This window comes from Amphiprion ocellaris, chromosome 1, assembly GCF_022539595.1.
Source record: "Amphiprion ocellaris isolate individual 3 ecotype Okinawa chromosome 1, ASM2253959v1, whole genome shotgun sequence".
NCBI classification, from domain to species: Eukaryota; Metazoa; Chordata; class Actinopteri; family Pomacentridae; genus Amphiprion; species Amphiprion ocellaris.
Window position 1 is genome coordinate 36,793,721 of NC_072766.1, and position 238,436 is coordinate 37,032,156.

Below are 238,436 nucleotides of genomic sequence, written 5' to 3' on the forward strand. Positions count from 1 at the left end.
TAATTACAGCTTCAAATAGCTGCCACATAACTTTAAAAGAACAAGCTTGATATTACTCCAAGAAACCTGCAAACGAGTTAAAAAAGAAACTGTATCGGGCTGTGAAATAATGAAACTTGACTGCCCCCTTTTGGTGGAAATGTGGAATTTTATTGAGAAAATGTGTCACATAATTGCAGAAATGAAACAAATTCATTGCATATAAATCAGAAACAGCTAAACATCTTGTATTTTTAAAAAAAATCACTAGAAAAAAACAATGCACTTTGCAGAAACAGATGTTGTACCTTCAAGTGTGACTGCAGTTTTATGAACTAAACAAAGTTCTGCCCCTTCATCGAGGTAGCTCCTGATAAAAGTAGTTTTTTTTTTTTTTTTTTTGGGGGGGGGGGGGTTGCAGATTGTGAAGAATTGAAGAATATTCTAAGTCAGAAAAAGCTAGGTTCCACCAAGGAGACATTCACCAACAAAAAGAGGCCCAAAGATTGGTGAAAAAGGAAATAAAGCTGACCAAAATGTAATTCAAAGGGAAAGTAGAGGATGAACTCAGGAGTGGCAACTCCCACAATGCCTGGAGAAGAATTAAATCTATGGTGGGAATGCTGGATAAAAAACAGGAACTTTTCAATCCTGATAAACCTGACCCTATAAGTAAGAAAAAGCTGTTTTGATGAGCTCTGTGCGGACTGAGGCGACGGTGAAAGTAATGAAGTCCTGGGAACGTGGACTATGGCTGAACTGTTTATGTGACATGAAGGAGGAAAAGCATGTGGGCAGCAGACGAAGGATGGATTTGTAAATGAAACGATACCAGTGGAGAGAAGTCTGTTCACGTGAACGGTGACGACCAGTTAACCAGGGAGTACAAAGTGCAGTGGTGTGTGAGAGGTTTACAGCCCGTTATAAATCTAAGCACTTCATGAAAAACAGCAGGTTGAGACATTCCTGTAAACAACATCTCCGTAATCAAGTACAGGCACAAAGGTGGCAGCAACAAGCCGTTTCCTGGCATTAAAAGAAAAACAGGATTTGTTCCTGAAAACGAAACCCAATTTTAATTTCTTTGAAAGATTTTGGGCGTGGGTTTTAATCAGAGGCTTTCATACTTCCTGACTATATGTAATTAAAGTCATTTAATTAGAATTGTCTATAAATCAACTCCTACAGTCCAAACAGGAGCCACTAACAGTTAATTCCGCTCAGCTTTTAAGAGCTAACTTGCTAAAGCAATATATATATATACACACACACACACACACACACACACACACACACACACACACATATATGTATATATAATATTTGATGTATTATTGGTTAATAATTCATGGTTTCACATTTAGTTTTAGAATAACAAAACTGTAGTCTGGTATGATTTAACTAACCTCGAAGTTTGTTCACTTAAGAATTCTTGTGTAAATATTACATTAATATTCAAAAATATATACATTTTAGAAAAGAATAGACATTGTTCTTAAGGAGGACATCTTTTAGTGGATTAGTCAAATGTCTTTATACCGCATACACCAGTACACCGTCTTTGGATCTAGATGTTGTTCTCATTTCTAGGATGGCAAATTAAAAAGTAAAAGATGCACATGATGTAGTTGAAGTATTTAAATCATTTCAGCCATTGTTTTAATTCACTTTATTCAGGTTTTAAACTCAGACCAAGCTGGCTGCTTCTCTCCTTAGAAACTAGAAAAGAAAAGACCACATCAATCCAGTTTTAGCCTCACATCAATAGTTACCAGTGAGTTTCAGAATTAATTTTAGGATTTTAGGGACCATCTTTAACTTTATTTCTCCAACTTACATTTATCAACGGCAAAATCATCTGCCTAATATCACTTAATTCATTTATTCTGATATCATAGTTTGCTTTACATTAGTCTCTAATATGTTTTATGTCTTCCTGTTTATCTGTGCTGTATTATCTATTGTGGGGTTTTAATTTAATTTGGATTTTATTTAATTGTTTCATCTGTATGTTCCTACATTAAAATCACTTTTAAATTAGCACAGAATAATAACATTTGTTCTTTCAAGTGAATTAAGTCATGATCTTACTGTGAAACCCAACAAGGAAGCATTTTTTACAACTGAGGTGAGAACAAAACTCTTTTAATTAAACAGGAAGAAATCTTCTACAGAACCAGGTGCAGATATGGCAGCCATCTGCCCCGACGGGTCGGGATGAGGGAAGAAACAATGGATGGTTTGATCATTGTTCTTCAAGGGGGAATAAAATATTGTTACTTCCAGGTTGGTGAAGCCTGTAACTGCTGATCAGATATGTGCGGCCAGAAATAAAACAACACACACTAAATTTACAAAATGTTTCTATTTTTCCTATAAGTAACAGCAAGTAACTTTAGAATAATGTGTCTTTTTCTGATTTAAAAACAGTAAACATTGTCCAGTTTTAAGGTCAAATGTTATTAAAGGATAAATTATCATTTGATGTGGACCTTTTGTCAAGTTTTGGCCAGCATGTTTACAGTCACCATGTAAATTAATACATTATCTTTCAGTGATTTGTGTAGGTATCTGTAATTCAACAAAACAGGGAAACTTAATTTTATATAAATAATTGTTTAAAAATTATACATTTTTCATTCCATAATTTATATAATTTCTAATTCAAATAATGGCAATTTGTTGGTAAAAAGCAGATTTTCATTTTCTTTTTTTTAAAAAAAACTTTTTCTGTTTAAAAAAAAAAAAAAAAAAAAAAAAAAAACATTTTATGACCTAAACTAAATGATCAACCGCCTGTCTCCTATTTGATTTTAGGGTTAAATCAAAAAATTTGATGCTTTTCCAACAAAAACGCCATGTTTCCCGCCAGCTGCAGACCTGGACCCGGTTCAGCAGGTAAAACCACCGTCACCGTGGAAACATGAATGCTTGAGTGACATTATGATTAAGTGGGACTTTACTGTAAGTTTGGGTTTGTGACTGTGGTTGGTTATTTATGGCAGTGGAGATGTGTGGCACCAATCTATGACCTCAATCTGCTTCACAGGCAGCACGTGTTGGTATATATGAATACATTTTGAGACATGAATTTAAGTTAATTATACCAAAAATATTCAGGATTTCTCTTAGAAGTTTGAGCTTATGGGGAACAACATTGTAAAAGATTATAGTTTCCATGCAAGTGCTGCAACAACAACAGTGTGATCATTAAAAAACTGATATTTGCATGTTTTTCTTAATATAAAGGGCTTAACAATATACTTAATAAAATTAGATTTTTATATTAGAATTGCTCCTCCTCCACACTAAAGTCATTTAATGTTGTTCAGATTTAATAATTTGACATGCAAGCTGATAAAATACACATTGCTGAAGATTAAATCAGTGTTTTCTGAACATTTAGTCTCCAGTTAACAGCTGCAGTACATATAAGTCTAATATCTAATTGTTATGATCCTGCTCCAGCCCCTGCCCTTTTTTCCCCTTCTTCCTTTTTCCTCCTTTCTCCCTTGAGTCCTGAGTTGTTTCTGTTTTTTACCTGTCTTTTTGGCTCCCTCTGTCTGTCACCTCTTCCTCATGTCTCTCTCCCTCCTGCCCTCCCTGTTTCACCTGCCTGCATTCTGCTACCTGTTGATTACTATGAGTTTCAGCTGCAGTAATCAGTTCACTCCATTCACCTGTTCTCCACCTCACCTCCACCTATTTAAGCTCTGTCCTGTCATTCACTCCCCGCTGGATCATTTACCCACATGCCTTCATGGACTCTGCTTTTGGACTCTGTTTCCCTTCCACTGGATTTCCCTCACTTGGACTCATCAGTTCTTCTTTTGGCTTCTCGCTAGCCCTGCTCTTGTCTCCAGCCAGTAGCTCCAGTCTCGTCTCTGTTTGCCCCAGATTTCCTGAGCCTGCTTCCCTGCCCCTTCTGTTGTCAGTTCCCCCATCTTGTAAGTACCCCTCCTCCGTGTAGTTCTAGTTTAGTGATCTTCCGTTTTTTGAATTCATAGTGTTTGTTAGTAGTGGTTTGATTTAGTTTTGTTTCCTCCCAGTTCAGTTCTCCATTTATGTATTGCTTTAGTTCTCTGGTGTAATAAAAGCCTTTCCTTAATTCACATTTCTGCCAGTCTCTCTGTGTCTGCACCTGGGTTCCCAAGCTCCCCCTGTAACACTAATATTGTCTACATATAGACTGTGGATAAAACTAAAGACAACAAAGTCCTGTTGGTGTTCCACATTAAACTTCAGAACAGTACAAAAAAAAAAACTGTACCCAAATAAATGCTATATACAGATGAGAGAAAAAAATATTACCAAAGGAAAACAGGCTAAAACCATGCTGGGAAAACGTGACTTTAACAGTTCTTTATGACAATAATAATTTAAGTTCAGCCACCAAGTATCTGAGGTCATGTTATTCCAATTATTACACATAAACGATCATTTCTAAGTAAAACGGAACAAAACAGAAATGAAACAGAGACACTGGCAGTCAGTCTGCTTTCTGTAATTTTGTCACGGTGAAATGATAAAGGTTCACGGCAAGACAGACAATTTCAAATTACACAATTACATTTATTGAACCCAGGTAATACAGCAGTGTAACATGTTTACATGACATATGGACACTATTGTACAGTATAAATAGGATGAGATATAAGTGTGGTATAGTACAAGATGAGCTGTGGTGGTATTTAAACAGTTTCCAGTAGAGTACAGCAGCTGAAAAGGTAAATAAATACTTAGACAGGCAAGAGCCTATCCCAGACGATATCGGGTGGAAGGCAGTGGACACCCAGGATGGATCACCGGTTCATCACAGAACAACCCTGAGACAGATCGATACCTCAACCTTCAGAAAGGACTACAACAATATTATTAGAAAAATGTGACGTTGACTTGTATTAAACCCTTGTAAACCGAGGACGCAGAGACTTTTTGGAGATGGTTTGTAGGCACGTGAAATCCTCAATTATGGGTAATTTAATTTATATGATTAGAAAAGTCTGAGCTTTCATTACTAGCTAGCATTGTCGCTAGTTATTTATTGTCAGACTGTGGTACCCAGTTATTAAGTACTCAACACAATGTTTTAATATGACAATACAACCAAAGACAACTGTTCAGTAATGAGTACCATGTCTCTTTCCAGCATAATAAGCCATGTTATCTTTTTTTTTTTTTTAAAAACTGCCAGATTTTATAATGTAAAAATGCAACCTAAAGCAACTGTTCAGTAACTAGTACCGTATCTATTTCCAAAAAAATGAGCCAACATGTTATCGTTTTAAAAATCTCTCAGATTACGCCATTTATCTGAAACTGTAAAAACAGAAAGAATCAGCAGATTTTCAGCATATCATGGGTTCCACAACTAGTCAGCTGACATATGATTCGTGGAAATACCTCTATTCTACACGTGTCATTCAAAAATTCACCAAAAATACATTGTTTGCAGCAGATCTATAATAAAACCCCGATTCAGCGCTCCTAAGTGCAACAGACAGACTGACTTAGCTCAGACCAACAGTCAAATGACAACAATTCCTCCAAAAAGTTTTCAGGTGACATGCAGACTGTGTTTACACAGAGAAGACAGGAGATGACAAAAGAGAGTGACAGCAAACTGAAACACATCAGGTCAATAACATCAGTGCAGCATGGCTCACAAACAGTATGAAGCGGAGCAATTTTAATTGTAATTTATGTCAAAACTGTGCCATACTGCACAGGAGACATTTGTGAGTTCTCTTTGCTTGTAGTCATTGTGTTGTTTCTATAGATGTGCAGGATTTTATGTTGTACTGAAAAATAAGCCCACAGTGAGGAAAAATGTGACAGGAGCAAAAATTGTCCAGACAGTGCTTGGGCTTCAGAGGGTTAACCATATTTGCTCGGATGTGCGTCACCTATCATCACCTTTAGCAACCTTTTTCTTTTGTCATTTTGCCTTGCAGACGTTCTACAGCAACCTGTCCAGGAGGAGAATGTTCTTGCTGAGCAGAATCTCTGCAACCAGGAGAGGAACTCCAGTCTGGACCAGGAGGACCCAGAGCCTCCACAGATGAAAGAGGAGCAGGAGAAACTCTGCATCAGACAGGAGGGAATGCAGATTGTGTGCAAACCCAATTGTGAAGAAATAGCCAGAAAAATATCTGGAGTTCCATCTGGAAACCACGAGTAGTGTTACACAGAATTGGTATGTAAAACTATGATTGCCTTAATGAACTAACAAAGAAATGTGACTAATGTGAGATCTGAATTAGGGCTTTAAGTTACATTTATTTTCAGACAGAAATTCCGCTGTTGCATCTTAACTGATTTACATTTACTGGAAATGTGTATTTTCCGCCTCGCCGTTGCTTGGATACATCAGTGCGTCCGCCGTTGTTACATTTTTGTTAGTTTTTTAAATTTATACCAGAACTGCGCTATTCTGCACAGATGTAATTTCGGAAGTCTCTCTATTTTTAGACATGGTTGTGCTGTTTTCACAGAGTTGCAAGACTTTATATTGCTGTTCAGGATGATCCCACTGTGAGGAAAAATGTGACTTCCCAGGCAGGGCTTGGGGGTCAGAGGATTAAATGTCTTTTCTTAGATGTATGTTTCCTTTTCATCATGTTAGTAACTTTTTTCATGTGCTACATTGTGCCTCCAGACCTCCCACAGCAACATGTCTGTAAAGAGGGGAAGGGTCTCAATAATGGACAGCTCTGTAACCAAGAAAAGAACTTTAGGGTGCTTTCACACCTGTTAGTCCGCTAGAGTGGTTCGTTTGGACCCAAAAATTGTTACAATGTTGCTATTTTCAACTGGTTCGGTTCGCATTCACACCAGTGTTTTCGCAATTGAACCTACTCCAATTAATGTTATATCTCCCCCCAGTCGTTTGGGGCGCTGTTTACAAAACAAGGCGTTTAAGTTTGTCCCCTGTTCATCGTAAACGCAGGCTCTCGATCAAACTCGTGTGGAGAATGTGGTTTAGCTAGCGCGAGTTTTTTTGCGCCTCCCAAAAATCCCTGTGCAGGTTGCTACGGAAGCTCCCGTAGACCAAAAAGTCTGCTGCGCCATCAAGCCGGTCCGAATGGAGACAGGTTTGTGTTCTCACCAGGAGCAAACCGAACTGGAGTTCACATAGAAGCGGTGCGGTTCGTTAGTCCGAACCAAAAAAATCTGGTATGCTTTCACATCAGCCCAAACGAACCGTACTTGCAGGTGTTGCGGACTCCAGTCCGCTTTAAGCGGACTAAAAGACGTAGGTGTGAAAGCACCCTTAGTCTGGATCATGAGGACCCAGAGCCTCCACAGATTAATGAGGGACAGGAGGAACTCTGCACCAGTCAGCAGGGAAAGCAGATTGCATTGAAGCAAGAGACTGATACCTTTCTATTGGACAGTGATCACAGTGAAGTAGAACCAAACAGCGACCAGCTCATCTCTGACAGTTTGGCAGTAGGTGAGAGCCAACATCAGGACGGAAGTCAGCATGTAGACCCAGAGTCAACTAGAAATGCTGCGCTGGTTTTTCAGATGGCGGCTGACTGAAAGGAGCGCATGTGGACTGCTCTGCCACGGACAACTAACAATCCTGATCTAAAACCATCTTTCTGAGAACAACATTTTATTTTCTACATCTATACTACCAAAGGAGATACTCATGTCGACAAAGAAGACTTCCCGCACCCGAACGCAGTCAGACTTGACGAATTTTGCAACCGTAACCAGCAAGCCCAAGCTAATGGCTAACACGAATGCTAAGACAATGGAGGGTAATACTGAGCATGCTAGCGAAGCTAACGGCGGAACAACCACGAACGGCGCAGAAATACAACAAAACCTATCAAAAGAACCCGAAGTTACTTTAGGGGGTATTATGACCGCCATAAATGATATTAAAACAGATTTGTCTTTTATAAAAACGGACGTTTCAACCAAACTTGAAGGAATACGTGCAGCAATGGAAAGTGTTAAAGAGGACATCGAAGAGTGCGCAAGCAGAGACCAGAATCTCCGCCACCGAAGATGAGGTAACTGTGCCTGTTAGCAAGGTTAAAAGTCTGGAAAAGAAGAATCGGACCTTGGAAGAGAAAGTCCTGGATATGGAGACCCGATCCCGGGGTTTGAACGTGAGGCTGGTAAACTTACCCGAAGGGGCGGAAGCCAACGACGCGTGCGGTTTCCTGGAGGAGTGGATACCGGAGGCGCTGGAGCTCGGGCCGCAGCGGAGAGGATTTACGGTGGAGAAGGCACACAGGCTCGGCCCAAGGAGCGGGCATGTAGCTGAGTCTAGACCAAGAACGCTTATAATGAAGTTTTTGAGCCACAAAGACAAGGAAACAGTAATGAGAGCTGCAAGAGCCAAACAAGCGGCCAAACAAAACATCCTCTACAAAAACCAGCCGGTACAATTCTATCAAGACGTGCCTTCGGAGATAGACAGGAAAAAGAAGGAGTTTGATGGCGCAAGGCAACAACTGCGTCTATTGGGACTCCGACATGGCATCATCGCCCCCGCCCGACTCATCGTGACCTACCAGGACCGTTCGCATATCTTCACCAGCGCGGAGGAAGCCGAGAACTTCATCCGGAGAATCCAATCGGACACACAAAAGGACTGATGTTCGTGAGTAAGACATAAAAATAAGTGCAAGGACTGATCTTGGTTGTACATGATGTAGGGATGTTATTGAGATAAGCACAGTTCTATTAAGTTGTTGAATGACAGTTGTGGCAGAGCAGCTACGGTTTTTTTGTTCTTATTTTGTCAAGTGGTAGTCAGCAGACTGATCCCCACTGCGTGTGGAACAGTTGTTTGCTCTCTGGAAACCCAGTACCAAAGGGGAGGGATGTCCATGTTTATATGGATAAGGGGTTAATGTTCACTCTGTTTTGTGTTCACTTTGTTCTGTGTGATGATGACAAAACTATCTATGTTGGGGATCATTTTAAAATTGAATTAGTAAAATTGTGAATTTAAAAATTAAAATTACATCTTGGAACTGCAGAGGGCTACAAAAATTAAAGAAGGTAAAACAGGTCATGAATAGAATCAAAACACTGCAATCAAACAGTATTTCTTCAAGAAACGCATATGAAGTGTGAAGATGAGCTAAAAGTGAGGAGGAGGTGGAAAGGAATAGTAACTTCAGCTCCTTTTACATCCCAAGCAAGAGGTGTCATGATCTTGATTCATGACTCTATTCCATTTCAAATTGACAAAATTATTAAAGATAAAGGAGGGCGTTATATAATTATGCAAGTGTAGCCCTCCTACTGATATATACTTTGGTTCTATAAAGAAAACCTTGGCATAGGAGATCAACCAGCGTGAGCTACTGAATTACCTTCGGATTCTCAAATACACACTGTGAGTGTAGGCATAGCTCTCATGCATAACTTTCATGTCATTTAAACAGTTAAACTTACCTCTAGCACCAAACACATTACCAACACATGATAACATCAGTGACTAGTCTGTTAGCATAAAACATAGCAACATTTATTCACCTCAAAAGGATGATAAACAGTTCAATGTGAAATTACAAACCCAAAATCACCCGGGATTTAGTCTGTCCTCTGGTACCAGACCTGGTGCACAGTTGGAGCTCATGAGGAAACACAAAAATAGAAAGTCTGGCTTCAGCTTCCAAAAAATAGAAAGTCTGGCTTCAGCTTCCAAAAAATAGAAAGTCCGGATTCAGCTTCCAAAATCCACAAAGTTCAACTTCAGTGTCCAAAAAACAAAGGCTGTCCAACAGTCTTCACCGCCTTGGTACCTCACCACGATCCTTAACTCTGTCCCTCTTCACTCAGCGAGCGGCAGCTGTAGGTTGCTTGGTCGCTAGCTCGTTCGTTTTCCACCGGTAACTTCTCCTCCATTCTCCTTCTGCATCGCCGTCCGCTGCGCGCGCTTCGCTCTTCATCCCGCCCCTGCAGCGATTCAATTGGCCCCCATGTCCATCACAACATAACAATCATTGGCCAACTATATCAGATTGACACCTGTCTAACCCAATCATGACGGAAAAAACTTGTGACGTTCAGGGTCAATACAGAACATTGGAATTTCAGAGATTATGCGAAAACAGTAAATAAACAGCATTGAATACACATGTCAACAAATAAATGACAATAACAGAATACCAGGGCACTACACTCTCCCCCCACTAAAACTGTCATGTCCTCATGACATGAGTAACATAAATCATCTTAACTCCATTTCCATTAACAGGTTACAACATTCCTTTCAACCTATCCATTTGAAACACATACTTGTATATCTTTTGATAGGAAATAACACAGTATCAGTGTGACCTTTGACCTCTACAGGAATAACCCCATGTGTACTAACTGCAACTGAAGTTGGGTTTCCCAGTAAGTCATAAGTCAGTCGATGTGGGACCCTTGTCTGTCTCTGAGGTCTTATGTTCTCTACCAAACCTGAGTCACTGTCTTGACTATTAGTAGTCTCAGATAACATGGGAGTCTCAACATCAGCCTGAACTGTAGTGTCTCTTTCAGTTTCAACAGTCTCTGAGTCTCTCTCATGCTCACTTGTCTCTGGCAAGATGATAGTATCCACTGTCTGTGGCGGTTCAGTCTCATCATTCCACAGAATATCCAGGTCAAGACTGAAAGGTTCAGATGTCTCATTCTCCACTTTGTTCTCTAGACTTCCAACATCGTCAAACCATACACCATGTTCCTCATCCTCTGAGTCAGAACTCTCCATGTCCTGTACAGTAGATCTTAAGGGTGTCTGTTCATCGTCTGATGGTCTAATATTCTTGCAATGTCTCTTTCTCCTCCTACGCTTGGCTCTGATAGGAGGTGCAGTTTCAGGGTCTGAGACTGGTTGTAGCGTCACGGTTTGTCCCAGAGGCAGAAGGTGATTTCGATGGAGAATTTTGGTGGGTCCATCTCCATCTGCTGGTCTTAACCGAAACACTGGCAAGTTTGACATTTGACTCTCAACAATGTATGGATTTGAAGCCCAACGATCAGCTAACTTGTGCTTCCCTGGCAACCCCAAATTCCGTATCAGAACCCTGTCCCCAGGCAGCAATTGTGTGAAACGGATCTTTTGGTCATACCTCTGCTTGTTGTTTTTGTTTTGCTTGGCAGCGGCTGCTTCAGCAAGGTTATATGCTGCTTGCAACTCCTTCTTCATATCAGCAACATACTTAAGGTAGTTTTCCCGTTTTGTCCCATCACTCGACGTTCCGAAACAAAGATCCACAGGCATCCGGGCCTCACGCCCGAACATCAGATAATAGGGTGAGAACCCAGTGGCCTCGTTTGGAGTACAGTTATAAGCGTGGACTAGGTGCGCAATGTGTCGACTCCACCCTTTCTTCTGACTTGGCTCCAGAGTCCCAAGCATGTCCAATAATGTCCTATTGAATCTCTCAGGCTGAGGATCTCCTTCAGGATGATAAGGAGTAGTTCTGGATTTATCAATGCCAAGAATACTTAACATCTCATGAATAAGACGACTCTCAAAGTCACGTCCCTGATCACTGTGCATCCTCTTCGGCAACCCATAATGAACAAAGTACTTCTCCACCAAAACTTTTGCCACGGTGATCGCTTTCTGGTCTTTTGTTGGGAAAGCTTGGGCGTACCGTGTATAGTGATCAGTGACAACCAGGACGTTTTCGGTGTTGTTTGAGTCTGGTTCGATGGATAAAAAATCCATGCATACTAGATCTAGCGGACCATCACTGTGCATATGAGACAATGGAGCAACTCTTCGGGGTAGAGTTTTCCTCTTGATGCAGCGTGCACAGGTCTTGCAATAGCTTTCTACTGCAGTTTTCATCCTAGGCCAGTAGAAACGGTCTTTAATCAGGCTGTAGGTTTTGTCAAAACCTAAATGACCAGAGTCATCGTGTAGCGACTTCATCACCACTTTCCTGTACTTCTCAGGCAAGACTAACTGAGATCTATGAGATTTGCCAGGAGGACTTGTAACTCGGTACAGGACACCTTGTTGTAACTTGAAATGACCCCATTCTCTCAGTAGCAAAGGGCAGGTTCTATGTTTGGTCCGGTCAACTTGTGACATATCCCCATGTTGAAAAGCTGACCATATCTCTCCAATGGCAGAGTCTTCTTGTTGAGCAACCGACAGCTCTTTCTGACTTAAAACAGTCATTCCATTAGTGCTCAGTGTAGACAGATTACAGAAAGCCTGTGGAAGGGCATGCGCAGAAAGCACTAAGTGATCAATTGCTCTTGTAGGACAAGGATTTCTTTGCTTAGATACTGCACAACTCTGACACATGGCTCTCACGCCTGCGGCTGAGATGTCGTCCCATCTCAGTTCTGAAGTCTGTGTGGGGTGCGGGCGACGAGACAGCGCGTCTGCATCAATGTTCTGGACCCCAGATCTGTACTTTAGACTGAAGTCATATGTTGATAATGCTGCTAGCCAGCGGTGACCTGTGGCATCTAATTTAGCAGAGGTCAACACATAAGTCATCGGGTTATTGTCTGTTCGGACCTCAAACCTAACCCCATACAGGTAGTCATGCAGCTTGTCTACCACTGCCCACTTTAACGCCAAAAACTCAAGTTTATGAGCAGGGTAATGTCGTTCGGGGGGAGTTAAGCTACGGCTTACAAAAGCAACTGGTCTTAACCCTTGACCTTGGTCTTGGTACAACACACCACCTAAACCTTCTCGGCTGGCATCTACGTGCAGAACATAGGGCAACGCTGGGTCTGCAAAAGCCAGTACAGGAGCTTGAGTGAGTCTTTGCTTCAGCATTTCAAAAGCTGCCTCACACTTGTCGTCCCACCTACACCCAAAAGGCTCAGCTGGGTTAAGATAGTCACTGTTCCTGTCCAACTTTGACTTTTTGGCAGCGGGTGGATATCCAGACAGCAGCTGGTTCAAAGGATAAACGACTTTGGAATAATCCTTCACGAACCGTCTGTAGTATCCACAGAACCCGAGAAACGACCGCAAAGCAGTCACTGTGGTTGGTCTGGGCCATGTGGTTACCGCTTCAGTCTTTTGGGGATCTGTAGACACACCATTTTGGGAAATAACATGTCCAACATATGTCACTGAAGGTTGACAAAACTGGCATTTGTCCAGCGACAACTTAAGACCCTCATCTTTGAGTCGGTCAAGCACCTTTAACAGCCTCTCCTCGTGCTCTTCGAGTGTGGCACCGAATACAATAAGGTCATCGAGGTAGACCAAAACTTCCAGCAAGTTCATGTCTCCAACAGTTTTCTCCATTATGCGCTGAAAAGTTGCAGGAGCTCCTGACACTCCTTGTGGCATCCTTTCAAATTGGTAGAAGCCAACTGGGCAAATGAAAGCAGTTTTTTCCTTGTCAGTTTCACTCATTGGAACTTGGTAGTAACCGCTTCGTAGGTCGAGCACACTAAACCACTTGCTGCCATTCAGACAGGCCAATGCATCTTCAACCCTTGGCACGGTGTACTGGTCCGGGACAGTACGCCTGTTTAAGGTCCTGAAGTCCACACACATCCTTATTTTACCATTCTTTTTTCTCACCACCACTATAGGTGAAGCGTAGGGGCTTCGAGACTCAGTAATGATTCCAGCATTCTTGAGTTGCGCCAAATGCTCTCTCAATGCCTCAACATCAGCAGGTGGCAGTCGTCGGGACCTCTCCCTGAATGGTTTGTCATCTGTGGTTTTAATGGTGTGGTGTGTGCTTTTACAGCATCCTACATCAAACTCGTGAGTGGAGAAAACTTCACTGCGTTCCATCATTTTCTTTGCCAGTCTCTCTTTCCATTCCTTAGAGACAGGAGAATCTCCAAAATTGAAAGAAGATGGAGTCACTTTATCCTTGGACTCATTTCTAGTCTCCTTGCTCGCCGCATGTGAAGGCATCACCTCCACAGGGAAAAGATGAGCAATTGGCGTCCCTCTGGTCAGTGTGACTTCTTTGGCTGACACGTTCCTGACTAGCACAGTGATTCTCTTGGACATCACTACAGAAGATGTTTGCAGCTCTGGCCTCACCAGGATCTGTTCTGGGAACCTTGAGTCTTCCAAAGGTTCATCAGGTGAATCCACAAGGATCTCTTGTGTACTGGGAATTCCCTGAAACTTCGGAACACCTGTCACTCTAGCTACCCCTCCAGGGCGCAAGGTAATAGGTTTTGCTTGAGAGAACCACACAGTCCCTCTCTTGTGGTCATCATCACTGGAGGGTGGCAGGTCAGCTAACCTTTCAAACACATTCTTGAAAACAGGGTGAATATGCATTGTGCTCAAAAAGTTCTCCCCTCCCCTTTCTTTACAGCTCTTGAGTAGCCGTCGCACAGTAGGTGTGTTTGTGCCAACAAGGATGGAAGCTTCACCTTTAACAATGGGGTCAGGACAGACCAACACAAGGGCATCAATGGTCTCAGTCACTCCTACATCAGCCTCCATGAACTCCAGCCTGAGTGACAAATAGCCATCATAAGGGTAATCAGCAGGGCTAAGACCCCATATTTGCAAAGCACTGATGGGTGTCAACGGCAAATGAGCCAGGTATCTGTCATAGAAAGATCTGTACAACAAAGTAACTTGAGAACCAGTGTCAAGGATGGCTTTAGCATAAATGCCTTCAATCTGTACTGGTACAGCTGAGCTAGGGCCCACTAAGCCTTCGGGTATAGTGTCTACCACTTTTTTGTCAGTATTGATGCACTTGGTGGAACGTGTCTTTACCACCGGGACACCAGGCCGTTCCTTTACTGGGTCCCGCGGTAGTTTCCCGCTTTCTTGGTTAGTTTGATCAGGCGATTATTGACTCTTTTGAGGTTTTCCTCACCATCACAGTCCCGTTTGAAATGTCCATCCTCTCCGCACTTATAACAGAAAATCACTGGTTTGTCCTCGTCAAGGCGAGACCTTTGTGACTGATCACTTCTCCTGAATTTCTCCTTAGCAGGGATTTCAGCCTGTGGTCTGTGGGTGTCTAGTTGAGTTCTGACTGTTGCAGCTTTAAGGTTCACCATCTCAGCTTTCATAACACTGATGTCTTTCCTTAACTGTTCCACCTCAGAGTTTCCTTTAGCATCAAGGTTTGGTCTGGGAACTGAAACAGTGTTAGACACAACTGTGCTTTTGACATCATTTCTGCTCTGAAGCACATCTTCCTCCTCCCTCACTTCTTTTAACAATTCACTGAAAGTAGGAGGTGCTCGCAGCTTATGGGTCATGCGGATGCGTAGAGCAATCATGTCACTAGGCAACGCACCCTTCACAATCTGGTCGATGCGAAGCTGGTCCATTTCAGAAATCTTGACCCCACCTTTTCTAAACACACAGTGCAGTAATTTATCCAGTCTGAGCAGATAACTGGAAAGTTTTTCACCATCATTCTGGAAGGTGTGTCGGAATCTCACAAGAAGGTCAGAAGCACTTTCAGTGGTTCCAAAAGCGACCTCCAAAGCTTGCATATAGTCATATGAAGTAGCTGTAGGGTTCTGCGTTCTTAAGAATCTCACAATGTCTGCAGCAGGCCCTTTTAAGCTTTCCACTATTCTCTGTTTCTTCACAGTGTCACCACACTGCCACTCTTCCAGCAAATGCATTGTCTGCTCTGCCCAAGCATCATACTCCTCCTCTCCACTAGGGGTAGGCTTGGCTCCAGAAAACATACGAAGCTTGCGGTAGCCATGGGTATCAACAGGGGCAATGTTACACTTGTCCACTAGGGAGCTAAGAGCGTTGATCAGCGCTGTGTTGACATCTAATGCGGAAGGTTCAAGAAACCCCCGCACATCAGCGACAGTCTTACCTTCCTGCTTTAAGAAGGATAGTAGTTTATCTTTAAACTCTTCCTCCCGTCGGGAAACAGGAAGTACATGCACAGGCCAAGGGCCAGTTTCTCCAGGAAGTCCAACACAGTCAGGCAGGTTTTGCTTTGTCAAGTCAGTGGAAGTCCAAATTAACACAAACTGTGTCTTAGAAGCAGTGTCTAAACAGCGGTCAATAATTTTAGATTTTCCAAAAGTTTTGACCTGACTTAAAGCTCTGAGCAGTATATCATCCGTAACATCAGAAGTAATGTTGCTCAACACTAGTGCATTTTCAAAGGCTAACTGTTTTCTTTTACACCATGCTTCAATCTCAACAGCATCCATTTTGAAAGTTACGAGAGCTGCCCAAAATGTTGACTTTGTTTATCATAAACACATTGACATATCAACAGAAAGAACAAAGATCCCGGACGAGCCCCCAGAAATGTAGCCCTCCTACTGATATATACTTTGGTTCTATAAAGAAAACCTTGGCATAGGAGATCAACCAGCGTGAGCTACTGAATTACCTTCGGATTCTCAAATACACACTGTGAGTGTAGGCATAGCTCTCATGCATAACTTTCATGTCATTTAAACAGTTAAACTTACCTCTAGCACCAAACACATTACCAACACATGATAACATCAGTGACTAGTCTGTTAGCATAAAACATAGCAACATTTATTCACCTCAAAAGGATGATAAACAGTTCAATGTGAAATTACAAACCCAAAATCACCCGGGATTTAGTCTGTCCTCTGGTACCAGACCTGGTGCACAGTTGGAGCTCATGAGGAAACACAAAAATAGAAAGTCTGGCTTCAGCTTCCAAAAAATAGAAAGTCTGGCTTCAGCTTCCAAAAAATAGAAAGTCCGGATTCAGCTTCCAAAATCCACAAAGTTCAACTTCAGTGTCCAAAAAACAAAGGCTGTCCAACAGTCTTCACCGCCTTGGTACCTCACCACGATCCTTAACTCTGTCCCTCTTCACTCAGCGAGCGGCAGCTGTAGGTTGCTTGGTCGCTAGCTCGTTCGTTTTCCACCGGTAACTTCTCCTCCATTCTCCTTCTGCATCGCCGTCCGCTGCGCGCGCTTCGCTCTTCATCCCGCCCCTGCAGCGATTCAATTGGCCCCCATGTCCATCACAACATAACAATCATTGGCCAACTATATCAGATTGACACCTGTCTAACCCAATCATGACGGAAAAAACTTGTGACGTTCAGGGTCAATACAGAACATTGGAATTTCAGAGATTATGCGAAAACAGTAAATAAACAGCATTGAATACACATGTCAACAAATAAATGACAATAACAGAATACCAGGGCACTACACAAGGAACAATTCTTAATGGAAAATTTATTTTAATCAATGTGTACGCTCCCAACAAAGATGAGCCTGAATTTTTTCAAAATTTTTCTCTGTTGCTTCTTTATCAGGGTTATGTATAATAGCTGGGGATTTCAACTGCACCCTAAATCCAACTTTAGATAAGAGTTCTGGAATTGATCAATCACACTCCCAAAGCAGGGAAGTGATTAAACAATTTATGAAAGAGATGAATCTAATAGACATATGGAGAGAAGAAAATCCAAATGATAAAATATTTTCGTGCTATTCTAGCACATACCAGTCTTATTCGCGCATAGATTATTTTTTAATCTCGTCATTACTCAAATGCAAAGTGGAAGATGTCTCCTATGGTTCTATTCTGTTATCAGACCATACTCCGGTCTCGCTTATTTATCAAGATTCAAAGTTAATTAGCGACTTTCCCAAATGGAAATTCAAAACAAAATGGCTAAATGATACAGGCTTTGTAATTTTCTTAAAGGAACAAATGAATTACTATTTTGAAACCAACACAAATGAAACTTCTAAAAGCACTAGATGGGAGGCATTTAGGGCTTTTATCAGGGGACAAATAATATAACAAGCTCTAAAGCCAAGGAAACATATAATAAAATTAAAACATTAGAAACAAAAATAAGACATTTAGAGGAACAATATTATCAGCTAGGTTGCCAAAAAATTCATCAAGAAATTATTCTACTTAGATCACAATATAATGAGTTATCGGCTACAAAGGCAATGTCAAGTTTATTACGACTTAAACAGACCTTCTATGATCAAGGTGAAAAACCAGGAAAGGTGTTGGCATGGCGAATTTAAAAATTGCAGAACGAGAAACAAATTACTACACTCCTTAATGGTAAGAATGAAAACATTGTAGATCCACTGGAAATAAACAAAACTTTTAAAATATTTTATAAAAATCTCTACAGTACTGAAATACCTCCAAACTCATTAGAACTCAACAACTTTTTGAATAGTGTTCAAATCCCCAAAATAACAGAAGAGCTAAAGAGCGAATTAGAAAAAGATATAACTTTGACAGAAATATCCAAGGCCATTGATAATATTAAAAGTGGCAAAACTCCTGGTCCCGATGGGATCCCTGTAGAAATATATGAATTGTACAAGCAGGAACTAATTTTACCCCTTTTGGAGATGTGTCAAGAGTCGTTTAATAATGGAATAATGCCTACAACTTTGAGAAGGGCACTAATCACACTACTGCCAAAACCGGGCAAACAAAATAATAAATGTGAAAATCTTAGGCCAATCAGTCTTTTAAATGTAGATTTGAAAATTCTAAGTAAGATACTCGCAATGGGACTCGAGAAAATAATCCCAAACATTGTTCATAGTGATCAAAATGGTTTTGTACAAGGTAGGCAAGGATTTCATAATGTTAGACGTCTTTTAAATATTCTATATTTTGAAAAAGGATCTCGAGACACAGCAATATTGTCGTTAGACGCTGAAAAAGCTTTCGACAGAGTCGAATGGCTCTATTTATTTGAAGTTCTTGCAAGTTTCAGTTTTGGGGACAATTTTAAAAGATGGGTTAAATTACTTTACACAAAACCATTTGCGGAAATAATGACTAACCGTAACATTTCTGGAGCAATTGATATAGAAAGAGGATGTAGACAGGGAGACCCACTGTCACCATTATTGTTCCTTTTAGCTATTGAACCGCTGGCAATAGCTATAAAAGCAAGCCAAAGTATCACAGGAATCTGTATAGGAGAACAAGAACACCGTCTGGCTCTTTTTGCTGATGATGTGATTATGTTTCTTAAAAATGTTAATACATCTGTCCCAGAATTACTACATATCATTAATGTGTTTGGGAAAAGCTCAGGCTATAAATTGAATAACTCAAAATCATCTTTAATGTTTTTAAATAAATGCGATTATATGAGTCCTCCACTTATAGCTACTGTCGTCTGATCTGCCTTCTTTAACCTGCTAAGGATAAATCAGGACCAGCTCTCCGTTTCTTAGGGTTCGATTCCATCTGCCTATTAGGGGTTTGTCTAACAGGATTCAGCAGAATGATTAAGCTGGTGTCGAGGAATACTCGCCTAGGTTCTTACTGTCTACTTCCAAACGCTTTACCTTCTTACTCTGATATGCAGCCCAGCTAAGTAGCCTAAGTAACCAAGCAACCTATCAATCACGTCTGTTAACGACAGCTTTCCTCTTATTTCTGTTTGCACTTGGTGATATTCCTAGGTTAGTTTTAGAGGTTAAGAACAGAAAACCTCAAGGGTAAGATTTTTAAAATTACTATTAGGACTAAAGCAACCTTTAGGTACCTCCTAGTTCTAATGCACACAATTGACATAACTTTTTACTGGCATGCAAAGCATATGGGTTATAAAAAATACATTAATCTTCTCTTTAAATGCAATATTGCGTTTTATTGAATAAATTCAGCAAGGGCATAGCATCAGTTCTTGATTAGGCAATAACAAATATAATCAAAACATATCAATTACACTAAAAATTATTAAAACTGAGCTTTTCTAAGAATCTTCTCTAATCAGTATAATTTGGGAGACAGAGAGAACGGGCATCTTGGCCTTAGCTGCCACGCCCGATATCTAACCTGCGTCTGGACGAACTCAGTCGTGGATCTGGAAACCCCATACAAAGTCTCTCTTCAGTCCATGGGTTGTTCTTCCTTAGCAGGGGGAGCAGAAAAAGTCCCAAAAAGCCAATCTTGGTCTTGTAGATGTCTTTAGAAGCAGAAGCTGGAACAGTGGTGAGGAAGCCCCGATGACCTGGGCAGATGAGCTGTGGTGGGAAGTCCCCAACTCTCCCGTCTCTCTGGGTGAGGGCAGCCTCCAGCTGTCGTCTCCACTACCGTCTTCCTCTTCTTGGCTCAGCAGCTGTTCTTCTTACTTCTCTTCTTAGTGACTCTGCAGCAGACTCTCAACATTGGGTAACACTCTAGTTCCTCTTTTCTGTATGTGCGCAGTTTAAAATTAACTTCCTCTTTTCAGACACAGTACTTGTCACATATAATCATTCCTTTAAATCACTGCATTTGCCTGATCACACAACATGCTTCACATTTAACATTTCAATCATGAACAAATCATTTCACTGTTAAACATTTCATCAAAGATTACCTGTTTAAATCATTCACAGTCATCTTATTCAAACACTTCAGTATTTCAAAAATATGCATCAGGTTACAAAAATCACTGCTTTGCTTAAGCATAACCACTTGGTTACATTATGTGGTTTCTTCAGATAGATCTTTATTGGTCTGCTGTTTTGATGAACGTGCTTAGGACTTTTGTTACCTCTTAACCGTGGTTGTTTCTGGGATCTCAAAATTAGGCCCCATTCGACACTACCCAATTCAAAATTGTAGATTGTTTTACATATCTTGGTATTGAAATTGTACCTCAAGTGAAATGTATTATACCAAGAAATTATGAACCAATGTTACAAGAAATTATGCAATTATTAGATAGATGGAAACCTATGTCTCTCATAGGAAAAATCAATGTACTTAAAATGAATATTATGCCTAAACTCTTATACTTATTCCAATACCTTCCACTTCCTCCTCCAAATAATTTATTTACAAGGCTTAAATCATTGTTTATACGTTTTTTATGGAATAACAGACCTCCGAGGACAAGGTTGTCTTTGCTTTATTTGCCTTTTGATAGAGGGGGGCTTAAATGCCCAAATCCACTTTTTTACTATTAGGCTGCACAATTGAAAACATTGCTATTTTACTTTAAAAGAAAAGATCCACCAGTTTGGAAAATGATGGAGGAATCACAACTCAATCTTCAATTTCCTATGTATATCTACTCTGCAAAAAAGTCAATCCTGAAACAACAAACAAAAAACCCAATAGTAAAAAATATGATTGCAGTGTGGTATAAGGTTGAAAACTATTTTGCTGAAACTACCCCTCTCTCTGTCTTTAGCCCGATATGGGGAAATGAATATTTCACTCCAGGAAAAGCAGATGGTGGATTTAAAGCTTGGGCCAAAAATGGTTTACAAAAAATTGGCGATGTTTATAAACAAAATGTACTGATGTCATTTGAAGAATTGGTCGGTAAGTTTGACATTCCTCGCAACCATTTTTTCAAGTACTTACAATTACGCAATTTTATTAAAAAAGAACAAAATCAGTCGCTATCAATCCCTGCACTATCTACTTTCGAAAAGTTAATAGATGACATAAAGTGCCAAGAACGTGGACAAATATCAAAAATATACATTATCCTTGTAGATAAGTGTAGTGAAACATCTGCATTACGGATGGAAGCATGGAGAGAGGACCTGGGTGAGGATATTTCATGGGAAGAGTGGCAAGAAGCATGTACTACAGCACAATCAAAAACTACTAATACATGTCTGAAATTACTACAATATAACTGGCTGATGCGAACTTATGTTACGCCAGAAAAACTTAACAAGTATAATAACGCCATACCAGATACATGCACGAAATGTAACAAGGAAAAAGGTACTCTTTATCATTGTATATGGCAGTGTACAGAAATCCAATTATTCTGGCAAGAAGTGAAACATCACCTTCAAAATATTTTACATATTCACATACCATTAGTTCCACAACTGTTTATTTTAGGCCTATATCCAAGCACATTAAAAATTAGAAAAAGCCAAAAGATATTATTAGATTTAGGTATTTTACTGGCAAAGAGATTAGTGGCAATTAACTGGAAGGATATTAATAGACCAAGTATAGGAAGATGGCTATCAGAGCTTTCTACAACATTGCCTTTAGAGAAAATTACCTATACAATTAAACATAAAATGCATTTATTTCATCAAATTTGGGATCCATTTATTGAATACATTGCAAAAACAGATCTTACAGATGTAATTGAGAATATTGAGTAATTTTAAAAGTAACCCTCTGCAGTGACATTGTATGATTATTGGGGTAATGCACAAACTTAACGTCCCATGAGAAAACTGCTTATTTGTAAATCTACTCAGTTCATAGGCCCTATAATGGCATATTTTTCAGCTTTATGCAGTTCAAATTTCGTCAAAATGCCATATTTGCACACCTTTCGCAGTCTCGTGATTACTCGGTTAGTCAAGGGATGTTTAACAGATAAATCGATTATCAAGATAATCGTTTGCTGCAGCCCTAATGGTTATATAAAAAAAATGTTAATTTTCAATTAACATTTTATTTAAAATTGTAAATGTATAAGGTGTAAATTCCCCAAGTGAAACTTTCATCATGTAAGTTCATTGTTCGGTTGTTTGTTTGTGTGTAACTGGAAAACAAACTAAAATCAATAAAAAAGAATGTTGGCAAAAAAGAAATGCTGCGCTGAAGCCAAAGAAGAGTCATAACAAAAAGAGCAGCCACAGTAACAATGTAGACAAGTCTTCATTGTCACGAATTCACCATGATACTGATGCAGGTAGAAAGTCTGTAAAATGTGATGTTTGTGGAAACACCTTTGAGAATAAGTTCCAGCTCAAGAAACATCACCAAATCCACAAACGTGTAAAGCCATATGCTTGCAACGCATGCGGAAAAAGTTTTAGTTTACTGTCTAAGCTGAAAGTCCACCTGAGAACCCACACAGGTGAGAAGCCTTATTCTTGTGAAACATGTGGGAAAAGTTTCAGTCAAAGTAGTACTTTGATTAACCACCTGAGAACCCACACAGGTGAGAGGCCATATCTTTGTGAAACATGTGGGAAAAGTTTCAGTCAAAGTAGTACTTTGATTAACCACCTGAGAACCCACACAGGTGAGAGGCCTTATTCTTGTGAAACCTGCGGAAAATGTTTCAGTGAACGTCGTGATCTGACTGCCCACATGAGAACTCACACAGGTGAGAGGAGATATCTTTGTGAAACGTGGGAAAAGTTTCAGTCAAAGTAATAATCTGACTGCCCACATGAGAACTCACACAGGTGAGAGGCCTTATTCTTGTGAAACATGTGGAAAATGTTTCAGTAAACATAGTATTCTGACTGCCCACATGAGAACTCACACAGGTGAGAAGCCTTGTCTTGTGAAACCTGCAGAAAATGTTTCAGTGAACATAGTCATCTGACTGCCCACATGAGAACTCACACAGGTGAGAGGCCATATCCGTGTGAAACATGTGGGAAAAGTTTCAGTCAAAGTAGTACTTTGACTGCCCACATGAGAACTCACACGGGTGAGAAGCTGTAGTCCTGGAACTTCAGTGAGAACAAACCTTGAGAATTATTCAGTTCCTTTCGTTGATTTTTGTTGGTAACTTCAGTCTGGTTGGCTGATAAAATGTTGACGATGCAGAGTTTTGGTGTCACTGTTTGAATTGCCGAATTTTATTTCTAAAGTGAAAGTGCTTCCTTCATTCATTTCTTTCTATTCTGAAATGCAATATACAAATAAAAATGACTTGTCTTGCCTTTAATGTTTTCTGTGTGACTAATTGATTGAACTTGATATCTTGCATTCACTGGACTTATTTTCTCAGGTCGATTTTATTTAACTCAGCTAGTTTTAGGCTTTCACAAGTCAAGACTTACAGTCGGCATGTTTCATCCTGCAGAAGGTTGCAACAAGCTGGAGCCTAACTGCAATCAACCGAGAGACTGATCACCAGTCCATCACAGGGCCCAAAGGTCCGAGCAGACCAGCAGGTTTCAACCCAGAAGAAACCGTGTTAACTGCTGCACCACAGCAACACCTGCTCATCCATATCATGGTTTTTATAATAATGTTAAGTGATATTTCTGTAAAAAGTTATCCCTCAGACAAAATCAAATTTTATGGATTATGAACTGCTTTTCTTCAGACTTTATCTACGTCTGACAATCTTAAGAATCAGCTAAAGTTGTGAAAAGAGTCTTTTTTTTTTTCTGTCAGAGTGATGTTTCCAAGCTCAACAACTAACATCATTGCTAAAATAAAACACAAGAATATTCCTTCTTCATGTCAAAAGCTTCCGCATGTGGTATTTATCCTCTTTGGATAACTTTGACTTTTCCAGTTCAAATAATATATATATATATATATATATATATATATATATATATATATATATATATATATATATATATATATATATATATATATATATATATATATATATAGATGGATGGATGGATGGATGGATGGATGAGGTGTCCCCTAAATAACCCTAATCCCAAGTTTTCCAGCTGACTGTGAGCAGTAATTAGTAAAATGTAAAACTAAAATGTCATAAAAAATCCAAATGTATTTCAAAACACTCGAAGCCCAAAAAAATAATTAAGTATCTGCTTCCTCTGAGCCATAATCACATATATCATCATGAATAGCCTCAGGAGTCAGCATGTGAATCTTATCTGACATAATGGTAGTATTTGTGTGTATTTGTGCCCATATCACAGCGAGGCACTCCTTTTCTGAAGTGCAGTAGGGGAGTTCAGCTTTGTGAAGGGAGCGACTAGCAAAAGCCACAACATACTCACGACCCATGTCATCCTTTTGCATTAAAGCTGCTCCAAGACCAACGTCACATGCGTCAGTGTGAATGAAAAAGGGGCGCTTGAAGTCGGGGAATGGCAGGACGGGCCGACGTGACACGGTTTTTTAAAATGTCCATGGCTCTCTGGCAGTTGTCGTCCCAGCAGAAGGATGCGTCCTTCCTCGTGAGAGCGTGAAGAGGTTCAGCATGACGGGCATAATCCTGAATGAAGCGGCGATAATAACTAGTCAGGCCGAGGAATTGTTGGACGTTTTTCACTGAGGTGGGGACATTAAACTCCTTCACCGCCTTAACTTTGTCTGGATCCGGCGAAATGCCTGATGATGTGATGCGGTAGCCGAGGAAGGTGAAGTCCTTGAGGCAAAACTGGCACTTTTTGAGTTTTAGTGACAGGCCAGCAGTTTGGAGTCTTTCCAGCACTTCCTCAAGATCCACTAGGTGCTGTTCAAAGGTAGGTGAGGCGACAACGATGTCATCAAGGTATACTGCACAAGTTTTGTAAATGAGACCAGAAAGTACAGAGTTCATGAGTCTTTGAAAAGTTGCGGGTGCGTTGCAGAGCCCAAAGGGTAGCAGCCGAAACTGGAAGAGACCGCAGTGTGAAATGAAGGCAGTTTTTGGTCTCGAGTTCTCTGCTACTGCAACTTGCCAATAGCCTCGTGCTAAGTCCAGTGTAGAGACAAACTTACCCCTTGCCAAAAAGTCTAAAGACTCGTTTACTCGTGGTAAGGGATAGGAGTCTTTTTGAGTTACTTGGTTGAGGCCCCGAAAGTCCACACAGAACCTTGGGTCACTGGCTGCTCTGTTGACGATGACTACAGGAGCAGCCCAAGGGCTTGCAGAAGGTTCAATGATATTGTCCTTCAACATTTGCTGCACTTGCTCTTCAATCACACGCTTTTTAGCAGGAGACGTGCGATAGGGTGGGAGATTCACAGGTTTTGCATCACCAGTCTCTATGACATGTTCAGTGAGAGCTGTTCGACCGAGATGACCGTCAAACATGGGACCAAACTTGGTGAGCAGATCGAGCAAAGCGTCTTTATTGTTCTCTGAAAGACTTGCCTCTGACACTTTTGCTGCAAGGTCCGAGTTGAGTGAATCCATTGACATAATTGTCTCAGTTGCATGTAATGAGTAGTCGTTTTGAAAATTTTCTTCCTCATCTGCGAGGGGACAGGGAATGTCATCCATGTAGACTGTCCTTGTGGGAACATGAATAGACACAGAAGCTCTTGTCATAAAATCCATCCCCAGGATGAAAGGAGAAGACAACCTTGGTATCACCGCGAAGCTCTGATAAAAGTTCTTGTTCATGAATCCTATATTGAGCCAAGCGACACCTTCAGGGATGCAAGGAGCGTTGTTGGCAAGATTAACTGCTGGGCCGATCCACTCACTTGTTTTGTTTGGGTAGGTGCCATTAACTTGAATGAGATCTGCTCGCACAGCCGAGAGGGAAGCACCCGTGTCAAGAGTAACATCCACAGACATAGAATTGAAGTTTATTTTGGTTCTCAGAGGAGTATTCCAGTGGACTTGGGAAAAATTGTCCTCTAAGTGTCCAAGAATTTGTCCATCTTGTAGTGGAGGTGAGTGAGGCTCAGTGAGCGACTGGGGGGAGGGTGGCCTCTGTGAAATGTCCTTCCCCCTCTGTAGTTTACCGACTGCTTGTTCTGCAGTGGGGCTTCAGTCCTGCTATTATCAGTCTTTTGTTGGCCTGAGTCGCGGGGAGCCGGCACTGCAGTTGGTTGTGTCGAAGCAGGTGTGCCGTTACAGTTTGGGCAGGAGCGTGAGGTGAACCCTGGTAGGGAGCATTTGAAGCAGTAAGGTTCAGGCCTACGCTGCTCTTTGTGACGCGAAGAAGTCTGTGGTCCGCTTGGTCCAAGCACTGAGTGAATCTCATGAGCGCGAAGTAAAAGTCCCGTTACAGAAGTGAGGTTGGCGCCATACAGTGCAACTCCGTATTTTTCAAGAGAGTGCTTACTGATGAGTTCAATTTGCTCTTTCTCAGGTGGTGGACTCTTTAATTTGTTAAACTCACTCAGCATGTGAGCTACAAAGGTTGGAAGTGGTTCATCCTGAGCTTGAACACGATCCAAAAGTCCTCTCAGAATGTGTTCTTGATTGTCAGAAGGCAGAAAAACTGTTTTGAATAGCTGCCAGAACTGACTCCATGAGGTGATGTGAGAACTCAGGGCTCTGAACCATTTACTGGGCTCTTTTGCGAGAAAGTGTGGAAGTTCGTTTAATAATTGTCCATCAGTCAGAAGCACTTAGGATTTGTATGAGCTAACAGCTTGCAACCAGTCCTCAGGCTGTACCTTATTGTCACCAGCAAACACAGGAGGCTCCAGTTTGGCATGATGCAAAGCTGCTGCGATTACTCTGGAAGCGTTGCTGAGCTCCAGCGACTGTGAAGAAACAAATGGATTTGTTGGAAGGAACGGATTTGCAAGCAGAAATGGATTGGTAATGTTGGTATTGACTGCAGGTTCAACTCCGTTCATTGCAGGAACGTGAGGCGTGGACGTAGCGACAGGAAGAACAGGAGACTGTAGGACAGCGGGAGGAATAGGGTTTTCCTTCTTGAGACGGTTCCACTGGTTGAACAAACTCTGCTGCATGTTCAGAGAGTCACGTAAACAGTCACTAAGTCTTTCTACATCTGCTCTCAAGTCCACTACTTGTTGGCTAAGGTCAGGATTGTTCTTTTCAGCAATATTGTACATTGGTATTGAGGTAAGCTCCATGTCCGAGTTAAAGTCAAAGTCGCCCGGGTAACGTGCCATTGTGCTTTCCAAAAATAAATCACACTTTAACACAGCACAGGCCTTTACAGTAAAAGGATGAGTCAGTCAGTCCAAGCTATGCCGACAAAAAATGTAATCAGCGCTTAAAAATGCTGGTTAAGGCTAAACACTGGAAAAGCTAGCAAGAAAAACATCACCCAAAGCTACAATAAGAATAGCACATTAATAATCACGTTAATTCAAACATGCATGACAGCTTAAACTATCGCTGAATGTACGCATATACTGCCGTTGACGTTTAATAACCGTAGAAAATGGCTAGCGCTAATATTTGCAGTCATCTTAGTCATGACTCACAGTCAAGGGTCCGTCTATTTTCAGTATAGGGGAAAATGTCATTGCATTTTAATGAGGGCGAACAGATCCCCGCGCAGCTCCAAATCGACATGAAAAGTTTCGCTTTAAGCTTTATGTGGCAGAAGACATTTGTAGAAAGTAAATTCAGTTTTGTTCTGGTTCATAGAAGGTCCGTGCTTTACTTTTGCGTGGCGGAGTTAGCTAGTTCATCCAAGGAAAGCGCACTGCACTCACAGTTGTTTCCAGGAAGTAGACGGTTCCCACTCGATCCGACGCTGCTGCGATGACCGGGGAAAGTTGTCCGGGTGTCCGCAGAGGCACGTTTAATTGAGGCAGAAAAATCGTTGGAGGGATCCAAAAACTTGACCGAGGTCCAGAGAAAAAGTTCGGGCGCCAGTTGTAACGTGTGGTAGTATGAGCTGAGGAGTAGTCAGCCATGGACTTGTGTTTAGTGAGCACAGAGGTCCGCGTACACACGGCCGAGTCCATGACACACGCAACAGGAAAACTAGGAACCATGAAAAAAGGGAAGAAGAGTGACCTATTAACCATACCAAATTAGCAAGGCGCCACCGTGTGGTGAGATAGCGGAATACCATAGTAATGACAATAGTAATGACTGTTACAAGGTGACTGAAATCAGATTTAACATCTACTCATTAAGTTGATCAGTGCAATTTGAATTGACAAATTTGATTAATATTCAGTCTGAACTATTAATATAGTTAATTATATTTACACTACCGTTCAAAAGTTTGGGGTCTCCCAGGCAATTTCATGTTTTACATGGAAACTCACTTTTATTTTTTCTTGTGCTAACCCAGTGGTTCTCAAATTTTTTCTGTCGGGCCCCCCTTCGGAGGACAAAAAACTTTCGTGCCCCCCCCCATAACTTTGTGCGTATATATATATATATATATATATATATATATATATATATATATATATATATATATATATATATATATATACATATATGAATATGACGGGTGTCAAACCCATTTTAGTCCAGGGACCACATAAATCCAATCTGATCTCCAGTGGGCCCCACCAGTAAAATCACAGCATAATAACCTATAAATAACCACAATTCCAACTTTTCCCCTTTGTTTTAATTCAAAAAAAGTACATTCTGAAAATGTTCACATTTAATGAACTATCTTTTTACAAAATATTATGAATCTGAAATTTCTTAAGGAAAACAAGTTCAGTTTCAACAGTAGCCTATTATGCCTCAGTTCATCATTCACACATGCATTGTAACTGCCAGATAACAGTTTATCTACAAAAACACAAAACATTCAGTCACAGGTTTCTGGAACTGAACAATCTAGTATTTTACTTCATGATCAGAACAACTTGTCAAGTTCTAGAAATTATTTTAAATTTACAATTTTACAAATTTACAGTTAATGTTGTAATTTTTTTATCATTTGTAAAGTCGTCCCGCGGGCCGAAATGGACCGTCTGGTGGGCCGGTTTTGGCCTGCAGGCCGTATGTTTGACATTGCTGGTAAAAATAATCGGAAATGAGCCGAGTGTGACGTGATCGAGTACGCTGGTGTTCCGACTGCACATTAACGATGCGTTCTCCTGTTCTCAGGAGTCTGTACTTCAGAGTCTGAACGGCCAGTGCATATACCATAGATATATACAGAAGATCATTATTATTATTATTATTTATATCTATGGCATATACAGTCTATGGGGTCAGCACAATTTCAGTATTGTTGTACGCCGCGAAAAACAGGCCGACGTTAAAACAATAGTTCAGCTAATTAGTTCCGTGTTGAAGGACCTAAAGGTCACAAAATCAGCATTTTAAGGAATTTTCATTATTTTATTAGTAATAAAATTCAATAACTTCACTCTTATGTACTGTAGTGTCACCAAATTCACTGGAGCCATCAATTGTCTCCTGCTGGTCATACTACAACTCTTGGTTTGATACAAAATTTAAAATCTAAATTTTAAGGAATTTTTGTAGTAAATAAAATTCAATCACTTTACTCTTAAACACTGCAGAGAAAATAAACTCCATCCAACCATCAAAAGGTCCTACTGATCATACCTTCAGGTTTTTTCTTCCAAGTATTGTCCGTACAGTCCTTAACTTGGAAAATATTATTAGCGGTTTAACATTATGGTTTAAATGAATCAGTTAACGCTGCAGCCTTGTAAGAAGGCATCTTACTGTCTTTCTTCCCAATCGTCAGTACTTGAGGAGACAGGCTGAACAGTTTAGTTTGGTATATTGGTGTTATCTGATCCTCTCTTTGGTGAGGATTCCAGGTTCCATTACTATTCAGTATCATGTATTTGGACAAACAGGTGCACTGTGGATCTAAAAATATAGCACCACATACATCAAGAGAAGAGCCATCAAAGCTAATTTACTCATAATCCTTAAACTTCACACACAAGCATGCACACTAAATAGTGTGCACAACTTCACATGGCAATAAACAACCCAAATAAAATAAAATTCAGTTACTTTTGGTTATTAATGTTCCACAATCTACCAAAAAAATGGATGAGCACTTTTATCTGTTACAACAAAAAATATTTGAGATATATAACAACAGTTTCAATACTAATAAAAAAATCCTAAAAATCATGAAAAATAGTTAATTATCAAACCAAGAGTTGTAGTATGATCAACAGGAGCCAACTGATAGTTAGACAGAGTGAAATCTTTCTGCAGTACATAAGAGGGAAGTTATTGAATTTTATTATTAATAAAATAATAAGAAAAACAATAATCAAAAATCCTTTAAATTATGAAAAACATTTTCAATGTCAAACCAAGAGTTTTAGCTTTACACAAATCTCTTCCTCTCACAGTTGCTAGTCCAAACTGTTTCTCATCTGAGTAACTCATACATATGCATATAAAAAAACTGGTTTTAAAGCAGCAATTTTGATACTTTGATGTGTTGAAACGTGCTGCATAGTGTCTCAGTGGTTAGAACTGTCGCCTCACAGCTAGATGATCCCCGGTTCGTGTCCTGGTCCAAGATATTTCTGTGTGGAGTTTATATGTTCTCCTTGCATGGGTTCTCACCAGATTCTCCAAAAACATGCTGAGGCTAACTGGTGTTTCTAAATTGTCCGTAGGTGTGAATGTGAGTGTGCTTCTTTGTCTCTATTTTGTTAAAACTTGGCTCCAAAAGCTGCAACAAAACCAGGAGACAACAATGGTGTGGTGACTAAAAACTTTATTGCCATGCAAAAACAACCAAATGGGCATTAAAAACCAAAACCCAGAATCATTGCTGCTGGAGCTCCACCAGCAGCAGCTCCTGTCAGAGAGCCAGCTTGAATGGAATAGGAGAGATTAAGTGCAGCTGAGCCACTAGATCGCAGGTGTGGCTCAATCAGGTGACGACTGGAACAGGCACACCTGTTGTCCAGGTGCAGGGTCATCACAATATGTAGTCCTGTGATAGACTGGTGACCTGTCCAGGGTGCCTCCTGCCTTCACCCTAAGTCAGCTGGGATAGATTCCAGTCCCCCACGACCCTAATGAGGATTAAGCGGTGTATAGATAATGGATGGATGGGTGGATGTGGTGAAACATACTTCAATATGTACAGCAGAATAAAATGGAATTGAAACTTGCAGGAACCTTGTGCCCACTGCAGGAACCACATTTCTACACAAGAGGCAACATTCACTCATCAACCTGAGACAGAGCCACTGAGGATGGTAACAACATGGAGTCGCTTCCAAACTCCAGAACTCGTCCAAACCCGAAGGCAGCGTAGAGCGGCTCGGTGAAGGTGCAGTGGAAGGTGTGGAGGTGGATCCGTCTGATGGAGGAGACTATGGAGGGCAGACAGTAGAAGGACACAGTACCAGCAGCCCAGTCCACATACACCGCTACTCTGTTAGAGCCCGAGGGTGGAGATGTTGCAATGTCTGTCGGTGTGTTATTGTGCCAGGCGGTGAAACCCTGAGCTGAGCAGTACAGACTCCAGGACTGATGGTTCCATCCGATGCAGCATTCATCGCTGCCTCCCTTCCTCCTGATTCCTCGGTAGCTCACTCCGATTCTAACCCGTCCTCTCCACTGGACCTCCCAGTAGCAGCGTCCAGGCAGACCATCACTGCACAGCAGCTGCTTCCAGATGTCGAACCTCTCTGGATGATCAGGATACGGCTGCTTCTCCTGCACCACTACAACCTCTTTGTTGTCTTTGGATAGTTGGAGGTTTCTGTCTGCTGTGTTTGGGTCCAGTGTGAGCTCGCAGAAATCTGATGGCAGAAGAAAACACCGGTAGAAAACCTGTTCTGGAGGATGTTGACTTACGACCGGTGTTGTTGGTTGATTATCTAAGATACCTCAATTTTTTTGCTTTGATGTCGCCTTCAGGTTCAAAGTCAAGAATACATTATAATTAGGCAAATCTGTAAAGTTTTAAGTCAATAATCAGAGGATTTTGTTCCATGGTGACAACATTCGAATGATGTTCTCCAGATGTTATTGGTTATGATTTTTTTGAACACTCCTGTAAAGAGTCTGGAACATTCTGTCTGCAATATTCTGAGGATGTTTTTAGGATGTTGTTGAGGGAACACATCATAGAACATTTTTTCTATAAAACAAACATTGGAAAAAGTTTTCCAGATGTTATTGAAGCCTCGGATGACGGAACGATTTATAACGTTCCTCTAAGGGAGGGAACACCTCATAGAACGTTCAATCCAATGTTCCCCCAGTGATAACAAAGGAAGGATGTTCTCAATGCAACACAAAAAAGATGTTTTCAAGATGTTGTTGAGGCCTCAGATGAAGAACATTCTTTATAAGATGTTCCTGTATTGTGATATATTAAGAAAGGTGGATCATTCTGCTGGCAATGTTCTGAGGATGTTTTGGTGAAGTTGTTGAAGGAACATATAGAATCTATAAAATGTTCCCCAGTATCATAATAATAAGAATAGTAATTTCATAATAAAGAAGGAACGTTCTGAACAGTCTATCAGTGTTATCACCAAGCATTTTGAGAACATGTTTGTTATCCTACCTTGAAGAAGAACATTTAAAGAAGAATATATCTTTAAAAAAAACAATTACAAACAACAAAGTTTTCTTCTTAAGTGTACACAAGATTGGCATCGATAATCTGATCTAAGTCTTGGCAACAAACTGCTTAAGAAGAAGAAAGTTTTAACTTACACCTGAGGGGAGCTTGATTCAGTCTGATCTTTCCACAATGATCAGTCCTGTGGAAGCAGTAGAAAGAGACAAATGAGCAAATAAACTAAACCCTGCATTGGCATCCACCTGGTATGATGTATCTCTACACTGATATAATGAATTGTACTTGAGAGTTTTCAGTTTCCAGTTGAGGTCCCGCAGATCACCAGACAGCAGCTTCAGTCCTAAGTCTCCTGGATGGTTGAAGCTCAGGTCCAGCTCTCTCAAGTGTGAAGGGTTGTTGCTCAAAGCTGAAGCCAGGAAAGCAAAGCCCTCCTCTTTGATCAGACATCCTGACAACCTGCACACAAAGCTTCTGGTTAGATTCACGCCATCATTAGTAACAGATGCCGAAACTACAAGCTAATATCGACTGCACAATTAAGATATTCACCTTCAGGCTCTGCTCAGTATTTACCACAAAAAGCAGGGGAGTGCTGGAACTAATGTTGAGTAATCAGTCAACCATTTTCTTCATTTATTAATTGTCTGGTGTATGAAATGGTTAAAAATGTATTTCCAAAAACCCAATACGATGTTCTCAAATGTGTGGTTTTGTCCATAATCCGAAAATATTCAGTTCACTGTCATAGTTGAATAAAGAAACCAGAAAATATTCAAATTTAAGAACCACAAATACGAAAATTTAGACTTCTTTAAAAATGACTTAAATCGATAAGCAAAATTCAATACTGACAACTAATTAATTGTTGCACCTTTACAGTAGACCTATCTCAGCCTTATTGCTGGAAAAACTTTTATCTACTGCCTGTGATACAAAATTTAGGGATCCAGTGATTCGGATGAATCCTCCATTGTTTTTGGTGTATTTTTTGGTTTGCCTTATTGTGGACAGCTTTATTCAGACAAATCCACCACAGTGACAGAAAAAGCCATGATGCTGCAGGTGTTAAATTCAATTCAAGTCAATTTTATTTATATAGCGCCAATTACAGGTCAAATTGTCTCAAGACACTTTACAGAATCCACATGCCAGAGTTTAATAAACTCAGAGGAAAGACTCCTACAAACAGCTGGAAGCAACATACTAAACTTCGGCTCGAGTTTGTTAGAGTTGTGAAATTGGACAGCAAAGTAACTGAGAGTCATGTTTTATGATTTTGGCAGCAAATTTGTTAAGAATTTGGACCAGAATTGGTGCTAAAATGCAGAAGAACCCTTACTCAGCTGGCACTTGTGGATACATGTAATTCAGACTTGTGCAGCGTTGGAAGTGATATGAAAACATATAAGTTCCAATCTAGTAAGACTGCCTTTGCAACTTTCATGGAAAATAATCAGGGAATAAGATAGGCTTTAGCTTGTTTAAATTTCTTTAAACCACTCACAGCCGCCTTGGATGGTGCTAAGTTAGGATGTAGCAATGGGATCCCTTCAAAATGGAGACTGGGAAATTGTTTTCATTCAACATTTGCATGCAAGGAGGTCAATGCTGTTATTTATTATCAGTAGAAACAAACAGGTCTGCCTTATATTGCAAGATGTAAATCTTTGTCAGGCCTTTCACCTTGTAGGTTACTGCTTTGAGGTTGTTGTTTCCTGCCACGAAAGAGATTTTGAAAATGATCATTTATTCACCAAATACTGACCCAAGAGTCTCCAGCCGACACTGTGGACTCTTGAGTCCCTCTGAGAGCAGCTTTACTCCTTCATTGTGCAGGTCATTGTTGCTCAGGTCCAGCTCTCTCAGACAACAGGCACTGGAGGTTAAAACTGATGCCAGAACTTCACAGCTTCTCCTTGAGAGGTTACAGCTGCTCAGCCTGAAGAAGAAGAAGGTTTAATACAAAGGGTAAAGTGATCTTAACATAATTAAAGCCTCTATTTGTGCACCTACAGAGACGTTTTGGATGCTTTGATCACTGGCAGCATCCACTGAAGTCCCTCCTTTGAAGCAGAGAACTTCTTCAGGTCAAACACATCCAGGTCTTTCTGCGATGACAGTAAGATGAAGACGAGTGCTGACCACTGAGAAGGAGTGAGTTTGTTTTCACTGAAGCTTCCTGATGTCAGATACTGTTGGATCTCCTCCACTAGAGAATGGTCATTTAGTTCATTCAGACAGTGAAACAGATTGATGCTTCTCTCTGGAGAGGGATTGTCCCTGATCTTCCTCTTGATGTTCTGCACCAGCACGTCTTTGATCTGTGGTATGCTTCTTGTCTTCATCAGAAGGCCTCGTAGGAGAGTCTGATTGGTTTCCAGTGACAGACCCAGGAGGAATCGAACAAACAAGTCCAGGTGTCCATTTAGACTCTGTAAAGCCTTGTCCACTGCCCTTTGGTACAGGTGTTTTAATCTAGTTGCATGTGACAACCTTCTTTTCGTCAGCAGGTCGACACCACTGTTGATGAACATCAGGAAGACATAAAGTGCAGCCAGAAACTCCTGAATACTCAGATGGACAAAACAAAACACCCTCTCCTGGTTCAACCCTTGCTCCTCGCTGAAGATCTCTGTGAATAGTCCTGAGTAGACTGATGCAGCTTTTATGTCAAGGCCACACTCTTTCAGATCTGCTTCATAGAAGATCAGGTGTCCTTTCTCTAGCTGCTCAAAAGCCAGTTTTCCCATGGCAAGAATGATCTTCTTGGTTTCTGTGTTCCACACTGAATCCGTCTCAGCTTTTCCAAGGTACTTGACATTACCCTGTTTGGTCTGAACCAGCAGAAAGTGGATGTACATCTCAGTCAGGTTGTGGGGCAGCTCTGCTTTCTCTTTGATCCTCAACATGTGGTCTAGAACTGTAGCAGTGATCCAGCAGAACACTGGAATGTGGCACATGATGTGGAGGCTTCGGGATGTCTTGATGTGGGAGATGATCCTGCTGGTCTGCTCCTCATCTCTGGATCTCTTCCTGAAGTACTCCTCCTTCTGTGGGTCGGTGAACCCTCTGACCTCCGTCACCATGTCCACACACTCAGGAGGGATCTGATTGGCTGCTGCAGGGCGTGTGGTTATCCAGAGGCGAGCAGAGGGAAGCAGCTTCCCCCTGATCAGGTTTGTCAGCAGCACATCCACTGAGGTGGACTCTGTGACATCATACAGGATCTCATTGTTGTGGAAGTCCAGAGGAAGACGACACTCATCCAGACCGTCAAAGATGAACACAACCTGGAAGTCCTTGAAGCTGCAGATTCCTGCTTCTTTGATGTCAGTAAACATGTGATGTAGAAGCTCCACCAAACTGTAGTTCTTAGCGTTCAGCAGATTGAGCTCGCGGAAGGTGAATGGGAAGATAAACTGTATGTTGTGGTTGGCTTTTTCCTCAGCCCAGTCCAAAGTGAACTTCCGTGTTAAGACTGTTTTCCCGATGCCAGCCACTCCCTTTGTCACCAATGTTCTGACTGGTTCATCTCTTCCAGGTAAAGGTTTAAAAATATCCTCGCATCTGATGGTGGTTTCTGGACTTTGTGGTTTCCAGGATGCTGCTTCGATCTGTCGGACCTCGTGTTGATCGTTGACTTCTCTACTGTCCCCCTTGGTGACGTGCAGCTCGGTATAGATCTGGTTCAGAAGAGTTGGGTTCCCTGCTTGGGCAAGACCCTCAAACAAACACTGGAACTTTTTCCTTATAGTAGATTTTAATTTATGTTGGCAAATTGCAGCAAAAGATTCTGAAAAAACAACAGACATTAAGTCAGTGGATTTGAGGTAAATACGTGAACTGACTGCAAACATTCCGAGTTCTGGTTCGTCAGATGGATTATTAATGAAAACTACTCAGATACTCTATACCCACATTAATAATTTGAATTTTGATAATTTATTCGGGTCTTTGCTTGATGCACGAGGTCATCAAAAAGTTCTTGGACTGTTGGTGGAGCGTGTCACGATCATACATGGGCAAAATGTGCAAGAATCAGCTGTCATGAGTCAGGAGATCACATGTACTAGCAACATCAAAACCTGTGCTACAGATGTTTTGGTAGCCTCTGACTAACAGTAGGTGCACATTTTTGATTTTTCTGTTGACTTAAAACGTTCACAGAGAGCTAACATCACATTCTGTGAGATCCAACCTTCATGTGGAGGATTATCTCTGGTGATAAGAGGAGGGTCTGTGGCTACCACTAAGGGAAGAAACAGCAGTTTTCACAGCAAAAGAGTTGCAGTTTAAAAACTGGCCAAGCTGTATCGGGTCAGCAGTACCAGGATCACGCTCACTGTTCTCTTTAGTTGTGCCTTGTGAATTTGTTTTCATTATTGGATTTCCAACCACAGTCATTTTACAGAAATGAGTGAGCTGCGATGACGTGAGTCTGATTATGCACAGGTTTTCACCTCACCCTATCTCCTAGATTTGGTCCCTTGCAACTTCCCCCTCTTGCCCAAAATTAATTTAAAGTTGACACAGTTTAGGAGGATTCAGTGGATTTAGAGGATTTTTAGGGCTCATCACAGATGGTGCGTCATGTGTTTTGTGCCATAAACATCAGATTTCATTCCATGGTTATCGTATTAAGCAAATATAGAGCTGTAGTGGCTGTAGATGGCTTGGTGACTGTTGTTGTCTGCAGGTCTAATTTTAACGAACAGCACTTGCAGATTACTGGGAGTGATGTAACCCTGCACAGGGAGAATGCATGTGGCCAAATTTAAATCAAGTACAGTTTCAGATTTTTAATGTCACAGTCTCAGCACTTTTTGATCATCCCTTGTAATATGTTTTGGGATGAGTGAGGTCAAGCTTTTGGTCATTTGAAGGAGAAATAATGTTAGACAGAACCATCCACTTCATGAGGTGTGGTATACTGAGATTTCATATTATTGTTTTAAATGTTATACCAAGGCTTATTCCAAGTTAAATGTACATGTATACCGTGGACAGTAATTATTACAATGTTATATTGTTGTTATACGGTTTCTCCAGTAGAGGGCGCACGATCGTAATGTTACCTACTGAATGTTACTGTTGTGAGAGAACCACAGAAAAGCGGTACCAAGAGGGAAGAATGTGCTTATTGGTTGTGCACGTGCTTCAGTAAAACAACTGAACTAAACTTTGAGATGTGCAAAGTTATTTTGGCCAAGATGCAACATGAGGAGTTTAAGATAATGTCCACAAGCTGCTGTTTTAAGGCAGCTAAAAGACTGCATATGCCTTTTATTACTTGTACTGTTGATATGCTTCTTGGAAATTAGCACCTCTGCTGTGTTTTTACTCTATCTTGACATATTAGCACATCTACATTTGGTATGGTTTTGTGTTCGCTGCATTAGTTTGTTATTTTTTGTTGCTGTTGTAACTTTTTATTCTGTCAGTACGTGAACTCTTGCTGCGGAACCAATTTCCCCTAATAGGACAATAAAATAACCTTGAACACTGAATATAGGTGACTCTAGAGCACTAAGGTGAGATAGATTAATTCTACATTTGAGAAACGAGTTAAATTTATCTTACTGCTCTGCAGAGACTCAGCCAGCTGCTCATGCTTCTGTTTCCTCAGGAAGTTCAGTGTGATTTTCAGAAGTGCATCTCTGCTGCTGCTTGTCCGCTCTTCTTCGCCATCATCGTCCTCTCTCAGCGTCTCTGAACCTCCGCAAGATTCTGGACTCAGGATTTTCTTGAATTTCTTCAGTTCACTCTTCATGAAAGTAATAATTGCCTCCTCAAGCACCTAAAAGTATACAGAGCATCACTTAAACTTTTCTCACAGTGATGGAAGCAAAGACTCCCATCTGCCTGTCCTGAAGACTGACTCATCTAACAGCTGAAATATGAAAACTGTTTTAAAGTAAATCTGTAGCCAAACCAGAGCAGGCTTTCTGCTCCTCGTAGATTCAGGAGATGTGTGAAAATACCACATTATGGCGCCAGACTGGAGATGAACACAGAGATGTTGTATCTGATCTAATGTTATATGGTGCTACTTTGGATTTATTGATGTTGCATTTAATAATTGACCTCTTTATGAATAAGATCAGTAGTCAAAGAGAGAAATTAATTGACCCTCAAAAAACTTTTTACAAAATTAACTGCTGGTCTTTACTGAAGCTGAAGGCATTAACCAGACATGCTTTTTTCAAACTAACCAGGTAAATCTCAATCTTTAAGGTGCTCTCAGACAATAAACAGTGAGCCTGCAATGAATAATCGATTAGTTTTCAACCATTAAATTAATCCTTCAACTATTTTGAAAATCCATTAATTGACTTGAAGAATTTGTTGAGGACAAAAATGTTGACAATTATGATTCTCAGCTCTTAAATCTTAATATTTTCTGGTTTTGTTGCTCCTCTATGGCAGAAAACTGAATATCTTTGGATTATGGACAAAACAAGACTCTTGAGGACGTCATGTTGGGCACTGATCAACATTTTTTACCAATTTCTCCCACTTTATAGACCAAACAACTTATCGAAATAATTGACAATGACACTGAGCCAAGTGAGCATCTGTCTAATTAGAGGAACTAGTTTAAAATGGAGTACAATTAATATGGACAGTATTGCTGATTGGCATCATGAGTAGTTAGAACCAAGACCTGATTTGTTGTCGTATGAAAGCTGCTGATCAGTTTTTCACTGCTGGTTGTTGGTGTTGATGTGCTCTGGCTGTAGTTTTGGGCATTTTGGTGGTGAAGTTTGTGCAAGAACGAGGATGCCTTACAGTTAGTTTGGCTCAGAGCAGCTTTTCTGACTGTTCATTTGGACTGTTTTTGGGAGAACTTTCTGTAGAAGGCAGGGTTTTTTTGGCCTTTCGTTTGCTTTATTAGACGGGAGAGGCAGACAGGAAAGTGGGGAGAAGAATGGGGGGAAGACCAGCAGCAAAGGGCAATCAAACCCAGGCCACTGCATCAGGGACGATAGCCCCTGTTTATGGGTCGCCTGCTTAAAGACTTGAGCTATCTGGGCGCCCCCAGAAGGTAGGTTTTGACAGATTGTGTTTCGTAACATTCTCTTTTGCTGTGTAAAAGTGGACTATTCATGCTTGCTTAAGTAGCTTAAACCTAAATAAGTAACCTGGTGCCTCAAACTTGTGATAAAATCACCACTATGGTTTGCATGTTGTTAAATAGTGTTATTTCACATTAAACTTTGCAGTTGAGGAACTCTTTTCATTGTAAAGCCAAAAGATACGGAAGCATTTTCTGATCAAGTATGAATCCCACTTTAATACAGTTTATCTTCATATTCCTTTGGCCAAATGGGGAAAACTCACACAGTAAACCCACTTCTGCTTGGCATACCATGAGAAGTGTTTTGCTTTTGTAAGAGAAAAGCCTTAAAGAATGAAGTCTATCTGGTTTTTCAAGGAAATGCGTTTCTGATTAACTTTACAATCTTCAAAAAAGATAAGCACATCTTTCTTTGTTGTCTCTAGCAGAGATTACTGGTGATAAAAGAGAGATAATTATAGAAAATGACAATTAAACAAAGTAGTCAAAGACGTGACAGCTGTCTTTTAAGGACGTAATTCAAATATCTAATCATTATGAAGCACATAAAAAGCTGCGATGTATTTACCTGCAGCTAGTCTTTTATTAGTGCTAACAATAGATTTTATGACAACTTTAATGTAAAAATGCTTCTTTATGCTCCTTTTTGCTTATTTATTAAGATTCTGGGATGATCATAGGTATAAATACTTTAAAATGAAAAATCATCTGGCAAGCAGACAAGTGTTAGATAAAAATAAACCTAACATGTTTTGTACAGAAGTAGTTTTCTTATTCTGTATTTTATATCTGCACCTGCCATTGGACTATCATGATTAGAGTGTGTTCAATAATATGTCAATTTTACAACATGAGAGACCTGATAACCCTACAAAATGATGTTCATCAGTCAGAAAAAGAGTTGGAAAGTCACATGTGCAACTCTGTTTTAATCTCTGAGCTGCGTCCTTAAAAAAAAAATTGAATTTAAATGTAGGAACAAGCTGCATTATTACCATGAAAACGGAGTCCAGATGTGCCTGATGTCGATCACTGAAAACCTCTGAGCTCTTCTGGTCAGTGTGGGGAGGACTGTGAGCAAAACTGAACAGAAAACAAAGAGATGTAGGAAAGTCAAAGGAGAGCATTAAACTAAATTTATACTTTATATGAACCACTGTAGTCGAATGTTTGGACTAGCATTGGCACAGACTTCATGACTTTTCTCTCTAGCTCTCTTTATATTCACACAACTGTTTTCTTATTCAACACTTTGAATATCAGCCTGTCTGAAAACACACAACATTCATCACGTCTCATCTACTTATATAAAAGTCAGTTTTTGTCTCAGAAGTGATACAAATTAATGTTGTTTTTGAAGTGTTTTAAAACTGTCTCTCTTTTTAAAGAGAAAAGACTTGAAACGGGTTTGGTTTACTAAATTTATGTCTGATTAATTCTGATCTTTTCTACAACAGCTTCTAAGCTCAGATTAGAATGTGAGAAAACAACAGCTAAGGGTAAACATGTCTAACTGTGTTTTTTATTTTTTAATTCCAAAGAAATCCAAAACTTGCCAGTATATTCAAACTCAGCTTTTGCCTGTAACACAAATTCCTTAACTGTGTCCATTCACAGAGAGAAAGAATGCTATTATAACACCAAGTTCGAGAATTCATCATATTACTTCACAGGCCAAACTTCTACCTAAACTGTTTTTCTACTAAAATAAAGTGTTAAACTGTCACTCAGAAGTCCTCTCACTGATTTACTTCTTGTTGCACTGAGCCTGTAATCTGCTCTGTAATGATGCGTTTAAAGATTAGCAGATTCATTTCCTTAAATAGCACCTTCTAAGAATAAACTAGCTACCGTAAAAGCTCATCCAACTGGTTTCAGTGCTATTTGTTTCCTTACTGCTACAGACGTTAAACGCACTTCCTGGAATGGATGATTCAGCTAAACTCAACATCAACTGTCTGGTATGTTTTTAGAAGTTGTACCTTTCATTAACACTGCGGTGTCCGTAAGTGAACTTTGGATTCTCTTGTTTAACTTGGCTTCAACACATTCAACATTCAAATTCCAGGTTTTGAATTTAACTTAATGTCAGAACTTTAAAAGCTCAAATCTGCTGATCAGAGTCGCCTCCATCCTTGAATTCAATCGGTCGACGTTTAGATGCATCACTTTTCATGGACAAACAGCTGGATGCAGGAGAGTCTGGTCTCTTCTGGTTCTTTTGGCTTCAACACAACATAAATATTCAATGCCCAAACTCCAGGTTAAGAACTGAACTGGATTTCACAGTTCAGCAAAGTTCCATTAACAAAAAAACAAACTTTAAAAGCTCACATCTGCTGATCAGAGTCGCCTCCAGCCTTGAATTCAATCGGTCGACGTTTGGATGCGTCGCTTTTCATGGAGACGCCGCTGGGTGCAGGAGAATCTAGTCTCTCCTGGTTCTCCTGACTTCAACACAACATAGACACTTTTACTTCAAACTTCAGGTTATGTAACGAAATAGGTGAAGAAGTACTCAGATCTTGTGCTTGTACAGCACAGAAATACTCCTACAATCTTTCAGTTATCAAGGACATGCAATGGATTAAAGATTAAAAAGTACAGCATTTCCAGAAACGTCACAATAACAAACATTAAACGCTCACATCTGCTGATCAGAGTCGCCTCCACCCTTGAATTCAATCGGTTGACGTTTAGATGCATCACTTTTCATGGACAAACAGCTGGGTGCAGGGGAATCTGGTCTCTCCTGGTTCTTTTGGCTTCAATACAACATAAACATTCAATGCTCAAACTCCAGGTTAAGAACTGAACTAGATTTCACAACTCAGCAGAGTTCTATTAACAAAAACAGACTTTAAACACTCACATCTGCTGATCAGAGTTGCGTCCATCCTTAAATTCATTCGAAAGACGTTTAGATGCATCGCTTTTCATGGACAAACAGCTGGGTGCAGGAGAATCTGGTCTCTCCTGGTTCTCTTGGCTTTAACACAAGACGTGAAGCAAATTTTAGAGATTTTAAATTTTGGAAAAACAACAATTACCAGTTAAAGATCTCCTTCTCTCACCTGTTGGCTCTGGTCTGGGTGTCATTTTGCCCAAACAGAGCTGCTTTGGAGGTAAAAACTCCATCCTCCATCTCGTCACTCATTGTCGAGGCTTTACAGAGAGAAACTGGGTTGATTTACTGCAGCAAAACTCCATTAAAAGACCAGACAGCTCAATAAATGTGAATAAAATCAGCAGTGTGGGAGTCAAGAGTTCACCAAACAGTTAATATGTAGTTTGAGAATCTTACCTGCCAAACTCATAACCAGGTAAGATCTTTAAAACACTGTAGAGACTTCATCTTCCGTCTGTTCCTCACAATTTGTGTGTGATTGATAAATTTTTAAAAGTATTTCCTCCTCTGCTGTCTTTATTGAACCAGTCCAACCTGTCTGAGGAGGCAGCAGAAACTACAAAGCACGTGAATGTAGATCCACTGAGTCGCCACTAGATGAAGCTACAGCTGCCGAGACTCATTTATATCCTGCTTGAAGCGTTCTAGTAGTTTTTTTAAACAGGATTATACATGTGAAAGAATTAAACATATGTAAAAATCTTTAAGCAACGTCTTACTAAAGAAGAGAAACTACACAGAAGAAATCAAACCAAATCAAATGTGTCCTTAATACAGATGTCTCATTTTGTTGGTCTTGATTGTGCATTAAAAAAATTCTTAATAACATGTCAGATATGACAAATCTTCATTTCACTCTTTGGACAGTAAAAATATTTTATAGAAACAACACATTTGTGCTGCTTTGTCTATAAAACATGTTTACAGAGAAGGCTGTGATATCTTATGGTGTGATATTTATACATACATGTTACATGTAATTTACAAATATTCTACTCATGATAAATAAAATAGAGGAAAAGGTGATGCACAATTGAGACACAACTCTGTTTACACGTTTTATGGCTGAAAAGCAGCAAAGAGAAGATAAACATTATTTTACACCTATTAAAATATAAATATATAATAGAAAAATGATGGTCTGTCACTTACAGTAACTTAACAACCAATAAAAACAAGAGCCATATGAAGTAATTCATCCTTAATGAAACTAACAACATAGAGTCTAAATATCCTTTATTTATACATTTTCTTCAACTGAAACATATTTGTACAACCTTTCACATGATTTTGTTAAGAATTCCACAGTTTGATGCCAAACACTGAAACACATATTTGCATTAAAATGAACTAAAGACAAACACCTGTTGGAAATGTTCTCTTAGAACTCAATTTTTTGTCTCGTACGTAATGAATAGCGTCGGCAGCTCAACTATATCTTTAAACTGAATGAACAGTGTGTTGGTTTGTGCTCTTAAATGTACTTTTATTTAACTGATAGAACCATTTATCCAGTTTCCCACCATTGTTTATCTGTTATTAATCACTGATACATTATTTTTGGCTGCTTAGTTCGGCTGATGATTCATTGCTTTTACTTATTTGTTGACTTTTCTGCTCAAACCTGATCAGTCCACTCTAGTCTTTATTTAAAATGTGATTCCTGTTTGTTTCCATGATAGATAGATAGATAGATAGATAGATAGATAGATAGATAGATAGATAGATAGATGCTTTCATTGCATAGAAGAACGAACAGTTTTTTCAAAATACCGAAAATTGGTCTAACACTAGCAACGGCATCCAAAATAGTTTTTGTATTAGATGACATTGAGTTGATCTTTCTGCATGGAGTTTGCATGTTCTCCCTGTGCATGTGTGGGTTTTCTGCAGGTTCTCCAGCTTCCTCCTACAGTCCAAAAACATGCTCAGGTTAATTGGTGACTCTAACTTGTCCATAGGTGTTAATGTGAGTTGTTTGTCACTATGTGCAGCCCTGTGATAGGCTGGCGACCTGGCGATGATTTGATTGACACTGATTTAATTGGTGAAACTAATTAGTGCTGTTGCCTCGTGCTAGTTTTAGTCAACATCATCTTTTCTGGAGCCAAACATTTCGAGTTTCTCCTGTTCCTTGCTCATTTTGCTGTGCACATGTGCAGCCTGAATGTCAACAAAGTCCTAGCCTTGTCAGTAAAGTTGAAAATAAAAACTCAGTTTATCTAAGAAGCCTTAAATCAGACTAAATTATGTCAGTTCAAGTGAAAATTAATGAAAGTTCAAACCCTCCCTTTATCCTGTTGGGTTTTTTTTAAACTTGTTGCATGTCTGCTCTGGTTCTGTTTCTTGTTTTCAGGCTGCTTTTATGCAGCACTTTGTATATATAGTTCTGAAAGATGCTTCATTAAATCCACCTTTATTTAGAAAGTTTTTTCTCTTGAGAAAATATTGTTTTCAGCTAAAACTACTCCTGTCTCTGCTTGAAAATAACAAATAAATACAAAGGTGAGTGACATTTTACTTGAATTAAGTCAAGGGATCTCTGTTGGAACGCACAAGATAAACCATTTAGACCAACTGAATTTATGACATTAATTCTAAATATTTGGGACATCATTTCATGAAAACTTTGTAAAATGTCTTGTTTGACGCCTTCAACACAACAAAGTACATTTCATTTATCTCCAGTATATTAAACTTTGGAACTGATTTTTATCTTTCCTTTACTGAGCCCAACTTTCTCTTACTTTTGAAGCTGTATTTGTGTGTTGTAATGGTTGATTTCCACTTTTAGACTTCCACAGAGAGCAGAAAGGATCTTTGAGAAAAAAGAGACACTGTGAGGAAAACATCAGCAGGTTCTGAATCTGAAGATACAACAGAGAAAAGAAATGCAAAACAACTTTAAGTTCACCCAGCATCCATCGATGGAGTCAGATGATCCTACTCCTTCTTCACGACCAGATGAGGTTGGCTTTGAGCTCTGTTAGCTCAATAGATCCTCACAGTGAATATGAGATGCAGCTATGATGAAGAGAGACATCACAGTAGCAGCGTCACCAGCAGAGACTAATTTTAAAGATTTCCTGTTTCCTATAGTTTTCCAAGCACTGAAAGAACATCACATTTAGGGGAGAGGATTTTATTCTCCATGTTATATGTGCTGCAATTTGAATGTTATATATAACTGTAGTATTAATCATTACTTAGGTCATACTCTGGGTGTTTATTCTTTCAATCTACTCTGCAGTAAGAAGTACTACAGCATGTGAATCAGTCAGTAAACACACAGCTGATATTCAGGACAACTGACAGAGCCATAACATTAGTGTTTTAATCTCATTTATGTCTTCTAAACATTACGTTAATGTCTCCACAGACAGTATTAACTTTATTAACCACATTACACTAACACAACACACTTCAGGTGGTTTCATGAAACACAACACTAACATCGTTAGCTTAATGCTGCTACATTTAGCTTTAATCAGGCTACAACTGAGCAGCTAGCTCGGTTAGCATCGCTAATTCACATTAAAGGTAATATTTACTGAATGCTAACACACACAGAGAAATAGACTGCACACATTATATCTAACACTAAAGCCGCATATGAAGTTCGTTAAAACCGGCACCGATAAGAAAATAAACATTTACTTGGAACATCTGAGTCCTTTCAGTATCTGCTGGTAAAATCAGCCAAAGGTAGAAAACTGGTTAAAACAAGCCAATGGGCAGCAAAACTGCCTGTGAAAAATGTTCTGCTGCTGCACAGAGAAATGCTGACAAATTGACAGTTACTATATAAGAATTAAATCCAAAGGAGGATGAAACTCGAGTTTTAAGGTGAAAGAAGCACTTGTCAATCATTCCAGACCAGACTGTCAATCAAACAGCCCCGCCCCCCACGTCACTAAAACTTTGACGCTTTGCATAAAAGTCAATACTGATTTATTTTCGGATTTAACATCTGATATATGGGGTTGACCATGAAAACTAACGAGCAAAAATTTCTGAGCTGTAGAAAAGCAGTCTTTCATTATTTGGTTTTTGCTGTGAAGAGTTGATCTCCATGGAGACACTTCCGGGTTGGCTTCGGTTTTTCAGGTCCGGTTGTTTCGTCCATTTTTTTTATGCAGTGTGTGTTCGCCGCGCGGTTGTTAATCACCGATACATTATTTTTGGCCGTTTAATTCTGCTGATGAGTCATTTATTTGTTGACTTTTCTGTTCAAGTCTGTTCAGTCCACTCAGTTCTGTATTTAAACTGTGATTTCTGTTTGTTTCCATGAACTGGTCCGTCTACGTTCCCTTGGCTGCTGCAGAAGTTCTCTGAGCTACTTGGAATCACTGGAGCAGACAGTAAGTTGATGGACAGTTACACATATTCTGATCTGCCAGCTGTGGTCAACAGCACGTTCAGTTTGAAATAAAATAACAAATACTAAATGAAAGTGACAAGTCTCAGCTTTAATTAGACTTTAGTCCTCATATTGACAGACAGCTTTATTGAAAATGAAGCATTTTACCGTGTGGTATTGGTATTTTCACTTAACTAAGATATACAAGTTCTTCTTTTCTACTTTATTGTTTCCTTTTAAAACTTCTTACATAGAGCATATTCAATTTGAATTTTAAAATTATTTCAAGAAATTAATTATTTAATATTTTAGGTTATTTCAGACACCTAAATATGAAATATCGCAGTTCACATTTTCTCTGATTTTAAATACAGTCACACTTGTAGGTAGAAACCAACAACCCAGCTGCAGGACTATAAATAGTTAATGCAACGTGTTCTAACAAAAATCCTTTGACTAAATTATCTTTATTTTTTTTCAGAGACATGAGAAGCTTTAGATGAAAACAATGTTCTCAAGTTTAAAAAAGTAGGTAAACTTGTATTTATGAAGCTTGTTTCAGAACTAAATATACAAAGTGCTGCACATAAACAGCATTTTAAAAAAAGAGAATTAGAGCAGACAGGATTTACTCCTCATTTTGACAGTAACTTTATTGGAAATAAAGTATTTGACAGTGTGATATGGGTATTATCACCTAACTAAGACATGAATACAAATTATTTATATTTTAGGTTTTTTTTAGACACCTTGATATGAAATATCACTGTTCAGGTTTTCTCTGACTTTAAATACCGTCAAACACAACAACACTAAACCTCTGGCTGGAGCTCCTGACTTGCAGCTTTAAACAAAAGACCAAATGATGCACAGCAGAACACCTGTAGAAATAGCAGCACCCCGCAGCACTTCTTTCCAGACAGGACGGGTGAAGGTCTCCTCTGAGAGCTCTGGGATGTGAGCTCTCACATGTTCCACGATGGCTTCATCCACAGCTGGGTCCTGCTGCTGTATCAGTGATTCCAGCTTCTTCCTGCTGCAGAACATCTCCTGCAGCTCTCTCACCACCTTCTTGCTGACCTTTTTCACCTTGTTTACGTCCGGGCTGTCGTTTTGTGGAGTGATGAGTCCCTCCATCACCCATCACCTGGTTGACCAGGCATTTAACGTAGGCGTCCTGCTCCTGCTGGTTCCGGTTCTTTAGAGCGTGGCACTTGTTCAACACTGTTACAGTGACCATAGTGACGACCAGGAGGAGCTGATCTCCACTTTCTGCTCCGATTGTAGCCTCTGAAAAAGCAGAAAGATCGGCTGCCTCCATCGCTGGATGTTGGGTGAAGTTGAACCTGGTTTTCATTTCTTTTCTCTGTTGTATCTTCAGATTCAGAACCTGCTGATGTTTTCCTCACAGTGTCTCTTTTTTCTCAAAGATCCTTTCTGCTCTCTGTGGAAGTCTAAAAGTGGAAATCAACCATTACAACACACAAATACAGCTTCAAAAGTAAGAGAAAGTTGGGCTCAGTAAAGGAAAGATAAAAATCTGTACTAAAGTTTAATATACTGGAGATAAATGAAATTTACTTTGTTGTGTTGAAGGTGTCAAACAAGACATTTTACAAAGTTTTCATGAAATGATGTCCCAAATAATTAGAATTAATGTTATATATTCAGTTGGTCTAAATGGTTTATCTTGTGCGTTCCAACAGAGATCCCTTGACTTAATTCAAGTAAAATGTCACTTACCTTTGTATTTATTTGTTATTTTCAAGCAGAGACAGTAGTTTCAGCTGAAAGCGATACTTTCTCAAGTGAAAAAACTTTCTAAATAAAGTTGGATTTCTGAAGCATCTTTCAGAACTAAATTCAAAAAGTGCTGCACATTAACAGCCTGAAAACAAGAAACAGAACCAGAGCAGACACACGTCAAGTTAAAAAAGAAACAGCAACAGGAAACAGGGAGGGTTTGAGGTTTTCAGTTGAACTTTATACTGTAAATATGCAGTCATGTCCTCTGGCTGCTACTTAGTTCATTTCAAATTGAAAATGGTTAATTTCAAAGAAGGATGAGTTCAGAGACAACAACAGCAACTGTGCACCCAGCGGCTTGGAGCTCCCAGCTTTTTTTCTATTTTTCTTATTTATGTGCCTTTATTTTGTTTGTACAGTTACATATTTATATCTTTTCAGTATTTTTTTAAATTTTATTTGTATATTGTGTGCCCTTTTCTATTTTGTATCTATGGCTGGGAGTCACCAATCGTAATTTCGCTGTGTGGAAACACAATGACAGTAAAGATTCTTGATTCTTGATTGATCTTAAGTCATAAGTTCAACAACACGTCCAGTTTGAAATAAAGCAATAAATACTAAATTAAAGTGACAAATCTCCGCTTTAATTAGAATTCACTCCTCGACTCCACTTCAGCCGCTATATGTTCAAATGTGTTCATCTTCAACACAGTTCAATGTGAACATAAACTTTAATGCTCAAGGGGATTTATCTGTATAGTGAGTACTTTTATTTATGTTATTTTAAGTATTATTGCACTTTATTTACTAATTATTATTGTTTCACTTTTATTAGTAGTTTAGTTTCTTTCAGTATTAGTTTTTCTGAATTATGAATACTTTTATATTTGATATTTCTTTAAGTATTACTACTCTCATAAGTATTTTATGCTGTGGTCTTGGTCTCCCTGCATTATCAGTACTTCTGTTTTTTATATTTTAAACATATTACACTTAAATTACATCTAAATCATATTTTAGGTTTATTTTCGATATCTAAAATAAACCTAAAATATGAAATACCGCAGTTTACATGTTCTATGATGTTAAAGGTGCTATAACACAACACCGCATCATTCTGGCCTTACAGTCCCATATTCATTGTATATATTCAATTATATTACTACAACCCTCAAAGTATTTATATTTTATCAAATTGCCTGACTTGAAAACAGTGTTTTTGTGGTTTCATGTTGAAATTATGTTGAATTTGTGGTTATATCAACACTGCATGACTCCTTTCATCTGTCAAAGAACATTTTCTCCGACTCTTCAAGCCCTGAATATACATTTACATTAAACGGTCTAAAGTTACAGAATTCTTTTCACAGTGGAAATAATAATCAGTGGTGCACAGGTCTGTGGTTTGTGAAATAGAGCACCAGACCAAAGCAGTGATGCAAAGTTCAGCTGACACCTGTAGCATTGAAAACATACTGACAGCTTTCAAAAAAACAAACACGAAAACAAAATCTGAGTACTTTCATTAAAGCACATCAAAATTTTAAAAAGGAGATCAAAAATAAATGCACTTTCATATTCAAGCACAGACTCACAGAAACTGGCAGACAAATGAATAACTGAAAGAGATTTATTTAACCATATAACTAAACCAATACATAAATACAGAACTGAACTGGGGGGAAAGAACCAAACCAAAAGTACTAAACTCTACAAGCAAACTCTATGAATACAAAAATGGAAGTCTACAACACTGAACTGAATTAACAAAACTAAGCTAAAGAGGGCTACTCACAATATGGGGAAACTGACAACCGAGGGGAAAACAGGCTGGGGAAAATCCATGAACAGACAAACAGGAACACAACAGAGTCCAAGAGGGGGGAAATCCAGGAGGGGGAAAGCAGCAGAGTCCATGGAGCTGAAGCAGTCCAGAAGTTGTAGGCTTGGTGGGGACAGTATCTATGATCCAACAGGAACTGAGAGAATGAGCAGGGTTTAAATAGTGAACAGGTGATATTGTGGGCAGGTGAGCTGATTACTGCAATGTGAGCAGAATCATAATGGGACAAATCAACACCTATTTTTATTTTTTAATGCCATTGTGTGCACTTTTTGTTAGTTTCCCCATGTAGATATCCTGTGTTCTGGGGGATGAAACGTAAGAACAACTTAAATACAACCTAAATTAGGTGTTGTGTTTTCATTAAGGAATAACTTCATGTGTCCTCTGCGATAGAAACCGAGACCAAAACCTCTCTTGGTAATTACTGGCACAATTCAAAAGAAGTAGTGTTTTACTTTTTGTCTGACTCTTCAAGTGTTGGAAATCGATCATTGAAGCTCCAGTGGGTCAGTTTAATATTGATCGGATAAATCTGGTGGCAGCAGAGACCTAAAACTAGATGCTTCAAGAGGAAACATCATGTGTCTGCATTTTTTCTCTTCCCTCCCACGAAGGTTGAGCAGCTGAACATGATGGGAACTAGAAGGAGAAAATAAATCCTCCCAGTTTAGAGCCAACAGCTGCTGGGAGGCTTTTAATGGTTCTGCACTGACCGGACACTCGACTTGTCCTCAGTGTCGGTCACAGCTTTGATTTTAAAGTTGGTATTTTTCTACTTTAAGCTACATTTTTATTTGTTTTTAATCATCTTTTCACACTAGATTGGCTGCTACTAGGATCAAGACTGTACAGTGAAGCTCCTGAGAATATTTCTAATTTATTGTGTTCATATAATAATCTATAATATTTCAGATTGGCTAACAAGCATCTAATAAATGTGCAGAAATGTTGACTTAAAAGGAACGTTTTGCTCTTGTTACTCCTGAACGTTCTTTCTTTGAAATTATTTATTTTCAATTTGAAATTTACTGAGTAACCGCCAAATGACATTACTGCATATTTACTGTATAAAAATAAGAATATTAGTGTCAGTCAAGTTATCTAATTAGTAAAATGGTTGACAGACCAGCTGGTACACTATCACTGGTCTAAAACTTCCCCTTGTTAGTCCACCAAGGAACGAGGCGGAGTTATGTGACGATCGATTGGTTTGTTACTCTGTTTGTCTGTCTGTTACCAACATTGCTCAAAAACAGACTAACGGATTTGGATAAAATTTTCAGGAAATGTCAGAAATGATACAAGGACCAAGTGATTAGATTTTGGCAGTGATGCAGCTTATAGTCTGGATACACTGATTTGTTAAAGGCTGCGGCGTCACTGTAACTATGACAACAAGTGAACACTATGTCAGCTGCCTGCTGACGATTACATGATTGTGATCCTACTACAAATCGACCGCTGAGAACTTATCGGGACTTATTCGTTGGGAATTATACAAGGAACAATTGATTAAATTGTGGGGGTGTTTCTGAGTCCCATCAATTCCCGCCACCCGCTACATAAATAGGTCACACGATTCGATATCCATACATAATGTACACATGTATAACACACATCTGTGTTCAGCGCAAGGTGATTTTATTTGTGGGTACATCTATATTAAATGGCCACATTCTATGATGTTGTGATTTCTGATCATCAATAACTAATAAACAAATACTGCATTTCTGACAATGCCGTATGGGGGAATGAACAGCCTTGGTGGAGTACTGCACTCTCTGAGAAAATAGTGTTTTTAGCTAAAACTATTCATGTCTCTGCATGAAAATAGCACAAATAAATGCAAAGCTAAGTGATATTTGACTTGAATTAAGTCAAAGGATCTCTGTTAGAACACGCTACATGAACCATTTATACTAAAAACAAGATCAGTTAGATTTATGAAACTAAATCTAAATACCTAGGATATTATCTCATGAAAACTTTATAAAATGGCTTGTTTGATGCCTTGAACACGACAAACTAAATTCAATTTAGCCCCAGTATAATGATTAATCGTGAGGATTTTATGTTCTATTTCTATTTCATCTGTTGTCTCTCTACTGTTGTTTAGTCTGTCTTTGTAGCTGCATGTTATAATAATACAAAACTAAACAGACTGAATACTCATTAATCACAAAAATGAAAATAAAGTGAATGTTGTTGAACTTTCATCCCTGACTGAGCAGGTTTGACAAGAGTACCAGAAAAACTCAAGTACTGGTAAATGGTCTGATCCAATTAGAACAGAGTCAGGGAGGTTAAAAATAGTTTTTGAAATATAAATTTAGAAAAATATAAATAAATCAACGGCATAAGGAAAAACAATGGGGAAAATTTCAGGCTTTTATCTTTAAAAGTTCCTGAGATATTTTTGTTCAAACATAGCTTCATATTTTTATGTACAAACATCCTGAAAGTGGGTTGATGAGCAATTAAAAATTCAATATCTCAAAATATTTGTTAAATCACTCTAGTATTTCAAATATAGAATTTTAAATGATCATAGTTTATGATTAAAAAAAGTTTTAAGAAAAGTATAGACGATTGATCAGAAAGCCGCTGATGATTTGAAATGAAATAACTCCATGAAAGGTATTTCTGCTAAAGTAATGTGACTTTGGTTGGTGATTTTAAACCAGTTCCTAACACGGTGCGTGGAATGTGGCTGGGAATGAGCTGGGGACTATTTTCAGTGGCGGATTAATACACATTTGTTGCCCTACTGACTGTTTGCAGCAGCAGGTCGCTGCGTGACGGAAGAGTAAAAATAAACTGCAGTGGTTTGTTCACTAATGAGGGAATGAGTCAGTCAGTGTAATTCACTGCCTTGTTTTTAATAGACTTCAGGCTGTAAATACAAACTAAACCTGCTAGAAGGATTCAGCCGTTTTTGGCAGAAATAAAGAATATTAAACTTAACCGATGGACATAAAAATTTACCTTTACCTAAAATGTGGAAATATTAATGCATTTAAACTGTTTTTATCTGTTTTTTTTTTTTAATTCACTGTCATTTTACAGATGTTTTGTGTTTCATTTAATGATAGGTAGGTACTTTATTGAAACTTCAAGAAACCAGCAGTATATTAAACATACAGAAAATACAGAAATAAAGGATAAGAGCATAGGGGAGGGGATATAAAACATATAAAAGCATAATTATGTACAGAATGTTTATACTAAAACTAAAAACTGTGTAGATGGTGTGCAAATAGGCAGAAAAATCTAAATCAAACAAGACCTGTGCGAATAACCAGAGATGTCCATTTATATACACTGCAGTTCAAAAGTTTGGGGTCACTTAGAAATGTCCTCATTTTTGAAAGAAAGCACTTTTTTTCTCAATGAAGATAACATTAAATGAATCAAAAATCCAGTCTAGACATTGTGAATGTGGTAAATGACTATTGTAGCTGGAAACAGCTGATTTTTAATGGAATATCTCCATAGAGGTACAGAGGAACATTTCCAGCAACCATCACTCCTGTGTTCTAATGCTACATTGTGTTAGCTAATGGTGTTGAAAGGCTAATTTATATACAATTATTTTAGCACATGAATAAAGTGAGTGAGTTTTCATGGAAAACATGAGATTGTCTGGGTGACCCCAAACTTTTGAACAGTAGTGTATATAGATGTGTCTGGTTAACCAACATTGTCAAATAAAGTGCAGATGAAATTGTAAAAGTTTATCTCTGTGAGGAGGAATTGAAGAGCCGTATGGCCTTTACAGATAATAATAATCATAACAATAATACAGACAGTGACAAGAAAATCACTCACAGAGCGCAGTACTCCACCAAGGCTGCTCAGTCCCTGCATCATTTCCAACGCATAGGTCCCAGTAAGTAGCAGCAGTGGATTTGTTGTAGGATCACAGTCATGTGATCATCAGCAGGCAGCTGATGTACTGCTCACTTGTTGTCATAGTTACAGTGCTGCTATCTCACAATGATACAGAAATCTTTAACAAATCCGTGGATCCAGACTATAAGCCGCATCACTGCCAAATTCTTATCAGTTGGTCCTTGTGTCATTTCTGACCTTCCCAGAAAATTTCATCAAAATCCGTTTTTGAGTAATGTTGCTAATAGTTAACTTACATGTAGATATTGTCCATATTAAAAATGTTTGCTATGAATTGTTTTAAAGAACCCAAAAATTTCTAAAAAGGTCAACATTCTAACCTAAAACTTATTTTAAATATTGTTTAACAAGTGTTTTTTTTCCTGATGTTTAATGTTGAACAGTTTGAAAAGTAAATCAAACTGTACAACAAATAGTAATTAGTTTTTTACAACACTTGACTGTAAAATTTTCAATGTTGTAGTGTATTCAAGCATCATTATTTTACTTTGATTTGTCATTATTTTGAAGAAAATTTTTGCATTCTACCAGTCAAAAATTTGGACACACATTCTCATTCAATGCTTTTTATTTATTTGTATCATTTTCTACATTGTAGATTAATACTGAAGATTAACACTTTTTTGTTTACAACATAATTCCACATGTATTCTTTTATAACTTTGATGTTTTCAGTATTAATCTACAATGTACAAAATAAAGCAAAACTATTGAATCTATCTATCATCTATCTGATATTTGTCATTACTCTTCACTTTTTTTTTTAACAATTTTTGAACATTCAAGCATTCCACAGTGTGTGGGTTTTTTTAATAGATTTTTTTCCAGTATAATAGAAAGCTGTGTGGATCCTCTTCATGTTACCAAAATGTCCAAAGATGCTTCCAGAAAAAAAATTCCTGAAGCGTTTGTTCCAGGTTCAGCTGCTGCTGTCGACCCCTCGGCCTGGAGACAACTGGCGGTTAACAGACACACACATGCACACGCACACACACACACACACACACACACACACACACACACACACACACACACACACACACACACCTATAAAGGGACCAGAAAGTGTTGGTATTTCCATTCATCTCTTTTCTTGTCCACCGGCAGCAGGCAGGATGGCAGAGTAAGTCCTGATGGACTCATTTAATTATTCATCCACTAAGAAATTGACTTATCTACATTTACTAAACTCACAGAAATACCCGAAACACATTTCCCCTCCTCTTTTGTTCTTCTGTACAGGAAAAAGATGTCGCAGAGTCGGAGGAATCATCTCAAGGTAGAGTCAGAGGACGTTAACTCTTTACTGAAATATCCCCATCATTTATTGACTTCTGTAGGTCTGTTAAAGGAAAAGATGAAAACAAAACAGTGTAACAGCAACGGGCTTCATGTGGTTTGATGTGAATCAGAAGTTTATACATTTGGTTTGTGCACACAAGTTAGATTTTTAGTTCATTAGGAGGTTTTTAGGTTTAAATTAGACCTTAGTGTGCAGCTCTGAGGCCACTTTATAAACATCATGAAACAGCTGGAATGAGACAAAGAATGTGATATTTTGAAAATAAATTAATTTTATTCCAGTCACAAAGCTCATTGTAACATGTGTCCTCTGTAGTGCAGATTTTAATCTGCTCTGTCAGTCCCTGTTTTCTAAAGAGGACATCTGCAGCTTTAACAGCAAGACGAATACAAAGTGCTTCTCATAAAATATGAAAACCTCTAAGAAAAGAAACACAAGACGTCATGAAAGGACACGTTTAAATGTTTTTTTAAAAAAATAGAATAAGATACGCTGTCAAAAAAATTGTGAAAATATGGCAGAAAAAATATGTTAAAACAGTGGAATAATGTAATGTTCAAGAACTGTACAAACTATGAATAGCAAATATTTGTAAATTTTTTTTTACTGATTTAAATACTGTAAAACTCATTTTACTCTCATGTTTTAAAGAAATTAATGACTAATTTGAGCTTTTTTTACAGTCAGCATATAAATAAATATTTCTTTTCTGTAAATATTAACATTTAACAAAACAGAGAAAAACTGTGAAATTACTTTTCAAACGTTATATACCATTTATTAATCTTTAATATGTTTTTTTTTTCAAATAATGGCTAATGTTTGTAAAATAAAGTTTTATTTTTACTTTTTAAAAACAGCAAAAATTGTGTAATTTTATGGTCAAACATTGTAGAAAAACCACTTAAAATCTGTTTAAAAAATTATTTACAGTTTTGGCCTGTTTGCTTTGTTTTTATTTATAAACATGTAAATTAATACTTTTTTCTTTAGTTTTGCTAGATATTATCGGAAATTTATCAAATCAGGGAAAATCTGTAAAATAATTGTTAAAAAATTATTTCTTAAATTCTTAAATGCATATTTTTTTCTGTCACTTAGCAGTAAATATATGTAAAATAATTATTTTTTAATGGTTTAACTGCAGTCAAAAATACCATTTGTAAAGATACAGATATTTAATGAGGACAATATTTACAATTTTGAGCAGTTTTCATGATTAGTTTGTAATTCAGTACTTCTCTTATTTTATGAATTAATATCTGTAATTTAACAAAACAGGAAAAATCTGTAAAATAACTGTTAAATATATTGTTTCTCATCCTTAAATGCATATTTTTTCTGTCACATAACAGTAAATATATGTAAAATAATTTTTCCCCTGTTTTTTTCCACTGTAAATATGCCATTTGTAAAAATACAGATATTTAATGTGGATAATATTTAGAGATTTGACCTGTTTTTTGAAAGTTAGTTTGTAATTCTGTACTTCTCTAATTTTCCTAAGTAGGTACTTTATTGATCTCGAGGGAAATTCAAGAAACCAACGGCATATTAAACATGCAGAATAAACAGAATTAAGAGATAAGAGCGGAGCACACAGGGGATGTAGAGATATAAAAATATAAAAGGCATAATTATGTACAGAATGTATATTAAACTAAAGCTACAAACTGTGTAGATGGTGTGCAAGTAGCTAGAAAAATATAAATTAAAAAATGTGCAATTAGTTAATATCTATAATTTAACAAAATGGAAAATCTGTAAAATAAAAGTAAATTGTTAAATTAATTTAAAGCTGTTTAAAAAATATTATTTTTTACAGTGCAGTTTAAGTACAATGAAACAGACAAAACTGTAGAACAGAAATTCCAGTTGGTCACATGTTTAACTTAATAAATTCAATCTTGACTCGTGATTTAAAAGAACTGAGAAGTGAACTCAGAGATTTACTGTCCTGATCAGACGTCACCTGGTCGTCACCTGTGACTCGAGCAACGAAGGTCTGACCCTCCTCTTCCTCTCAGAGTTTGCTGCTGCACATCGGCCAGGCGATGCTGGAGGAGGAGGCTCAGGAGGCCGAGAGGGAGAAGATGAAGTACATGGAGGAGAACTGCCCCTGTCTGTCCATCCCAGGCAGCATGCAGGACCTCCAGGTAAACCTCCAACACCTGGACACACCTCAGACACAGCTGATCCTCATCTCAGCGGCTTTTTCAGCTGTAGCTCATACTTTACACCAGCTGCTTTGGCTTCAAACAAAAAACCTAGTCGTTTTTTTAAAAAATTAATGTTACCTATTGTGCCTTTCTGTATTTTTGTGTTCTTGCATTGTGCATAATAAGTTCATCCACAGGCTTTAATCACTGTAGGTTTAGAACAAAGGTTAAGTGCTGTATTTGGTGCAGATCTGGAATGAAGATGGGGCTGTAAATGCTCACAGGGTTTAAGAATCAGACTAATTCCTGGGTAGGCTTTCTGTGGGTCAGATGAGGAAGAGTCTGGATTGCCAATGAAATCACAGTGTGAGGGATAACCTCCTTAACCCTCGTGTCGTCCTGTGGGTCAAATTGACCCGTTTTATAGTTTGAAAATGTGGGGGGAAAAAAATTTTTCACAGTGAAACTTCTGATGTCCACATTTTCAATGTTAAAAATGTTAAAGAGCATTCCCCCCCAAAAAATCAATCAAAATCCAGCGAATTTTGCTGGATTTTGGTTGATTTTTTATGAATGTTCTTAAAGAAAATGTTACAGGTTTTACTGATATATATGTAATCACTTAAGATATTTTTAGGATTTTTTTGGAAGATTTTTACTCATTTTTTGAAAATATGTACAAGAATTTTCTTGGCAAATTTGAGGAATTTTTTTTTAAATGAAACTTTTAAGGGACACTTTTAAGGAATTATTGGAATTTACTTCTTGAAGATTTTGCAAATCTTCAGAAATTTGGGGAATTTTTTGCTGATTTTTTTTGGATTTTTTTCAGACAAGGAAACAATATTTTTTGGTGCCCATAAATGAAGACAGCAAGAGGGTTAAATAGGAAATGCTCTTTTAAGATACATTTTCACATTGAATCTTTTGCACAAAATTACTTTTGTAATGTTGAATACGATCTTTTCAAACTTATTCCCCTGTGGTTACTGTGACTCATCTGCTCATTACTGTAGTTTAATACAAACATATTTTCATTACAAACATCCAATTGTATCTTCTACTGTTGAATGCTAACATCCAGACTGACTAAAAACAGGAAAAATTATGAGCTTTGTTTGTTTGTTTATTTGTTTTTCTTAATTGATTTTTATTACCAATGATGTGGTGCTTTAACTGGGAACCACAGACCAGTAAAACACACTGGAGACTCTTTTCACTGATTCCCTCGCTTCTAAATTTAGTTTGGCTGATTTTGCTTCTTCTCTGCTGTCCAGCTGTCAGTGTCAAGAAAGAAAGAAAAATCCAAAAACAGCAGGGAAGTCATTTATTTGTCCTCATTGGCATATTTATTTTTCTTTCATTTTTAATATGCCTTTACAAAAAGTCAGCAAATCAGCTTTAAAAACCTATAAATGTGAGTTTAAAGCTAAAATAAATCCATGAAAAAATAACCGAAACCAGCCCTGAAATGATTTTAATTTGCACTGTAAAAATATTAATTAAATTTTTTTAATTAACAACAGACAGTAAATCAAATGTTAAACCCAGAGAACCCAATGTATCTTCAACTGTATTTTTATTTTAGCCTCTTTCAGTTTACTAACTTGATTTTAAGAGCTTTAATTTGAATCTTTTGATTTGGTTTCACCATTGTCATTACTATTATTTTCATGCAGCAGCACAAAAGCACTAAAAGTCCAATGTGTCCTAAATACCCAGAATCAAAAGACAAACAACGTTAGTTACTAGCTGATGCACAGAGTATTTAGCTTCAGATCATTTCAAATTCAAATCAGAAAATTTCCACAAAATTTGGTAGAGACAAAACACAAAAAAGAGAAAAAAAATGAATGAATGTAGCTTTATTTTGAAAGTCCAGAGAATACCTACACTCTATGTCTATATTTATATAATATAATATAATATAATATAATATAATATAATATAATATAAACCTACACTCCATATAGTATCTGCGGCCTTTCTGCAAGAAATAGTTTAGATAATAAATATATCAAATAATGTATTATTTATTATATAGATTGATATTATATTGTATTATATTATACATAAACTATATAATAAATAGTTTGTCAAATTTGTGTTACATGCTACATTCACAAAATAATAATATATTAAGACAAAAATAATTGAGCATTGTCTTTGTAATATGAATAAAATGTTTAGAATTAACAGTTTTAAAAAGTTCTATTCCTAAGTCTAATTTTTACCGTGTTTCTACAACACCAGGATCTCTGCAGGAAACTTCACAAGCAGATTGATTTGGTGGACGAGGAGCGATACGACATGGAGATCAAAGTGACCAAATCCAACAAGGAGGTACGTCTTGTAAAATTCTGTCTTCCATATGATTTAAAGCAGGTTTGAGCCCAAACAGCTTGAAGACAGAAAGTTTCGTACTTAAAAGCCAGATCCTTTTACTCTACATCCTAAATGGAAACTACAAAGATTTAAAAGAACACACACAGAATTTCTAAAATGTGGCTGCATCTTGAAAACTATCAGTGCCGTTTAAAAACACAGATACTCACTTTAGAAAGTGACGTGTCTGAGTGTTTTTTCTGTCAGATCGATGACCTGAAGATAAAGGTTCAGGATCTGAAGGGGAAGTTCAAGAAGCCGGCTCTGAGGAGGGTACGGATGTCGGCCGACGCCATGCTGGCCGCCCTGCTGGGCTCCAAGCATAAAGTGTCTTTGGACCTGAGAGCAAACCTGAAACAGGTCAAGAAGGAGGTGAAGGAGGAGGTGGGTGCTGCAGATAATATATATTTATAATATTCACCTGTAGGCTTCTGAAAGTAAATCTGAGTGTCTCAAAGAGTGAACAACCAGCAATTATAGAAGTAAAAATAGTGTAATTTTACAATCACACATCGTAAAAGAACTAATTATTTGTAAAAAAAAAATACAGATTGTTAATGTGCATATAGCCTTTTTTTTATCATCAGCACGTAAGTAAATACCTTTTCAGTGATTTTTGTAGGTATTATCTGTAATTTAACAAAACCTATAAAATATGGAAAAGAACAGTTACAATTATTTACCATTTCCTTACTTAATGTACATTTTTTTCTCTCAGTTAATGCCATACATACACTACTGTTCAAAAGTTTGGGGTCAGTTAGAAATGTCCTCATTTTTTAAAGAAAATCTTTTTTTTAATGAAGATAGCATTAAATGAATTAGAAATCCAGTCTAGACATTGTGAATGTGGTAAATGACTATTCTAGCTGGAAACAGCTGATTTTTAATGGAATATCTCCATAGAGGTACAGAGGAACATTTCCAGCAACCATCACTCCTGTGTTCTAATGCTACATTGTGTTAGCTAATGGTGTTGAAAGGCTAATTGATGATTAGAAAACCCTTGTGCAGTTATGTTAGTGCATGGATAAAAGTGTGAGTTTTCATGGAAAGTATGAAATTGTCTGGGTGACCCCAGACTTTTAAACAGTAGTGTATGTCAAATAAAGATATTTTTAGCTTTTTTAAGTGCATTAAAAGTAGTGTAATTTTACAGTCATACATTGCATTAAAACAAATCACCATTTGTAACAATGCATATTTTCTAATGTGGAAATTACTGACAGTCAACATGTAAATTAATACTTTTTCTCTGTGCTTTGACAAGATTTTATCCTTAATAAAGCAAAAATAATTTATGAATTAGTCATTACAAAATATAGTACAATTTTTCAGTTCTTAATGTGCATAATATTTCTGTCAAATAATGGTAAATATATGTAAGAAAATAATTTTTTGCTCATTTAAATACAGTAAAAATAGTGTCATTTTGTGGACAGTATTTACAGTTTGACCAGTTTTTTAATGGTTAATGTGTAAATTAAGACCCTTTCATGTAATTCTATTAGTAACTAAATGGGATTTAATATATATATATATATATATATATATATATATTTTATATTTTTTTATATATATATATATATATATATATATATATATATATATATATATATATATATATATATATATATATATATATATATATATATATATATATATATAAAAGACAAAACACATTAAAATAAAATTAAGCTGATAAAATAAACAATTATAGTTACATAGTCATTAAATTTCTCAAACACTTTTGTTTCTGTCAGGAGAAGCAGACGGGTGACTGGAGGAAGAATGTGGAAGACAAGGCTGGGATGGACGGCAGGAAGAAGATGTTCGAGACAGAGGCTTAGATGTCACTGTGTCTGTCTGCATCATTTATTACTGTCTATTATGTGAGTCCACACTGTCGTCAGTCCGTAGAGATGATAAAAAGGAATGAGTCATGCTGCATTTTTTGTGTTTAATGTCAGTAACTGGATGAATAAACAAACAGAATCAGAATGGAATGGAATCAGTCCACACAGATAAATCAACAATAACTTATTATCTGACTGCACGTGGTAACAATAAGACATAAGTACAAGAATAGAGTAAAATAACACTTCAATGTAGGAATCACCATTTAATATTCAGTATCTGCTTAGGATGGAGGACATGCATGTCAGGAAATGTACTGTCTGTTAATTGTAATTATTTTATGTTGCAATAAAGTTTTTTGGGAGGAGGTTGGTCACATGACACAGGACGTCACGCAAACCCTGTGATTCAGTGGTGTTGAAGCAGAGATTCACCTGCGAAAACAGGAGGCTGATAGTAGCCACAAAACCACCGTCAGACATTATTTAATTAGCCTTTTACGGAGCAAGACGAGGCGCTTTAGGCCGCTGATTTACCCTGAAGAGCCAAAATGACGGCGGCTGTGTTTTTCGGCTGCACTTTCATCGCCTTCGGCCCGGCCATCGCGCTGTTCCTGTTTACTATCGCCCGGGAGCCGCTGAGGGTCATTTTCCTGATAGCAGGGTGAGAAATACACCTTTTAATCATCACAGCAGGTTGCATGATAATTATATTTATCATAGCAGGACGGTGTCGACGCTACTGTCGTGTTTAAGTACATAAAGCTCAGTATTTACCAGAGCTAGCTCGCTTGGCAGCTAGCTAGCTAACCGCCACTTCGTTAGCTAGCTGAGCTGTTGTCGTTTACTTCCATTTTCTGACATCCTGCTTTTAAACTGTCTTTTTACACGCAACAACACAACACGAGATGTCCTCACTCGCACGTATACACAAATCCAACACATACAGACCACATTATCGAGCTTTTGAGTCCAAATAATCATAGGTATCAGCCTTTTTCACATTCGATGCTAACTTGCTGTTGGGCGACTGACTTGGTTTTCTTGCTCATTTCTGCGTTGGTTTTGCGTGTTTTTGTTGTCAAACCGACGATTAGACAAGAAAAGACTATGTAGAGAAAATGAGCAAATATGGGAAACAGCAATACACGTCTTATTGTGTTCAATAATGTAACATAGCAGGTCTTTATTAAACCTTAATAGCACATTTTCCCTAGAAGTTGGTAGAGACTAAAGTAGAAAAAAACAGTGAGTGCAACTTTATCTTAACAGTGTAGATATTTGGAGAGTTCTGCCTGGGATTACGGTGGCTTAATGCAAGAATTAGGGTTCAAATTTGTCTCACATGATGTATTTTAAGAAAAAATAGTAAAACACAGGGAATTGAAGGTGACAGAAAACTGTATTTAAGATAAAATGTTCCCTGTTTAAAAGGTTTCTCTTCACTATATAAAATCTCATCTGTCCTGTGTATCTACAACACCAGGAGCTGTGCTGAATACCTTTAGAGATGCTTCGTTATTTTAAATTAAAACCAAATTCACATCTTTTTAGGTGTTGGTGAACTTTACTGAGTCAATACAACAGATAAAAACTCAAGCTGCACATGTCCAACTTGAGGTTATCGTAACTGGCCTGGCCTTTATTAAATGTATTATGCGGTGGCAATTTGATTAATGGTGTCATTTTAGTATAGTCTAATTTAGAGAGTTGTGGTTTAAAGAAGGGAGACGTTAGATACATGAGCTTGTGACCTGGTTTGTTGAGCCAGGTGGCGCATTTAATTAATGTATGAACATGATGTATCTAAATTATGTAATTAAAATGCCTGAAACTTGAATGTTCCAGCTTAGTAAATAGGAATTTATTATATATAGTGATGCAGATTGACATTGGCATCATCGTAAGTGTCAATTGATAAACATTTTAAAATGAAATGTTCAAATCTGATAACAACATTGACAGGAAGATAATGTCTGACAGGCTAAAATTTTACTGTTTTGCTTGAAAATGTGAAATAGAAATAAGTATGGCTTGTTTTATATGAAAGTGGAAGTAGTTTTCTTATTTTGCCTAGTAAATGTGAACTTTTGAAAGCACTGTATTATATGTATGCACATCCCGAGGGGCCACTACAGTAAGAGAAGGCATACTAATGTTAATGTAATATATGTAAATTCACCACAGGAAAGAACTGATGTTCTCTGCAGTTAGGAGAAGAAAAAAGTGTGCATATGTTGATATCAGCAATGGACCAAAGTGAGTTGGATAGTGTAGGTATGTTGGAAAAAGGAAAAATTGCGAAAGTCCAGGACTGTTTGTCCCTTAAAGGTTGAATACCTTTGGTTTTCAGACTTTTCTGTTGTGGCAAAACAATCTAAGGAGCCACACTGGCTTCTTTTCAGATTCAGAAAACTTTATTTGTCCCCAGGGGACAATTAAAAAAGGCACGTAGAGCAGGCAGTGCAACAATGATGTCGAAAAGTGAGTCGAAAACAAGAAATTAGAGATAAGTAACATAAATAAACAAACAGGGCTAAATATATATACAAATGTAGAACAAGTAATATAATAAGAATAAAAAATAGAATGAAAAGAAGGGGAAAAAAACACGATTTAATAACATACTAGTGTTACTACTTCTTGCAAGTTTTCAGTCTGTACTGACATTTTATATATGCAGTTATTGGATTGATCAAGCAAGTAATCTGCAGATTAAGTAAAAACATCAATTATCATTAGTTGCAGCCTACACAAGAGTGTCTGCAGAAATAAATGTTTTGCAGGTTTGATGTTTGGTTATCTCAGAACTAAATGCAGTAACCTGCCATTTATTAATATCATTTATTAATGTTTATTAAGACCATAAAATTCTCATTTATGTCCTGGCTTCTGCTTAGTCATAAAGGGTCAGTGTTTTCAAAACATAAACAGCCTTTTGAAAATATAATAGGCTGTGGGCGTTGCCTACTGTAGAATTTATTTTGTGAATTGTAAGAATTTAAGGAAGTCTTACTTAAACAAGTAAACGTTGAATTGATTGGGTTTTTGGACTAAATACATCACACACAAAAAAAACACTTTCCTGCTGAGCTTTGGTTTCATTTGTGTGTTTTTTAATATTTCAGAGCATTTTTCTGGCTGGTGTCACTGCTCCTATCCTCCTTGGTTTGGTTCATCTCGGTTCAGATCAGTAATAAGGACAGCGCTGCACAGCAGAAAGGTTTGCTCATTTTCGGTGTGGTTCTGTCCGTCCTGCTGCAGGAAACCTTCCGCTTCGCCTACTACAAGCTGCTGAAGTAAGTCAAAAACACAGTTTTATATATGCAACTTCAACAGTATCTCTCTTTGCTGCACTGATTGGATGATTCGAATTATATTCAACATATTCACATCCATCCCTGAGGCTTTGTTTGATTTCATTGTTTATTTTCTCAATGTGGATGCAATTTTACAAAACAAAACAGAAATAAAAAGAATACAATTACTGCTACAAGTTTGACAGCACAGTATGAAAAGTAGTGTTCAACAAACCAACATATTTAATTAATTGTTTTGTACAAACGGGACAAATACAACGCTTTAGCAGTGTGAAATGAGTCCTAATGTGATGTTAGGATGTTAAGCCAGTGAAACTACAAGAAAATAACTAAATATAAAGATTAAAACATGTTTTTATTTGAATTATTTAGAGTTTTTTTGAAGTTATTTTCTATGTGCAGTGTATACAACAACAGTAACCCACTCAAAAATCTGCTGCATTTTAATATACAGACCGACTGTTCTGAGTTACCTGCTGTTGCTAAATATTAAGTACTGAACACCATTTTTCAAAATTAGGATATGATATAAAATCTGTACCCACCTAATGTTACTGAGCACCAGCAGCCACTAGAGGCCAGTAAACATTTATAATCTGTTATCTTACAGTAAAGTAAACACTAACAGGGATTTACTGATATGGTCGAAGGAAGCTGAAACAAGAAAAGGACAAAGATAAAACATAAATCTCAAGAATGTCAATGGAAAACACAATGTCAGGCTGATTTATTATTGTTTTTTCAACTGCCTTCTGTATTGGTGCATCCTCAAAGTATCATAACACTGTTTTTGTACCATTTACTGCAAATTTCATAAGCGTTACTATTGATAATTCTCCCAAAAAGTCTGCTGTGTTTGACAGGCGAAACTCACACAACCAAACAACCACAATTTAACACAACATTTAGACTTTTTTTTTTTCAAACACAAAAAATGTAATGAATCAACATAATTTCATACCTTTGCACCAGGACCTAGTTTTTCAGAAGTCAAATTGCTTTCAATAATTAGTTGAAACTGCTGGGAAATTTTTAATACCCAACAAATCAGCTGGAGTTTTTTTTTGTAATTGTCAATTTCTCAGTTTTAGACTTTTAAAACATATTTTTTAAGTTGTGTAGCAGCTTTTCAACCTAAATTCTAAGCTCATTCATTATATTCACATGCTGCCTTGTTCTTGTCCCAGTTTCACACCTTTTACTCGTTTAAATCCTTGTATTGTTGCAGCTTGGATCATCTTCCACTAACTGAAGTGCGTTTCCTCTCCATGTTTTTGTTTACAGCACACAGTGAAACTAACACTCTGACATCCGTGTGTTTCTGTGTGTTTTCCTGCAGGAAAGCGAACGAAGGCCTCCTCGCTCTCAGTCAGGAGGAAACCATGCCGATCTCCATACGGCAGCTGGCCTTACGGTACAGTTAGTCTGCACAGCACAGTTCCGTTAAGTTAAGGCGGAGGATCAATCAGTGACAGCCAGTTGTTTTTGACATATTACTAGTGGTGGGACGTGATGAAAACAAATCAAATTAATTAGAGAATTATTAATTAATTAATCTCAATTAATCGTATTTTTAGCAAATAGCAATATTTGACACAAGTAAAGTTTTCCAATTCAAATAGATTTTGGTTGATGACTGAATCGATGAATAGACGTATAGGTGAATTTAAACAACAAAAATATTAGTTTCATTTCTATTTATCTGCATTTTTCATCTGTGTACTACATTCACAGATTACTGCACACTCAACATGCAATTATAGCAATTATATTCAACATTTTAAGACTTTTTGTAAACTCAAGCACTTTCAATGTCTAGAAAAGTGTTCTATTATGGGATGGCTACACTGTTTGCCAGTACCAGGACTGTCGTAGCTAACGTTAGCTCTGGTGCTAACAGCAACATGTTTTACATTGAGGTGATACCGTCAGCTTGAAGTGCTGCGGTGATCAGAAAACTCTTTGTTGAACAATTTGCACACAACCAGGCTTTTATCCAAGCTGCCATCCCAAAATTTTTTAAATGAAAACTTTCCACCCAACAAGTTCAATGCGGTCTCGTCTTCCGTCACTGTTCACCAAACTTTTCCCAGAAATTAGGGAAGTGAGTAAGGTGCAATTAAATGTGGTTTTTTTTTTTTTTTAACCTCACTATTTTTTTCTGTAATTAATTATTCGAAATTAACGCATTAAAGTGCCAGCCCTACATATTGCATATTTATAGTTCATATTTTAATTGGCTGATTGAGTTTATTAGCAAATGTTCATTCTGTCATAGCTCCTGATATGACACCTCAGATTCCCTTCTCTGAGTCTGTAAAAATAGTTGTACAAGGTGTTCTGTGGTTTTACGGGAGCTTTTTAAAATCTATGAAAGTGACTCATGGTGTCATTGATGATATTTCATTTGGAGCTTCAAGAGTGAAAATGTATTTATTGTGGGCAAAGTAAAAACTTGGTCTCCGGGGACTAGAAGATATCAACCATCTATTGATATGTGGATATAACAAAAGATGTGTGTTATTAAATATCCCTTTTTTTTAACCCCTTTTAATGGAAACACACAACACACTTACGTTTTGATGATTAACCTATAAATTGTGATTATTGAAACTGAGACCAACACGTGTACATAATGAGACAGTTTATAGTTGGAAAAACAAACTTCAACAGTGCATCTGTGTCTGTATTATCTTTGACACACCTTTACTGTTTCTATTCTGCAATTTTTGTGACTTATGGACTGAAATTTAAAATCTGATGAGCTATTATTAGCAGTTAATAAGGCAGCCTTTATCCCGTGTGAGCCAGACTACATTCTTCTGTTGTTGTCGTGTTTCAGTGTCTGGTCTCGGATTCGGCTTCATGAGTGGAGCTTTCTCTGTGGTGAACATCTTGGCCGACTCTGTGGGACCAGGAACCGTCGGGATCCACGGAGACTCTCAGCACTACTTTCTGTCTTCAGGTAACCATACCAAAAATTTCCAAAAAGTTCAAAGTTGAGTTGCCAGCTAGCAGGCGACTCTGGAGATTCATGGCGTCTTTGCTCTCTAGTGTCTTCTTTCATTTTAATTTAGTTGCTTAGTTCAGCAGTTCACAGTGTAGAAAAGGCTTATTTTAACAATAATTGGTACAAAAGATAACAGTTTAATATAGTGATCTAAATCCTCGCTCAGTGTAAATGTTCCTCTGTAGGTGGTTGTCTGGGCGATGCAGTAAATTATGAAGTGGCTTAGGATGGTCACAGTGCGATGAAATTTACATTCCACTTTTTCTTCATTGCTTCCCTCTTTCAGCTTTCATGACGATGGCCATCATCCTCCTTCACATGTTCTGGGGCGTCGTCTTCTTCGACGCCTGTGAGAAGCAGCGCTGGTGGGCCGTAGCTGCTGTCGTCATCAGCCACCTCCTGGTGTCCTGCCTGGTGAGTGCTGCTGAAGTAGAGGTCCAGCAGAAAAGAAAATAACACCCAACAAAGGTCAAACTTAGAACTGCCAACTGCAGAAAGCCAGTTGTTTAGGGCTGCAGCCGTCCATCCATCCATCATCTGAGCTTAATCCTCATTAGGGTCACAGGGGGGCTGGAGTCTCTCCCAGCTGACTTAGGTCCCCAGTCTATCACAGGGCTACATATAGAGACAAACAAGCACACACATATTCACACCTACAGACAATTTAGAATCACCAATTAACCTCAGTATGTTTTTGGACTGTGGGAGGAAGCCGGAGAACCCAGAGAAAACATGCGAACCGAGGACCTTCTAGCTGCAAGGCGGCAGTGCTAACCACCGCGCCTCTGTGGCTATCGATTATTTTAATAATCGAGTATTCTGTCAGTTGTTCTAGCTGTTAATCCATTCATTGCCAGATGTCTTCATCTCCATTTTGCATTCTGTGCTTGGCATACGTGTTACAGCATCAAAAACAGAAGTGAGCGCGCTGTGCAACTTAAATAAACGTCCAGGTGAAACACTGGTGGACATATGTGCTGTATCATTTAGTCAAAAATTTGGTCACACCTTTTCATTCAATGGTTTTTATTTAATTATTTTATACATTGTAGATTAATACTGAAGACATCAAAACTATAAAAGAACACATATGGAATTATGTTGTAAGAAAAATCTTAATCTTCAGTATTAGTGTACAATGTAGAAAATAATGCAAATAAAGAAAAAGCACTGAATGAGAAGATGTGTCCAAACTTTTGACTGATAGTGTACATAGTATAGTATATAGTGAATTAAATGAAGACTTGAGGCATTTTAGTTATTGAATTACTAGTCCTAAAGTTGTTTTCATTTGACGAATGCTATAATCTTTAATAGATTTTTCTAAACAAAAAGAGTGGAAAAAAAAACATCTATAATTCTCTGCTTTCAGGCTCTAAAATTTCATGATTCGTTGCTTTTTTCCCCCGTGTTATGTCCATGTAGTTTCTCATTCATCCAGGTCATGGTTATCCAAAGTTGTTTCAATCAATCCAACTGGACTTTAAGAAGGTTCTTAAAGTCCAGTTGGATTGATTTAAACAACTTTGGACCCCCTGTGTTATATTACTGTAAACAGAATGTTTTGGGGTTTGAACTCAACATATAAACAAAACATCTGAGGACATCATCTTGATCTCCCAGTGATTTATAGATAGAGGCTTTTATTTGTCGTCGTGTAAATCTAATGAAATTTATGTGGACCTTCTAGCAATCAGCAGCAGTTTGAATTTGGCTACAGGGTGTGATGGAGGCAGCAGCTCTGGGGAAGAAGCTGTTCTGCTGTCAGCTGGTTTGTGCTTTTAAAGTCCTGAATGTTTTCCCTGATGGAAGGGGGACAAACTGTCTGTTTTCAGTGCTGCAGTGGAGAACCAGTAGCACAGAATGCTCTCAGACATTCTCCTGTAGAAGCTCACAAGAAGCTGCGAGGGGAGCTTAGCTGTTCTCAGCCTCTGCAGAAAGAAAAGTCTCTGCTGTTCCTTATCACCAAATAGGAGGTGTTGATGGTCCATGTGAGATCACTGTGATGTGGAGATCCTCTCTACCTCCTCTCCGTTTATGTGAGGGATGGTGTTAAAGGCTGAGGTAAAATCGCCGAATAGCATCCTAATGTACGTGTTGGGATCTTCTAGGTGGAACAAGATCACTTTTTCAGTTTTAAAAAACTTAATAGTTCAACAATCAGTCAGAAATAGTCCGACAAGGAAAAGTGGAAAGAAAAACTAGATTAACTAAACATTTTGCGTTGGTTTCTGTGTCTGCAGACCTTCCAGAACCCCGACTATGTCGCCAGCCTGATCCCCACCTACGTCATCTTGTTCCTGATGGGCGTCTGGGCCTTTTATTCCGCCGGCGGCTCCCTGAGGAACCTCAAACTCTGCCTCACCTGCAAAGACAAGGACTTCCTGCTGGCCAACCACCGGTCCAGATAACAATGCTCACCTGGCAGGGTGCAGGACTCTTTACCCAAAGATCATAGAGTTCACACAAACACACACTGATCTGCTGTTTCACCTCAGACGTGTCTCACCATCCTCAGTCTAACAGCAGAAAAGCAGCTTTTAAAGGGACAAAGGTGGGAGATTATTTTTGATTCATGTCCAGCTCAGAATAGGCTTCTATTCTAAATCACAACATATCTTCAGCCGATCATGTTCCCGGTAAGGTTTGGCTTCTTTATTTACTGTAATGTTTTTAACTTTTCTGACCGACAAAATCTTTCCAGGTGTTGAATTATGAGCAAAACGTAATGTATATAATTCAGCCTTTTTTGAATTTCCTCATGTGTAGATAGTGAAAGCGTTGTGATACGCCGGCTTTAGTCAGAACAAGAACTTCGATTTACAGAAGCTGAGAGGGGACATCATAGCTGGTATTTATTTATTTTAGCTTAATTGTGGTTTCAGTACATAAAAATTTTGATAATCTCAAAGGAAACAACATCAGTCCTCCTGTTGTGTCAGTGTGTCCCAGCAGATTAGCTGAATCTTGGTTTCCACTCTCAAAATCAGTACAGATTCAGAAACAATCGGATGAATATTATTTCATGATCGTAGGGAGATTGTGAGCAACAAAAGTCTCATTATAATCAGTGTCTTATCTTCATATAACTACACTCCATTTAAAAACAGATGAACTGACAGTTTATTCTCACTTCTTTGTACACAAACGCACCAATAATCCAACCAGGTGGAAGTGTTTTCTCAGTGATCTTTGAATGTTCACTTTCTTTGTTGCCTTTTTTTATGTTTTAGCGCAGGAGTCGACGTGTCCAGTGTGTTAGAAAATCCACACATCGAATGTTTTTTTTCTTTCTTTGCACCTGATTGACTTTATTTTGTCGTTTAATCTTCGTGTACAGTTTGTATAGGCTTCGATCTGCCGCGTTTCAGTTCAAGATGTAAAAAAAATGTTGTGTTGGGCGTGTAGATTTCTCGCTTTGTGCTGGCACTTTATTCCATGACGAATTTGGCTCATTCACGTGTTTTTTTTGTCGAAAGTGTTTGCGATGGAGGATGTAGGTTGTGGTGCTGTTGATCTACACTGCAATATAAAGCGGTGCCTTCGTGGTTTAACGTGTTTATTGATGTAAAAGAAGTGAACAAAACAGGAAAGATGTGTGTTAGTTTTATACGATACAACCAGCCAAAGCTCCTAAATCAATTAGATGTTTCATTAGTTTATGACTACATTTAATCAGAAGTTCACCTTATTACCAACAGGTATGCTAAGTGGCTACCTGTAATAAGTCATGTAATCTCATAAATTTAAACGCCAGCGGGACAACTACCAACACATTCACATAAAGGTACAGATTATACAAGTGAACGGTTATTAGTGAACCACAAACTGAAAGAATAACCCCAAAACAACAAGCTCACGTTCATCTCAAAACAAAAGGAAATATCAAAGCGATGCAGGTGAACTTCGGCTTTGTAAAGTTCAGCAGCACCACAGACTGTATCGTCTCACTCGGGTTCCGTTTTTAATGACTTTGATCTTCTCTTAGGCTTCCATCGTCATCATTTCAAACTTTAAATGTGTACAGTACTTTGGTTTATGGCAAAAGCTATTAAAAACTAACAACATTCCCATCAGAATCCGCTGCCGTTTGTGATTATTACTGAGAAGCTAATGTTAGCATGCTAGCACAGCAAACAGAGACAATTAGCCGCTATGCCATTTAGCTCAGAAACATGCTAGCAGGCTAACATTGATGCTAACCATCATATAGTTTGAATCTAGAAAACTTTAGGCAGCAAATATTTTCATTACATGTTTGATGGATCATTTTTGGATTTTTTTTTATGTGTGTAAGATGTTTAAAAATGTGATAAATGCCCTTAATTCCTCCCTGAAGCCCAGGTTTTATCTATTTAGTAAATATTTTGTCTTGTTTTGTCTGAGCAACAGTCAAATGCCTTAAATTTGTTTAGCCTAGCATAATAGAAAACCCAAAAAAATTTAGTATTTTCAATTTCAGAAGCCTCTGCCATTATTATTTCTTTTCTTATGTCTTTTATCAAACACAAGTAGTCAAAACTAAAATTATAGCTCAGTAATTTTCTGTTAGTTATTTACTGAAAACCTGCGACTTCTGATTATTTTCATTTTCAGTTATTTCCTTGATTGTTTTATCAGTTAAATAATTAGTTGTTTGCTCTATAAAATGAGAGAAAATTGTGAAAAATGTTGATCGATGTTACCCAAAGCCCAACATCACCAATGTCTTGCTTTGTCCATAACTCAAAGATATTCAGTTTACGGTCATAGAAGATTAATATTCACATTTAAGAAGCTGGAATCACAGAATTTAGACTTTTTTCTTCTTTTGAAATTCGCTTACACTCATCTAAACATAGAAATATTAATTAATTGGTTAATCAGATATTCAACAGGGGTCAGAGAGGTTAATACAGCCGTGATCGTTTGGTTAAATATGTTCGTCTTCATTAGAAAGATAGAGTTCAGAGTTATTGTTTAAGTTTCATGCAGAAACAATTGGTCATTTCATGGGACCTTTAATGATCAGTCTGCAGCAAACAAAGCAGGCGCCAGGTTTCCTCCACAGAGCGTCTATGAGCGAAACATGAAGCAGAAGTCTTGTTTTCCTCAGCAGGATGCTTCAGTTTTACATCGAGACGAGGAGCTTTAAGAGTGTAAGTTTGTGAGATTAACAGAGCAGTCAGACGATTAAGTCAGACGTCACTTTTTCATCTTAAATCCTGCTTCATTCTCTGCCTCCTGCTCTGCTCTTCAGTTTCCATTTATGAAAGCAGACACCTCCTGGCTGAGCGGCACAAAGCCCTCTGGGGTCTCCGAGGGCTTCGGTCAGTCAAAGGCCTTTTTACCCAGACAGCGGACAGACAGACAGACGGACGCAGGAAACGCTTCCTCTATCGAAAACCAGACTTTCACATGCAAATAGACGTCGGTCCAGCAGGTGACACCGAGGTCAGCCACTTCTTATCACTGCAATATTTACCAGTCAGCTGCAATGTACCGTATTGACTAAAAAACTCACCGTTCTTTTACAGATTTATGCCTTTTCTATTAAATTACAGGTAATAACTAAGAAAAAAAGTATTAATTTCTGTGCTATAAATGCCAAGAGTGTGTGAAGCAGTAATCAAAGCAAAAGGTGCTTTGATTACTGCTTTTCACACTCTTGGCATTCTCTGAATGAACTTTATGAGGTAGTCACCTGAAATGGTTTTTCACTTAACAGGTGTTCCTTGTCAAGGTTAATTTGTGGAATTTCTTGCCTCCTTAGTGGGGTTGGGGCCATCAGTTGTGCAGGTTGGTACACAGTTGACAGCCCTATTTGACAGCTGTTAGAATCCATATTATAGCCAATCAGCTAAGTAAAGAGAAACGACAGTCCATCATTACTTTAAAAACCGAAGGTCAGTCAGTCCAGAAAACTGCAAAAACTTTGAATGTATCCCCAAGTGCAATCGCGAAAACCGTCAAGTGCTATGATGAAACTGGTTCACATAAAGACCACCCAGGAAAGGAAGACCAAGAGTCTCCTCTGATGCTGAGGAGAAGTTCATCCGAGTCACCAACCTCAGAAATCAGAAGTTAACAGCACCTCAGATTAGAGCCCAGATAAATGCCACAGAGTTCTAGTAGCAGACACATCTCTACATCAACTGTTCAGAGGAGACTGAACCAATCAGGCCTTTATGGTCAAACAGCTGCTAAGAAACCACTACTAAGGAAAAGCAACAAGCAGAAGAGATTTGTTTGGGCCAAAAAACACAAAAAATGGACATTAGACCAGTGGAAATCTGTGTTTTTGTCTGATGAGTCCAAATTTGAGATCTTTGATTCACCCTCCGTGTCTTTGTGCGCCACAGAAAAGGTGAATGGATGGTCTCTACATGCATGGTTCCCACTGTGAAGCATGGAGGAGGAGGTGTGATGGTGTGGGGGTGCTTTGCTGGTGACACTGTTGGGGATTTATTCAAAATTGAAGGCAACTATAAACCAGCATGTCTACCACAGCATCCTGCAGCAACATGCCATCCCATCCAGTTTAGTTGGACCATCATTTATTTTTCAACAGGACAATGACCCCAAACACACCTCCAGGCTGTGGAAGGACTATTTGATCAAGAAGGAGAGTGATGGAGTGCTGCGTCAGATGACCTGGCCTCCACAGTCACCTGACCTAAACCCAATCCAGATGGTTTGGGATGAGATGGACCACAGAGTGAAGGCTAAAGGGCCAACAAGTGCTCAGCATCTCTGGGACTCCTTTAAGACTGTTGGAAAACCATTTCAGGAGACTACCTCAAGAAGCTCATGGAGAGAATGTCAAGAGTGTACAAAGAAGTAATCAAAGCAAAGGGTGACTAGTTTGAAGAATCTAAAATATAAAACATGTTTTGACCTATTTCACACTTTTTTGTTTACTACATAATTCCATACATGTTCATTCATAGTTTGATGCCTTCAGTGAGAATCTACAATGTAAATAGTCATGAAAATAAATAAATGAGAAGGTTTGTCCAAACTTTTTTCTGGTAATGTACATGCACACGCACACACACACACACACACACACACACACACACACACACAGATATATATATATATATATATATATATATATGCAGTGCAATAACGAGATAATGCATCTAAATTTTATTCCGATGTGCACCAGCTGGTGTATGTTGTGACAATAAAATGGCTATTCTATTCTAAAATATCACAATATATACAATGTTAATATTTTAAAGTAGCATGCTATGTGCATAATGTCTATTACGCATGATACGTATATGAATTGTGAATTCCACATATGTACATTGAAAACAGTACCATATGGATTATATACAGTCATGCTCATAAGTTTACATACCCTGGCAAAATTTGTGAAATATTGTCCTTTTTTTTAAGAAAATATGTTTGATCATGAAAAAACTTTTCTTTCGTTTAGGGTTTGTGGTCTGACAAAGTTATTATCACACAATTACATTTGCTCTGATCATTCATGTTTTCATTAAATAACAGTACATATTTTATTAATTCTGCCAGGATATGTAAACTTAGGAGCACGATTGTAGACACACACATACATATATATATATATATATATATATATATATATATATATATATATATATATATATATATATATATATATATATATATATATATATATATATATATATATATATATATATATATACAGATTATATTACACATTTTTATCTCTGAGTTATTATTATTTCACTTGGAACAGAAGATAAAGTTATCTATCTATCTATCTATCTATCTATCTCATGATAACAAGCTTGTGGTTTATGTGGTTGAATTTTACTCCTCAGTTAATGCATACATATAGTTTTTGGGTTTTTTTTTTGGTTTGTTTGTTTGTTTGTTTGTTTTTTTGCTGCATACAAACCCTGACAGTTTAACCTTCACACATAATTTTACTTTGGCTCCCTAAAGAAGACACTAGTGAAAACAGCTAAAATGTTCATTTTAATTCTTCAGATTTCAGTCCTGTGTCTTTTTGCTGCACAGTGGGTTTCTGTTGTTACTTTGCAATAAAAGACACCCATTTTGTTTTTGCAAGTTCAATATTTTTAACGTGAAGCAGCAGCAGGAAATGTTCAGTTGGCATTGGCAGCAGCTTAATACACTAACTGACCACTTTATTAGGTACACCTGTGAGATCTAATGCAATCTAACACAACAGATAATTTACAGTGACCCTCCCCTCTAAAGCAGAGGTGTCAACCTCATCTTAGGCCACATTCAGCCCCAGTTTGATCTCAAGTAGGCAGGACCAGTAAAATCACAGCATAATAATCTATAAATAACCAGAACTCCAGTTGTTTTGCTTTGTTTTAGTGCAAAAAAATGTATTCTGAAAAGATTCACATTTAATGAACTATCTTTTCACCAAACATTTTAAACAACCTGAAATTTCTTAAGAAAAATAAGTGCAATTTCAACAACATTATGCCTCAGTTTATCATTTGTGCATTACAATTTACAGATCACACACAGTGTGTTTACAAAACATTTAGTCTCAGGTATCTGGAACTGAACAATACAGTATTTTACAACTTGTCAAGGTCTAGAAATGATTTTAAATTTACATTCATTTCCACTTTTGTGTAGTAATCCTGACCACCACATCATACAAACTAAATGGAAAGAAGGGTACGTTCTCCCCCTGTTTTGTAAATGTATAAAATTTACACAAAAAATATACCTAAAAGTTGTGGCAGTGCAGTGGACAAATTTAAAATAGCAGTGACTTTTATTAAAAGATTGCAGTTAATATCTCTCTGTTGTGGGCCGGATTTCACCCTCAGGCGGGTCGGTTTTGAAACCTCTGCTCCAAACTCATAGACACCAGATCTCCTCATTGTAGCGTTCAATTTTTTCCTTTAATTTGTCACCTGTCTGACAGTTTTTCCCCTGCAGTGACGCTGCTGTGACTGTGGACCACCAGGGGGCGCTGTTCTCGCGGTGACTCAGGCGTTTATTATTAACAGCTCTCTATATTAAAAGTAGAAATAACAGATAGGAGAGTTTTGTTCGTTTTAAAGCGACCTTTCCAACCAAAATCACCCGTTTAAGACCCACCATCTGGTGTTTCCTGATTATACCTGCGGCTCCCGTCGCTGTGGCTCCGCCCCCTGCGCGCCCTCCCGTGCATATTTTATGCTAATGAGCAGGTGCAGCGGTTCTTGAGGCGCGGCGGGCCGCTCTGCGCTGAGCCGGATGGAGCAGCGCGGGGAGCAGCGGGAGTCCAGCCGGAGGGTCTTCACCAGGTGATGCTGTCCAGAGCCGCCTGACTGCGGATCCGCGGAACACGAATGGATCCTCATTTAAGACGGAGCTGGAGAAGGTTGTGTCACCTGTTACCTGTCATCTGCTTCATCCTCATCTATCAAGGTGAGTCCGCTCCGTCCGTCTGCTGCTGAGGATGCTGCTGCAGGTGGAATAAATGGAAAAAATACAACGAAATCCTTACAACTTTAATTATGAGTGGCAACAAAAGCATTTAGATGAAATTCCTCGTCTTTTCTGCTCTTTAAGCTGTTCTCAGCTGTTTTAATCAGTTTTTCTTAATTTAATCCCATTTTTATTGCAGTCAAATAGATTTTCTCAATTTTTTATTCACTTATTTCGGCTGTTTATTGATTTATTTTCCTTGATTTCAGCGCATCTTTCCTGGGGTGTTGAGAGAGTGAACGTTTCTAACTGGGATGAATTTAATAAGTGAGTGTTGCTTTTTGAACTTTTCTGGTTTTATTTTTTGCATTATTTCAAGTTAGTTGCATTATAGCCTGCATATTTTGTTTTTAATAATGTTAAATAAATATATTTGTTGCTTTTAAAAATTCATACTGACAAATTTCTTTATTCATATCCCATATAGATATTATTGGTAAATCTATATATTTGTGCATATGTCAGTATTATACAATTTGCTACCAGAGCTCACAGTTTATAATAGTTCTGTATAATATTAATAACAATATCCAAAGTTATTGCTGTAACTAAAACTTTTGTTTTGGCTTCTAAAATGTGAATATTTGTTAATTTTGGGGGGCTTTTTGACTGTTAGTCACACAAAAAACAATAAACAACATATCATAATTAGAAAGTGCATTTGTCACTAATTTATGATGCTTTAATTGATTAATTGAGGAGAAAAAATTGGCAAACGAATGATTTGATGAGCAGCAGCAGCTCTAGTGGTTTGTTGTTGTGTTTTTTTTAATCTGGTTGTTTAGTTGTTTGGTTGGTTGCTGGTCGGTGGGGGGTTTTGTGGTGTCGTTGGGGGGAAAAGCTGCAGCGGGAACAAACCTCTCCTTGTTCTCTGTGTCCCAGCAGCGGGAGCAGCGGGATAAAGCAGCAGAAATGGGACACCGCTTCCCAGGGAGGGCAGGTAGGCAGCCGCATTGATCATTGATGCTGATGGAGCTGCTTCAGGCGGCGAACCCACAGCCGGAGATCACCGAGAAAACCGGCGACGCTCACCTCACCTCCACAGCCTTTAATCCCATAATTCAGAGCCAGTTTTCCAGGATAAACTTCCAACAAAATGCACAGGTTGCTCAGGGGCATGCATAGGAGGGAATGTATAGATTCTATAAAAGTGTCTTAGTGAGGAGTTGAACCACCAGAACAGCTACAAAGCTACTGATTCTCCAAGTTTCTGTAACTCTACTGGAGGTTTAAACAGCATTTTCCATAAGATATTCCCTCCTGTGTCCAATACGTCAGTCCACAATCTCAAAAGTCCAAAATAAAATCAATTGGTGTTAAAATGAGTTGAGATCTGTTGTTTGTGAAAGTCACATCCTGGAATCCTGGAAGAAATAATCAGGATGGAAATGTTTCATTACATGACAACAACACAGATGTGGATTTCAGAGTGTTTTGGAGTCCTGCTCCATACAATTTTGAGCATGACACCTCTAATTATTGTGCTTTTATGCACCAGAATTATCTTTATTGCAACAGTTTATGGTGGAAATGTCGATCTTAAAGAATATGCAAATTTTAATATAGAGATCAAAATTATTTTTCAATTTTGGCCTATTGTGACACTCACAAAATGTAATATCTGAGATGAAATTTAATTTAAGCCATGAAGAATCTAAACTGTATCTTATGGAAGTGTCCACAATGTCAAAAGTCCAAAATAAGATAAACTAAGTGTTCAATTGGGTTGAGATCTGGTGACTGTGAAGCCTGGAAGAAACCATCACGATGGAAATGTTTTATCACAGGATGAAGACATAGGAGTGGCCTTGATTATAGGTTTTGGACATGAAAAACTTAATTTCCTGTAATCCTATGTACCTTTATGCACCAAACTGATCTTTATTGCACCAATTTATGGTCGAAATGTCTTTACGTGAAGGTAAAATTGCTAAACTGAATACAGTGATCAAAGTGATTTTCTAATACATGCATTTTTTAAAACTCACAAAATGTAAAATTTGAGATTTTATTAACTGCAAGAATTAAAACCATGGCCATTACCATAGGTTTTGAGCATGAAACACTTCATTTCCTGCAATTCTATATACTTTCATGCACCAAATTGATCTTTATTACTCCAATTTACTGTGGAAACGTCTTTATGTAAAGGAAAATGCCAAATTGAATGCAATTATATAGTTTTGGTTTATTTAAACACTCACAAAATATAAAATCTGAGATGAAATAAATCAAAAGCATGAAGAAAATAAACTGTATATTTTAAAAGTGTCCTAGGAAAGAGTTGAGCTACAGCTTCTTTGTACTTTCTGTAACTCTACTGGAGGGACAAACAGCATTTTTCCATCAGATATTCCTTCCTTTGGTGTTTGGATGATGGTGGTGGAGAACAATGTTTAACACGACATCTCAAAAGTCAAGAAAAAAGTCAAGTAGGTACTCAGTTGAGTTGAGATCTGGTGACTGTGAAGGTCACATCCTGGAATCCTGGAAGATTCATCACAGGATAAAGGCACAGATGTGGAGTTTAGAGTGTTTGAGGGTCCTGCACAAGTACGAAACCCTTAATTATTGTAATTTTATGCACCAAACTGATCTTTATTGCATCTTTATGTGAAGGAAAATGCAAAACTGAGCACTTAATTTTCAAATCAATGCGTATTTTGACGCAAAATGTAAAATCTGAGATTCTATGAACCATGCTGAATATATACTGTATAATATATAGAGCTGTGTAGTTGTAGGTGCTGATTCTCCAAGCAAAAACATACGTTAGACCTGGTACAAATGCATGTTTCTGCACAAAAAGCGTCCAAATGTCCCCAGAGATGCTGCTGAGGCTGCACCCAGATGACACGCTGAGATATATACACTAAGAATGCACATTGTTCCCCACTTTATGGCTCCTCGGTGACATTTTGTTCCTCGGAAACAGACATGTCAGAGGGTCCCAGCAGGAATATACAGTGGCTGCTCTGTTGTCTCGCTCTTCCTCTATCTGAGCCGCTATCAGCCTAAATGTGGTCGCCCTCTTTGAGCCGCCTTTCTTTGGCTTTCCGAGGCGTGAGAATCCGGTTTGAACTATAGGAGCTGGTGAACCAACAAAGCAATTACCAGCACAGGTCAGAGGTAGAAAGACAAGATCCATCTCAGGTCAGATCTTTACCTGTACTCTGTCAAAGTGTCATGACCTTTGGGTGCTGCAGCTGTTTGTGTTTGACCTGCTCAGTCCTCATATCTCTGATACGATCAATGATTAATAATTCATAGTCATGCACTCCTCGATCTCCCCGGTCTTCATTCACCTTCGCCATCTGCTTTGTTTGCTGCTCTTTGAGATGAAAGCCTGGTTTGAGAGCTCAGGTATCCAGGGAGGCTCAAGGTTCCTGAATGCCAAAGCTGATGGGAATATTTTTACACCAAATCTGCTGCTGTTGTGTATTTCCAACCAATTAATCAATCAATCACCATCCAACCATTTTCATACTATAAAGTCCACATGTCCAACCAGATTTGTACTCTTCAGAGAGAACTTTTCCAACTCAAGTCCCTGTAAATCAGACAAAGAATTCACTAAACATACTTTTGTGCAGAAACATATGTATTTCAAAGGGATTTAACGTGTTTTTGCTTGTTGAAAAGACTCGCTCAGGGAATTCAAAAAGAGGTTGGGTGGGGTGATCGACCTGGATGGGAAACTGTGTTGGAATCCACAGAGGAGTCGTTAATGAAGGCCGGCTGACAGCTCTTTTCTTTCCAGCCTCTTCTTTTCCCAGCATTCCATCCTCACCGGTCAGGACTCTGGTTTGGCAACAGCCATCGTTAATTCTGGGAGGAATTTTTGCCCTGACAAAACACAGAATTGTAAAAGTTTTCGGTGTCCTGCATTTTAATCTAACTTTTATTAATCCGTCACCCGAGAGCTGAGCTTGTTGTTCAGATTTGCTTGATATTATATTAAACTCGTGGGATTAATGAAAACAATCAGGCTGCGTTTCAGGGAATTAATTTTGATTCGCTGATATTGGCTTTTGCTATCTTTGCCAAAAGAGGCTCAATATGAAAATAATCTGATTTAATATATGTGCCCGTAAGAGGCTCTACAACTTTGCAGGGTCAGATCAGGTTGAAGGTAACTGTTGCATGAAATACCTGCTGATACAGTTTCTCTCCCTGAAGGACGACCAGACAGCAGCTGCTGCCATAGAAACCAACACATCTGCTTCCAGTCAGCCGCTGGTCAGTCGGACATCGACCCAGACGTCCAACCAGACATCCAACCAGACGTCCAAACATATGTCCTTCAGCATGGGGAGGACAGTAAACGCCTCGCGGACCTTCAGCTCAGACCAATCATCTGCAATCGTAGCACCATCAAGTCCAACAAGAACAAAGCCATCCAGTCAATCACCAACAATTACAGCATCAACCAGCCAATTACCAGGAAGCACAGCACAAACTAGCCAATCAACAACATCAGCATCAACCAGCCAAACACCAGGCAGAACAGCACAAACTAGCCAATCATCAACAACTACAACATCAACCAGCCAAATACCAAGCAGAACAACAAAACCTAGCCAACCATCAGGCAGCTCAACACAAGCCAGCCAATCACAAACCAAGACAACATCCAAACAATCACAAACCAGCAAATCACCAAGCAGCACAACACATACCAGCCCAGGTACCACAACACAAGTCAGCCAATCATCAGGGAGCACAACAACATCCAGCCAATCACCAAACAGCACAACACCATCCAGCCAATCACCAGGCAGCACAACAACATCCAGCCAGTTACCAAGCAGCACAACAACATCCAGCCAATCACCAAGCAGCACAACACATGCCAGCCAATCCCCAGGCACCACAACACAAACCAGCCAATCACCAAGCAGCACAACACCAACCAGCCAATCATCAACAACCATAACATCAACTAGCCAATCACAAGGCAGGACAACACAACCCAGCCAATCATTAACAACCATAGCATCAACTGGTCAATCACCAGGTAAAACAACACAACACAACCGATCACCAACAACCACAACATCAACTAGCGAATCACCAGGCAGCACAACACACACCAGCCAACTGCCAATAACTGCACCGCTGAACAGCCAATCATTAGGCAGAACAACACAAGCCAGTCAATCACCAACCAAGACAGAATCATTTAACCAATCACAAACCCACCCAGTACTAGCCAGTCAATCACCGACCACCACAGAATCAACAGGCCAATCACCAGACCACAAAGCACACATCAGACAATCACCAACCGCCACAGCACCATCTGGCCAATCAACAACCACCACAATAACATCCAACCAATCACCAACCACCACAGCACCATCTGGCCAATCAACAACCACCACAATAGCATCCAACCAATCACCAACCACCACAGCACTATCTGGCCAATCAACAACCACCACAATAACATCCAACCAATCACCAAGCACCACAGCGCCATCTGGCCAATCAACATCCACCACAATAACATCCAACCAATCACCAACCACCACAGCACCATCTGGCCAATCAACAACCACCACAATAGCATCCAACCAATCACCAACCACCACAGCACTATCTGGCCAATCAACAACCACCACAATAACATCCAACCAATCACCAAGCACCACAGCGCCATCTGGCCAATCAACAACCACCACAATAACATCCAACCAATCACCAACTACCACAGCACCATCTGGCCAATCAACAACCACCACAATAACATCTAACCAATCACCAACCACCACAGCACCATCTAGCAGGTCTCCAACATCCACAATCACAATAAAACAATCACCAGCCGAAACAACTGAATCCAGCCAGTCACAACGCAGCTCAAGTCCATCCAGCCAATCACCAGGCACCACAACACCAGCCAGGCAAACACTAGCTAAAAAGACATCACCTAGCCAATCACAGACCAGCACAGCAACATCAAGTACAGTACCAGCCAATCAATCACCAGTCACCAAAGCATTAACCAACACATCTTCTGATCAATTAAAGTCCAGCCAATCACCAACTTCACTGAGCCAGCCACCAACATCAAATCAACCCTTACTCACCTCAACATCTTCAAATCAACCACCACCTAATCAGTCCATGATCGTCTTAGACACTTCACACCACATATCACACAGTTCGACATCTAATAACCAATCGCTGCCACATTCTGCACCATCTGACAAATCACTGACCAGCTCAGCGCCATCAAACCAATCATCTGGAAACTCAGTCAGTGGAGATTTTTCACCAGACGAGCGTCCAGTTAATGTTTCCCTGCTCACCAGGCAGGCAAAGGAAGCCCTGAGGTCATCTTTTCCACGGATTCCAGGTAGGTTCAGAAAGGTGCTGGACTGTTTAAATCACTTTACTATAATATGTTTCCATGAAATTTGAGCATCTTTTATATTATTCTGATGGCAGAAGTGAGAATCCTGGTGAAGACTGGATCAGGCGGTGTCCCTGGTCAGATCTGTGAAGGGGAGGTATTAGAGTAAACTATGGGGTTGTTCCATCTCAAATTTTTAAGGACCTTCTGTTTAATAATTTGCTTGAAACTTTTTAAAGTGAATAATCCGTGAAATTTATATATATATATGAAGTGAAGTTCCATCTACCCTCTAGGCTCATTTGCAATTTCTGCTTAAAAAAATCTTTGCAATTAAACAGAAATACAGCACTGCTGTCACAGTTTGAACATGGTTTTTCACAGTGTGAAGTTTGAGAGGTGCACTTTCAATTTGCGCTTCCACTCTTCTGATGTATTGACTCCTAATATTCCAATTTCAATGAGAGATGGATGGAAATGCTAGAAAGGTACTTTCATTTGCATTTCTTTCTGCAGATTTGACTTTAAAATGTGCTATTTGGATGGAAAATTTGTTTAATTGTACTAGGAGACAACTAAACTTTTTCTTCTTGTTCTTGAGGTTGTTTCACCTCTTATCCAAGAAGCTTTTTTCAAAACTGAAGGGTCAAAAATGGAAATCCAGCTGCCTTCTGTTTAAACTCCCAGAATTACCATGATCTGGATGACTGAGAATCTACACAGACATCTTAAATGGTTGTTGTGTCTCTTTTGCGACTCTCAGTGGGGCACACCAAAGTCTGAATTGTCGAATGCTTTGGGAAATGAGCTTTTTAGCTGAGAGTTAAATGAGCAGAAATCTGTGGTGCCGTGGAGATAACTTTGGTTATTTTAAGACTTCAACTAGGGGAAAACAGCTGTCCTAACATAAAAACACACCTACCAACACATCCAAAGCTTACTTTGTTTAATCTGTAGGGCAACTGAAATTTATAAAACACCAAATGTGGCTTTGTATTCCTTCCACCAACAGTTACAGCCGATAATTTACCTTCAAGCCACAACGGTTACGACACATAAGCCAGTCTACCTGTTTCCGTCTGCTTCCAGCTGACAGCTTAACTAAGTCTCCTGTTTCCAGCTCCGTACTCAGACATTGAAGAGATATTCATCAGCCCTCCTGCCCCCTCAGACCTCTTTATCTTACCTGTTCTTGGTGGATGTGGCCGACTGGGCAGACAAGCTGTAGCCCACCGAGCAGATGGTGTCACTGCAGAACGAGGAGCCATCGTCTGGTGGTTGGTGGTGCGTTCAGGGACATTTGTCAGGGCCTCACAGATCAATATGAGCACTGACAGGGTGGACAGATGGCAACTCTCCTTAAAACTTACCGATAGTCAGTCAGTCACCTGTTGCAGCAGTTGTTAGAATGGATGTAAGGAGAAAGGTTGTCAGTGGTATGAACACCAAGAAGATTAGAAAAGAGAGAATTACTCCCAGATGGAGTCCAGTCTGATGAGCAGCTGTGTAACTGTTTGTTTGTTTTCTCTCAGGTGATCCTTGTGTGTTTCCCTGCCTGAACGGAGGACAGTGTGTTCAGTTGGAGTCATGTGACTGCAGCATGTATCAGGCCACAGGTCACAGATGTCAGACAGGTAAACTCTATTAAAACTTTTATTAAAATTTATTTGCTTCAAAGAAAACACTTTTTTTTCTGTTTCATGACAAAAACTCTTCAGAAAACCACAGGAACGCAAGAAATGTGCTTTTCTCCAAGCAGAAATTTTGACTTATCATGACATGAAATGCACAGAAGCAGTTAAATAGAATTCAGTTGTCTTCATTTTTTACATTTATAGCGCATTTTTTCTGCTGTGACATGTTAAAATGTCGTTGGCTGAACTCTAATCAGTTGAAATACTTGTGATAACTTTCAATGCCAAACCACAAATCATCTGTAGCTTTCTAGTCTCACTTCAAAGACCCATATTGTATTTTCTGGGGTTTTCCTTTTTGTTTAGTGTGTTATATGGCTTCTTTTATGTTCAGGTTAAAGGTATGCAAACTTAAAAAGTCCTCATTAAACGGAGTTATTCTCTCCCACAAAAAACTTTGCTCCTTACGTGCCTAAAACTAGTGTTGTAGTACTCGAGATCGGTTTCGAGACCGGTCTTGAGACCACTTTTTGAAGATCTCGGTCTTGTCTCGCACTCGACCGCATTTTTACGCGGTCTTGTCTCGGTCTCGTGCACAGAGGACTCGGGATTTTTACTGCGATACCAGCCGAGACCATGGCTTCACCGACAGCACTGAACTACCTCTCAACTGTCTCATTTGTTCAGTAACAGCTTTGTTGTGATTGGATGCAAAACTCCCCGCCTCGAATGTAACCAATAACTGAACTGATTTTTAATTTGGATTATTTTTACGGGCTGTGACCTGTCACCTGCCCCGCCCCTCTTCACACGTACTCCGCTACAGTTAATGCGGGAGGCGGAAGAAGGAGTCTGCTCCCTGGGGAAGATGTCAGCTAACTCTGCTGTGATAAAGTTTGGCTTTTCTAACCATAAACAGTTTATCTTTAAATCAACGTAAAAAAGAAAACACAGCGCTATATGCAAATTCTGCAACGCAACGCTCACTGAGGCGGCTGGAACCACATCAAACTTTTATCGACACTTGGAGAGGAAGCATAAAGAAAGGTAAGCTAACGCTACATGGCGCTAGCGAAGTTAGCAAGATAAATTTAGCAAGCTGTAGTTTGTGAATATATATGTGTGTGTGTGTGTACATGTATATATAGGGAAAAGGCATGTGGTAGTGTTTTACGTTGGCCTTGCGCTTCTCATAAACGATAAAGAGACAGGCTACATGAAGCTTTGTTTATGTTCCATCAATGTTAGCTAATGTTAGCTCTGACATAGCGGCACATACCGCGGTACCGCTGCTCACTTGGATGAGAGCTACTGATGTGACAGAGGAGTGGCCACTTCAAATCATGCACCCCGTCTATGAAAAAGTTCCATCTCACGTATGCAACTTGGCCTGGCAATGTACACACTTAATTTTAGTGCCAATTTTTAGAATTAAAACACACAATTGCATAATAAATGTGTAACTTAAATATAAATTAAAATAAATATGTGTATAAGTAGAGGGCGCATTATAATGAGACCCCATCGTGCACGTTTAGGTCACAAACTGTTGCAGTCTCTCATGCTTCTAAAATGCAACCAAACTCTACTTTAAACTCACTTCCCATGATGTAATTTTTAAGGGCCATGTTGTTTGTAGTGTTTATAAACGACCCTTTCATGTGTTTATCCTTGGTGGTGAGCTTTGAATAATAAAGTATTTTGCCTCAGCAGTTTGTCAGGGAAATACTTGTAGTTTGGCCTTTCAGTGTCTGACCTCTTTGAAGATACATTGACGTTATATTTCATTGCATTTTAGATGCTATTTGGCATTGTTTTTTCTTTCTATTTTATGGAATAGTGGTTCCAGGTTTTTTCTTTTACAATAATACACCTTTAAAAAAAAATAAAAAAAATTCACCCAAGTTCAGTTATATCCGATTTATCATACAAGAAATATTTGTGGTGTAATAGAAATAAAGAGGCCACTGTTCTAGATTAAGATATGTTGTAGAAAATTGTACATATTTGTGCATGGCTTGATATTGTTTTGAAAACAAGACAAAAATGAAGACAGAATCAGAAGACAGTATCATACCAAGTCAAAGATAAAGATAATATGTCAGGTTTTGTTAGATTGTTTTGTAGCTCTTCACCCCTTAATGTCTACTTAAACTCAAATACAGTATTAGTTAAGCCAACTCTTTTCTCTTTTTGTTACATGATTTACACTAACACCTGCCTGCTTTCCTCAACGGTTCTTCAAACCAAACGTAAGGAAAAACAAAATTCTTTCATAATTATTTCTTATCATATTTATGTGTCCAGTTCCAAACCCCGGCTTTGAGAGGGAGATGACTTGCCGATCTTGGGGTCAGTACAACTTTGAGACCTTCGACGGCCTCTACTTCTACTTCCCCGGCCGATGCACCTACACATTACTGAGGGACTGTGAGGAGACCACGCAGGCCAGCATGGTCGTCCAGGTTAGTTCAGACCCTCCTGAAATGAATCCTCCCGCCGTTTTTCGGTCCGACGCCTGCTTCCAGTCGGGGAGAGTTTGGACTCGGCGGCCTCCTGCTCCACAACACACTCTCCTTTCTGACTTGTGCGAGGTTCAGCCTCAGCCTGAGGAAAAGATTTGCTCCGAAGATTAGAGAAAGCTATCTGGTTATTAGAGTCAATTACCATTAAATAGTGCAATTACCCACTATGCCTTGAAAGCATCTGCAACAGACCAGGACTTTGTTCCCCTGAAAAGGCAGCAGATACCATATCGGTGTATGGGAAAACCAAACCAGACAGGGAGCATGGAAAGATCCTGATGCATTATGATTATTGATTGGACATTGATTGGATAATAAGAAACATTTTGTTAACAAGAAAATATAAAACCACCTTGTTGCAAATCTAACAAGCAGATCATGTTAGGAGGAGGTTAGATGACATCTTCCTTTCTAGTAAGAATTCCATAAAACGGCAAACTGAGGTGAGTGTGTTACTTTTAAGATCAAGTTTCAGCATTTAAAACAGTCCTTCAGGGAGGGTTGGCTGAAATTGTAGAGAACTTTTAAAGTTATGTTGTTATTTAAGGACTAGGCTGGTGATATTCTACATTGATCTTAATGCCTACAAATGTTGAGTTTAACTGTCTTTTAGGACTTTCTGGCTTGTCGGTGTCAACTCTGTCTCCCCAAAATTACATTCCTATACAACTGAAATGCATTCTTATTTATGTTTTGAAAGAAACATGTTTTCCCCTCAAAGATAACGTGATGTAGTCGGAAAGACATCCAGTTTGAAGGAGGGACCATTATTCTTCGTGCTAAGTTTTGTTTTCACTCATCGTTTGGTTGAGTTTATGTGCCAAATCTGAGTGGTTCGGTTTAGGAAAATTTCAAGCTTTGATTGGCTCTTTCACTCTGACTTTCACAACTTTTTAGAGGCTTGGTTAGGTTTAGGAAAATAATAATGAATTAATAAGGATGGAATCCACAAAAACAAGCTGCCAACACCTCAACTACATCTTTAAAGTGTGCTAAAAATGATGCTTTATTGCTGAGGTGAAGCCGCAATCTGAACACTGATACCAGGAGAGATTTGGGATATTTTCAAATACGCTGTGGTCATAATTTCATAGACAAATATAGACAAAAAGGCTTAATTTTCAGTCCCTTTTTGATGGTTTAAAAGACAAAAAAAATCATATTTAAAAGTTTTGTTGTTTTTTTTAAAAAGTAGGAATAAATCAAAGAAATGCCCTGACTGCCATGAAAAATATAATGGTCTTCTTGCAGTTAAAAAATGAGCTTTTCGGCAATCTTGTTTAAAATCTCAGATGTCTGTTGGTCCTTGACCAGATTTACAGTTGATGCAGTAAGTAACATGTACAAAATTTTCCAAGTAGTGGAACTACAGTGGCCTTCAAAGCAAAAACACAGAGGTTGTGGTGGAATAATAAAAAAAATTGCAATCTACGCTTTTCCTGGATCACTTTTTCTTGTCCTTGACTGAAAATGTCATGAGGTCAAGGAAGGATGTGAAGAAAAATTCATAAGGATCTAGGAAAAAAAACCTGTGATGCTCAGAGAATCCAACTGCGCTAACTTGGCTACATAACCATGTAACCGTGGATGTCATGGATGGTGCATGGCTTCAAATGTTGCTGCCACAGGGAATTGTGGGATGGTATTATTTTTTCTGCTGTTAATAAAGGAAGGTCCAGTGGTTCCTATGCAACAGAAAATAAGAAATGAAGCTGCAAGCACCTTTCCTGAGCAGTTCTTATCATGGCAGCCACTTCGAAAAGATTTTTTCACTACAACCAGCTTTCCTGCTTTGCAACATGCTGTTTATTTAATGAATGGATTTGTGCTTTATTTCCATGTTGCAGGTCCACAATGATCCCGGCTGTAGCTCTGCCCCCTACACCTGCCAGCGCTCCGTCAGTCTCTTCCTGCCGTGGGAAGGCGAGGTCCGGCTGCACACCACCAACGTGACCTTCAAAGGCCAAATGTGAGCAACATAACCCTGCCGGCACTCGGTGTGTTTCACTGTACGTCTTCACAGCCATCGTGGTGCGTTCACTGTCTCTGTGTTCAGTCTGCAGCTGCCTCATCACATCCACGACCTGCAGCTGGAGCAGATCTCCCAGTATGTTCTGGTAACGCAGCAGCACGGCTTCACGCTGGCCTGGGAGGGACGCAGCGGCTCCGTCTACATCAAACTCAGCCCAGAGTTTGTGGGAAGAACCTGTGGATTGTGCGGTAACTTCAACGCCGACGTCCAGGATGACCTGAAGACGAGCTACGGTGAGATCACTTTGTTTCTGACGCAATGGGGTGGCAGTGATTTGCAGCCAAAGTGGAAAAACTGAGCTCAATTTGGGTAAAAAGTAAAATTTGTTTAATGTTGAAGCAGAACAAACAGGCTTCAGAGAATTTCCATAGCAAACCATGCACTCCAACTCTTCATGAGTATATAAAGTCTAATTTTAGACCAAGTAACTAACTAACCTTCAATATAATATACACAGTTTTCTTTAAGAGAACATTACTATAATAAGAAAAGAGAATCAGAAAGAGGCCAGAGCTAGTTGTGAAAAATTATTTCAAGAATTTAATTGCACCCTAAATTGTTTTTAATTGGTGTCTATCCTAAAAAGCCTAATTATTCTAAATATGAACAGACACTGATGAGCCTCAGCTTCTGAATCACAAAATGTGATAGCTCAGTTTTGAACTTACAGACCAAATACTACAGATCAGATAAAACAAATTATGTCAAACCTGACATCAAACACATTTATCAAATTTGTGACGAGCCATACAATTTCTATAAAATGTTGCCATTTGTTGTTCTTGTCGTTCCCCCCCCATATATGTCTGTATTGAAAAAAATAATGTCATTGTTGAAAAAAAGAATAAGAGAATAAGAAAATAAAAATAGAAATACAGTCCAGACATTGTTAATGTGGTAAATGACTATTCTAGCTGGAAACGGCTGATTTTTAATGGAATATCTCCATAGAGGTACAGAGGAACATTTCCAGCAACCATCACTCCTGTGTTCTAATGCTACATTGTGTTAGCTAATGGTGTTTAAAGGCTAATTGATGATTAGAAAACCCTTGTACAAATATATTAACACATGAATAAAAGTGTGGGTTTTCATGAAAAACATGAAATTGTCTGGGTGACACCAAATTTTTGAATGGTAAAGTATGTGCAATTTGAGGTTTAAAATGTGTAAAAAAATATTCAGATAGACAGTTTCTCTGCCTCCCAGGTGTGCTGACTCATGAAATAGAAATGTTTGGGAATAGCTGGGTGGAGGCAGATCCACACCAGGACCGATGTCCAACGGTGCCCTCTGGTTTCGCTTCACCTTGTGCTGCAGTCGATGCTCAAGTCCTGCTGGTAAGGAGTCAGATAAAACTGCCTCATCAGCAAAAACAGCACAAACTGAGTTGAATGACGTGTAAAAAACTGTCTCTGTGGCTGCAGAAAGTGGACGAGGTGTGCGCAATGCTGCTGGAGCCGCCATTTCAGAGCTGCCACGACTTTGTGAGCCCGCTGTCCTACATGGCCGGCTGCTCCAACGACCTCTGCATGTAAGAACAGCTGATTAATATCTGACTTTTGAGACGCTGTTATTCTGTCCTGAGGAAAAATCAAGGTGTCGACAAAATCCTAAGGGTTAATACCCTGTGAGCCACGAGTGTCCACAGTTTGTGCTTTCAAGATCCTGTGATAATTTTTGTGCAACACAGTGTGAACGTACAGAGTTCATGCTCTCTGCAGATATCTTATAAAGGTATACAAATGGCAATGGTTCCTCTAATCTAAAGTAAATGTAGTATTTAATGAGTATCAGTCATTACAGCAGCTTATGGGACCAATCCACAGGTGTTAAATTGTATTCAAAGTGATTTTCAGTTCCAGTTTTGAAAAAAATATCCTGATTTCCTGCACTCATGATGCATGCAATGCTATTATCTTTTCATCTATTTATGTTTATGTTTATATCTGTTGTTTTTTTAGAGTCTGTAGGTGTAGGATTTGAAATTTTCTGACTTCAGTTCCTCCGAATAACCCCCTTTAACCCTCCTCCTATGGTGCCCCTTTATAGGGAGACAGCAACGCATGACATGTGGGCTGGAAGCTGCGTAGTTTGCAACACATTTCATTGAGCTCGATTGATTTTTTTCAGTTATTTCTAAAAAATTGCATCAACATAACAATTATACCAATCTTCACTTGTGCTGCCTTTGCTCTCCATGTCCTCTTAGAACATATCTTCACGTGCACACTTGGTGTTTGGAGATTTCTTGGGTTTTTGCCGGTCAATCCACCGAGAAGACTGAGCACTTCTGTTGCTCTTTGGTTTAAAATGATCCCACTCAGACAACTAAAAGACAGTGTCTTTTGGTGGCTCAGGTCCATGATCCTGAACACACCGCCCCTCTGTGAGTAACATTAGCCTCGGCAGTCTGGACAAAACAGTTTACTGTGTTGAGAATCAAATTTGTCAGATGGTTTGTTTGACTGAGAACATCATTGATACAGCAACATTACAACAATCTTTCAGCAGCTTTAGCGTTTCATTTCCAGCCTGCTGGATGGTGCAGACAGCAGCTGATGGGTGGTTATTTATTGGGGCAGCTCAGTGTGATCAGCTCAGCTACCTTTCTCTGGAGCCACACCTCTCCTGGCTCCGCTCAAAGAGTCCTTCTCTGTTTTTTACTCTGTTGAAGGTCGGGTCCCAACGGCGATGTGGTATGCCAGGTGTTCAGCGAGTATGCCCGAGCCTGCGCCCATGCTGACCACCCACTGCACGACTGGAGGCAGCACATTCCACAGTGTGGTACGTTTTTCCAGGTGTTTTAAACCCCGTGACACAGAGGAGCTAAAAACTGCATATTTTTGTGTAGTTTCTCCACTCTGGTAAACTTGGACCCTTATAGTTTTAAGTTTCAAAAATATGATGATATCCTTATTTCATTTCATAATGACCAAGTGCTGCAGTTTATTAGACTTCATCTTGTTATGAATGTCAGTTACTATTACAATACACAGTGTACAACATCAGTAAGCAACGTGACTTAAATCTCAAATTATTCAACATGTAAGGCCTTACAGAAGTCAGGTTACTTCTAAGTTGAACAGTAGCTATTTGCTCTTGTCAAATTAAAAGCTAACAGTTTAGATATACTATATTAACATTACAAGTCTTACTGTAGGAACTCATTGGAACAGAAGTCATCACACCTTTCATGACCGACATTTTGATGACAAACTTGGTCCTTCATTGTTGTCCGAATTTCTGAAGAGATGTCATGCCATTGTTCAGACTATTTTTTTCAGCTGCTCTTTGCTGGAGGGATTATGTTGCCTTGCCTTTCTCTTTAAAATACCCCAAGGGCGTCTGTTGGATTCAAGTCTGGTGACATACTTGGCCAGGTCATGGTTTCCTCTTTTTTCTTTTTCTTTAGAAAATCTTGTGTGATTTTGGCAGTGTGCTTTGGATCGTTATCATGCTGGAATAGTCCTCCTCGGCCAAATTTCTGCAGACTGGAAGTCATCTCATCAGCTAGTATTTTGGTTTATCCACAGACATTCATGGCGCCATCTATAACTATCATCTCTCCAGCACCTTTTGCACTCATGCAGCCCCACATCATTGCACTCTCATCTCTGTGCTTCACTGTCAGGACTATGCATTCACTGTTATAGTCTTGGCCAGGCTTATACCAAACATGCTGAACCTGATCTGAACAAATTTATCTTGGTTTCATCTGATTGTCCTGAAGCCCAAGACAGTTTTTTTTTCTCTTGAATGTTGTCTGTAAAGGTTGACATTATGCAATGTCCTTCGTATTGTCTGAGCTGTCACATAAAACAGTGATTTTCACTGATAACCCCAGTGACAGGTCTGAAGCACTTGTCCGTCTGTTTTTCAGGGCTAGATTGTGTGAGTAGTGCAGTGTCCATGGTGTAATTTAAGAGGACGTCCACTACAACTCTGATTAGTGGTACTAGGGTTCGTTCTATACCTCTTGATTATTACTCCAACTGGGTTTTCACTGATTTTAAGTATGTAACCAATCTTTTTGCATTCCTTTTCATCTTTGTGAAGTCTTACAATTAGAATTTTCAGTTCTTCCGGCAATTGTTTTCCTTGTGGAGTCATGATGCAGACATGAAGATAGACACAGTCCATAGGTCCAAATCTGATAAAGTTCTGGTGTTCATGAAGTTAAGCTAATTGGAAATCACAGGTGTGTTCAGATTTGTTGCATTGAGTTTCTACTTTGGTGTTTATATCTCCATTATAGTCTTTCTAAAGTATGTGTTTTTCATTGTGTCATTTGCCAACTCAGAGGTGATGCATAGGTTGATGGTTTGCCGATCAGGGAGTTCAGATATTGTATTCTTTGGCCAGAATACTAATAAACATTAATTAACTGACAGAGGGTAGGGACACAGAGGACTAGCTAGAGAGCGTAAGCCAAAGGCAAAATTGTAAATTCTTCAATTTTTGTGAATTTAGTGTAAAAAATTCCATTATATATTCATACTATTGATTAAATTAATTTGCATAGATGAGATGTGTCTGTGCTGATGTATGCTACCTAAGAACCATTGGCATGCTTTGGATGTCTGTAAAAATGTAGTCACGTTAGTTAGTTGTAGTCCTTTCACGTGTGTGCACGCCCTCTAATATTATTTTATTTTCTTAAGCTACTTAACTTTAGCTAAGGAACGGTTAGCTTGCCACTACAAATGTAAAAATTATTACTTCTATATTGACTGTATTTGTCTGTTTTGTTTAAAAAAAATGTCAATCACAACATGCTGTTTCAGTGCTTTATAAGTAGTCTGTAGCAACCTACTAAAATGAATTTATAAATCTGATGTTTTTTGTCATTTCACATTAGCTAAAAAAATGTTAGCTGTTGCTAAAGTCTACTGCAGCTAGTGGAAGAGAAGACACAGGAGTTTAAAGTAATCAATATATTTTTTTTATCCTTTTTTTATTCTTAAAAAATTACAAAAATAATTGTACAAACCAACTAAAATTCCCTTTTTTAAATTTTTTATCGATGAGACATTTGGTTGTAGCTGTGTTCCACAACCTTCTGTAAGTTAGCTCTTGCTAATGCTAAGTAGGGTCACCTAAGTAAAAATTAATACATTTTTACAACAATTGTATTTGTGAAACTAGTTAAAAATGATGATCTTACATAATTTCGTTTTGGTACTTAACTGGTGCACTAGAATTGACAAAATTATTTTCTAAATCAGATGCTTGTTTTCTTAAAGTAGCTATAAAAAAAAAAACGTTAGCTCTACTGCAGTTAGTAGAACCAAAGGCACGGGGTCGAAAGTGACTCGTATTTTTTTCTCCTTTATTATGTAAAAATGGGAATATTAATTACATATTCTGCTGTCCATGCTTTCTGTGGTGTCTTAAAAACTACTTAAATTAGAAAAGGTAATTGCATAAATTACTAAAATTCTTTTTTTTTTGTCAATGAGACATACAGTTATAGCCTACTTAGCATTAGCTTTAGAGAGGAGCTAACTAACTGAAAGATGTGGAATACAGGCTATTTTAAGTGCACGTAAGTAAAACGTATTAATTTTTGTATTGATAATATATGTCTATGTTGATAGAAATTGCAGTACCGGAACCCACTTTTTTTTTGTACTTTAACTTGCTAAAAACGACAGTTGTCTACTGCAGCTTGTAGAATTGAGGGCACGAGTTAAAAGTAATTTGTTCTTTTTTTACCTTGTTTGTGTAAAAATGTAATATATAATCACATACAGTATCTTTCTCTCACTATTTTTGTGGTTTCAGGAAAGCTGCTAAAATTACAAGTAATTGTATAAACCCATTAAAACTCTCTTTACCACAGAGATAGGCATGTTATTATCATCTACTTAGCCTTAGCTAAACTAGAAAAGCACTCAGAGAGCACAGTACTCCTTCAAGGCTGTTCAATTGACGTATCATTTCTGACGGATGAAATCTTTAATAAAAAATGACCTTGCGCTGAGCACAGGCATGTGTTATGCATGTGCATGTTATGTATGAATACCAAATTGTGTGTAAATTACTCTTATAAAAGTCTGTTGATCAGTTCATCACTTTTGGCAAACCTTTGTTTTGCTACTGTTAAATAACCGTTCCTTCCATGCTTTTATTTTGAAGACGTATTTTTAAATGTTGCGGGCTTTTACTTTGTCACCATTCCAGCAGCACAGGAAGTGATTCTGTAAGAAGCGGTTTCTTGACATGACGAAGACTCTGCCGAAAAGTCAGAAAATTCAAATAAAGATGAAAGACAACAGTTCCACGCTGTTGCTGTCTAGCAAAGGATGTGTTTAAACTTAGAAGCAGCTGGAATGGAGACAAGCTCTTACTGTGAAGGAATAAGTGAACGACAGAAAGTGAATTTGTGTTCAAAATAAGGCTGACGGCTGAACTTAGTGTTTGGCTGGGGTTTGCTACATTGCGTGACCTGAATATGTAGCAGGCGGCAGGAATTGATGGGACTCAGAAACAACCCACAGTTTAATCATTTGTTCCTTGTATGATTTCCAACTGATAAATCACAGTCAGTTTGTAGTAGGATCACAATCATGTGATCGTCAGCAGGTAACTGACAGTGTTCAAATCATGGTTACATGGTTATATCTACCAATGGGAAATCTTTAACAAAGCTGTGGATCCAGACTATAAGCCTCTTCACTGCCAAAATCTAATCACTTGGTCGTTGTGTCATTTCTGACCTTCTCTGAAAATTTCATCCAAATCTGTTGCTCCGTTTTTGAGTAATGTTTCACACAGACAGACAGATTCACAGACAAACATACGCAGATTGTCACATAACTCCGCCGTTCCTTGACGGAGTAATAATCATAAGCTGTTAAACAGAATTAACCACTTCTTGAACTGTTGGGAAACCCACTAAAACTGTTTTTGATTACCTTTGTATTTAGCTTCACAATGTACTCTCTCCATCCAAAGGAACAACAATTTTGTTTTTGTCATTTCATATTAAAAAAAAATGTTCATTTGTAATCACGTTATGTAGGTTAAGTACCCAGAAACCCACTAAAATCATATTAATTGATCATATGTGTAGATTTTCTTACGCAACTGTTAGCTTACAGTTGCTAACTGTGTAGAGCTTTTTAACTTCCCACATCATATATTACATGGTTTGGATTTAATAGACAACATCCTGACAGGACAGTTGAACTGTTTCTGCTGTGTTTTTTTTTTTTTTTTTTTTTAAGTTGACCGCTGACTATCTCTAACACAAACAGCTGCAGTGTTTAGGCTAATGAAATTACAGCTGATGAACTAAATAAGCTATATTACTTCAGACATATAGACGAAAACCTTCAAGCTTTTTGTCTGATTTGCCCACTCCATGTTCAGTCCCTAGTATCAAAGTTTCTGACATCTATGCTTTATATTATTTTTGTGACCAGCGAAGCAGTGTCCTCTAGGACTGCAGTACAGGGAATGCATCAGCTGCTGCCCGGCGTCCTGCAACCTGGAGCGAACGTGCATCGACAGCAAGCTGGCATGCCTAGATGGATGCTATTGTCCCGATGGTGAGTTTCCATTCAGGTTTGTTTCCATGTTGTAGTAGAAACATTTCCTACAAATACCGCTTTTATTACTGCTTCTGTCTTGTGTTATGCACCTAAAATAAACCACCCACTTTGGAATCTAACTTTTGTTTGGCATCCTTCAAAGTCATCAGTTCACTTCTAACCCTTCTTTGATGAACGGAAAATGCTGCATCTTCCATGTTGACTGTGTTGTGATGTCTAAATGAGCTAAAGCAGTAATCATCAGTGTGTGTCTAAATCTGTCCCTAGGTCTGATATATGAGGATGGAAGCTGTGTGACGCCATCCGACTGTCCCTGCGAGTACCACGGCATGTTTTATCCATCTGGCCAAACGCTGCAGGAGGAATGCAATAACTGGTGAGTCATGTTTAAATCCTCTCTCACCTTTTATGATCATTCAGACAAAGCAGCTGTGATTTATGTGTTCATACACAGTTTGTCCCCTAGAAGGATGTTGTGCAACAGCAAGGCTTACCATCTTTGTGACTTATACAGCGTTTAAATCACATCTCTGACAGCACTCAAAAATCTTGTTTTTTCCCAAAAACCTTTTTCATCACAGAGATGGACAGATGTAAGGCCATATTCCAGTACATTTCAGCATCATGTACTGTATAAGAAACAATATTTTCCTGTGGACTCCATGCAGTCCTTTTAATCTTCTCAGATCTGACCACCTGGGCTCTCTGTGTCCAGTTTCTGTCAGTGATCCTGCTGATTAGCTCAGCCTTTCATGTTCCCAGAGCCACCTGTGGACGTCTCTGCTTTCTGTTTCAGCACATGCATGGGTGGAGTGTGGAACTGCACCAACTACAGCTGCCCAGGTTTGTACCTAACGTCTGTCTTAATTAGATATTTACTACCACTGTACTTCAGGACACATTTGGTGACATATATACATGTTAGCCTCTGTAGTTAGGAGGAAGAAGGCTCCTACTTAAAGAACTAGACAGGAATAAACATTGTTGCACAGGTAGCTAAGGAGAAGCAAGTCTATAAATAAGGTGCAAAGATATGATCTCTTGTTGAAAAGAAAGAATGTTATACACAGTAAAAATCATATTGAAAGGGCAAGGAAATTTGTACCCTGTCTGAAATTTCAACTTTAATGTTCCCTGTAGTCAGACATCTAATGCGGAAAGTCAGAAGATCTTCACTAACCCTGACCTCAAAATCTAAATTGACTGCTCAGCACATCCACAGTAGTGAAAGCTGTAGTGACATGCTTTTCATTAAAGGTATATATATACACACTCACCAGCCACTTTATTAGGTACACCTGTTCAAGTTGCTTGTTAACACAAATAGCTAATCAGCCAATCACATGGCCACAACTCAATGCATTTAGGCATGTAGACATGGTCAAGACAGCTTAGTGAAGTTCAAACCGAACATCAGAATGGGGAAGAAAGGGGATTTAAATGACTTTGAACGTGGCATGGTTGTTGGTGCCAGACGGGCTGTTCTGAATGTTTCAGAACCTGCTGCTCTACTGGGATTTTCACACACAACCATCTCTAGCATTTACAGAGAATGATCTGAAAAACAGAAAATGTCCAGCGAGTGGCAGTTATGTGGACTAAAATGCCTTGTTGATGTGAGAGGTCAGAGTAGAATGGGCAGACTGGTTGGAGATGATTGAAAGGCAACAGTAACTCAAATAACCAGTGATTACGACCAAAGAATGTAGAATACATCTCTGAACGCACAACATGTCCAACCTTGAAGAAGATGGACTACAGCAGCAGAAGACCACACCAGGTGCCACTTCTGTCAGCTAAGAACAGGAAACTGAGGCTACAATTGGCAAAGGATCCTCAAAATTGGATACTAGAAGATTGGAAAAACATTGCCTGGTCTGATGAGTCTTGATTTTAGCTGTGACATTCAAATGGTCAGAATTTGGTGTAAACAACATGAAAGCATGGATCCATCCTGCCTTGTATCAACGGTTCAGCCTGCTGCTGGTGGTGGTTTAATGGTGTCGGGGATATTGGCACACTTTGGGCCCTTTAGTATCAATTGAGCATCATTTAAACTTCACAGCCTATCGGAGTATTATTGCCAACCACGTCCATCCCTTAATGACCACAGTGGACCATCTTCTGATGACTTCTTCCAGCAGGATAATGCACCATGTCACAAAGCTCAGATCATCTCAAACTGGTTTCTTGAACATGACAGTGAGTTCTCTGTTCTCCAACGGCCTCCACAGTCACCAGATCTCAATCCAACAGAACACCTTTGGGGTGAGGTGGAACTGGAGATTGGCAAATCTGCAGCAACTGTGTGATGCTATCATGTCAATATGCACTAAAATCTCTGAGGAATGTTTCCAGCACCTTCTTGAAAGTATGCCACCAAGAATTATATATATATATATATATATATATATATATATATATATATATATATATATATATATATATATATATATATATATATATATATATATATATATATATATGATGAAAGATCACCATGAGACATCCTCAAAAGTATGACTTTCACACAAGTAAGGCCTCATGAATTTGTAAAACCAGTGACACCAGTTTAAACTCCGGGCCAGATGCACTGCAAAATTTATCAGGTGTGTCTATAAAATAATGAGGCTGGACTCATGTCAGTTAAACCTCAGTGTGCGGCATGTAGTCATCATGTAATCATGTAGTAATTATTGATCAATGGGCAGCACAAAAGTTTCAGTCTGCTTGAATTAAATTGAATTACAGAATTACTCTCATTATTTAATACCTTGTATATTGTAAACTTTAACCATTGCAACTTTCTCATTGCATTGTTTCAAATCACAATTTTGATTTTAAAATTGATAAATTGTTCAGCCCTACTTTATTAGTACTTAGTAATATATGTAATTAAATCAGTCGCACGCATTTCTATCTGTGAGCATGCTGCTATGGTGTTTGTATCGGCAAACACAGTGTAATGCAATGAACTGGCGTGGCTAATAGTAAATGAAGGTTTTTCCAACTTTTTGAACTAGAACGTGCCATTCCCAGCACACACTTCCAAGTTAAACTGAACACAGTATCAGTCAGTGCAGTCAGAAAGAAACACCTTAGATAATAAGATTTTTGCTAGAAAGGACGCAAGTCAGGGGAAGATGTTTTCAAATGAAATACCAACAAACCAGGAAGCCTTATAGAAAAGGGCATTTAAGTATGAAAAGGAATAAGAGTAATGTTTTGTAGTTTAGGGGAAGAAATAAAAGAAGTTCCTGGTTAGCGTTTCAGAAAAGAGGAAGCTTTCCAGTTAAGAACAAAAAAACTACACGTGACAAATTAATTAATACATAATAATATTAATAACAATAATAATAATATTAACAATAATAATACATTTTATTTGTAATGCATTTTTCATTTCAGCAAGATCTCAACGTGCTACAGTAATGATATAAAAGAATAAAAACAAAACAATCAGGTAAAATAACAATAAAAGATAGAAACTTCAGGTACACATTTAATTCAACGCTTTGTTAAAAAGAAAGGTGTTTAGGCCTTTTTTTGAAAACATGCACTGTCTGTGGAGTTCTCAGGTGACCATGGGAGAATGTCACTACAAAACGCTTAACATGCTTTTGAACTTGAGGACATCCAATCAATGCTTTTTTCAAATTATATATAAAACAAAATGCCTAACATTTTCAGCCACCTACAGTCATTCACTACTTCAAGATAAAGCACAAAATACAAGTTATATTCTTCTTCAAAAACATCAATTTCAACAAAGGAGCTTTCTTTTTAAGGAGGCATCATAGATAGAGAGCAATCTATAGAAATGGAAAGCATTAGTTTCCATGCTGTCTACTCTATAGAGAGCATGGAAAACTCAAGGCTCTTAATTTATTAAGGAGCTAAATGAAGGGCAAGAAATCTGCATTTTAACTCAGTAAGTCTGGAAAGACATCAAACATCTGTTATTAAATGCTGCTCTTGAGCAAAGTTATGTGCAGCTGCTACCACACTGGTTTTAAGGTGTACGTTTCTGTGGATGTATGAAGGTAATAAATGAATAACGCATCACTCCTCTTACAGGTGAATGCTCGGTGACAGGCGATATGTATTTTCAGTCCTTTGACGGGCGGGTTTACACTTTCCCAGCCACATGTCAGTACGTCCTCGCCAAAAGTCGCAGCTCAGGAAGGTTTACAGTCACCGTCCAGAACGCCCCCTGTGGAGCTGTGAGTTACCATCAATAATGTCTTCTTTTTTTCTGTCTCTACATCCTGAAAACTGCTCAACTCTGCCACTTCACCCACCACAGTCAAACTGATCGGCTGGCTCGGCTTACAGGCTCATGCAATTTGTCTGTCGTGTAGATCATATCATAATTTAAGTGCTCAATAATCCCCGCTGAGCTCAGGTCATTTGTGTCTGAGAGCCACGCTGCGACTGCTCGGGCAGATAATGAACATGAAAAGCGACAAAGGGCTGAGAGCTTCTTCCCCCGCCTCGCTCTCTCCAAGCCTCCTGTTTCCCAGCAGACTTTGAGCTTGGGGGGAGGTGGAGGGGAGATATAAGATGTCCCACTCATCGGAGCAGAGGCCCGAGACCTCTAACAGCCAACTGAACAGGATTACCTTATCTGGCCTGACTGACAGGGCTGTGCACGGCTTTGTAGTGCAGAGGGAGGTGAAGAGGGGCGCTGGAGGGAGTGGGGGGCTTGGACAGAGAGAAGGTTATGCGAAAACAGGAGGTGAATGATGGGAAGAGTGGAAGGAGGAGGGGAGGGTGCTAAAACCTTTCAGCTATGGGGCTCTGCCACTTATGAAAGAGACGATTCATAGAGACAGGTCATTTACTGTCAGCAGCGCGCCAGCTTCTTTACTTTAAAAATATCAAAACAGCAGCGTAATTACAGTGATTTTAGCAATATTTGTTGAATATTTACATTTTGTGGCACCACCAGTCAGACAGTATGAATACCTGATAACCTAAGGAGCGCCATGTCTGCCACTGGTTAGTCAACAAATTGGCTGGTTTGTCAACAAATTTGGTGTTCATAATTATGGCAGTTTTGTAACTGTTCTCCAAAATGGCTGACTGGTGGTTGCTTAAGACAGTATTTCGTGGCTAAGGGGTTGAATGACCACTTGTAAATCATAGTGATGAACCTGTACAAAGTTTGCAGATGTAGTTCTTCAAGCTCAACGATTTGGTGTTCGGTCTGCATCTTTGTGGTTTTGCTTCGCTGTCGCTGCTCTCATAGTGATGTTTAGACACCACAGCAACATGTTTTATAGTCTGATAAGATTTAAAGCTCATGGATCTGTTTCTAAGTTGAGCCTGACTCATATTTACATATTTTATTTTCATAATTGCAACTTTTTTTCCTTAATTGTCATACTTGTGGTATGTGTCTCTATCGGCGCTCAATAGTATGCAACGTATTTTTTCTTGATTTATGAAAATTTAATTAGCATATAATCATGACGTCTTTCTCCTACAGAAGTAATCTTTCTTGTTCTAAATGACCTGTTGCCTGTCCTGGACTAGAATGTCGGCAGTTTTGGTGTTTATACTCATCGCACTTTTGTCAGTGTTCTCCAGGACTGCCTAATAGCGGTTGCCGAAGACAATATTTTTGTAGTTGAATATGTGCTTAGGAGGATGTATGACCACCTCTATGTCTTAGGTGTTGCTATTAGTGATGAACCTGTAGAGAATCAGTGGCTGTAGTTCTTTAAGCTCGCTGGCTTGGTGTCCGATCAGCATCTTGGGAACAGTATGTCTCTCATTGTCTATGTCATCACGAGATAGAAAAAAATAAATGCTGCTTTCCAGAGTATCAGATCTCATAATTTAAGACTCCATAGGGAAGTATTTTGGTGCCTGATAAGATTTCAAAGTTATGGATTAACTATACTGTCATTTCAGCATTCAGTAATTTGCTATCTGCCTTTACTAGTTACACAGGAAATATGAAAATCTAATTGGCAGTTGATCATGATGTTACAGTATTAATCTTTTTGTTCTAAATGACCTGTTGCTTGTCCTCAAGCGCCATCATCAAAGCTAAGTTTCAGTTTTTAGCCAGACTGCTGCTAACGTTGGCAAGTGTTTTTTCAGAGCCCTTATTTTTTGGGGTCTATTTGAATAGGTTTACGAGTTAATGTTCAAAAACAGTATTTTTTTCAAACTGTACTGCACCAACTCTTCTTAATGCTCGTTTTTAGCTTCTGTCTTCAGAATCAGTATCAGAATGATTTCTTGCCAAGCAAGTTTACACATACAAGGAATTTGACTTGGTGTTTTAGTCCAAAAATGATGGTAAAACGGTAACATATAGACTAAAAGTGTTGATAGTTGTAACTATCAAGTGTACAGGACAAATAAAGAGCTGTAAGTCTTTTAAATCTCCTCTCCTGAAAAGCCTGATGGAAAGCAAGAAAGCATTGGTTATGTGAATATCCACAGATGTCTGAGTCCAGGGATGTAGCTCTAAGAAAAGTGGATGTCATGAGGAACAAAATGTCACACTGAGGCAGCTGTTCATAACAGGTTTGTGTTGTGGGTGTTTTGCACAGTCAGTCTTCAGAGACCACTAGCAGGGCTTTAGCCTTTTCATCAGGTTGAATTTAGAATTAATCTAAAACTTTATTTTTTAAGTATTTGGGCCTTTTTTCCTTTGCTAAAGACTAGAAATCTGACAAACACTCAAAGGCACTCTGAGTTCATTACGCATCCTGCAGCGGGAGTAAAAGTCTTTTTCTTTCCCACTCCTTGTTATTTCTTCCCATTATTTTCTCTCATTGTGTGTGCTGTTGTGCATCTGAATTGCTGCTGTTTGGTAAAATGCCAGCTTGCTTTATCACGCCATCTTGTCTCAATTGCAGAATTTGGATGGGGCCTGCATCCAGTCAGTTAACCTGGTTATTGACGAGGATCCAAGAACAGAGATTACACTGAGTCACGTTGGAGAAGTCTTCATGGCCGGACAGTACCGCATCTCCCTGCCCTATTCTGACGGTAACCTCCTCGTCTTTTATCAAACATTGTTCACATCCAGGGCCCGACTTCTTTCAGCACTGTGGGAGTCATGGCAGTGACGGATTGAATGACAGCTTTGCTATTGAACGGAAATTTTTCTCAATACTCTGCTGGGTTAGCTCCTACATTGTGTTGTACAAAATGCCCTCCCTCTGAGCATTGGTCCTTCTAGGGATTTCCAGTGTTTTCAGGGTCGAGTCAACAGCCTTTTGAATGTTTTATGTGAAACTGTGTGAGAATGATCTGATATTTGGTAACTCAGTCAATGAAAACACCAACACTAACCCTGCTTTATGTCATTTTGCACACAGATTCTGACAAAATACTCCATTTATTAGTTCTTTCTGTTAGATTATTGATCAATCAATTACTCAGTCATGTACAGATGTAATGCAAACTGCTGCACATATACATAAAGAGAGAAAGGAAGTAAAGCTCCAAACAGATCGAAAACTAGTATTAAAACAATTAAATGATGTAAAGGTAACAATTTTGTGGAACATTAATCAACATTTATAACGATCAATATTTGGGTTCTTTGTTACACATCAAGGTAAATTAATTTTATTTGCGGGTTGTTGACATTTATATTTGGGTAGAGTTGAAAAAACAGTGGGTGTTCCACATCTTATTTATGGAACTAATTAGTATTTCAGACATAAAAATAATACATGAATAATGATTTGTTTCGTAAAATTAAAGTGCCTTTGATACTGTCTGGTCTACCAGCCAACACTAAGGCTTCCATTATTAAGACATGGACCAGGTATATTTTGTTCTTTTTCTTTTTAACCTCTACTTGACTACAGTCCCTCACATTCAAGAGTGCCTGCCTTTTTAATTTAATTTTTATCTTACCAACAACCAAAATAATAGAAAAAATTGTCTGATTGTAAATACAAAACCAAAGAGATCCAATAGACATGGTGATGTCCAGTTTCATTGGAGTTTGAAAGCAGGAAATGCTTCACTAAACAGTTTGACCTAAAAGGGAAGACTTGCATTTTTCTTTGTTAGCCTTTCGCAAACAGTCTTCAGACTAAGATAATGAATATTCACCATTCATCATAGCAGCAGCGTTCACGTCTTCTGTAAAGACAGTTCTGCTACATTTCAAGCTGGTGAATTTCCCATCAATGTGTCTATGGCTCTATGTTTTATGCTAACTTCGTATTTTGCACCATTGTTGTAGTTTTTTGTGGAACTGGAGAGTCGTACAAAACGGATTGTGGCTTTTGGTGGGACAGTTAGTGTGAGCTCCCTGCAGCTTTCCAAAGAATGACAATTTTTACATCAGTCATTTTAAATGTTTGTTCTAAAGACAGAAATTATCACCTAGAGCGGATTTTTAGCTTTAGAGACTTCCTTCAGTACACGCCAGTTTATTTACACGTGTGAGGCTGACTTTCAGTATGAGGCTGGAGTCAAGAGGACAACAGGATGATACTGTACTTGTCAACAGATGAGAGTAATCCCAGCTGTGGAAATACAACTAATGAATCTGAGGAACAGCTGAACATCCGAGAGTTTCCTAGAGACCATTCTGTAGAGCATAATGGTCTGGCTACACCTCACCAGCATTCTACTATTGATAGATAGAAAGATAGAAAACTCTGACTTGTTGGTATTTCTGTAAACCAATCATAATCAACTTGGGTCAAGCTAAGCAAAGTATGCAGCTTCAGGGTTCCTTTCAAGTAGTGACAGGTGGAATTGTTTTGGTAGAACAGTTGCATGAATGGAGGTGAGAACTGTGGATAAAATGGATAATTTACCACATAAAAGCTACCAGAGCTGCCTTATTGTACAGTCTAAGCCCTCTACAAAATGTGAAATTTACAGTGTGGTATGTTGCTGTCTGGAGGCTGTTGTTTCCCATCATGAAGGGGCCTATGGCAGGCAGTCTGCATGTGGTGAGATACAAGATACACAGTCCAGCTGAAACTCTGCCGATTCAACAGGTGGCGCTAATGTGACAAGTGATGTAGCAGCGCAGCAGCAAAAAGCAGGAAAGAAGAAGAGCGGTTACAATATTAAAATATTAATAAAATTGTAATAATAATAATAATAATAATAATAATAATAATAATAATAATAATAATAATAATAATAATAATAATAATAATAATAATAAAATGACAGCCTGAATTGTCCTCCTCCCGCAGACATCTTCCACATCCAGGAGCTGTCGTCGATGTTCCTGCAGGTGAGGACGGCGTTCGGCCTGCGTCTGCAGTACAGCTGGAGGGAGTTTCGCCTCTACCTGCAGGCCGACGAGCTGTGGAAGGACGACACGGTGGGGCTGTGCGGCACCTTCAACGGCAACATTCAAGATGACTTCCTGTAAGTGTGCGCCGGCAGACCTTTCACCCCTCCCGCGCCCTCCGTTAACCCCCTGTCTGATCATAAAAAGCGAGAGCATACTCCTGTTTCAGAGGCAGAGAGGGAGGTGATGCTGAAGTGCTCTCTCTCTCTCACACTCCCTCTCTGTAATGCACACTGGCCGGGCGGCTCGGCATCAAAAGCCTCGCTCTCTGATCACGTCTTTTAGGCGGGCCAGATGAGCGCCCAACTGGACACGCCACTTCAACAAGGAATTTACTGTTAGCGGAATAGGGGCTCCACTGTACCGTATCGTAATGGGCGACCATAAAGGGCGGATGTTGTCTAACAGCTGTAAATGGATATACATCACAGTTGGTGGCTGAAGTGGTCATACGCTGCTGGAAGGAAAACTCACTTTGCCTGAAGCTCTTTAGGAGAAGCTGAAGTTAAAATGATGACTTGCAGAATCGCCTGTTTTATATATTTTGTCTTAGTCTTAAAGTAGTGTAGTTTTTGGTCTGTAGTAGTGTAATTTTTCTGAATTACAATTGTTTTAGACTAATGAAAAGAGCCATATTTAATGGACAAAAAAATATATATTGTTGAGTCGGGAATATTGAAACATAGGTAGTACCAGCTATTTAAAAGGAAATGGTTGGAAACCTAAAGTGCATCTGTGTTGTACTAGTATCAGTATATGCTCCAGCTATAGAGAGGGGGACAGTGACGGCAAATGAATTTTACATTTAATATCAGATAATCGACAAGTGTAGTTTGACTTAATCTTTTCTACAATTACAAAGTTCTGCTTCAGCTCTGATTAAATTCAACAGAGGATCACTTTCTGTCTTTCTTTAAATAATTAGCATAGAAAGTGGTGAATGAGACACTTGCCTAATCTGTTAACAGTAAGAAACCTCTGTTGTCTTATCTGGATCAGTGTTGCCAACTCCTCAGTAAGGAAAGTCGCTATTGGCTGTCCTAAAAGTCGCGAGAAGTTGCTAAATGACGTCATCGCCCAATTTGCATAATTTTCAGTTTGCATGTAATTGTAATCAGCGTTGTAGTAGAAAGGAATAATGTTGTGGGAGAGACGAAAAATGAGTATAAAACACCCAAAATATGCTTTTGAACTAGAGGCTGTGTGAGTCAAATGCAATGATTTATTTTAGTATGACGGTAAAGAAACATTGAGGACAGTAACTACAGAACAATCCGAGCTTTCATGTTCTCCAAAACACCAGAGAAAGTCGCTAGATTTGTTGCTAGTCCTTTTTGACAAAAAAAGTCGCATGGGGGATTTGGAAAGTCACCAGATTTAGCAAGATAGTTGCCAAGTTGACAACACTGACTTGGATACGTTTCTCTCTTGTGTTGATTTGCATGTTGACAAATTGGAATTATGGAAAGGACGTGGAGGTGAACAAGATGATTAGCTAAACTTCGGTAAAACTGGCCAATTAGCATATGTGCTTTGTCTGAAAACAAAAAGCACTAAGAAGGAGCATGTTTGAGTAACACGCTAAAAACTGCAGCCGCACATGCAGTAGATGTCCATCATGGTGTCCACATTCGTGTCCACAGAGGCGTTTTGGACACAAAGAGTTGCATCGCTTCCCAAAGTTGGATGCTTGATAGGTGTGCATCTAGAAAGGTTATTGACAGGTGCTTTCCGTCCCTAAAGCCAAAAACAAATACAGGCTCCTAATACAACTGCACAAACACTGGCTGCATCTCACTGGACGAATGCATCACTTGTGGGCTGTCTACTCTTGGATTTCCACCAGACCAAAATTTTCTGCTTATCTGGAAATTTTTTCTTATTCTACAAAACTGTTCAGTAGAATGTGTCTCTGAAAACATCTGAGGCAAGAAATAAGCCACGCAGTTGCTCAATCTTTCTTCATTTTAAATCATTTAGAGAAGTTTTTGCAGAGCTTCTTGAGGCGATGAGTCACGATGGCCTCCGATTTGCATAAAGTATCCTAAACCTCAACTCTATGCAAATGAGGAGAAGCCAACGTAATGCCCCGTCTTTCGAAACACATTGTGACGCTACCAGAATGCATTGCACTGCTGTTTACGTAGTCAATTATTGGGATGCAAGGAAATGAAATATTCCATGACACTGAACAAACAAAACTAGTTTATTAGGACAGCCGAATTAGAGAACAGCAGCTGTTAATGTTTCTGTAGCTATAACTAGCATTAATGTTTCTGTTGTTGCGCTAGCTGTCAGTACTGTCAAAGTGGAAATGTTACAGCAACAATTTAAACTATTAAAGGTGGCACTTCATCCATGGGGTTACCTTGATATAACATGACCCTGAGACTCAGTGATTACACTATCCTGATGCCAGTTTTACCGTCTCAAAAACAAAAAAAATCCAGCTGTTTTCTATCTACATGTTGTATTACTGAATCTGCGCTCTGGTTTTCTTGCAGATCTCCATCAGGCATGATAGAAAGCACTCCTCAGTTGTTTGGAAATGCCTGGAGGGTCTCGTCAGCCTGTTCGTCCAGCCTGAGTACACCTCAACTAGACCCCTGTGACACACACCAGCAGGCCGGTCAGTTCCTCTTCCTCCTTTCTTACTGTTTCAGTAGCGAAAAACAAGTGTTATAAGCTATAATCACGGTCAAGATCTTTAAATTGCGCGCCATTAATTGCATGTGGCAAAACAATCTAAATATTCAGTGTGTAATAGCAGTGAAAATATATAAAAACTGCTGTATAATAGAGAAAATAATCATTATTATTCAGTTTTTGAACAATGTGATGGTGATATGGCTACAAAAAATTAAATATACTACTATAGCCTCGCTGCGATTGTGTATATTCAAGTCATAGATCAGTTTAGTCTTGATTTCTCCATTTTTTTGTAGAGAGATCATTAATTTTGAATATTGCAATTTATTATTATTTCTCTTTAGATATTTATTTTTAATGTTTGTATTCGAGATCAAGAGCTTTTATTTGTCACATGCACAAACGGTATAGACAGTGAAATACAAAGTGACCGTTCTGCATAGCTGTGCATTAGCAAGACACAAATTAATATAGAAGAAAAAATAGACATAAATATTCTGAAGTGAAAAGATTGAGCCCACTGTGCAGTGTACGTTGTGCAAGAGTTGCATTACCGTGTGGATGTTTTGTTTATAAGAGCATGTGCATACCTCTACATATTATATATATTTACGTGCCAGTGTGCTGTTTGAGATATTTTAATTATGTACAACCCAAAACTTATTTGAAATCACATCATGGTGGACCTTTACTGTAAACCAGCTGCAAATATATTAATGTATATAGATGTTATTGATCAGACTGACACTGTTTGCATATTTCTACATTTTCTGTGTGATGTGACTCCTTCTTCTGCTCAGTGACCTATGCCTCAGAGATGTGCGATGTGCTGAACCAGGATCTGTTCTCCGCCTGTCACGAATACCTCAGTCCGACACCCTTCCATCAGCAGTGTCGCTCAGACACCTGTAAATGTGGGACGCCGTGTCTCTGCTCTGCGTTGGCCCACTACGCTCGCCACTGTCGCCGATTCTCCATCATCGTCGACTTTCGATCGCACATCCCCGACTGTGGTGAGTTTTCAGCTATGTTTTAACTGCAGAACAAAGTGATGTCATGTCAGAGAATTCATATTGACATCCATTATAACAAGAATGCTGTGTTTTAGTCATAGCATGTCACATCAAATCTAGATATTCCTCTTAAATCACTGTCTATGTTCACAGCTGATTTTCAGAACATGAGCTCGGAACTTCGACATTTACATCTAACTCACCTGACATGTAAACTTGTGATGTTGTAGTTTATTCTAGTAGACCTATGGGCTCTTTACGTCTACAGGTGAGCTAAGAGGCTACAGCTTGTTGAGATTATTAAATAGTTACCTAACGAGGTAATGTGAAGTAGCTGTCAAGCCCCACAGGTATCAGTTTGTGTGGAAATAATGTAACGGAAGTTAATTAATAAAATTTAACTTTTACATGCAGTTCAACCCTTTAAAAATTGAACATTTACACATAAAACTACCACTTAAAGAAGCACAGAACACCAAAAGGAACTGCAGTATAGAGGTGAAAGAAACAAGACAAACAATACAATAATAACAATGACAAATTTTTACCTGTTTTTGTATGGTTTGATAAAGCACTGTGATGCAACTCAAATAATAAAGTTGCAGTCAATCTGGGTCAAATAAATAGTTTCTTATAATCAGTAATAAGCTGACTATTTCGTAAAAAGTTTTGCTCTTTTTCCTTGACCAATATGTGATTTTGCTCTCTATAATGAGGTCAGTTTCCACACCTGCACGCCAACAAAGGTTGCATGATGGAAATTACGACATCTGCCCAAGTCCACAAGTGTCCATGCGGATCCCCTGCAGATATTTTTGTGCTGTCCAAAGTGTTGGATTTGCATTCATTGCTGCCACATTTACTGCACGAGACACCAGTAAAACACATGGAGAGACTGTGTGAGGAAAATCCCCATTATCCACACGTTTATAAGTCATCATAAGAATAGTTTTAATTGAAGTCATTGGACTTTGGAGTTACTTTAATTTGTACATACTTTCCAATTTCTAAATCCTTTTGAAATCCTGTGCTGTGTGCTCGGTTCAGCCACATTGACGATGACCTTCAGTCCAATCTGTAACTGGCTGCTATATCTTGTAAAAAGTGCAAATTCAGAGTCTTTCAGAAACACCCACTGGAGCCCTGTTTGTTTTTCTGTGTTTGAAATGAGGCAACACAGTGTATACCTACTGTAACATGAACAGAGACACATGCACATCCGCTGTCCACCCAAAGTGAATGGGGATGCAGAAACCTTGAGTTGTCCTTCATTACCGTAATTACTTATTTTTAGCACAAAATCTTTAGATTTTCATTTTGATGTCACTCATTTTTTTTTTTTTAAGTAACTATCAAGATTTTGGTGAGGGTTAGATTGGTGAAGTCAAATCTGCATCCATTTTAAGAGGGGCATTGTAAAAAGACTTTGTTTTTTTTTCACAATGTTAACCAAAAAGCAACATAAAAACAGTACAATATAATCTAACAACAAAACAAAACAATGACTGAGTGTAGCAGAGATTTGGAGCTACATTTGGTTTACTAGAGACCTCTGTGTGTTTTTTGCATTTGTTGTTTCCTTCTTTTCTTTATTTAATAGACACTTTGTCATAATTTAGAATAAGTTGCTGGATTACAATGGATCTGTTTCTCAGCAGAAATCTGTCATATTCTTAATAATGTGATGTTGTTGTGACATCAGTGCAGTACTTGCACTGCCCCTCTTTAGTTATTTTACAGAATAGTGACACTAATGTTGTGAACAGTTATGATGTAATATGTAATGATGTTTTTGTCTGTCCCTGCAGCCGCCACCTGTCCTGTCACCATGCAGTATGGCACCTGTGTGTCGTCCTGCCAGCGCCGATGCTCCTCCCTCTCCGTCCCGCAACGCTGTGGGGAGGAGTGTGAGGAAGGCTGCGTCTGTCCTCTGGGGTCCTTCTACAACCACCGAACACACACCTGTGTCCACAGGTAAGCTCGCATTGACGGGTTTTCCAATCAAAAAGGACAAAAATACACTAATTCACTTTAATTTTACTGTATTCAGAAGAGAAACTGTTCACGCCGTCTTTTCAAGCTGAGGTGGGAATGAGTCGTGGTTATGTCGGAGCAGCTCCAGCTTCTGCTTGCTGTGGTGTTGTGGAGATCGTTAAACCGCTAACTGGCTGGAGTCACTCCACCAAACAAATCCTCTCAAAGTGATATTTGTATCTGCTCTGAAGTTTAGGTCAGCCTTTAAGTGGAAAGCCTTGTATCTTTCCTGCAGACGTTATAGAGCCAGAGGACCTCGGTAATTGTGCTCTCCCTTTCAGCCTGCTCTGCCCTAGAAGACATGCAGCTTAATTCCTCTTAAATGTCCCAGGTTTTTACATCCTAGTGCAGCGCAGTGCCTTACTTACCATGTGATAGAGTTACATCAAGGAATTCACCGTGAAACCCCCCTTTCATTCCCACTCGGACTGGGGACGACACAGATATCTGATAACCAGTGAGAAAGAATTTGTAGTACAGAGGCTGATGTGTGGCACTGGCCTATATGTTACAAGGGCTTTTAGCTTCAGCTAAATACCGTTTAACACATCATAGTTGTGTGTTTTTTATCGTAAGAAATTTATCTGAACAGATAAACATTTTTTGAATGAGGCTTGGCTTCTTCACCCTCAGCACTGATTCCACTTCCTAAAGCCGCCTATCTGTCTCCTATCCGCTTACCTGTAATGCTCTGTTTAAGGTAACATAAAGCCCTCTTTAACATAATTCTTTACACAATGAGGAACAAACTGAGCATTGTGTGGTTTATATCAGCAAAATCCTGATGTGCGGTTGCTGTTTCTGTGGATGTTTGGATCCAAAATAGTCACATTTTGTTGCGTTAGCCAACAGCTGCTGAATCTGCCAGATTTTTCTTTACGTAAAGCTGTCTTTGTCTTCCAAAGTTCACTAATCCCCTGGGTTTTTCCTGCTCAGAAAGTGCCTTTCTGTGGTGACTACACACGACAATAAGCATGATACAGCAAAAGCAAGGAGTATGTGTTGCCTTATTTGAGAGAAAGTTACGCATTTCACCGTTATTTCTGACGACTTGATGAACAAAAATGTTTTTTATGAATAAAAACCCCAGTTATCAAAACTACTTAAAAATTGCTATTTGTATTCTCAGTTTGTATCATTTTGCCACTGGTAATTTTCATTTGGTGCTGGCTAAATCCTCTTTGTGGGGCACCAAAAATTCCTTTATGTAGCAAAAACCCTCATCCTTAGTTCCCTCTGTAGATGCTATCATGCTAAAGTCTTGTCCATATGTAATCTCACAGAGTCTGTATATTGTTCTATATATTTCTTGGCATTTTCAGACTTATAGACATGTGTGTGTGTGTGTGTGTGTGTGTGTGTGTGTGTGTGTGTGTGTGTGTGTGTGTGTGTGTGTGTGTATATATATATATATATATATATATATATATATATATATATATATATATATATATATAGTACAAGCTACTGACTGCTGTCCAGGTATATATTAGAGCAAGAACTTGTGAAAATAAGTGTTCTAGTGGGATTTGCATAGGTTTCTCTTGATTGTCAGTCTTAAAAAATCTGTGCAAGTTGGTGTAAACAATCAAATGTGCTGCACTGGATTTTCCTCAGGTATTTGTCACATAATTGCATCAGTGATCTGATTGGATCTTGTGCGTGCTTGTTTGTGCTTTGTTTTTGTTTACTTTTGTGTTCTTTCAGGAGTGAGTGTCCTTGTAGTTTCCTCGGAGCAGATTACGAACCAGGAGATGTGATCATGACATCAGCAGGTGTTCAGTAAGATCCTCTTTCCCATCTCTTAATCCTTAGAACATTCCTACACTTTTGGGCCTTTTTAGTTTTTGCCTCTTTTTATGTACGTTTTCCAGTCTTTAATGGTTATTGATGATGATTAAGCAACTTTAGGCAGTTTAGATAGTGCTGGAAGCAACCTGTAATTCAGTGAGATAAAATATTCCCAGACTGTGAATGAGAAGCTACATTCAGAACTCTTGTGCCAGGAAACAGACAAAGTTGTCTCAAGTTTCCGGTTTGCTGTGGCTCAGATTTCCTCATGTTTCCCTTTAAAAAGGCTTCATGGCTACACAAGACTCCTCCTCCTCTCAGTCAAAACCCACTCTGGCTGACGAAGTGCAGAAGACTTTAATGATAAAATAAAATAACAGAGACATAATGAAGATACATTTTGATTACAGTTGGTCATTAGTGTGTGGAACATGCTGTATTTAGACAATATTTGATTTAAATATTTGGCTCTGAGTGAAAACACCTTCAACAAAATCAAAATTAACAACATTTTTACCTGCAGCAGCGCTCAAAATATAAAGTTAAAATCAATAAAATCCACAGTTCATTCCCTTGAAGTGTGCTCAGTAGCATTGATATGATATTGAATATCTCTCGGGATTAATAAAGTATCTATCTATCTATCTATCTATCTATCTATCTATCTATCTATCTATCTATCTATCTATCTATCTATCTATCTATCTATCTATCTATCTATCTATCTATCTATCTATCTATCTATCTATCTATCTATCTATCTATCTACATCTGATAGTAATATGCAGTTTCGATCATGAGACACATGAGAGGAATGGACATTCTGTCCTCTTTGTGGTGCTAGAAGTAAGCTCGCATCATTTCCTAACTGAAAAGGCTGAATCGCCTGAGGAGTATGAAGACATTCAGTTAATTTCATCTTCGATAATTAGATTAAACTTTTGTTGCAGCGTTGAGGTTAGATAAAAGGTCAGGGGAATCACCAAAAATGGTTTATACCATTATATGTGGACGATGAAAAGAAACTACACACATGTTTACTGGGATTGTCTCCAAATTACTGCTGTATTTATTTACAAGTATACAAAACTCAATATTTCTGTGTTCCTCTGCAGGCTCTGTCTGAACGGTAAACTGGTGTCCCAAACAACAGATACTGGTAAGCCACTCATTTTAAGATGTTTCTTTAATTTCTTCTTGTTATTTCTGAATCATATTTAATGAGCACATATTTTCCCCACAACCCTAATGATGAATGTAGTGAATGGTTTATAATTAATTTAAAGAAATTCAAACTCGAAGCTGACAGAAAGTTTTTGTTCTTCTTATAAATTTGTGTTTCTCCTTTACTTCTTGCAGACAGGTTGTGTCCAGCTGGTCAGCTCTACCTGAACTGTTCGGAGGCGGAGGATGGCCTTCAACCTGGAAGAGGCGTGGCCTGCGAGCGCACCTGCGAGTCCTACCTGCTCAACCTCACCTGCTCAGCACATGAGCCCTGCGTGCCCGGATGTGCCTGCCCTCCTGGGTGAGTTACTGCTTGTGCAAAGTTACTTTGTCCATCACTGAACAGTTGTGTATAGAAACATATGATCTGACCATGTTTACATGAGAACATTGGACAGATTTATTTTTTTTTGCCCTTCTTTGGGCATGGTGTATATCAAATCTTTGGTATTTAAAAAGATTGACAAGTAATTTTAGTGCACTAACAACTATACCAAGACTGTAATTATCACAAGAAGGCAATGAGAATTGGACTAAAATTGTAAAATACTAGGTTCGCCGGTTCTTTTGCTAGTTTGGAAGTTGAAATTTCAAAATTCTTTTCAGATTTAGTTTTTGGAAAGTTTTGATTTTAGCAATCTGGACCATAAAACACACAACTCTGAACTTCTTTGAGAGTCTTCGCCACATCTCATATTAGCTTAAACACATTTCACACAATTTTCATTCAATACACAGCTTTTCTTGATGCTGAATGTCAGATAGGTTGGACTTTTTAGTGACTTGCTTGTGATCAAAGAGTTAGTGGCAGGAAGACTGCTGGTTGTTTTTACAAGGGTTCTAGGAGAGCCTTGTTCGACTGAAATTGTACCTACGCCTTAACCAAAGGTTGGTCGCTTGGAAAAACAGAATCTGTACGTTATCTGCGTGTATGCTACCTACTAGCCTTATTATCAGTTATAGAATAAACTTAAAAAGCTAGTATTTACAGCAGTTTAAATCATTTCACCTGGTTATTCATACTGAAATGATGACACCGGATTTGACACCACGATTTCTGAAAGTAGAACTATATCAACTGGTGATCTCAGCACAAGAACTATTGAGGAATATAACGTAGAGAAGTTAGCTGCTGTTTTGTAGATGATCTACCATGAACTGTGTAAATTTAAATTCTGCTTTTCTGCAATCGGTTTTAATAAAATGTAGCCATAATGATGACTTCTTTGAAAGGTTGTCTGTTAGTTTGGAGCCGAGTAAATGTTAAATAAGTTTGACCTGGTAGTCTCCGTTAAGTTGGGTGAGTTCAAAGTTGTGAAAACGCAGCGACGTTGTGTTGCCTGCTCCTCTTACCACCAAAAATAATGGATTAATCTTGATGATGTAGCCAGTGACTGTCCAACCAAGGACAGTTAAGTCAGATGAAATCAACCTGAACACTGATGTGAGAAAAAGTCAAAGGGTCCCAAAGCTCTGCTAATGAGATACAAAATCTACAAAAGTTTTTTTCACTGATTGGCCTCAAACAGGAGACAACAGACTGCAGTTATCCAGATCAGCTGTTTGCTACAAAGGTGTTTCAGGTTGATTCTGCAAAGGAGCAAAACCTTTATCTGAGGAAAGGTTAAGGAATGAGTGTGCCGTTTGGTGAAATCTAAAGCTGTGAGTGTACCAGGCTGAAGCTGAGGTCACCAGGAGGTCGGGCTGCAGACTGGTTAAAGACTCTCTGAAAATGTCACACAAGCCAGGAATAATCCTCCAGCCCTCCGCCCACTGCTGCTGGAGGATGACACTGGGTCAGGGACAAAAAAATCCCCTACTGGTGGTGCTGGTCACCAGATTCAGCAAGACTTAGGTCTGTGTGCAATACCAGTGTTTAGTTTCAGCCATTGTTTGTCCACCATGAAGTAATAAATCACAAAATGAGAGACTAGAGTGTCTTTGGATGCAGCTGGCTTTATTGTTCTGTTAATTATAGAGATATGAAAGTCATTTTTAGCTCTACATGCAGACTTTTTGACCCGTAGACCCTCACGGTCGTCCTCTGGCTGAACTTGCTGACTTTCTGTTGACCCTTCACACACATAGATAAAGTGAAAAAAAAATTACTGGAACATCTCATTGATATGTTTTCACTTTTACTGGACCTGATCACTCTAATGCTGATCGTACAGCACTGTTTCTTTGGGAATAATTGTGTAAGGGAAAGCATTGCTGTTGGCCAAATCGCATCCGCAGCCGCTAGTTCCCACAGAAAGCACTATTAGGATTAATACACAGTATGGGGAAGTATAAAATTTGATTTTAGTCATTTCTAGGATTGGATAAATATAGAAAAAAGTAAAGAAAGTAGTGGAAAAGCCATCCTCTGGCAAATGTTCTGGAGCATCATAGCATATAGAGCATTTTAAAAGATAGATTTTCATCATTTACATCATTTATTTATACAATAAACATTTATCAGATTCTACTCAGTTGTCAAATATTGTCCGGAAGTCTGGAAATTTGAGTCTGGAAAACACACACTGAACTGAATTGACTGAACCATCAGTTCTGACATTGTTCAGGTTGATCAGAGACTCTAATTTAAAGAAATTTTCCAGTTTGTGTGTTGATATTTTGAGATTTAAAGAAATCACAGTCATTGAAATGTCTGTTAACGAGACATAAAAACTTTAGATCATCACTGGGAAACAAAAGTCCTTAAAACCATCAGATGATGTTCACAGACATGATGGAGTAGATTACAGTCATCTGATCCCTCTAATCCTCTCTGGCTGTCAGCCTGAAAGGAGGGTTAAGTGGTCTGATTCTGTGACATCAACCAGGAGTCATCCTGATTACAGTAATGCACTGGCAAGGTTCAGTTTAAACATCTCCTATCTATGACAGCGTTGTATATTATATAGCTGTTTAATGGCAGCACTACACCTGAAAACAACAGTCTGGTGTTTTAAGGTTTGCAACTTGATCACTGAAGCATATTTAGTATATAATAATATCCTTAATTAAAGTTTTTTATGTAATCAAAAAAGTATAACACAGCAAGAAAACAGGAAACAATATTACTCAAAAGATTGTAAAAGAAACAGTGTAATGGAGAACATAAAGTAAAAAGTAAAGTTAGGAATATTGAGAAATATACAGATATAATGTGAATATTACAAAAAAAAAATGTTTAATTATTTTACCTTCAGATAAATAAAACAAAAAAGCACTCAGAGAGCGCAGTGCTCAATCAAGGCTGCTCGGTTGTTGTATCATTTCCGACAGATGAAATCTGTAATCAAAAAATTACCTTGCGCTGAGCAAAGGCATGTGTTATGCACATGTACGTTTTGCACAGGTACCGAATCGCATGACCATGACCTTTGACTTTGTTAAGTAACATCTGTTAACACAAAGCCCGAGTAGTACATGGATTGGACTGCTAAACAATCCAATGAAGAAAATTAACAGATTTTTAATAAAAACATGAGCGCTTAAGGACAAGCATTTTTAATTTGGAAAACGTACACTGATATGCATAAGTTATGTTAAGTTATGCAGTGAATGGCTGAGCTGTGAAATAAGCTTGTCGGTGCTCTCTGGTGGATAAACTGCCTCATGGCCATCGTGTGTCCGAATCACCTTAAACCTGTTTTTGGCATTTCTGTGTTTACCGACACATGCACCACCTCCAATATGTCAGTTATTAGTTAAATTACATTCATGAAACTGGTTGTTTTGATGTTTTATTGGGATCTAGTCAACAATGCAGTTAAACAAACTCATTCTGAACCTTTTTAACCAGCTGCAGCTGATAATCTGTCATGTAAACACTACAGAATGGTGGTTAATGGATTAAATTTTAAAAAGACTTTTGTAGCATCTATGTCCATGACAGTATAAGACATTAAACTCACAGTGTCTTTTGTGTTTCATTGAGCATTCTATTAGAATATACTGAGGATGAAAGCTTTTTTTTTTGTTTGTATGATGGTAAATGATTGTTTGACAGTGAAAGAAAGAATTCTGACTTCAGAAATGCTTTTAAATGGCCTTTGATGCACATATGAAGCGTTCGGCTCTCATAAAAATAGACAGAAAACATAGCTTATAAATTGCAAATAATTTTCAGATTTTTATGATGTAGACCTTAGTTTTGGTTAACAAGCAGATTGTTTCACATGTAAACAAAATGTTGATACCGGAATCCACAGATCTAAGGGACGCTGCAGAAAATTGGGGTCACCCAGACAATTTCATGTTTTCCATGAAAACTCACACTTTTATTCATGTGCTAACTTAACTGCACAAGGGTTTTCTAATCACCAATTAGCCTTTCAACACCATTAGCTAACACAATGTAGCATTAGAGCTCAGGAGTGATAGAATAATCATTTACCACATCAATTAATTTTATGTTATCTGCATTGAAAAAACTGCTTTTCTTTCAAAACTAAGGACATTTGCAAGTGACCCCAAACTTTTGAACGGTAGTGTAAATATATAAATACCAAAAAGACCAAGTGACCAAAACATTCAGAGACAGCACCTATAAAAAGCAAAAAGTGCGTGCTACTCTCTGGTTTAAAGTAATCTTTTTGTACAACCATACACAGCTCTCAGTGCTCCTGCCTTGATCCAACCTTCTTGTCGAGGAACCTCACTGGCGACAAGAGTTGGTTCTGCAACTATGACCCAGAGACCACACAGCAGTCTTTACTGGAAACGCCCATAGTTTTACAGACTGAAGAAGATGCATCAGGTCAGCAGTGCGACCATGAACATGCGTATCGCTTCCTTCAGTATTCACGAGGTTCTGCACTGTGAATTCGTCCCCCAGGGTTGGAAGTTTTACTGTAACGTCCTAATTCATCTGAGGGAAAACATTCAATGCAAATGACCTGAACTGTGACACCAACACAGTCATCACTGATATGCTTAACAGGACTTTTATACAGCATTCCAGATGTGGCAGGAGCACTGGGAGCAGTGTGTCGCTGCACAAGGAGGTTTTTTGCTTTTTATATGCACAGTCTTAATACTTCTTGATTCCACCTTATCCTCAGAAATTTACTTTGTTTTATTGTTCAAGTTTTCCAGTAGATCACTGCATGAGTTTCTTTATATTTAGTAGCCAAAGACAAGTATGTTTTCTAGCACCAATAACAAGACTTAAAGTCATGTTTGACTGTTGAACAAAACACAAAATGCTAATTTTCTCTAGATAAGACAAAGCCTTTAAATATGAAGGTAAATATGCATCTGTATGTTCAAATAAACACTCCTCAATGAAGATAGCGCCGTCCTTGTGTCAATCCTGGACTATAAATAGCACCAGTTTGCTGCTACTCAGTGCAGTGAAATACTACAATGACGCAGAGAAAAGGTCAGTGAGGTACAGAGATGGTTCATGGTCATCTCGACCCTGTCCCGCCTCTGCTGACCTCACTGCTGTGATTCATATGTCGCTGTAAAGCAAGACGACCTTTACGGTGACAACGAGCCCACAACCTCTAAGTCTGACGTCCAAAATGCCAGTCATGGTACGAGTCTTTAATAACTCACTAGAAACCTGATAGTTTGTGAGCTAATTTTGTGGTAAATATGGACACAAAGAGATCTCATTCAGGCCGGACGCTCCCTGATGACAGCTGCATTAATAAGTGCAGCGATGGGGAGACGGTTTAAAGGTTCACAGGGTGATCATCTCATGCTTGACATCAACCTGGAATCACGAGTCTGAGTTATAGAAGCTTGTTTTTACACTGTTTTTCTGTGACTCAAGACTTGTTTTCATGAGACACACTTTTGTTATGGATCTGATCCAACAAATCAGGCAAGAAATAGGTTAAATAAGGATAAATAAAGCTGTGTTCAAGTAGGTTTCCATTAACTTCTTGAAAGCTTTCTAGCCTACATTATTCCCTAGAAATCAGCCACAGAGGAAGCAAGATGTTATTGTAAGGAAAACAAAAGAATAGAAGCCTTTTTACATGAAATTTAAAGTAATAGCTAACATTCTCTGCAGGTTTGTGCAGCTCAGTGGATCTACAAGTATTTGTTGCCTCTACGTAGTTAGTTTGCAATTTGTCAACCGTTTACTTCCCCTAAGCTGAAAAAGATGGTCCTAAACCAAGCAGTTCCTCAGTTTTGAAAATGACATTTATTGTGGTGTTTGAAGGCCATAAATGATCTCTACGCCTCACCAAAAGACTGACTGCAGTTTGTAGCTGTCAGCTCTACCTTTTTTGCCTTTTATTTGACAGTTACCAGTGTAGTGATGAACAGAAGCAAGTTTATTTATGTGGCACATTTTAAACACATTTGCAAAAAATCCGATTTTTAAAAAATCGTAGAAAACTACCCACTAAATATTAATGTTTGAGCTCAACAAAAAAATTAATGCAACAGTTTGCATCAATTGTTTTGAGTCATGACAACCACTAATGACATGTTCAACCAACAAACTGCATTGAGTTCAGGGAATTAGCTTTTTTCTTCTTGTATTGTTAATTATAATGTACTGAATGGTTGGTAACATAATCAGAGGTTTTATAATAAAATTTAAGTTTGTTCAACTACTGGGAATTTTTTAGTACCAGGTACCTAATTACAGTACTTCTGAATCCTTTTTTTAAAAAGTTGGCAAATGTTAAGTTTCTCCAGTGTTAAGTTGGTAGGGAACTTGAAATCCTGACCTCAAGGTGAAAAAAAAAAAAGTTTTGATGCCAGTTTTATTTAGTCCCTCACCTTGAATTTAGTTTTAAATTAAGTAGTGCAGAAATTGGAGTTGAGACAAAATCTTGAGTTGCAGTTACCAACATTATGTCAACCCAACCCATCAAAATAGTGTCTGCAACCTGAAATATTTATCCAAAATAACACGTGAGAATTTTTATATTTCAACCATGTATTTAATCAAGTGGTAGGAATCCAGAACTTGGTTTACTTTATGAAATGTAATGGATTATAAAAGGTTAAAAAAAAAAAGCAAAAAGTATTAAATAAACTTCTGAAAAGTTCAAATCAGAATTTATAGAATAATAAAAGTGAAATTTAAAATGGATTAATTAAAAGCAGTGGAAAAAACAAACTGTTAGTTTTAAAAATGACTAAATTTGGGGCAAATTTATGTCCAAAGCAGCCAACTACAGCAGTATGTTTACACATTACTACAGTTTATATACTGAGATTACTTTGATGTATTCTGTTTCTAGCCAGCAGTAAAATAATATAAAGTAGTGGTATGTTTGGCAGACTGTTATGTTCTTTTGTCTATATATATATTTACATGTATATTTATTCTTGGTGAGTGTGTTCATGTTTGCAGCAACATTAGGAGGCTTCAACCACCTCCCTATATGGTGAAGGTTGCACTCCTGTTATTTTGGTGGTCGCGGGTTGAATAATTGGGGAGCCTCTGGTTTATAAGAATGGTGTGCAAACCTTTAAGACCATGGCACCTCTTCAGAGGATATCTGTCCTGCACAAGCAGCCAGAACTTATCTAATTTAGTTTGTTGTCTCAGACTGTGTAGAGGCCTGACACTCAGCATTTCTTTCCATCGCCACTCTGACGTTTTTTTTTTTTTTTTTTAAACTGCTGGCCTCTAATATGGCATTTTTTGCACTCTTTGCTATTTGCTTCTGCTTTGAAACATTAATTGTAGTGAGTATAAATGTTGCCACGTTCATAAAATGTGGTTAAATGTAACCTAAATGAACAGTGACATGATAAATCTTATAGCATCCTTGGCCTGTCATCATGACACCTTCAGGATGCTGTATCATCAGGTGTTATGATATATTGATATTGACAGATGACAGTGACTCTTAAAACATGAAATGATGATATCATGTTCATAATACACATTATTAATGGCGTGAGTAAATGTCTGGTTGGCACTATGAGTTGTTGTGGTCGAGTGGTTAAGGCGATGGACTAGAAATCGATTGGGGTGAGAATTTTACAGTGCTGTAATGTATTTGTGGCAAACAAAGACCTTCTTCTTCTTCTTCTTCTTCTTCTCCTCCTCCTCCTCTTCCTCCTCCTCCTCCTTTTATCATCTTGTTCTCATTCTTCTTCTTTTCCTTCTGCTTCTTCTCTTTCTCCTTCTCCTCCTTCTTTTTCTTCTTCTTTTTTGCCTTCTGCTTCTTCTTTTTCTTCTTCTCCTCCCTCACCTCCTTCTCCTTCTCCTCCTCCTTCTTTTTCATCTTCTTCTCGTTCTTCTTCTTTCCCTTCTGCTTCTTCTTTTCCTCCTCTTCCTTCTTCTTCTTCTTCTCCTCCTCCTTTTTTCTTCTTCTCCTTCTACTTTTTCTTCTTCTTCTCTTTCTTCTTCTTCTGTGACTTTCTACTTCCCTACATTTGTGTTTTGACTAATTGATTTGCCAAAAAACAAAATACAAAATAAGCAACGCTGAAGATGAATTATACTGATGCCATTATTACTTTTTATAAATTCTTTTAATAGAAGTTGCGACACACGTGCATTGTGATTGTTTTTGCTTTTCTTTTCGGTGAAAAGCTGATCTCTCGACAGCTCTGTGAGAACTGCTTGGGTAATGACTGATTCAGAGGGTTAATTTTCCTGAAAATGCAAGCAACAAAATGATTTCACTCTTGTTTGTCATGCATGACGAACATGAGCCAAGGACAACATCACGCCTACAAAGCCAAGCTCTGAATCTCAAGATGTACCTAAAACCTCAGTTTCATTTTTACATCTTGTTCCACTCGTTTGCTTAAGAAGTATGTTTTCCTTTTACCCCCTCATTTGCCAGCCTGCAGCACCATCAACCACATTTCTTCCACCTGTTCTCTCTACAACAGACAGCAGATAATAAACAGTTGCTTCTTCTATCTTATTAGTAAACTTAAATGATTATCATGAAAACATAAAAAAATAAATAAAAATTCCAACTCAAAGTCAACGGCAAGGTATTCATCTGCAGCGGGACTTACAAACCTCTAATGGGAAATAATTAGCTGAGGTGCTGACAGAAGAATCCATTGTGTTTTCATACACAATGGCACACTTTGTTTATGATCAAAATGTAGACCATTCATTCCTTCCTTCTTTGTCAATTAGTCCAGCTGAACTCATATGAACCTGGATTTTCAGGTGCAAAACAGGAGCATGCAGCAGACTGGAATTTGGTTTTGGTTACATCTCATCTACACAGTGGTAAAAATATGTTGTTTGCTTCGTTTTAGACTGTTCTGGAAAGATATAGGTGTGTTTTAGGAAAATACCTCTCAGGGATGATGCAGTTTTTTTGTTTTTTTTTAAGTTATTTTTTTGGCCTTTTTATTAGATAGGCGTAGTGAGAGAGAGACAGGAAACAGGGGAGAAGAGTTGAGGAAGACATGCAGCAAAGGGCCGCGAGCGGGAATCGAACCCGGGCCGCTGCGTCGGGGACCAGCCCCTGTACATGGGTCACCCGCTCAACGCGTTGAGCTATACGGGCGCCCAGATGATGCAGTTTTTGAGGTGAGAAAGATGGCATGACATTTGGAGCATCAACAGTTGATTGCTAGAAGAACATTTTTGGGATTTGAGGGTGATATTAGGTGCTTCAACACAACCAGGAAGTATACCTTCAGTTCATGACTGCAAAGTTTTTTTTAAAAAATGACGATAGGAACTGCAAACTGTGAACATAAATCTCATTAAGTTTGTCATTTATACAAGCCTGAATAGTTCCCAAAGGTTCGTGTGTGCCCAACTTAGATCTGGCACTTTGCCTCTGGAAACTGGACAGTTTTTGTTTCAGAGCTCCAGTACAGAAATAAATAGGACACATACACCCATCAACCACAACATTATGACTACCGACAGGTAAGGTGAATAACATCGATCATATTGGTACTATGTGGTACTCTGCTGGAAAACCTTGGATTTTGGCGTCCATGTTGATGAGACTTAGACACCCAAATAAGCATTGTCCTAGAACAAACACACTCTTTCATACGAATGGAAATCCCAAATGTCACTGGCCTACCCCCGCAGGAAAATGCAATCAGAAACTTCTTGGGCAACATGACAATGGGCCAAGATGTTGATTTGACCTCCAAAATTCCAAGACCCCATTCTGATCAAGCATCAACAGGGACAAGTTTCAGTGCCCAGGTAGTTCAGCTGGTTGAGCGAGAGACCCATAAACAGGGGCTATAGTCCCTGACACAGCAGCCTGGGTTTGATTCCTGCTTGTGGCCCTTTGCTGAAGCACCTCACCCCGTTCTTCTCTCTACTTTCCTGTCTGCCTCTCAACTATCCTATCTACTGAAGCAAACAAAGGCCAAAAAAATAACTTTAAGACAATAAAAAAGCAGGAAAAAGTTTAATTGCCAGAGGCCCTGCTGCCCAACCCAGAGTACCCAATGGATCCACTGCAAACGTACTGGTCCAGACCCCATAGGACACCCTGAGAGGTCCTCTGGTCCAGACCCAATGTTTCAGAGCATTTTTGACCACATTAGGAGGACCAACACAATATTAAACAGGTGGTTATATTGTTATGCCTGATCAGTGTATAATGTATTTTACTGTGAAATGCTAATTGCCTGATATTTCTCGTACAGTGTTTGCATGTTTCGACATGTTTGTAATAACAAGAACATTGGTGCCACATTGTTTTTTGCCCCACAGCTGCTTACTTACTCTCCTACTTAACAGCTTTTGTGTGAAAATAATGGATAATTTATCAAACATTCACACAAACTGTTACTGACGACACTGAAAGTTATCAACAGTATGTGGCAGTTTTAAACCTGTGATCTGTGATGGTTGTACAGAAACTGGCACGACACCAGAAACATCACAGACTGCAGTCGAGGCATCGCGAAGTCTGACTCGCCTGTTGTCACGATATACAGCTACACCTTCCTCAGTCACTTTTACATCGTCCGATAGAATTGAATTCAAAATGAGGGCCGTGGTTACGAGGATTTATTCATAATGTGCTCGTAGGTCAGGAGAATGAATGATTTTAGGATCTTTGATCAGAGTAATTGATACGGCAGCTTGGCGGGTGGATAAAGGAAGCTGTTAACACCGTTTTATCTGTGCTGTAACTCTACTCAGATGAACCTGAGGTTTGTGGCGGGACCATTCAGTATGTCACTTCATTGTCCGCGGCCTCGCCAGTGGATATAGCTCAACCCTGGATATTACAAGATACTTATCAGCTTCGTCTTGCAGAGTGGAAAGCAAATGGAGGGATCCAGACAAAGCCTGTTTCTCTCTCTATCTCTGAGAATCCTAATTGTCTCGTTTTCTCATGTAGCTAACGAGTGTTACCGCTTTTCATCCACCGTCGCCCACCCCTGAAACCCTGGAACTAACTCTCATTTCCTGGCATCTCTCTGCTCTGGAATCCAACCTGCTTTGGCTCTGCCTCTGTCACTCTGTTGGCATTTGCAATATTGGCAGAATTTAAGTTGGAGATGAACACATGAGCTCCAAATGATCATTATGTTATAACTTGATAGCATGCTGTTAGCCCACAGTTCCTGAATAATAAGAATTACCACTTCGAATAAGAGAGCAGTGAGTTGTACAGCTCTGTCATCGTCCTATTCAGAATTTCATTCAACAAATCATCCAGGTGTGTTGTCTCTCTGATTGGCTTCGTCTCAGATCTTCAGGTGGACATCCAGAAAAGACGTCCTGTTGGCGACTGTAAATCACAATTTGTAGTAATTTGTAATTTTGCCCACCCAAAAAACCTTTACCATTGTTCCAGACATGATTAATTTCTACATTTTTTGAACTGTCATCTCTATATCTGTTTAGGTTTTTCCAACTCTTGGTTGAGGTCCTGGGAAGCTTAGGGCTTCATAGTGAAATAGAAATACTGATTGTACATAAATTGTGATCAAGCATTTCTGAATCAACAGAAAATTAGTCAGAAATGATAGAAATATGATATTAATTGTCATGCAAAAATTAAAAGTGTTCCCTAGTTCCAACTCGTGAATCTGAGGATTTACTTCATACTTTTGCATTTTGGACTGTTGATCAGACACAGTAATTTGCAAAACTGCAGTTTAACATCCTCAGGGGCGGAAAATACATTTACTGTACTTTAATGCAATTTTAGGTGTTTGTACTTTACTTGAGCATTTCCATTTTGCTAAATTTTGTTGGAAACATTGTACTTCTGCTTTACTGCATTTATCTGACAGATTTAGCTGCTCTTCGAGTGCAGATTTGACACAATGGATTGTTTAACACAGATTAAACCCAGTTGTTTACAACCTTTTCAGCTTTTTACAAAATCAGTGTGTAGTCTAGTTCACATTTCAGACATCTAGAGTTGTTAACAGTTATACCAAATAATGATTTTCTCCTTTAAACGTCTCACATGATTTCATTTTATTCAAATAATCCAGGATCTCACCAAAAATCAAAGATAAGATAAAGACTGAAAAAAAAGTTGTTGATCAGGACCTTGTTTTTTCAAGTCCTCCGATTTACCTGTTGTCGCTGTAAATAAAACTTAATATAAAGTAGTTCAACCTTAAACAGTAACATGTTGCTCATATACTGTTAATCATCCAAAGCTGGCACATACACTACCGTTCAACAGTTTGGGTTTGCCTTGGCAATTTCATGTTTTCCATGAAAACTCACATTTTTATTCATGTGCTAACATAACTGCATAAGGGTTTTCTAATCATCAATGAGCCTTTCAACACCATTAGCTAACACAATGTAGCATTAGAACACAGGAGTGATGGTTGCTGGAAATGTTCCTCTGTACCTCTATGGAGATATTCCATTAAAAATCAGCTGTTTCCAGCTAGAATAGTCATTTACCACATTAACAATGTCTAGACTGGATTTATGGTTCATTTAATGTTATCATCTTTGAAAAAACTGCTTTTCTTTCAAAAAATAAGGACATTTCTAAGTGAATCCAAACTTTTGAACGGTAGCGTATAATAAAATATCAGACCAAACTAGGACTTTTACTGCAGTATTTTAACTACATTTTACTGCTCTGTACTTGAATTTTCATGTAAAACTGAAGTATTTTCACATGGTTGTATTGATACTTTACCTCAAGTCAAAGATCTGAATTCTTCTTCCATCAAAGCCACTCTCTTGACTCTGTCTGCACAGCTTTAAGTGAGCAAATAACTTCTCTCATGAAGAGAAGTCTTTTAATTAGGTGGTGTTGTAACGGTTTGTTGCATTTACAACAGGCTTTTGGGCTTTCTATTTGCTCCCACATGATGAGTGTGTAACACAAAACCCTCCAATGGGTCTGACTTCTTTAGTAAATCATGTTCACTGCATGTTTGTTTCCATTTATAAAACTGACAATGGGTTGTTTAGTCCCTTTGGGATTTTTTGAAAAGTTTTCCAACTAGGAGAAACTAAATCTCTTGTCCTGTACACAATGTTTTGGCCTTTTTCCCTGTTGGATGATGCTGTCACTGCTAACAGATCACACTGTGGTTCTCTTGTTACAGCAGTGTTGTATTTTTAGGCATCTTGGTTTAATAAATTGCTAAATGTCATCGTATATTCCGTAGACAAAATCAAGAAAACTGACTTTAGGAACTTGCTCATTGGTACATCTAACCCAAGAAATCTTATAAGTACTTCATTCCAGTGTGTTTATCGCTGAAATGTCAACATCCAAACTCCATTTTTGGTAAATACTGAGCTTTAAAATGTTTTAACAAATCTGTGTTGTCCCTCAGCTTGTTGAAACATGGAGATGAGTGCTTTGAACCTGACGCCTGCCCTTGTCTGTGGAAAGGAAAAGAGTATTATCCCGGCGACAGGGTGTCCTCCCCCTGCCACCAGTGGTACGTTCACACAGATACAGCTTTTACAGAGAGTTAAAATAGAAATGTCTGTGTTTCTGCTTGATCTTTACATATCAACTTTCCCCCTTTTCTTCTGGGGGATCTGTTTTTTCATGACATACAAATTTGTCTCACCCTCACCAACTGTCTGCCAACAATATCTGTCAGAATTAAGACAAATCTCTAAAGCATCACTAATTTTTCAAAGTCAGATTGAGCCTGAGAGTCCTGAGGTTGTCAGAGCATCGAAAGTGGCCACCTGATATCCATAATTCTCTGTTATCACAGGGCAGAAAAAAAGGCCTTGAAAACAGAGCGGGCCCTTGTATGACTCTTTGATTCCCTCTGCTTCAGACTGTTCATCAGGTGAAAGGAAACACTCTCCCAGTGATCTCAGTCATTCTCCCATCCTTCCATTTCTTCTTGGAGCTGTAGCCAGAGAAGAAGACGCAGATGACAGCCTAATAGCGCAATGAGCCGTGATTCAGCCTTTGACAATTCACTGGCCACTTTTCTGCCTGCTGTAAACCTGAGGCTCCCCACAAAAGGAGGCCATTAGATGCGAAAAAAATGTCCTCGCACTAAGTGGGAACAAGTTGATGCTGAATCACTGAAGCTTTGCCGTCTTTGTAGTGTTTGCCAGCACGGGACGTTCCAGTGTGTGTTTCGTCCGTGTCCGTCCATGTGCACAGCCTACGGTGATCGACACTACAGGACGTTTGATGGACTGCTGTTTGACTACGTCGGTGCATGCAAAGTCTATCTTGTGAAGGTAATTGAAAGTATTTAGATGTACAAGTGTTTGGACCCAACACTCTTCCATAAGTGGGTCAAAAATGATCCATATAAGAATCAATGTTTGAATTAAGTTTAGTTTTCACTTTATAACCTATTTTGAGCATTTTGATAATTGAAAAAGAAGAATATTACACAGAACAGCAATAGAGGAATGTCTGCATCCATATTCTTGACATTTTTCCACTTTTCCTCCAGCTGTTGCTGCTCTCCGTCCCTCCAAGTTTGTGCACTTCATCACCTCTTGTATGAATATTATCTGTGATAAACAGCTTGGGGTAGTAATACAAACATTACAATTTCTTTAAAAGTAGAAAAGGCAGTTTAAAAATTTAAATGGAATAATATCATAAACATGCTTTTTGAGGAATAGCTGAAAAATGAAATGATAAAAACTTTTCATTACAAAGATATTACAAGAAAACGACCTCACCAGGTCATTTTTGTCTCACTTGTCCATCTAAGGGTTAACTAATGACTTGTGCACATTTTGGATAATTTTTGGGTACTGCATTTATCCTTTTATCTTGAAAAATGACACTGATTTAAAATTACCAAGCAACTACATCAGTCTCTAGTAAACAAGATCAGCCCAGAAATGTATCTACAAATAAAGTTGGGAGAAAGTGCAAAAAACATTAAGGAAGCCCTTAAAGTATCAATGCCAGCAACAGACATGAAATGTTTTGCAGTAGAGTGATATTTTAGATATTTTTTACATAACCTAAATACTTGAAATAAACTGTACCCTATGATGAATTATGATAATTATTTATGTCAAGCAAGTTTATACTCGGGCTGCACAGTGGCGTGGTGGTTAGCACTTTGGCCTTGCAGCTAGAAGATCCCTGGTTCGCGTCCCGGCTTTCCCGGGATCTTTCTGCATGGAGTTTGCATGTTCTCCCTGTACATGCGTGGGTTTTCTCCGGCTTCATCCCACAGTACAAAAACATGCTGAGGTTAATAGGTAACTCTAAGTTGTCCATAGGTGTGAAAGTGAAAGTGAGAGAGCCAGCTTGAATGGAATAGGAGAGATTAAGTGCAGCTGAGCCACTAGATCGCAGGTGTGGCTCAATCAGGTGACGACTGGAACAGGCACACCTGTTGTCCAGGTGGAGGGTCATCACAATATGTAGTCCTGTGATAGACTGGTGATCTGTCCAGGTGTCCTCTGTCTTCACCCTAAGTCAGCTGGGATAGACTCCATCCCCCCATGACCCTAATGAGGATTAAGCAGTGTATAGATAATCGATGGATGTTTAAACTCACATTGTTGATATAAACTGAAACCAGTGACTGCATGGAAGGTGAAAAATCACTCTAGCTGGCAGCGAAGGTGAAATATACATGATTTGTAGGTGATTTGTTCTTACTGGGCTAAAATATTAAACACATTAAAAGCAGTATAAGATAAACTTTTCTTTCCTTCATTTATTGCCATAAACTCGGCCATGGTAAGACAGACTCAGAGAGATCTTTAGTTTTTTTCCCTGCTTACTTGGACGCTAAGGTCTTTTGTGCAACAGATTCCTTAAGTTTAAATAAAGATAAAACCTTAAAAACAAAACAACATTTTAAGGAAATCTTAAGCAGAAGACTTAAAGGTGTTTTATGCAACTGATTTTATTTTAAGGAAACTTTAAGGTGAATCTTAACTCAAGGTGTTTTGTGTAAACGGCCCCACATGCTTAAACAGAACATTTTACTTTAGTGTTTGGATTTTTTAATATTGCTTGTAGATGGACAAAGTTTTGTTAGTTTCTTGGTCTTCAAATTTTTTGTTTTTTATAGTGGTTGCTAAAAAAATTGGCCCATTTCTTCTTCTACTCTGTTTATTAAAGCATTGCCTAACCTACCCTCTATCGCCACCTTCTGACAACACTACAGTATAGTTTATTTGCTCCAAACTTCCATAGGAGGTTTTGCAGTAGAGAAAGAGAAGTATCACATTAGAAAATGGGCATGGACATGGCAAAATAGAAATCTAATTTACCTTTGTTTTCATATTATATGTTATATTTTCAGTCAATAATTGGCCGGCCGCTTTTTCACCTTTGCAACCAGACAGACTCCTGTGTGAGCTGACAGACTGAAATTGTTGGTGATTATATTTTTGTGATCCAAAAATACAGGATTATTTTTTTTCTTGTTTTTGCCAGTTGGTGAAAATATTACTTTATGATGATAAATGTGATGGAACAACCATAACTTTGCCCTCCGTAAATGAAAATTGGGGATGCATTTGCTCCATTATTCAGGTGATTTTGCACCTAGAAAACATGGGGCCTTAAATGCAGTTGAACAGAAAAAACAATGATTGAACAAACACTGTATGTACTGTGAGCTACATTGTGTGTAGTTCTTACCAGCATTTCCATATCTGCAGTTTGTATGATCTGGATCCTGTTTTCTTTCCTCCACAGAGCAGCGCCGATGTGATGCTCAGTGTTACAGCTGAGAACGTCGACTGCTTCGACAGTGGAGTCATCTGCAGGAAGTCACTGCTGATCAACATCGGAAGATCATTCGTCATGTTTGATGACGACACCGGAAAGCCGGTAAGAGTCACTTTTAATAGATTTTATAGGTTTGTTAAAGAGCGATGCAGGAATCCGGCACCAGATTTGTTGCTCAGTCTCATAAAGTGCATAAATAAATACTTAAATTGACAATATATGCTACTGAAATTTGACACCATTTAATTTGATTAGCTGATCATGGCTATCATAAGTCCCTTAGGATTTGAGAATATTTTCTTTTTCCTGTGTAGAATCCGTCCAGTGTGATCGACAGGAAGCAGAGGATGTTCATTTGGCCAGCTGGATATTTCACGGTCATTCATTTCCCAGATGAAGACGTCACCGTCCTCTGGGACCGTAAGACCACCGTCCACATCCAGATTGGACCTCACTGGCAGGTAGGATGCTGGTTCAGGGCCTTTTTAGGATTCTGCTGACGTTGTACAAGGCTGTGATTTTATCTGACGCTCCACTTGAGGCCGACTACAAACATGATGAATGTTGAACCGCTGTGAGGCCAGTTGAGGTTGCAGGTGTGTTTCTTTACATTAAGACTACATTTCCCATCAGCCCTCTTGCTTCTTGTTTTTCCTGCAAGACTCTAAATAACATACGAAGGTGAGCTTGACAGTTCATTCTTGACTTTAGAAACAACAAAACAGTTTAAACTCCAGCTATCTCAGTAGATGATGTCCAAGCATTTTTTTGAATTTTACAGACTGAAGAGTTACTTTGTAACGTCGTCAAACTGAACAAAACTCTCCCTACTGATGAATACTTAATTTACTAAGCTCTTGCAGGTCATAACTGTCTGTTTAGAGCCTCTCTTTATAAAATATTTCTTCTTCACTCACTAAAGCGAGAAGCAGTAATGTGCTAAGTGCTGCCACCAGTGGTCACACACTGTATTGCAAAAATGCTGAATCGAGCATTAGTATTTAAATCTATTCTGTTCAGTTACTCTGTCAGAGAATATTCCAAGCAATAGACGGAGAGGTTTATGTGGTTGTCAGTCCCAAACTGTGATATGAAGAGGTGGATATTGTGAACATATGAGGTTTTGGTGATGTGTTCAGGGGAAGCTGAGTGGATTGTGTGGGAACTTCGACCTGAAGACAGTGAACGAGATGCGAACGCCCGACAACATCGACTCCCCAACACCACAGGAGTTTGGAAACAGCTGGACAGCAACAGAAGTGAGTAAAACATCACCTGTATCACCAACAACAGCTGCTTTTATCTAAGTGGCTTTAAAAATCTGAGTTTTTCCTGCACAAAAAAAAATGCTGATGAAGTGGGCCCACATGAATCATTTAGTAATTCCATTTAATAACTCATAACTTGTTCAAGCAGACCTTACTTCCTTTTCTGTGATAAAATTTACCAGAGCTGTGTCTGTCTGTGTGTCCTCAGTGTGTGAACAGTCCAGATATCAGACACCCCTGCAGTCTCAGTCCACTCAGAGAACCTTTTGCAAAGCGTCAGTGTGCCGTCCTGCTCAGCGAGGTCTTCCAGGCCTGCCACCCAGTGGTGAGTAACAGAACAACACCCTCCGTCCTGCAGCTTGGACTTTAAGATGCACTAAAAACAAATACATTTACTCAGTTGCTTTTCTTTCAGAGCCACAGACTTAGTCCAGTTCACTTCTGACTTTTGTGTTTTTTATCATTAATCTGCTGCTGAGAAGTTTTTCTTCTGCTCTCTGCACTCAGGTGGATGTTACCTGGTTCTACATGAACTGCCTGGCAGACACGTGTGCCTGCAGCCGTGGAGGCGACTGTGAGTGTTTCTGCACCAGCGTGGCGGCGTACGCTCAGCGCTGCTGCCATCAGGGCGTCCCGGTGGACTGGCGCTCACCTTCGCTGTGCCGTAAGTCAGAACACATGGAGCCAAAAAATCTGCTTTATTTCCATCTGATACTGTGAATGTCAAAAGTTTTCCAAAAAGTGGCATTGACAGTCTGTAAGGCTGAAGTCAGCAGTGTTTGTTGGGTGCAACATAGTGTTATACACTGCTGTTCAAAAGTTTGGGGTCACCCAGACAATTTCCTGTTTTCCATAAAAACTCACACTTTTATCCATGTGCTAACATAAATGCACAAGAGTTTTCTAATCATCAATTAGCCTTTCAACACCATTAGCTAACACAATGTAGCATTAGAACACAGGAGTGATGGTTGCTGGAAATGTTCCTCTGTACCCCTATGGAGATATTCCTTTAAAAATCAGCTGTTTCCTGCTAGTATAGTCATTTACCACATTAATAATGTCTAGACTGGATTTCTTAGGGGGGCAGTGGTGGCACAACGGTTAAGTTTCTGGACTACCGCTTCAGAAGGTCAGAGGATCAAACCCTGATGCGGCCACTGTTGGGCCCTTGAGGCATTAATCCTTCCTGCTCCAGGGGCGCTGTACTATGGCTGACCCTGCGCTCTGACCCTGATTGGGATTAGTGAAAAGCAACATTTCACAGTTGTGTAATGTATTTGTGACAAATAAAGGCAAATTATAATTATTCATTTAATCTCATCTTCATTGAGAAAAAAACTACTTTTCTTTCCAAAATAAGGACATTTCTAAGTGACCCCAAACTTTTGAACTGTACTGTATGTGCAGTGGAGGTGAAGGCACGCACTTTATTTGTTGCAGCAAAAAAACATTTTAAAACACATTTTAAAAAATCTAACTTTTATGTTTACTTGAATTACCATCTTCAGTTCCAGTGTAACTGCTCAATAATAAGCAAAGACTAGCAGAGCTACACTAGCAATAAAGTGCTGTTAGATAGATAGATAGATAGATAGATAGATAGATAGATAGATAGATAGATAGATAGATAGATAGATAGATAGATAGGTAGGTATTTTATTCATCCTCTTGAGCAAATTCAAGGTATCCTGTAACTCACGTGTTACATACAGATAGATAAACTGTTGTTGAATCAGGAAAAACAATATTAGCAGTTCATCAGTTACACAATTAACCATTTAAATTGTGTATTTATTAACTGACATTGAAGTCTTTTTTCATTTGCATAACCCTTTTATATGAATTAGAACTTACTGTAATTTATGATAAATGATGTAAAAATTAGATGCAAACTTTAAAAGTTAAAAGGTAAGCTTTTGTTGTTGGGCCAAATATTTTTGTTGAAAGTTCCAGATTTGGACCACAGGCAACTATTTGTCAGCTTCTGCTACAAAGCAATAATAAATTATAATTAATCATTATAAAACCTTCACTTAGAGTTTACACAACATTTGTAAAGCAGAATATGCCTCATTAAAAGCGACAATCATTAATATTTATTGTGAAAATATTTGTAATGAATTACTGTACTGTAAGATTATCTGTATTATTAATATTATTGCTAGTCCTGTTATTGACAACAGTCTCTTCTTCTCTCTGCAGCGTATGATTGTGAATTCTTCAACAAAGGTAAAACAAACCTCTCCACTCCTACATCATACTATTATAATTTTAAAAAACACAGAAGCAAAAGAAACCATTAAAACATCTGTTGGTTCAGAGGGTTCAGAAACAGACTGTGCAGCTTCGTGTCCACTGTGAGAAAAGATTTCATAGAGAACTGTTTAAAATTCTCTCTCTGGAAAGTGCTAATGTACATTGGATGCATAAAGGATTACACTACTCAAGCAAGTTTCTAGAGTCTGATAACTCACTTTTATATCATATAGAAATGAGTGAAAACCAGCTGCTACATGTGCTGCGCTGCTACAGGAAAAAACAATCCCAAAGCAAAACCAAGTAGTGTCATTTGGAAAATGGTCATCTGTGGCTGTTGGAAAGTTTTATTTGTTAGAACATTCGTAACATGGCCGTCTGTCTGCAGTTCTGGGTAAAGGTCCCTTCAGGCTCTTCGCCTTCAGAGATCGGACGGCGCTGTTGGCGGCCAGCAGGTCCGGCGGCTCTGTGTTCCTGCAGCGAAGCAACATCAGCTCAACTGCCGCCTCCGGCATCCTCTCTCAGTTCATGATGACGCCGGGCCTCAGCAGAGCTCGACCACACGGTGAGTTCATCAAAACTGCAGAGAAGCATTCATTCAACTACAAGACCTGAGATTTACTTCTTCTGTGCTGCTCTTTACATCATCCTTCTACAGTCTTCTTCTTCATTTCTGGTCCGGAAAAGATTTTAATTTTTCAGCAGCCAGACATCACATCTATTAATCTAAGAATGAGATAATGCACAAACATTTTTAAAAATGCCCCTCAGAAGTTCTATATACTTTGCAAACTGCCTTTAAAGCTAGTTAAGATTTCTTGAGCTCTTTTCCTGAGAACAACCTGAGAAAAACCCTGTAGTGGAAATAGACTGTATTCCTTCAAAGATGAAGCTCTGATAAGTTTCTTGTTCTCCATATGCACCAGAAAGGAAGCCTTTCTTTTGTATTTATTTCTTATTAGGGTCCGAGCACCACGAAGTGGTGCGAGGAACCTATTGAAACCCTAGGAATTATTATTTTTATCAGTTTCAATTTCTATTTCCCAAAACATACTACTAATAACAGATAATTAGGAATCCATAATTAATTACCAGAGCAGTGTGCAGGACTTTCCTTTACCTGGACCTTAAGAATCATGGAAATATCCTTGAATTTGATGTCAGATTGAGTGTGGGAAACTTGTGGTTGGCTGAGAGGCTTTATAGTTTTATTTTACACTCATTTCGTGTCACTGCAGAAAAAAAAAGAAGTGTCCGCTTTACTAATGCAGGATACAGTAGCATCCGTGCATGAAAGGAAACTTCTGTAGTGGGGTTTGGGAAAGTTTGATCGTTGTATAGATACCACAGAGATATGCTTTCCTGTCAGCAGAATATCAAGTATTTGGGGCTCCAGGCAACTTAACTGTAGCCAGTATGAACCAGTAGGTCACTATTTAACCACAAGTCTTCTTATCGTAATGGTAAAATAGATCTTCCAGTAACAGCTCAAGTGAATGTTTTCTTATCAGTCACATCTGTAGATAAAGTCTGGTTACTCAACTAAAACTATTTGGTTCGGAATGAGTCTTTTACTTTGGAAAAAACATGAACAAGACAAATGGTGGTGTCCATGTTGTAAGCCTTGTGGACCTCCAGCCATCTACACTGACCTTCTGTCTAAGACTTTCTCTGCTTGCTTGTCTGGAACAAGGTAAAACCACCAAATTTAATTATTAGCACCTTTTAAAATTGTTATAGTTGACTACAGGAGAAACTATCGTTTACTGACAAAGTGGGCTCTCTGGCTTTTTCATTACAATTCTGTGTTTTTTTTCCCCCACATTTGCTGTTAAACACCACATATGACCCATTATCAAATTAGAGCCAAACCTCAGTTATTCCCAGACATACGTGTGCTCTGTTCATACTATTTGGACCCATTTCACTAATTTGTTAGGTCAATTCAAGAGCAACATTTTAATTATAATAATTGTTATTGTCAACTAGAATTGCTATAGTTTTTATAGTTGATAGTTGAAGCAAACAGTTGCTTATTAACTATAAGTAAGTAGTGATGTAATGATCCCCATGGGGGCAATAACAAATGAAGAAAGGTAGTGGTGGCTCATTGTTTTTTCTTTTAGCAAGGCTTCAACTCTATCTGCTCCTGTCTCTGACCCCAGCTTCATAACATGTGCAAAATATGATATCTGAAAAGACAATAGTAATAATTATAGGCTCATGTAGAAATAAAAAAAATGATATATGGCAAGACAATTTCTCCTTGCATGGGTACAGAGTATAAATAAATGAAACAGAAATAAATGTTTAACTGAAATCGGATCGACTCTTCAACTTATCTGTTGGTCACAGCAGTAAAAATCTGCACATTATCTCTAGATGCACAAAATGGGCCACTGTGCAGCTAGTTAAGTGCAGTTTAGTTAAATGAATTCTAAGTCAACATAAGAAACTAGTGTTTGCAGCGTATTAAAACATTCAAACCAGCTGTTTTCTATTGAAATAAGAACTCAAAGTGTGGTGATCAGCACAAGAACTATTAAGGGAATAGAACACAGAGTAGTTAGCTACTGTTTCATGATGCCTGTAAGGTTTACACTCAACTTTCTGTTCGTCCGTTTTAACAAAATGCACTCACGTGGACAAATTCTTTGACACGGTGTCAGTTAGTTTGGAGCCCAATATACGTTCAGTAAAGTCAGATCCAGCATTCTCCACTGAAAGTTGTGAAAACATGGAGGCGTTCACAGGTTGTCTGTCCCGACTACCGCCAAAAATAAAACACCCGTCCTGTAGCTTATAGTAGAACACAATGATATATATCAGCCAGTCAATCCAACAGTAGACCTGCACACTACAACCCTACTTATGATTTACACATCCAGCAGAGAAAGATCATTTATGTGGAGTCGTGTCTCTGCTCATCTCACAAGGTAAAATATTCTTTCTGCTTTCAGCTCTGCTTCAGTCTCCACCAAATAACTGACTCCTCTGCTGCAAGATGCTACTAACTTTGTGTGTCCATGAGCTAAAAAGATGCTAAAATGCTCCGTGGAACAGAGAAACTGTACAGTGCTCAAGCTACTCTGTGAGCTACACATGATACCTTTCACTAAACACAGATTTGATCCCTTGTTAATAAAGGATGGCTTGAATCTTAATTCCTGCTGAGGGCAGGATTCCTGAGCAGCATCATCCAGCAGATTCCTCCTGTTTTCTGGCTGCTCATCTTTTCACCTTCAGCTAATCAGAGAATCACAGGGTTTCAGAGAAAAGCTCCTTCTGCTGCGAATGAAAGCCAGCCAGGCGGCATTCTGCTCTTCCACTGTTTCCTTTGCTATCGACAGTGTTTGGAATGATTTGAGCGCCTCAGTGAAAACACTGATGGTGGAGATGGACTCTCATTGACCTTCAGTGGCAGACGGGTCCAGAGATCAGATTGCTAAATGCTAATATAGCAACCGGAGCTGCAGGCTGGTCAGCAAGCCAAGACTGGAACAAGCTGGTCTCACTGATGACTGCATGTGAGCTGCCATACTGCTGCACCCTGGATCCTTTTCAAGAGGAATTCAGACACGTTTTGAAGCTTTAAATAAGAAGGGCTCAGAAAAATACAGTCGTGCACTATGGTATGACATACTTTATCGTCCCCATAGAAGGAAATTTGGGAAATTTGTCTTGAAATGCCTCTATAGCAAATTACAATCCCAAATCATACACATAAGATGCGATAAGATCAACTTTATTCATCCCCAAGGAAATAGTTTTGAGTAAAGTAAATAAAGGTTGGTGAAATTTACACAATTTCAGAGATGTTAGTAATTAAATAGAAATACATTTTAAAAGCCATTATAAAACGCAAAGTGTGTAAGTGAAAAATAAACTAAAAATAAAGATGAATAAATGACATGAGTACAAAATGTAAACTAAATAACAATGGATATAATTGTTTAAGATTGAGTTATGTTTTGAGAGACCCTTACCTCAAAACGACTAATATGCCAAGACCAAAAAATCTAATTCAGTTTATTTCTGGTCTATTTTCAGTCAATTTACGGCGAGTTTAAATGTAAGTATTCACATCCTGGAGACAACTAGTTAAACCCGTCAGTACAGCATTCAGTGTTGTTGTTCACTAGTTAATTTTCTTATCCTACTATAGACTTTTTATTGTAGTTTTCACTGGCTATTAATTAAAAAAAAAACAACTGAATGCCATAATTCAACTTTGCTTGTAAATAGTTGGTGGCATGTAATAGCCAGGTGTAGCAGAGGGAAAGGTTCAAATACTACAACCTTAAATAAAGCTGCACGTATCAACACTTTTTAATATTAATCTGTTTTGTGATAAGTTTATTTACAGAAATGCCCTCTTCAATTCTGCTGCTTTTCTTTGCGACTTTCTGTATTATTATACTTTATTATAATCGTTTTCCAGCTAACATTTGTGGCTTTTAGGGATTTAATCAGTGCTGGTAGGAGACCCTCGACCATAAATTGATCAGTTCTGCCACCATCATCGTGTTGGATAATGTTTGGTTCTTCTGCTTCTTCTCTTTTTGTTCGCCCTGTATCTGCATCTTGTACTCATTCAGTTTTCTTCCTCGCAGACTCTTCGAGGGTTTCCTTTGAGGCAGCCGACAGACCGAACTACTTCCTGTACGTGAGCGCCAGCGGCCAGGTGAGGCTGGCCAAGTGGGAGGAGAGAGAGGCCTTCTGGGACGGCGCCACCTTCGTCCTCCACAGGAACACCTGGATCCCGGGCTACGACTCGCTGGAGTCCCAGGCCAAACCCGGCTTCTTCCTGCACGCCACGCTGCCTCGCCTCCACCTGCTCAAATACAGACACACCGACAGCTTCCGCAAAGCCACGCTGTTCAGACTGACAGGTCAGCTGCACTGAATATGACCAACGTGCACAAACTCATCGCACAACGTGCACCAACAGTCATTTTTATTAAAGTTATTCTAGTGTTTTACAGCCTTCATACTCTGTAAACATCACACAGGATTCCTCTTCTTGTTAATTTCATGTTAATATGACAGTTTTGTTGACATCTTAAAATGTCTTGTGTTATTTACAGACCATTTTAGAATAATAGACACGAGTTATTCCAGCTTATGGTCCTTCTGACTTGAACTAAGAGTAGGATTATTATTTTTAAAATATGTTTTTGGAGAAACAGAACTATTATATTAGCAGATTACCGAACTTTAATTACCTAAGAGTTGATAGTCTATAGAGACATAAGAAGAAATCTGACACGACAGAAACTTGTTTGTTTTCTTAAATACTTGATACTTGTAATAATTAGACCAAACTTCAGTAAATTCATGTCTTCAAGGCAGCCGTTTGTAAGCTGAACAAATGTGAAATTATGTGAGAGATCATTTTCACAACTGTTTTGGATTTTTTCAGTCCATTAAATAGCTGTTTTCAGTTTTTGTTATACACATACATGTCACCTCAGTAGCCGTTATCACCTCAATTAATGATGCTGAAACAACATATAGGAGAGATTTAAGTCTTCATTAGGTTGTTGGAAGGGTGTTGGCATAATTTTCATCTTTGAGACTAGAGTTAAACTTCCATCTTGAACCGTTATTTTCATGTAAATTCTTGACTTAAGCTTTGTTTTTACTCTTGTTTTTCAGTTTGTGTTTGGTTTAGTTTAGACGCCAAAACTGCTCAGTTAGAAAAAGATTATGGTTTGGGTTACAATAAGCCGTTTTTACTACATTAACCACATTTTACGAAGCTCCATTTTCAACTGGAGGTTTTACATGCATTTATTCCTAATTTTTACAACTCAGCAGCTATCCTGGTAACATCCCTAAACAGTTATTTTGTGCTAGTAAGACCAGGCCCATATTTAAATAAATGGAGAGGCAGCCATATCTGTAATTTCAACAGTTACTGGGAAATAAAGACTTCATGTAGAGAACCACTAGTCAGAATTGACAATGACTGCTTGTGACTTTGCAGTAAATTAAGGTTAAAAAGTGTTTTTTTTCCCCCAAATATTTTGCATCTACTATGCATGCGTACAGTTACATGACACTGCGTTTGTGTTAGTGCAATAACACAATAGGCTTGATTTCTTGGTTCAGCTGTTATAAAGCAGATTATTTGGTGTAACGGAACTCTCCCATAGATTTCTTTCCAGTTGCAACTCTCTCCCTTATAGCAACTCTGCTTATTCATGTTGCCTGTGTAAACTTAATGTTTATTAGTGATTACAATGGATGATAGTAACACTCTGGCCTACTACTACTTGCAGTAGGGCGCTTTTTCCCCTGTCTAGTGGCATGATAGTACCTGATAACAGCTATTTAATGGGCAGGTATCATCTGAATCGGGCACTTCTCCAGCAGTTTATAAATGTTTCTCACACGTAATACAGAGGTCATAACTGTGAGACACTTTTCACTCTGCAAAACGCCACCATTTTCTTTTACAGAAGTCATAACTATAAGTAAAGTAGATTTTTCTTTGGTCAGTTCAGTGTGCTTGTTTATTAAAGAATTTAACCTGATCATAAATGTTGCCAGTAAAAGACACCTTTAAGCATTTTAGCACTGAAAATATCTGTTTAACTGCAGCGTCAGTGAGGATTCAGGATTTAGCCGGTCATCAGCGCTTCCCTCCGGGGTCAGAGGTCAAGACTAATGGCTCCTCGGGCAGCATTCTCTGCTGACAGAGCAGTCGGGCTAATCACCGATGCTAAAAATACAGCAGCATTTGTTTTGCTTAATGGAAAAGGCATAGCAGCCAGTAGCAGATTGAATTTCCTGCTGACAGAAGTGAATACCCAACACATTCTGAGCAAGACATGAAGTCCAGACATACAGTATGTTTCATCACGTTACTGCCCTGTGAAAATGTTTGTGGATCCTTTAAGACGGTCTAGATTAGCAGTACGATATTATATCCATTTCATATATATACACACACAGTTGTGCAAAATGGCAATTATGAAAGTGTGACTATAGTGCAAAAATATTGTACAGGTACAGTACTGTACATAAATGAAAAGTCAGCAGTATTTTAGTTGAGAATGGCTCAAAAGTTTAAAAAAAAGTAAAACAAGTAGAAATGACAATGTTACATGTGATAAAAAATGTTTTTTGCTAACTTTAAAACAGCTAAAGGGCCCTTCAGTGCATTTACAAACAGATATAATACTCAGTAAGCTGTGATACAGTTAAATCCAACACACATAGTGGATTTTATTGTACTTCTAAGAGCAGAAGAATATCAGTTTTTCAGTTTTGAATCTGATCATATCCACATGATGCTTCTTGCAAAGATGGACTTTTTTCCTAGAGTGTTTAATTAAAACCATGCACAACGTTTTTGTGTGACCTTGGAGTAAAAGAGTTACATGTTGTGTGTTTTTGATCAGGCCTCAGCTCAGACACCCTGCCGGGTCCTCGGTGTCAGTGGAGGTACGACTCCTGCATCAGTCCATGTTTCAAGACCTGCAGCGACCCGTCGGCTGAAGCCTGCGTCACCATCCCACAGTGAGACCCCTGACCTTTTCCTTCACTCTCAGCACAGCTCCAGTTTGTAGACTGGTAGTCCCTGCTGCACTTTGGAACAAGTCCTGAAATAAATTGCAGATAATTAAACAATATCAAACAATAAATGTCTTCCACTTCTGATGTGAGAGAGCTTCAGTCTGGAAAACTTGCAAAAATTTATTATTTCATTCTAAAAAATTCATTTACACTTCATGAAGTGTTTGTTTCATGGAATCCAGCCATATTTTTGTGACTGTTTGTCTCAGTACTTGAATCTGAATTACCGGCTTCAGTGGTCAATGTCAGACATTTACTTTAAAATTCAATACTTATTGGACATTTTACTGTGATCCTCTACCCTTGGTAAAATAAATTGTTGCAGGAAAAGTGGCAGTCATCGTAACATTTGCCACCTCTGCACATAACTTACTGTATGTGAACACTTGAATGAATAAAATAATGACATTTCTTTCTGTTTGCCACCCGACACATATTTTTCTGATTTCTGAGTCATATAGTGTCCCTGCATCATAGTTCTGATATTGCCATTATGCAGACAATCTCTCCTACATAATTATAAAAAGATGTCTACACTGCCAATGGCTGGATGCAGATAAAAAGATAAAATTTTGATAATGTAAAATATTTGTTCCCTTAATATAAAGTCTAATATAAAAAATCTGCAAGTATTATCATATCAAATAAATATCTTCTGTTTCCTTAGTCTTTCTACTTATCTAGGAAATATAAACAATGTGTGCAATAATAGCACTCTATCAGTATTTCTTTTAATCAAAAAAAATGTGCAATACCACTGATATGTGCAATCATTTTTTTTAAGAACTACTGCTTGGTACTTAAATGTTTGCAAATTTCCCCACTGTGGAATTAATAAAAGGTCTTCTTATCTCACCTTATCTTATCTTATCTTGATGGAAAATCTAATCCAGATAGCTGAGACTGTTCTGAATAAACTAACATGCAGGATGTTAAGGTAGCTGTTATAATGACCAACATAAGAGCTTAGGAGCAAAGTGGTGAAATTATTTTAAAGGCTCAACAAGCAGATGATTGGCGATACATTTCATTAAATAAATATATTCAAACTATATTAAAACTGTCATTTTCAAATGTAGACACACAATCAAATAACTACAAAGTAATAACACATGATTATATTACATGATAAAAGTACATTTTAACAGTGCTGAAAAAGTGTAAGTGTTAACAATAAGCCAAATAAATAAACAGTAAGAATTAAGTGACTAAAAGACAAGGAGGTGATAGAGACTTCCCTTCAAATGATTTGTTTTAAACGTGAATTCAGCTCTAATTCATTTATAAACTAAGTTTTCCACAACCTGAGAGAAACATTTTTCCACTTTCATAGTGGTTAATATCTCCTGTCCGTGGCTGACAACAAAACATAACATCTCTACTCTCATAAAAGCTGCTTCTCTTCTTTTATCAGTTATTTTGAGCACAGTGATGCTGTGGCTCTACAGGTTTGTGGTTTCATAGCTGTTTATTTTCCTCTGTACAGAGTTGAGGGTTGCCTTCCTGTCTGTCCACCACACATGGTCCTGGATGAAGTCACCCGTCGGTGTGTCTACGTTGAAGACTGTGAGTATCTCTTAGGATACTTCAGTGGTGTTTAGACTGAGATATGCATGTAGTTAAAATCTTTACTAACAACTACACATGTGCCCCGGAATAACAAATAAGATACAACAAGCAACAGAATTTAAGCCACAATGCAACATCCTCGTGACATATAATTATTTTCATTTAATTTCATGCCTTTTTTTCTCATCCGTAAGAAAACAGATTCACCAAATTATATTTTCATGACTTATAGATTTACTATAAGAGCTATATTCAACATTATAGCTGTAGCAATTAGCTGTCATGTCACCTTTACTTTTGTGGAACATTTGAAACAATAGACGCAAAGTGCCTTTCCTTTGACAAAAAGAAGTAACAATTGAAATTTTCCTCAGTAAGATAAGAAAAAATAAAAACAAAGATTAGTTTAATTCCTCTCAGGAGACTTCATATGTTCAGATCAAGATTTTACACCAGTGATACTCAATATTCTGCCTGTGGGCCAAATAAGGTTTGGCATAAAATTTAAAAGGAAGATTATAATAATATAATAATTGCTGTTCAATAATTGGCTCCAATTATGATATTTAATATTAAAGTGAGAAACCCAGTGATTCCTTTTAGCTACTTTTTCTTCCATGAATAAATGTATTATACTTCACCAAGATCAAAGCATTTAAAGTTTAGAACAAATGAAAAAATATTAAAGACAAGTAACGGTCTTAAGGTATTTTAAAAATCCAAAAATGAGGAAATGTTGTCTGTCATCCACCAAACAATTTACAACTGTCTTGATCAAATTATGTAGTTTACATAACTGCTTATCCAAAGTGTACAAAACCTGCCATGAAATAAGATCTGGAGGAAGCTGTCTGCATCATCTCCGTCTGTCTCTTGAACTCTGTCTCTGTGTCGAGCTCAGCGCTTCTCTAACGCACTTTTTATTGGCTGGTTTCAGGTATTAAGGTCCCAGTTGCTGTTCAGCCTGTAACACCATCCGCCGCTCAGCCGACCTCTGCAGCTGTCACTTCTGCAACCACCAGCACCACTGCCTCCACGACTCCCATTAGGACCACCACCACCACCACCACCACCTCCTCCCCTCCACACACCGCTCCAACAACTAAACTCACCACCACGAATCTTGCTGTGAGCTCTCTGACCACCACATCTGAGGTGACCCCACCGGTCACTCTGTCTCCTGCTGCAACTCCTGAACATCCCAGAACAACAGAACCTCCATATCCCCCAACAGCGCCCCCCTCTGTGAGGCCAGAGGTGGTGGAGCCGCTGTCTACTGTCAGAGTGACAGAAGCTCCACCCACCACCATAAAAGACTCAACAACATGGACGAGCACGACCCCGAGCTCAACTCTCAGCCCTGTTGGACCCAGCACAACCAAGACAAGCACCGCTCCGTTTGCCATCACGGCTCTGTTCTGGATCACCTCCACCACGAAGCCCACCGACTCCCTGCCGCCCTTCTTCACCACCCAGCAGCCAACAACCACTGCAGCCAAGACCACAACCTCTGTAGAGGGCCCAACCACCATCAGAACTCCTACAACTCTGCATCCAACCGAAGAGACCACACAGGCCACAACACATTCAGCAGTGGTTACTCCGATTGTAACGTCATCCAGTCCGGCTCCGGTTTCAGAGACTTCTGTAGTAATGGAGAAAACCACTGTTCCCAGTACAGTTACCACTACGTACACAGACACCAGCACAAAGCCTGCAATAGAGGAGAGAACAACTACAACAACAACAACATTCGCCCCCCCTGGTTTACCGATCACAGCCTCCACAACACCTTCACCTCCACCAGCCTCACCTGCCGTAGAAACGGGAACTGTATCTTTACCAACAGTCACTTCAGCAACAACTACACAATCAGTCACACCAGTCCCACCTTCCATTACCAGTAAAACAACACCACACATACCTCCAGAGACTACACCACCTCCTGTTACCACTGAGAGGATCACACACATCATCTCTACTGACCTGACCACTTCTACAGCAGTTCCTGAGTTACCTACGACAACCATCGTCCATGCTGCTCCAACTACAGCTGCTCCATCTGTCTCCACCTCCGCCACTACAGACTGGAGAACAACTACAGAGAAAGTGACCACACCTGAATCCACTGCCTCTAAATCACCCGTAGTTTCCACGACAACAGCTGCTCCTCCACCTCCAAAGGTCACAGAGACCAAACCTGTTTCCACATCCACGACCTACACTGAGAGAACCTCCTGGTCTGCAGCCGTCCCACTAACAGAGAGAACCACCACTACAACCTCCAGACCTCCAGAAGTTCCAGAAACATCCACCATGTCCACAAGTTCTTCAGACACAACAAAATCAACTATACCATTAGTGTCTCCAACACAAACCACTGATGTACTGACAACAACCGAGACCTCCACCCATCCTGTCACTACAGAGCGGACCACCGAGCCGTGGGTTCCCCCCCATCGGGAGACCACCTCCACCCCGGTGTACAGACCCACAGTGGAAACAATGCCTGAGATCACTTCTGAAGCTGTCATCCATGTGGTGACTACGACTAAAACCACCGAAGTCCCTCAACTTCCAGCTACATCAGAGCCGACTGTCACCTCTGCAACATCCAGTGCTCGTACCGCCACCACCACCACTACTCAAACTACAACACCGCCTGAAATCTCAACATCAGAAAGCGAAGCCACAACAACCAGAAAACTGGTCACACCTCCACCTCCACCGGTGCCTGCTACTCCTGAGACACACCTCACCAACACCCCTACAAGTGCCCCACCTGCTGTTGCTACCACCACACTCGGACCTGTCGTCGTTCAACCGATTACAGAAACAACACATCCAGTGACTGGCAGAGTGCAGGTGTCTACTAGAGCTACAACCACGTTGCCTCCGTCTTGGTCTCCGCTCCACACAACAACCTCCACAGCAGCTCCAAGGCCAACAACTTCCCTGGATAAAGTCACCACCCGGCTGGTCTCCACTTCAAGAGCTTCACCCGCTGTGACAACGACCACCATCGCACGAACAACCACCCTCAGGACGACACCTAGAGTTCCTCTGACAACAAGAGTTACCCCCAGAATCACGTCGACCGAGAGGTCAACCACCAGGCCAGTCACTGCAAGGGTTACCATAGCAACAAGGCCTTCCACGGTTACCACCAGATCGACCACCTCCGGCCCACCGGCTGTCACCTCAAGTCCAGTTACAACAACCACATCAGGACTGACAACTACGACTACCACAACACCTGCCGAGTTAGTCACTACAGTGAGCACCACAGAACGTCCTGACACAACCACAGTGTCCCGCCTCACCACCACAACCAGTCCAGTGCCTGTTCCCACTGTAACAACAGTCACAACATCTACAGCCATCCCCACGGCAACCACCAGACAGACTACAACATCTGAGAAGACCTTGACAACAAAAGAGACTGAAGTGGCACCATCCCCACCTGATGTCCTCATCTCCACCCAGGAGCCCAGTATTCCCAGTCCTGCTACAACTTCACTCCCATCAGCCACCACTGCTGTCCCAGACAGAGCAGATCAGACCAGTCCAGGCATGACAACACCTCCAGCACCAACCTCTCCTCACACACCAGTGGAAACAACGAGCCGCACAGTGGAGGGAACAACATCTATGACCGTGTCACCGACCAGGATGTGCACCGTAGGTTGACTTGTAACACACCTTTATTTCAGTCTGACGATTCAAACATGCTGCTGGAAGGACAGGTTTCATAATTATGGCAGCTGAAAAAGAAAGACAGATCAGTATTATAACGTGAAAAAATTCATGTTATAGCAAAATGCTTTTTAATGTTCTACTAAGATGTATTCATGTTATAACAAGACATGTTCTTGTTATTATGACATACAAATTTACCATGTTATGCCAAGAAACATGTCTTGTTATAGCAATATACCATTTATCTTATTGTAAAGTGAAACATTTCGCATTAAAACATTAAAACCTGTGTTGGTAGCTTAACAAACTTACAACTGAATGAGGAAACAGTGTGCAGCGAAAAGATAAATCAAAGAATTTGGTTCTATCAAGTTTAGCTTCATGCTTGGGTTGATGTTATTATAATGATTAAGTGCCCACAAAGAGGTATTCTAACATTTTAAATGCAGACAGAAGAATGACCCACTGGAGGTTGTATCATTTTCCACTAATCAGCTTGAGGAGCACAGAAGGCTTCATGCATAACTTATCTCAATATGATCCACTGTGCTCAATACCAGCTGAAACTTACGATGTCTCAACCCAAGAGCGAAGAAGGACTTAATAAAATCACGTATATAATCAATTTTCTACAATTTATCAATTTTTGGCTTTATTAGAATTTAAATTAATGAATTTACAACATTTCCAGTTGTAACAAGATAGACTATACATTGTTATAATGAGATTCAAAGCATCTTGTTATGACAGTAAACTTTTTATATTATAAAATGAAACTGATCCATTTTTCCTTTTCTGGGGTTTCAGTAATACACATTGATATAAAATGACTTTATTTATAGATTCTATATTTTCTTTCCTTTAATGTTAATTCTGACTGATGTGGACAACATAAACCAAACAAGATGGAACATTTTTAAAACTAAAATTCAAAGTAAAAGCACTAATTGCAGCTTTTACCAGGCAGTATCCAGTAATAAGTTTTCCCTTACTGTTTTAGTTACGTGTTTAATTTACTTCATAAAGTAGTTTAAGCAGGCTATTACAACATACAGAGTTTATCTGTAATATAATATTGTAAAAAATCTTTTTGCAGAATTTTTGATCAAATATCTGGGGAAAAAACAGAAAGCAAACCTTATGGTGTTTTATGTTTTATGTCACAGTCTGTCCAAAAAAAAAAAAAATCTTCCTACCCAGTTTTGATAATGTTTGAGGCCAAAATATCCTTCTTTTTCCTGCTTACATATGTCTGTGCTCCATTACTCCTGGGTTTTCACTTCTTTTATCTTAATTTTATCATCAGCCTCCATATGCAGAGATCGTTGATGAATGTACAAAATACATCTGCGTCAACAACCAGCTCATCCTGTTCAACAAATCCCAGAGCTGCCCCTTCACCGCTGAGCCTCCCAACTGTGGCCTGCTTGGTTTTGCCGTACTGGTCAATGGAGACAAGTGCTGCCCTCAGTGGGACTGTCCATGTGAGGAAACAAACCTGCCTTTCCCTTTGGTTGGACTGAATGATCATGATAACCTCTAATTCTCGTAGATTCTGTAACTGCACCTTTTTATCACCATCTTTTCTGTATGTGTCAGGCCGATGCTCGATGTTTCCTGACCTGAACGTGATCACGTTTGATGGGAACAGTGTCGCCATCTACAAGGCTGCCTCGTACATCGTGACCCGGCTGCCCAACGAGACCGTCAGTGTTCTGGTTCAGGAGTGTCCCGCTGACTCCGAGTCACTAGTAAGTCTCACGTTGTCACGTGTATCGGGTTTTCTTAAAGTGTTTTGGACAAAAGTTGCAAATTTTTCAGCGAAGTTAATAGATTTTCTATTCCTTACTAAAGCTTCTCTGGAATTTCACCAACCTGTGTCTGGTGGCGCTAAACATCACCCACAACTCCAACCACATCGTCATCAACAGGCTGCAGAGGAGGGTAAGAAGTACAGCGGCCCCTCGTCTGTTGTGGGGGTTAGGTTCCAGAACCCCCTATGATAGGTGAAAATCTGCAAAGTAGTGACCTTATATTTACTTTATTATTTATATATATTTTAAGGCTTTAGAAACCTTCCCCATACCTTCTTATAAACACTTCCTATGCTCTTAAACATTTTCTGCACTATTAAACCTACTCACAAAAATACAACACACTGTTGTGAGCAACACTATGTGCAGCGATCAGACATCGATGTGAAATGGACAAGCCGAGATGCTGAATGTTGCTATACACAGGAGACGGAGGAGACTGATGCTACGGTCGCTGAGCCAATCAGAGCCCAGCGCTGTACCCTACGCATTTTATTTTGATTTAATATTCTTTTAATATGTTTTAATCATTATTTTTTATATATATTTTTTGTATTGTTTTCAATTTTTAGGCTAGAAAATGCTTATTTTACTGCAAAAACTAATTAAAATGATAATTATGTAAAAGTACCTTTATCCCACAAAATCCCACGATACAGCGAAGAATCTGCGATACAGAATTAGATGTATACAATTTAAAAATCTGCGATGCAGTGAGCTAAAAGTTAGTTAAAAGTAGGAATGTAGCACTACTAAAGTCTCTGTGATGACATACACTGTGTGTGTTTTCAGCTCTACATCAACTCACGATACGCCAGACCTCGATTCAAAAAGTACGGCTTTGAGATCTACGACACAGGAAACATGTACCTGATCCGCAGCCCGTCCGGCCTCAAGCTGCAGTGGTACCACAGCACCGGCATGATGGTGATCGACACCGACAGCTCCAGCAACAAGCTGCACACCATGGGCCTCTGCGGTAAGAACACAAAGTCATTCGAGGCCCTTTTGTCTTCTTAGCACTGCACACAAACTGGATGACCACATGGAGGGGATTCACTTTTCCCCATTGGTGAGATGTTATCATCTGCTTTTTGTGCTTGTTTTTAAATTACAAAATTGAGCTGGACGTTTCTTCTTAATGTTGCTTATAGTGGCTAAGCAAGGTCAGGATGTAGTATCAGAATGCTGGAGAAAAAAGTGAGTTTTTTTTCTGTCAAATCAAAAAAAATCCCTTGTGATTTGTTACCATTTTGTTGCATTTTGCTGTCGTTTTAGCTTCTCCTTTGTTCTTAGCACTGCACACTTAACCACAAAGGTGATTAGTATTTTTGGTGAGATGTAATTGGATGCTTTTCGTTTCTAAATTGAAAAACTGAACTGCCTGTTTCCTTTTCAGAATGGAGAAAAAGTGCAGTTGTTATTAGGAATTCAGCTCTTAAGTGCTGTTGATACTTAAATGTTTCAGCTAAATTAAGGAGAAATAGCAAAGGGCCTTTGGATTAAGTCAAGTTAGATCAAATGCAGATTGTTCTGCCATTTCTGCTCAGAGTTCTGGGGTTACAGATGAAGTCCGGCCTTCCCTGTTAGTTACTATCAGAGGTGAAGGCTATTAGACGGCTGCACACATACTTACAGAGCGATTACGTCCAGTGGAAGTAACTGCTATTTATATTAACCAGTATATCTACCTGATGATACCTAAGGAAATGTCAACTAAACTAACATTAGTATCTAATGTGGCTCAGAGGCCAAATAATATCATGATATGGTATTAAGAGACTGCTGAAATTAGATTTAAACTGAGACTTCTTCTGTCAAGACACAATATGCGATTGAATCATTGCAGTTTAGCTCCTTTTCTGACTCACTTCCATTTGTTGGTTCTGTTGGGAAATTGTTGTTGCTTTTTCTAATTAATAATGGAGCAGCACATGTCATTTATTCACAGCATGGAATTAAATACTTGGAAGAATACATTTATTAGCGTAAAGTTTCATTGCTATATCTCTTTTGGATACGTTCATCCTTCTCCTACACACCTGCTTCACGAAATAGATGTGCAAGGAGTTTCTTTGTCATAATTTAAAACATAAAAATTCAATGCCTACAATAAATATATCAGGCAACTAACATTTTTTACTGGAATATATACATTCCACCATTCAACCATCCCCTGTATTCATTCTGAAGCTACTGAAACAGCACGTTACATGTTTTTTGATTTCCTTAATAAAACATATACTGTGCTCAACTCTTAACAAGCACATATGAAATAATTCCATACAAAGTTTAATTGTGAAGTAAAGTTTGTAAGGTTTTACATTTTATCAGATGTGAGCCTCTTTCTTTACGCAATCAGCACTTCCTGATTTAAATAATAGTCTACGGCTGAAACACAGCATCTGTACACTTCTCTTCTCTCACTCTGTAAACTCAATGACTCTGAAAGTAACTCAAGCACATTTGGTATCGCAGCAGTAAAAGTTAAAGGTCTAATTAGCAGAGAAACCGGAGTTCACCAAACTCAGGCTGATACTGTCGGCATGAAGCATGTGGCAGCGTGACTCTGACGGCGTTACTGTGAGAGCTGAACAGCAAGTAGTTTGTTTGAACATCCATTATGTCATATTCACATACATCATGTTTGGGACTTTCCCTCCTCAGGTTTCTGTGACGGAGACCCGACCAATGACCTGACTCTGGCCAACGGCACCACCGTGGGCGTAAGCGAGGACCCGGCTCTGTTCATCGACAGCTGGCAGGTTCCCAACACCACCAGCTACATCAGCCACAGCCGCCGCCGTGAGCTCAACTGCTCCACCAGCGACTGCTCCAGCTGCCTGCTCATGCTGCAGAACCACGCCTTCACGCCCTGCCACGCCTTTGTACGTTAAGCTGTGAACTCATTTACAGCTTCCTCGGTTTACAGAGGACCGAGTGTCTCTGAAACACAACGACTACTCACAGTCCACTCACTTCTTTAATCTGTTATTTTTTTTTACATTATTTCCCTTGGCGAAAATGTTTTACAAGTGAGACAAAAGATACACTACCGTTCAAAAGTTTGGGGTCACCTGGACAATTTCATGTTTTCTATGAAAACTCACTCTTTCATCCATATGCTAACATAATTGCACAAGGGTTTTCTATTCATCAATTAGCCTTCCAACACCATTAGCTAACACAATGTAGCATTAGAACACAGGAGTGATGGTTGCTGGAAATGTTCCTCTGTACCTCTATGGAGATATTCCATTAAAAATCAGCTGTTTCCAGCTAGAATAGTCATTTACCACATTAACAATGTCTACACTGGATTTCTCATTAATTTAATGTTATCTTCACTGGAAAAAAAAAGCTTTTCTTTCAAAAATAAGGACATTTCTAAATGACCCCAAACTGATGCTGATGAAGATTCTTGTAGCAAACGTGCAGACATCATCACTGCATTCAAACATACTGTATATAAACAGTAATAAGAAGAAGCTTTGACTAATTACTGATTCCTTTATTGTTTTCAGGTCCCACCCAGCACGTTTTGTGAGGTTTGGGTTCGAGACGCCGAGTACGTCAACAACCAGTGTGTGGCTCTGGCTGCTTATGTGGCTTCCTGCCACAAATTCAACATCTGCATTGAGTGGAGGAGTCCAGATTACTGCCGTAAGACTTCTGTCTGCCGTTAAAAACGTTGAAACACTTACAGCTGGTATTGCAAAGACAATTGTAGGGCCTATTGAATAATAAATAGTCCTAATTCTAATTTCTGTTTGAGTCTCCCTCTAAACCAAGCCACTCCTTAGATTAAAATGTCTTTATTACATGTCATAATGCAATGTGTCTTTGCTTGATTGTTTTCCTAGCCGCTCATGCTTTTTTCAGGTCTTGGTAGATTTTTATTGCTCTCTTTTCTATACTAACAGCTGACCTTTTAGCAGAAGACAAAGACTTATGAATGTCAACATCCTAAAATGAAGCTAAATCCACATCATTGATCAGGCAGGGAGCAACCCAAATATATATTAGATATATATTAGAGACTCTAAATGAAATTGCAACTGATGCATTTTGACAGGTAATGGGTCCTCAAAATCCTAATTTGTGACCTGCAGCTGGTCAATGGGCTAATGTACCTTTCAAAAACAAGGCAATAGGAAGTGATTTATGTAAAATAAGATAAAAGAAACACAAAACTGTATAAAAAGACAGATTTACTTATTAGTACAAAGAGTTAAATGACAGAATAAGTGACCCAACTGATCATGTGTCTGCAGGATCTCAGATTAAAGCTTTATGTAGTTTTTTGAGTGAAACTAAAAATGTGCATCTTGGATTTTTATTCAGCACAATCCAGAAAGTGTTACTCCCACTGTTCTTTTTTTAACTGAAAGTCCCAATGATTGTATTTTGTTCTTGTAATTATGTGATGTGTTGTCTCTTCCTGCAGCCTTCGTGTGTCCCGACACTCTTCGTTATCAGGCCTGTCTGCCGGCCTGCACCTCTCAGTCCTGCCCAAACCACGACTTTGATTCAGACCCGGACCAGTGTTCAGGCCTGACGGAGGGCTGTGTCTGCCCAGAGGGAACGCTCCTCCACCGGCCATACTCTGCACTCTGCATCCCTCCGGACAAATGTGGTAAGACCCCAGTTTACCTGCAGAAATGAACTTTAAAACAGAAAAAAAAAATCTCGGAAAACATTTGATATATCGAGCTGAGAATTCACTAACATCTTTATAAATACCCATATTATATGCTTTAAAAAATTCAGGCAAATCAGAGAAAAAAGTGAAAAGGATGATTTGATATGCATAGCCTTACGTGTGTGAGGTCTCATTCAATACAGTCAGCTCATTTCCATTTATCTAAAAATCTTGGCTGTACATGTGCAAAGTATTTACACCATTGTTGAAAAGTTTGGGGTCACCCAGACAATTTCATGTTTTCCATGAAAGCTCACACTTTCATCCATGTGCTAACATAACTGCACAAGAGTTTTCTATTCATCAGTTAGCCTTTTAGCATGATTAGCTAACACATTGTAGCATTAGAACACAGGAGTGATGGTTGATGGAAATGTTCCTCTGTACTCCTATGTAAATATTCCATTAAAAATCAGCTGTTTCCAGCTAGAATAGTCATTTACCACATTAACAATGTCTAGACTGAATTTCGGATTAATTTAATGTTATTTCCATTGAAAAAAACTGCTTTTCTTTCAAAGATAAGGACATTTCTAAGTGACCCCAAACTTTTGAACAGTAGTGTATATACTGCTGCTACACTGATTGTGTTCTTATAGAGTTTTATAGAGTTTTCTAATGTTGTATCGTGTACATTGTTGGTGCACTTAGGGAGCAGCTCATTAAATTTCGTTGTACTTTGTGTAATGACAGCAAAGACTTTCTATTCTATGCTCTTGTTGAGCTGCAACAATTCATTGTCATCCAGGCATTTATATCTAAAACCCAGTCATGTTTGTCTGCAGCCTGCACTGACAGCTCCGGTCTTCCACGATCGCACGGCGAAGTCTGGAAAGCCTCGAAGGACGCCTGCTGCATGTACCGCTGCGACAACGACACCATCGTCCCCGTGGAGTACAACTGCTCCAACATGGCGGCTCCCGTGTGTCGCCGGTCAGGGGAGGTGATCATCAGTCTGGCCGACGACACCAGCTGCTGCCCACAGAAAGTCTGTGGTGAGGCCTCGAGTCTGAGCATGTTTTAGTGCTGAAAAGAGCATCTGAATCAACAAATATGAGGCTTATTTTACGTGTTTTGAATTTGAAAACAATGATAATAAGATGATGTATGTTGTGACTCTGCAGTGTGTAACCAGAGTCTGTGTGACCAGCTGCCTCCTGAGTGTAAATATGGGGAGAAGCTGGTTTCGTACTACAGACTGGACTCCTGCTGTCCGGACTACGTCTGTGGTGAGTTTCCATCTGACCAGCTAACTGCCTGCACACTTTCCGATCAAAAGTATCTGTCATTGGCTGATACAGACACATTTTTCAGTCCTTTCATATCCAATGTGGGAGTTTAGTTGTTGCACTTACAGTTGCTGCAGATGCCTGTTTATAGGTCCAGTCAGTCAAATCATTTTTGCATTGTTGTTTGTCTCATTTTGTTTTCACTGTTTATTACTCTGCCAAGGAATATGGCAGAGTTTCGTGATAATCGGTGTACATTTGTCTGTCTGTCCGTCTGTTATTTCTCAAAAATAGACTAATGGATTTGGATGAAATTTCCAGGGAAGGTCAGAAATGACACAAGGACCAAGTGATTAGATTTTGGCAGTGATGCTGCTTATAGTCTGGATCCATGGATTTGTTAAAGATTTCTGTATCATTGTGAGATAGTGGAACGCCATCACTGTAACTATGACAACAAGTGAACACTACGTCTGCTGCCTGCTGATGATCACATGATTGTGATCCTACTACAAATCCACCGCTGCGGACTTATCGGGATTTATCCTTCGGAAATGATACAAGGAACAATTGATTAAATTATGGGGTGTTTCTGAGTCCCATCAATTCCCGCCGCTCGCTACATATTAAGGTCACACAATTCTGTATCCGTACATAACGTACACATGCATAACACACGCCTGTGCTCAGCACAATTAAAGATTTCATCTGTCGAAAGTCATACAACTGAGCAGTCCTTGTGCAGTACTGTACTCTCCGAGTGCTTTTCTTGTTACTTCTGTGGTGGTTTAACAGCGCCAACTGTTTATCTTGCAGTGTTCAACTTCTAAAGTTCGACCAGCTGCATGTCAGAGAGCATTTAGTGACATCAGTGTCATGAATTTAGCTGCACAGTCAAAACACTGTGGTGCTGCTCTGGTCACATTTTCGTTTTCAAGCAAATGAAAAAGCCACGTAACTTAGACAAAGTGATTTGTTGGATTTGCTACAAAAATGTGGAATTCAAAGGCACTACTACCACTTATTTAAGATATAATATAATTCAACTTTGCCAGTACTCCAAAGCCAAAGCCACTTAGCCACCAATACCTCGATTAAAATGCAGATCCACTTCATAATTTTGTGTGTCATCTTTTTGCAGAGGCCATGCTAATATGAACTAACAGAAAGTGACACCTGAACCAACAATCATCATCTAAAATTATTTTTTTTTGTTTCTGACAGATCGGTCTTTGTTGATTGATCAATAAACCCTTCAGGCAAAGGTGTGAGCACCAATTACTGTAACGCGAGTGTAAAAAAATTGTTTTTGTCAGAGCTTAAACCCAAATATGATAAACAAGCCGATAAAATAAATTTACTCTGATCAAAAAAAGGCTTCTTACAAGGTCACAAAAGCAGGCAGACAGGCAAAGCAAAGTCCAGGTTAAGAATAGGGAAAAAACACTGGAAAACAATGGTACAAATCTCAAAGACAACCTTGCAAGTGTCGCATGGTGAACTGGGGGTATAATGGCGCGGTACGTTCAGTTTTAATGGGGAAAGTCTGACTATCCAGTTAAAATAAAAGACACCATTACACCCCCAGTGTCAACATGTCACTGGAACACTCACTTTAATTAAATTTCTGACTCAGAAAGTCAGATTACCACCTCAGCCTCAAAATCCAAGATAACTGCTCAGCATGTCAGCAGTAGAGAAAGCCACCGTAGTTTTGTGTTTATTTGCAGTTTTATCCTATTTATGTCTAATTAAATCACTTGTACACACATTTCTGTTAAACTTTGTCCTATAGACGTGTCGCTACAGTATACAGTATACGCACAAAATACCTTTTAATGCATTATTACCTGGTATCAACAGGTATTCTGGAGGTGCTTTACTGTAACGCAGCCTGAGGTCAAATCAATTGTGAGATGTGCAGAGAGTTACATCTAAAGCATTTTATGGCAGGGAGGGATTATTTTCATGGAAACAACTTCAATTTAAATTTATTACACAAAGATGAATTTTTCGGTGTTAAATCAATGGCTAGACTGGGATTTTAAAACTGGATATCAGTTATTTTAAACTAATATTCAATTACTCTAACCCTAATATTTAACTTAAAGTGACCTTAGGGTGACATGAATCAACCAACATTTAAGTGAATATGCACCGAGGTATACTTACTTCTGTTGTATGGTGTATATTTTGGCAACAAAGACAATAAAAATTAAATAAAAATGAAGGTATGAATTACATTTTAATATTCCATGAAGACAGAAGACCCCAACCTTAAATGCATACTGTAACCTACATATTTGTCTTTTTTATTTATCAAAAATGCAAACATAATTCTGCAGTGAAACTTAAGAAAGATGATTTTCATCTTCTTCTTTTCCTTTCAGCTTTTTCCTTCACAGGTCACCACAGTGAATCATGTTCTTCCATCTAACCCTATCTTCTGCATCCTCTTCTCTCACACATCTAACTCCATGTCCTCTCTCACTACATCCATAAACCTCCTCTTTGGTCTTCCTCTAGGTTTCCAGTTCAAAACCCAGCATCCTTCTACCGATACATTCACTCTCCCTCCTCTGTACATCTCCAAATCATCTCAGTCTGGCCTCTCTGGCTTCATCTCTAAAACATCTAACATGCTCTGTCCCTCTGATGTCCTCATTCTTGATCCTATCAATGCTGGTCACTCTCAAAGAGAACCTCAACATTTTAATCTCTGCTGCCTCCAGCTCAGCCTCCTGTCTTTTCCTCAGTGCCACTGTCTCTAATTCATAGAACGTCGCTGGTTTCACCACTGTTTTCTACACCTTTCCTTTCATTCTTGCTGATACTCTTCTATCACACCTGACACTTTTCTCCACCCCTCCCAACCTGCTTGCTTCATCACCTCTTTTCCACTCTCTCCATTGCTCTGGACTGTCGAGCCTAAGAACTTAAAATCCTCCACCTTCTTTATCTCTACTCCCTCTAACCTCACCCTTCCACTTGGGTCCCTCTCATTCATACTCATGTATTCTGTGGTGATTTAACAGTGAAACCACAGAATTATTCCCCGACCAGACTGACAAAAGTGTAAACAGAGAGTTAGATGAGAAGATTAATAGAACTGCTGTGTCTGTGAATGGGATCAGTCTTCTCAGCTAACTTTTAGCAAACATATCAGCACATTTCCTGTAATGTTTGACTGTCTGTTTGATATTTCTGCTGCTTTGTGTTTCAGAATGCGATCCTGAACTCTGTGAGTCGGATGTTCCCACCTGCAGAGACGACCAGACGCTGATCGCCACCAGAGCCGACGGCAGCTGCTGTCTGGCCCACATCTGCAGTCAGTTCAGCTACTTTGCATTCATTTCTACATTCTATGGTGCATTGAACCGACGCTGAACCGTCAGAAGGTTAATTTAAATGTGTGATTTATGAAGTGTGTGTTTTTCCTGCAGTGTGTTCGTCCTGTGTGGAGGCCCCTCCGCTCTGTCAGGACGGCGAAGTGTTGACAGTCGACAGCAACACCACAGATCGATGCTGCCCGACCTACCAGTGTGGTCAGAACACACACATACACACTTATTTAAAGAAAGAACAGCCTCCTCACATTCCAACTATTTAAAGTTCATCCATTTCCTCATCTGTTTCATATTTTGTAACTGTCAAACTGTTAACTCTGTCCCTGTCCATGATTTTATGTCACCAGTTTATTAAAAAAAAAACCAATCACAGTTGCATTTATATAGCATATAAACATGCATTATATGACAACAAACAGGAGACCAAATTACCAGGGAGAGTAATTACATCAATAAATATGCAGTAAAAACCTTTGCACTATTCACAGGAAGTATTTGTATAACAAGGGGAGAGAAACTGAGGCCTTAACGTACTCTGAAATCATTTTAGACAGTAATGTTGTAGTTTTTAAAATCATGTTTATGTTCGTTGCATCTGGATTTTTCAGGTTTACTTTGAATGTTAATTAAAAGAGTAAAGTTGTCTTTTCTTTGTCTTGCCGTTTAGGTTTAGGTGTATGGAATTTATTAGAGATTAAAATGAACTTAAAATAAAAATTTAACACTCTCTTCCACTGAATTGTTCTCAGACTGCTTATCCCACAAGAAAATCACAGAAATAATTCATATTCAGTGTAATCCTTGTACTGTATAATATATATAAATACATAAGATATACATAATATGGAGATATTATGAGGTGACATTGATGCCATCATTCTTTTACATTTTCGATTTTCCTCTTTTTCCATTTAAATTGTCTGTTACACTAAATCCTTTGGGCTTAAAGGACAGGACTTAAATATGGGATTTGTTACTTATGTTTAATGTTAACTTTCCTCTAATTGTTTTCACATAGAAAAAGAGAGAAATTATATATATTTATATATATTTAAAGAGACTGTTATTAAAACGATAAACACACAAGCAGCAGCATACTCCCAGAAACAGCTTCTACCTATATTTATATAATATAATTATACGTTGGCCTGTATTTATTTGCATACGTATCAGAAATTTGGCAATTAACAATTGTGAGTAAAATATATATGTACTCAGCTAGGACATTTTACACATTATATTTCAGTTCCTGCTTTCTGGTGGAAAACAAAGAAATGAAGACACTTTATCTAAATCTTCTAAACATATATTTTAAACTTACTTCTCCTTCTTCTTACTTTAGTTAAAATTGTCATGTTCTTGCTTTGCATTTTTTAGTGTGTGAGCTGTACAGGTGTCCTCAGCTCAGTTGTTCTGTTGGGATGTCGGTGGTGTCGGTGTCGAGTCCGAGTCGCTGCTGTCCGAACCAAACATGTGGTAGGACTCACAAAATTACCCACAGCAGGAACATTTTAAACTAAATCAATCGCACAGCTAGCTTTATTTTCAGCTCAGTGTCAGACTAAGATTCATATCAATACAGAAGGACTTTAAACAAGATTGATTTCAACTTTTTCCTGCCTAAATTTAAACTGACTTTGGTTTATGTTGCCTGTTTGGTGATAATTTGTGCTTTCCTTTTTTCAGAGTGCTCCTGTGAAAAGATTGCTTCTCCAAAATGTGGCCTGGTATGTCATTTCTTTAAATATCCAGCCATTAATATGTATTTTATATATGTATAGAGAACTCAGTGGCTATTTGTGTGAACAAAAGGCAAAAAAAGTGACAACAAATCCTTTCTTAGAGTCGAAAAGGACACCTTGAATATAACACCATATCAAACAGCATATTACTATATACTTGTATGCAACCACATTCATTTGTAATGATTTTTTCCTGTTTGTGTGTATTTTTAACAGTTTTCTGTATGTATGTGTCCTTGGTTCTCTGTTGAATTTATGCTACTTCTTTGTGATTTTTATGCACTATTGTGGTTCTCTGTGCAGGGAGAAGCGGCCCAGCTGGACCGGGTTTTCCTGTCCGACCCACAGAACCAGTGCGCCTGCAAGAGATACAAGTGTGGTGAGTTCTGTTGGGAAATTCATAATGGACAAATCTCCAAACCTCATAAAATTAATATTAAACTAGTGAAAAAAACACATCAATAAATAACAACAGGACAAACACCGGCATGCGTGGACACTACGATGAATTCAGACCAATAATATCAATATAACTGTGTTTAATTTCAATAAGAGAGGTGTAAATTGAATGCACACACCGGTAAAGTAAGTGTAAAGTCAAAAGCTTAGTTGTATTTTGAAATCGGGTTCAGTTTCTTTGTGTCTTTCATTGTTATCCTTATATGTACTTCATTTAATTTTAATGTTTCATTTGTTGGAAAGATTGTTGTTTATGTTGTGTTTGATCAGATATTCTTGCCAGTGCAGCCTTGTGACCTCTGACCTCTGCTGTGTGTGTGTGTGTTCAGTGCGTGAGGCGGTGTGTGTGTTTGGCGAGCGAGGCGTGTTGCGTCCGGGTCAGACTCTGGTCGAACACGGAGACGACGGTTTGTGTCACAGCCGTCAGTGCAGCCGCAGCCTCGACCCGGCGAGCGGCTTCCACCTGCTGCGAACCTCCAGCATCAACTGCTCTGCAAACTGCCAACCAGTAAGACCAGTAACACCAGTCAGTGCTCCAGACTAACTTTTAAATTGGTAGGACTGGCGCACCAACCTTCTTGATTTGGTCGCCCTCCACCCCTATATTTTGGTACAGCATCGCCACAACTGTTAATCCACCTTCATGCTGATGAGTAAAGTTGTCAGTGAGTTTGTAAAACGTTTTAATCCATAAATGTATTAATTCATCGCCAGACTTTTCCTGATATTACTCTGATTAACTGTAACCTCCTTTACACTTGCTGAGCATATGGTAGACAGTACAGTTTTACCGATGTTCCCTAAACGTCTCACATGCAGGATGCTGAACACCAAATTAAATCAAATCAACCTTTACTGTCATCTAGCTTTACATATAACCATAGTGCAAGTAAAATGAAAGGGCGTTTCCATAAGAATCCCATAAAACAAGAAAAAAATAATGTAATTTAAAAGACACACACACATCCCTGAGACGTATTGCAGATAAAACGAAATAAAAATTTAATTTGTCTCTGTTTAAAGTGTCCATAGCAGCAGCCTGTGGTTAAAGTGCCAGATAAAGTGATGTGCAAAATTATTTAAAAACTAAAATTTTCACTAAAACATGCAGTAGTGTGCAAACAGACCTGGCTTATTGGCTGCAGTTTACTCAGACAGGTGTGTGACCAAAAATAAGTTGCAACAGATTGAACAAGAAAAGCACTCAGAGAGTGCAGTACTCCGCCAAGGCTGCTCAGTCGTAGCATTTCCTGCGGATGAAATCTTGAAAAAATTGGTGCCAGAAATCACGACACTATAGAATGTGGCCATTTAATATAGATTTACCCACAAACAAAATGACCTTACACTGAGAACCGGCGTGTTTTATGCATGTGTACGTTTTGTACGGATACTGAATCGGAACTCGGAAACACCCCCACAATTTAATCAATTATTCCTTGTATCATTTCTGATGGATAAGTCCCGATAAGTCCACAACGGTTGATTTGTAGTAGGATCACAATCATGTGATCGTCAGCAGGCAGCTGATGTAGTGTTCACTTGTTGTCATAGTTACAGTGATACCATACCACTATCTCGCAATGATACAGAAATCTTTAACAAATCCGTGGATCCAGACTATAAGCTGCATCTCTGCCAAAATCTAATCACTTGGTCCTTGTGTCATTTCTGACCGTCCCTGAAAATTTCATCCAAATTTGTTTGTCGGTTTTTGAGTAATGTTGCTAACAGACAGACGGACAAACAGACAGACAAACGTATGTCGATTGTCACATAACTTTGCCGTTCCTTATCGGTGTAATTAATGCATTCTAATGTCAGACTTGCCTGAGTTGAAACTGAATAATTTTATTTTCTATGCATTCTGTACGTCAGTATTGCAATCAGTCATGTCCATTTAATTGTAGGAGGCCAAAATTATGATAGCTGTTAATGTTCGTTTAATGTTTCAGCCCTAACACAGTGTTAGCCATCATGGTTACTTTATCTTCTTCACTGAGTCATTTAAGCTCTCACTGTTTGCAAATGCACTTTCATCATCAGGCATGTCTGTGTGTTTTTTTTAATAATCAGCTGTAGATCATTGGAACACAGTAACAGATAAATTAATTGTTTCACACGTCAGGCGGAGAGAGACTGAATGAGCAAAAGAGGAAGAAAGATTACTAGTTCTGACCACAACAGCTAAAACATGGTGGCTGAAGAGGCACCGAATCAGCCGAACTAACATCATGCACTCGCACAGTGGCAACTATGTGAAATATTAACTCACATTCTCAACATGTTTCCATGCATGACAGACTGCTGAGTCTGGAGCTCTGACACCAATAAACCCACACATGGAAAACCAAGTCTATGGCTTTAAGTCAGTGATTCATTTTGACCTTTAATTGATTATGAATGATCTGGAGAGCACAGACTGTACTGATTAAAAAACAAGATGCAGCATGTATGATTAGACCTATGTACGGAATTTTTCCTGAACATAGGCTCAAATGTTTAAAGTAAGATTGATTATTCATGTTTTTCAGAATCAGATGTACATGCCTCCCAAAGACCAGTCTACATGCTGTGGTGTCTGTAAGAATATTTCCTGCCTCTATGAGCATGAAAATGCAACGATGGGAGTCTATAAGGTAGGAAGAGCCGTGATATGGGCAAGTTATGCTGCTGTATACTTTACATATTGTATTTTATTTATTTACCTCACCTCCAGAAGGTAAGAGGCTTTAGTTTTAAGCCTTTGATGTGCAGTGTGGGTCAGGAGATACTCATTTTCCATTGGATTTGGGTCACTTTCGACCCATGTTGTGCATCAAAGGGTTAAAGAAGGCTGGTATTAGAGGTAGGTCTTTAATTCTGTCATTTTGCTGTCATTTATTGAATCACACAATTCTATTTGTAGTTTCCACATTTGTTAGTTATTTTAACCCTTAGATGCACGAGTGATTGTTTAAAAATGACCCGTATAAGTATCAATGTGTTTTTATACCACTTTTTTCATTTTGGTTAAGAAATAATCATTTGTATTACTGTTTGTATTTTATTTTTGTCCACACAAGAGTGATTTCATGTTTGAAATATGTTTTTTTTCAATTTATAACAGATTTTGCACATTGTGATAATTGACAAAGAAGAATATTACACAAAACAGAAATAGAAGAACGTCCACATCCATTTTGTTGACATTTTTCCACTCATTTCCTCCAAGTTTGTGCAGCACCTCTTGTAAGATATTATTAGTGATAAAGAGCTTGGGGTAGTAATATAAATATTACAATTTCTTTAAAAGTATAAAAGGTAGCTTAAAAATTTAAATGGAATGATATAAAAAAACATATTTTTGAGGAATAGCTGGAAAATGAAATGATAGCAACTTTTCATTACAAAGATACTGCAAGACAACGACCTCACAGGGTCATTTTTGATCCACTTATGCATCTATCAGTTCAACACGATCAATCCCAGCTGTGATGGATTACTTCATTTTGATTTAAAACATAGTCTCTGGTTTGGTTAATTGTAGTTTATATGTGAAACATCTATTGTACTCACCGTTGAAGCTGATTGCTATTCATTACATTATTTCAACCGCAAACCTGGTTTTGTTCCATGTTGTTGTAACACAGTGTGAGTTCAGTGTCTGATGTTGTCGATGTTTTCAGCCTGGAAAGTCCTGGGTGTCAAACTGCATGAAGTTCGACTGCGCCGACACTCTGTCTGGACCGACGCTCATCTCCTACTCCTTCAGCTGCCCCCCCTTCAACGAAACCGAGTGTATGAAGGTCAGCGTGCAGCAACACGCACAAACACACACAAATATCACACATCTGGTGCAGGTTTATCGTTAAGGATTCTATTAAATCACTTTAAAATTAATGCTTTTTTTCATCCTAATTGGTGTAGAGCTTCAGTAACAGAAAAAGTAGCTTTACTGTGAGTTTTTCATGTTGTTTGATACTGTTTATGGTCACTTTTTGGCTTAATAGTGTCATTATATAGAAGATATACAGTACAAATGCATTTAATCCTCACCTATTTGCTTTATATATAAGCAGCTGTTGACTAGATCACTGAAAAATATTGTTTTTTAGACATCATAAAATGTATTTTTTAAATAATGACACTTTAGAAGAAAATAGTGTAGTTTTAATCTGAAAAGTTAGCAGTGGTCTCATTTAAACACAAAGCCCATAAGTTCAGATCAGCCTTCAAAAAGCAAACACAGATAAAGAGCACAGCTTTTCTACATGTCTGTCTGAACGTTTTGACTTTCTGCGCTCAGATCGGTGGAACTGTCGTAAGTTACATGGACGGATGCTGCAGGACATGTGAGTATCTGATCTGAGCGTAGCAGCAGTTCTGTAGCTAGCGTAGCGCTGTAGGCTGCAGCTGACACTGAAGAGCGCCTTCACCTGCCGCTCAACATGTTTCCAACATGTTTGCCCTTCAGTTGGTCCGTTTCAGTCCAAAATCCTCCATCACATTGTCTCAATTGGCTCACATCTGGATCCCAGCTGTTGTTTTCTGTTACATTTGTCTGCTGTTTATTCAGATTAGAGAGATCTGTCAGCGTGCTTTTCAGTGAACTCAGTCTTGCTCAGTAAATACGGCAACAGATGACCTTTTTAAAGTGCCAAACGACAGAAGTACCCGTCACTGAAAAGCAACTGATGACATGCAAGTGGGTTTGTGGTTTATGTGCTGCAGCTTACCATCATGTACCAATCCCACCAGGTACTGGATTCCCTCTGTTCCCCTTCCCCGTTAGCCCCTTGACTCCCACAGTTAACACAAACTGTGAAAGAGGTACCACAACAACAAGGCTTGTCAGTGCCATTGTTGATATTCAACAATGTACTCCCTCTAAAACATAATGAGAAAACACACAGGAAACCCCAAAGTCTGACTTCTACCTTCTCCATCCTGCAGAAATGTCCTCTCAACTGCTACTCATTTCAGGTCTTGACCCAAAATAGTCAAACAACAAAATCAAAACCATTGTTGTGCACATGTAGCACAATTTCCTTGCCTTTTAAAACCATTAAATTTAGGCAGTCAAAGGTGTTAAAATAATTTTGCACCTTGAAAGGAGGCAGGGAAACAGCATTTAATTAGGCCCAAAAAAATTTAAAAAATGACATGACACTTGAGAGGACAGGAACATGTTTTCACCCCTGCCCCTCCCTGTGGATCACGTACATGTACACAACAGATAAACTCCTTCCCCATCTAGCACTGTCTGGGCAGTGCATTGTTGATTACCAACAATGTACTGTTGGTAGTGGCCCAGTAGTCGGGCTTAGACGTCTGCATGTGTCAGTAGAAACCGTTGTGTTCTGGTGTCGGGGGTCTTTCCATCCAACATGTAGAGGATCTGCTGCAGCACTGCAGGGGGCGCTGTGGGAAACTGAAGATGGTACGTGTGGCATTTTGTAAGACTCATCCATGTCAGACCTGGTGGCAGGATTGATCAAACCCATCCAATTGTTGGCCAGTATAATAAGAATTTGAATAAATTCAATTTGGGTGATCTTGAGCTAACACTTTCTTCTGAAAAAACTCATAGAATGCAGTAATATTGGAGTTTGTTAGCTATAAATGTGCAGCAAAGAGACCAAAAAAAATTCATATGTGAATAAAGGGTTCTCTTAAGTTCCGATACTCATTGGTAATTTCTTGATGTTTCTAAATGTTTTGTGCATTTCACTGAATGATCTGAGACCTAAAGTTGGGAAAAGTTAGCTCTTCTTTGACTGTATTATAAGCAGTGGTACATTTTATTATCATTTCTGATTCTTCACTGCTTCGCTTTAAGTGTTGCAAGGAGGGACATGTATCTGTCATGACAAGTTTTTAAGCATTTCAATTCAGAACGTCAAAACTGACTGCAAAAGTTCTAGTCTTTGACCGCAGTCTTTGTAATACGCGCAATCCACTTTATCTTGGGATTTTCCTATCTGATCTCAAAAATAAAGTTTGGGCTGATCAATGCTTTTTCTAACCGATAAATATTGCCTCGAATCGAAGACCGCGTCTTTGTTTAAGTCTGCCGTTACACACGTGTTGTAAAGGCAGGGCCCAGTTTGTGGACATTAGATATGTAATGGGTGCAGTGGCTATCTATCGTGTGCTGACATTGCTGATTTAGTCTACAGTCAGCACAGTTACATATCATGCACAGACATAAAAACACTTTCAGACTCAACCCACGCTTGACATTGCACATGAACGCTGGATATAGGACATTAAGTGTCACAGAAGTCTTTGTCATGGTGGGCTATTGCTTGCTAAATCCCCACAATGCTGTCTGCTTGGACAGTGCTAAGTGACCCCAAACTTTTGAACAGCAGTGTACATTCTAACTGTGACCATGACCTGAAAGTATCATAATGGCAGCCATGATAAGAGCTGGTGTTACTCTCCGAACGCTGAGGAAAGGTGCTGCCTTTCTTATCTCCTTCAGCACAGGACAGACTTGTCCATCCTTTATGAAAGGAAATGAGATAATTTCTTAGTGTTAGTGCAGCCTGATTCTCAGATAGTTGTTTCTGAAGTTCTCATAAATTCTTCTTCACACTTTTTCTCAACATCATGACATTTTCCATCAAGGTCAAGCAAAAGTGTTAAGAGAAAGACATTCACTATTTGACCACAACGTTGGTCTGGAATCAAAGATGATTTTGTAGAGCAGCCTTTTAAAAAACATACTAGTCATGCAGGTGAATGACACAAGTTGCTTGTGGTCTCATATCTGTCATATACTTAAATACACTGCCCAGCCAAAAAAAAAGTTGCGCACTCTAATATTTAGTTGGACTACCTTTAGCTTTGAGTATGGCACACATTCGCTGTGGCATCGTTTCGACAAGCTTTTGCAATGTCACAGCATTTATTTCTGTCCAGAGTTGCATTCATTTTCTACCAATATCTTATATTGATGGTGGGAGTCAGACCGCTGTGCAAAGTCTTCTCCAGAACATCCCAAAGATTCTCAGTGGGGCTGAGGTCTGGACTCTGTGGAGGAAAATCCATGTGTGAAAATGACGTCTCATGCTCCCTGATTCACTCGTTTTCAATGTGAGCCCCATGAATCCTGGCATCATCATCTTGGAACATGACCATGCCATCAGGGAAGATAAACTCCACTGATAGAAAGACCTGGACATTCAGTATATTCAGGTAGTCAGCTGACCTCATTCTTTGGGAACATAACGTTGCTGAACCTGACCAACCCCAGATCATAACCCGAACCCCCACAGGCTGGTAGGAACTAGACATGATGAATGAATCACTTCATCTGCCTCTGTTCTTACCCTGATGCCCCCATCACTTTGGAACAGGGTAAATCTGCACTCATCAGACCACATTTGTTCCTTGAAGGTGATGATTCATCACTATCCTTCAGGTTTTAATAATGCGTTGGACAGTTCTGAACCTGATTTTAGTAGTTTCAGAAATCTCCTTATTTGTTTTCTTTGCTTGATGCAGGTCAATAATTTGACTCTTCTGAGACAGATTAACATCCTTTCCATAGAAATGAGAAGCTCCGCAGAGCATCAGCTAGGGTTAAATAAGTTGTTGCAGCTGAGCCGAAACATATTCATCACTGTAAATAAACTCCCTACCTTCCTAAAGGCTCTTACCTATTTACTTAGTTAAATCCAGGTGCCGACTTTTTTTGGCCAGACAGTGTATATTTACATCATGGCTGAAGAATTCTCCAAACTGGCACTGATGCATTGAGACCAAGATTATTTATTAGACTCCTCTCATACAGTGTGATACACAATTGTTGCAGCTGCACAGTTTAAAAGAGCCTGTCGAGTCAATTTTATATGAATTTTATATGAATTTTGCAACCCCAGCTTTGTTTTTTGTTTCTAAGTGCAACAACAAAAGTTCTGATTTGCCACAGTGCTGATTCAGGACACAGATTAAGAGGATGGTCTAAATCAAAGCAGCAGAAGAGATATACTCACTTTCATTTCTTAGTAAGGGTCGGGTTTCATTTACATGCTTGAAACTTCACACTTGTATTTATAGATTTGTTGTCTCGAAGCCCAGTGGAGGGACACTGGTGACACCGTCAGGGTTTCTTTCCTTACAAATCACCTCCACAGCTACAGATCGTGTTTTGCAGCAGTTCTCATGGGTGATCTTCATGTATAAAATCTGTGAAATGCCACACATAGCATCTTTAAGTTTATGCTCTGTGTGTGTGTGTTAATAGGATATTTACTGGTTTTATTTTCAGATCTTTAAATGTTAAGTCAGATTTGTTTGAAGCCATCTCATGCATGATTGATCTCATCATTCCAACATTTGTTGAGTGTTTTTGCCGAGTCTCATTTGTCCTTACTCCTTTTTCTCCTTTATGCTTTTTTAACTCTAATAATATTATAGACAATCCTTTTTGATTAATCTAAAATTGCTTCTGCATGATCGGCAGCTTCCTTTTCTCCCTCCTGGTTGACATATTGTTCTGGGTGTGTCATTCTGCCTCTGTTCCGATGGATTTCTTTTGGTTTGCTGTCGTGTAAACAGGCAAAGAAGACGGAAAGTCGTGTCAGAAAGTGACGGTGAGGATGACGATCAGGAAGAACGACTGCCGCAGCAACAGACCGGTGAGCTTCACATCTGTTTTTCTGTTATTTTAGTATTATTGCCCCATTTTAACCATGCAACCACAACAGCTGCAAAGTGAAAGGTCTTGGGATGGCACAGGAAACTCCACCTGCTATTTTGGTTCATGTAGGTGGAACAGATCAAGATGCATAAAGGGGTGGATGAAGGTGAATATAAACTGGAGCATGTATTTGTTATAAATTTAACATCACTTGTCTGATCGCTCTGAAGCAACTGAGCCTATAACAGGGAAGCACATTGAAACTGTTTGCTATTTCAGTTTTGTTTCTACTGTATTTCTAGAGTGACACAACAGCATAATGGGTCTTTCTGGTGTGTGTAGCATCGAAAGGGGTCATTTTATAGTAGTTTGTTGTCCTTTGCACCTGATATAATAAATATGAATACACTGGACAGCAGATCAAAGGCTGCAGATTTATCCGCAAATGTATCAAGAGATTTAAAGAGCCCATATTAGGATTATTCACAGGTTCAGATTCTTCTTTTGGCTCCCACTAGAATATGTTTACATGTTTTGGTTTCAAAAATATATAAATTATTGTTTTCATACTATACATTGCTGCAACTCCATTTTAGCTCCTGTCTCTTTAAAACTCCTTCTTAAAAAGCCCCTTCTACTCTGACAAAATTGAAGCAATGCTGTACTGTAACCCCAGGTTTAAGCGAAGCCCTGCAGGAGTTATTAGCTGTTAACTCAACTCTGGAGTACAACGAAACATGCTTGAACCAAAATCACACCCAGAACAAAGAGAGCCTCATGCAGACGTTACGTACAACAACACACGATCTTTTCATGTACCGGCTTCCCTCAGTATTACAGTGTCGCATAGCTCTGGTCTGTGGCCATACAGTCACAGCTAACAGTAAGGTTAGCCACGTTAGCTGCCCAACATGCTAAGTCCAAGGATTTTCATATTGTTATGGGCACAAAATAGAAATAATCCACCGGATCTTCAGTTCGTTAGATAGTGGAAGTACATGAAGTTTCTTGTGTTCATTTGTGCAGCCAACAACAAAATATTTGCTGTGCTTTGTTCATGGATGAGACATTTTAGTATTAGTAAAAGTGGCTCTGGCAAGTAAATATACCCAGCGGGCAGTGAGGGAAGGCCAAACTAGCTGCTGGGAAGGTGTTTGGTAAATGTGTGATATAAATAGGTAATGGAAGAAAGGTCTGGACTAAACAAGAGGCAATGTCTGTAGGGCAGTATACATCCATTTGTTGTGGAATTTGGGCTTTGTAAGTTTGGAGACTTTTATAGCAAAAAAAAAGCAGCTATAGGGAGTCCTCAACTTACATTGGAGTTCCATTCATATGGATTGATGTAAGTCGGTTTTCGCCATAAGCTGAAACTCCGGCAAAAATGTAAACAAAGCCGATATCGATCAGTTCTTCGGAAAAGTCAATGAATACCAATGACTTTCATGCCTGTATGACTCATTTTTCAAGAAGGTAACAGAATATGTTGCACTATTTTCACAACTTGAGCGTTTTATTATCTCTAATTTCACTTCCATGGAGATGACTTTCCTTTTCTTCGAAGCACTGCCATCAGAAGAGTCTGATTTACTCTTGGGAGCCAAAATGAAGGGCAAAAAGTTAACGAATGTAGCACAATCCAAGGTGGCGTACAACCGGCGAATGTAAACAAAGCCGTCTTATAGCACCATATGACAACGTATTCGTCCGCTTCGCTCACCAACTAGTTCCACGTAACCAGTTTCGGCGTAACAACGAAATGCCGTAGGTCGGCGATGTCATAAACCGAGGACCCCCTATATATAACAAACTGAAGGAAAGAGAGGAACCTAAAAAGCAGGATGTGAGACCAGTAAGGAAAGAAGTTGAAGAGAAATACATCTAGTTAAGTCAAAGTTCTTTTCCAGCCCTGTTTGTATCTCTACTGACTCTTCATGTCCTGCAGGTGAACATCGTGTCGTGTGACGGAAAGTGTCCGTCCGCCAGCATCTACAACTACAACATCAACACGTACGCTCGTTTCTGCAAGTGCTGCAGGGAAACGGGGCTGCAGCGGCGCTCGGTGCAGCTGTACTGCAGCGGAAACGCTACCTGGGTTAGCTACACCATCCAGGAGCCGACCGACTGCTCCTGCCAGTGGTCCTAAACACACTCAGTGTTCACATCTGCAAAACCACAAGACGTAGAAGAAGAAGAAGAAACATCGGCCATGTTGCTTTAGGGCTTTAGGGTGTTTGGAGGCTGTGATTAGCAGGACGAGTGAGGAGCTCCGCTGGCAGTAAATGATCGCACAGTAAGTCACTGTGGTGCCTCTGCTGGCAGGGAGGTGGTACTGCAGATCAACAGCAGGCAGCTGCAAAAAATACGGTATTTACTCTCCCGGAGAAGCAAAAATGACAAAAATGTCGGAAACGTACGACACAACAGAATGGCGTTTAGATAGTTAAATTATTTAAAAATACATCTTAACAATTATGATAGCATTAAATGTCATATCAGATTGTGCACACTGAAGCAATCTTAGGGTGCTTTAATCGTCCCTCCTGTTCATACTGGCCTTCTTAATCACAGTTTAACTACTGGGAGACACAGTTGTGGTTACTTTACTACAAAATTTTGTACATAAATGACAAATTTCTGTTTCCTGTACACTAAGGTCTTCTATGCTGAACTATGGAGGCGTTACCACAACGAAAAGAGGGAGCTACATATTAAAAACACAGAACACAGGGTATCTTCAGGTCCTCAAAAGGCTTTCAAATATTGATTTTAAACTCTTAAAATAGGCTGCATAAGGTATTAATAATCGTAAATTCAATTGACAAAAGACATTTTGTAGCCTGATGCTAGTTGTAGCATTAGTTAGAATTATGTTTTCATACATTTTCTCAGATTTATCTCCAAATCTCCTAGAAATTTCATAAAATAACCTTAAAATAATTGGGTGTATTTTTAATTCATGCATTTTCCAGCAATGGCAGTAAGAAGTAAGAAATTTTTCATGGATTTTTTGCTCAAAGACTCATTATTAGCATTGCCAGCTCTACTTGAAAAATTTTAGCAGCAGCAGATTTCTTTCCGGTTTATTGGAGTTATTTCACATATTCAGATATATTTCATATTTTCAAACAAGATATTGATAAATTAACACTTTTAAAATCCTGCTGCTCAGAGGTAAACCTTCTGCTTTACTGCTTTTCTGTGCTGCCACCTCCCAGCCAGCCTGCAGAGGAAAGAACAATGAAGGAAAAAGTAAAGTTGTTTGTTATTTTCTCTCTCAGAGCACATCTGAGCTGCGAAGCAACAAAAAAATCACATATTTAAAGAAGGTTTTCTTAACGGGATGCAGATAGTCAGGAAACAAGTTCACATTTTACCCAGAACTCCTCATGTTGTGCCTTGTTTTTGTAAATAAGTGAACTCCCTACCTTCCTAAAATAATTTTCAATATCAAATTTTTCTAGATATCTCACTCTTAGAAATACGACAATAAAGTGTATATTCAACGATGTGAAAAATACTTTCTATAATCAACACTAGAGAGGCGTATTAACTGATTTAAATCCAGCTGTATGTGGAGCACTTTATTTATTTATTGGAGTTCGATAGCCGTAAACAGTCTGAGAAGAGAAGCATTCGACCCAACTGGAGAACAAACAAACACAACCGGAGACAAAACTCTGATTTATTCCCGATTACAGAGAAAAGAACATATTAGGAGAACAAGGCGACGTGTTGTAGATGAATGTTTTCTCTGTGCACTAAATTCTTAACGTGTTACCAACAGACCCACCTGGATAGTCGAGTTAAAGAGGATTTGTATCATACAAGTGTACATTTGCATTTTCAATAAATATTTCTTCTGAAACCTCATCGTGGTTCGCTCTGATTATTAGCAGACAGGATGGTGTGCAGGGGCCGGTTTCATAGAGCGAGTTTACCAAATCAGGATTATTTCAGTTAGTCTGACTTAATGTTGGATTATGTCAGTTCCAAAGCGAAGGAAAGTCAAGATTGATGATACCGTGATACCTTATTTTTTTTTTAACTCTAATAGCCAGGGCCACTTGAAAAAGTTAAGCTTACAGAAAATCTAATAAATTTCACAGTAAAAAATGGTAGTAAGTCTCAAAGTTACCCTAATAGAACGATGAATGCTACTAAAATAGTCAACAGTAGGAAAAATAATAACCAGACATGCACCTGGAAATACAGCTTAATTTAAGACATGATTTATCATGATAAAGACAAAAATAGAAATTTCTATCAAAAATCGAAGCTTGTGTCCTACAAAGAGCTCCTACTGACCCCCCATAGCACCATTCTGGATAAAATTAGGTTGTTTTACAATATTTTATAGTGTTATAACTTAATTTAATCAGTCAGGAGTTTCTTGCAGCCTTTCACTCTAGTTTTGTCCACGTCAGCAGTATGACCTTATTTGGTTAGTAAATGTGGGTCAATCCATCTGACATCATCGAATATTTGGAACATTTGCTACTTGAACAATTCAGATTTGCCTGAATTTTTTTATAGCATAAATATGTTTCATTCACACATTGAAATTTGAGGCTGTTAGAACAACAATATCTCAGGAACTCTTAAAGGTAAAAATGCAAAGTTTCACTGTTATTCCTCATCATGTCATTGATTCAGAATCTGTAATACCAAACAAGTAGATCAAATAATCTCTGATTATGGGTCAATTGAAACCTATAAAGAAAAGACTTGAAGCCGTCATGGAAAGTCCCATCTTTAAGGACACATTAACAGAAAAAAAAATGCAGTTTCTGAATGAAAGACATTTCAAACATTCTTTTAAAAATGTACTGGTTATCTGAGAAACTATTTGATATTTCAGTCTGAATTTTCACAGATACCATTTCAAGTATTCATAGTTTATGATTAAAAAAATGGTTAGCACATCAGAGATCGTTGAGTAGAAGCCCCTGATGATTTGCATGTTATCTGTAATTTTGTTCTGGTTGTCAGATGTTTGTTTTTTAATAGCAGTCACTGCTGGGATGCTGTGAACGTCGCTGCTGTTCACCGTTATCTTCGCTACATGAATGTGGCTCCAATTAGCCTGATAGTGTGAACTTCAGTTGACCTTTAAGGAATTCCTCCAGCCTGACTAAGTTTTCCTGTTCATTCAGGTCAGATGTTTTCACTTTAATCCTCACTTTTCTTAGTGGGCTTTGTGGAGCAGGTTGCAGTCAAGATTGTGTTATTTTTCGTATTAATTTGCTGCTTTTTCTGCCCTCTAGTGGCCAAAACTCAACAAATGCAGCTGTAGCCCTTCACTAGGCAAGTGATCATATTTGATAACTTCTGCACATATTAAGTATGGCGTTGCTCCTGCCTCTCAGTGAGGTCAACAAGCATGTGGTTTTCACCCAGCCAATCAGCGAAGATCATTCTACGTCACAGGGCACGGCATCGTGGCATTTGACCAATCAGCAGTGGCCTTTCTCTTTTCTCCGAAGTTGGAAAAAGATGGACTTGCGGCTCAGTCCTCTTCCATATTTGCGGTCGAAACTTCAAAACTGTTCATGGTTAGTTGACGAAACGCACACATTTTACAGTTGAGAAGTTGTGCTAAATGATGATATATACATTTCTTGGATTTTTTTTTACCACTAACAGGCAAGGAACATATATGGTAACTTCATCGAGCTTGAATTTCAACATGAAAATTTAAAATTTTGAAAAATGTCACACAGCTAAAAAAGTCTTACGTCCTCCGATAAGGGTTGCGATTTTGAATTTCAAAGTACTTCAGTGAGTGCCTTCTGCACTTGCTTCCAGGTTTTGTTGATAGGAGAACGAGCTGAGGGTTAAACCGGCTTTCAGGATCAGTTCCAGCCGACAGAGGATTATACTAGAGATGTTAACAGTCCAGCAGGATACCACAGCTTCCCTCTAAGCCCACGCTGAGGGCCTGAGAAGGGCACATAGTGATCATCAGCTCAGGCTGGTGTCGGGAAGCTCGCAGTGACGCAGCTGTTGACGTCCAGCCGGCTGGACCGAAGCCAGAAAGCCTCACTGACGTCACCAAACATCTAACTGCTGAGACAAACTAGCTTCTGCAGCAGCAGAGAAAGCCGACCGATGCTCGAGTATTCGTGTTTGTGGAAGCTACAGCTGGCATCATCACGTTCAAACGGCTGCAGAGCTGCTGGATTTCTAGATGAAGTCATGTTCTGTTTGTATCCTCGGCGACACAGTTTGTCAGGCAGGTTAATTAAAGAACAACTCTCATCTGAGCTACAGTTAAAGTTCAGGTGTAACAGAAATATCCCTCTAAGGAAAGATGTCATTCAAACATTTTGAACGGACAGTCAGATCTTTTATCACCACCGTGACGTCACTCGTTTCGAGTTTGACATTTGACCGTCACCATCTTTGTTTTTTGAAACTTGAGACTTGAAGCTAACAATTGAGATGATAAACTGATTAGGAAAATATTGGCTAAGTTCACAAATCAAGTGAAAAGTTGGATCACTTCTCATAGATGTCTAGTCAATCAGATGTGTTTGCAGCCAGAGGAGTCGCCCCCTACTGGATATTACAAAGAATGCAGGTTTAAGTTTACAGACTCTAAAGCAACATCCATCTATTGTAGACTGTGATTATTCCCAGCCCAGAGTAGAAAGGAACAAGATGCAGATACACCACAAAATCAGTTATCTTTATAAACATAATCCATACAACAACACTTTTATTTCTTTTTAATAAAAAGAAAAACCTCATTTTAGTTTATTTAGATAGATATGAATACCAGTATAGAAAGACGATTTGTCATTCAGGCAGCCATATTCCAAGATATTTATAAGACAAGATAAACTTTTTGATCCCTCACCAGAAAAAATCAGCAGCTGGGTACAAAGGTGGCATGAAAGAAGCAGGACAGGAAATTACAAGTACAATAGGCTAAGAAATAAAGATATAATAATAAATATAGTTATTTATTCTAAGTCACTTCCACGTAAGGCTTCAAGGTTTATTTTATTTATCTTTCAACCTGTTAGAGAGTAGTAAATGTTTTTCAGGGAGGTTTAGTTTGAAATATTGTTATGGGGTAATGTGGTAAAGGCTGGTCAGATGAATCTAACGGACACCAGACAACTAATATGTACTTTTAGCTACAGCATGTATCCCATTAAAGCTTAAATATCCTTCGAAACTGTTTGTTTTCTCAAGTGTAAGAAGTTTTGTGCCAACTGTGGCTTCACACACAGTCAGATAAGCGTAGAGAGAACAGTAATAGGAGATTTAGAAATGGTTTAACTCCAGAAGACCCTCCCTGGCTTCTGGGACGAGCATGAAAACATGCAGCACTGAGCGGCTCAGCTGAGATCCAGCCAGCGAGAAATGCATTGAGGGTTCAAGCTCACAGCGACTTCAGTGGACGACTGTCAGGTTGACGAGTTTGGAACAGCTGCAGAAACTCACACACATATCCTGTAGTGCTGCTGAGTGTGTGTGTGTGTGTGTGTGTTTTACTTGTGTTGTACGGCCGTAAATCTGTTTGCAGAGTCACATTATGGGGATAAAAACAGTCCACATAATGAGAAGTTTCAACTTTTAGGGTGGGGATTTAGTTAAGTTTAGAGGGAGGGTTTAGAGACCTGTGGAAATAAATGCAGGTCAGTGTCCTCGACTGTTTGTGGGTTTATTTTAAATACAGGTGGGAAAACAAGTGTGAGACAGAAATTAATTTTACATCATGATAATGAGCTTCACATATAAGCTGCAGCATTATGTATAATGTTTTTATTTAGGTATCCATCGTCTTCCATCCATTTCCTTACAACATGATTAAAATCAACAAAAGTCTTGAAATTTATGTTCATCAAAATTTGTCTATATTTTGGGGAAATTAAACTTACTTGACTGATTCATTTACTATTTAAAAAAAAAAACTTCTTAACCAAACATTAGTAACTTCCTGTCTATTGTGATGACTGTTGGCAAACTGGAATGAGAAGCAACCATTGTATACTGCATATTTAAAAAAAATAAAAAATAAAAAAATAAAATAAAATAAAATTTATATATATATATATATATATATATATATATATATATATATATATATATATATATATATATATATATATATATATATATATATATATATATATATATATATATATTTCAAGAGTGTCCCATTTAATTTTTATATCATATCCAAATCAATAGAAGCCAATTGCTGCTCAGTTGAGTGGAAAGAAGTAAACCCAGTAACAAACACTGGCAAATTTCTATAAGGTAAGAATTTGTTTTTTTGAAACTGGACTCTGTCCTTTTCTATGACATCGAGCTTAGGTGCATCTTGTTTGATTATTAGAATCAAACAAGATGGCTGTAGAGTACGTGAAACTCCGTTTGTGTGAGTCAGTGTTTGATTTGTCCCCTCTGGGATGCTGTAGAAACATGGCGGCACTAAATGGCGAACAGGAAGACGAATCATTTCCTCAGTAGCTATGAAGAACTCATTACAAGGTAAAAAACACATCAGTTCTTGTTTTCAGCGGATTATAAACTAATAAAATCGCAATTGTATTCATTCTATTATATTTCTTTTTGTTTGTAACCATAAAAATACAACTTTTAATGCATTACAGTTTGCAAGAAGTTAATGGTTCTTAATATTACATCCAAAAGCACTTAATGGCTTTTATTAATTTAACACATTAACGCTGCCAGCAAACTAAGACGATTCACCGGGTTTTGCTTGATCCCGTTAGCAGAAAGATAATCCCAAATGCCATAACTAGCTTACATTAGCTTGTTAGCTAGCTACTTGATTAGTTACAGGGTTTTTGCAGGGCATTAAAAAACATTAATAGTCATTAAGTTGATTTTGCGAAAATTAAGACCTTAAATGGCATTAAAAATCATTAAATTTGACTCTCAGTTGCATTAAAACTTCTTTCTGCACTTTTCAAGAAAAATACTTGACACTAATTAATATAATAATATATAATTGTGGACTGCGATTCATCAGATATGTGCATCTGCGTAAACATGCCGAAGCATTGCGATAATTGGGTAGTCAGTTACAGTATAGCATTAAAATGGCATTAAAAAGCATTAAATTTGACTGGCTGATTTCTGCAGAAACCCTCAGTTAATATTAGCATCTTAGCTAGTCTACTCTTGATACTGATTATATTAGGACAACTTAACAGGATATTAAAAATGTGTGTTATTGAAGAGAGAGATATAGACAATAATGATACAGTACATTTATACAGCGCTTTTCTTAATGAAGTTGCAAATTGCTTAACAGAAACAAAATCTATATCAATAAAAGTAAGTGAAAAATAAAGATTACTAGCAGATAAGACAAAGACATGAGTCAGTAGCACACTGTCAAGCAACAGAAACACTGAAGAGATCTGAATGAACAAATACTATTTCTCAACATCCACACCAGTTACACGGAGCTCTTGATTCTGAAATGCAGGTCCAGCGTTTTACACTAATAAATAACCTCAAAATATCTGAAACTTCATTAAAATTACCCTACCAGTAGCTGGAACAGAGCTGTTTGTAGGGCTGTTTAGAGCAAAATGTTGAAATATGATTTTTCTTTGGGATATAACATTCACAGTTTAATAGATTTAATATGCATTGGAGTGTTACCACATGACGGATGAATTTGTAAGACCAGTGAAATGGCTCTTTGAACTCTGGCTCAGATGCACTGCACGTCGTAGATTCTATATTGTAGCCTTTGCAACTCCTGTTGTGAATCACTTTTGATTTAATATCTTTTTATTGTTCAAGCCCAGCCACTTCTTGTTTAAACAACGATTTTCAATGTTGTAAATGTCATAAATGGATTTAGTATTCTCAGTAATCCCTGAAACCATGTCAGTATTGTCAATATCAGCTAAGCAGTCTCTAAAATATTGTCCATATAGGTGATTATGCTATTTATGCAAACTGATGAATATATGAAGGTTAACTTCTAGCTGTCTTTAAAAGCTAATAACCCATTCTCTGCATTTGTAACATGAAACTTTATTGTACAAAGCATTTCTGGGTTCACATTTCTTGAGAGTGGACTATTACAGACAGTTAGAGCAATATTTCGTATAACCTGGTTGCATTTTATTTGTTGTATTTTCTTGTTGTCAGTATTTCAGGCTGTTATCTGTGCAGCATGTGGATGTTTATATGAGCATTTTGTGCTGCACTGAAGCTCTTCTTGACTCATCGCATGCCTCTCCATCATACTGTATTCCAGTTTGTTGCCAACGCTACACATGCTGAATGCTGAGTATGAGCACATACAGTACGGTAAAGTGATACAGTCGTCCATCGTCTACGCTGACGGAAATTAATCTGAATGAGGACTCCTATGAAGGTGTGTGGCCACTTGGTTTCATGTATCCTGTATCCATGCAGCTCCAAGGATTCTGACACGTGAAACTTCAGCTCTCACAGAACTGCATTAGTCTCTTGGTGTTTTTGCTTTTTTCAACCTCAATTGTTTCATTCATTTTGCAGTTATTGAACAAATGAAGGCAAATCTCCCACAAGCAGCACCCACTGTGGAACTAGTGGAAGTTATAGATAATGATACGGCCCACAGAGCAAAAATAGAAAATCGAAGTATGTTTTGTACAGAAAAAAATAACATTAATTCTAACAAATGCCACACATAACCTGTTTTAAATACCTGAATGGACTATAAAGGTTTTAAAAATGTGTTTTGACATGGATGATCCAGTTTATCCAGATAAGTATGACAAGTTTTTATTAAACATTTGATTATTTCGCCTACTATTTTCCTGGTAAATGCACACTGCAGCCTAACGTCACACCAGGCAGGCCTGTACTGAACAATAATAACTAAAAACATAGTTATTTTAGAAATTCACTTTAGGCAAAAGAAAATAAGAAATCTACGTTTGTATATTATTAAAGTTGTAAATAATGATTTGAAAAGGGTGTCATATAGTCACCATATTTATAAATTTATTCATAAAATAATTAAAGGTAAAATTGTGCAGAATGTTTGTTTCTTTTAAACAGCTATCATTGGTTCTGCTACATCTGACATTTCTTAGTTTTTCTGTAAAATATATAAATATTTTACGGGGTTTGTGCTAAAGGCTGCAACAATTAGCCAAGTAACTGATGAACTGTTAAGTATTAAATTAATTGGCAACTATGTTGATGTCTGAGTTACTAGTTAGAGTCATTTTTTTTATTCAAAGAAATCTAAATTCTCTGATTGCAGCTTCTTAAATATGAATATTTTCTGGCTTCTTTCCTGCTCTGTGACAGTAAACTGAATATCTTTAGGTTGAGACCAAACTAAGAATTTGACGACATCTACACAGACATTTTTAACCATTTAATAGATAATTGACATTTAATAGATCATAAAACTAATAGATTGATCATGAAAATAATCAACATGTTAATTGACAGTAAAAAATAGTTTTGGTCTTTTTTAATCTGTTAGTTTTGTGAAATTACAAAGTACATTTTTCACTATTTTCTGTCATTCAAAAATATTATCATTAACTGGCCACAATGTAATTGAAAACAAAATACGAGATTTTAACTTGGACACGCTGATGAGTCCATTTCCTCTTTCAGGTCAGAAGCTCATGAAACTCGTCAGCACTTCAGTCACTTCTCCTTTTGTCTCTGCGTCTTTGAACAGAACAGCAGCGTCGCTCTGATTTACATCCAGCAGGAGGAGGAGTGAAAAAACATCCCGACGTCAGAGCCGCTGCTGCTGACGACAAGGACAGACTTCGGCCTTCAGGTGACGTCTGAGGACACAGACAGTCCAGAGTGGACATTTGTCCTGTACAGGAAGTGACCTGACAGCTTCGTCACAGCAGGAGCAGATAGAGAGAGCAGGTTGAACCGATTTAACCTCTGACCTCTCAGAGCAGTGAAGACAGAACAAGACCTGATCTGTTCTCAAGGCCAGAACATGAACAGTGCATACAGTGCAACAGTGTTTTTCATAGTGGAATTAGAAGAGCTTTTAAGATATTGTATATTAGCAAAAATAGCAAAACAACAGTGTTGAAATATAATTAAAAGTCTTGCATTCAAAATAAAAATATAGAAGTGTTTAAAACTTAAAGAAGCAAAATAAAATTAATCATTGTACTGTAAAAAGAAACTCCAGATTTTGTCAGTATTTTTGAAATAAACAAATATATCAATAAAATTACAAGAACAAACTGAGAGTTTACATGCTAGATTTAAAATAACATTTAAAAACCTGTTAATCTCAGTAGCCATAAAAAAATCGATTAAAAAAAAAAATCTATATTTTTTAGATTTAAAAAAAAACTGTTAAAATACATTTAATTAAACATAATTATAATATCAAATTTATAATTTCTAATACATCAAAGTCATGTCTGAACTGTTCCTGCTGGTTTGGCATAATTATTAGAACTAATGTGGTTATAGTTTGCAGTTTAAATAACTGTCGACTGTATTGGACACGGGGATGCATAGAGGATCAGTGGTTAGCACTGTCGCCTTGGAGCTAGAAGGTCCCTGGTTCGCATCCCGGCCTTCCTGGGATCTTTCTGAATGGAGTTTCCATGTTCTCCCTGTGCATGTGTGGGTTTTCTCCGGCTTCCTCCCACAGTCAGAAAACATGCTGAGGTTAACTGGTGATTCTAAACTGTCCATAGGTGTGAATGTGAGTGTGATTGTTTGTCTCTATGTGTAGCCCTGTGACAGACTGTTACCTGTCCAGGTGTCCTCCTCCTTCACCCTAAGTCAGCTGGGATAGACTCCAGCCCACTGTAATGAGGATTATTTGGTGTATAGATAATAGATGGATGTATTGGACACAGTGTTTGAAAGGGTTAGAAGTGCACTGAAGATGCCCCAGTAGCTCAACAGGTTGAGCAGGTAACCCATAAACATTAGCTATAGTCCCTGATGCAGCAACCATGGGTTTGATTCCAGCCCATGGCCCTTTGCTGTAGGTTCTTCTCCCCATTTTCCTGTCTTCCTCTCACTATTATTCTGTTAATAAAGCTGAAAAAGGCCAAAAAAATACTTGAAAAAGTGCCCTTGAGAATCTTAGATGTCATTTCCATCATTTAAACTGCTGAAAATGTTATTTTTCCTGTTAAAATCTGCAGACAGCACCTCTAATCTGTGTCTAAAAGCCATCTAAAGTCAACTCAGATCAAACTAAAGCTTTGTAACCAAATGAAGAAACACATTTCTGTGGTTTCATCTCAGTTGTGGTGATTCATAACTTTGCTTTTGTTTTCACAACAGAGGAGAAAACCGTGAGAAAATTCAGGAACAATGACAGTAGCAGAGAAGCCAGTTTAAGCCAAAAAACTCCCTTTCTCCTGTTGTTTGTTTTTTTACAGAGTCACGGAGCAGCAGAGTCACACTCCAGTAATCAGAGCTGCAGCTGCTGCTGCATGTCGGCCTGCAGCAGGATCTGGTGCTGCAGCGCTGGATGACTGCATGAACTGTCCTCACAATACTGAGAATACAGGAGTGGGTGAGTGTGCAGTGACACAACATGTACAGTATTTACAGTGTCAGTAGGAGGGCCTGTTTACAGGAAGAGTCACTCCAGTTACTCACTGATGTCGTATTTATGAGGAAGTAGAAATGTTCTGGGAGCTGACACACCATTTACTGCTGTCAGAGAATGTAAACAACCATGTTTCATAAACCTTCCTCATGATTTATTTACTATGAAACGTTTTGAAGCATCTTTAGTGACACCACAAAGCAGACACGTGTGGTTTTAAGCGAGATTTTAGATTTGTAAAATTGGCAGCACTGATTTTTATATTGCACTGTTAGGTCAGAATATTAGTGTATCCAGATATTTAAAATAATCATATTAGTAGGTGGTTAAGGACATACTGGCAGCTGATTAAATACTAAACATCGTACCTGCTAAATTCCATTATTTTGCTACAACTTCCATGTTTATGACTTGATGCACTCAGCAACAAGATGCATTTTCCAAACACAAGCTTTAGAAAAAGAGCACTTATTTTAAGTGTAAAATTCCATATTTCTTAGTTTACAAACCTGTGAAAAATTTGCTGAATTTAATCCATTTGGTCCAATAACATATTAAAAGTTGCAGTTCTTTCATTTTTCTTTATTATATATACTGCGGTGGAAAAACGTTTTCAGACACCCTTAAAATTTTACACAAGCTCAAATATTATCATGAAATATTTGTGGAAAAATCTTTTTTGTGTTTTAAAAGCAGTGGCTGCATTAGGCAGACAAAAACAAATACAAATGATGTTTTTTTTTGTTGTTTACAAGAAAAACTAACAAAACTAAATTCTAAGAAAATGACCCAATACTCAAAATTTCTTACTTTAATGGAACATGAACATTTTCAGTTTTTAATGGCTTTTTTAGCATTTGTTTAGTATTATGGCTGTGATTGTACTAAAAGAAATCGCACTTGAAGACCTAAGAGTGATTCTTGATGCAATATTTCACAAATATATGGGGTATCTGAAAACTTTTTTCCACCACTGTATATGTATGTAGGTTGTGCAACAAATAATAGAGTAATTTGAGTAAAAAAAAAGTTTACAAAATGATGCACAAGACATCTGTAATGTTTCTGTTGGACAGCTTGTTTATTAACAGTCAGAGCAGCAGGTTTGAAATCGATAAAAAGCACAGAGAGGAAATAATGTAAATCTAATAAAATGGTAATAATAATTAAAAAAAAAAAAAAAACCCACTATAAATAGCAACAGAATGAAGCTATTTTCATCTGTGGTGTCGTATTTATGGCCAGCAGTGTTTCTTCCTTTGCATTATAACACTTGAAGGTTTGGAAGCAGAGTGGTCTAAAACACTTTCTGTAGTTTTTGAGAAAAATGGGTTCAAAGTTTTGTGTTTTCCAGAATGGTCTAACATTCAAAGCACCACTGTAACCTGCATTTGGGTTGTGGGTTAGACCATTTTGCCATTAAAATGGAGACCATTAAAAATTACAGAAATTATACAAAGCTCAGATTTTTAGTGGGTTCGACCACTCTGCTTCCAACCCCCTCATCTAACACTGTGCTGTGGATGGAACATGGATACAGACAGCACACAGGTGAGCATTTCATCCGGTGAGCTGATCAAAGTGGGACTGAGAGCAGTGAACATGTTTAACTAATCTGCAGGGCGCCTCATCAGACTAATCACAGACTATTAGAGCAGTTAGTCACGGCCATCTGAGCGCGTCCAGAGGTCAAACACCTCGACTCGCAGTAGGAAGTAATAATTCACCGTCAGCCGGCTTCAGTGTCACTTAGAGAGAAGCTGTACACCTGTCAGACTCCACCTTCACTCACAGCAGCTGCGTATTGACTTGTTGATAACTCGAAATAGGACTGATTCATATGAAAAAAAATACAGATTACAATTATTAGTTCAGACAGATTGTGGGCAATGACTTGATGGATTCGTTTGACCGAGAACAGAACCTATAGAGACGGGATTGATTGATTATCCACTTGGACGATTATCAGTATTGTTATTTTTCTTACATTAAATTTCTGTTGAGGGTTTTTAATTCAGAAACAAAAGCTTGAAGAGCAGTATGTTAATAAAAGTCACTATTTTTGCAGTGGCAGAATCTTTCGGCTGATAACATTAATGAACAAGAAAAGCACTCAGAGCGCAGTACTCCACCAAGGCTGCTCAGTCGTATCATTTCCGACGGCTGAAATCTTTAAAAAAAATCGTGCCAGAAATCACTGCACTATAGAATGTGTCCGTTTAACGTAGATGTACCCACAATAAAAATGACCTTGTGCTGAGCACAGGTGTGTGTTATGCATGTGCAAGCAAACTTAAGACCTACCTTTTTAGCCTGGCTTTTAATAAAAATTTCATCTATTTTAGGTATTTTTATTAATTTTATTGTTTTTAATTTGTTCAATTTTATTTGTTTTTGTTTTAAATGTAACTAATGATTGTGTGTTTGGGTGGCATGTTATTATCTTTGAATGTAAAGCACTTTCTGCTACATTTTCTTGTATGAAAAGTGCTATAGAAATAAAGCTATTATTATTATTATTATTATTATGTGTACATTATGTACAGATACCAAATCGCATGACCTAAATATGTAGCGGGCAGCAGGAATTGATGGGACTCAGAAACACCCCCACAATTTAATCAGTTGTTCCTTGTATCATTTCTGACAGATAAGTCCTGATAAGTCCTCAGTGGAGGATTTGTAGTAGGATCACAATCATGTGATCTTCAGCAGGCAGCTGACGTAGCGTTCACTTGTTGTCATAGTTACAGTGATGCTGTGCTGCTATCTAGCAATGACACAGAAATCTTTAACAAATCCGTGGATCCAGACTATAAGCTGCATCACTGCCAAAATCTAATCACATGGTCCTTGTGTCATTTCTGACCTTCCTGAAAATTTCCTCCAAATCTACTAGTTCGCTTTTGAGTAATGTTGCTGACAGACAGAATAACTGACAAACGTACGCCGATCATCACATAACTCCGCCGAAGCTCCGTCCCCTTGGCAGAGTAATTATCATCATTTCTAGATGCCACTTTCTTTGTGCTTACAGTAACCAAAAAAAAAAAACAAACCCAACAGATCAAACAGGGCCAAAGCTAATTGGCCCTGTTTGATTTGATAAAATCAAATAAATGCGCTACTTTGGATCTGATGGAGCCGCCTTTCTGTCCGTAGAGCCCCGTGATTAAATCCATATCGGTTGAGATCTTCTGCTGTTGTGTCAACTTCCATTAAGGAGAACACTGGTGAGAATCAGGAGGAGAGAAACACTTCATAAGCCAGATGACGGTCAGTTTGCTTTGACTGTTAACAGGAGTCGTAAAACTGAGGAGGGGTACAGCAGTGTGAGTTTGTTTGGGGAGTTCCTCTGAGCTCTGGACCCATCTGGAATCCACATCCAGTCGTCCAGCTCTGCTCTACGAGTCCCAACATGTCCCATCACATCCAGGTTTCATGGTTTCCTCGTTGAGCCTTGATGATGAGGCCGACGACAGGTGAAGATTTACCGTCTGTTGGTTTTTCATTTGAAAGAAAAACAGCAGCAGAAAGTGACAAAGACAGACTTAAACAAGGAATCAGAAGAAAATACTTATCAGTAAAAATGTTAAACAGTTGCACCTTCAAAAAAATGATCTGAGTTGCATTTTTTTTGTGTTTGAAGTAAGAAAAATGTTTTGAACCAAACAATACAAATAATAGAGAAAATAATGTGAGATGAATAAAAGGAAGGTTAAGTTGACAATTTTACGCCAAAAATAAACCAGAGTGCAGTTAAGTTAAAGGTTGTTTAGTGTCACAGGAGCCTATTTAATGTAGCACACGTGCAGTAAATAGAAATCAAATCCAACATATCAGCAGAATTACAGCTACATCTCTGAACAACATTTAACAGACTAATAAAAATACCGTCGCCTGGTTTCAGATGCTATAAACTGATCTGGGATCAACTCCAGGCTGGATATTGAAAACTCTGATGAAACACGAGACGGAAACAGGTTTAAGAGCTTTAGTCAAACTTAAAAAAGGAAAAAAAATCTGGAGTGAGGACAGAAAGTATAACAGCGGTTATGTTGAGGTCCAAGTGATCATCACAATACTGAATAATAACTTTATTTTATTCATTTTTTTCTTTATTTGATAGCGACAGTGCACATTAATGAACGTCTATTTAGACAGCAATGGACGTAAATATGCCGGATTATAGCAACAATGCTAGTTTACATCCACAGCCTCTAGGGGTTTTGCAAACAGGACAATAAAAGGACGATACTCAGAAACAGTCCAAATAGAAAGGAAAAAAGAGCAGAGAAGCAGAAGTGGAGTTAAACATAGTAAAAAGTTTACAAAATGCATCAATACACCAGATAGAAAATAAAAAAAACACAAAAAATGCCTCATAGAATTAAGGAAAAAGACAACAGAAGGTAAAACCATGAAGACAAGGGTAAAAAATAGTATTAATAATAATGATAAGTGAATAAATAAAATAAATACATTAATAAATAAAGGATAAAAGAGAATAAAGCAAATATAAAATTAATAAAATAGACAACAGCACAAAAGCAGGTATATAACAATGACTTTTAAGCAGTGATTTAATCTTACATCAGTATTTTTATTTTCTCACATATTTAACAGTTTACTTTGGAGTCAAACTGAGCAAAGCAACATAAGAATAACAGAAAAATTAAAGTGATAAAAGATAGATTAACTACACTAAAACGTATAGGTCAGTCTAGAAATAGATAAATAGATTGAATTTTTAAAAAAGTAATAATAATGAATGAAATAAATAAAATCAATAAAAGGCCTGACTAAAAAGGTGGGCTTTGAGTTTGCTTTTAAATATGGATCTTCAGAGTGCTGCAGCAGAGAAATGAACTGTCTGTATCGGTGTTGTGAATTCTTTCAGCCACAATAATCATGTAGGGAAAGTCTGACAGCTTGACAGCCGTCTTTGAAATGCAGAAAAATTAAGCAACTTTATTAAACCTATGAGCTGAATCTGTTCTTTAACAGATTCGACTCTGCTCCCATTCCTCCCCCCTCCTCATCAAAGCACTGACCAGCCAGCTCCTTCTTCACACCTCAGCTCTCTACCACCAACACCACCAACAGCACCCCTCCTCCCATCCCCGTCTTCTACCACCTCCAGACTCCACATACAGACCCATCACCCCTCCTCGTCTCACCCCCCACCACCACCATCACCCCTCCCCCTGCCACCCTCCCCCTGCCTCTCCATAACAGCTGATCAGGTGAGAAGTGAGCTTAAAAAGATCAAAACCAGGAAAGCTGCAGGTCCTGATGGAATCAGCTCCAGACTCCTTAGAGACTGTGCAGACCAGCTCTGTCAGGTGCTGCTGCACATCTTTAACCTGAGCCTGAGTCTGGAGACGGTTCCTCTGTTATGGAAGACTTCCTGCCTGGTTCCTGTCCCTAAGACCAGGAACCCCAGGGAGCCTAACCACTTCAGACCTGTGGCCCTCACTTCTCACCTGATGAAGACCATGGAGAGGATCGTCCTCAAGAACCTCCGTCCCCAGATGACCCAGTATCTGGATCCACTGCAGTTCGCCTACCAACCGAACATTGGAGTGGATGATGCAGTGGTCTACCTGCTGCACAGATCACTGACTCACCTGGAGAAACCCAGCAGCACTGTGAGGGTCATGTTCTTTGACTTCTCCAGTGCTTTCAACACAATCCAGCCTTCTCTGCTTAGGGTGAAGCTTGAAGGAGCGGGAGTAGACTGTCACCTGGCTGCTTGGACCATCGACTACCTCACCAACAGACCACAGTACGTGAGGCTTCAGGACTGTGTGTCTGATGTGGTAGTCAGCAGCATGGGGGCCCCACAGGGGACAGTCTGTCCTTTCTCTTCACCCTGGACACATCGGACTTCCACTACAACTCTGAGATCTGTCACCTCCAGAAGTTCTCTGATGATACAGCCATTGTCACCTGAGACTGCACCAGTGAACATCCAGGGTTTGGACATTGAGATGGTGGACACATACAAATACCTGGGTGTTCACTTCAACAATAAACTGGACTGGACACACAATACAGAGGTCCTGTACAAGAAGGGCCAAAGTCGTCTCCACCTGCTGAGGAGACTGAGGTCCTTTGGAGTGTGCAGGACTCTGCTCAGGACATTTTATGACTCTGTGGTAGCGTCTGCTATTTTCTATGCAGTGGTCTGCTGGGGAGCAGGGAGCACTGAAAGGGACAGAAAGAGACTAAACAGACTGGTCAGGAGGGCTGGTTCTGTCCTGGACTGTTCCCTGGACTCCATAGAGGAGGTGGGTGAGAGGAGGATGTTGTCAAAGCTCACATCCATCATGGACAATCCCTCTCACCCACTGCATGACACTGTGGGGTCTTTAAGCAGCTCCTTCAGCAGCAGACTGAGACATCCACCCTGCAAGAAAGAGCGCTATCACAGGTCCTTCATTCCATCTGCTATAAGACTTTACAACATCAGCATCACTGGCTGATGTTAACATAAACTGGGCTTTATCATATCATCTTAAACCATGGTAAAATCTGCACAATTCCTTGCACTGCTAGCATTTTCTGCACTTTCACATTTATTCCACAAGTCACTTTTTGCTGATGTCATTTATTTATTGTGTAACAATACTCTATTTCTTCATTTTTCATCTTTCATTCTTGTACATATTGTATATATTATTTTTATTACAATTATTGTCTTTACTGTATATTGCTGCTGTAACACGGGAAATTTCCCCTGACGTGGAGTAATAAAGGTTTATCTTAAACAAAACAATAAATTGAGATTTTTTTTTAATCAGATTTTCCCATTTCAAGCCGTAGTTTTTGCCACCTGGGTTCACTGTTAAACTGAACCTGAGAGCTTTAAAGTTGAGAAATAACATTTTCACGTCTAAAGGTGCATTTTGTCAACTCCAGGTTTTTACTGGCCCTCAAACTCTGAGCACTCCCATGCATGCATCCAGCACTAAAATAAAAGCAGAGCCGGTGGCGTAACATGGGAATAAGCAGAGGAGTGTTTTTCTCAGGCATCGCAGTCATACATGTGTGATGAGGATTTTTGAGAAATTAGGGAGGGAGTGATGAAGCTGTCATTAAAGAACAAGAATGAGAGGCAGATATTTCTCCACTAATCAGCAGAAAACACAAGAAAATATCCTCAAAGTGTCACAAGATCAGAAGTGACACACATCTTCTCTATTTGACTAGTTTCAGTTCTTCAGAGTAAAGAGATAAAGCACATGAAAGCTCACAGGCCGGTGAAAACGTAAAATGAACAAATGTAGCTGGAATCAAATCTGGTGTTTATATACTTGCATGTGTATTTGTGTATGAATAGCCAGTTTACATGTGCTTTAATAGACTGTATGCAAGTATACAGCAGTACTTGTGACACTTGATATGAGCCCATCAGCCCCAACATTTAAACCGCTGACAGGTGAACTGAATAACATTTACTGTCTTGTCAAAACGGTACCTGGCAGTAGATGGGATATACATACATAACATTATGACCACTTCATACCTGGGAAGAGTTCTTTGCTAATTAAAGCTATTTTTTCTGATGAATAATTGAGCTTTCGAACTTTCGTGCTAACACCGTGCTTCTTGCCTGCTAGGGTACTGTGAAACAACGCCAATCCCAAAACCAATGTACAGTAAAGTTAGGACGCGATAAGATCGAGAGGAAGTCTCATCTGGCCATTTCAAGACATGAAAGGAAAACTGAAAGATCTGTCAAGAAAGTCCAAGTTTGGAGAATCCACAAGAACAACATGGTCAACATTGCCAGGTAGTAATTACAATGCCAATGCATTCTACTGATAGAAAATAAATCTTATTAAAAGACATCAACAAAAACATGACTCTCTAAATCCTGCTGTCTGAAATGTCATAATCCTCTGAGCTCCACTGTTAAAAACACTTCAGTGACTCACTTTTACTACCATGAAAACACACTAAAGGTTATTTTGTCTCATTGATTCCACATTCTGACTGTATTTTAATGCTGTAAACACAATAGTACAATGATATGAAGTGTTTTGAGCACTGAATGTATGAAAGGGCCTCTGCAAGTTAACTTTATTATTATTATTCTACATTTGCTGATTTATTTTCTGCTAGTAGTGACGCCTTCCTTCGCTGCAGCCTTTGATTGTGCTGCCGTCAGGCTGATTTGAATGCGTCCCAAAGAGCAGGCCGGCTGTGAGAGTCGGGGATCTTCCAAAACGATACCAGCGCTCACCTCAGCTAGAAGGGCACCGGTCTTAGATTTCACAAGCAGCTAAATTTAACGCGGCACTTTCCCATTAAGCTGCAGAGGAGAGAGTGCGACGTGAGCCGAGCTGTCCCACACCTCTGCTTTATAACTCTCAAAGCATGAAAATCCCACGTTTACAAGACGACACAAACATAGCGAAGCACTAGATACGTTTAAGAGAACAAACACAAGAGATGTAATGTGGCAGTGTCCAAAGATTTGAGTCTTTAAAGTGAGAGCCATAAATATAACCTGTTTTCAGACTGATAAAATACAACATATTCACCAGCTTTTCATGTCCAACACAGAAATACTATTTCTTAATATCATAATATATAGAAATAATGCAATAAATTCAAAATTTGAAATATTTTCCTTCATTTTTTAAAATTAATGTTAATTAAAAACTAATTGTTTTTGGACAAAATCCCCTCGTTGACCTCATACATGTTAGAGTTTCTCACGTCTATTGTCTACAAAGTTTGTTATTTATCTTTGTATGAATAAATATGATTCTCCAGGCCTGTACAGGAGGCATTTAATGTACAATATTTAAAGATTATTCAGAAAATAGAAGAAAACAGAAGAAAAAATTGTGATTTCAACAGTGCAACGAAAATCAGACAAAAATAGACGACCACCTGTTCACCTGTTTGGACAAATTGTCTTAAACTGTTACCCAGCAATGACACACACACACACACACACACACACACACACACACAGAAAGGGGGCGGAGCCTCCTCAGATCAGAGACCTGATGACGCTGTGACATTACGACCTCCTCAGCAGGACGACAGACTGAAGCCGTAAAACTTAGTGTCACAGCAAGAGACAATTATAAATATTACAACTCGGCTTCGTTAAAACCTCTACATTGTAGAAAACCAGTCATAAAATATTTAGAAATTTGTACATGAATGTAAAAAGGAGAGTTATGACAGAATTTCTAAAAAGTCTCTAAAAATGTACAGCACCATTTACAGGGACGTGGAGCTGCACATTTGGGGAAAAACATTTAAAAGTGAATAAAATTAATATAATGTGTAAATCTAAAATTAGTTGGACATTTATTTACATCTATAGGACAGTTAAAGACACTAAAATGCACAAAAGCTGTCATAAACTGGTAAAATAGTACAAATGAGTCTTAAATAAGTATATAAATATAACATTAATTGAATTTTTGATTGTTATTATTTATAATAATAGTAATAATAACACGTAATACTTCTGTAGCACTTTTTAAGACACTCAAAGATGCTTTACAAAGTAGGTAGGAACACTAAAAGAAAATAAATAGAATATAGTGGGAAAAGGAGCATATTTAGTTGTAGACTGTTGAAAAGATGTGTCTTTATGGATTTCCTGAATATGGAGAGTGAAGAGAATTCTCTGATTACAGCTTCAAGTCACAGCTGAAGACATGAAAACACTCACTCCTAGTCTTAAACTGTTAAAATGTAATCTTATATAGACATTTTTGAATGTATATTTGTGTCCGCATTTAAGCTATTATTGTTGGTAAATAGCAGGTTGTGAGTAGCTTTTTTAGATATTTAATTAGTTAAACTGCACTTTAAAATGATTATTCTTGTGGCAGAATGATGATTTTTATAGCAGTTCCTCAGTGAAATGCACGAATTTCTCTGATCCATATTTTACTTCTTGATTTAGGAAAATGTTTAGAAACTTAATCATAAGAAAGATGTTTAATATCTGTGTGTTAAATCACTTAGTGAGGAACACAACATTTATTTATAACAGCAGACTGAATGATTTGTGTGAAGAAGGGCTCTAAAATATCATATTTTGGTGCTTCAATAGCTTTAGTTTTTGAGTTTTTAATTTGTTGGGTTTTAAACCATACATACCATAGATTGTGCTTTTTGCCAGAAAACACAATCTTTATTTAGACTTTTTTGAATGTATATTTTTGTCTTCAATTATATAATTATTGTTGGCAAATAGCAGGTGAAATGTTAGATTTTGTGGGTAGCTTTTTTATTTTTTTAGTTAAACTGCTCTTTAAAATGTTTGTTCTTGTGGCAGAATGATGACTTTCATCACAGCAGATACACTAATTTCTCTGATCCATATTTTAGTTCTTGATTTAGGAAACTGTTTAGAAACTTAATCATAAGAAGGATGTTTAATGTCTCTGTGTTAAACCATTTAGTGAGGAACACAACATTTATTTATAAGAGCAGACTGAATGATTTGTGTGAAGAAAAGCTCTCAAATGTGGCAGAGTGATGACTTTTATCACAGTTCCTCAGTGGAAACAGCAGATGCACTAATTTCTCTCATCCATATTTTAGATCTTGATTTAGGAACATTTAAAATCAGAAGAGGGATGGTTTAATATGTGTGTTAAACCACTTAGTGAGGAGCACAACATTTATTTAGAACAGCAGCCTGAATGATTTGTAAAGACGGACTTGATTGCTGTTTTATTGCTTCCTTTTTGTTGCTGAGTTTCACCTCAGTGACCCCACATTACAGTCTCACACCCCTCAGCTGATTGGTCGGTTCCAGCAGAGCCCCGCCTCCTCAGCCAGGGCTTTATAAAGAGGAACCAACCCCAGGAGCTGAGGTTACACAGACTGGCCCTTTAAACGCTCTCTGCTCATCACTGGTTTTATTTTAGTCACCTTCTTTCTGTGTAGTTCAACCTGTGGTGGACTCTTTGGGAGACTTTTTCTCTTATCAGAAGAAACTCTGAGCTCCTCTGTGGGAGTCGCTGCCGAGGCCGATGGATCTGTCAGACTTTCCCTTCCCTCTCTCCTCAGCCGACGACCTCTATGACCCCTGCTTCAGCACCGGCGACCTCAACTTCTTCGACGACCTGGACGCCCGGCTGCTGCACGCCGGCCTGCTGAAGTCCGAGGACCACCTTCACCACCACGTCCCCATTGCTGAGGAGGAGGAAGAGGAGGAGGACCAGCATGTGAGGGCCCCCGGGGGCCTCCACCAGGCGGGCCACTGCCTGCTGTGGGCCTGCAAAGCCTGCAAGAGGAAGACGACCCACGCAGACCGGAGGAAGGCGGCGACGATGAGGGAGAGGCGGCGGCTCAGTAAAGTCAACGACGCCTTCGAGACCCTCAAACGCTGCACGGCCTCCAACCCCAACCAGAGGCTGCCCAAAGTGGAGATCCTACGCAACGCCATCTCCTACATCGAGTCCCTGCAGGCGCTGCTGAGGGCCGGACGAGACGACGGCTTCTACCCCCCGCTGGAGCACTACAGCGGGGAGTCGGACGCCTCCAGCCCCGGATCCAACTGCTCTGAGGGAATGGTGAGTTCAGGAGCAGCTGAACAGTTAACAGCAGGAATGCAAGGAATCAGCTGTTTGTGACCGCAGTGATTCAGTCTGATGAATTTAAACCTCAGAATGGAAATGTTTTGGACCCAAACATGACGTAAACACTTGTCCAAATGCTGTTTTAGAGACATATTAACACTTTTAACCTAACACAGCTGTAATTTGTTTCAAAAAAGACCTTTCAGACTTAATATAGGAAAAAAGCAAACCGCTATGGTTTGCTTTTTTTCCCTACATTAAATCTGAAATGTCTTTTTTTTTTTTTTACCTGTATTCATTTGTTTTAAAAACTTATCAGCAGTTTTGAGCAGCTGCAAATCTGTGTGACCTCACAGGAAATATTAGTCCTTGATCTAATACATGCTAACAACATGCTATAATGTAAAATTAAGAGTTGCATAGGTTTAATTAATAAAGCTTTTTACAGACTGAAGGTTTAAAATCTCAACCATGTGGATCAAACTCTTCAGGATTCTAATTCACTCCTAAATAAATCGAGCTGCAACAGATAGTTGAGGGGTTTTGTTTGATTCGCTGTTATTGACTTTGGGTGTTTTTTGTTTCCAGATGGATTTTATTTCTCCATGTTCAGCCAGAAGTGAAAACAGTGACGCCTCCTTCTGCAGTCAGACAGCAGACGGTGAGTTCTTTAGTCCTGTCACAACTTTAATATGAGAAGTTTTTATTTTACTACAAGTTGTTTCGCTTTCTTTTTATGGAAAGTTTCTGTTTCTGCTTCAGGTTTTGCCAGCGGTCTTTAGTAAGACCAGTTTATCCTCTGAAATGGCTTTAATCTTCTCAAACGTGATGATTTTCCTCATTAATAAAACTAATTTATCCTTTAAATATGACTACATTTAACATAATTTAGGACTCCTTTATGAGCATAGCTTATGGAGTTTCACCCTTAATATAACACATCTGCTTTCGCTTTTTATTCTAATTTAAAGTGGGCCTCTTTACTAAAAATAATATGATACATTTGTTCTTTATTATAACTTGCCTCTTATTCGATTTAGCAGATGCTGCTGCAAACCAAACAACATCATGCCTACTCTTCAACCAGCAGATAGATATAGATAGATACTTGAAGATGAGTTAAATGAGCCTAAATGATTTGTAAGTCAGCGTAAAAAGCCATTATTTGCAGGTTATTAAATCATTTCAACCTGGATATTTTAAACTGACAGCAAACATCTGTGCATATTATGAATGTATCAGCTGGTAATTGTAGCACAGTGACTACTGAGGACAATAACAGATGAGTTATCCTCCAAAATGCAGCCTCATCAATGGCATCTTTGACACATCATTTAATTGCGAGTAAATCTTCAGTAAAATGTTAAATATATATAATACTAATATAATAGCATATATGCTTTACAGCACCATTCAAAAGATATGGGTCACTTAGAAATGCCCAAAGTTTTGACAGAAAAGCAGTTTTTTTTTCATTGAAGATAACATTAAATTAATCATAAATCCAGTGTAGACATTGTTAATGTGGTAAATGACTATTCTAGCTGGAAACGGATGATTTTTAATGGAATATCTCCATAGAGGTACAGAGGAACATTTCCAGCAACCATCACTCCTGTGTTCTAATGCTACATTGTGTTAGCTAATGGTGTTGAAAGGCTCATTGATGATTAGAAAACCCTTGTGCAGTTATGTTAGTACATGGATAAAGTGTGAGTTTTCATGGAAAACATGAAATTGTCTGGGTGGACCCAAACTTTTGAACAGTAGTGTAGGTAAACTTTAACTCATTTAGAGCAACTTTAAGGAATGTAGAGACACTTTAACTTATTTTGAGCAAATTTAAATTATATGGAGCAACTTTAACTCCTTCAGAGCAACTTTAATAATATCTACTTTAGCTAATATAGAACAACTTTAACTAATATAAAGCAGCTTTAATTAATATAGAGCAACTTTAACTCCTATGAAGCAACTTTAATTCATGTACACTACCGTTCAAAAGTTTACGATATTTTCATGTAAATTTTCAAGTAAAACTACATTTATTTAAAAAAAGTTTAAGCTTTTTTTGCAGTAAAATATGGAATCAAGCAATTTTTTTTAATCCATAACATCAACAGTATAATTACATTCCTTTACTGTGAGTGAAGAAAACGTTTTACCGTAATCTTACAGTAGCGTTCTGGCGACTGCAGCTGCCAGAATTTTACCAAAAAAAATAACTTTTTTTTTTCTTACAGTGTACTCTAATCAGAAAACCCTTGTGCAATTATGTTAGAACATGAAATTGTCTGGGTGACCCCAGATTTTTGAACGGTAGTGTACATTTCTAAGAAAAAAAAAACAGAGCCAAAGACTAATTTTTCCTGTTTCTTCTCTAAAGATGGCAGCAGCAGTAAGACGTCGCTCATTTCCAGTTTGGACTGTTTGTCCAGCATCGTGGAGCGGATCAGCACCGACCCAGCTGTGGCCCCCATCGGAGACAGCGTGGTCCCCCGAGGCCCCGGATCCCCTCACAGCAGCCCTGCAGTCTCCAGTCCACCTGCTGAACCCAACAGCGTCTATGAGCCGCACTGAGGCCGACGGAGGCGAGGACTCAAATTCCACAAAGACAGACTTAAGCCTCCATTTTGACGGAGGGGAGCGCAGGTGGCACCGTGAAAAAAAACACTGTAATATTCCTGTTTTGTACAGTAAGTCACTGAAGTGAGACTTACGATTGTTCATAATAACCCCCTTTCTCCGAAAGTTTGAGTCCAGTTTCTTCAGGTTTTCTCCTCCTGGATGAACTGAAGGTAGCAGAATTCTACCAGAGGACCTTTTCCAGACTGATTTCTGCTGATAATAACTGAGGACCACTTGGTGCTGCCTGTAATAAGAGCTGACTGTTCATAAAATGTAAAACAATACATTCATGTTTCTATATTATTTATGAGTTCATGAGATTTTAATAAAGAAATATTTATATTGTGACTTCTCCTCTCCTAATCACTCCATGGTTTTTATCAGTAATTATGTAAAAACCTGCAATAACTGATTTTTTAGGCCTTTTAGGGGCACCTCACTGACCTTTTAACTCAACATAACAGCTGCGTATTTACAAATCCAGCCATTGCAGAGCAATTTAATCCTTCAAAGTCATGCTTGTGTCCCCTTTATCAATTTATGTCCAATATTAACTCTTTTTGCTCTGTTTTTGGTCTCCACCAGCTGCTGAGGAAAATATCTGCTGCATTACCTCGTCTCTTACTGTGTTTATCTGCTGTTTGACTTTGAACAGTGGATATTTAGAGCTTTTTCTACTAATACTACACCAAAGTTGCAGAGGAAAAACATTAAAATGAGCCATAGAGCTTACGGAAACTCCTGTATTTTGATAATAATCCTTTATGTGTTTGTTTCTATAGACGACCTCTTTCATTTTACACTGTAATTTTATCCATTAGTAGCACAAAAATGTTAATTACAGCAGCTGTAAAGTGTCTTTAAAGTTTCTTTTTAAACTGCAGTGGTGAAAATGATGTTTTTAAGAGGCTAAATATGGGTGGATTTGGTTAAATATGTGTTCAACAAGATAAACTCATTTCATTTACAGCTTTTGCTAAAGCTCATGTAAAATGAACTGCTCTTGAAAAAAAAAGCGGAATAACAATATACCAGCAGAGTTATTTGTAATGTGCTAAAAAAATTAAAAAAAAAAAAAACCAACACTGAAATATTAACAAATAGTGAATGAGCTTAAAGTTTTCTATTTTCCAGTAAAATTATTGTCACAAGTAACATAAATGTTTCAGAAGCCATCAGGTTTCGACTCTTATCAAATAATATGATCATATAAAACAAGAATAATGTAATTAAAATAGCATAACGTTATTAAAACAATAAAATATTTTACTGAAGGTTAACTGCAGTGATCATCTTAAGTTTTTTGGGTGATTTTTTTTCAGAATTATTCCCTTCAGATGCAGATTTAAACAATATAAGTCCAGTTATCTTACATTTAGTTTCTTGTGTTGGATTTCTGAAGAACTATTATTTCACAAGACGCTATTTAATTAAAAATGGATTTCTCGATAAGAATGTGGACATACAGAGACGAATAGATCAATAATTTTATTGTCTGAACTGTCACACTTTCTTTACACAAACGCAGTCATATTTTTGTTTTTCATTTACTTATTTATTCTAAATTCATCCTGAAACCGTTTCACTCAGGCGCTGAGGCGTCCAGTTGACGATCCGGAGCTGTGGGTGTCTCTGGGGGGTCTGAGCCGCTGCTGTGGCCGACGGAAAGCGCCTCCTGCTCGGCCCGACCGGCACCGAGGAGCCGCTCACTTCCTGCGGCGAGAGGCGGCTCCCTTCTTGCTGCTGCAGAGCGCCAAACGCAAACAACAGAGTCAGATCTGCATAGTGAGACTTTTAGAACATCACATGCACCATCACCAAGTAACCTGACTGTCTTTTAGGTCTACAGCGCCCCCTGCTGCCAGGGTGTATACTGCATCCTGTGTACTACTATTGGATGCATGTGGCAAAGTCTCTTTTTTTGTATTTTGCAGTCTGCAGATGCAGTCGAGTCACATTCTCGGATTGCCCATTACTGAACCAGAAGAAAACTATCTGGCACTGTAGATTTACACCATTAAAATACAAACATATGAAATTTAATTACACCTAAATAAATAACCTAAAGCAGAGGTGTCTAACTCATTTTAGTTCAGGAACTTAATTTAATCTCAAGTGAGCCGGACCAGTAAAATCACAGCATAATAACCTATAATTAACCACAATAACAATTTTTTCCTTTGTTTTAGTGCAAAAAAGATACGTTCTGAAAATGTTCCCATTTAAGGAATTGTCTTTTTACAAAACATCATGAACAACCTGAAATTACTTGAGAAAAATAAGTTCAGTTTCAAAAACATCAAGTCTCAGTTTATCATTTACACATTAAAACCTACAGATCAGTTTATCTACAAAGGCACAAAACATTCATAAAATGATTTATCTATTTGTCATCACTATAACATTTAATGATTTTTATTGTTTTTGACCCTCAAAGAAGTCAAAGTCACCACATTCTTACTGTACTAACAGATTCATGTCTGCGTAACATGAGTAATCGAATCTTTACTTACTGTTTCTGCAGCTCATCGATGCGGTTTCTGAGGGAGATCACCTGAAAAGCAGACAGGTATTGAAGCAGATGTCTCACCTGTACACAGCCTACAACCCTAAACACACACTTTACCCCCTTTTGTTTTCTCTTTTTCCTCCCTGACTCACAGAATCAGCTTGTTCCGGCTCGTCACTATAATCTGTAACATGATTATACTAAGAGAACGTCAACAAAGTTAGATGCACTGCTGGTTACAACTGAACTACCAGAGGAAAACACAAAAAACTAAAATCTCCTCTGTGTTTGTATCACCGGTCATCAAATTTTGATTTTGATATGCAGTGAGAGAACATCCCAGAGGCTCAGCAATGTGTCAGCAGTGGTGGATGAGGTACGAGCTATTTGGAAAGTGTAATGGATGAAGCTAGCAGTCAGAAAAGGTTTTACTAGATAGAGAAGTGCAGCGAGCTAAGCTACATCATCATGACAAGAGAAGTTTAGTCAAGCCAATTATTATACTGCACATTAAAATAACAGATGCTGAGCTTTCTAATTGAGAAATAAGATTACTGTTACAAATGTACCTAACACGTTTATATATTAAGGATAGGGCTCTACAATACATTATATAAATTTACTTGTCTAATTTAAATGATTATTTTAAGATCACACAATATTATTTACTAACATAAATTACCTGACAAATGTAAATATTGTGGTTAAGATTTTACAATACTATTTATTATATAAATTTGCCTGAAGTTAAGACCCTAAAATATTTGTCATTATATAAAAGTACCTGACCAAGTTAAATATTAAATTTCATACAATATTATTTATCTACATTTACCTGACTAATTTAAATATTGTGGTTAAGACTTTTGAAAATTATTTAGTATATAAATTTGCCTGAAAATTTTAAATATTAGGGTTGAAACTCTACGATTATTCAATATATAAGTTACTTGACTCATTTAATTATTAAATTTAAGACTACACAAAATTATTTTTCATCTACATTTACTTCATTTAAATATAGACATTAAGACCCACTGCTATACGACTCTTCAATACTGTCATTGTGTACCTAACAAGTTTAAATATTAAAATTTAGATTCTACAATATTATATATTACATGAATTTATCTAAGTAATTTAAAAATTAAGGTTTAAACCATACAATATTACACACTCCACCAAATTACCTAATTAAAAATTGAGAGTAATACCCCTCAAAAATATGCAAAATGCCCAAGAATCCAAATATTGTATTTCTATAAGCTATTATAGAAATGTATTAATTCATTTAATATGTAATTTTATTCAGATAGTGAAGTACAGCTAGCTAGCAGTTAACTGTTGACTAGGCCCTGGACTGTGTTAAGGATCGGTGCGTGCTGTCATCACGGTCATACGGAAGTGCTTCTGTCAGTAACAAATACGAATCCGTGCATGTCGGTGACGTCATGGACCGATTCTTAGCTTTATTTCAGACACCGTGAAAGCTCCGCCGTCGACCGTCTTTCAGAAGTGCTAGCTTGATTTAATAAAGAAAAACATAGCAGCATAAAGCTGTTAAATTGAAGACGCTGTTACCACCACAGTACGGATAACTGTAGTTAAAGTATCGCCGTTGCCGCCCAGCACCGTGTATTGGTGCTAACTAGCCCCCAGCTGTGGCCATTAACTTTGAGCTTGAGCCGTTGGCGGGCTGTTAGCGAGCTAAGCTACATGCTAACGGAAACAGCGATGTCCGCTCCTCAGAGCTACTTCCGGTAGCCTTTTTTTCCAGATGTAATTACGAGCGGAAAACTGCACCTGAGCTGGAAGGATTTACCGAGGTTATCAAAGGTTTACTGGGGCACTAGACTTACTTTTCAGGTTGTTTTAACTTTTTTGTTTCTGAAAAGCAGTTAAGTTGATTAGTGCTGGTGCTAGCATGGATGAGCTCAAACAGATGTATAAAAGGACGAGGAGTAACCCAACTGATCTACAGACTTTTCTGAGCAACATGGAGTCAGTGTGCCACAACTTTACGCCGTTTCAAATATCCGAGGAATACAGCTGGACAAATATGACTCTCTCTGGAGCTGCTGTTCCCCTGAAGCTGCAGCTGTATGAGGAGATCCTCCATCTGAAAGAACCGGAGGATGGATTTCATCTACAGGTGATGGTGAGTGCTGCTTTTTACCCTTTTGTTCCCACAGAAATATCTTTTTTTTAGTGTTGTGGTTTGTACAACTGTGTGAACTGTAAAGGCTGCATCTCATTATGAGTGTTGCTGAAGGTTTGATTAATCATTATTATTTATAATAACTTCAGCTGTCAAAAAGGCCAGTGGTAAAAACCTAACCTAAGCACATTTATTCAGGTACTGTAATTAACGCTCATGGGATCACAAAGGCATTTTGTCATTTCTATGTTTAATTTTTTATGCCATAAAATTTGGCAAGAGTGTGTATGTTGGAGAGAATTTAAAGTCTGAACTTCTAATACCATAACTATCATCATCTACCGAAACAAAGTCGGACTCAGGGCCTTAAAGACACTAATGCCTCCATTGAAACCCACTAAAATTGCTGATTTTGATTTCCCTTTGATCACAGCAAGAAATCATGCAAACCAGGACTTTTGGAGACTGAGGGTGTGTTGCAGTGTATAGCAGAAATACTCAACGTTTCCTCACTGACCTCATATCGCTGTCTCTTGAGCTTCTCACCGTGGTCGTATTTGATAGCCTCCAGGCTGTGCAGCCACTCCCACAGCTCTTTTGCCTTTTCCCTAACAAAAACAATCCACAAACCAGAGATTCAATCAAACACTCATAGCTAAAACAGATGAAAATAACATGTTTCTCCACGTGGATAAGTGGCAGTTGGAAGAGTAACCCTGTTTTAACCTGCAAATGTGGTTTTCTCTTAACTCTTGTCAATTTTATCAAAATTAGATCAGTCCAGCATGAATGAAAACTCATCCTAATTGCTCTTTTGTCCCTGAAATACATGCTTTCCTGTTTTGTTGTTTTGTTCCTCATACAAAGGCTTTTAATAGAATTATTTAGAAGCTGTAGACTGTTATCTTCAGCATAAATTTGGCGACTTAAAAAAGCAGTTTTTCCATGAGAATTGTTTCTTTTCAAGTGTTAAGAGTTCTTGCATGGTTAAGCAGGTTTTCCACACATGATAAACATATGTGTTTGAATGAGTTAAGGAGAATTTTCGTGTTCCAGAGATATAAAAATGTGATGGGACAGTTCTAGACAGTGAAACACGAAACAATTAAGGAATTTTGTAATTTTTCCACCTCTATTTTGGGCATGATGAACTATATTTCATTATAACATGTGTCTATAATCTTTTGTTGGACCTTAATGGATTCAGTGAGTTCCACATTGAGGTGTATTTTTTAGCCTCATGGCAAAATGACTTAATGCATAATCCCAGCCATATTAGTGTTTAGAATTTTCTGTTTGTTCTGTACACATTAAACTATAGGCAACATTTAATTGATCTCTTTGGCACTCAGGAAAATGTAAAGATGTGAGATTTCTTAGGGATGTTCTGCAGTGTTGGGGAGCGTCTTTTATTTGTGATATCTGGCATGATCGAGTCCACATGGGGAATCACATAATTTTTATTTTTGTCTTAATTTTTAGATGGATGCTGGTTTCAAAAATCTGTATGAGAGAGAAGAGATGAGTAGATGCTATAAATTTCTAAAAAAACTCTTATTTAGTGGCTTACTATTTTGCATTTAGGCTGCTTTGAATTGGTGAAATACTTTGTGGTGATGCAGGAGATAGTTTGTGGTAGTTCTGTTTTCATGTCCTCATGTGCCAGATGATTCTGGGTCATTACGTGCTATTTGTCTGCTCCAAACACTTGTTAAATCACGAGTGTAACCAAAGCACTATGGTAAATGTTGACCGTGATTCTCTGGGGGTTACCTCAGCTTGTCCTCGCTGAAGTTGTCGATGTTCAAGGGTTTGCATCTCTCTGTCAGAATCTTCTTCTTCTTTTCTCTTTCAGTCTGCTTCTTGCCTCTCTTCTGGTCAATCTAGAAAAGCCGCACTGGTTAAAAACTCCATGTTTGTCACAATCCTCCTGCTGCCTGCTAAAAATCAGAAAACATAAAGACACACCCTCTGCAGGTGGCTGCTGTAGCCCGATCCCATGTTGCTCAGTGCAATCTTCTTCTTGGCGTCATCGTCGGCCTTCCTCTGGGCGTCGGCCTCTTCCTTTCTCTGCCGCTCAGCCTGTAAAATGAATCCAGATTGACAGAAGGACAAGTAAAAAGAGTTAGCGTGACTGTTTTTCAGTCTGGTGTTGTTACTTTTCTAATCCACTGATGCACTATTCTTAATCTGTATCTCCTACTGAAAATTTAAGATAGTTATGGGCTTAATCTGAGACAGACGGCAGATTAAAAACTTCATACCTCTCTCCTGGCCTGTCGCTCTTTATCCTTCTCAGAACGAATCCTCTGCTGCTCAGCTCGCTCGGCGCGGCGCTTCTCCTGAAATCACAAGTCAAAACACAGCACTTTAGAAATACTTCAGCAGGCTGATTTGTTTTATGGTGTTTTTATCATGAAGGGCCTCCTGTCATGCTTCATTTGGGTTCAATCTCACAATTCTGTCTTTGAGAGCGATGAGTTCCTCCTCCTCCTTCTTCCTGCACTCAAAGTGAGCATCGATCAGCGACTGCAGCTCAATCAGATCTTTGTTTTGACGTTTCTTCTGGATGTCCTGTTAGAGAAAGACACGAGGCCGCTTTTACTAACCAGTAGCTGCCACAATGACTGAGACAGTAGCTGCTGGTTTAAACCCAAAATAATCAGGCGCATCTTTAACTAGCTGTTTATCAGTGCATACTAAGTTATAATATATGGCTAAATTAAATGAGATTAAGCTGCAGTTTGTTTTATGTAGGGTTTAGTTTCTCACACAAGAGATGTTCCTAAAGACCATTTCCCTGTCAGTTTATTGGAATTCTAAATTAGACCACCAGCTGACTAATCTAAAATTCAGAAAACACTTTTAAAAATGGCAGAATTGAGCACAGTTTAGTCAGTGAGGTTAAATATTGTCTGAAAAAAAGAACTTTTATATTTGGGTGCAATTTGGAACAGTTAATGACACACTTAAATTACCAAATTGTAATTTAAATACCATTTAGTGTGATTGTGCATTGAGTTGCTATATGCAAGTTTATTCTGCCTACATGCAATCATATCATTTTCTAGATCAAAGTACTGCCAAACTGTGCTGCTTTTACCTTTTGTCATCTGTCACAGTTTTCCACTTTGCTGGTTTACAACATCCAGACGTTAGAGAGGGAGCGGAGGGGCTGATCTGACCACACATATTATAAATCCGTTTAACCGGCTGTTATTTCTGGTGCCGACTAGGAGGGAAGGAACATGCAATCTTTTATTCGACTAACTGCACAACGTCACTAATTTACACCTGGTTTAGAAGGTATAATAGATTGCTAGAATTGAGTTGCACCAGCGTTTTCTAAATTAAATACTGATTAAGTCCTTCATACATTCTTAGTAACTACAGACACTTTCAGACAAGCGACTTACTAAATTGATTGCACAATTTAAACTTAAACAGAAGGCAGGAAGAATATGTAGCATCACCCCTTCTGAACATTATAGTTTTACCATCACAAAGGACACTTTGCGTTTTAGAGTTGTCTCTTAGAAGTTATAATGAACATCTCCTAATCTGACCTGTTCTGGTCTCCTCACCTTTTATTTATACATCTGTGATAGCCTTTGATGGTATTTTTTAATCAAAAAAAGTGTTTGTTTCTTTTTTGTTTTCTGTTGTTCTGATTCATGGTGTGGTGGAGTAATCGTCACCAAAGTGTAGCTTTATAGAAGGATCTTTCTAGGTGCTTCTTTTTGCATGTGCAGAGGAATGTTGTATGAATGGAGTAGTTGCTTAAGCAAGACTGAAGGGGCGGAAAAGAAAGAAAAATTAGAATGGCTAAATAATAATATTTAACATAAAGTTTGTTTCCAGTTGTCTCTGTGTCTCATGCATCAGTGAGGACATTTATCTCTTCAGTTTTTTAGATAATGTTGCAGGAATACACTATCATTCAAAAGTTTGGGGTCACCCAGGCAGTTTCATGTTTTCCATGAAAACTCACACTTTTATCCATGTGCTAACATAACTGTACAAGGGTTTTCTAATCATCAATTAGCCTTTCAACACCATTAGCTAACACAATGTAGCATTAGAACACAGGAGTGATGGTAGCTGGAAATGTTCCTCTGTACCCCTATGTAGCTATTCCATTAAGAGCTAGAATAGTCCTTTACCACATTAACAATGTCTAGACTGTTTTTCTGATTCATTTAATGCGATCCTCGTTGAAAAAACATTTTTTTCTTTCGAAAATAAGGATGTTTCTAAGTGAGTCCAAACCTTTGAACGGCAGTGTATGTGAATGTTTTGGGGGGTTTGTTTGCCCTGTAAGAACTTTGATGTCTGTTCAGACTTTGATTGTCAACGCCACAATTGGATTGGCCTGGATTTGGACAAAACTGACAGCATTGAAGAGGCTTTCAAATCACATGTCAGCTGTCTGCTGTCAAACAAAACGTCATAAACTTTCGGTTTGGAGGAAGAATTGCAAAAAAATGTTCAGTTCGGCTTAAAAGCTCACATCGAAGTCCACTTTCTCGCCATCAGGGATCTTCGGAGCAGAGGGTCTATTGAAGGAGAGAACATACAAAAATACTGTAATAAACAAACCACAAGTTATTTGTAAGCGCCAGCAATGTGGAAACACAATGTTTCCGTTATGGATGAAAGACAGCAAATGTACTCACTTGAACTTTGGCTTCTCTTCTGGTTTGTCGGCATCAAGACAACAGCAGGGAGAGAAGAGAAATATTGAACCGTCAGGAACATAAATGTGCAGAGAGTGTAAAGATCTGCTGGTTAATCACGGACTAGATCCATGTGGACAAGCTGAGTTACATCTGAGGGCTGCAGGTTGTTTCACACCTCCAGTAGATCATTGTAATGTGAGAGTGAGTTTTAATTTTAGCAGTACTTTCCATCAACACTGACCTCGTTTCTGTACGTTAGCCTTGTAAATACACAGTAATTCAGCTTGAAAACTTACACAGGTGCTTCAGTTAAAAACAGATTAATAGTTTGACATTTTGGGAAGTGCTGTTATTTGTTTTATTGCTGAGTAAGGAGAAATTAACTTGCTGGAAACGCTCTCTTAAAGCTATAATGATGGGCTGTTTAGCTACTAAGCTATGCCCAAAGGGTCTGATACAAACAAAGTGTAAAAATGACAATTTGTTGTTTTACATGGAGTTACGTATTAGGGCTGCAGAATAATGACCAAAATAATAATCACAATGATTTTGATTACGATTGTGTTTTGAATTTAAGAACAAACCATTATTAGTGTACTTTCACTTTTAAGTAAACAGATCATTTTCTGCTTCCACAAGGTGCTACATTCCAGCTAATGTTCAAATCTTTGCTTTCCAATAAGGTTTTTCTTCACCTGAGATCAGGGCATTTCTTAGAGGCAAAATGTTTATTAAATTGGACCCAAAACACCTCACTTGTTGAACATCTTCTTATCAATAGACGTTTAACTTTACCAATGTTCCTCAAACGCCTCAAATGCAAGCTACAGTAGAGCTGTGCACCCAGAAGCTTCTAGTCTCCATTTAGTTTCTGCAGTTTAGCAGGTCCGTGACCTAAAATTTCTTTTAAAAAGACTGAAAAAAGGCATTCTAATGTTAAATGTAGCCATGCTGAAACCAAGTGCTCTTATCTACATGGGCTGTTTTCTATCAGCGTAGCATTTTAATGTTATTAATGCAGAAGATGTCTCCGGTTTCTTGGATTTTGTTATTTTAAAACAGCGGTTTTAGCGTTTAACCTAAGCTAAACTAAGCTGACCGGCATCTGCAGTGGGTTTGTATTCAGAAGACATGAAAATGATTAATGACAAGCTCATTTCCCATAATGCTAAACTATCTTTCATGTAATGTTGTCAAAAACATTGTAAGTACATCTAACTGAAGCAGGACTGCTGTGTATCTTCTTTAAAGTAAAGGTTTGTACACAGAAACAAGGCCACTATAATATAAGATGTTACCTTACTTTTCTATTTCACAATGTTAATTTGTTGTGCATTAGTGTGTGAATCAAACCAGTGTAATTTAAAGTGCTAATCAGGATCATAAATCACCACATAAAACTATTTAATAGTTAAACTTTCTGAACATACAGTACGTCAGCGCACACAAACTCTGAATTTGTAATTTCTGTTAATCGTTTTTGTGATAAAGGCACAACTGGGTTTGGGAAGTGTGTGATTAGCTTTTTATTTGTTTTACGGGACCCTCACACTGGAATAAAAGAAACAGACATAACACGAGGGGAGGAAAAAGCAGGCAAAGCAACAGCGACTCAGCAGGAAATACAAACTACCATCTTGATCTCCCTCTTCCAATGGCAGGACACATTCATGCAAAAAAGAGAAGAAGCAGAGATGAGCAGTGGGGCCCGAAACCATGACTCAGCAGTTATGAATCCTTCACCCTGTTCCTCCACGTCGCCTCGGTAGCCTGAGACTAAAGCGAATTGGTTAATTCTGCATTGTTGTTGTTTTTTTTTAACTAAAACCAGCAATTAAGTGACAGAGAAACAGATAACACGTCCAGTCAGAAGAACAGAGAAGAATTCAAATCAACATACCTTCCTCTTCATAGGCCTCTGCATGCAGCAAGCGTCCAAAGCAAGAGCAGAACAGAAATCATTAGTGATTGAAGGTGGCAGCCTGCTCCTGTACTCTTTACGATGCACGGCTCATCAAGCACATTTACAGATTGGGATGTTCATGTTCCAATTGGAGAGGCAGGGGCAGCTACTGCACAAGTCCATTATTTATTATCCCACCTGATCTTTTTGTCACTCCAACAAGGAACATGGCAGAGTTCTATGATACTTGGCGTTGGTTTGTCTGTCTGTTAGAAACGTTGCTCAAAAAGAGACTAACAGATTTGGATGAAATTTTCAGGGAAGGTCAGAAATGAAACAAGGACCAAGTGATTAGATTTTGGCAGTGATGCAGCTTATAGTCTGGATCCACGGATTTGTTACAGATTTCTGTATCATTGCGAGATAGCGGCACGGCGTCACTGTAACTATGACAAGTGAACACTACGTCAGCTGCCTGCTGACGATCACATGATTGTGATCTTACTACAAATCCACCGCTGTGGACTTACCAGGACTTATCCATCAGAAATCATATAAGGAACAGTTGATTAAATTGTGGAGGTGTTTTTGAGTCCCATCAATTCCCGCCGCCCGCTACATATTTAGGTCACGTGATTCGGTGTCCGTACATAACGTACACATGCATAACACACACTTGTGCTCAGTGCAAGGTCATTTTGTTTGTGGGTACATCTATATTACATGGACACAGTCTGTGGTGCTGTGATTTCTGATCATCAATAACTAACAAACAAATGCTGCATTTCTAAAAAAAAAAAAATGCTGCATTTCTGACTGCCATCTGGGGGAATGGACAGCCTTGGCGGAGTACTGCGCTCTCTGAGTGCTTTTCTAGTTTTTTTGTGGAGACTACATGTTTCTGACTACATAAAAACACAATAACAAGGATGTTTATGTAAAGATTTCTTCCGATTTTTGTAATTGTTCTGTCTCTTTTTGGTTAATTTTCCATTCATTTTCACTTAGTATTTTTGTCTCTGTAAGGTCTTGTTGGCATTTTTGGCAGATGTAGATCTGTTTTCATATGTTTTGTTTCTCCTTGGAGCTGTTTTGTTTCTCCTTGGAGCTGTTTTGTTTCTCTTTTTAGTCATTTGACCTCTGTTTTTAGTTATGTTGCACCTCTTTGTCGTTGTTTAATGTCTGTGGTCATTTCACATCAGGTTGTAGTTGTTTTGCATCAATTTATATCTGTTTTGCGTCTCTTTGCAGTCATTTTGCATTCCCTTATGCTCATTTTAGGTCTCTTGGTAGTTTTTTTTTGTTTTTTGTAGAAGTTTTGAGATCAGTTTTTATCTCTTTGCAGTTAGTATGGCAATCATACCAAATATTAAGCCATTTCAAGCAATGGTCGTAAAAATAAAAACCGTCCCATATACGAATTTAAGATTAAATTATTTCATTTTCTAGCATGTTTTACACGTGTGGACTTCAAAATTCATTCAGCAGAAACCCACAAATGAATGGATTTCTGTTTGCCTTGAAGCTTAATGCCAATGTTGTTTGTTCTTCATAATCTTTCTCAATGTTAACTTCCACACCAGCTTTAGTCAAGTAAAAGTAAAGTCTAGATATGGAAATTCAGAAAACATGATTACATTTAGGAAGAGTTTTTTGGAGTTTAAGCACCTATTTTGTGCTATTAGAAGTCAAGTATTTGTGGTCAGTGGCTTGTTTTAGATACATTCTGCCCTCTAGTGGTCACAGTGGCTCAATGCAGATTTACCAATCTGCCAACAGATTAAAGTTTTGGAAATTTTCTACACTCGTGTTGCTGAAGCAGTGACATTGAAGCATTGGTTCTAGAAATGTGCATTAAGCCCAGGGACTTGTGCAGTGACTCCAGCTGTAAATAAATTTAACATGAATCAAATGTGCATCTGAACAGAACTAGAATGGTGATAATGATTGCTTTGCATCACAACACCCCAATGTAAATGCTTTAAAGCAATCTGCCGATCTCACTCTACATCTACACACAGAGAAAAAGATGCTAAACATGGACTGAAAGGAGGCGAAGAAATCGCTTTTACATGACTGAAATTACCCATCATCCTTTGTGCTTTGGCCTTGAAGAGTGACACGAGTTTGCCAAAATGCAAACAATGGAGATGACCATTAAAAACAAAATGGGACGTTGAAATGCATAGAAGGCCACAGATGAAAGAGGGCAACAGTTTCATGTAAAGGCGGCTGAGTTTCATCTTCTCCTTTCAACATCTATATGCACAGCTCATATTCAGAACAAGTAGCAGTAATGCTGGAACAGGACAAACTGATTTGTCAGCTAACGCTGATGGTGATGCAAGATGTGCTGTAGATGTTTGATAAAGTAAATGTTTGCTGCAGTGCACTCTAAAAGGGGTTCAAAGGAGGACTAGAAGATATTAAAAACGGGCCTTGAAGGGATCTGGAATGTGATAAATCTGCTGTTTCGTGGAGAGTTGTGGAAAACTGAAGTACAGTTTGACTAAAACAGACTAGAGGGCATGGAAATGTTTAATTTCTTCAAAGTTTTTCACGAGAATTATCTAAATCAAGAGATTTCATCAGTGTGGAAACATTAATGTGAGCAGCAACTTGCTCAAGGCAGTATGTTGACTTGATAGCTACAGATATCGTTAATATTTTTGCCGGGAAGCCAGCAGCAAACAAGAAATCAGTAGCTGCATTTCGACTAGTTTTAATTGTAGGGATTATATACCAGGAACTTTCTAAGATTCTAAAAGTTTGCTTCAGCTGTTACCTACATTTCCATTTCAAAGATCAATGAACTTTAGGAGAATTAGTCTTCTAACCTGTGGTGGGAAGTAATGAAATACTTTTACAAATACTGTACTTGGTAGTTTTCATTTACTTAAGTATTTCCATTTATGCTTATTTAATATTCTGCTGCACCACATTTCAGAAGGAAAATTCACAGCTTCCTTTACGTTTAAGATTAAGATTACTTTTACAAGTAGGATTTTTCATGCAGGACTTGTTACATACCAGTAGTGGTACTTTTACAAAAAAGATTATGTCTACCAATGCTACTACTGTATTTGAAAGAAGAGGCTGTCATCACCTTTGCTTGCACTGCAAAATAACAATTTTGTGTTTTGTCCGGAGAAAATAAATGTACTCTTTTGCGGCTGTAAAGTCGAGTACTAAGTAAATATTAACAAGTCACAAAGAGGGGACTAAGGAGGTAAACTGTTGTCTCTGAAACATCATTTACACCCTGGTTTCTTTGGTGAAAATCCAGATAAAACAGCTGAGTTCTCAAAAGGTTCTTATCCCTGGAAGAATGTTCCTGTGGTGGAAACATGTTTTTAAAAATCTACAATGAAATGGGATCAACCTCTGAAGAGCATGAATGTGTTTTAATAAAGGCTTCAATACAAAACACTGAACCTCTTAATGTAACTTAAAGTGGATATTTAAAGTGAATTCAAGCCCTCTGAATTGTTCAGTTCACCTGTGCTGTATGTATGTTAATGTTCAGGAAACGCGACACCAGTCCAAATTTGGAGGAAATGTGAAGCTGTGAAGCGAGTATGTAGCTCCTGACCTTATATTGAAAATGTGTGGATTTTGTGTTGGCTGTTGTAGTTTTCGAAAGATTTCTAACCACTTATTCAGCTGTAAATGCATCTGGAAACTTCATTTGTTTTGCAGACTTTTGTCACACTGGGCAGTTATGAAGAGGAGGTAACTCCAGTGGAAGGGGCTAAAGAGAAGCTAAGGTGTAACTAGGCTAGCTAGCTGCAAAAATATCGAACCCAACAAGACAACAGAGTCTTGAGTCTTCAAATTTACTTTATTTTAGAGGGAAAAAAGGGCCAGGGTTACCATGAATTTTACTTGATATCACTACTCCAGAAAGAAATCACTCGATCTAGAGATAAGGAGTCATGAAATTGTCACCACTTCCTGGTAGATTTTGGTAGCAGCAATGAAGAAAATATTACTTTCTAAACTAATTGTGTGATTTTACTTAATAGCTTTTTTGCAATAATTAAATGAGACCAAATGGCAAAATAATAGGACTCACTTCCACAAATTTAGAACCAATTATTGATGTAAATCACAAATAGATGCTTCACCGGTCCCAAATAAGTGCTGAGAAGATCAATAAGAACTGAATTACATTTTTCTTTAAGTGTAATGCATTTTTTTCCTGTGAAATATGAGTAATCCAAAGTTGATGTTATAGTTCATATTACAATTTGTGTACTGTATATAACTGTGTTAAAGTTAGGTGCAAAGTTTGTTTCTTAATAAGTACAGAATAAATTCACTTTGATGAGCATACTGTGAAAAAAAATGCAAAAATATTCTTTTTCTTCCCAATGTCACTAATTAAAAGGCAGTAAAGGAACAGATTAAGTGTCTGTTGTTTTAGCTTTGCAGAATATTTTAAAATGTAAACTTAAACTAAATCATCTTTTAAGACTCAGCACTCCGGCCTGTCAGGCAGACATGTTTTGCAGCGTGTTGATCAGCACTGTCTAGCCTACAGAGCAGAGTGCTGGATGTTCTGCAGGAGAAGGGTGAACGGACTGCCCATGCCACGTACCTTCCTCCTCATGAACCACCCGCTGCACCACCTGTGGCTCTGGTTCTGGTTCTGGTTCAGGCTCTACCTCTGGCTCTGCTTCTACCTGGGCCTCCGCCTCAGGGGCTACTTCTACTTCTACTACCTCCTCCTGGGCTACGGCACGCAGCATGCACCAAACCGCCGGGGAGAGGGAGGGTGTCGGAGAAGGCCGTTAATGGAGACCATAGACATGACAGAGCCATTAGAAACCAAAAGTGACAGATTACTTTAGTTACAGAGAGGACGGATGGGTGAGCGGAGGACAGCGCTGCTGGAGAACAGAGAGAGAGAAACAGATGATGATGAGACAAAGTCAAAAGACCTTTCACACAGAAGCCATATTCAACTGCTGATGCACAAAACCACCTGAAGAACAGTTTCAGTGTACGAAGATCAAACACCGTCCTTAGAAATCCAGAATATGGAAGCTGAGAGAAGCCATGGAGTCTGTTTTGTATCTTTTATTTTCACAAGATCATTGATCTCATGTGGGTAAACTTAATTTTAGTGTTTATTTGTGGCAACTACAACAACGCCATCCATAAATGTAGGGACTAACATCAGTTGAAAGGCACCAGTAGGGAATAAAATAACAAATATTGTCTTCAAAAATGCTTCTAATGTTTCAAAATGTATATTTCAGTCTGTGAGGTTCATAAATGGATGCGGTTAAGTCGTCACACAGAAAACTGTGGGAAATGTGTTGTCCACACAGCTTATTTCATTTTACAGTTATGAGGAACTTAGAAAATCCTAAATATTAACATCTCACCACTTAAATATACAAGCTAAAACTGACAGTTTTTTTCCCCCAGAAGTAAGAACTCACATTTACATTGACGATAACTCAAATTGCAGAAAAGTAGGACTAATTTTGATCTTCTTGCTCGCTTCTTATGTTCAGATATTTAGCTTTTATAATACTGCTTGAGCTTCCTTTGATCATATTTTACAGCCAGAACCTTGAGAATATGACATTGGAGGACTGGGTTGGTGAGAGCTGTAATTTGTGAATGCTAGTCTGTTTTTAACTTTGTTCAGATTGTTAACGACGTAAATTCTAACAAGTATATGATAATTTAACTAAGAATGTAGATGGCAAATCCAGAAATGTTTTAATTCATTTTTAATGTAAAGAAAAAATTCATCTGTTAAGCTTTTCTAACAGCAGCTAAACTAATTGCTAGCGAGATAGCAGTAAAGTTTGATGTTTGATTAAAGTCCCTGTTGATTTTTAGATCAATAACTCCAGTTTTAACTTCTTCAGGTAGTTTTCAACATCCGTTGTTTCAAATATGGCCGTTGTGTAAATGAGGTCAATGACGGCGGCACTGACATTAACAGATGACCATGTAAACGTGTCACATGCTAAGAAAATAAATGTAGACAGCCTCGATGCTCGGTCACATTATTTTCTTAACCATGTGATTCAAAATCTCACTCAGAGAGAAGTCACCCTTAATTTAGAAGTGTTTGACTGACAGCCGGATGTTAGTTACGCTGCAGCAGCTTGGAAATAAATATCTATATTATGATCACTCCCAGATTATTATCCAAGTTTATTTTTTACGTCCTAATATAAAAACATAAAGATGTTTTCTCACGGTTTAAAAGTTGCTGCTCCTACTGTAGGAAACGAAACTACATAGCAGATCTACTCAACATTTCCCATCTATTACACCTAAATCATGGGTTCATTTTCTATTATTTAAATTCCACTAAGATTCTAATTAAGTCTGTGCAGATGTTAGTATATAATGTATTTAAAAAGCAGTTGTCGGTGACAAATACTTCAAATTAGGGGTGAAACAAAGCAGCTGACACATTAGTATAATGGAGAAACGTCTTAAATGTCGAGTCGGTTCAGTCGTCTTTACCTTCCTCCTCTTCAGTTAGGAAAAAAAATATTGCGGGACAACAGAAACAAATATAACATAGTGTCATTTTGTAATTACATACAAATATTACCCAGCTGACATTAGTTAAGTGGTCAGTCAATGTAAAAAAAAAAAAAAAACATTCAAATATGTATTTTCATACAAATGCATACAAAATATTATGTTAGCAGTGCACTTGAGAAATAATTTCCAATATATTTTGAGATTTAATATCATAATAAAGGAGAAACAGAATCAACTTTGTGCAAATACTGTGGTTGCTTTTATTAAAACCACATAGAGAAGAAAAGAGCTAATTTTGTCAGGTCCAAGTTCACTTTCAAGTCTTATTCAAAGTCAGTAACTGTGCTGAAAAATAGCTTAAATTACAGACATAGCTGATCTATGTTGTTGTTTTACACGTATAATAAATGAAACACACTAAGTAGTTGTCACTTACCCTCGACCTGATCCCTGAAAAACGAAAGAGAAGACATTCAAGAATCAATCAAACCATGAATCCCAGCTTATAGAATTAGAACTGATCAAACATCAGGCGTTGGTCAGAGAACGATTCACTTACAAGTCCTCGACGTCAGACATGTTGACAGCAGACTTCACACCTGAAGGCGAAGACGAACAGCCTGGTGAGTTTAAAAAGCAGCGTAGGGATGGCGCTGATATAAAAAGATTGAGTTTGATCCCTAGAGAGACGTCTGTCCCGCTGCAGAAATACCAAGCGCCTGCTGCTACAGTTTACGTGTTATTGTTACGAGGACGTAAATATGTCAGAGCCTATATGTTAGGGTTAAAACAGCTGCCGGTTAGCTTAGCATAAAGACCTGAGCAGCTAGCCTAGCTCCCTCTGAGAGCAGCAGAGCTTCCAACCAGAATCTCTACAGCTCACATGCAGTAATAATAACAATAACAATAATAACCTTATTTATATAGCACCATTTAAAGACAGAGTTTTTAAAGACAGTTCAAACAGAAAGAAAAAGCACCAGATACGGAAAAAAGTGGAAAAAATCCACAGTAAAAAATTTCTAAAATAATAAAAGCACCAAAAATGTCACAACCAAATAAAAAGAACAAGTGGAATAAAAAAGAAGAGGGTAAAACCATAAATGTGAACATAATGATGGCGGCATGAGAAGTAGCAGCGGCCTTACGCTCTCCTAACCACAGCAGTTTTTTTAAGTACTCATCTGTCTGTCTGTCTGTCTGTCTGTCTGTCTGTCTGTCTGTCTGTCTGTCTGTCTGTCTGTCTATCTATCTATCTATACAGTACATACATACATACAGTACATACATACATACTTGTGCTGGTAGATCTGCTGTTTCCAATATTTGTGCTATGAAGTACTGCATGATAATCGCAAAATTGACAAGTGGTTTTCTGTAATATACACTGCAGTACAAAAACATAGAGGAGTTTTCACCAGATGACTGTGCTGCTAACAACTAAAGCTAAAGGAAAACTTTCAGCGGTTTCTATTTAATTTCATGTCTTTTGGTTAATTTTGTGTGAGTCCAACCCATTTTGTTCACGTTTGCATTGGCGCACCACTCAAAGCTCTGATGAATACTTAAGCTGTTGATAGAAATCTTAAAAATGCTTCTTTACTCTCAGGTAAATCCTTCCGTGATGTGACTTCAGCCTTTTAAAAGGCCAGAAAGCCGCAGCAGCACATTCAGAGTCCTCGGTGAAACATTTTCACACCTTGTCCAGGACTGTTTACTCAGCTGGTCAACAGGTTTGTTTTGACATGTAAGAATCTAATCCGACACTACAGAACATTACACTTCATCAAGACTTGTGTCATATGAGCCACCATCAGCTTAAAGGATAGTTGGTGCTCCTTTGACTTTATATTAAGTAGATATTCTGCCTCCCACCTGAGATGTGCTGTTCATATTGAATTTAAAGGATGTTAAAAGGTCAGTTTACCCAAAATATAAAGACTCTGTTTATTTTAAACTTACATCTTGCATTTTTGGTTCCGTTTGCAAAGGTTTTGAGTTTTAATGCCTTAAATCATTACTTTAGAAATTCGACATCAGCTTCTACACTGAATAATGCAGAAACATCATTGTTAACCGTATTTGTAAGATCATTTTCTTAGCTCATTCAAAGTGCCAGATCATTGTCCACGACGTGTATTCATCATTTTATGCTCCCTAAATATTGTAGTAAGCACTAAATAATTCACTCAGTAGTAAGCCGTAAACTGAGATTCATTACACTTAAGAATTGCCAGTATTTTACTTGAGGTTTTCTATGGTAAGATTTGGTATAGGCAATGTATGAAGCATCAATTTCACATTCGACTTCAATGCACTATTTAAAAAACTGAAAAAACGTTCTGCCAAACAGTAATCAACTAATCTTTCCTCGTGAACTGATTTTTAACTCGTGTTTTATCAAATTATATCTGTTTGAATGTTCTACTTCTAAGTGTCAGAGCTCTTCACTTCCCAAAACTCGCCAGCAAGTTTAAAAGCTGTTATCTTGACAATAAAACGGCCAAAATGATACCATTTATCTGAGCCAGAAACTATGAAAAGTGAAAGAAGCTTTGCATTTTTACACTTCTGACGGTCCTTGAACTAATTATGTAACATGCGATTCCATCAGGAATATTAATCAATTTTTTTCTTACAGTGATATTTTTTCAAAATCACTTTGTTATGCATGTTTCATTTAAAATTTCACAAAAATTTAATCAGATTCTATAAGTACACCGAAATTTCTGCGCTTAGAAGCCAACAGTCCAAAATTCAGATAAATTATTCGGCTGAACTGCAGGATGTGTTCACACAAAGCAGAGAGAAGACAAGTGTCAAGACAAATTAGAGAGATACTTGAGACAGAAAGATACATTCAGCATGGTGAAATATCTTTCCACAGTTGAGCTGCATCAGTTTTTCATGTTTATGATTTACATATCTTGACTACATGTTACGTTTAGGAACACACTTCTGATATAATGATAACAATGTGAGGCACCAATAACCAATTTAGCATTAAAGTTACTCCCTACAACTGTATATTTCTAATTTTATAATGTCACAAAGTAACTTCACAAGTTGATAATGTATAAATATGAGACCAATTTGACAGAAATCATCTTAATATCTCTATTTTTTTCCTCAATTTCATTGAAATCAGCGGGTTTTATAAGTTTAAAAGCTCACTTCCAAACAACTTCAAAGTTATTATTCCGCCCAATCACTTATCTCATTTTTATAGCAGCATGTTTTTAAGTTTAACAAAATTATGATGATTTACAGTGCTGAGTTTTTGAAGTTATTTTTACAAAGCTGTGAGAAACACAAACAAACTTCCCTTCAGCTCCACTGTACATGAAGTAGACACAAACACCTCGGATAGTCGTAACACTTGGACAAATTAAGTCAAAACTGGCTGCTTTAATTGATAATACTGAGATGTGAGAATAAAACAAATTGGATAAACCAGTCCTTGATTGTATTGATTGTAACATGCTCAGACAATTCTACTGCTCAACTTCACGCGTAGGGAGCAAATGTATTTAAATATTAGTCTAGCTAATATTGCTGAAACTAGCTTTCCTGGATTCACAATTTAGAAATAACCAAACTTGCTCTCATATATGGAAAAGAAACCCTGATATTGGCGTCAGTGTGAAAATGTTCTTCTGTGTTGTAAAACTCCAGCATCATTTTAATTAAGTCCGCAGGGGATCAAGCTGAAGCTCTGTCATTCGCTGCATATTCTATATCCAACTATATCATATTTGATATATATAAAGTGTCTTTGGATGACTCCTTCGCACTTAGCGGTGGGCACAGCTGCAGAGGGCTGGGAGGATTAGTTCTGGATCATATTTCTGCCCATCAGCTGAGGAACGGTGTCCAAATAGCTGCTTTAATCCCTCAGCTCGGTCCAGCGGGAGGATCCACCGAGCTCAGGCGGCCAATCGCCGTCCCCGACCGACAAATGAGCTCTTTGATCGACTTACAGCTGACAGCGGCCTCACCTCTGTGTGTCCAGCATTCGCTCAGTACATACCGACACTTCAGCACTCAGTATATTTAGTGGATGCTCTCTTCATTTCCCCAGTATGAGAACACTGAATGCTGAGAAGTGTTCCTGAGTCTTTCTGAAAACTAAAACCCTAAGACCGCTCAGACAGGTGAGACTTGGAGGGAAAGTCGAATCCTGAGCCAATCGAGGGCAGATTTAGATCGAAATGCTGATACAAGATGAGACGAGTTGCATCAGTCTGACCCTGAGAGAGGAGCTATTTCAAAACCTCATACCTTTAAGATGTTGGCCTTGTTTTAAAGTACCTGAGTATAAATTACAGGTATTATAAAATGAAAGACAACTATATGAGACATGAAAGAGTTTTTATGACGGAGAGTTGGGGTCAACTAAATATTAACCTAGCGGATTATTGGATCAAATATTTGTATATATTTTTAAAAACTGATTTCCAGTCAAATACTTGAATAAAAAATACACATCTCTCATTTGGAGCAATGTCCCGCCCACAGCACTATCCGATTGGTTACACATCACTGTTAGCAATAGTCAGTCAACACTGAAGGATAAATGGTAAAAAAAAAAAAAAAAAAAATAATAATGTCACCGTCTTTTAATGAAAGTTGTTACACATAAACCAAAGTTTTGTTTTTAAACTTTGAAAACGAACAGAACTACAAACATATCTTGGTCTCAAATGTTGACATCAGTCTTCTTGATTACTAATAATTGCCTTTGATCCTGAAATAATAATAATCATCCTGACTTTATCCAGAAATCTGCTCATGTAAATCGATGAACAAGCATCTATCCGAGGTACAAATTTAGGCAGCAGTTTAGGATTATTTTCATATTTTTGGTCTAAAATGGTTGAAAAACAGTGTTTCTCAAAGCCAAGATGACCCTAAGATATTCAGTTTACTGTGAGTGAAGAGGAAGGAAACAAGAAAATATTCTGATCTAATGCGATTGAATCTGAGTTTGAGTCAAAGAGTCTGCATTTCTTTGTGACATAAGACCTGCAATAAGCACAAGGCTCATGCTGGCATGTTGATTTGTGAGTTTCTAGAAACTACCAGCAAGAGCTCCATTTATATCAGACAATTCAACAGGTTTACCTCTATTGCTTCAGTGCCTGTGCAGCAAGTGTCTTATTTGGAAACGTGTAAATTAGACTAAATATCGAAAGTTAAAGGTGGTACGTGGAGATACAAACAATTAAAACTGGTTTTAAAATTGATTTATAGCAACAACTTACAGCTCCTTAATGTTTGGCCTCTCTGCTCTGGTTTCACACAACACTTAGCTGTATCTCAGTATTTTATGCCTTTGATTACTTAAATACACTCTTCTGTTCCCTCTAGAGTTCCTAAATTTTCTTCCATCATTTTGAATGAATATAAATGTCCTAAAATGTGCACATTTTACATGAAGTGCCTGTTTGTTTTTTAACTCTTTCATCTCGCTGTGCTGAGGAAATGGGACTCCAGCTCTTGAGTGGAACTGTTAATGATCCCAAATGTAAACTACACATGTCTGACATGCAGTGAAACATGTGAAGGTCTACGTTCAAGCGCTCCTCCTGAAGCTACAGCCTGCAGCGGTGGAGCACAGAAGTTGATCTGTGAGGCACACAAACGCAACAAAAATCCAAACAAATCTACAAAAAGCAGATTTTGTCCTAAAACGAGAAACTAGCTGTCGGAAAGATGTTTTTTTTAGTGTTGGAAAGTGGTCCAACGTCTGCAGTGGACTCACCTCAGAGGGGACGAGAAGCTCCTCTGACGATGAAGATGAAGGTCTGTTAGAATCTGCAGGCTCGGCTCAGAGAATAAGTCCTTGTGTTATAGTGATACTTGAGCTCATCAGGCCCTTATTGGCTGCGGGATGAGACCGGAGTGTGTGTGTGCTGGTGTGTTTATGTGCGAGTGTTTATGCGTGGAAAGGTGGCGGTGATGGCAGGGAGGGTGGTGACCCTGGAGAAGGAGATGGGTGAAATACTGTGGATGGAAGAGGAGGGCTCAGGTTTAGGAAAGGAGCAGCTGAGAAGCTTCTGTTGCTAAATTTACAGTGATAGAAGGCTGAGAGCGACCGTTACACATCAGCTTGGCATCCAGACAATGGAGGGAAAGTGTGTGTGTCTGTGTGTTTGTGTGTGTGTGTTTGTGCGCCAGCCACTTCATCAACTGGTCAGTCAATCAGTCAGTGCAGAGCGGCAGAATGGAAGAATAATAATAGAAGTGGGCCATAAACAGGATCTCCACTAGCAATCAGTCAACTTTAATGTGATTTCTGGGGCAATAAAATACACAAAGAGACATTTAATACAGTCCTGTATGTCACAGCTTCACAGCTAATACACCTCGTTATGTATTTATTAAACCATTATCAAATTAAAAACAAAATACATTTGATTGAACCTTAATGTTTTGTCATTTTCTGTTAAATTTAAGGGTAATTTGGTTTGTGTATGTTGGTAGTTGCTAAAGGCAACTCAAGGGAGGTTTTATGTTACATCAGCAGGGACATTCAAGGCTTTGCTGCCTTTTGTTTCGGTGGTGATGTTTCTCAAATTGTATCAGCAAACACATACCATCACTCAAGGACGACATTTCCATTGGGATGTGGTGAATTCAGACAACTGGATGAGGCTCCATGACTCAACCTTACTGCCAGTTTTTTTATCAGTAGTAGTAAGACTGAGCGATACAGCTGAAAGATCTACCACAATAATTTTTAAAAAAGCATATTGGTAGATGTACTCCATAGTTATTAATGATTTTTAGATAATGTATTTTTAATAAAGGCTCAGAGAATTAAGTTTTATTTGGAATTGAACCATTTTACCTTACTGATCAAGGTAAACAGGTTAGGGCTTGGTGATATAGATCAAAATTATATCAGGATAAAAAGTTAAATTTATGTCAATGCAGTTAAGTCAACAGTTAACTCACATATGTACATAAGTACTTATGTCACTCACCTACGCTAACACAGTGGTAAAATCATAATCTAGGACATAAAAACACTGTACAGTAAAAATTTAAAAAAGAGAACAACTCCTGGCATTGGTGTTCAACCAGCAAATGTAACAAATCCTCATACAGCTGTCGTAGTGTTCACTGTCATGGTTACAGTGATGTCATGTCGCTATCTTACAATGATACAGAAATCTTTAACAAATATGCAGATCCAGACTATAAGCCGCATCACTGCCAAAATCCAATCACTTGGTCTTTGTGTCATTTCTGACCTTCCCTGACAATGTCATCGAAATCTGTTTTAGAGTAATGTTGCTAATGGACAGATTAACAGATGGAAGGACAAACGTACACCGATCGTGGCATAACTCCGCTGTGTTCCTTGATGGAGTCATAATTCAAGAACAGAATAGATGAAGTGTGTCACATAAATTGGCCAAGCTGTACACCTCAACAATTCCTCAGCTGTAGTAGGTTGTCATGGCCATGAACAACACACAGATGATACTTCTGCGTTGTCGTTGAGCTAACACTACGTTCCACTGCATCACTGCCCCATTTAACAAAACTGAGCATATTGTCAAGAAGTTTCCTTTTACCAAATATCTGTTCTTAAACTGGTCGAATAACCAACTTATCAGGAGCCGTGAGCCCATCAGTCAAACTGATATCAAATAAGAGCTAAAAGGAGAGTAAATACTCAACTTCCATCATCAGGTGGAGAGAAACACGACTCTAAATGGATGCTAATGTAGATAACTGTTTGCTAACATGTTAGAATCTATAACAGGATGGTGACAGACAGCTCAGTTTAGCTGCAGACCAAAATACATGCAGCTTTAAACATCCTCTGTATCTTCACCATTTCTAAACAGATTTATCTCATTAGCATCTCTTTAAATAATTAATGCAAATTTAACCATCTATTTTAGAATAACATTTGTGTTGTGATGCAAGAATCTCCATCTCAGAACAAGAATCAGATAATATAAACACAAATGTATTTGATATTGCAGGAGAAGTCTGGTGGAGTGATTTGCAGATCTGCAGGAGTGTTGAGGTGAACGCAGGGGAACGAGTGCCTCAGTTATTAAACGTGTTAATTTGGTGGAACGCACCGAAGTCATGACTGGACAGAAGAGACTATAACTGTCTGAACATTAGTGGAACATGGTGTTTAACCACGTAGCATTCTTGTAAAATTAGATTATTACATCTATTCAAGGCTGGTCCTGAACTTTGGAAAGGAAACTCTAAACCTTTTATCATCACAACCACTGTCTGCTTCTGGCATTTATTAATACAAGTTTAAGTTCACTGGAGTGCAGAGTTGTTGACTATAGTTGGGACCATTTATCTGGAAACTCACTGTGACCACAGCATGAAGACTTTCATTTCCATAACAATACAGGAGAATATCAACATTTTACAAGTGCTAGATATTCGGTTAAATGAGGCATTAATGAAAATATCAGTTTTGAAATCTCATTATCAGAAATATTTACGTGTGAACTGAAGTTATACTGGTAAAAAAAAAAAAAAAAAACATGGAAGCTGAGGCACATTTGCTGGTGAATTTAAAACCAACATCAGTCGGTGTTGTTGGTCTGTGTACTATAAGTGAATTTTGTTTTTCTTTCGTGATATTTTGTGCATCTTGAAATGGTTTGCATCAACTGAATGATATTTTGTTTGAGTTACCACACTTGTCTGCACAGTTGTCTGTACTTAACACGATTAAGGGTTGAAGTTGTTAAGAACTGAAAGACAATATCAGTTGGTGTTATTGGTTTGAGTACTATAAAAGTGAATTTTGTTGTTGTTTGTTTGGTGATGGTAGTAGTAGTTGTAATCCTAGTATTCGTAGTAGTCATAATTGTATTAGTCATATTCTTAATAGCCGTGATAGTCTAATTGTAATTGTAGTAGTATTAGTCATAGTGGTAGTCTTGGTAGTACTCATACTAGTAGTAGTATTAGTAACAGTAGTAGTAGTCATAGTAGCAGTCATAATAGTCGTAACTGTAATAGTAGTAGTAGTAGTAGTATTAGTCGTAGTGGTAGTCTTGGTAGTAGTTGTAATAGTCGTAATAGTAGTAGGACTAATAGTAATAAGAGTCATTATAGTCATAGTAGTAGTTGTTGCAGTCATAGTAGTAGTAGTAGTAGTAGTTGTGATAGTCATAGTTGTAGTCGTAGTAGTGGTAGTTGTGGTAGTCACAGTTGTAGTTTAGTTGAATTCCAAATGTGTAACTACAACAATTTAAAGATTTGCTAATTATCCTGAAGTTGATGTTTCACAGTCCAGATAAACTGGAGGAAAAGTCCAAGCAGACCAAATGGCCGGCCTTCCATAAAGTAATTAAAAGCTACTACAACAAGTATGCAGTAATTTTATGTGCTGGAGGCCTCATTTGCTACTACCTGTCCTGCACAAGTACACATTGAACACTAAACAAACTAGCGTGCATGGATGGATATGCTGCTGACCTAATGTCGGGTAATTACTCTAATCAGTAAATCGTCTCGGGTGGAGATCCTTAATGTATTTAGCAAAATGGCTGTTCCAGGCTGCTAATTTCTGTGTTTACTTTCAATCGAACTGAAAATCAAACATTTAAAACTGTTTGTGTAAAAAGCTTCTTAGGAAGCTGCAAGAAGATTCTGCTTTTTGCACCAATGCAAAATGTTTGTTTCCCTAAATCACCTCAACAGAAATAGAAAGTCAAGGCAAGGCACCATTATTTATACAGTCCATTTAAAACAATAGCTGTTGACACAACATGATTTCCAGTAAGATAATAATTATTGTACTTCTAATCCCTGTAAATGGGCCATTAGACATGTGGGTTCAGGATGTAAAAATGTCATGCAGTTACGGAAGCTCAAATTTGACCAGGTATGACAGGCATTACAGGCTGGTACTAGAACATTCTTGAAGGGAGAAAATGTGCTCTAGTTAATGGTTGCTGGAGGGTATCCAGTGTCTGCATGTCTGTCTTCTCAGATGAATACAAAAAAGAAAAATGACTGTCATATATGATGTAATGGCCATGTAATCCTAAAAGAAATCTAAAATATGCAGCTTATTGTGACAGGAACATGTCGGATCATCACCACACGGTTTGTAAAAATTATCTGGTGCTCTTTAATTCCATTTTTTTTCTCCGGTCGGAATAGAAAGTAGACCAAAATAGGCTAAGGACATGTATGGACGTAATAGATAATCAGCATTGCATTTGACTACGTTGAATAGTTAAACTGGATTTATATACAGTTGCAACATTGACCTTAAGGGTCAACGGGTGAAAGGCTACGTGGCAGTAAAGATAAGTACATCCTTTTGATGCTTTAATGGAGCGCTGCTGTGCCGCTAACAGGAGCAGCTGCAGCTTTTGAAGCGACATTGTGGGGAAAAATGTGAAACCTGCACTATGTAGGAACTCGTGTTCTATATTGTTCTGCAGCACCGCGATAAATAAAAACTTTCACACAGAGCGCAGCTCAAAGTATACAAAATACAGAAAATCTCTAAATTGCAGGTATTCCCAAAGCAGCAGGAAGTTTTTCATAACAACATAAGTCTATAATTTTCTGGCACCATTCCATAACCAGTTAAGTAAACAGTGCAAACCCCGATTCATAAATCCTTCTTTTAAAGCCGACTGTCACTCAGTTCATCATATTCAAGGTTTTTTTCATTACAGACTTATTATTGGGTTAGTTTGGAGACTTTTCAGCGTTTATTTCACACTCAAAATCTTGCAAAACTGAATAATTCTTTGGTTACTTTGCTGCCTTTGTAAACATTACAGCAAATTATTAATAAGGAGTATGTACACTACCGTTCAAAAGTTTGGGATCACTTAGAAATGTCCTTATTTTTGAAAGAAAAGCAGTTATTTTTTAATGAAGATAACATTGAATGAATCAGAAATCCAGTGTAGACATTGTTAATGTGGTAAATGACTATTCTAGCTGGAAACAGCTGATTTTTAATGGAATATCTCCATAGAGGTACAGAGGAACATTTCCAGCAACCATCACTCCTGTGTTCTAATGCTACATTGTGTTAGCTAATGGTGTTGAAAGGCTCATTGATGATTAGAAAACCCTTGTGCAATTATGTTAGCACATGGATAAAAGTGTGAGTTTCCATGGAGAACATGAAATTGCCTGAGGTTCTGTGTTGTCAGTAGTCCTGAATATCTGCTAAGTCTCTGAAGTTTAACTGGAGAAAACAGTAAATCTACTCTCTAGTCGTTGACGTTGTTTAATGACTGATTCACATGTTGTAGTACATCTTAGTGAAGATTAGAAAAATAACCTCCCAGAATATGACCAAAGTAATGATGAACACTACAGTTATTACATTTAAATTACAGCACAGATAAGCTGGAAAATAAAATCCTCTCCTCTAAAGCTAAAGTGACTACAGGCCTTTCTGTCTTTCAAACTATATATGGAAAACTATATATGACAGGGGAAATCTTTCCAGGAATACTTTAAAATGAACCTCTGTTGTTGATGCTGATACTGTGACGTCTCTCTTCATCTCAGGTGTCTTATGTTCACTGTGAGGATCTTCTGAGTGAAGCCAACAGAAGGAAAACCTCATCTGGATGTGAAGAAGGAGACTGAATGGACGACATCCTCAGTGAACCACTTCCTGTTTAACTTTCACTGATGGAAGCTCAGACCAACTCTCAGCAGTTTATTATTCTCTGTTCTTAGTGTTCACAGGTTCCATTTATCACCTTTAACTTCATCTCTGCTGTTGGAGCAGAAATACAATCTAAAAAGTCCATGTTATTTATAGCAGATATGCAGCATTAAGCCATCAACACATTCAGGTCAAGAGCTTCATTATTACCTTTATTGCACATTTAAAAACTACATTATTTAACTATTGTGAACTGTAAAGGTGTGTAAACACATGAAATAAATGGATGAAATATATATAATGTGTTGCTGACAGTGAAATGTAAAAACTGAACAGTCACAAGACAAGTTGTATTCTGAAGAGAGGAGCTGAATCTGCAGCATTATTGTTATTCCTGGAAGGATGAGGAGGACATCAGTGCTGCTCTTCCTCACAGTGATGAAGGAGAGAAGACTCTTCAGACAACCACAGCTGGATGTTCATGTTCTCTGTAGCTCTCATCCATCAGACCGGATGTTCCCAATGATCCAGACCAAGGCTGGAAGGAAAATACGCTAACAGTGAGGAAAAGATCTCCAAGGTTCTTTCATTCCAACTGCAGGAACATTAAATATCTGAGTGAACACAGCAGAATATGAATAGAAAACAATAGAGTGTTGTATTTTGGGCTATTTTTTTTAATCTTATGGAAATGTTTCTTTTCCTGGTTGAGGCTAAAGACCATTTTATTGCCTTAGATGGACAATAAAGTTTATTCTATTTTATTCTAATGTATCATTAGCATTAATATGAGCTCCACAGTTATCTCACCATACACTGTTGTAGAGAAAAAAAACTGAAGCAAAGAACAGAGATGTTAACTCAGAACTGAACTGAGAGATTAACACTCATCAGTAACAGTTCTGTGGAGGAACATTAACGTAGATTTATTTATATCAGCTGATAATTAAAACAGCAGTTATCGATCCGTTATGATTGATCAGCTGTGACCTGCAGGACACTTAGCTGCAGCTAACAGTTAACTAGTTTATGACACCGACTAACCTGATTTAGCATCAGCGTTAACACTAAATGAGGAAACGTAATCTCAGATTTACAGAACAACTTTAAAACACGATGTTAGAACATGTTAATATGAGAGGTTATAGTCTGATGTTGACTTACAGTAACTTTACTGCTTTATATGTGATGTTGTCCAGATGTGGAGAAGAGTACAACTAGTTACAAAAATGACTTACCTGTAGAGTTTATCTTCACTTTTAAATGCTGACGTTGTTAGCAGTAGCGTCGGTAAACAGCGGAAGCCGTAAATGTGGGCGGGACAGTCTGACCAATCACTGCTCTCCGGCTCTCAGTCTGACCAATCACTGCTCTCCTGCTCCCAGTCATCCGACCCATACATAGATATTCATATCCCTGGTAGCTGCAGCTCCCAGTGAACAGGAGGATTTTATTCGAGGAAGTCAGACACAGTCACACAGAGAAACATTAGAGCTCACACTGAAATGGAGCTACAGCTCTGTGTCTTGTAGAAGATTTATTTTCAAAGCTACATGTGTGACGGTAATAATCCGTGCCAGAGCAGACCTCATTAGCACTTCCGCTAGGTCGGCTAACCTTTCCGGTCACTCCAGGGATGCTGCTGTTGGTAATGTAGCCAGAATATGGATTCATTTTTCGTTTGGGCTTGACATAGACGAGAACAAAAATATTCAGAGCAAGTGGAGCAGCTAGCTAACGCGTATTACAGTTTGATTTAATTTTCAAAATCACATTTTTGAAATCACATAATTTTTCCGTAAAACAAATTACGGCTTTTATTTTGCAAGAGATACCTGGAAACGTTGTTTATTCGTAATTCCGCTAACTTGACTGAACGTAGGCTGCAGTTCCCGTTATTTAAACATGAATATGATGTATAAATGCAGATGGACTTCATATATTTCACTATGCAGACATTTTTATTGATGTCCAGTACATTTTATAGACATAAACATATTTGATACAAATATTAGAAGTGGATATCTGTTTCCTCATAATAATTTATTTAATACAATTAAATGTTCATCAGTGATTCATCTTGAGTGTGAAACGTTTACTTTGCACCTATATATATATATATATATATATATATATATTTTTTTTTTTTTTTAAATGTAGGTCATTTTAAGGTAAAACATTTAAGAATGGTTTTCTTAAGTAAATGAATTTAAGGTTTAATTGACGGAAATCTTTCAATTTGAAATATCTTGATTTAATTAATACAGCTCAGTCAGTTACATTTTATATTATTAAGAATTCTTATTCTGTTTAACACTAGATGACGTATCAGTTCATTGAGTACTTCAGAGCCAGTTTTTTTTCTTTTCAATTATCTGTATTTAAAGTGATATTATTAAAATATAATTTCAGTGAAACAGCAGCAACACAAGAAACAACCAAATATACAAAGGAAGTGCAGCTATTTTAATATTTTTAAAAAATGATCTATCAGAACATGGTGAAAGTGCAGCTAAAGTTCAGTTAGCGAAACTATGGATAAGCAACGTTTCCTTTGATTTCCAGAAAAATAAAAGCCTCATATTTGCTATTTATTAAAAAATCACGAAAAGCAACACTTCCACCAAGTTTGTTTTACTTTGTTGGTATTTATCGGTGGAGCAGCAGCACATTTTCCACAGACAGTTTTATTGTCCGTTGTCTTGTTTTAATCAGTTTTCAGTTCAGTAATTCAGTCCTTCGGCTGATTGGACCAACAGACACTGAAGGACTCTGACAGCTGGTTGGTAATAAATGATAATTTCCTGATTGGTGCAGGTTTTAATGAACTTTATGTTCAGCTTCAGAGTCAGATATAATGTGAATATAATATAATGTGAGCAGTGAACCCCAGGAGTTGGTGGAGTTTATTTGTGAGTCATGGTATAGCATGTTGCTCTAAAAATGTAATAGTATAGCATGTATCATGAATTTTGGCGCAAAAAACGCCATAGTATACTATGTCGAAAAAAAATGCGATTTTTCAACATGTTGTAAAAATGTGCCATATGATGAAATAATGTAAAGGAGGCCGTGAAAAACACTCCAGAAAGGTTTTCTTTGAAAAAAAAATCATCATGAATTTTGGCGCAAAAAAACGCCTTACTATACTATGTCGAAAAAAAAATGCGATTTTTCAACATGTTGTAAAAACGTGCCATATGATGAAATAATGTAAGGGAGGCCGTGAAAAACACCCCAGACAGGGTTTCTTTGAAAGAAAAATCATCATGAATTTTGGCGCAAAAAAAAACGCCATAGTATACTATGTCGAAAAAAAAATGCAATTTTTCAACATGTTGTAAAAACCTGCCATATGATGAAATAATGTAAAGGAGGCCGTGAAAAACACTCCAGAAAGGTTTTCTTTGAAAAAAAAATCATCATGAATTTTGGCGCAAAAAAACGCCTTACTATACTATGTCGAAAAAAAAATGCGATTTTTCAACATGTTGTAAAAACGTGCCATATGATGAAATAATGTAAGGGAGGCCGTGAAAAACACTCCAGACAGGGTTTCTTTGAAAGAAAAATCATCATGAATTTTGGCGCAAAAAAAAACGCCATAGTATACTATGTCGAAGAAAAAATGCAATTTTTCAACATGTTGTAAAAACGTGCCATATGATGAAATAATGTAAAGGAGGCTGTGAAAAACACTCCAGAAAGGTTTTCTTTGAAAAAAAAATCATCATGAATTTTGGCGCAAAAAAAACGCCTTACTATACTATGTCGAAAAAAAATGCGATTTTTCAACATGTTGTAAAAACGTGCCATATGATGAAATAATGTAAGGGAGGCCGTGAAAAACACTCCAGACAGGGTTTCTTTGAAAGAAAAATCATCATGAATTTTGGCGCAAAAAAAAAACGCCATAGTATACTATGTCGAAAAAAAAATGCAATTTTTCAACATGTTGTAAAAACGTGCCATATGATGAAATAATGTAAAGGAGGCCGTGAAAAACACTCCAGAAAGGTTTTCTTTGAAAAAAAAATCATCATGAATTTTGGCGCAAAAAAACGCCTTACTATACTATGTCGAAAAAAAATGCGATTTTTCAACATGTTGTAAAAACGTGCCATATGATGAAATAATGTAAGGGAGGCCGTGAAAAACACCCCAGACAGGGTTTCTTTGAAAGAAAAATCATCATGAATTTTGGCGCAAAAAAAACGCCATAGTATACTATGTCGAAAAAAAAATGCAATTTTTCAACATGTTGTAAAAACCTGCCATATGATGAAATAATGTAAAGGAGGCCGTGAAAAACACTCCAGAAAGGTTTTCTTTGAAAAAAAAATCATCATGAATTTTGGCGCAAAAAAACGCCTTACTATACTATGTCGAAAAAAAAATGCGATTTTTCAACATGTTGTAAAAACGTGCCATATGATGAAATAATGTAAGGGAGGCCGTGAAAAACACTCCAGACAGGGTTTCTTTGAAAGAAAAATCATCATGAATTTTGGCGCAAAAAAAAAAACGTCAGAGTATACTATGTCGAAAAAAAAATGCAATTTTTCAACATGTTGTAAAAACGTGCCATATGATGAAATAATGTAAAGGAGGCCGTGAAAAACACTCCAGAAAGGTTTTCTTTGAAAAAAAAATCATCATGAATTTTGGCGCAAAAAAACGCCTTACTATACTATGTCGAAAAAAAAATGCGATTTTTCAACATGTTGTAAAAACGTGCCATATGATGAAATAATGTAAGGGAGGCTGTGAAAAACACTCCAGAAAGGTTTTCTTTGAAAAAAAAATCATCATTAAGTTTGGCGCAAAAAAATGTCAGAGTATACTATGTCGAAAAAAAAATGCAATTTTTCAACATGTAAAAACGTGCCATATGATGAAATAATGTAAAGGAGGCCATGAAAAGCACTGTGGTAAGGTGTTCTTTGAAAAAAAATCATCATGAATTTTGGCGCAAAAAAACGCCTTACTATACTATGTCGAAAAAAAAATGCGATTTTTCAACATGTTGTAAAAACGTGCCATATGATGAAATAATGTAAGGGAGGCCGTGAAAAACACTCCAGACAGGGTTTCTTTGAAAGAAAAATCATCATGAATTTTGGCGCAAAAAAAACGCCATAGTATAATATGTCGAAAAAAAAATGCAATTTTTCAACATGTTGTAAAAACCTGCCATATGATGAAATAATGTAAAGGAGGCCGTGAAAAACACTCCAGACAGGGTTTCTTTGAAAGAAAAATCATCATGAATTTTGGCGCAAAAAAAAAAACGCCATAGTATACTATGTCGAAAAAAAAATGCAATTTTTCAACATGTTGTAAAAACGTGCCATATGATGAAATAATGTAAAGGAGGCCGTGAAAAACACTCCAGAAAGGTTTTCTTTGAAAAAAAAAATCATCATGAATTTTGGCGCAAAAAAACGCCTTACTATACTATGTCGAAAAAAAAATGCGATTTTTCAACATGTTGTAAAAACGTGCCATATGATGAAATAATGTAAGGGAGGCCGTGAAAAACACTCCAGACAGGGTTTCTTTGAAAGAAAAATCATCATGAATTTTGGCGCAAAAAAAACGCCATAGTATAATATGTCGAAAAAAAAAATGCAATTTTTCAACATGTTGTAAAAACCTGCCATATGATGAAATAATGTAAAGGAGGCCGTGAAAAACACTCCAGACAGGGTTTCTTTGAAAGAAAAATCATCATGAATTTTGGCGCAAAAAAAAAAACGCCATAGTATACTATGTCGAAAAAAAAATGCAATTTTTCAACATGTTGTAAAAACGTGCCATATGATGAAATAATGTAAAGGAGGCCGTGAAAAACACTCCAGAAAGGTTTTCTTTGAAAAAAAAATCATCATGAATTTTGGCGCAAAAAAACGCCTTACTATACTATGTCGAAAAAAAAATGCGATTTTTCAACATGTTGTAAAAACGTGCCATATGATGAAATAATGTAAGGGAGGCTGTGAAAAACACTCCAGAAAGGTTTTCTTTGAAAAAAAATCATCATTAAGTTTGGCGCAAAAAAAAAACGCCATAGTATACTATGTCGAAAAAAAAATGCAATTTTTCAACATGTAAAAACGTGCCATATGATGAAATAATGTAAAGGAGGCCATGAAAAGCACTGTGGTAAGGTGTTCTTTGAAAAAAAAATCATCATGAATTTTGGCGCAAAAAAACGCCTTACTATACTATGTCGAAAAAAAAATGCGATTTTTCAACATGTTGTAAAAACGTGCCATATGATGAAATAATGTAAGGGAGGCCGTGAAAAACACTCCAGACAGGGTTTCTTTGAAAGAAAAATCATCATGAATTTTGGCGCAAAAAAAACGCCATAGTATACTATGTCGAAGAAAAAATGCAATTTTTCAACATGTTGTAAAAACGTGCCATATGATGAAATAATGTAAAGGAGGCTGTGAAAAACACTCCAGAAAGGTTTTCTTTGAAAAAAAAATCATCATGAATTTTGGCGCAAAAAAACGCCTTACTATACTATGTCGAAAAAAAATGCGATTTTTCAACATGTTGTAAAAACGTGCCATATGATGAAATAATGTAAGGGAGGCCGTGAAAAACACTCCAGACAGGGTTTCTTTGAAAGAAAAATCATCATGAATTTTGGCGCAAAAAAAAAACGCCATAGTATACTATGTCGAAAAAAAAATGCAATTTTTCAACATGTTGTAAAAACCTGCCATATGATGAAATAATGTAAAGGAGGCCGTGAAAAACACTCCAGAAAGGTTTTCTTTGAAAAAAAAATCATCATGAATTTTGGCGCAAAAAAACGCCTTACTATACTATGTCGAAAAAAAATGCGATTTTTCAACATGTTGTAAAAACGTGCCATATGATGAAATAATGTAAGGGAGGCCGTGAAAAACACCCCAGACAGGGTTTCTTTGAAAGAAAAATCATCATGAATTTTGGCGCAAAAAAAACGCCATAGTATACTATGTCGAAAAAAAAATGCAATTTTTCAACATGTTGTAAAAACCTGCCATATGATGAAATAATGTAAAGGAGGCCGTGAAAAACACTCCAGAAAGGTTTTCTTTGAAAAAAAAATCATCATGAATTTTGGCGCAAAAAAACGCCTTACTATACTATGTCGAAAAAAAAATGCGATTTTTCAACATGTTGTAAAAACGTGCCATATGATGAAATAATGTAAGGGAGGCCGTGAAAAACACTCCAGACAGGGTTTCTTTGAAAGAAAAATCATCATGAATTTTGGCGCAAAAAAAAAAACGCCATAGTATACTATGTCGAAAAAAAAATGCAATTTTTCAACATGTTGTAAAAACGTGCCATATGATGAAATAATGTAAAGGAGGCCGTGAAAAACACTCCAGAAAGGTTTTCTTTGAAAAAAAAATCATCATGAATTTTGGCGCAAAAAAACGCCTTACTATACTATGTCGAAAAAAAATGTGATTTTTCAACATGTTGTAAAAACGTGCCATATGATGAAATAATGTAAGGGAGGCTGTGAAAAACACTCCAGAAAGGTTTTCTTTGAAAAAAAATCATCATTAAGTTTGGCGCAAAAAAATGTCAGAGTATACTATGTCGAAAAAAAATGCAATTTTTCAACATGTAAAAACGTGCCATATGATGAAATAATGTAAAGGAGGCCATGAAAAGCACTGTGGTAAGGTGTTCTTTGAAAAAAAATCATCATGAATTTTGGCGCAAAAAAACGCCTTACTATACTATGTCGAAAAAAAAATGCGATTTTTCAACATGTTGTAAAAACGTGCCATATGATGAAATAATGTAAGGGAGGCCGTGAAAAACACTCCAGACAGGGTTTCTTTGAAAGAAAAATCATCATGAATTTTGGCGCAAAAAAAACGCCATAGTATAATATGTCGAAAAAAAAATGCAATTTTTCAACATGTTGTAAAAACCTGCCATATGATGAAATAATGTAAAGGAGGCCGTGAAAAACACTCCAGACAGGGTTTCTTTGAAAGAAAAATCATCATGAATTTTGGCGCAAAAAAAAAAAACGCCATAGTATACTATGTCGAAAAAAAAATGCAATTTTTCAACATGTTGTAAAAACGTGCCATATGATGAAATAATGTAAAGGAGGCCGTGAAAAACACTCCAGAAAGGTTTTCTTTGAAAAAAAAATCATCATGAATTTTGGCGCAAAAAAACGCCTTACGATACTATGTCGAAAAAAAAATGCGATTTTTCAACATGTTGTAAAAACGTGCCATATGATGAAATAATGTAAGGGAGGCCGTGAAAAACACTCCAGACAGGGTTTCTTTGAAAGAAAAATCATCATGAATTTTGGCGCAAAAAAAACGCCATAGTATAATATGTCGAAAAAAAAATGCAATTTTTCAACATGTTGTAAAAACGTGCCATATGATGAAATAATGTAAAGGAGGCCGTGAAAAACACTCCAGAAAGGTTTTCTTTGAAAGAAAAATCATCATGAATTTTGGCGCAAAAAAACGCCTTACTATACTATGTCGAAAAAAAATGCGATTTTTCAAACATGTTGTAAAAACGTGCCATATGATGAAATAATGTAAAGGAGGCCGTGAAAAACACTCCAGAAAGGTTTTCTTTGAAAAAAAAATCATCATGAATTTTGGCGCAAAAAAACGCCTTACTATACTATGTCGAAAAAAAATGCGATTTTTCAAACATGTTGTAAAAACGTGCCATATGATGAAATAATGTAAAGGAGGCCGTGAAAAACACTCCAGAAAGGTTTTCTTTGAAAAAAAATCATCATGAATTTTGGCGCAAAAAAACGCCTTACTATACTATGTCGAAAAAAAATGCGATTTTTCAAACATGTTGTAAAAACGTGCCATATGATGAAATAATGTAAAGGAGGCAGTGAAAAACACTCCAGAAAGGTTTTCTTTGAAAAAAAAATCATCATGAATTTTGGCGCAAAAAAACGCCTTACTATACTATGTCGAAAAAAAATGCGATTTTTCAAACATGTTGTAAAAACGTGCCATATGATGAAATAATGTAAAGGAGGCCGTGAAAAACACTCCAGAAAGGTTTTCTTTGAAAAAAAAATCATCATGAATTTTGGCGCAAAAAAAACGCCTTACTATACTATGTCGAAAAAAAAATGCGATTTTTCAAACATGTTGTAAAAACGTGCCATATGATGAAATAATGTAAAGGAGGCCGTGAAAAAACACTCCAGAAAGGTTTTCTTTGAAAAAAAAATCATCATGAATTTTGGCGCAAAAAAACGCCTTACTATACTATGTCGAAAAAAAAATGCAATTTTTCAAACATGTTGTAAAAAAGTGCCATATGATGAAATAATGTAAAGGAGGCCGTGAAAAACACTCCAGAAAGGTTTTCTTTGAAAAAAAAAATCATCATGAATTTTGGCGCAAAAAAACGCCTTACTATACTATGTCGAAAAAAAAATGCGATTTTTCAACATGTTGTAAAAACGTGCCATATGATGAAATAATGTAAAGGAGGCCGTGAAAAACACTCCAGAAAGGTTTTCTTTGAAAAAAAAAATCATCATGAATTTTGGCGCAAAAAAAAACGCCTTACTATACTATGTCGAAAAAAAATGCGATTTTTCAAACATGTTGTAAAAACGTG

At 38.3% G+C, this 238,436-nt stretch overlaps 7 protein-coding genes and 1 long non-coding RNA gene across 11 annotated transcripts; 5 read left to right on the top strand and 3 right to left on the bottom strand.

Moving 5' to 3' along the window:
* Positions 1–19,900: 19,900 nt before the first annotated feature.
* LOC129350850 (zinc finger protein 239-like) lies at positions 19,901–23,553 on the top strand. The gene is made up of 4 exons (XM_055018799.1): positions 19,901–19,955; positions 22,381–22,980; positions 23,063–23,110; positions 23,194–23,553. Exons 1-4 carry the CDS (start codon positions 19,901–19,903, stop codon positions 23,325–23,327), a joined length of 837 nt encoding a protein of 278 aa, XP_054874774.1. The 3' UTR covers positions 23,328–23,553.
* Positions 23,554–30,925: 7,372 nt separating this feature from the next.
* Positions 30,926–43,290, bottom strand: LOC111581025 (protein NLRC3-like). The gene is made up of 12 exons (XM_023289000.3): positions 43,153–43,290; positions 42,923–43,013; positions 42,721–42,837; positions 42,497–42,613; positions 42,183–42,299; positions 40,844–40,931; positions 38,351–38,567; positions 34,784–36,563; positions 34,536–34,709; positions 33,053–33,226; positions 32,905–32,951; positions 30,926–31,979 (listed from the first exon to the last, which is right to left on the bottom strand). Exons 1-12 carry the CDS (start codon positions 43,163–43,165, stop codon positions 31,396–31,398), a joined length of 3,519 nt encoding a protein of 1,172 aa, XP_023144768.1. The 5' UTR covers positions 43,166–43,290; the 3' UTR covers positions 30,926–31,395.
* A 12,302-nt stretch (positions 43,291–55,592) lies between these two features.
* On the top strand, positions 55,593–62,710 carry LOC111581024 (troponin I, fast skeletal muscle-like). Its single transcript, XM_023288999.3, has 6 exons — positions 55,593–55,746; positions 55,866–55,902; positions 57,954–58,082; positions 60,339–60,428; positions 60,678–60,854; positions 62,234–62,710. Exons 1-6 carry the CDS (start codon positions 55,601–55,603, stop codon positions 62,318–62,320), a joined length of 666 nt encoding a protein of 221 aa, XP_023144767.2. The 5' UTR covers positions 55,593–55,600; the 3' UTR covers positions 62,321–62,710.
* Positions 62,711–62,726: 16 nt separating this feature from the next.
* aph1b (APH1B gamma secretase subunit) lies at positions 62,727–72,735 on the top strand. The gene is made up of 6 exons (XM_055013178.1): positions 62,727–62,990; positions 65,455–65,625; positions 66,986–67,065; positions 68,489–68,611; positions 68,943–69,070; positions 70,900–72,735. Exons 1-6 carry the CDS (start codon positions 62,878–62,880, stop codon positions 71,065–71,067), a joined length of 783 nt encoding a protein of 260 aa, XP_054869153.1. The 5' UTR covers positions 62,727–62,877; the 3' UTR covers positions 71,068–72,735.
* A 5,159-nt stretch (positions 72,736–77,894) lies between these two features.
* Positions 77,895–175,472, top strand: otog (otogelin). Its single transcript, XM_055013119.1, has 57 exons — positions 77,895–78,058; positions 78,328–78,385; positions 79,004–79,058; positions 82,298–84,479; positions 86,009–86,110; positions 88,418–88,575; positions 90,483–90,604; positions 90,692–90,900; positions 91,877–92,007; positions 92,095–92,201; positions 93,345–93,454; positions 98,098–98,223; positions 98,494–98,602; positions 99,023–99,069; positions 102,304–102,449; positions 105,105–105,237; positions 107,424–107,601; positions 110,029–110,153; positions 110,974–111,186; positions 112,995–113,160; positions 114,928–115,002; positions 116,127–116,170; positions 116,371–116,536; positions 129,937–130,044; positions 130,678–130,816; positions 133,263–133,397; positions 133,610–133,756; positions 134,435–134,554; positions 134,772–134,888; positions 135,071–135,227; positions 136,769–136,795; positions 137,211–137,387; positions 141,436–141,714; positions 144,232–144,349; positions 145,893–145,972; positions 146,913–149,656; positions 150,981–151,158; positions 151,274–151,425; positions 151,529–151,618; positions 152,281–152,467; positions 154,156–154,376; positions 155,013–155,151; positions 155,936–156,124; positions 156,976–157,185; positions 157,315–157,419; positions 160,643–160,747; positions 160,863–160,964; positions 162,144–162,242; positions 162,453–162,493; positions 162,812–162,887; positions 163,297–163,475; positions 165,502–165,606; positions 166,636–166,755; positions 167,256–167,301; positions 167,708–167,779; positions 171,518–171,597; positions 173,545–175,472. The coding sequence occupies exons 1-57, from the start codon at positions 77,980–77,982 to the stop codon at positions 173,743–173,745; spliced, it is 11,886 nt and encodes a 3,961-aa protein (XP_054869094.1). The 5' UTR covers positions 77,895–77,979; the 3' UTR covers positions 173,746–175,472.
* A 20,545-nt stretch (positions 175,473–196,017) lies between these two features.
* Positions 196,018–199,709, top strand: LOC111581022 (myoblast determination protein 1 homolog). Its single transcript, XM_023288996.3, has 3 exons — positions 196,018–196,727; positions 197,322–197,394; positions 199,120–199,709. The coding sequence occupies exons 1-3, from the start codon at positions 196,185–196,187 to the stop codon at positions 199,311–199,313; spliced, it is 810 nt and encodes a 269-aa protein (XP_023144764.1). The 5' UTR covers positions 196,018–196,184; the 3' UTR covers positions 199,314–199,709.
* Positions 199,710–200,834: 1,125 nt separating this feature from the next.
* On the bottom strand, positions 200,835–223,047 carry LOC111581020 (troponin T, fast skeletal muscle isoforms-like). 4 transcript variants are annotated; one of them, XM_023288986.3, is made up of 15 exons: positions 222,897–223,046; positions 217,692–217,731; positions 217,569–217,582; positions 215,211–215,345; positions 210,608–210,625; positions 210,341–210,355; positions 208,705–208,723; positions 208,539–208,584; positions 206,486–206,602; positions 206,293–206,370; positions 205,997–206,110; positions 205,802–205,911; positions 204,546–204,636; positions 201,875–201,915; positions 200,835–201,104 (listed from the first exon to the last, which is right to left on the bottom strand). In XM_023288986.3, the coding sequence occupies exons 2-15, from the start codon at positions 217,709–217,711 to the stop codon at positions 201,068–201,070; spliced, it is 855 nt and encodes a 284-aa protein (XP_023144754.1). In that variant the 5' UTR covers positions 217,712–217,731; positions 222,897–223,046; the 3' UTR covers positions 200,835–201,067. The 4 variants fall into 4 exon arrangements, with proteins under 4 accessions (XP_023144754.1, XP_054864971.1, XP_054864967.1 ...); XM_055008996.1 differs by lacking the exon at positions 210,608–210,625 and having other exon boundaries at positions 222,897–223,047; XM_055008992.1 differs by lacking the exon at positions 210,341–210,355 and having other exon boundaries at positions 222,897–223,047.
* A 5,926-nt stretch (positions 223,048–228,973) lies between these two features.
* On the bottom strand, positions 228,974–230,359 carry LOC129349477 (uncharacterized). The gene is made up of 2 exons (XR_008602492.1): positions 230,021–230,359; positions 228,974–229,320 (listed from the first exon to the last, which is right to left on the bottom strand). It is a non-coding gene; the product is annotated as an uncharacterized LOC129349477 (long non-coding RNA).
* Positions 230,360–238,436: the final 8,077 nt, after the last annotated feature.

What these genes read in the sequence shown, in the direction of transcription:
- aph1b (XM_055013178.1), top strand. Translation starts at nt 62,878, where the DNA reads ATGACGGCGGCTGTGTTTTTCGGCTGCACTTTCATCGCCTTCGGCCCG. An exon ending in GCAGCTGGCCTTACGGTACA is followed by an intron (nt 67,066 to 68,488) that starts GTTAGTCTGCAC and finishes GTCGTGTTTCAG; the next exon opens with TGTCTGGTCTCGGATTCGGC. An exon ending in GCACTACTTTCTGTCTTCAG is followed by an intron (nt 68,612 to 68,942) that starts GTAACCATACCA and finishes TCCCTCTTTCAG; the next exon opens with CTTTCATGACGATGGCCATC.
- LOC111581025 (XM_023289000.3), bottom strand. An exon ending in GGCTGAGTCTCTGCAGAGCA is followed by an intron (nt 36,564 to 38,350) that starts GTAAGATAAATT and finishes TTGTTTTTTCAG; the next exon opens with AATCTTTTGCTGCAATTTGC. An exon ending in TGTCGGCTGGAGACTCTTGG is followed by an intron (nt 33,227 to 34,535) that starts GTCAGTATTTGG and finishes CTTTGTGTGCAG; the next exon opens with GTTGTCAGGATGTCTGATCA.
- LOC129350850 (XM_055018799.1), top strand. Translation starts at nt 19,901, where the DNA reads ATGACCTGGGCAGATGAGCTGTGGTGGGAAGTCCCCAACTCTCCCGTC. An exon ending in CCACATGAGAACTCACACAG is followed by an intron (nt 22,981 to 23,062) that starts GTGAGAGGAGAT and finishes GAACTCACACAG; the next exon opens with GTGAGAGGCCTTATTCTTGT. An exon ending in TGGAAAATGTTTCAGTAAAC is followed by an intron (nt 23,111 to 23,193) that starts ATAGTATTCTGA and finishes GTTTCAGTGAAC; the next exon opens with ATAGTCATCTGACTGCCCAC.
- LOC111581020 (XM_023288986.3), bottom strand. Translation starts at nt 217,711, where the DNA reads ATGTCTGACGTCGAGGACTT. An exon ending in ACAGCAGCCACCTGCAGAGG is followed by an intron (nt 205,912 to 205,996) that starts GTGTGTCTTTAT and finishes CGGCTTTTCTAG; the next exon opens with ATTGACCAGAAGAGAGGCAA. An exon ending in ATCGATGAGCTGCAGAAACA is followed by an intron (nt 201,105 to 201,874) that starts GTAAGTAAAGAT and finishes GGCGCTCTGCAG; the next exon opens with CAGCAAGAAGGGAGCCGCCT.
- LOC111581024 (XM_023288999.3), top strand. Translation starts at nt 55,601, where the DNA reads ATGCACACGCACACACACACACACACACACACACACACACACACACAC. An exon ending in GTCGGAGGAATCATCTCAAG is followed by an intron (nt 55,903 to 57,953) that starts GTAGAGTCAGAG and finishes TCTTCCTCTCAG; the next exon opens with AGTTTGCTGCTGCACATCGG. An exon ending in GCAGCATGCAGGACCTCCAG is followed by an intron (nt 58,083 to 60,338) that starts GTAAACCTCCAA and finishes CTACAACACCAG; the next exon opens with GATCTCTGCAGGAAACTTCA.
- LOC111581022 (XM_023288996.3), top strand. Translation starts at nt 196,185, where the DNA reads ATGGATCTGTCAGACTTTCCCTTCCCTCTCTCCTCAGCCGACGACCTC. An exon ending in CCAACTGCTCTGAGGGAATG is followed by an intron (nt 196,728 to 197,321) that starts GTGAGTTCAGGA and finishes TTTTGTTTCCAG; the next exon opens with ATGGATTTTATTTCTCCATG. An exon ending in CTGCAGTCAGACAGCAGACG is followed by an intron (nt 197,395 to 199,119) that starts GTGAGTTCTTTA and finishes TCTTCTCTAAAG; the next exon opens with ATGGCAGCAGCAGTAAGACG.
- otog (XM_055013119.1), top strand. Translation starts at nt 77,980, where the DNA reads ATGGATCCTCATTTAAGACGGAGCTGGAGAAGGTTGTGTCACCTGTTA. An exon ending in GCGCTCACCTTCGCTGTGCC is followed by an intron (nt 135,228 to 136,768) that starts GTAAGTCAGAAC and finishes TTCTCTCTGCAG; the next exon opens with CGTATGATTGTGAATTCTTC. An exon ending in GTGTGTCTACGTTGAAGACT is followed by an intron (nt 145,973 to 146,912) that starts GTGAGTATCTCT and finishes GGCTGGTTTCAG; the next exon opens with GTATTAAGGTCCCAGTTGCT.